Source organism: Salmo salar, chromosome 09 (assembly GCF_965601325.2).
Source record: "Salmo salar chromosome 09, fSalSal1, whole genome shotgun sequence".
Taxonomy (NCBI): domain Eukaryota; kingdom Metazoa; phylum Chordata; class Actinopteri; order Salmoniformes; family Salmonidae; genus Salmo; species Salmo salar.
In genome coordinates, this window is record NC_138299.1 from 140992768 (window position 1) to 141281125 (window position 288358).

The 288358-nt window shown below is 42.3% G+C and overlaps 6 protein-coding genes and 2 non-coding genes across 21 annotated transcripts; 2 read left to right on the forward strand and 6 right to left on the reverse strand.

Annotated features, from left to right (window-relative positions):
• The first annotated feature begins 398 nt into the window (after positions 1–398).
• srpra (SRP receptor subunit alpha) lies at positions 399–16913 on the forward strand. Its single transcript, XM_014214685.3, has 14 exons — positions 399–761; positions 2068–2151; positions 2290–2453; positions 2673–2833; positions 3179–3341; positions 3442–3598; positions 3849–3976; positions 4103–4221; positions 5202–5288; positions 5468–5640; positions 5897–6110; positions 6279–6442; positions 15442–15540; positions 15814–16913. Exons 1-14 carry the CDS (start codon positions 639–641, stop codon positions 15940–15942), a joined length of 1965 nt encoding a protein of 654 aa, XP_014070160.1. The 5' UTR covers positions 399–638; the 3' UTR covers positions 15943–16913.
• A 494-nt stretch (positions 16914–17407) lies between these two features.
• Positions 17408–28602, reverse strand: LOC106612962 (protein FAM118B). 2 transcript variants are annotated; one of them, XM_014214688.3, is made up of 8 exons: positions 28304–28602; positions 26843–26947; positions 26335–26587; positions 22492–22719; positions 18695–18823; positions 18217–18514; positions 17857–17919; positions 17408–17751 (listed from the first exon to the last, which is right to left on the reverse strand). In XM_014214688.3, exons 1-8 carry the CDS (start codon positions 28423–28425, stop codon positions 17738–17740), a joined length of 1212 nt encoding a protein of 403 aa, XP_014070163.1. In that variant the 5' UTR covers positions 28426–28602; the 3' UTR covers positions 17408–17737. The 2 variants fall into 2 exon arrangements, with proteins under 2 accessions (XP_014070163.1, XP_014070162.1); XM_014214687.3 differs by having other exon boundaries at positions 26335–26638.
• An 18800-nt stretch (positions 28603–47402) lies between these two features.
• LOC106612961 (2-hydroxyacyl-CoA lyase 2) lies at positions 47403–53536 on the reverse strand. The gene is made up of 14 exons (XM_014214684.3): positions 53019–53536; positions 52343–52544; positions 52056–52183; positions 51589–51839; positions 51397–51496; positions 51136–51233; positions 50911–51047; positions 50690–50824; positions 50457–50571; positions 50115–50284; positions 49854–49924; positions 49654–49725; positions 49455–49560; positions 47403–49309 (listed from the first exon to the last, which is right to left on the reverse strand). Exons 1-14 carry the CDS (start codon positions 53118–53120, stop codon positions 49131–49133), a joined length of 1866 nt encoding a protein of 621 aa, XP_014070159.1. The 5' UTR covers positions 53121–53536; the 3' UTR covers positions 47403–49130.
• Positions 48439–48512, reverse strand: trnaa-cgc (transfer RNA alanine (anticodon CGC)). The gene has a single exon. It is a non-coding gene; the product is annotated as a tRNA-Ala (tRNA).
• Positions 53537–55539: 2003 nt separating the features above from the next.
• Positions 55540–83029, reverse strand: glb1l2 (galactosidase beta 1 like 2). 3 transcript variants are annotated; one of them, XM_014214675.3, is made up of 19 exons: positions 82728–83029; positions 73472–73657; positions 73308–73376; positions 73122–73217; positions 64890–64998; positions 64698–64790; positions 62653–62734; positions 62432–62496; positions 62250–62334; positions 61803–61943; positions 61638–61718; positions 61419–61525; positions 61140–61286; positions 60964–61035; positions 60492–60570; positions 60168–60255; positions 58262–58376; positions 57919–58035; positions 55540–57704 (listed from the first exon to the last, which is right to left on the reverse strand). In XM_014214675.3, the coding sequence occupies exons 2-19, from the start codon at positions 73633–73635 to the stop codon at positions 57594–57596; spliced, it is 1821 nt and encodes a 606-aa protein (XP_014070150.1). In that variant the 5' UTR covers positions 73636–73657; positions 82728–83029; the 3' UTR covers positions 55540–57593. The 3 variants fall into 3 exon arrangements, with proteins under 3 accessions (XP_014070150.1, XP_014070151.1, XP_082812494.1); XM_014214676.3 differs by having other exon boundaries at positions 73472–73672; positions 82728–83023; XM_082956368.1 differs by lacking the exon at positions 73472–73657 and having other exon boundaries at positions 82728–83021.
• Positions 83030–83370: 341 nt separating this feature from the next.
• Positions 83371–102348, forward strand: LOC106612960 (beta-galactosidase-1-like protein 2). Of its 7 annotated transcripts, none has more exons than XM_082956378.1 (11): positions 83371–83542; positions 84354–84398; positions 84485–84573; positions 85151–85950; positions 86958–87036; positions 89862–89942; positions 95687–95743; positions 96586–96722; positions 98773–100080; positions 100503–100617; positions 101341–102348. In XM_082956378.1, the coding sequence occupies exons 4-9, from the start codon at positions 85945–85947 to the stop codon at positions 98821–98823; spliced, it is 411 nt and encodes a 136-aa protein (XP_082812504.1). In that variant the 5' UTR covers positions 83371–83542; positions 84354–84398; positions 84485–84573; positions 85151–85944; the 3' UTR covers positions 98824–100080; positions 100503–100617; positions 101341–102348. The 7 variants fall into 7 exon arrangements, with proteins under 7 accessions (XP_082812504.1, XP_082812501.1, XP_082812503.1 ...); XM_082956375.1 differs by lacking the exon at positions 83371–83542 and having other exon boundaries at positions 83789–84398; positions 98773–99834; positions 100006–100080; XM_082956377.1 differs by lacking the exon at positions 83371–83542 and having other exon boundaries at positions 83789–84398; positions 98773–98917; positions 99053–100080.
• Positions 91235–91310, reverse strand: trnav-uac (transfer RNA valine (anticodon UAC)). The gene has a single exon. It is a non-coding gene; the product is annotated as a tRNA-Val (tRNA).
• A 1-nt stretch (position 102349) lies between the features above and the next one.
• On the reverse strand, positions 102350–238261 carry LOC106612958 (galactosylgalactosylxylosylprotein 3-beta-glucuronosyltransferase 1). Of its 5 annotated transcripts, none has more exons than XM_082956372.1 (9): positions 237693–238261; positions 158757–158995; positions 113379–113538; positions 112397–112539; positions 110346–110857; positions 107140–107436; positions 105834–105940; positions 105636–105673; positions 102350–105542 (listed from the first exon to the last, which is right to left on the reverse strand). In XM_082956372.1, the coding sequence occupies exons 4-7, from the start codon at positions 112506–112508 to the stop codon at positions 105854–105856; spliced, it is 1008 nt and encodes a 335-aa protein (XP_082812498.1). In that variant the 5' UTR covers positions 112509–112539; positions 113379–113538; positions 158757–158995; positions 237693–238261; the 3' UTR covers positions 102350–105542; positions 105636–105673; positions 105834–105853. The 5 variants fall into 5 exon arrangements, with proteins under 5 accessions (XP_082812498.1, XP_082812495.1, XP_082812496.1 ...); XM_082956369.1 differs by having other exon boundaries at positions 113375–113538; positions 237693–238260; XM_082956370.1 differs by having other exon boundaries at positions 113375–113563; positions 237693–238260.
• Between the last annotated feature and the right edge of the window lie 50097 nt (positions 238262–288358).

Below are 288358 nucleotides of genomic sequence, written 5' to 3' on the forward strand. Positions count from 1 at the left end.
CTCTGATTTCACAGGGAAGAACTCGAGAATGGTTACATGTCCTTTATATAGTGTTAAGTGATAACACAATAACATTGTTTACACATTTTATACAAGCAACAGTTCCGGAACACAACAGCCTTGTGTTAGGGTGCAGACGTACCAGGAGTCTATGAAAGGCATAACATCACAGTCCAACACAGAACATATCCCTTGAAGTTACAACAGCTCACCCCAAATTCTGCCACCACAATTGGAAGGGTGTTTTTTTTGTATTTTGTTTTTCCTTTTCCCCGTTTTGTATCACAAGGTATAATGATTTTATATTATAGTCCAGTTTGTGGCGGTAATGCCGTATATTGGATGCCAACCGCCGTTAAACTCCAAAGAAGAAGAATCAGAAATCCCCGGAAGAAAACGTAATTTCCTGGTCTTGCAACTGACGTGTCTAAAACAGTGTTAGTGGAGGTAGCTAGACTTGGGAGGAAATTTTTCATCAGATAGTGTATATCTGATTAGATTTCCTTCTGGAGGTGGAAGGCACTTAAGATTCGTCGGCTCAGTTATTTATAGCGTTGTTTTTTTTCCTTCCGTTTAACGTTTTTGTTAGTGTTTGTTTTCTTTACGTTGGTATATTATCTCGTGTACGTGGTGTCAAGATGCTGGATTTCTTCACCATCTTTAGTAAGGGGGGCATAGTGTTGTGGTGTTTTCAGGGAACTGGTGTTACTGAATCCTTCACCGGGCCTGTCAACGCGCTGATCCGCTCCGTGATCCTTCAGGTGAGAAATACTTAAATCAAGTGACAGCTGTCATGTTTCTGTGCAGCCTAGTCATGTGTATGGTCTGTTTTTCAGCATGCGCCAGAGCGTCGCCACTTCGTCAACAAACTGGTTAGCTAATTTAGCTACGTAGTTTTCGTAGATACACATATGTAAATTATTCTTCGTCTAAACTAAATAGGATGTATGTATTGGTAAAGCTAACGCACTTGTTAGCTTGCTAATGCTACGATTGCGCTAGCTAGTATATGGTTGCGTAATACAGACATGGGGGATTTGGGAACTGGGGGTTACACGCGCACAGGTTATTTTGCCAGCCACATCACAATATCACAGCCTAGTGGGATTATCACAAAATGCAAGACTATTACCACGTAGCTAGCTAGATATCAAGTATTTATACGTAACAAAAATATAAACGCAACCATTTCTAAGATTTTACTGAGTTCATATAAGGAAATAAGTTAATTGAAATAAATCCATTAGGCCCTAATCTATGGATTTCATGTGACTGGGAATACAGATACAAAAAAAAGGATAAGGTACGTGGTCTGGATCAGAAAACATCAGGATCTCGTCATGGTATCTCTGCATTCAATTTACCATTGATAAAATGCAATTGTGTTTGTTGTCCGTATTTTACGCCTGTCCATACCATAACCCCACCGCCATCATAGAGCACTTTGTTCACAAAGTTGACATCAGCAAACCGGTTGCCCACACGACGCCATACACGTGGTCTGCGGTTGTGAGGCTGGTTGGAAGTACTGCCAAAATCTCTAAAATGACAGAGGTGGTTTATGGTAGAGAAATTTAACATTCAGTTCTCTGGCAACAGCTCTGGTGGACATTCCTGTAGTTAGCATGCCAATTGTATGCTCCCTCAAAATTGGAAACATCTGTGGTGTTGTCTTGTGTGACACAACTGCACATTTTTAAAGTGGCCTTTTATTGTCCCCAGCACAAGGTGCACCTATGTAATGATCAAACTGTTTAATCAGCTTCTTGACATGCCAAACCTGCCAGGTGGATGAATTATCTTGGGAATGGATAAATGCTCACTAACAGGGATGTAAACACATTTTGCCAAACATTTTAGAGAAATACGTTTTTTATTCATATGGAACATTTCTGGGATCTTTTATTTAAGCTCATGAAACATGGGACCAACACTTTACATTTTGTTTTATTTTTGTTCAGTGTAGAACATGTGTTCAAGAGAAATGTTTTCATTTCAGTGATAACCTCTGATCTGTGTTAGAGTATTGAGTAGCCTAATGTTAATGCTTCTCTTATTTTGTTTCAGGAACGCAGTGGCAACAATTCCTACACTCATGATGCCTTGAGTCTTAAGTACAAACTCGATAATGAGTTTGAGCTGGTTTTTGTGGTAAGTTTCACAGAGAACTGCAGTGAATTACAACATTTACTATTTCCTGAAGGAACATACCATACTAACATACAGAAGTGTTTTCTTCTCATGCAGTCTATGGACTCCAAACTGACCATGTTTCTCTTTTTTGTATAGGTGGGTTTTCAAAAAATCCTGACGCTGACGTATGTTGACAAGTTCATAGATGACGTACAGCTCCACTTCAGGGATCGCTATAAGAATGAGCTGGAGCAAAAGGGGGCCCTTACACTGTTGAACAGCAATTTTGCATTTGAGGATGACTTCAAAATGCTTCTTCGGTAAGCAGTGTCACATCTTAGGGCTGATACTGGTGCATAAAGAGAAGATTCTGCTTTCAAACTAATTTGCTGAGTATCACACACACAACCAGCTGTTAAGTTGCCAACTCACAGGTCTACAAGGACCTGTAGGCTACTTGTACAAATTATAATTTCACTATACTTCAAGTCAAATGCTAAGTGATTTGACTCAAATTTTACTGTCCTGTTGTGCTCTAGTGAGGCAGAGGAGAGCAGCAAAGCTCGAGGTCCCACCTCCATGAGAAGCTTCAATGCTTCCCTGAAATCCCAGAAAACTGTGAAGTCCATGATCGAGACGAAGGGAGGGGATAAGGGCAAGGAACAGGGTGGCAAGAAAAATAAGAATGCCAAAAAAGAGGGTAAGGGTTTGACATGATTATTATGAAGGTGTTGGAATACAAGCACTTTGTCATGGTTACACTATTTCTGTTTGAAACCGGTCCATTTTTTTCTTCATGTTTTAATTTCATGGGGACCAGAGAAGGCTGCTGAGGGGAGGACGGCTCATAATAATGGCTGAAATGGAGCGACTGGAATGGCATCAAACGCATAGAAATCACGTGTTTGATGTATTTGATACTATTCCGCTCCAGCCATTACCACGAGCCCATTCTCCCCAATTAAGGTGCCACCAACCTCCTGTGATGGGGACATTGATAATGTTTTGTGTGGATGGGGTTAGTTTCTGATATTTTCCCCCCTAGCTCCTGCTGCTGAGCCTGTGAAAGGGGAAAAAGCTAAGGCTCCGACCAGTGCCCAGAAGACGGTAGAGAACGGTAACCAAGGCTTGACCCAGGAGGAGATCATTCAGAAAAAGAGAGAGGAGTTTATCCGCAAGCGCATGGGGGCACCTGTGGAGAAGCCCAGGTGAGTGGGGTGGGTGGGGGGGGACACACACAGTGTGGTTAAAGTTCTAATTTGGAATGTTGCTTCAGTACTGAAAGTCACATTGTCTCTTGCCTTCCAGTAAGTCCCCCAAGCCTGTGAAGGAGAAACCCAAGGGGAAAGAGAAGCGGGTGTGGACCTTGGGTGGCAGCAGCACCAAGGAACTGGACTACAGCCAGAGCAATGGCAATGGAGCCCATGCTGCTGGGGATCAAGGCTTGGACGCTCAAGCTGACCCGGTATGTGCCTGTTGGGTTTGAGAACAGCAGAGCTAATATAGCCTGGTTGTACCAGACTGAATGCTGCGCTCACATTTGAAAGTGCAATGAAATAATGGTGAGCGCAGCGGTCTGTCTGGTTTAACCAGACTAGAGCTAATAGCCTTCAGGGATGCTCTATTGGTACCTTGATAAATAAGGCCCATGTGGTGTAGAAGTGCTTCGTTTATAGGAATTGCACATCTTAATAAAGTCTTGTCTTGTTGTCCAGGGGATGCAGCTGAGCTCGATGAAGGGTGACTTGCTCGCCGTGGATTACGAGTCCAGCGAGGGAGATGAGGAGGAGGAGGAGGAAGATGCGGTGGAGAGGGTGGTAGTTGCTGACACTAGCAAGAAAATGTGAGACCCTTTGATTATTTAATGTGTCAGATAATAGGAAGCATGGCTGAGGAATGGAAGATGATATGAATGTGATGTTGTGCCCTGTTGCTCCTGTCTAAGTGTCCTTTTTAAAATGTTCCTCAGCCCCAAAAAGGGTGCTTTTGGAGGGATGTTTGGGATGCTCAAGGGCCTGGTGGGTTCTAAGAGTCTAAGCCAGGAGGACATGGAGCCAGTTCTGGACAAGATGAGGGACCACCTCATCGGTATGGACTCCTCTGTTCCCCCACTACAGTATCAGTTTCTTAACACATACACTCCCCTTCATATTTATTTGGACATTGAAGCTAAAACTTAATTTTGCTCTGTACTCCAGCATTTTGGATTTGAGATCAAATGTTTCATATGAGGTGACCATACAGAATGTCACCTTTTTATTTGAGGGTATTTTCATATCTGTTTTACCGTTTAGAAATGAAAGCCCTATATATCTAGACCCCTCCATTTGAAGGTTGTAAGTATTTGGACAAATGAACTTGTGGGGTGGTCAAACGTTTAGTATTGGTCCCATATTCCTTGCATGCAATGACTACATCAATCTTGTGACTACAAAGTTGTTGTAAATATTTGAAGTTTGTCTTGATTGTCTTTCAGATTGTTGTGCCCAATAGAAGTGAGTGGTGCATAATGTATTGTCTTTGGAGTCGCTTATTGTAAATCAGAATATATGTTCATGAACACTTCTACATTAATGTGGATAATCCTGAGGAAGTTAGAGGCATAAATATCATACCCCCCCCCCCCCCCCCTCCCTTGTTATTGGTAATAGTGAGAGGTTAGTATGCCTTGGGTGTATGATCTTTGTGCATCTAACTTCCTCACTCATTATTAATGAAAGATTATCCATAATCATGGTAGCATCCACATGCACTTCAAATGGAGGGGACTAGATACATAAAGTACTTTCATTTCTAATCAGTAAAACAGATGCGTATGAAAATCCCCTCAAATAAAAGGTGCCATTCTGTACTGTCGCCTTATATGAAACATTTAATCTCAAATCCAAAATGCTGGAGTATAGAGACAAAAAAGTTTTAGCATCACTGTCAAAATAAATATGTAAGGGAGTGTAATTAACTGTTCGACATAGATTTGTACATGTCCTAGGTCACCTGAGGGGAAAAGCTTCAAATTCGACTTGTATTCATAGAATTTTCTCTTATTTTTTTTAATTTATTTTTTTCAGCTAAGAATGTAGCAGCCGAAATTGCCTCCCAACTCTGTGGCTCTGTAGCCAAGAAACTGGAGGGCAAAGTCATGGGCACCTTCACCAGTGAGTACAACTGTCTTCCACATAGCCACTGAGTAGAATAAGTCCACAATATGAGTTCACCTGTGGAGAGATTTAAGTGAACTTGATAGACTTCACTCCCCCAAAGAGATGAAGATGCTGCACAACAGTTCAGAGTACCCCTCTTGCTCTGATAAAGCCCCCCCCCCCTCTCGTAATAGCTGTGGCCTCAACTGTAAAGGGGGCCCTGCAGGACTCCCTGGTCCAGATCCTGCAGCCCAAGCGGCGTGTGGACATCCTGAGAGACGTCCTGGAGGCACGTAGCCAGCGCAGGCCCTTCGTCATCACCTTCTGTGGGGTCAACGGGGTCGGAAAGTCCACCAACCTGGCCAAGGTGAGATCTACCATGGTGTCAGTATTATTTATTTTTCCTTCTGTTAATCCGTCATATTGAAAACATTGGTATTGCTGGGGATTTCAAACCTGGGTTGTATCCATTTAACTAAACCAGGTCCTGGTTGGCCCTTTCCAGGCTGTCTAGATGCATAGGCCACCGAATACCTGGGAAGCCCCCATTCAGACCACAGGAAAAACCAGCAGGGAAATTATTTTTTATTTGCTGAAACCCTACATCCTCTGTCTGTGTGCAGATCTCCTTCTGGCTTATCGAGAACGGTTTCACCGTGCTGATAGCAGCCTGTGACACGTTCCGTGCGGGGGCCGTGGAGCAGCTGCGTACCCACCAGCGCCGCCTTAACTCCCTGCACCCCCCTCAGGACCACGGGGGACGGCCCATAGTGCAGCTTTATGAGAAGGGCTACGGGAAGGACGCCGCTGGCATCGCCATGGAGGCTATTGCCTATGGTAACCATAACATTCCCCAGCTTGCCATTCATTGACTAGGCCATCCTAGCCCCATAGTATGCCATAGCTCTGTCTGTCCTCAAATAAATGCATATTAACTGAGTATATGGACCAAGTCAGACATCAATTCAACCAAGTGAAGAAATCCTTTGTTGTCTCTCTGTCCAGCCCGTAACCAGGCCTTTGATGTGGTGCTGGTGGACACTGCTGGGCGGATGCAGGACAACACCCCCCTGATGACGGCTCTGGCCAAGCTGATAGCTGTCAACATGCCTGACCTGGTGCTGTTCGTGGGGGAAGCTCTAGTGGGCAACGAGGCTGTGGACCAGCTGGTGAGTCCTTATACATCAGTGTTCACCAACCGGTCGATCGCCGAACATTTCTGTAAAAAACCCAATGATAAAGCCTTGTGTTCCTATTTTTTTTTTATTAATCTCGGGCTGTTGGTGGAAGGTGCAGCCAAGTGCACTATGCTACCGCTGGCCAATCAGATTGCTAGGATAACCGAGTCTGCAGTAACGTAGCAGGCATAAAAGAAAGCTACGGCAAAATTGATACTGAGAGATTTCAAAACATTTGAACCATGACCAGAGAGACTGTCAACAAATACAACAAAGAGCTGCTGTTTTTGAGTGAGTTCATGTTTAAGTTCTTACTCGGCACTGTCAACACTTTGTATTCAACACTTTTATAAGCCATAAAATGTGCGTTCTTCCTATTTCCACTCCGCTACAACAAGCGGTGCAGCAGTAATGAATGAGTAGGAAAGTATGGGCTTGCGTTATTAGCGTTTTTATTTTTTCTTCATATCAAGGAATATTTCACTTTCTCTGTTCATAGGAGTAACAACATGAATTTGTGCATGAGGCAGAAATAATGCGGTGCGACTCGAGTTTCGCCATCAGCTGGAAGACGGTGTCCCTTTTTGGTCAGTGTCAGTAGAGGAAAGGAGAGTGGAGGGATGTTGAGAGACGGACCCTCAGTCTGCTGCTCTCTCCCTCTGTTGAGACTGACCATCAGATGCAGGCACCATCAGCCCAGTAAAATAAAAAGCAAATTATTTAAATGTATGCTCACTCAGCTGTGTCTCACAAGTAATACAACAATGGATCTATTACCGGTGTGATCATATAGCCTACCTCAAATTTTGAAATATATATATTTTTTTAAATGGCCCAAACAACAACAATGCATTGGCAGGTAAATTCAAACAAAGCCAGTATGTGGTGATAATGTTTTTGGCCTATAGCTTACTGCACAAACCTCATCGCTACAGTACTGTTTTTAATTGGTTGTTAATGTTGCGTAGGCTTACAGTGAGGGAAAAAAGTATTTGATCCCCTGCTGATTTTGTATGTTTGCCCACTGACAAAGAAATGATCAGTCTATAATTTTAATGGTAGGTTTATTTGAACAGTGAGAGACAGAAAAACAACAAAAAATCCAGAAAAACGCATGTCAAAAATGTTATAAATTGATTTGCATTTTAATGAGGGAAATAAGTATTTGACCCCCTCTCAATCAGAAAGATTTCTGGCTCCCAGGTGTCTTTTTATACAGGTAACAAACTGAGATTAGGAGCACACTCTTAAAGGGAGTGCTCCTAATCTCAGTTGGTTACCTGTATAAAAGACACCTGTCCACAGAAGCAATCAATCAATCAGATTCCAAACTCTCCACCATGGCAAAGACCAAAGAGCTCTCCAAGGATGTCAGGGACAAGATTGTAGACCTACACAAGGCTGGAATGGGCTACAAGACCATCGCCAAGCAGCTTGGTGAGAAGGTGACAACAGTTGGTGCGATTATTTGCAAATGGAAGAAACACAAAAGAACTGTCAATCTCCCTCGGCCTGGGGCTCCATGCAAGATCTCACCTCGTGGACTTGCAATGATCATGGTACCGTGTGGCTCAGTTGGTAGAGCATGGTGTTTGCAACGCCAGGGTTGTGGGTTCGATTCCCACGGGAGACCAGTACGGGATTTTTTTTAATGAAATGTATGCATTCACTACTGTAAGTTGCTCTGGATAAGAGCGTCTGCTAAATGATTAAAATGTAAAATCATGAGAACGGTGAGGAATCAGCCCAGAACTACACGGGAGGATCTTGTCAATGATCTCAAGGCAGCTGGGACCATAGTCACCAAGAAAACAATTGGTAACACACTATGCCGTGAAGGACTGAAATCCTGCAGCGCCCGCAAGGTCCCCCTGCTCAAGAAAGCACATATACATGCCCGTCTGAAGTTTTCCAATGAACATCTGAATGATTCAGAGGACAACTAGTGAAAGTGTTGTGGTCATATGAGACCAAAATTGAGCTTTTTGGCATCAACTCGCCGTGTTTGGAGGAGGAGGAATGCTGCCTATGACCCCAAGAACACCATCCCCACCGTCAAACATGGAGGTGGAAACATTATGTTTTGGGGGTGTTTTTCTGCTAAGGGGACAGGACAACTTCACCGCATCAAAGGGACGATGGACGGGCCATGTACCGTCAAATCTTGGGTGAGAACCTCCTTCCCTGAGCCAGGGCATTGAAAATGGGTCGTGGATGGGTATTCCAGCATGACAATGACCCAAAACACATGGCCAAGGCAACAAAGGAGTGGCTCAAGAAGAAGCACATTAAGGTCCTGGAGTGGCCTAGCCAGTCTCCAGACCTTAATCCCATAGAAAATCTGTGGAGGGAGCTGAAGGTTCGAGTTGCCAAACGTCAGCCTCGAAACCTTAATGACTTGGAGAAGATCTGCAAAGAGGAGTGGGACAAAATCCCTCCTGAGATGTGTGCAAACCTGGTGGCCAACTACAAGAAACGTCTGACCTCTGATTGCCAACAAGGGTTTTGCCACCAAGTACTAAGTCATGTTTTGCAGAGGGGTCAAATACTTATTTCCCTCATTAAAATGCAAATCAATTTATAAAATTTGACATGCGATTTTCTGGATTTTGTTGTTTATTCTGTCTCTCACTGTTCAAATAAACCTACTATTAAAATTATAGACTGATCATTTCTTTGTCAGTGGGCAAATGTACAAAATCAGCAGGGGCTCAAATACTTTTTTCCCTCACTGTACATTTTTTAAAGTCATGTTAATAAAAAAATCAGAGTGTTAGATCTCGGCATGCATTTTGATTCAAAGTGATCTTGACTCAGAAAAGGTTGGTGACCACTGTCATATAACATCCTACTGTTTAATATGCCTCTGAAACTCTGATCCCTTGAAGGTAAAAAAAAACAGACCAACTGTCAAAGAATTCCAGATGAGTTTTAGATACTCTTGAGTTTATTTTGGATTATGCTATAGCTTCAGAGTTTTTCTGGTTGAAAATGGGGCCGCCATCTTGGCTGTGTAGAGAAATTTTTAATTTCTAAGCCAATTTCCTGCAATTCTACAAATTTCTCCTTTCAGCTGAGAGAACTTTGCTCTTTTAAAGCTAGTTTCTTGAAATTCTATGCATTTTGCAAAGGCTTATTCTGTATTATTTTGCTAAAACAATAACAAAAATGTAATGATGCTAAATTCATTGTTTTTGGAGTTGTCAATTCTCCCTGACTATCTAGCTTTTATTTTGATTGTTACCTCTCAAAGATTATATTATAAAAAAATATATATATAGGTCCATTATCTTTTCTACATACTTCTACATACTGTTTTTTGTCATTTAAGTTTACACTGAAAGCGTTTCTGCATCCAAAATCTATTTTTTTTTACATGGTTTGTAGTTAGGCAGCCCGCCCAAAGATTACAATGTCAGAAAAATCCCTGAGCTTTAGCTGTATTTACTACAACCCTAGAAATTTGAAATTGGCTGCACTATCAGATTATACAGTGTATTCAGACCCCTTTCCTTTTTCCATAAAACAGGTTTTTAGAAATGTTAGCTAATTTATTACAAGTAAAAAAACAGATGCCTTATTTACATAAGTATTCAGACCCTATGTTATGAGACTCAAAATTGAGATCAGGCACATCCTGTTTCCATTGATCATCCTTGAGGTGTTTCTTCAACTTGATTGGAGTCCACCTGTGGTAAATTCAATTGATTGGACATGAGTTGGAAAGGCATATGCCAGTCTATATAAGGTCCCACAGTTGACAGTGCAAAATTCTCACGATGGCCCCGACAGAGATGGCCGCCTCGCTTCAAGTTCTTAGGAAACTATGCAGATTTTTGTTTTTATGTATTATTTCTTAAATTATTACCCCAGGAAATCCTAAGTCTTATTACATACAGCCGGGAAGAACTATTGGATATAAGAGCGACGTCAACTTACCAACATTAAGACCAGGAATACGACTTTCCCGAAGTGGAACCTCTGTTTGGACCAGCACCCAGGACAATGGATCTAATCCCAGAAGCCGACCCAATCCCAAAAGCCGGCTCTGTAGATGTGCACATCGCCCATCGCTCCTGAGAATACTACTCGCCAATGTCCAGTCTCTTGACAACAAGGTAGATGAAATTCGAGCCAGGGTTGCCTTCCAGAGAGACAGAGGTTGTAACATTCTCTGTTTCACAGAAACATGGCTCTCTCAGGATATGTTGTCGGAATCGGTTCAGCCACCGGGCTTCTCCATGCATTGCGCCAACAGAGATAAATACCTCTCTGGGAAGAGGAAGGACAGGGGTGTATGCTTCATGATTTAACGACTCATGGTGTAATCATCATAACATACAGGAACTCGAGTCCTTCTGCTCACCCGACCTAGAATTCCTCACAATCTATAACTGACGAGAATTCTCGTCAGTTATAGTCACAGCTGTGTACATTCCCCCTCAAGCAGACCCCAAGATGGCCCTCAAGGAACTTCACTGGACTCGATGTAAACTGGAAACCATATATCCTGAGGCTGCATTTATTGTAGGTGGGAATTTTAACAAAGCAAATTTGAGAACAGGGCTACTTAAAGTCTATTAGCATATTGATTGCACTACGCGCTGGGGTAATACACTCGACCACTGCTACTCTACCTTCCGCAATGCATACCAAGCCCTCCTCCGCCCTCCCTTCGGAAAATCCGACCACGACGCCATCTTGCTCCTACCGTCTTATAGGCAGAAACTCAAACAGGATGAACCAATGACTAGAACTATTCAACGCTGGTCTGACCAATCGGAATCCACATTTCAATATTGTTTTGATCACGAGGACTGGGATATGTTCCAGTCAGCCACAGAGAATAACATCGACCTATACTCTGACTCGGTGAGTGAATTTATAAGGCCACCATTGTTGCTGTACCCAAGGCAAAGATAACTGAACCAAATGACTACCGCCCCGTAACATTAACTTCTGTCATCATGAAGTGCTTTGAGAGACTAGTCAAGGATCATATCACCTCCACCTTACCGGCCACCCTAGATCCACTTCAGTTTCAATACCGCCCTAAAAGGACCACAGACGATGCCATCACACTGCACACTGCCCTATCCCATCTGGACAAGAGGAATACCTACAGTTGAAGTCGGAAGTTAACAAACACCTTAGCCAAATGTATTTAAACTCATTTTTTTCCACAATTCCTGACATTTAATCCTAGTAAACATTCCCTGTCTTAGGTCAGTTAGGATAACCACTTTATTTTAAGAATGTGAAATGTCAGAATAATAGTAGAGAATGATTTATTTCAGTGTTAATTTCTTTCATCACATTCCCAGTGGGTAAGAAGTTTACATGCACTCAATTAATATTTGGTAGCATTGCCTTTAAATTGTTTAACTTGGGTCAAACGTTTCGGGTAGCCTTCCACAAGCTTCCCACAATAAGTTGGGTGAATTGTGGCCCATTCCTCCTGACAGAGCTGGTGTAACTGAGTCAGGTTTGTAGGCCTCCTTGCTCACACGCTTTTTCAGTTCTGCCCCCACATTTTCTATGGTATTGAGGTCAGGGCTTTGTGATGGCCAATCCAATAACTTGACTTTGTTGTTCTTAAGCCATTTTGCCACAACTTTGGAAGTATGCTTGGGGTCATTGTCCATTTGGAAGACCCATCTGCGACCAAGCTTTAACTTCTTGACTGATGTCTTGAGATGTTGCTTCAATATTTCCCCATAATTTTACTTACTCATCTATTTTGTGAAGTGTACCAATCCCTCCTGCAGCAAAGCACCCCCACAACATGATGCTGCCACCCCCGTGCTTCACGGTTGGGATGTTGTTCTTCGGCTTGCAAGCCTCCCCCTTTTTCCTCCAAACATATTGATGGTCATTATGGCCAAACCGTTCTATTTTTGTTTCATCAGACCAGAGGACATTTCTCCAAAAAGTACGATCTTTGTCACCATGTGCAGTTGCAAAGCGTAGTCTGGCTATTTTAGAGCAGTGGCTTCTTCCTTGCTGAGCGGCCTTTCAGGTTGTTGATATAGGACTTGTTTTACTGTGGCTATAGAAACTTTTGTACCTGTTTCCTCCAGGATCTTCACAAGGTCCTTTACTGTTCTGGGATTGATTTGCACTTTTTCGGACCAAAGTATGTTCATGTCTAGGAGACAGAATGCATCTCCTTCCTGAGCGGTATGACGGCGGCGTGGTCCCGTGGTGTTTATACTTGCATACTATTGTTTGTACAGATGAATGTGGTACCTTCGGGCATTTGGAAATTCCTCCCAAGGATGAACCAGACTTGTGGAGATCTACACATTTTTTTTCTGAGGTCTTGGCTGATTTTCTTTAGATTTTCCCATGATGTCAAGCGGAGGCACTGAGTTTGAAGGTAGGCCTTGAAATACATCCACAGGTACACCTCCAATTGACTCAAATTATGTCAATTAGCCTATCAGAAGCTTCTAAAGCCATGACATAATTTTCTGGAATTTTCCAAGCTGTTTAAAGGCACAGTCAACTTAATGTATGTAAACTTCTGACCCACTGGAATTGTGAATTATGTTCAGCTAAAGTTGCGTACCCCATACTGATAAGGGGTTGAAAAAGTTTCACTGACTCCAACCTAAGTGTATGCAAACTTCCGACTTCAACTGTATGTAAGAATGCTGTTCATTGACTACAGCTCAGCATTTAACACCATAGTACCCTCCAAGCTCATCATCAAGCTGGAGGCCCTAGGCCTCAACCCCACCCTGTGCAATTGGGTCCTGGACTTTCTGACGGGCCGCCCCCAGGTGGTGAAGATTGGAAACATCTCCACCTCGCTGACCATCAACCCTGGGGCCCCACAAAGGTGCGTCCTCAGCCCCCTCCTGTACTCCCTGTTCACCCACGACTGTGTTGCCATGCACGCCTCCAACTAAATCATCAAGTTTGCAGACGACACAGCAGCGGTGGGCTTGATTACCAACAACGACAAGACAGCCTACAGGTACAGTAAAAGGTGAGGGCACTCGGAGTGTGGTGTCAGGAAAACAACCTCTCACTCAACGTCAACAAAACAAAGGAGATGATCGTGGACTTCAGGAAACAGCAGAGGGAGCACCTCCCTATCCACATTGACGGGAAAGTAGTGGAGAAGTTGGGAAGTTAAGTTCCTTGGCGTACACATCAATGACAAACTGAAATGGTCCACCCACACAGACAGTGTGGTTCAACCTCAGGAGGCTGAAGAAATTTGGCTAGTCACAACAAACACTCAAACTTTTACAGATCCACAATCGGGAGCTTCCTGTCGGGCTGTATCACAGGCTGGTGCGGCAACTGCTTCGCCCTCAACCGTATGGCTCTCCAGAGGGTGGTGCTGTCTGCACAACGCATCACCAGATGCAAACTACCTGCCCTCCATGACACCTATAGCACCCGATGTCACAGGAAGGCAAAAAAAGATCATGAAAGACAACAACCACCCGAGCCACTGCCGGTTCACACCGCTACCATCCAGAAAGCGAGTTCAATACAGCTGCATCAAAGCTGGGCCCGAGAGACTGGAAAAACAGATTATCTCAAGGCCATCAGACTGCTAAGCAGCAATCACTAACTCCGAGAGGCTGCTGCCTACATGGAGACCCAATCACTGGCCACTTTAACAAATGGATCACTAGTCACTTTAAACAATGCCACTTTAATTAATTCCACTTTAATAATTTGTACATGTCTTACATTACTCATGTGTATATACACTATTTTATACCATTTTGCACCTTGCCTATGCCGTGTATATGTACATATTCTCATTCTCCCCTTTTTACATTTGTGTGTATTAGGTAGTTGTTGGGGAAGTGTTAGATATTGCTACACTCACATTAACGTCTGCTAACCATGTGTATGTGACCAATAAAATGTGATAGGATTTGAAACCGAGCCATGAGGTCGAAGGAATTGTCCGTAGAGCTCCGAGACAGGATTGTATTGAGGCACAGATCTGGGGAAGGGTACCAAAACATTTCTGCAGTATTGAAGGTCCCCAAGAACACAGTGGTCACCATCATTCTTAAATGGAAGAAGTTTGGAACCACCAAGACTCTTCCTAGAGTTGGCCGCCCGGCCAAACTTAGCAATTGGAGGAGAAGGGCCTTGGTCAGGGAGATGACCAAGAACCCGATGGTCACTCTGACAGAGCTCCAGAGTTCCTCTGTGGAGAAGGGAGAACCTCAGACTTGGGTGAAGGTTCACCTTCCAACAGGACAACGACCTTAAGCACACAGACAAGACAACGCAGGAGTGGTTTCAGGACAGGTCTTGAATGTCCTTGAGTGGCCCAGCCAGAGCCCAGACTCTCTGGAAAGACCTGAAAATAGCTGTGCAGCGACGCTCCCCATCCAACCTAACAGAGCTTGAAAGGATCTGCTGAGAATGGGAGAAACTTCCCAAATTCAGGTGTGCCAAGCTTGTAGTGTCATATTCAAGGCTGTAATCACTGCCAAAGGTGCTTCAACAAAGTAAAGGGTCTAAATACTTTTATGTCAATGTGATATTACATTTTTTTTGCCAACATTTCTAAACCTGTTTGCTTTGTCAATATGGGGTATTGTGTGTACATTAGTGAGGGAGGAAAAACTATTTAATCCATTTGAGTAAGGCTGTAACGTAACAAGGTGGAAAAAGTCAGGGGGTCTGAATACTTTCCCAATGCTCTGTAAATGGTATTTTAATTTGTCGTGCAGAGGGCACGTTTTACATTTAAGTCATTTAGCAGACACTCTTATTCAGTGCAACTTACCGGAGAAGTGCCTTGCTCAAGGGCACATCGGCAGCTTTTTCACCTAGTCTGCTCGGGGATTCAAACCAGCGATCTTTCAGTTACTGGCCCAGTCCGCTTGACTGCTAGGCTACCTGCCGCCTTTAAAAAAAATATATATACTGTAACTGTTTGTTGATTTGCATAGCTGTCTTATGTTGCTCTACACTGTATAATGAGTGCGATACTATACTTGCAGGTGAAATTTAACCAGGCGCTGGCTGATCACTCCATGTCTGATAAGCCTCGTCTCATCGACGGGATCGTTCTCACCAAGTTTGACACCATTGATGACAAGGTTCGTATGTCATTTGAATACAGACACTTCAGAACAAACTTAATTTTTCTATTTAAATAAAATAATTCCATATAGCTTAGTAGAACCCCGCTCCCCCCGGCTTAGATTCTTATGGGTTAACAGAAGTCCCTGTAAACAATGTATTTTTTTAATATTTTTTTTATTGCTAGGAAGTCTAAGCTTTTTAAATGCTGTTTGACATCCTTATCGGATTGTCAGAACAGAAGTCTGCATGGTTTTTGGTTGCAAAGCTGACGTCACTCCTCCCCTCAGGTTGGCGCTGCCATCTCAATGACCTACATCACAGGCCAGCCCATTGTGTTTGTGGGCACAGGGCAGACCTACAATGACCTGCGGAGCCTCAATGCCCGTGCTGTTGTGGGCGCCCTCATGAAGGCCTGAGTGGCTGCTGCCTGCATCTGTGTTCACCACCATCGTGAGAAAGCCAACTAAACACAGCGCTTTGAGATGTCCGGTCCTGCTAACCCTGTCCTGTGGCTCACATCCTAACCCTCCACATTGCACCAAACGCAAAACTCACAAGCTTCCTCCCATCTCCATCTGGGAAAGGGGTGGGTGTTGACTTTTAAGAGTCTCTTGCATTATCTGTAAACTGTTGGGCCAAATTCAAAAGTACCTCAATTTTGCTTTAAAGTGATGCAGTGAAGTTCAAGAGACATTTCCTAACTTTTTATCCGATCAAATAGAGAATATTTATTTGTCCTCACAGGTTACTCAGATTGTCAAATTCACTTCCTGGCATTTGGTGTCTGTTTTCCCCCTTCACTTCAACGAGAAAATGTCAGTTATGAAGGCTTGCTGGATGCAACACGTTTCAGCAGCCGCCCCGTTCCCCAGGAAAGCTTAGTGACCATAGTGCCTATCCTATCCCTCTCCAGTTTCCCTGAAGCATCACCACTACACGGGTGACCGTCTGTCTGCTGTGATTTGAAACTTCATCAACAAGCCATCAACAAACCCAGTAACTACCTTCTGTTTCTCGCTCTCTGGATGGACTGCTATAACCCCATCCCGATGCCCCCTTTTTCCTCTGCAATTGGAGACTTGAATGATCCTTCAGTTTGTGGTGGAGTTGAAAAAATAACTTTTAGGTATGGCATTTTTTGGGGTTGTCCTCCAGAGGCTTCAAGGGTCTACACCTTAGTCTCTGGACAACTGGAGCACTAGGAGGCCTCGACTTTAGCTTTTCTTTCAATTTCTTCCCCTTTGTTATTTTGAAAACAAATACAAGTCTTACATTTTTCCAGTCTCTTTTAATTTGCAGTAGTGCAATGAGAATCAAGAGTTATATAGATTTGTCATTTGAGAATGTAAACATTTCTAAATAAAGCTGCTATGATGGCATGGAACAACTTACGTATGTAGCTTACTTCCTTTTATACGTTTTACAATTCCAACTTTGGAACAAATGCTAATAGTGTGGTCTGGATCACATTGGCAAAATGGAAAAGGAGGAGTCGGGTGTATGATACCAAAGTGTTTATTATTTTATTTTTTTTAAATACCTACACATTTCACAAAACATGCAGTATTAAAAATACAAAAGGCATAAAAAGAAACTGGGTGGATTGAATGCTGATTGGCATATCAGACCATATACTTAATTTTACTGGTTTAATTATGTTGGTAAGTAGTTTCTAACAGCAATAAGGCATCTCAGGGGTTTGTGGTATATGGCCAATATACCACGGCAAAAGGCTGTATCCAGGCACTTGGCGCTGCATCAGAACAGCCCTTGCGCCATATTTTGGCTACATTTTCTCCACGCCTGCTTCTCTTCAGAAACTATCACATCTAGGTCCACTGGACTGACTCTCCAGCCATCCATTCAGGACAGGATTCATTTCCAAATGATGATGTGCGAGAAACCAGATCAGGGAACTGTCCTTATGTCATCCCTACTTCACATCTATATCTGTTATGCCTACATTTACATAGGGTGGACAGCTGCTTTCAGTTTACTTGGCTGGATCTTTCCCTTTGTCATGATAACCGGTACAGAAGAAAATAAAAACAATAAGCGGGTGACTAGAGAGCAGTAACATGGTCTCTTCTGGCCCATATTTGCCTGGAGGAGTTGTAGTAGATCCAATGAAACCAGACCTGAGTAGTAGACTGAACTCTATGAAGGAACGGTGGATGAAGAGGACTGATACTCCCACCTGTTTTGTGCCTGTCAAGAAGAATAGTCTGGGCAGAAAGAGAAGGAGAACCGGTAAAAGACAAGGAGAACCAACAGCTGTATATTACCACGGACTGCCATGCATTACAGGTAAGCCTGTACACAATCCTAACCTTGAAGAAGGCACTTCTGTGGATGAAAGCCATTCTGGGTTTCCTGTTCTTGGGAGGGAGATCCTATGAAAATCACAATGAAATCAACAGATTAACAATAAATAGTGAGGGCAAACAAAGGAGCTATTCATGTTTAAACACAGGAAAATGTGCAACTCGGCTCACTAAAATGAGATCCAAGCCCAAAATAGATAATCGTTTTATGATTTACACTTAGCGTAACTTATCACCTAGGAAGTGGATACTGTATGATTACTAAACATACAGTGAAGAGAGTTTGAGTAATTTCACTGAAACTGGTAAGTTATATGTGAAAAGGCTCTCCCCTGCCTATAAATTGAACCAGAGTGGCTTCCTTACCCCAGCCGTTAGTGACCACGTCGCGGTTGCAGATCTCGTTGGCCAGCCGCTCAAAGTACTCGGGCAGGTCAGAATACTCATTGCCGTAGGAGATGACCTTGATGCCCTTGTCCAGCATGTTATCCCGCAGCTTCTTGAACTCTCCAACGTCCTCGCGCCGCACCAGCATGAAGTGCTCCAGGTCCGACTTGTGTTTGACCGCCTCCAAGAACAGAGCCTGGAAGGTGGTGTCGTCCACCGTGCGCCCGCAGCCCAGGAACACAAACGACTTGGTCTCGTACAGTTTCTGGATCTCCCTCTGTTGAACCAAGAGAATTCAGTTTTCATTAAGACACTGACAGAATTTACTTTACTTCAATTTAACACAATGCGATGGGTCTTAAATTGGTTGAAAAATAAAATATTTTAAAACATCAGCAACTGCTAAGAGCTAACATTTCCAGGGTATCATTTAAAGGCTGCCTGTCTCAATGCTCACCATGACCTCGGTGTTCCTCAGTACATTCTGGTAGCCAGCAGGGTGCAGTACAATGCCACTGGGATTCGTGTAAACTCCGTGAATGTGCAAAACGCTCAGACTTCTCTTCCCCTGAGCCCACTCCAGGACCTGCACATACACACATTTCACAGTCCATCGCACCAATTCCTGTTCTCACTGGGTAGAGAGTAACACAACTGTCAGACGGGATATTAGTCCTGATGGAGACGGGGCATAAATACCACACCTGAAGGGCATTATCACAGGCTTCTGATGAAAATACATAGACTCGTCAATTATTTTGATGCTTATACATAAATAACAATCCATGTTGGGTCCCTGCTAAGGTGAGAGTAGGAAGTGTTTATAAGTTCTGCTTAAAATAAAAATATATTTGTCATGTTAGTTCCAATTTCTGACATTGATTAATCCATAAATGTTGACAACGGTTGGAGGACATTTGAAAATTTGACCTCAATATATACTAACTAAATCCTACTTCTGTCAGAGACAACATACTGTACTTTCACAGGTCAATGCGTTGACCATTTTCTCTGGTGTAAGGACACCATATTAGAAGGGCAACAATATTAGAAGACATATGTTGGGCTTTGAATCAAATACCTTCCCTTGAATTTGCCTTTAATATGCCTTAAACATGTTTTATGTGTAAGAGCATTCCCTGTGTTGTGAGCATAAACATCGTAGTATAGTTAAACTGTCATGACATGTCTTTCATAGACAACTTCCCCTAACAGGGGTCCTTAATCATTTGAGTCAATCTACTTGCACACTCATCTTCTGCACATTATCACTCCAGTGTTTAATTGCTATATTGTCATTATTTTGTCACTATGGCTTATTTATTGCCTTACCTCCCTTATCCTATCTCATTTGCACACACTGTATATAGACTTTTTCTATTGTATTATTGACTGTTTGTTTATTCCATGTGTAACTGTGTTTGTGTCGCACTGCTTTGCTTTATCTTGGCCAGGTCGCAGTTGTAAATGAGAACTTGTTCTCAACTAGCCTACCTGGTTAAATAAAGGTGAGGGGAAAAAAACAAAAGACGGCATCAGGGCTGTTTTTTTTAAGGTCAAAGGGGACCAAAACCTATGTTCCAGTGTCCACACCACATGTCCAATTCTATAGATATGACAAATGTAAAACGTTTAACGTTTAAATGGCAATTGTTTTATTATGTAAACATTACGAAAAAAAATGCATTAAATTAGGTGATGTAGATACACTTAAGTTGGAGTGATTAAAACGAATTTTTCAACCCCTCCACAAATTTCTTGTTAACAAACTATAGTTTTGGCAAGTCGGTTAGGACATCTACCTTGTGCATTGTGTAATTTTTCCAACAATTGTTGGATTATTTCACTATCGCAATTCCAATGGGTCAGAAGTTTACATACACTAAGTTGACTGTGCCTTTTAAAAAGCTTGGAAAATTCCAGAAAATTATGTCATGGTTTTAGAAGTTTCTGATAGGCTAATTGACATCATTTGAGTCAATTGGAGACGTACCTGTGGATGTATTTCAAGGCCTACCTTCACACTCAGTGCCTCTTTGCTTGACATCATGGGAAAATCAAAAGAAATCAGCCAAGACCTCAGAAAGAAAATTGTAGACCTCCACAAGTCTGGTTCATCCTTGGGAGCAATTTCCAAACGCCTGAAGGTACCACGTTCATCTGTACAAACAATAGTACGCAAGTATAAACACCATGGGACCACTCACACCGCTCAGGAAGGAGACGCATTCTGTCTCCTAGAGATTAATGTACTTAGGTGCGAAAAGTGAAAATCAATCCCAGAACAACAGCAAAAGACCTTGTGAAGATGCTGGAGGAAACCGGTACAAAAGTATCTATATCCACAGTAAAACGACTCCTATATCGATATAACCTGAAAGACCGCTCAGCAAGGAAGAAGCCGCTGCGCCAAAACCGCCATAAAAAAGTCAGACTACGCTTTGCAACTGCACATGGGGACAAAGATAGTACTGTTTGGAGAAATGTCCTCTGGTCTGATGAAACAAAATTAGTACTGTTTGGCCATAATGACCATCGTTATATTAGGAGGAAAAAGGGGGACGCTTGCAAGCCGAAGAACACCATCCCAACCATGAAGCACGGGGGTGGCAGCATCATGTTGTGGAGGGGCTTTGCTGCAGGAGGGACTGGTGCACTTCACAAAATAGATGGCATCATGAGGCACAATCTTCCTGGATATATTGAAGCAACATCTCAAGACATCAGTCAGGAAGTTAAAGCTTGGTCGCAGATGGGTCTTCCAAATGGACAATGACCCCAAGCATACTTCCAAAGTTGTGGCAAAATGGCTTAAGGACAACAAAGTCAAGGTATTGGAGTGGCCATCACAAAGCCCTGACCTCAATCCTATAGAACATTTGAAAAAGTGTGCGTGAGCAAGGAGGCCTATAAACCTGACTCAGTTACACCAGCTCTGTTAGGAAGAATGGGCCAACATTCACCCAACTTATTGTGGGAAGCTTGAGGATGGCTACCAAAAACATTTGACCCAAGTTAAACAATTTATTGGCAATGGTACCAAATACTAATTGAGTGTATGTTAACTTCTTACCCACTGGGAATGTGATGAAAGAAATAAAAGCTGAAATCATTCTCTACTATTATTCTGATATTTCACATTCTTAAAATAAAGTGGTGATCCTAACTGACCTAAAACAGGGAATTTTTACTAGGATTAAATGTCAGGAATTGTGAAAAACGGAGTTTAAATGTATTTGGTTAAGGGTGTATGTAAACTTCCGACTGCAGCTGTATGTTTGAGCGTATGCTCGCTAGGGGACAATGCAGTTCCATTGGCTACTGGACGGGGCTTACCTTACTGCTGTTCCCAACCCACTCAAACAATGTTAGTTAACGTTTTTCAGTTCTCTGCTGTGTGCTTCACCTCCATGTTCTCAGTAGTCAGTACATGGGACTTCATGTCCCACTTCTCATAATGTGATGGTTCGTCGCAGTGACGCATGACAGCGTGTTCATAGACATCCAACAATCTGTTGTTAATGCCACTTATGGGGTGTTTGAGAGCTCGCGCTTTGTACTTGCAAAGCAATCATTGCAAATTTGTCCAGCCAGGCCAGCAACAGTTAGTGTCTCATGGTGCCTCCCTTTCAGATGGTTAAGCATTGCACCTGTACTGCCACTGTAGCTCAATTCCAACTCGCAAAGTTTGCATTTCACCACATTTTTACTTAACTTGTCAAAGTATTGCAATACAAGACTTCACTGATGTCGCTTCCCTGTCTCTCACTCTCTGCCATTTTACCAACTGTTAATGACGATGATGTGCGGAGCGCTTTATATCTGTGGCAAATAATTTGAAAGCTGCATATCTCCTCCTACTAACGGTACAGCAATGTTGTGTTAGGTATTTGTTAAATGTTACATTTTTCCCCTTATGATGAGGATCGAGACCTGTTAGTTGTAGTTTTGTAATAGCTCCACTGAGTTTAATTTTGTCCAAAAATTAAACTTTTTCAGTTAGGTATTTTCTCTAAATGATAACACTCCTAATTGCATCATAGCGAAGTGGTGTGCTAGTGTAGCTTTAGAAACAGAGACTAGATCTGCACACATGACATACTGTAACAAAAATGTTCACGCAAATTCCCAATTGGCATCAATCCATGATGTGCTATTTCAATAAGTCAGTTATGCACACAATTTGGTCCTAAAGAGCACACAAGAACATGACTACAGATATCTTTCCAAAGGGGAAAAGGGATCTGTTGTTACCTTCTTCTCATCCGTGAGGTCCAGAGACTCTAGCTTCGATCCCTGGTGGGCTGCATAAATTTCCAGCAGGTTGTCAAAGTTGGTGGTGAGGACCAGCGCTCCACTCTCCATCAGTTGCAGTACGGAGCGGAGAAGGTGCTTCCCCGCATTCTCCATCTTACACTCCAGATCGTCAAACACCTCGTACAGGCAGTCCTTGAAGAAGGTGGACCGCACGTTGCCTGTTCTCTGCAATGATAGGGCAGGAACACAATGAATAGGGGTTAGTGGGTGTGTGTATTGCATTTCTGGGACCAGATTATACTGCTGGTACTTAACTACTAGGAGGGAGACATTTTATAAATGTATTTTCAGTTTTTTAAAAGGTACAATAAAGTGTTTATGACTGGTTGTGGTAGTCATGTAAATGAAAGGTGAAAATGTTTTTCCATCAGTAGCAGTGGCATGTAAACAGTTGCTATACACGGTAAACATTATGGCTATGGAGCAAGGAGTTGGTGGGCAGGATGTTTGAGTAGCCATGAGATTACAGCTGTCTGTAATGGATAAATCTCATTACCGAGAGCTACGTAAAATGCTCACACTACCTGGCAATGGCTGTAGGAAAACATAGGAGAAGTGCTGGCCCGCTATGAATAGCAGTGTCGAGGTGAGCTTAGCACAGCCAGCTGCCTGGCCGACTGTCTAGAGATTAGAGATCTAGTGGGCTAATTAACTAACAACAGGATCCCTTTCCACAGGAAGGAAGTCATCATCACCAAGGGCAAGCATCTAGCTATCCACCCACCCTGCTGTTGACTTCCGCACTGAACGTATTCTCCTTTTGTTTCAGGATTTATGTAACGACCAAATACGGTAAAGTAGTACCATGCTCCGATCCTGATTTTGAGATTGATATAGCCTAGGATTCGACCATAAAGTTGAGTTGTTTTCAACCAATCTAGTCCTAAACAGGGAAAGTTGTAATATAATTGCCTAGAGTATTTTGCCTAGGTCATTCAACGACAGCATGAAAGGATTTAGGTCACAAACATTCAGTCTAACCTTCAGATTAGGCTCATTAACCGACATTATGTGCCAAAACAGTCCTAATCCAGTTATTTACATTGTTTGGGTTGCAGCACCAATACCATTGGGTTAAACTGCTGTGTCCCACTCGGTATTTGATCCCTTCTTGAGACGCGGGACACTCCTCCTCGCAGAAGCCTTGGTTCTCTTCAGCTGTTCTGTGAACAAGCACCCACTGGTTGAATCAATGTTGTTTCAATGAAATTACGTTGAACCAATGTGGAATAGACGTTGAATTGACATCTGTGCCAAATGGGCAACAATGTGACCAAAGACTAAAAAAGGCGAAGCAATGACAAATCTCTCCTTCTACACTCTACAAGAGTCCTCAAGCTAAGAGAGTCCTCTTTTCAAAGTGTTTGTCTTTAAGTTTTCAGCATATTCAATTCTACAAAATGAGACTCAGGGTACTTTATATAACAAGCGCCATAGATCTACAGTTGAAGTCGGAAGTTTACATACACCTTTGCCAAATACATTTAAATTGAGTTTCACAATTCCTGACATTTAATCCAAAAATTCCTTGTTTTAGGTCAGTTAGGATCACTACTTTTATTTTATGAATGTGAAATGTCAGAATAATCGTAGAGAATGATTTCAGCTTTTATTTCTTTCATCACATTCCCAGTGGGTCAGAAGTTTACATGCACTCAATTAGTATTTGGTAGCATTGCCTTTAATAAATTGTTTAACTTGGGTCAAATGTTTTTGGTAGCCATCCTCAAGCTTCCCACAATAAGTTGAGTGAATTTTGGCCCATTCCTCCTAACAGAGCTGGTGTAACTGAGTCAGGTTTGTAGGCCTCCTTGCTCGCACACACTTTTTCAGTTCTGCCCACACATTTTTTATGGGAATGAGGTCAGGGCTTTGTGATGGCCTGTTGCTTCAATATATCCACTGAATTTGCATTCCTCATGATGCCATCTATTTTCTGAAGTGCACCAGTCCCTTCTGCAGCGAAGCATCCCCACAACATGATGCTGCCACCCACATGCTTCACGGTTGGGATGGTGTTCTTCGGCTTGCAAGCGTCCCCCTTTTTCCTCCTAATATAACAATGGTCATTATGGCCAAACATTTCTATTTTTGTTTCATCAGACCAAAGGACATTTCTCCAAAAAGTACGATCTTTGTCCCCATGTGCAGTTGCAAACCATAGTTTGGCTTTTTTATGGCGGTTTTGGAGCAGTGGCTTCTTCCTTGCTGAGCGGTCTTTCAGGTTATGTCGATATAGGACTTGATTTACTGTGGATATAGATACTTTTGTACCTGTTTCCTCCAGCATCTTCACAAGGTCCTTTGCTGCTGTTCTGAGATTGATTTGCACTTTTCGCACCTAAGTACATTCATCTCGAGGAGACAGAACATGTCTCCTTCCTGAGCAGTATGAGTGGTCCCATGGTGTTTATACTTGCGTACTATGGTTTGTACAGATGAACGTGGTACCCTCAGGCGTTTGGAAATTGCTCCCAAGGATGAACCAGACTTGTGGAGGTCTACACATTTTTTTCTGAGATCTTGGCTGATTAATTTGGATTTTCCCATGATGTCAAGCAAAGAGGCACTAAGTTTGAAGGTAGGCCTTGAAATACATCCACAGGTACATCTCCAATTGACTCAAATTATGTCAATTAGCCTATCAGAAGCTTCTAAAGCAATTAAATAATTTTCTGTAATTTTCCAAACTGCACAGTCAATTTTGTGTATATAAACTTCTGACCCACTGGAATTGTGATAAAGTGAATTATGTTCAGCTAAAGTTGCATACTCCATCCTGATAAGATGCTGAACATGTACAGACAGGCCTGTGGAAAGCCACTGCTTGCTAAGTAAGAACATAAAAATATTTGCCACAGGGTCCATGGCTGTGTAATCACCTGATAATCTTGTCTCCTCTTGTGAGCTATTTAGTCTGGTGGGGCGCTCTGTTATTCTGAGGCTGAATGGAAACCTTGGCAGGGGCCGGTGTTCCCGGATTGACATTACTCCATGATTACAAAACATATTTTTTTACTAGGCAGCAGCACTCCCATTAAAACGTTAAAGCCCCCCAAATCCATAGCCAACAGCAACGGGCCTGCATGATTGTGAACCGGAATAAAAACTATGGATAAACCCACAATGGGCTGTTTGTTCCCTTTGTGGCAACAGGCAGGCTGCTGAAACAAAGCATGTTTAAGCAATGTGAAAGGTGCGATGAGACATGACTAACACTGAAGGCAGATGGTATTAAGACCTCATCAATCAGTTATGGTTTGAGCCAACCTGGTATGACGGGGATATGGGCTGGTACGGAAATCCCTAAAATGTTTTCCCCTTGAATTTCTCCATCATTTAGTCACGGTCCACTGGTTCGTTGACTTATTGAGAAATCAATGAGAGGTTATTCACTGGGGGGGATTTCTTCATCTAGCGAATCAAATAACAGGCCTTAAAGTGTCAGAACTGGTTGAGCCAACTTGTCAGTGGCTTTGAAAACAACGCAATGAATGATGAAGTGTTGTTGTTGTAATCTATCAGTCCTGTACTTTGGCAAGGGCATCACCTTTTACAAAGAACACAGGTTGAAAAACAATCAAATGTTTTAGAATTTAGATATAATAATGCTGACTCCTTGCCACTGTCATTCCCACTAGGATTACAAATCCCAATACAGGAAAGTTTACAATGAACAACACTGATGTGTCACAACCAGCTGGAGACAGTGTATTGGCAGTGTCCTGTCCACATCTGGCTGTCTGTGTGTGCAAAGGAGTGGGGGAAGGGAAGCCTTACCGGAGAGAGCTTCTGGATGAGGTCATGAGCCACGTGGACTAGGTTCTTGTCGTCCTTCAGGCTCTTCTGAAAACGCCGACTCTCCTCTTCCTCTAGGAGGTCAAAGTCGTTGGCCGCGTCCAACAAGGCCTGGATCAAACCCTTCCAGGAGCGCAACGCAGGGACCTGAGGGGCCACAGCTGAACTCACCCCTGTACCAATAACTAGGACCAGCTCGGAGGCCCGCTTGGTCTTCAGGCTGGGCAGCAGTTTCCTTTGGGGCAGGCAGAGATTGAGTGATGGTTCCATTGATGGTTCCCAAATCCTTAGACAACATGAAGGTTAAACAAATCATGGCAAGTTTACTTGGCTGCTGTTTGAACTCAAACCTAGGCTGAAAAGATAAAGAATGGGTTTAGGAACAGGAACTAAGAGAAAAAGCTCCTGACCAGTGACATACCGATAATGTTTTGGCACATAAACAGGAACTGAGTACTAAATGTAGGCTACTCATATCAATTTTTGTTACCTGGGTTTTTTGGTGTTGGAGTCAACATCCTGAGGGTCAGCAGGAGCAGGTCGCTTCTCAGTTTTCACAGTCACAACAGAGGCCACAACAGAGGCCATTCGGCTCCTGTAAGACAACCATGAGAATTAATATACATACAATACCATCAGAGCAATAACTTCTGGAGTAACCACAGAGTCATGATCTCAGTTTATTGTATCATACATAGAACAGCACCTTTACAGGGAAGTGTGCCACTGTCCCCATTACTACCAAAGGCAGGGCATCAGATTCACCTTACACTAACTAGCCTTACATAGTGGAACATCCACTAACTAGCCTTACACAGCAGAGAAGATTTAATCACCAAGTACTGAGATGCCGAACTAAGGGCAATTCCACGGTAACAGAATTAGATTTTTCACTTTAAAATGTATGCCAAACAAAAAATATTGATTTCAAAGTTTAACAAACCATACAACTCTATGTATAATGACTAATTTGAACAACTAACACAGTTTTAAAAAAAAAACACTTACTGGAAAAACTGCAGATGCTAAATTTGGTAACAAAACGGTAAAATCTCCCTCGGTTAAATTCTGTGTTACCAGACTTTGTATCTGCACAGTTCTTCCTGTAAATGTGTATTTGTAAAAAATGTTAAAAGTAGTCCTCAAGTTGTGCAGAGTTCTATGGTTTGTTAAACTTTGAAATAATTGTTTTGTTTGGTGTGGCTGCATTTTGGGCTAATGAGTGGCGCAGCGGTCTGAGGCACTGCATCTCAGTGCTAGAGTCGTCACTACAGACCCTGGTTCGATTCCAGGCTGTATCACAACCGGCCGTGATTGGGAGTCCCATAGAGCGGCGACCCAGCGTCATCCGAGTGAAACCTTCGTTGTAAATAATACATTTGTTCTTAACTGACTTGCCTAGTTAAATAAATACAAATAAAAAATACAATTTGAAAGTGAAACATCTCGGCGTAATCTATTAGCTAAATTATCTTCATATTGTATTACTACCAAAGTCTGGCTTGAGGACAATTTTTTGTATCTTTATTGCAATAATAGTAGTCTTGGGGCTCAATAAGAACGATCCCTTCCTCCTGGAGACATAAAAACTTCACTCCAAGGAAAAACATTTTTTGTTGACGTGTTCATTCATGATGGCGAAATTTGAATCCCAAATTTCCGCATGACAACAACAATAAACTAAAGTCAGCTTAACTTTAGCTAACTGTACACAGTACACTGTATACTTTGGCTATAACGTTATTGGCTAGCTGACCTTAGCTAGTTAAATTGGCTAGCTACTTACTAAGGACGGGAAGAACGCAGTCAGGAAGAATTGGCTGACGTTAGCTAATCAGTTGGCAAAAGCTCAATGTACTGTACAGACTAGCTAGAATGACGTTAAAGTTGGACTAAAACGGCGAAATATGACACATTGGATAGTTAAATTCACACAAGTATTTACACTTACCCGGATAACTCCAAGTTGCTTTTTTGGTCAGTGGAAATATTCAATTTGCTAGCAGACGACCCGTTAACGTCAGCTGGCTTGCAACTGCGAGTTAAAAATCCAGTACAGTCTACTATGGACATATCCTGCTTTAAAAGCCGGTATTTGAGATTGTTGTACTTGACATGGCGAAGTCTGAGTGCCTTTGTCTACTAGATGTTATTCTTAGCAAATCTATTCAGCTATCAAATTTTCCCAGTCGACTTCCTCTGTGTACACAACCTGTCGACTCATATGCAGCTGGAGGTCTGACTGTGTGTGTTGTGACGGAGTTGGACAAGGCAATGGAAGTGCTCAGCGCGCTACTGTAAATCCCACTGGCAATCTGCATTCTGGAAAGGGGTAAACAATGTTTTACCCCCACCTCCCCATTTACGATCAGCCCAAGTGATATTAGCTAGATCAGGTATGGGCAACTTTGATGAGGGTGGGGGTCACACAAAATCTGAACTCATCATGAGTGGCTCGCTGGTTTGCGTACCCCCATCCATACCCACACATTCAGGAGCCGGCTCTAGCCTTTTGGGGGACAAAAGTGAAATGTTGTTGTTTTATAGTTAATTTCCTGCAATTCTACTCATTTCGCCACCGGGTGTGGGGAAAATTTTGCAGTTTTAAACCAAGTTTGCTGCAATTCTACCCATTTAGCCATGGGGTAGAGATAATATTTATCGATTTTATAGCTACATTCTTGCAAATCTACTCATTTTGCCATTGGGTGGAGAGAAAATGAACATTTACTGATAATTTCCTGCAATTCTACACATTTTGCTATGGTGTATATCTGAGTGAGAATGACTAACAAAATCAATGGGGCCCAGGTTGGTAATTAAACCATGATTACTACAAGTTTAGATAGCTGGCTAGACTAATTTACCAATCTAAAAAATGTTAACTGACAAGCTAATTGAGTGACTGTCAGGGATTGACATAACAAGAGACAAACTGCTGATGCAGCACAACCAAATTTCTAAATTGCCTTGTGTATTCTACTATTTTAATTCTCAACTAAAATATAAGTGATTTTTTTATTTGTTTTTGGAAATTCTTCCAAAGACAATTTTGGCAGTTGCCCATCCCTGAGTGAAATTCTCTGGATACAAAGTTCCAAAAAAGGCTGACTGGAAGAAGATAACCTGATGGTTCAATATGGCTTAGATGGCAAATGGGTGATGATGCAAGGGGGGGGGGTCTTCATATCTAATGCAGTTACATAAGACACTGTTGAATGTGCTTGGACAAGGACTATCTATTTTAGAGCTAGACCAGTTGCCTAATTCCAAAAAATGACAAACTACTTATCTCAGAGTTGCAGCACAGTCCCCGCCTATGACCATATGGTGTTGCATTGATTGCCGAGAGCTTGTAAAATGTTAGATATAATGCTACTCCGTGTCACTGGTAGTCAATTAGAGAGGGAGACCATGCTATTTACTCACAATACTGTTATGAAGTTTTGCTGCCCACCATAAACTGTTCCCCGGACCTGCAATTGTGTGCATCTGTTATATTAAGCAAACCTAAGTTTACTACCACCACCCTGGAAACAGAGGCATGCATGTTGCTGAGATTTTGTACTTACACCATTCTGAAACTAGGAGACTGACCTATGTTGCACAGTAGTATTCTTGGAGTAATTCATTTTTCTCTAATGGAAGAGGTTTCAGCTCTCTCAAAGGCTCATAGCCACAGCCTGAGAAAGGGCACAGAAAATGTATGACGTAAATAAAGGAGGCTCAGTATTACTGTGTATGAGGATGACAAGAGTGGCTTCAAATGTTCCCATTCTGGAGACGTGTGTTATCAAACAGCGTGGTAGCCTCAGCTCCAGGCTTCTCTCATGTTGTTGGTGAAAACATGTGGCAGAGGCCAACAGCATGTAGCCTACAGTTTCCCATATCTGTTATCTGGTCCTGCCTATCCTATCAGTCATCCTGAGAGAGCACACCTGGCTGGGGCTGTAACCAGCATGATAAACACCAACAGACCGACCATCAGCTGGGTTTCAGGGATGAGTTAAAATCATCAACCCTCTTGTCCTGTGAAAATGCATGGGAATAATTGTATGTTTTGACTTCAATAGCCTTTTAGCCCTTACAACAGTGCGTCTCCAGCTCTATTCCCTTCCATATATTACATAAATCGTTGATACATTTATGTGGGACTAATATTTATGACTGAGACAGACATAACATGACACTTGAAAGTACATGCTTGAGATCCTGGTAAACAAGAGGATTATTGAAGCAGTTGCACAAAAACAACATTGATGATGGCTCTTTGTGATGATGATTAGGCATACCATTCACGTAATGCATAAAAATAGGGTACCCAGGGTCCATTTTAGTTGAAAATAAAATATCATACAATTCATTTATAACACATTTCTTATACATTTGTACATTCTGTAATATTATTTTAAGTGATTTGTTTTGTTTTTCCTAAAATGTATAATTCAACACGACGCCTAAATGTTTAAACTTGCCTTTGTGACAGCTGAAAACATTTATTCATCATGAAAAATAAGATATTTCCACCCAACCTTTTTGTAAAATTCGGATAACAATCATATGATTTCCCTGTCTAAAACAAATCAATCAATGTACATTTTACATAATATACTAATTTACCTAAAAAATATGGATGTGGTGGAAATGGCAAGGTGTGGTGGTAATGACATCTATGTAAAAAAATAAAAATAATTGGATCACCATTAGCTGTTGCAAATGCAGCAGCTACTCTTCCTGGGGTCCACACAAAACATTAAACATTACATAATACAGAACATTAATAGACAAGAACAGCTCAAGGACAGAACTACATAAAATATTTTTAAAGGCACACGTAGCCTACATATCAATACATACACACAAACTGTCTATGTCAAATAAGGGAGAGGCTGCAGGACTTGCAAAACTGCCTAGAAGGCCAGCATCCTGGAGTCACCGTTTGACTGTTGACGTTGAGACTGGTGTTTTGTGGGTACTATTTAATGAAGCTGCCAGTTGAGGACTGTGAGGCTTCTGTTTCTCAAACTAGACACTCTAATGTACTTGTCCTCTTGCTCAGTTTTGCACCGGGGCCTCCCACTCCTCTTTCTATTCTGGTTAGAGCCAGTTTGCGCTGTTCTGTGAAGGGAGTAGTTCACAGCATTGTACAAGATCTATAGTTTCTTGGCAATTTCTCGCATGGAATAGCCTTCATTTCTCAGAACAAGAATAGACTGACGAGTTTCAGAAGAAAGTTATTTGTTTCTGGCCATTTTGAGCCTGTAGTCGAACACACAAATGCTGATGCTCCAGATACTCAACTAGTCTGAAGGCCAGTTTTATTGTTTCTTTAATCAGGACTACAGTTTTCAGCTTTGCTAACATAATTGCAAAAGGATTTTCTCATGATCAATTAGCCTTTTAAAATGATAAACTTGGATTCAGCTAACACAACGTGCTATTGGATTACAGGAGTGATGGTTGCTGATAATGGGCCTCTGTACGCCTATGTAGATATTTCATTAAAAATCAGCCGTTTCCAGCTGCAATAGTCATTTACAACATTAAAAATGTCTACACTGTATTTCTGATCAATTTGATGTTATTTTAATGGACAGAAAAATTGCTTTTCTTTCAAAAACAAGGACATTTCTAAGTGACCCAAACCTTTGAACGGTAGTTTATGTTTTTTCAACAACAGGTTATGGTCAATAACATCAAAGTCTGCACTGAAATCTGACAGTACAGCTCCCACAATCTTCTTATTATCAATTTCTGTCAACCAATCATCAGTCATTTGTGTCAGTGCAGTACATGTTGAATGCCCTTCTCTATAAGCATGCTAAAAGTCTGTTTTTCATTTGTTTACGGAGAAATAGCATTGTATTTGGTCAACAGTTTGCTAAGAGCTGGCAGCAAGCTGATAGGTCTGCTGTTAGAACCAGTAAATGCCGCTTTACCTCTCTTGGGTAGCGGAATTACTTTGGCTTCCCTCCAGGCCTGAAGACAAATACTTCCCTCTATGCTCAGATTAAAGATATGACAGAGTGGCTATAGAGTCAGCTACCATCCTCAGTAGCTTTCCATCTAAGTTGTCAATGCCAGGTTTGTTATTATTGATCGTTAATAATAATTTTTCCACCTCTCCCACCCTAACTTTACAAAATGTAAACTTGCAATGCTTTTCTTTCATTAATTGTTATTCTATGCATGAATATGATGGCTCACTGTTTGTTGTTGGCATTTCCTGCCTAAGTTTGCCCACTTTGCCAATGAAGTAATCATAAAAATAATTGGCAACATCAAATGTTTTTGTGATGAGTAAGCAATCTGATTCGATGAAAGATGGAGTTGAATTAGTTTTTCTGCCCATAATTTCATTTAAAGTACTCCAAAGTTTTTTTTCCATCATTCTTTCATTGATCTTCGCTTCATAATATTATTGATCTTGACTTCATAATACATTGTCAAACATCTAATTAATATAAGACAAAGTAAGATTCAAAAAGTAGCCGATGGGCAGAGCTCAAGCAGATGGGCCTAGATTGCAGAGGGGTCATCCGCATAGAATAGCTCAGTGATCAGAGTGAAACTGTCTCATTTGTGGTATATCCAACACAGGTGTGGAGGGTCACCTGCTTGTGAGAATCACCAAGTGAACTGCCTGGATTTAACTGGTAATTCTAACAGGTAATTCTCTGTAAAGTCAATATGCATGATGATCTCCTCTTTCCGCAGATTCTCTTTTAATTCTCTCAGTTTGGAGTATTGGTGTTGAATATTGTACAATTGTTTCCGCAACTTCTCTTTCAATCATTTGGAGAAGTCCTCCAGTAGAATCTGCAGTGTGTCACACACATTTCCTTTTACTGTCAAATGTACAGTGAACTTCTCTATGTTTCCCTCTTTGTTTTTCTTCTATCGCTCTTCAGCTTTGTTTTTCCACTCAAACCACCATGTCTGCTCACCAGCATCAAAGTCAGATGTTAAAACTCTTTTGCTTGGCAAAGGGAACACTCTGTACATACACTCTTTCTTCAGGTCTTCACAAGGTCCTTCTTCAGGTCCGCACAAAGACTCTAAGGTTTTCAATGTTGCTGCAGCTGATCACTTTGTGATACTGTAGTTTGTCTGCCATGAACTGGAGGTTGGCGTGGGTTTTGCAGAGGCATGTGTCCCTATCTTGGACTGTTGGCTTGACAACCCAAAAGGGACATCTCTTGCAGATTTCATAGTATGACATTTTAATCTGTGAATATTCCCTCTTAAACTTCTGATGAAGGTTCTGAATTGTGCCATTTAGGAAGCACTTCTGCTTATTTTTCTTCTTGCTCGTTAGTGTGTCCTTTTCCGCTGTTGTTCTACTATTGTCATCATGTTCATAGAATCTAGTGATTTTCTCTTCTGTGGCTGTGCTAATTCTGTTACAATGCTTTTTCCTGGAGTATTGAAGACTTGTTGGCCTTTTTTCATTTGCCCTCATTGCTTTTGCTGAAAATCCAAATTCTCTTTTTGCGGCTTTGACCAGGCCATTGTAACGCAGGTCAGCTAATTTTGAATACTTATCGTTACTAGTGAGATTCCAGTAACCAATCATATTATACTATATTGCCATTGATATGTTTAAATGGACAGTTATTACAAATCAGCTGTCAGAAGCTGCATGACGAGCAGTTTATTTTGAGCCAATCAAAACTCAATATTCTCTTAGTCCCTCTCCTAACCTCACGTTATACACCAGTTGGCACCAACATGCAAAACATTAGAGCTAGAAGTAACGTGAAGAGCTACCGCCATTCCTTTGAAGAACAACTTAGGGTCAAATCGTTGAGAAGTTGTATAAAACTGAAATAAAAAAGAGAGAACTGGATATAAACACTCACTTACCAATACCAACGTGCTGTGAAGGGATTGGGGGAAAGATTGACGCCAGGATTTGGTCATTTGTTTTTGTATGGATTCAGTTCCAGCAAGGATGGGGAGCCGCCCGAACCCAGGACATCAATAAGATTTGCATGCAAAGATTTATTTTCCTTGGAGAACACTGAATTTGCACTGCCATACTACAGTGGTGTAGGATTTTTCTTGCAAGACATCAATGCATCATACATTGCAGTGGGATTGTTATAAACACATGCTACACTTAAACACCATACAGTGTTTATTGATAGGCACAGTCACTCAGATTTGATTCCATCTCATATTTGTTTCTGTCAGTATTTGTGAATTGGTTTGTGTTTTCTGTGGATTCATGTTTTGAACTTTGAAATCTGAGACCCTCAGATTAAGAGAGTTGGGTGCACCCTAGTAAACTATAGGCAGGATATATGGCCAATATGTAAGTCTATTGTACTACTGATGTATTTCATTAATATTGAGCTCATTGTACACATTTCACATATCAATATTTACTCAAAATAATACATTTTTTGTAAGTATTTTTATTTACAAAATACAAGCCGGCATTATTTTCCAAAATTATTTAATTGTGCAGTTTTCATTTCTCCCTACTGCTCCAGTAGCGAACCTAATTGGTCCAATAGAGTTTAAGCTTAAACATACAGTAGCCCATAGTGTTAAGCAATTGTTACACCATACTTTCTCAGGCTGTTGCCTCTGAGCATTTTTGAAGCCACATGTTTGTCCTTAGCATTGCACATTTTTTTATAGTTTTGCTTTAACTCAACTATGATGGTATTTTGAAAATCAAATCCTTCTCAAGTTCTTCGGAGTTCCCTTAATTTTCTGTTTTGTCTTTGTCGAATCTTGTCTCTCCATTTTCTTCATAAGTTGATCATATCTTTTTTTGTATTCCTCAGCTTTCCGTAAAGCTTTATCAAGTTTGACATTTGTCATGCAAAGATCTCTGTATGTTTTTGAGCGAACTCTTCCAACCTTTTTTCTTCCAGCAAGTATTTGACTTCTCATTCCTGTTGCAGACAATGAGGAAGGGGTATCAGGGCATGCATCAGGGGCAGGTATGTTGGCCTCATGTTCTGGCTGGAAGTCATCTGGTGACTGAGGTGGTGTGTTGCCTGACAGGTAGGTCTCCATTGCAACTGTTCTCTTTCAAGTCTATCTTCTATTCTGTTTGCTGCATTTCCATTACATTCTCTTCATTGTTCTGGCTTTGTAAGCTCAGAGATAGATTTCCATTCTCGTTTTTCTTCCAGTATCTCTTCATGTCTTTTTGCAGATGTTCCTGGTATAGTATAGGATCATTTTTTGTTTTGTTTCTGTCTGTGACCTCTGTGCTGTTTTATGTGGCATCTTCTATAAACAAAGAAAAATACTACTTAAGTTTTCACCTTGGAGAATTTTCTTTAAAACATGATTAAGTAAGCCTTAAGTAAAAAAAAAAACAACTAATAACAATACATTTTTTCCTTTCCACCACAGTTACATTTGTGATGGAAATGACACTTCTACAGTTTTTGGAGGAAAAAGACAGAATTCTTAGCATGCTTTGGCTAGTATTACAGCCAGCATATAGTGTCCGTGTCACAATAAGTTTCCATGGTAACTAAATTAACATTCTCTTGAAAAAACTTTATTAATGAGGAATTTGCCCTTGGTGGTGGAAATGACACCACTACCAAAGGACAGGTATATTCTTTGGGGGGGGAAACAAAAGGGCATACTCACGATAAATATTGAAATGGATGTTATTTAATTGACTCTTTCTCTAGTAGATAACATTGTGTAATGTGTAATTATTGTTTTCTCATAAGAAAACATAGTAAAAGCTCAAGTCTGGGCCAGGGACAAGGGCAAAACAGTGAAATTGAGTTATAAAATGCATCTGAAAAGTATCTAAAATACTTCTGTGAAATTAACATATAAAGAATATCTAAAAAACTAACCCAGAGGACATAGAAGTGCCCGTAGATGCAGAATCACGCACATATTCCTTTTGCCATAAAAAAAGGGGTTTAATAGGGATAGGGGGCAGTATTTTCACATCCGGATAAAAAGCGTGCCCAAAGTAAACTGCCTGTTACTCAGGCCCAGAAGCTAGGATATGCATATAATTGGTAGATTTGGATCGAAAACACTCTAAAGTTCCTAAAACTGTTAAAATAATGTCCGTGAGTATAACAGAACTGATTTGGCAGGCGAAACCCCGAGGACAAACAATCCAGGGGGAAAGAAATTGAGGTCACTTTGTTTTCCTTTGGTTTTCTATGGGAAGCTCTATTTAATAGGAACCTGGTTGCAGTTCCTATGGCTTCCACTAGATGTCAACAGTCTCTAGAAATTGGTTGATGTTTTTCTTTTGAGAAATGAAGAAGTAGGGCTGTTCATTGTAAGTGTCAATCCAAGTAGACTCCTCTGTTTGGTGCATGTGAACTGGAACGCGCTTCATGTTGTATTTATCCGAAATTGAACATAGTATATTCCGTCTTAAATTTTATCGATTATTTACGTTTTAGGATACCTAAAGTTGGATTAGGAACATTGTTTGAAATGTTTGGACCAAGTTTACAGGTAACTTATTAGATACTTTGCAGGCATGTTGGGCGAGTTGGAACCAGTGTATTTCTGAATCAAACGCGCCAAATAAATTGACATTTTTGGGACATAAAGAAGGACATTATCGAACAAAAGGACCATTTGTGATGTTTCTGGGACATTTTGGAGTGCCAACAGAAGAAGATCTTCAAAGGTAAGGCATTAATTATATCGCTATTTCTTACTTTTGTCGTGCATCTGCCTGGTTAAAATCTGATTTTCATACCGAGGTAAAGACAGTTTCAGGGTGGATATTCGATGGATATTCACCTGTAGTTTTCCTTACGTCCACTAACAGCAGTTAGGGACCGTCAACATAGTGACAAATCACATTTTTCACATTTCAATAGCTCTTTAACCATTACTCCTAACACTTTCAAAACTGGTTGTAGCTAACCCGATGGCATAGACACACATTGCACACCCTTTAGTTTGTCAATTTTCATCTCACATGATTTTACATACATTTTTCAAAATGTAAAATTTCGATAGCTCCTTGGTCATGTAACCTAGTGACTTCAAACAAGTTTCAGAATGTACACTCAGTGGGCCTACACATTGCACACCTTTTAGTTTGTCAATTTTTTTTATCTCACATGGATTTACATGAATTTTTCAACATTTTGAATTTCAATAGCTCCTTGGTCATGTGACCTAGCAACTTCAAACAAGGTTCAGAATGTCCACTCAGTAGGCCTACACATTGCACACCCTTTAGTTTGTCCATTTTCATCTCACACGTTGTTACATTAATTTTTCAAAATGTAAAATGTCAATAGCTCCTTGGTCATGTGACCTAGTGACTTCAAACAAGGTTCAGTATGTCCACTCAGTGGGCCTACACATTGCACACCCTTTAGTTTGTCCATTTTTATCTCACATGGTTTTACATGAATTTTTTCAAAATGTAGAATTTCAATAGCTCCTTGGTCATGTGACCTGGTGACTTCAAACAAGGTTCAGAATGTCCACTCAGTGGCCCTACACATTGCACACCCTTTAGTTTGTCCATTTTCAACTCACATGGTTCTACATGAATTTTTCAAAATTTAGAATTTCAATAGCTCCTTGGTCATGTGACCTACTGACCTCAAACAAGGTTCAGAATGTCCACTGACTATACCTTCATATCGCACACTCTGATGTTTGTCTACTTTCATCTCATGCTATTAGAATTACATCTGTAAGCTTTGCAGGCCTTCATTTTACATGGGTGTTAATAGAAAAAAATGTAAGTCAACAAATGTTCCATCCTCGCAATAACTATCTTTCACATGGACACAGAAATGATACGCAAATGGCTGTATGTGGTATGGATCAAGGACAGGAGAGGTGTTTGAACAGAGGTGCTTAAAGGAAGGCGCACAGTTAAGCCTCATGAAAAACAATGTTTCATATGCTCTTTTTAATCACAGTAATAGGCAGTGATTTGTCAGTCACAGTGAGCTTGATAACGTGAAAGAATCGTTTTCATAGCATCACTTTCATATACTGTACATTAAGACAAATCCTTCTACGTTTTGTATTAGAACACAGTTTACATAACCTGATAATGGCTTGATATTTGAGTGCATTCACAACAAGCCACCTGCAGACAACTTACAAAATGCAATATTGCATTTGAGGGTTCGTTTTTCTTATGAAAGTAGTTATTTGATGCATGGCCTACTATTTCTAACTGAGGAAATAAATTCCTATGTCTTTTGTGAGTAAAATACTTTTTCCAAAATTGATTTAGGTACATTTTTGTGAAGAGGTATGAGGGTTGTGATATGGGTCATTTAATAATAAAATCATTTAAGGGATCAATACATTTCTATATTGCTTCCCCAATATCTGCATGAACCATCAGGCCAAGTGTTTTTGGTTGACCCTGCTGGACAGAAAGAGAAGGAGTAATCGGAACACGCTACATTCAAATTCAGGTCTTAGTTATTCTATTGTACTGGATCTAATACATATTAGCATTTTACCTACATTCATAAGTCTAATACTTTTCTATGACATACTGTGAAATACTCTCTTGGCTGCTGGCTCTGTCACTTTCAGACATGCGCAGAGCAGACTTGAACCACAGGGGTTCTCTGTAAAGAGAGAGTAATCCAAAAGGCACAGACACACCCCTTGACTTTCAATTGGCACCGTTGACCTGTATGTATTCTCTCCTGATTGGCTCTGTGGTGCACAGTCTGGCAGTCTGACTAAAGTGCCAGAGGTATGAGGAGAGACATCCTCCTTTGTATTTATGGGAACAAATGTTTCCTAACACTTTGGATCCTATTCTTGGACAGTTAGAAGAGACAATGCATCAATGCAAAAAAAATAAAAATATTACTGTCCATGAGTAACCTCAAACTTGTGGGTCTATGGGTGTTTGGGCCAATAACTCAATTCTACCACTGACTAGTCTCTCATGCCTCTATGAACGGGGACAAAGGGCAATAGTTTTTAATCTAAACCATCCCTTTTTTACTGGAGTACACTAACCCCTATTTGGAGCTCTTTTCTTGACAAATAGTAGCAGTTTACCAGATAAGGAGTCAAAATGATCCAAAAGTAGATTGTTGTAAGGGTGTATTACATCCTGTGCTGGCCCCATTGTCACATCCATTCTGGATTCTGAGTGGTAAAATCATAGCTGAAAAATGCCTCTATGTATGTATATACATTTTCCGCCAAGACAGAACTGCCAAAGGGGGTGGAGTTGCAATCTGCTGCAGAGACAGCCTGCAGAGTTCTGTCATGCTATCCAGGTCTGTGCCCAAACAGTTCGAGCTTCTACTTTTAAAAATAAGTCTCTCGCTGTTGCCGCTTGTTACAGACCCCCCTCAGCCCCCAGCTGCGCCCTGGACACCATATGTGAATTAATTGCCCCCCATTTATCTTCAGAGTTTGTACTGTTAGGTGACCTAAACTGGGATATGCTTAACACCCCGGCCATCCTACAATCTAAACTAGATGCCCTCAATCTCACACAAATTATCAAGGAACCTACCAGGTACAACCCCAAATCCGTAAACTCGGGCACCCTCATAGATATCATCCTGACCAACGTGTCCTCTAAATACACCTTTGCTGTCTTCAACCAGGATCTCAGCGACCACTGCCTCATTGTCTGCATCTGTAATGGATCCGCGGTCAAACGACCACCCCTCATCACAGTCAAACGCTCTCAAAAACACTTCAGCGAGCAGGCCTTTCTAATCGACCTGGACTGGGTATCCTGGAAAGATATTGACCTCATTCTGTCAGTAGAGGATGCCTGGTTATTCTTTAAAAGTGCTTTCCTCACCATCTTAAATAAGCATGCCCCATTCAAAAAATGTAGAACCTGGAACAGATATAGCCCTTGGTTCACTCCAGATCTAACTGCCCTGACCAGCACAAAAACATCCTGTGGTGTTCTGCATTAGCATCGAATAGCCCCCGCGATATGCAACTTTTCAGGGAAGTTAAGAACCAATATACACAAGCAGTTAGGAAAGCAAAGGCTAGCTTTTTCAAGCAGAAATTTGCATCCTGTAGCACAAACTCAAATGTTCTGGGACACTGTAAAGTCTATGAGAATAAGAGCACCTCCTCCCAGCTGCCCACTGCACCGAGGCTAGGAAACACTGTCACCACCGATAAATCTACGATTATTGAGAATTTCAATAAGCATTTTTCTATGGCTGGCCTTGCTTTCCACCTGGCTACCCCTACGTCGGTCAACAGCTCTGAACCCCCCACAGCAACTTGTCCAAGCCTCACCCATTTCTCCTTCACCCAAATCCAGATAGCTGATGTTCTGAAAGAGCTGCAAAGTCTGGACCCCTACAAATCAGCTGGGCTAGACAATCTGGACCCTCTCTTTCTAAAATTATCCGCCGCAATTGTTGCAACCCCTATTACTAGCCTCATCAACCTCTCTTTCGTGTCGTCTGAGATCCACAAAGATTGGAAAGCTGCCACAGTCATCCCCCTCTTCAAAGGGGGACACTCTAGACCCAAACTGTTACAGACCAAAATCTATCCTACCCTGCCTTTCTAAGGTCTTCAAAAGCCAAGTTAACAAACAGATCACCGACCATTTCAAATCCCACCGTACCTTCTCCCCTATGCAATCTGGTTTCCGAGCTGGTCATGGGTGCACCTCAGCCACGCTCAAGGTCCTTAACGATATCATAATCGCCATCGACAAAAGACAATACTGTGCAGCCGTATCCATCGACCTGTCCAAGGCTTTCGACTCTGTCAATCACCATATTTTTATCGGCAGACTCAACAACCTTGGTTTCTCAAATGACTGCCTTGCCTGGTTCACCAACTACTTCTCAGATCGAGTTCAGTTTGTCAAATGGGAGGGCCTGTTGTCCGGACCTCTGCCAGTCTCTATGGGGGTGCCACAGGGTTCAATTCTCGGGCCGACTCTTTTCTCTGTATACATCAATGACGTCGCTCTTGCAGCTGGTGATTCTCTGATCCACCTCTACGCAGACGACACCATTCTGTAGACTTCTGGCCCTTCTTTGGACACTGTGTTAACTAACCTCCAGACGAGCTTCAATCCCATACAACTCTCCTTCCGTGGCCTCCAACTGCTCTTAAATGCAAGTAAAACTAATTGTATGCTCTTCAACCGATCGCTGCCCGCATCTGCCCACCCGCCTAACATCACTACTCTGGACGGTTCTGACTTAGAATATGTGTACAACTACAAATACCTAGGTGTCTGGTTAGACTGTAAACTCTCCTTCCAGACTCATGTTAAGCATCTCCAATCCAAAATTAAATCTAGAATCAGCTTCCTATTTCGCAAAACAAAGCATCTTTCACTCATGCTGCCAAACATACCCTCGTAAAACTGACTATCCTACCGATCCTTGACTTCGGCGATGTTATTTACAAAATAGCCTCCAACACTACTCAGCAAATTGTATGCAGTCTATCACTACCCACCACTGCGACCTGTATGCTCTCGTTGGCTGGCCCTTGCTTCATATTTGCCGCCAAACCCGCTGGCTCCAGGTCATTCATTACATCCTTGCTTGGTAAAGCCCCGCCTTATCTCAGCTCACTGGTCACCATATCAGCACCCACCCGTAGCACGCGCTCCAGCAGATATATTTCACTGGTCACCCCCAAAGCCAATTCCTCCTTTGGCCGCCTTTCCTTCCAGTTCTCTGCTGCCAGTGACTGGAACGAATTGCAAAAATCACTGAAGCTGGAGACTCATATCTCCCTCACTATCTTTAAGCATCAGCTATCAGAGCAGCTTACAGATCATTGCACCTGTACGTAGCCCATCTGTAAATAGCCCATCCAACTACCTCATCCCTATATTGTTATTTATTTTATTTATATTTTTGCACCACAGTATCTCTACTTGCACATTCATCTTCTGCACATCTCACTCCAGTGTTTATTTGCGAAATTGTAATTATTTCGCCACTACGGCCTATTTATTGACTTATCTCCCTATTCTTACTTCATTTGCACACACTATATAGACTTTTTATTGTGTTATTGACTGTACGTTTGTTTATTCCATGTGTAACTCTGTGTTGTTTGTGTCACACTGCTTTGCTTTATCTTGGCCAGGTCGCAGTTGTAAATGAGAACTTGTTCTCAACTGGCTTACCTTGTTAAATAAAGGTGAAATTAAAAATAAATAAAAATACTGTATGTGGGAATGTCTGTCCTACATGTAGTTTTGGTACATGGAATATTCCTCAACTGCATATATCATAAATTGCTATTGCAAATAGAAGTATTATGTTCAACAACTGACTGTCATCTATGATCTTTGTGATATGACTTTCTTTAAGCACATACTGATGAAACTGTCACTTAATATTTTTTTCTTATAGTCTACAAACACTCTACATTTATTCACTCTGTGATAGGGTTGGATTCTATATGCTACTTTTATTATTGTCCTGTAAATGGTTCAGTGCCTATAATTTAGGCTGTGTGTAGAATGGGGCATAAAGGAAATTACCTCTACTAATAAATTACTACAAGATTATAGTTATAAGGAAAACAGCATACACATTTGGCTTGTGTATTCAATAGCCTATAACTAATTATAATTCCATTATGTTTGCATAAAAAAGAGAATACTTCAAAATGAGAAGATCCTGCCATGGAAAAGACGACTGGGTGGACATAAAGTGGAAAGGAAGGGAAATAACTCACACCTTTGTAATGCAGGTTTGATAGTTATATTTTCAATAATGAATGGTTAGCTGTTATGTTACGTCAAAAACTCTATTTTATTTTTTGGTGTAGATGGCCAAGGAAGTTGCACAGAATTTCCCCAACATCCCCTCCCAAATTGATATGGAACCTTCAAAAACACATGGAGCAACTGCGAAAAGAAATGGCTGAGGATATACTAAAAATGTCTTGTATGTAATGACGTTTAATTCAAAGTAAATGTAAATTCTTTATTTTCATGTAGTTGTGTCAGACAGCCATATGTTCAGATCATGCCTATGATTTCAGAGTTCAACAAAGCCAACAACTGCTTCATTTGTGCCACTGATAAAGAACATGGATGTGGCCCTGACTGGGTTAGTAACTTTATTTAAAAACCTCTTACATCTAGACGTTCCGCTAGCGGAACACCTGCTCCAATATCCAATGATAGGCGTGGCGCGAATTACAAATTCCTCAAAAATACAAAAACTTCAATTTTTCAAACATATGACTATTTCACAGCATTTTAAAGACAAGACTCTCCTTTATCTAACCACACTGTCCGATTTCAAAAAGGCTTTACAGCGAAAGCAAAACATTAGATTAAGTCAGCAGAGTACCCAGCCAGAAATAATCAGACACCCATTTTTCAAGCTAGCATATAATGTCACAAAAACCCAGAAGACAGCTAAATGCAGCACTAACCTTTGATGATCTTCATCAGATGACACACCTAGGACATTATGTTATTAAATACAACGCATGTTTTGTTCAATCAAGTTCATATTTATATCAAAAAACAGCTTTTTACATTAGCATGTGACGTTCAGAACTAGCATACCCCCGCAAACTTCCGAAGGAATTTGCTAACATTTTACTAAATTACTCACGATAAACGTTCACAAAAAGCATAACAATTATTTTAAGAATTATAGATACAGAACTCCTCTATGCACTCGATATGTCCGATTTTAAAATAGCTTTTTGGTGAAAGCACATTTTGCAATATTCTAAGTACATAGCTCAGGCATCACGGGCTAGCTATTTAGAAACCCGGCAGGTTTAGCCTTCACCAAAATCAGATTTACTATTATAAAAGTTTGATTACCTTTTGTTGTCTTCGTCAGAATGCACAAATGTTGGTTTGGTCCAAAATAATCCATCGTTATATCCAAATTGCGGCGTTTTGTTCGTGCGTTCCAGACACTATCTGAAAGGGTAAATAAGGGTCGTGCGCATGGCACAATTCGTGATAAAAAAAATCTAAATATTCCATTACCGTACTTCGAAGCATGTCAACCGCTGTTTAAAATCCATTTTTATGCCATTTTTCTCGTAAAAAAGCGATAATATTCCGACCGGGAATGTCCATTTAGCTAAACAGAGGAAAGTAAACAAAGCTTTCGGTCGACGCGGGCACGAGCCTGAGTCTCACAGTACTGTAACCAGCCACTACCCAAACGCGCTACTTTGTTTCAGCCAGAGCCTGCAAAGCCACGATTCAGCTTTTTACCGCCTTCTGAGACCCTATGGCAGCCGTAGGAAGTGTCACGGGACAGCTAAGATCCTCACTCTTCAATAAACAGAGACAAGAAGAACGACACCTTGTCAGACAGGCCACTTCCTGAATGAAACCTTCTCAGATTTTGGCCTGCCATATGAGTTCTGTTATACTCACAGACACCATTCAAACAGTTTTAGAAACTTTAGGGTGTTTTCTATCCATATGTAATAAGTATATGCATATTCTAGTTACTGGGTAGGAGTGGTAACCAGATTAAATCGGGTACGTTTTTTATCCAGCCGTGAAAATACTGCCCCCTAGCCATAACAGGTTAACATGTTTATAATCTTTTGACAACAGTGACTGCGTGTAAGACAATTTATGATATAACACAATGGATAGCTAATTCATCATTCGTCATACTGCATTGATATTTGATATTATTTATAAAGCGTTAAGCTTTGTTTTGTTTTAGATTGAATGTTTTGCATGCCAACGTTGGTTCCATGTGCTGTGCCTAGGAATGAAGACAGAGTTCAACAGAGTAAAGAACACAAACTGGAAGTGCAGTCTTTGTTGTTGAAAATGTATGCTATACCCCATCCACACTGAAGAGGCTCTGAAATGTACATCAACCAGGGATAAAGAGAAAGTTAACACTGTGAAATGTTTCATACTTAATTAAAGGTCTACAATTTCTGTTTAATTTGTCAATGTAACATTTTTATTCATTGATTTACTGCCCATCATTACTGTGGTTACATGTTCAGTATATATATTGACCAGCAAACCTACTGTAGTCTACCTCACTCTTCATCCCTGCTTTGAACAATTAATAGCATGACTCTCGTACTTTGCCCCTTTCCTTTATGGTTGATATTAACGACGAAAGGAGATATTATCTGTCTCTCTCCTATTTCCTACCACTGTTAAATACTGTGGAAAAATAAAAAACTGGGAAAATAAGTAATTAGAACTACCAATTATTATAGATAAATATTAAAGAAAAGGGTAAACACAACACTGGACTGAACCCCCTAATTGTCAAACTAATATTAATGCAATATGGGTGTATATCCACTGCATGCTTCTTAGGTGTGTAATTGAAAAGACCAAGGAGCTATTGCAAAATTGAAACTATGAAAAATGTACGTTACACCACGTGATTTTACAGTACACAAACAAGAGTGTGCAATATAGAAGGGTTGTCAGCGGACGTTAGGTCACATGACCAAGGAGCTATTAAAATTTTTGATTTTGAAAAATGCAGGTAAATCCATGTGAGATGAAAATTGACAAACTAAAGGGTGTGCAATATAGAAAGGTAGTCAGTGGATATACTGAACCTTGTTTGAAGTCATTAGGTCACATGACCAAGGAGCTATTGAAATTTTACATCTTGAAAAATTCATGTAAAAACGTGTGAGATGAAAATGGTCAAACTAAAGGGTGTGCAATATAGAAGGGTAGTCAGTGTACATTCTGAACCTTGTTTGAAGTCAGTAGGTCACATGACCAAGGAGCTATTGAAATTTGAATGTAAAAAAAGTTTGTACTTTGTTTACGCTCCCTAACTAATTCAACTTGGAATGCAAAATGCTGCTCACATTTCCACGTTTATTAGCTTTGGAAAGCGAATTAATGTCCAAATCGTGAAAATAAGACCTGTGCAATGTTGTGCACAATTTTTCCAACATCATGACACTTATTTTGAGTCTGTGGCTCAAGTGGTTTGAAAGCTATTGAGGTTTGAAAGCGCGAATATCCGTCAAATATCCAACTTAAAACTATCTTTACCTCGGTGATTTTCATGTGTTTGTATGCGGGGTGCTGTCCTCGATAATCGCATGGTCTGCTTTCACCGTAAAGCCTTTTTGAAATCTGACACAGCGGCTGGATTAACAAGAAGTTAATCTTTATTTTGATGTATAACACTTGTATGTTTTATGAATTTTTATTATGAGTATTTCTGTTTTTGAATTTGGCACACTGCATTTTCACTGGATGTTGTCAAATCAATCCCGTTAACGGGATTCGAGCGGGAAGGGATCACTAAGAAGTTAAGAGAGTAGCTAGATATTGTCACGGCAGTATGGACACAGATTAATTAAACAGATGAACATCCTTGTTAAACAAGAAAGTTTATGTAAAGGGTGATTGGTGTTAGTTACAGTGGTAGAAAAAGTTCCCAATTGTCATACTTGAGTAAAAGTAAAGATACCTTAATAGAAAATGACTCAAGTAAAAGTGAGATCATATCAGAGGCAGTAGGGATGATCAGGGATGGTCTCTTTAAGTGCTTGAATTTTCCTGTCATGTTTAGCATTCAAAATGTAACAAGTACTTTTGGGTGTCAGGGAAAATGTATGGAGTAAAAAGGTACATAGTTTTCTTTAGGAATGTAGTGAAGTAAAATATAAATAGCAGGTGTACCATCTGCTGGTAATTATGAGAATTGCACCCACAAGGAGTAGGCCAAAGGTTACTAAGACAGGTTACTGCTGTAAAAACATTAGGACAAAAATACTAAAGAAATCTGCTTGAAATCAGTTAATTCCATTAGTACCGCTTGAGGAAATAGGAAAGTAGGACCAACCGAGAACACATGAAAAGCCTTTGCAAGCCCTGATGTTAGCTCTAGCTCTGCATGTGCTCCAGAGAATCAGCAGGGGCACTGCTCACCATAGAATGGTTGATAGGAAGCAACTCTCCCTGGAAAAGTAGAGAATAATAAAGAGGTCTACAGGTGCAGAGGAGAACATACAGCTGGAAAAGAAAAGGAAGGAGTTAAGAGAAGACTACTGTTGGCCAAATAAATCATTCATATATCAAGCAGACATAATTACTCAACTTATTTCAACCAATAAGACCAAAGTAAATGATCCAAATTGTATTATTAATATGTAATACATTGATTAACACTTGTAGACTTTGAACATTGAATCTAAAAGCAAACCATATCCTATTATCCAAAACAGTCATTGAACATTAATACAGTAGAACAATCATTTAACAAGACTTTGTAGTATGGTAACGCAAGACTAGCATGTTTGTGACTATATAGCCAGAGACATATAGAGATCTGTATGTACAGTAGCTCTGCCTACAGCCAACACAATCTTGACATCTGAGTTGATAAAAGTTAAAGGTAAATGATAGAGGATAAGGAGGGCAGTGGAGTGGATAGTGTAGTAATACACTGGTCATAACAATGGTCAGTATCTCAGACTTAGACAACCAATGTAGTTGGTGTCACAAAGGCACCACTCAATAGAGGGGGAAAAAACACTAGATTTACATTATTCTCTATTGCAACGCAAATATAACTGTCCCTATAATCCCACAGCGTTCGGATTCCAGAACTGATGACTAAATGCATTGTGTCAACATTGAAAAACAAAAGAGGCATACTAGTATCACTGTGCTTATGTAGAAGATCAAATATTATATAATCAAATACCAAATGCTAGTGCAACAGATTCTCAGACCCAGATTCAGGGCACGTGTCTTCCAATTCCCCTCCTTACAACAACCCAAACATTATGAATAGTACATTCAAAGCAAAAGAGAAATATTCCAATATTTAAAAAAACCACTCAAATTTAAGGTGGACTTCAATTTGCACAATCAGGATAATGCAGAATTCCTTAAAGTAGGTCAACCTGAAATAGTATGAGCAGTGTAATAAGTCAGATTTGATCATTTATTTAAGATTATAATGATCAATACCCAAATGGTAAAATATGGTAACATCTTCCAGTTTAAATTCCTTCCTTTTTCATAGAGCGTCTTGTATTTTTGTATCCATTCTGTTGATTGATGTATTACATTTTTTACATTTGAGTCATTTAGCAGACACTCTTATCCAGAGCGACTTACAGTAGTGAATGCATAAATTTCTTCTCTGTACTGGTCCCCCGTGGGAATCGAACCCACAACCCTGGCGTTGCGAACACCATGCTCTACCGACTGAGCCACACGGGACTGTGTATTAGTGGAGTCTTACAGCACGTTCAATAATCAAAGCCTTACAATCATCAATTATATACCATTTAAATTAAATGATTACAATTGTATTATTATCTTGTTGTTAACCCTACAGATCCTGCTGAGACTTGTAGGTTAGTGTATGATTAATTTCCCTAAATATCCCTATGAAGGACATGCCATTCGAAAATTCACTTTATTTGGTTTTTCAAAATAAATGGCCGGCTTCAAGGTAGAGTTCAGTAGATCAATAGGCAATCTGAAGTCAATACACAGGTATTAGTTAAGTGTATACAGCAAGGATACTGGCCTACTACATAACAGCAGCAAAGCCAGGCGTAGTTCATTTTCCAAAGCATACATGTCAAGTTTGGTTCTCTCCAGCAAAAATAACCAAAAAGTCCATGATCAAAACTTATCTTCACAGCTGTTTGAAAGGCTGATAAAGGTTGAGAAGATTGACTTCCTGAATTGTTTTCTCTTCTTCACCAGAGAACTACAGCAGTTGTACTGTTCCACAGCATGTGAACATATTTGGGTTTCTAGGCAAGGTGGGAAGGTTTTAGGACCCACAGGTCCAGACAGAGACCCCAGGGGTTGCAGTCTCTGAGCTACTCTACACAGAGATGGAACCCTCTCTGAAGTTGGTCTTCCCTATGAGAACATTGAGAAGTGTGGCTCTTCCCTGTCTGGTCTCCTTCTGTGCCTCTTTTATGATGCCATCTAGCTTGTCCTCGTCTTCGCGACCAATGAGGGTGCCTTTGCCTCCATAACCGTCTGCAACTATGTGGTAATCTAGGAAAGGAGAGAACAGAGACAGCGAATTGGATGTGTGACATTACATCCAAAGAGATGATATAGGCCAACAGAGATGTGTGAGTATGGGCACTAGAGATCCCCAATATGGTGGCAATGAGGGTACAGTAGGCAACATAAAGACCTGTGAAGGCCAGGCCACAGGCCACGTTGCTGCCCAGGATGGGAACCTGCTCCCTGGCGATCTGGCTCCAACAGGCATCGTTCCCCACCAGAGCAATTACTGGCGTCTGGGAGAGAGAGGGACAAAGCAGATTAACTGGTGAATGCATGATTAGTTAGTTGATAAATTGGTCTGAATAGTGAATTGGTTATTACTGTACCTTGTGTCTGGTAAAGGTGTCAAATTCTGCAACACTGTATCCCAGGGATCCATCGCCATAAATGATCCACACCTTAATGAGAAATTTAGTCAGCTAAAGTCAACCAAAACCATACATGGTGTTTCACAACATGAAAAAACGACAAACCTAAACCCCTATAAAACAGTGATGGATAAAGGATGCTTGGTATTCTACTGTACCTCTGACTCAGGTCGACACAGCTTGGCTCCCAGAGCAAACCCTCCTCCAACACCAAGGGTTCCAAATGCTCCTGTTAGAATGACAAACATTAGGTAATCATCCATTAAGATAAAGAATATCCAGGTTTCACATTCAATAAACAAGTCCTACTTTTTTTATTGTACATGTTAATACCTCTCTTACTCAAGTGACCACATTATAACCCATTTTGTAAAAATATAAAAAATAAACTCATAACACTGTCCACTGAGGATCCTGACCTGGATCCAGCCAGCGGAGTGGGCCCCTTGGTCTCATGATGTAAGCAGCACTGCCCACAAAGTCGCCCCCATCCGCCACTATGATGCTGTCGTCAGCCATCAGCTCATCCACACGGTGCAGGACACTCAGGGGGTTCAGGTGGCGGTCCGTCTTCTCATCAGCCTTCCCCCTGCACGGAAAAAACACAGAACAAAACACACTTTCACAGGGAACAGTCATCTGTACTGTCTGTGGTTGGTGTACTGACTAGTCATTTGCATGGAGGTCATTGGTTAGGTATACAAAAAAAAAAAAAATGTTGGCTTTCTGCCCAACTTGCTGAATGAATTCCACAAGTGTACCGATTAGCCTTCTCTTTGGTGACATCTCCTGCTTTGAGACTCTGTGGCCAATCCTCTGGACATGTGTGGCCCTTGAGGCCTTTGGAGAGGCGGAGTAGGAAGGAGCCTGCATCTCCTAAAAGACAGACAGAAATGTGAGTCTCCACAAGACCAAATAGCCCAAAGAAGTAGTGGCAGCATTTTGTGAAAGCAAATAAGACTTCTGATTGGACAATTCAGTCATCAGTACCAACCCTGAATGGCCACAGTGGGCTTCCAAAACATGTCAGAGTTCTTCAGAAGTTGAGTCTTGTCTCTGTTGACAGCAATGATCCTGCTGCGCCTGTTCAGCACTCTGCCGTAGCTTAATCGGAAGTCACATACAGTTCCTGGAACACATACCACCATTGTGAGACCGCCTCAAAGACACAAAAACTGTATGAAGACAAAACTTACAGGTGGCAGTTTGTCTCACCTGCTAGCAGCACAAGGTCTGCTTCCTTCAGGGCATCCCTCCTGTTCTGTCTGATGTGCAAGGGACTGTTCCTACCCAGCATGCCACGGGACATTCCACCCAGGAAGCAGGGGATACCTAGAGACTCCAGAGCCGCCCTGTTACAGGACAACTATATGAATTGGCATTGAATGGACCAGAAGTCTGCTGATGTCTTGTGTAATATAAATGTGGTTGTTGAAATACCTGATGTCATCTGCAGGTGTTGGAGGTAGTGTTGCCTGGCTCCCCAGTAGGATAACAGGCTTCTTGGCTCTGCTCACCAGCTCTATACACTTTTGTACCTGATGACAGATCAATAGAGGTTGAGCCACAAGGGATACATAAAAAACATGCCTTCGTGTCTATTGGAAAACTGTAACTGGTTACAGTATGAACTGTCGGCTTCTACCAAATCAAGCCTTTCTCACAGTTGTTAGAGAACGACTGAGGGCTAGTTAGTCTTGCCTGATTGTCTGTTGCCTGAGGGATGTGTACAGGGAGAGGGGACACGTCTCTGGTTTCCCAGGCCCCAGCAAACAAGTTCTTTAGGTGATTGTGGAGATACCTTATGGAAGAAAATATACAGCATCTGTTACTTTCACAAATCACTAGGGATGTGTGAAAGCATGGTCAAGCACAATTCTGCTGATTACTCACCAAGTGACAACTTTCCCCATTATTCCCTTGGGAGGGTTTTTCACTCCGAACTCTTTGGACACCAGGTGGAAGGGGTAGAGTGTGTCGATGGGGAACTCTATGAAGACAGGGCCTGGAGTTCCAGACTGGGCGATGGCCAGGGCCTTCCTCACAGTGATGGCGATGTCCTTCACACTCCTCACTGAGGCGCAGAACTTACACAGCGGCTTGAACAGGGACATCTGGTCAATGTCCTGCAGCGCTCCTCTACCCTGCACAACAAAAGTTCACCAAGAGGTCAAACCTCCACAATGGATAGGGGGAATCATACGAGAGTGTGCTCACCCCAGTCACAACTCAACAGTGCAGGATTTTGGTAATTTGTTGTGTAGAACTTGCTGGTGCAGCGTGACCTTAGCCTTAGTGTTAACGTTAGGACTAGGGTACCCCCCATGCAGCTACACCAGTAAAAGCCCTCAGACTCTCACCTGAAGTAGTGTTGCAGCAGCTCCCCCCAAGAGAAGCAGTGGAGACTCGGCCATCTGAGCGTTCTTCACTGCTGTGACTGTGTTAGTCAGGCCTGGGCCAGCAGTCACTGCAGCTACACCTACAGTGCCTGTTGGAGGGAGAATCACTGACAGTGTCAATGTTACTGTATGAACAAATGAGTAGACTATAGTGCACTAAGCAAGTTAAACCAGTCCCGGACAGTTCAGATAAATTCCTTACATTACAGTTGTCAGTGTCTGCGATATTACGCATGTTACTTATTTACCAGAGAGCCTGGCTACTGCATCAGCTGCAAAGACGGCAGTAGCCTCGTGCCTGGTGTCCACGATGCGGATGCCCAGCTTCTCGCAGGCCACCAAGATGGGTGAGATGTGCCCCCCCACCAGGGTGAAGACAAACTTAACCCCATGGGCACGCAGAACCTCTGCCACACTCTCCCCACCATGGCGAGGGCTCTGGGTCTCAGTCTGGGGGAAGAAGTAGAGGACTCAGGCAAATAATTGAACAGGCAGACTTCAAAATCAGGGTCATGGACTGTGAATATTTGATTTAATTAACTGAAAAGTGCTGTCATAAATGAGAAAGGCCTATTGGTTATTTATTTATCACTACAGTATCTTGTAATTATCAATGAACTGCATATTGTCCTTGTAGGCCTAATGCACCTTATGTGGCCCAATGTATGACTTCTGAAGAACCTGTACTGTCGTCATGGCCTTTGTGTTAGCCACAAGGCAGTTAAAAGTTCTCTCATATGCAGCAGGGTTACCCTTCACCTAGTAAGGCTAAGTGAGAAAAATAAATACAGACAAGGTACAGTAAGAGCAAGCTGTTTTACTTCTAAGAATGTCAAGTTGCAGGTGAGTTTCAGAGTTGAGACAGCAAGTGAGCAGGCTGAAGCCAAGTTAGAATGTAACATTGTTTACACCGAAGGGACTTACCTTATGAAACAACTGATACAGTAAACCAAGTTTATACGCTACAAATACCAGTCCTCCGAAGGCAAAACCAACAAAACACCCCAGTGCGGTGGCAATCTCCATTTCCAACCGACGGCAATGTGTCAAAATACGGAAGCAAGTCCTAAAATAAAGCAGTATCCAATATTTTATCCTGATCGAATAGCTCTCCGGTTTAGGCTGCTGTTCATCCAATGCACATCCTAGTAACCTTACAATTTATAGACAGGCATTTCAAATGCACTATTTACTAGCCTACTGTACAAGAAACGCGTGGAAAACCACCCGCTAGTGCAATGAAACTAACCACCGTATTTCAACTTCAAATGACCGATGATTGCTATTGCTCACTGTTGACGCAAATGTCGCAAAATGGATATTCACGGTCAACGACGCAGTGTTCCGCAACTACTGGGATCGTGAATAAAAACAGAGAGGAAGAGGCGAGGTAATTGGGCCAAAATCAGCCTTCTCCAGCAGGTGTTTTTTTTTCTTCCGTTTTTTTCGCTCACCAAGTCAGTTTTTGTATGGGGGTTCATAAAGCCCAACAGGTACCATAATACCCATAAAACCTAGGGGTCAAACAGCAAAATGGTTCCATTCGTTTTTCCACCATTAATTTTCCCCATAGAGGATTTTAGAAACACTTAAAATAAGTGCTGTGTTTCATGTAGGCTTACCCTGGCGTGACGCTTTGATAACCATGTAAATCTCTCCTCGACAAGGTGTCTTATCAATATATTTGTCTCCATTTACTCTCATTCGATAAAGACAATTAGCATCAAAGTAAACATCATGCAAAACTACAAATCCCTGCAAGCTCCTGCACATCATCTCTAGCTGACACCTTTCATAACAGATTTTGTGTCAGTTTAAAACATGCACAAGACAGTTCACAGAATTGTCCTTTTAAAGAAATTTTGCCAATTTATTCATTGCTACATTTAGCTAAAATTAGATAGAATATCTGGATGAACTTACCTTTGCCGAATCGGGTAGGACACTTGACATCCCGGCAACTTGATATCAGAGTTGTACCTGGTCATCACTAGTTACCACAGCCACAAAGTCATAAACCTCACCCATTTCTACAATTTATCTTCTTAAAATGTGATTTTAAACCTTAAAGACCCACAAAAATGTTTTTCATGAATTCTTACGCTATAGCCATACCGACTACAACAGAGTTAAAAAGTAAGAAACATTTGCACAAAAATTAAAAAGGAAATAGTAATACAAAATAACAAGACTATATACAAGGAGTACCAGTACTGAGTCAATGTGCAGGGGACACGAGGTAATTTAGGTAATATGTACACGCAGTGGCAATTTTAGCATGTAAATATTGGTGGGGAATTAAAAAAAAAAAAAATATTCATGCCAGCAAAGCTACTACACAACACTAAACAATACACTAAACAATACATTAATTCCACTATAACGGTGACCACAAACTGTTGGGCCTACAGTTTGAGCCTACAGTTAATTCAGCCTAATTTACTGCCTTTAAAAAAAAAAAAAACATAACTGATATGGCTGACTTGTTTGAACAAATGTGGTTTCTACTGACAATTGAGATGTACAAACTATGGCATAAGGGAACGACAAGCGGATTAAGAGGCAATCTGTAATTTTAATTAAGACATTAATGAGCGAGCTAGGACGGACATTGTCAATATAACTATTCGTTCAGCACTTTTGAAATGTACAGCGACAGAATTCAGAACATGGGCTGTTCTTAGTATTCTCCCTGTACACCAAGTCAGAACCGTAGTATAAATAATGGGGGCATATAAGCAGACAATGAAGGCTCTTACAATATTCAATGATTACATTTCTCTAAAACAGGCTATAGGCTGCATGTGCACCACCAAATCAGAACAGTAGGTGAAATTAAGAGGGGAAAAGGGACCAAATTATCAGGGTGCGGCACATGGGCTACTAACAGCTTACTACACAACATACACTTAGTATTACTTTCTTAGCTACAGTATACATATCTCCCTGGCATATTACATCATTTATGCAGCAGTTTACAAGACATTTTTGGACTCACCTTCCTAACAAACCACTCATTGTTGAATTTGCGAAATGTTAATGCCCAATGGCCGATGAGCACAGATACATTTCTTCTGATTTCTCTTAATTATTTATCTTCATATGACAAGGGTTGAAAAGGATTTGCCAGTAGATTGTCGAGTTGATTCATAATGATGACTGCTAGCTAAGATTTCAAAGTAGGATGTTGACATCAGTCCAATCAAAGCTACTGTACATATTACGTGATTTGACATTTTATGTGGCCAATGACCTTAAGCCTTTCGAGGTCTACCTTTAGACTTGGCGGTGACGTAGTGTCCCCATGAGTGACAGAACACTGAGCCAATCACAGCGCAACGCTCCATATTTTCTGCTGGCTTGCCCCGCCACCACAGAAAGCACTGAGCTAGGCTGAAACACCTGAATTTTGGAGCTGCCTTCCTCAAGAAAACCAAGAAGAAACCATGTTTGTATGTGGCTTTATTAACTCAATTCTAAACATTTTTTGTTACATTGTTTGCAAACTGATATGTGACATGTACTAATGCCAAAATAACATGCAAAACAGGCAAACCTGCCCTGAATGACGGGTTGCCACTGTGTACATGTAGGTAGGGGTAAAAGTGACTAGGTAAATCAGGATAGATGATAAAACAGAGGTCAATATAATGGATCATCTGTAATAAGATAGATGTAAATCAATGATATACAAGCAATTTTTCCAACAAAATAAAATGCATGAAGGGGCGTGCCAGATTATTATAAAGTTATTACAGAGAAGAACAAAGAACTTATGATAAAATAAAATGACCAGTTCTGAAAATATTGTAGGCTAATGTTTACGCACTAATAACCTGAGCTTTACCATTGAAGATGAGCATCAGATGAACACAATATAGTTTGCAGCGCATCTAAATAAAATGAAATACCCTTTTAGTCAACCTAACAGCAAAAGTATGCCTAACAGTACTCAAGACAAATACTGTAAATGTGAAATCAAGTGGTTTGTTCTTTCATCTATATTTCATTTTAGATGGACAATAACACTGCCTATCCAGACAACTAGAGTAAGGCACTGAAACTTGAATGTTTTACACATCTGCATTTTACCATTGAACTTTGTTGTCCTTTATCTCTTCCATCTCACCTTTCTTTGTTGTAATAGTCTGCATTCCACCACTCAATGTCTTGTCTTTTAATGTATGTACACTAACCTTCATAAGTTTGGTGTCACTTAGAAATGTACTTGTTTTTGAAAGAAAAGCACATTTTTTGTCCATTAAAATAACATCAAATTGATCAGAAATACAGTGTAGACATTGTTAATGTTGTAAATGACTCTTGTATCTGGAAACAGATGCCTCACCAGTCCTCAACTGGCAGCTTCATTAAATAGTACCTGCAAAACACCAGTCTCAATGTCAACAGTGAAGAGGCAACTCTGGGATGCTGGCCTTCGAGGCAGAGTTCCTCTGTCCAGTGACAGTTTTTTTGCCCATCTTAATCTTTTATTTTTATTGACCAGTCTGAGATATGGCTTTTTCTTTGCAACTGTCTATAAGGCCAGCATCCTGGAGTCGCCTCTTCAATGTTGACGTTGAGACTGGTGTTTTGCGGGAACTATTTAATGAAGCTGCCAGTTGAGGACTTGTGAGGTGTCTGTTTCTCAAACTAGACACTAATGTACTTGTCCTCTTGCTCAGTTGTGCACTGGGGCCTCCCACTCCTCTTTCTATTCTGGTTAGAGCTAGTTTGCGCTGTTCTGTGAAGGGAGTAGTACACAGCGTTGTACGTCATCTTCAGTTTCTTGGCAATTTCTCACATCGAACAGCCTTCATTTCTCAGAACAAGAATAGACTGACGAGTTTTAGAAGAAAGTTATTTGTTTCTGGCCATTTTGAGCCTGTTATCGAACCCACAAATGCTGATGCTCCAGACACTCAACTAGTCTAAAGAAGGCCAGTTTTATTGCTTCTTTAATCAGGACTAGTTTTCAGCTATGCTAACATAATTGCAAAAGGGTTTTCTAATGATCAATTGGCCTTTTAAAATTATAAACTTGGATTAGCTAACACAACGTGCCATTGGCACACAGGAGTGATGGTTGCTTGTAATGGGCCTCTGTAGATAATCAATAAATCAATAAACAAATATTTATTGTTTTTAAATCAGCCGTTTCTAGCTACAAGAGTCATTTACAACATTAACAATGTCTACACTGTATTTCTGAGCAATTTGATGTTATTTTAATGGACACATTTTTTTTTGCTTTTCTTTTAAAAACAAGGACATTTCTAAGTGACCTCAAACTTATGAACGGTAGTGTATGTAACTTGCCTTATGACTGTGCTCTAGGCTACATAAAAATACATGTCTATCGTCACATTCAGTGGTAGACCCGTCCCATAACAAAAACATTACATACAGTGTGTTAAGGTAATCATAGCTTTTGTATTACCATGTTATTACTATGTTATAAGAAATTGCTGTGTCATTTTATTTAAAATATTGATCATTTCAAAGCAGAACACAAAATGGATATTTGTATACATCAATTGTTTTTCCATGATCAGGATTTTCAACAAATACTAATTTGTCATCAGCTTTCTGTTCCTCGAACACAATGATCTAAAATAATGAAAAAAGGATCCATTAAACAAACCATTCTAGCCTGTTTATGTATCAGTACGTGTCTTGATTTGAGGATAAACTGTACAAATAAAGTCTGATACACACTTTATAAGAATACATGGTAGTGTAAACATGAGAACTTCTGAAAACACCTCAGAAGACTAGAACCCTATATATATTAGAAATGAAAGGAGATTTTTTTCAGTTCTACCTGATTATTTCCACTTTTAAGCCAAGGTCCAGGGAGGTAGAGAGTTTTCTGGGGACCAATGGACCAGTGGCGTCCAAGATTCTGCCCGTTGATAAAGACCACTCCTTTACTCCAGCCCTGTGGATGGAAACACTAATCAGTGACTTGACAACCAGCGTTTAGAGTTTCTATGGGAACTTCTTTCATCAGTATGTGTGTCTGATGAGGGATGGGCCTACTACACTATACACCAATAAACCAGAGATAGGTCTACCATACTATACGAATAAACCAGCAGGGACACAGTATGGACAAGTGGTGATCTCTATCATAACCACAGAGCCTGTTGGGCTGCTTTACACACAGGCAGTCTGATGAAGGTGTCTCTGGGATGGCCGTCCACATACAGCATGCCCTGGAAGAACCCTGGGAAGGAAGGCTTCTGGGGGACTGAGTTCCACTGGCTTGCTGCACTCAATCTGAAACATGGGAGGAGATCACTCTATTATAAACACAGGAAATCACTGACTAGCATTACAATACGAATCATCTAAACTTTAAAATGGTCAAATGCAGCCATTTTTATCTCAATATGAAGTAATTTATGGGTAACAATTAAGGACCTTGCTGTGATTGTTTTCAATTAAAAAATAAACAAAAATAGCTTCTTAGCAAAGGGCAATTTCTCAAGCAAGAATTTTGCTTGGACTGTTTGAGAGTGGTCTGAGTTGGGAGGGGAAAACTGAAAATTTGCTGTTATTGGCAGAGAGGTTTTGAACTCTCTTTCTTATTAGTCTATTAACTAATTTACCGCATGGCGATGTCACCATGGAAGGCCAAAACTCCCTCCCACCAAAACAGGCAGAAATTTCAGGTGGTCTTTTCAAACAGCTTTTACACTAAAAGGGCATTATGCAAATGTTTACAATTTCGCAGTATTATTCCAACCTCATAGTGTGGAAATATATATAAAACACAGAATAATCCCATTTATGACTGCACTGGGCCTATAAGACAACCTGATATCCCAGTTAAACTTACAATGTCAACAGTTATACAACGGGTGGGTCTAATCGTTGACGCTGATTGGTTAAAACCGCATTCCAGTCAGTGTCTTTTCCACAAGTTACCACCATGAAAGCTATGATGGTGAAATGTATATTTACTCTGTTCCATCTCACTACGCAATCCACTGTCTCAGCCGAGCCAGACAATTAATAATCTTAATCTCCACTGTAAAAAGCATCTAGACATTATCTCCCATTTCTTTTAGACAAGCAATTGGTTTTCAATAGCGGAGATTTGTATAAAACTTGCAGTCTGTATCTCTGACATTTGCAACATTGTTTCAATATTGAAATTCGATCTCCAGCTGTCTCATAGTAATTAACGTGTAGGGATCGGAAGTCGAAATGAGACAGACAGGCAGGCAGCTTTTCTCAGCCAGTCGAAATCATGAATCAGCATAATTTTTATGGACATATACAAAGAAATGTCAATAAAAAAAACAGGTAAAACTAAACACAGCTAGTTTGTTTTCTTTCCAGCTTCAGTTTGAAGTGATTGTGTTAGCTGTGTTGTTGGCTAACTCTCTGAACAACAGTGTCCTGACGAGAGAGCACATTTTCTATGCCAGGTGAAATCGAGCATCATTAGCGCATTCTTATGAATGTATCCAAATAAAAGCCACAAGAAAACAGCTTAAACAAATGCAAATGCAGCTACTTTGCTGTTATTCTGGCTGCACTGTTTGACATGACTGTAAATTAGCCATAGTTGGCTAGCTAGAAAGCAAGGGATAAGAACGTTGCCAGCCAGTATGGCAATACAACATTTAGAAAGAACAACTGGGTCATGTCCATAGATACAGAACAAAAAGGACTTTACGACGGGTCGCGCCGGCAACCAAACCGATAGAACGAACGACCAGCCGGCTTGGGTAGCAACCCTAGATTTGTGTCAGGACGATATCTCGTTGAAGGATGAAATAGTATGAATAAATTAATCAAAATGAAGTTCATGAAAATATGTCAATCATTATTTGAATATGTTGGTAACCCGTTGTATAAAAGTGATAATGCCCTCGAAGCTGGTGCGTTTCAATTCAGGCTATAGTTGTGCTGCCGGCCTTCGACTTTGTCTAGGGCCTAACAAAACCCGTGCCAATATATCCTCCAGACACCGGCTTCTCAGGCATTATCACTTAAATTATAAACTGTAAGAGCCAGAATGGACCTTATTCTTATATAAATTAAATGATCAGGACAAACCTCTTTAGGAAGTTTGGCTTCATATCCAAACAGTAGATTGTAAAGTCCTTCAGAGGCACGTGGTTCAATATAATATCTCCCACCAGACCTAGAACAGGGTGATATGCAACTAAAGATTAAGAGCTGCATGGGCGAGTAACAATGCAATTATTCCAAGACCTCATAGTCACTATTTGTTGAGCATTCAGGTCTATCCACTTTAACGACTATGTACAGTTGTCACAGCAATGAAGGATTAAACCTGAAGGTCTACAGTGACTTTAATGTACGCTTTCTGCCATGGAATTCTGATTGTTAAAGTGGTAGTAACTAAGAATAGCATACCTTTACGCTGATCATCTAGGGCTTTCCCATAATTCACTCTTCCACAGTTCTCCACAAATAAACTCAATGTTCGCTCTCCCTTCAATGGAAAATACATAAAACATGTGGAAACCACTAATTGATGCACTACAGTCAACAATGCATAGTACCCAAAGACAATTGAAGAACATGTGGCTTGCAGTTGGACTGCAGAGAGTAATTGATCCAATCTTCCGCTGTGCTATAGGACAGCATGGACTTGTTTTCCAATAATAGGCAGGTGCAAAGTTAGTGATTGCGATTCCTCTTTGTTAGAACAACATTTGTCTGAAAGCTTTGTTTGCTTAATCCTGGCACCTTAGTAACAAACTCATTGAACAGCATCACCAGAAGCTTTCACCTCTATCATGGTGTTGAATATAAACTAGCCGGTTTACAAAGCAGCTCAGCAGCACACATAAAGCCTGAATCTAAACACACAGTATCACCGTACCTTCCCATCAGGCAGTGCAAACTCCACCGATTTATTGTCCAGGACACCAACAAAGTGTCTGTCCACAAACACCTAGAAGACAAGCCAACTTTATTAGTACAAATGATGTATTGTCATACAGTGTGCACCATACAGTATAGTACATTCATGCCATGTAGCTGTGTGTCTGTACTCACCAGGGCTCTGTCTTTAACATTGTTCCTGGAGTTCAGAAGGCCTCCGCTGCTGATGGTGGTCTCATATAGAGTGTAGCCATAGGACTGACCATTATTACTGTTGACAGGAAGGTTCTCCATGTTGACAGGCTCCTCTGACTTCAAGGGCTTGATGATGAAACAATGTCAATGTAGTGCATTCAATTAAATTAAGAACATTATGGAATCAACATCAACCCTTGAAGAGATAGAGTATTGCCAGGTCTCAGCTGACAGCATGCAACTTGACCCTTAGCTCACCTTCTCAGTGAACTGCAGGCTCTCCCACAGTGACAGATGCTGCTGAATGATGACAGGCTCATACACTCTCCTGGCCTGGAGAGAGGGAACCTCAGGAAGCTTCTCACCTGAGACACACACATACATGTGCCAGTTAGACATTTTCTCAAATTGCATATGGTGCCTGTTTTCCAAAACATCAATAGTATTTTATGTGAATGTTTGAAAGAGAAAGCTTACTGTGAAACTGGCTGAATAAATTCCTCAAGAGCTGATACTTGGTGGTGTAATCTCCAGCCTCGGATAACGGTGCATCATAATCTAAAAAAATAAAATAAAAAGATTCAGATGACAACTTTTTTCTTTGCAAGTAATATTACATTTGATAGGATACATAAAACCTACCATAGCTGCTGACCTGAGGTTTGTAGGTGCCAAGGTTCGCCACAGCTCCATTCATGAAGCCAAAGCTGGTTCCACCATGGAACATATAGAGGTTGATGGATACACCTGCCTCCAGTATCTGTGACACCACAGCCAACATGTCTACCAGAAAAGGAGAGACAGAATCAATGCTAGACGGTGGGCAATCATACAGTCCTTAGATTGATGGATGGATGGTCCTGTGTGGCTCAGTTGGTAGAGCATGGCACTTACAACGCCAGGGTTGTGGGTTCGATTCCCAAGGGGGACCAATACAAATAAAATATGATGTATGCACTCACTAGTGTAAGTTGCTCTGGGCAAGAGTGTCTGCTAAATGACAAAGTGTAAAAGATGGATGAACTTTAAGAGTTGCTATAACTAGGGGTTATATGACATGATCTTAACCTAGTTTGTAATGAAACTTACCCTCTGCTGGAAACACATGGTGAGATTCACTCCAGACATCGAACCACCCAGACCAGTACTCCATTACAAGCAGAGGTTTCTGGGGCTACAGTAAGGGCAAAGTCACACTTCATCTTTGGACCACTATGATTTCTCAGATGCAAGACAAAATAGAAGAAAATAGAGAATCATTGGCACTATACCTGCATGTATGCTAAATATTGTATTGTTCCGTACGCCAGTCTTTGAAGGTTTACCGTCTTGAGAACTTAAGAGAGGAGGGGTTCAAGTGAAGAACAATGTAGAATAAATAAGGATATTTTCTAGCAGCATCATTACTCTATTGAAAGCAAATGAAATGGCACAAAGGTGTGCTACAATGTACATTACCAAATATCAAGATCTAGCAATAGAAAACCATTACCTCCGTCCACTCCTCCACATTTTAGCCCCTCCCGGTTGTCTGATGTCAGCAGGAGTTCATTGGTCCCTCTGGATAGTAGAGCCTGCCAATGAGAATAGTTTCACTATACATTTATAGCTCACTGCAAAAGTCTATACTGGGCATACAGTATGATGCAGATTAGAGGTCGACGATTATGATTTTTCAACGCCGATACCGATACCAATTATTGGAGGACCAAAAAAAAGCCGAAACCGATAATAAAAAAAAAATAATAATCGGCCAATTTTTTTATTTATAATAATGACAATTACAACAATACTGAATGAACACTTATTTTAACTTAATATAATACATTTCAATTTGTTCAATTTGGTTTAAATAATGCAACAACAAAGTGTTGGAGAAGAAAGTAAAAATGCAATATGTGCCATGTAAAGAAGCTAACGTTTAAGTTCCTTGCTCAGAACATGAGAACATATGAAAGCTGGTGGTTCCTTTTAACATGAGTCTTCAATATTCCCAGGTAAGAAGTTTTAGGTTGTAGTTATTATAGGAATTATAGGACTATTTCTCTCTATACCATTTGTTACCAATGTAACAGTATAGCTTCCGTCCCTCTCCTCGCCCCTACCTGGGCTCGAACCAGGAACACATCGACAACAGCCACCCTCGAAGCATCATTACCCATCGCTCCACAAAAGCCGCGGCCCTTGCAGAGCAAAGGGAACAACTACTCCAAGTCTCAGCGAGTGACGTTTGAAACGCTATTAGCGGGGTGCACGCTAACTAGCTAGCCATTTCACATCGGTTACACCAGCCTAATCTCAGGAGTTGATAGGCTTGAAGTCATAAACAGCTCAATGCTTGAAGCACAGCGAAGAGCTGCTGGCAAACACACGAAAGTGCTGTTTGAATGAATGCTTACGAGCCTGCTGCTGCCTACCATCGCTCAGTCAGACTGCTCTATCAAATATCAAATCATAGACTTTATTATAACACACAGAAATACGAGCCTTTGGTCATTAATATGGTTGTATCCAGAAACTATCATTTTGAAAACAAAACGTTTATTCTTTCAGTGAAATATGGAACCGATACGTATTTTATCTAACGTATGGCATCCCTCAGTCTAAATATTGCTGTTACATTGAAGGTTGTACAATGTTATGTCATAATTATGTACAATTCTGGCAAATTAAGTACGGTCTTTGTTAGGAATAAATGGACTTCACACAGTTCACAACGAGCCAGGCGGCCCAAACTGCTGCATATACCCTGACTGCTTACACGGAACGCAAGAGAAGTGACACAATTTCCCTAGTTATAAGAAATTCATGTTAGCAGGCAATATTAACTAAATATGCAGGTTTAAAAATATATACTTGTGTATTGATTTTAAAGAAAGGCATTGATGTTTATGGTTAGGTACACATTGGTGCAACGACAGGGCTTTTTTCGCAAATGCGCTTGTTAAATCATCACCCATTTGGCGAAGTAGGCTGTGATTCGATGAGAAATTAACAGGCACCGCATCGATTATATGCAACGCAGGACACGCTAGATAAACTAGTAATATCGTCAACCATGTGTAGTTAACTAGTGATTATGTTAAGATTGATTGTTTTTTATAAGATAAGTTTAATGCTAGCTAGCAACTTACGTTGGCTTCTTGCTGCCCTCGCATAACAGGTAGTCAGCCTGCCACGCAGGCTCCTCGTGGAGTGCAACGTAAGGCAGGTGGTTAGAGCGTTGGACTAGTAACCGGAAGGTTGCAAAAACTAATCCCCGAGCTGACAAGGTAAAAATCTGTCGTTCTGCCCCTGAACAAGGCAGTTAACCCACTGTTCCTAGGCCGTCATTGAAAATAAGAATGTGTTCTTAACTGACTTGCCTAGTTAAATAAAGGTGTAAAAATAAATAAATAAATTGTCCACAATCGGTGTCCAAAAATACTGATTACCGATTGTTATGAAAACTTGAAATCAGCTCTAATTAATCGGCCATTACGATTAATCGGTCGACCTCTAATGCAGATGGTGAGAAACAGTACAGTATCACAGTACCTCCTTTATAAAAGGCATGTATTGTTCATCCTTTGCATATGAGCCATACTCATTCTCCACTTGAACTGCAATGATGGGGCCTCCCTCTTCAAACTATAAAACAAAGAGGACAACATGTATTAACACCCCTGCAAACCGCTAACAGATATCAGGACTTAATAACTTGGATAATAAGGCAACTAATTTACGTACTTGTAGAGGCTTAATTATTGGGATGAGTTTGTCGAAGAAAGAGTTCACTGCTTCTGTGAAGCCAGGGTAGGTTGTCCTCAACTTCATGTTTTTGTCACGTAACAGCCAGCTTAAAGGAAAATAACCATTATAAAGATGTCTTATTCAACATGTTGGTTTGCGTTCCGGGATTCATCCAATGGCTTTGAGGAGTATACCCCCTCAGTCATTGGCTTCATCAATAAGTGCATCAATGACGTCGTCCTCACAGTGACCGTATGCATGTACATATCCCAACCAGAAGCCATGAATTACAGGCAACATCCACATCGGGCTAAAAGTCTAGAGCTGCCACTTTCAAGGAGCGGGACACTAATCTGGACGCTTATAAGAAATCCCGCTATGCCCTCAGACGAACCATTAAGATTGAATCCTACTACACCGGCTCTGACACTCATCGGATGTGGCAGGGCTTCAGAACTATTACGGACTACGAAGGGGAACCCAGACACGAGCTGCCCAATGACGCGAGCCTACCAGATGAGCTAAATGCCTTTTATGCTTGCTTCGAGGCAAGCAACACTGAAGCATGCACGTGATCATTAGCTGTTCCGGATGACTGCGTGATAACACTCTCGGTAGCCGATGTGAGCAAGACCTTTAAACAGGTCAACATTCACCAAGCCATGGGGCCAGATGGATTACCAGGACGTGTACTCAAAGCATGCGTGGACCAACTGGCAAGTGTCTTCACTGACATTTTAAACCTCCCCCTGACCGAGTCTGTAATACCTACATGTTTCAAGCAGACCACCATAGTCCCTGTGCCCAAGGAAGCGAAGGTAACCTGCTTAAAGAATTTCCGCCCCGTAGCACAAACTTTTATAGTCCCGTACCCCTTTAAACATTCAATCTCCAGCTGCGTACCCCCTCTAGCACCAGGGTCAGCACACTCTCAAATGTTATTTTGATATCATTGTAGGCCTGCCACACTATACAATATATTTATTAAACGTAAGAATGAGTGTGAGTTTTTTTCACAACCCGGCTCGTGGGAAGTGACAAAGAGCTCTTATAGGACCAGGCCACAAATAATAATAATAAATAATTTTGCTCATTACTTAGCCAGCTTACATATAAAACCTTATTTGTTCATCAAAAATTGTGAATAACTCACCACAGGTTAATGAGAAGGGTGTGCTTGAAAGGATGCACATAACTCTGCAATGTTGGGTTGTATTGGAGAGAGTCTCTGTCTTAAATCATTTTCCAAACACAGTCTGTGTCTGTATTTAGTTTTCATGCTAGTAAGGGCCAAGAATCCACTCTCATTATAGGTACGTGGTTGCAGAGGGCATCAGTGTCTTAACAGCGCGATTTCCCAAGGCAAGAAGCTCAGAGCAGCCCTATCCAGAAATCTGGCAGTGGCTTCTGATTAAATAAAATTGTCACATAACTGCTTGTTGATGAGGCTCTCTTGTTCAGATATCGGTAAGTGGACTGGAGGCTGGGCATGAAAGGGATAACAGATCCAGTTGTTTGTGTCATCCGTTTCGGGAAAGTACCTGTGTAATTGTGCACCCAGCTCACTCAAGTGCTTCGCTGTATCACATTGGACATTGTCCGTAAGCTTGAGTTCATTTGCACACACAAAAAAAATCATACAATGATGGAAAGACCTGTGTGTTGTCCTTGTTAATGCAGACAGAAAAGACCTCCAACTTCTTATTCATAGACTCAATTTTATCCCGCACATTGAATATAGTTGCAGAGAGTCAATGTAATCCTAGATTCAGATCATTCAGGTGAGAAAAAACATCACCCAGCTATGCCAGTCATGTGAGAAACTCATCATGCAAGTGGTCAGACAAAGTCAAACATTTTCACTGTAGTGTCCAAAACGTCTTTCAAGTTGTCAGGCATTCCCTTGGCAGCAAGAGCCTCTCGTTGGATGATGCAGTGTACCCAAGTGGCATCAGGAGCAACTGCTTGCACGCGCGTTACCACTCCACTATGTCTCCCTGTCATGGCTTTTGCGCCATCAGTACAGATACCAACTCATCTTGACCACCAAAGTCCATTTGATGTCACAAAGCTGTCCCGTACTTTAAAAATATCCTCTCATGTTGTCCTGGTTTCCAGTGGTATGCAGAAGAGGATGTCTTCCTTAATTGCCCCCCTATAAACGTAACGGACATATACCAGGAGCTGTGCCAGGCTCGTCACATCTGTTGACTCATCAAGCTGTAACGCATGTAATTCACTGTCTTGTATGTGACGCAGTAATTGTTTCAAAACATCTCCTGCCATGTCACTGATGCGTCGTGAAACAGTGTTGTTTGATGAAGATATTGTCTGTATAGTTTTTTTGGCCTTTTCCCCCAGCATTGTCCCAGCCATATCTGCGGCAGCAGGAAGAATTAAGTCCTCCACAATAGTATGGGGCTCGCCTGTCCTAGCCACTTGGTAGCTCACCATATAAGCTTGAGTTTGACGCCTTGATAAGTTCCTTTCCTGAGGATGGCTCACCTCTCACAGTTCTGGGTGACTTTAACCTCCCCACGTCTACCTTCGACTCATTCCTCTCTGCCTCCTTCTTTCCACTCCTCTCCTCTTTCGACCTCACCCTCTCACCTTCCCCCCCTACTCACAAGGCAGGCAATACGCTTGACCTCATCTTTACTAGATGCTGTTCTTCCACTAATCTCATTGCAACTCCCCTCCAAATCTCCGACCACTACCTTGTATCCTTTTCCCTCTCGCTCTCATCCAACACTTCTCACTCTGCCCCTACTCGGATGGTATTGCGCCGTCCCAACCTTCGCTCTCTCTCTCCCGCTACTCTCTCCTCTTCCATCCTATCATCTCTTCCCTCTGCTCAAACCTATCTCCTGATTCTGCCTCCTCAACCCTCCTCTCCTCCCTCTCTGCATCCTTTGATTTCCTCTGTCCCCTATCCTCTAGGCCGGCTCGGTCCTCCCCTCCTGCTCCGTGGCTCGACGACTCACTGCGAGCTCACAGAACAGGGCTCCGGGCAGCCGAGCGGAAATGGAGGAAAACTCGCCTCCCTGCGGACCTGGCATCCTTTCACTCCCTCCTCTCTACATTTTCCTCTTCTGTCTCTGCTGCTAAAGCCACTTTCTACCACTCTAAACTCCAAGCATCTGCCTCTAACCCTAGGAAGCTCTTTGCTACCTTCTCCTCCCTCCTGAATCCTCCTCCCCCTCCCCCCCCCCTCCTCCCTCTCTGCGGATGACTTCGTCAACCATTTTGAAAAGAAGGTTGACGACATCCGATCCTCGTTTGCTAAGTCAAACGACACTGCTGGTCCTGCTCACACTGCCCTACCCTGTGCTTTGACCTCTTTCTCACCTCTCTCTCCAGATGAAATCTCGCGTCTTGTGACGGCCGGCCGCCCAACAACCTGCCCACTTGACCCTATCCCCTCCTCTCTTCTCCAGACCATTTCCGGAGACCTTCTCCCCTACCTCACCTCGCTCATCAACTCATCCTTGACCGCTGGCTACGTCCCTTCCGTCTTCAAGAGAGCGAGAGTTGCACCCCTTCTGAAAAAACCTACACTCGATCCCTCTGATGTCAACAACTACAGACCAGTATCCCTTCTTTCCTTTCTCTCCAAAACTCTTGAACGCGCCGTCCTTGGCCAGCTCTCTTGCTATCTCTCTCAGAATGACCTTCTTGATCCTAATCAGTCAGGTTTCAAGACTGGGCATTCAACTGAGACTGCTCTTCTCTGTGTCACGGAGGCTCTCCGCACTGCTAAAGCTAACTCTCTCTCCTCTGCTCTCATCCTTCTAGACCTATCTGCTGCCTTTGATACCGTGAACCATCAGATCCTCCTCTCCACCCTCTCCGAGCTGGGCATCTCCGGCGCCGCCCACGCTTGGATTGCGTCCTACCTGACAGGTCGCTCCTACCAGGTGGCGTGGCGAGAATCTGTCTCCGCACCACGTGCTCTCACCACTGGTGTCCCCCAGGGCTCTGTTCTTGGCCCACTCCTATTCTCGCTATACACCAAGTCACTTGGCTCTGTCATATCCTCACATGGTCTCTCATATCATTGCTATGCAGATGACACACAATTAATCTTCTCCTTTCCCCCTTCTGACAACCAGGTGGCGAATCGCATCTCTGCATGTCTGGCAGACATATCAGTGTGGATGACGGATCACCACCTCAAGCTGAACCTCGGCAAGACGGAGCTGCTCTTCCTCCCGGGGAAGGACTGCCAGTTCCATGATCTCGCCATCACGGTTGACAACTCCCTTGTGTCCTCCTCCCAGAGTGCTAAGAGCCTTGGCGTGACCCTGGACAACACCCTGTCGTTCTCCACCAACATCAAGGCGGTGACCCGATCCTGTAGGTTCATGCTCTACAACATTCGCAGAGTACGACCCTGCCTCACACAGGAAGCGGCGCAGGTCCTAATCCAGGCACTTGTCATCTCCCGTCTGGATTGTTGCAACTCGCTGTTGGCTGGGCTCCCTGCCTGTGCCATTAAACCCCTACAACTCATCCAGAACGCCGCAGCCCGTCTGGTGTTCAACCTTCCCAAGTTCTCTCACGTCACCCCGCTCCTCCGCTCTCTCCACTGGCTTCCAGTCGAAGCTCGCATCCGCTACAAGACCATGGTGCTTGCCTACGGAGCTGTGAGGGGAACGGCACCTCCGTACCTTCAGGCTCTGATCAGGCCCTACACCCAAACAAGGGCACTCCGTTCATCCACCTCTGGCCTGCTCGCCTCCCTACCTCTGAGGAAGCACAGTTCCCGCTCAGCCCAGTCAAAACTGTTCGCTGCTCTGGCACCCCAATGGTGGAACAAGCTCCCTCACGACGCCAGGACAGCGGAGTCAATCACCACCTTCCGGAGACACCTGAAACCCCACCTCTTCAAGGAATACCTGGGATAGGATAAAGTAATCCTTCTAACCCCCCCCTTAAAAGATTTAGATGCACTATTGTAAAGTGGTTGTTCCACTGGATATTATAAGGTGAATGCACCAATTTGTAAGTCGCTCTGGATAAGAGCGTCTGCTAAATGACTTAAATGTAAATAAGACGCTTCTAGCCCCTTCTTATTAAATGGTATCTGTTGCCTTTATACATGTCTTACTACTCAAAAGTAGTCTTTATTCTCGCTCCAAAAACCCCTGTAGCTGGGCCTCCCGAGTGGTTCAGTGGTCTAAGGTACTGCGTCGCAGTGCAAGCTGTGCCACTAGAGATTCTGGGTTCGAGTCCAGGCTCTATCGCAGCCGGACGTGACCGGGAGACTCATGGGGCGGCGCACAATTGGCCCAGCGTCGTCCGGGTTAGGGGAAGGTTTGGCCGGCAGGGATGTCCTTGGCCATCTCGCACTAGCGACTCCTGTGGCAGGCCGGGCACAGTGCACGCTGACACGGTCCGGAGGTGTTTCCTCCGACACATTGGTGTGGCTGGCTTCCGGGTTAAGTGGGCATTGTGTCAAGAAGCAGTGCGGCTTGGTTGGGTTGTGTTTGGCTCTCAACCTTCGCCTCTCCTGAATCCATACAGGAGTTGCAGCGATGAGACAAGACTGTAATGACCAATTGGATACCAAGAAATTGGGGGTAAAATAATGTTTTATAATAATAAAATAATTGTCATGTCAAAATTGTCATGTTTCGTTTCTAAATGTCTGTGCAAGAGTGAAGGTTTCCCGCGAGAGAGTAACAGTTAATATGATTGGATGTTAATTATTTGACTAGGCTACCTGTATTTGACATTGTGTTGTTATTTCGCTGAACACGAGATGGTTTAATTTGATTTTTGGCAGTGAAACAAGGCTACTCAGGCGAGAAAAAAACCTCACCCAAAATGTACACACACACGTTCAAAAGTTTGGGGTCACTTAGAAATGTCCTTCTTTTTGAAAGAAAAGCATTTTTTTTGTCCATTAAAACAACATCAAATTGATCATACATACAGTGTAGACATTGTTAATGTTGTAAATGAGTATTGTGGCTGGAAACTACCGATTTTTTTTATGGAATATCTACATAGATGTACAGAGGCCCATTATCAGCAACCTTCACCCCTGCGTTACAATGGCACGTTGTGTTAGCTAATCCAAGTTTATAATTTTAAAAAGGCAGATTGATCATTAGAAAACCCTTTTGCAATTATGTTAGCACAGCTGAAAACTGTTTATGCTGTTTAAAGAAGCAATAAAACTGGCCTTCTATAGACTAGTTGAGTATCCGGAGCGTCGACATTTGTGGGTTCGATTACAGGCTCAAAATGGCCAGAAACAAAGACCTTTCTTCTAAAACTTGTCAGCCTTCATTTCTCAGAACAAGAATAGACTATGTCATGTGAGAAATTGCCAAGAAACTGAAGATCTCGTACAATGCTGTGTATTATTCCCTTCACAGAACAGAGCAAACTGGCTCTAACCAGAATAGAAAGAGGAGCAGGAGGCCCCGGTGCACAACTGAGCAAGAGGACAAGTACATTAGAGTGTCTAGTTTGAGAAACAGATGCCTCACAAGTCCTCAACTGGCAGCTTCATTAAATAGTACCCGCAAAACACCAGTCTCAATGTCAACAGTGAAGAGGCGACTCCGGGATGATAGCCTTCCAGCGACAACAGTCATTTACAACATTAACAATGTCTACACTGCATTTTTGATCAATTTGATGTTATTTACAGGTATACCCCAAACTTTTGAACGTTAGTGTATATTTTTTTTTAAATACGAATAACATTTTTATTTGGCGTAGCCCTGACTGAATTGTGCGTGTACCCCAGTTTGGGAATACCTGTCCTAGACCCACTCCAATTCGCAAACCGCCCCAACAGATCCACAGATGATGCAATCTCAATCGCACTCCACACTGCCATTTCCCACCTGGACAAAAGGAACACCTATGTGAGAATGCTGTTCATTGACTACAGCTCAGCGTTCAACACCCTAGTGCCCACGAAGCTCATCACTAAGCTAAGGACCCTGGGACTAAATACCTCCCTCTGCAACTGGATCCTGGACTTCCTGACGGCCCCCCCCCAGGTAGGCAACAACACGTCTGCCATGCTGATCCTCAACACTGGGGGCCCTCAGGGTTGTGTACTTAGTCCCCTCCTGTACTCCCTGTTCACCCACGACTGTGTGGCCAAACACGACTCCAACACCACCATTAAGTTTGCTGATGACACAACAGTGGTAGGCCTGATCACCGACAACAATGAGAGCTTATAGGGAGGTGGTCAGAGAACTGGCAGTGTGGTGCCAGGACAACAACCTCTCCCTCAATGTGAGCAAGACAAAGGAGCTGATCATGGACTACAGGAAAAGGCAGGCCAAACAGGCCCCCCATTAACATCGAGGAGTGGCTGTAGTGGAGTGGGTCGAGAGTTTCAAGTTCCTTGGTGTCGACATCACCAACGAACTGTCATGGTCCAAACGCACCAAGACAGTCGTGAATAGGGCACGACAACTCCTTTTCCCCTTCAGGAGTCTGAAAAGACTTGGCATGGGTCCCTAGATCCTCAAAAAGTTTAACAGCTACACCATCGAGAGCATCCTGACCGGTTGCATCACCGCCTGGTATGGCAACTGCTCGGCATCTGACCCTAAGTCGCTACAGAGGGTAGAGCGTACGGCCAGTACATCACTGAGGCCAAGCTTCCTGCCATCCAGGACCTATATAACAGGCAGTGTCAAAGGAAAGCCTAAAAAAGTCCAGACACCCAAGTCATAGACTGTTTTCTCTGCTACCGCACGGCAAGCGGTACTGGAGCGCCAAGTCTAGGACCAAAAGGCTCCTTATAAGCTTCTACCCCCAAGCCATAAGACTGCCGAACAATTAATCAAATGGGCACCGGACGACTTACATTGACACCTCCCCCTCCATTTGTTTTGTACACTCGCTGTTTATTATCTATGCATAGTCACTTCACCCATACCTACATGTACAAATTACCTCAACTAACCTGTACCCCCGTACATTGACTCGGTACCGGTACCCCCTGTATTATAGCCTCGTTATTGTAATTTTGTGTTAGTTTATTTTTATTTTTTTTTACTTTAGTTTTTTTGGTAAATATTTTCTTAACTCTTCTTGAACTGCACTGGTGGTTAAGGGCCTGTAAGTAAGCATTTCACAAGCATTTCACTGTAAGGTCTACACTTGTTGTATTCGGCGCATGTGACAAATAAAGTTTGATTTGATTTGACCCCTGCTACAAAGTTAAAGGCTTAAAGTAATGGAAACAACCTGGGGAGCCCTCCTAAGTCCCACTCAGCACAGATGTAGGGTCCTGGCCGCAGAATCACCCAGAGCCCCAACTCTGCTGCTAGGCTGATGTACGCCCTGTTAGACACAGAGAAAAACAGAGAGACAAAGCTCAATAGCTCTATCAAACATATTAATCACAAAATCATATAAAAAAGTCTTCCTTACTTTAAATCCAACTGGTCCTGGAAGTTGAAAACTCCTCTCTCTGGCTCATGCAGGTTCCATGGCACATATCTGAAAGATAAAGCAGTCATTCTCAGTATCTCTCCATAGTAGAGCAGCAGTGAGTGTCGGTATAAGAGAACATGAGGTGTTCTGTGTGTCCCTACGTGGTGAGAGTGTTGACCCCACAGGCCCTCATCTTCAGCAGCCGGTCCTCCCAGTAGGCTCTGGGGACGCGGAAGTAGTGGATAGAGCCCCCCAGGATGCGAAAGGGCTCTCCCTCCAGAGTGAACTGAAAGGAGTTGGCCCTCAGACCCTCTTTCTGGCTCATTCTCCTCACCTCTGGCTGCAGGCTGGAAGAAAAACCACTGTCTGGATCTCTTATGAATGTTATGAATAATCACACTTAAGATAAGAATTAGAGCGACTGTGTAGGGACTAATAAATGCATACAACTTGTAATATACTGTATGATGATAGCATATATTATGACAAGAATCGATAGCTATGTTATTCTAAGACAGTCAATTCAACACATAATAAATATCCTTATGCAGATTGACCAATCTCAGCTAATGTCAAATTTAGGAATCTTACCTTCTACGTTGATTTTCACAAAGTCTAAAGCTGAAATAATTTTCAGTATGGCTTATACCATCTACTGAAGCAGAGCTCACGCGGACGGCTTCAACGAATGGAGAACAATGAAGAAAGGCCTAGAATGCTTTGAACAAGGGAAACCATTGTTGTTTAAGAACACTGCTGTTCTTTTGTGTTGAAGCTTTAGTATACTGAACAAAAATCTAAAACGCAACACGTAAAGTGTTGGTCCCATATTTTATGAGCTGAAATAAAAAGATCCCAGAAATGTTCCATATGCACAAAAAGCAAATTTCTCTAAAATGTTGTGCACACATTTGTTTACATCCCTGTTAGTGAGATTCTCCTTTGCCAAGATAATCTACCCTCCTGACAGGTGTGGCATATCAAGAAGCGCATAAACAGCATGATCATTACATAGGTGCACCTTGTGCTGGGAACAATAAAAGGACATTCTAAAATGAGCAGTTTGTCAAATAAGACCGCCACAGATGTTTCAAGTTAAGTGATCGTGAAATTAACATGCTGACTGCATGAATGTGCACCAGAGCTGTTGCCAGAAAATGTAATGTTAATTTCTCTACCATGAGCCGTCTCCAACATCGCTTTAGGGAATTTGGCAGTGCGTCCAACCAGCCTCACAACCGCAGACCACGTGTAACCACGCCAGCACAGGACTTCCACATTAGGCTTCTTCGCCTGCCAAACATACCCTCGTAAAACTGACCATCCTACCGATCCTCGACTTCGGTGATGTCATTTACAAAATAGCTTCCAACACTCTACTCAACAAACTGGATGCAGTTCTATCACAGTGCCATCCGTTTTGTCACCAAAGCCCCATATACTACCCACCACTGCGACCTGTACGCTCTCGTTGGCTGGCCCTCGCTTCATACTCGTCGTCAAACCCACTGGCTCCAGGTCATCTACAAGACCCTACTAGGTAAAGCCCTGCCTTATCTCAGCTCACTGGTCACCATAGCAGCACCCACCCGTAGCACACGCTCCAGCAGGTATATCTCACTGGTCACCCCCAAAGCCAATTCCTACTTTGACCGCCTTTCCTTCCAGTTCTCTGCTGCCAATGACTGGAACAAACTGCAAAAATCACTGAAGCCTCATATCTCCCTTACTAGCTTTAAGCACCAGCTGTCAGAGCAGCTCACAGATCACTGCACATAGCCCATCCAACTACCTCATCACCATACTGTATTTATTTATCTTGCTCCTTTGCACCCCAGTATCTCTACTTGCATATTCATCTTCTGCACATCTACCATTCCAGTGTTTAATTGCTACATTGTAATTACTTCGCCACCATGGCCTATTTATTGCCTCACCTACCTGATTTACACACACTGTATATAGACTTTTTCTACTGTATTATTGACTGTATGTTTGTTTATTCCATGTGTAACTCTGTGTTGTTGTATGTGTCGAACTGCTTTGCTTTATCTTGGCCAGGTCTCAGTTGTAAATGAGAACTTGTTCTCAACTATCCTACCTGGTTAAATAAAGGTGAAATAAAAAATACAAATGTTGCAAGGATCTGTACACGATTCTTGAAAGTTGAAAATGTCCCTGTTCTTCCATGGCCTGCATACTCACCCGACATGTCACCCATTGAGCATGTTTGGGATGCTCTGGATCGACATGTACGACAGTGTTCCAATTCCACCAATATCCAGCAACTTCGCATAGCCGTTTTAGAGTAGTGGGACAACATTCCACAATCAACAGCCCGATCAACTCTATGCGAAGGAGATGTGTCGTGCTGCATGAGGCAAATGGTGGTCACACCAGATACTTGCCTTGTTTCTCTGATCCAGACCACACCCGTACCTTTTTTTTAAGGTATCTGGGACCAACAGATGCACATCTGTATTCCCAGCCATGTGAAATCCATAGATTAGGGCCTAATGAATTTATTTAAATTGACTGATTTCCTTTTATGAACTGTAACTCAGTAAAATCTTTGAAATTGTTGTATGTTGAATTTATAATTTGGTTCAGTGTAGTTCATGGACCAGACCTCCAAATTTGGGCCTTCAGGCTCACTTGGGATGACGATGTGATTTTAGTGATTTTCTTGAAGGTCTATGTCCCTAGAGTGGAAAATGTGTGATAGCTGCCATTGCTGCACTGCTGTCTCTGTTGTCACTCTTTCTTTCACCTCTTCACTCCATTCATTTTTTCACATTGTTTTTCATAGGATAAAATCCCAATGTCAGTATAAAATAAGTTATTGCTTATATATAGCCTTTAATCATATACAATGCATTCGGAAAGTATTCTGACCCCTTGACTTTTTCCACATTTTGTTACGTTACAGCCTTATTCTAAAATGGATTAAATTATATTTCTTCCTTATCAATCTACACACAATACCCCATAATGACAAAGTGAAAGTTTTTAGAAATGTTTGCAAATGTATTGAAAATTAAATACAGAAATATCTTATTTACATAACTTTTCCTCTAGGAATTTGCCTGTGCTTAGCTCTAGTCCTATTAATATTTTTTTTTTCTCCTCAATTTAAAAAAAGAGAACCTTATTTACATAAGTATTCAGACCCTTTGCTATCAGACTTTCGAAATTGAGCTCAGGTGAATCCTGTTTCCATTGATCATCCTTGAGATGTTTCTACAACTTGGACTCCACCTGTGGTAAATTCAATTGATTGCACATGATTTGGAAAGGCACACACCTGTCTATATAAGGTCCCACAGTTGGCAGTGCCTGTCAGAGCAAAAACCAAGCTATGAGGTTGAAGGAATTGTCTGTGTAGCTCCGAGACAGGATTGTGTCGAGGCATAGATATGAGGAAGGGGACCAAAACATTTCTGCCTAGAAGGCCAGCATCCCAGAGTTGCCTCTTCACTGTTGACATTGAGACTGGTGTTTTGCAGGTAATATTTAATGAAGCTGCCAGTTGAGGACTTGAGGCGTCTTTCTCAAACTAGACACTAATGTACTTTTCCTCTTGCTCAGTTGTGCACTGGGGTCTCCCACTCCTCTTTCTATTCTGGTTAGAGCCAGTTTGTGCTGTTCTGTGAAGGGAGTTGTACACAGTGTTGTACGACATCTTCAGTTTCTCACATCGAATAGCCTTCATTTCTCAGAACAAGAATAGACTGGCGAGTTTTAGAAGGAAGTTCTTTGTTTCTGGCCATTTTGAGCCTGTTATCGAACCCACAAATGCTGATGCTCCAGATACTCAACTAGTCTAAAGAAGGTTTTATTGCTTCTTTAAAATCAGGACTACAGTTTTCAGCTGTGCTAACATAATTGCAAAAGGGTTTTCTAATGATCAATTGGCCTTTAAAAATTATAAACTTGGATTAGCTAACACAACGTGCCATTGAAACACAGGAGTGATGGTTGCCTGTAATGGGCCTCTGTACGCCTATGTAGATAATCCATTTATTTATTTTTTAATCTGCCGTTTCCAGCTACAATAGTCATTTACAACATTAACAATGTCTACACTGTATTTTTGATCAATTTGATGTTATTTTAAAATGGACAAAAAAAAGGTGCTTTTCTTTGAAAAACAAGGACATTTCTAAGTGACCCCAAATTTATGAACCGTAGCGTATACGCCCACTAAAAACCACTTTGCACCTCGAGTGATGAAGTAGCCACTATTAAACCACAACAAATCTGTGATGTAGGCGAAAAGTGGCAGTGATAGCCATGGAGAAGGAGTAGCTTTCAACTAAGAAATTATTGATAAAAAGGATTCAACCGGTTCAGTTATTTGGAAGTGTTTTGGATTTTTGAAGTCCGACAAAGAGCAATGTTCGGTCTGGTAATACGACAAACCTTTTCACCATCTGACGCAAAATCACTCTTTGGAACATGCAGAAAGTTTGAGTTTGCGCCACAGCATTGATAAACGCCCCTCAAGCACCAGCTAATCTAGGGATGTTCGCCCGAAGCAGTCAACACTGACAGCGTTTATGCCCTATGAGCAAACATCGAAAAGGAAGACATTACAAATGCTTTTAAGTATTGAATTGCTAAGGACATGCTACCAATTAGCACAGTCGAAAAGGAAGGTTTCAAGAGTCTTATACATTTAATTGACCCAGGTATGTTGTCCCCGGCCGCAAACATTTCTCTCACACCGCACTGCCTAAACTCTACGCCGAGTGTAGGGAAAAAGTTGAGGAACAGCTCTACTACCGATCTGTGGTGTAGTCACATGTCAGAGCCTTATTTTAGCATCACTATCCACTATATTGACAGAGTGGAATCTTCTAAATAAATGCCTTCAAAACATCATACTTTCCCAACGACCACACGGGTGATGCTATAGCAGATGGGCTCATTGATGCTCTCGCCTCCTGGGGACTCAGTCATGACAGACAGGTCTGCAACGGATGCGAACGTGGTGAATGCCGCTAAAATCAACAAATGGACCCGACTGCAATGTTTTGGACATCGTCTGCACTTGGCCATTTGACAAGGTTACTTACCATTGTGTATATTGTGTTTGATGAAACTTAGATGAAACTAAATGTGCATTTTTTTAGAGACAAACAGGTGGATCAAGCAATTGGAGTGTGTAAGAAAGTGGTAGATGCCTTTTCCTATTCGTGTAAAAAGAAGAGACCTGGCACTTGCTCAAAAAGAACACAACCAACCCCAGCACAAGTTGGTGACAGAGTCGCCTACCAGCTGGGGATCACGTCAAAAGATGGTGCAATGAGTACTGGAGCAGGAGAAAGCCATTTCATAGGTCTTGTTCAGTGACAAGAAGACCTGGCACTTATCTCCCACCTATACATATATAGATGTTCTTGAGTCCATCAACCAGGCATTGACCCAACTTATGGAATTCACAGATGCTCTGTCTGGTGAGTCTTATGTCAGTGTGTCTTACCTGAAGCCAGTACTACACCTGTTCAATACAGAGGTCATGAAACCTGATGATGGTGAAACAGAGCTCACCCGAATGAGAAATATGATGACCTAGCCACAGATGACCTCCTGGACATAGCCTCGTTGGTCGACCCTCAGTTTAAAACACATTACATTAAAAGACGAGAAGGTGAGCCACATAAAAGCAAGACCTGTCTCAGAGATGGTCAATGAGGGACATGAAAACCCAAGCCCAGCACAGGGAGACATCGCAGCTGCTTCACCACAACTGCCAGCTAAAAAGAGAAAGTCACTGGGCAGTTTTTTTCCAAAAGGCCATGCTCCACCACCACAGGTCTTATTACTGAAATCCAGCTGGTACAAATGGAACTTAGCTGCTACCTTCAGTCTCCTGATGCTGACAGTGAAACCAAATCAACTGGACTGGTGGAAGATCCAACCCAAAAAAACTTTCCCAAAGTCAGCCACCTGGCAAAGCGCTACCTGTGCATTCCTGCGACCAGCTCCCCCTCAGACCGTGTTTTTAGCACAGGTGGCAACATAGTGACCTGCCATAGGGCAGCTTTAAAGCCAGAGACCATAGACAGACTTGTCTTTCTTGCTTGTAACTTGTAAGACAACTACCCCAACTTCAACTGTGATGTGCTAACAGTTATAATGCATATTGACTTGCACTGTTTTTTTTATTTCTTGCTCATGACTTGTAAGGGTTTATAGCTTTGAAAAAAAGTGGAGTTAATGTTATTTGTGAGTTCTTCTACTTCTGACAAATAAGAAACATTAAAGCCTTCGGTTTGTTCAGGCAGGCTTGAGTCTGAAACAGATTGTACCCTTTTTAAACATTATTTGATTAAAATTGTGATAATTATCATTAAAGCTAGAGACAGTAGACAGACTTGTCTTTCTTGCTTGCTTGTATGATAACTACCCCAACAAACTGTGTAGTGGCATTAGGCTAACAGTTATAATGCATATATTGACTTGCACTATTTTTGTATTACTTGTTCATGACTTGTAAGGGTTTACAGCTATAAAAAAAAAAGTGGAGTTAAAATGTTTTGAGTTCTACTTCTGACAATAAGAAGCCTTCGGTTTGTTCAGGCATTCTTCATTCTGAAGGAGATATGCAACTTTTAAACATTATTTGATTAATATTGTGATAATTATCATTATCGAATGAAAAAAATATCATGATAATTTATTTGCCATATTGCCCAACCCTACGTCATACCCAAGAAGAATCAAGGCTGTAATCGCTGTCAAAGGTGCTTCAACAAAAGTACTGAGTAAAGTTTCTGAATACTTATGTTAATGTGATTTAATTATTTTTGCTAAATTTCTACAAACCTGTTTTTGCTTTGGGTAATGTTTGTAGATTAATGAGGAGATGTTTTTTTATATATATATATATAAAAAAACTATGTGACGTGCAGTCAAAATCATTTAACGCCTGCATTAATTTTTGCGTATCTTTTTTGACAGGCAAAGACCCAAACAGCATTCCATAGAAATCCTGGTTGGGAATGAAACAACTGAAGAAATGAACAATGAAACAGCACAGCAAGTTACTGAAAGAAATAGGTTTTGATTATGTTTTACTGGTAATGGGGACATATGTAAATGCCAACAAAATCATTTTGGGGTCTGTTTGTGTAACCTTTATTTAACTAGGCAAGTCGGTTAAGAACAAATTCTTATTTACAATGACGGCCTACCCCGGATGACGCTGGGCCAATTGTGCTCCGCCCTATGGGACTCCCAATCACGGCCAGATGTGATAGAGCCTGGATTCAAACCAGGGACTGTAGTGACACCTCTTGCACTGAGATGCAGTGCAAGAACCGCATATCTATGTGTTAACTATTTAACTGTACTAGAATGCTTAAGGCCGCTAAAATTTTAAATATCGGTATCTTTTTTTTTGTCAAGGAAAATATCGGAATCGGACAAAAGTAATATCGGTGCATCACTAGCTGTAACGTAACAGAATGTAGAAAAAGGTCAAGTGGTCTGAATACTTTCCAAATGCACTGTATCATTGGAAAGCTTAGATTCAGTTATCAATCAGACACATTTTTGGAATGTTCAGGCCAACAGAACGTTTGCCTTTGACCTCTCAGGTACAAATCAGAATTACCTGTATAAATTGCTTTAAAAAGGAAACCCTGATACATTTTAAACTTTGTTTGACAAGTGGTTCTTAAAGGCCATGATATTACCATTCAAATTATAATATATAACCAACTTTGAAAGCACCACCTAACACTATCGTTAAAAAAATAGCCCATATTGTGCCGTTGACATTAAAAATGGTGTAAGCATAGCCATATAATTACACGTAGTGACTATGTTTTTGGATTGTAACTTCGGTGATAGAATTTCCAAATTGCGCACACACACAGCTAGAACAGGATTTTAAAAAATACTTGCAGATACAGGGCCATCACAGGATTCATGCATTAACCCCACAGAAGCCTTTTCACAATATGGCCGCCAAACAACTCAATGGGGTATTATTTAATCGATTTCGCATGACTATACCTGCATGTATGAAATACAGGCCTAATTGTAATATGCCCAATAATATCTTAAAATGTTCATAGTGATGTGGAATACACAACCAAATGTGGCAGATATACAGTACCAGTCACAAGTTGACACACTTACTCAAAGGTTTTATTTGTACTATTTTCTACATTTTAGAATAATAGCGAAGACATCAACTATGAAATAACACATTGAATCATCTAGTAACCAAAAAGGTGTTAAATCAAAATATAATTTAGATTCTTGATGACAGCAACCAATGATCCGGGTCAACAGCATCAATGTAGGTTCCGTCCCTCTCTTCGCCCCAACCCGGGCTTGAACCGGGACCCTTGCAGACATCAACAACTGACACCCCACGAAGCATCGTTACCCATCGCGCCACAAAAGCCGCGGCCCTTGCAACGCAAGGGGAAACCCTACTTCAAGTCTCATAGCGAGTGACGTCACTGATTGAAACGCTATTTGAGCGCACCACCGCTAACTAACTAGCCATTTCACATCGGTTACACATGTATATTATAGCAATAAGGCACCCCAGTGGTTTGTGGTAGATGGCCAATATACAAGGGTTAACGGCTGTATGCAGGCACTCCGCATTGCGTGATACATAAGAACAGCCCTTAGCCGTGGTATATCGACCACCTTACCCCCTTGTGCCTTATTGCTTAATCATAGCAGTTAAACCAAATCGACATCCATTGATGGAAAATAGTCTGGCGAGTTTAATAAAGGAAAATTATATTTTCTCTTGACACATTCAAATTCCTTTACCTCACAGCTTGGAATAAGTAAAAACATTTTAGGAAAAACGAATTATCCTTCTAACGTCGTTACTATGATATTGCTTAATTGGCTCGATATCGTTATGGGAAAAGGTTATTGTTTAAATATGCAACTCCTCTCTTGCTTAACAATACAATCGGGATAGTTTCAGGCCTTTTGGTCGGGTTTTGAATGATCATTGGGCTAGAAATGTTAGCTTGACCTGGCAACCCTGGTTACATGGATAGAACGTTTGCGTTTTTCCCCATTACAATCTAGTGTAAACAGTAGGCTATAGCACCAAATGGTAAGATTCCTGTATTGCAAGTTCGCCTGACCTGTCTTTTTACAGATTTTGATGTAAGGACAAAACGCGATACAATATATTGCAACTATCCGTTTCATAGTGCCTATTGAAAGTGAGCAATATTTTACGCCTAACACGGACAATGTAAACTAAAGGCTACTGCCTGCTGAAAATCGAATCATGATAGCCTAATAAGAAACACTGTGGATTTTGTCAGAACTAACAGTCAGACTTTCCACTTGCATTAGGTTTGGAGTTGTGTGTAATTCGGGTGAAAATTGATATTTTAATTCATTATGGTCTATAGCTCTCACCTGTATTTTCCCCTTGAGTGAATCGCCTGTATGGTGTTATTCCTGTTCTTCCGGTGTGGTCTTTGAAGGCGTGGGCTGTCAAACCAGCTGTTGCAATGCTGTAACGTTATTCGTAAACCATTTTTAATGCATCCATGGTCGTCAGGCTGTCTCTCACACGACAGCGGTATGCCATTCTCGGATATATTTTCTTTTAATTCACACGGTAAGGCCGAAGATTGTTGGAACTAAATCAAGATAAACCACAGCCTGTCATTTCAAATGGAAACAAGGGAGTCAGTGGGCAGAACAAGTAGGGAGGTGGGCAGAGCCAAGCACGAGCTAGCGAGACCCTATTGGTGCGTTATAACCTATATTTGCATATTTCCGTTAGGGAACACCTACTCTGCGAAGTGCGCGTATGCAACAACGCATTTTTTTAAAAACTTTGGCAAAGGGTAGAGTCTACCAAAATTAGTCTACTCTGTTCATAAAATATTTTAGTTTTGGGAACAGAAAAATGTTTAACCGATGAGAAAATGTGCAGAAAAAAAGCCATCTCGTTCCATCTTCTCCCACTGCCGGCTAATGGGCTTCCTCTCAAGTGGGTGGAACCGCCAAGCGGATGCTTCACATTTATACATCCGGTGAAATAGCTGTCTCATTGTTCTGTCTGTGGTAAGACTTTATGGGCAGGTCTCGAGAGTACGTACAAAGTTATGTCCTATTTGTTTGTTTTTCCTCATGTTTTCATGGACCTGCAAATGCATCAATAGGCATCCAGTATCCCAAACGGACCCTTTAAAAACGGGTTATTTAAAGACAATCTATTATAGGTAATGCTATTAAAGACCATTCATAATGACAAAATATTATCAGATTGTTAAATATTATTACACAGAAGAGGTAGGACTACAAATGTGAGAAATGATATGCAATCAATTATTTTGATAGTCGAGTTAATACAAAGCCATTCCATATCTTTAATTTACCCCATCATGAACTTTCACCTGACTCACCTACTATGGACATTAACCTTTGTGTAGACAAACACATAGCTTGTATGTTGCCATTTGTTATGGCTCAGTTCAGCACTCGTTCCACAGTGCAACAGTGTGAACAATTGACTATGTACGTCTCACTCATATTCAAATATAGATTTGCATTGTAAGACGAGGAGTAGCATGTAAGTAGCGTATGCTAAAAGCTTTGTTGATTTATCTAAATCTGTTGGGTGTGTATTGTATGCTTGTCACAAGAATTATAAGTACTTACCTACTCACCTTAGATTGCCATGGTCTAGTTCCTATGACTCCTATCTAGTCGAACTTTCTGGGTTGACCAGCAGTTTGTCTTTCTCTTCCAACCAACACCCAGAGGTGGAGAGAATGAGCCAGAAAGAGGGTCTGAGGGCCAACTCCTTTCAGTTCACTCTGGAGGGAGAGCCCTTTCACATCCTGGGGGGTTCTATCCACTACTTCCGCGTCCCCAGAGCCTACTGGGAGGACCGGCTGCTGAAGATGAGGGCCTGTGGGGTCAACACTCTCACCACATAGGGACACACAGAACACCTCATGTTCTCTTATACCGACACTCACTGCTGCTCTACTATGGAGAGAAACTGAGAATGACTGCTTTATCTTTCAGATATGTGCCATGGAACCTTCATGAGCAAAAGAGAGGGGTTTTAAAGTAAGGAAGACATTTATATGATTTTGTGATAAATGTTTGATAAAGCTGTTGAGCTTTGTCTCTCTGCTTTTCTCTGTGTCTCTCAGGGCGTACACCAGCCTAGCAGCAGAGTTGGGTTTATTCTGCGGGCAGGACCATACATCTGTGCTGAGTGGGACTTAGGAGGGATGCCCAGGTTAGATGTTCCCAGATTTTAACATTTTAGCCCAAGTTGGTTTCAACTCCCTGTTGGATAGGTCCCCCTATACGACATCTCATCCATTTTTCCTCATCAATTTTTGTGATGCTCTTTTCCACTGTGGTGTTATATCCCTCATGAACTAGTCATTTATTCAATCAGCTACATTGGTGTTTACAGTCAGGTCTCTGTAAAATAGTTATAGTCCCACATTCCTTAGTAATGTGGATAAATAGAATTATAGATCTAAGGGGAAAAACCAATATTTCTCACACACAGAGAGAATGAAAACAGTTATTTCCTAAGCTTCCTCCTTCAATGAGAGTCATTTGACTGACTCTGATCATCATCTAAAATTGATTGAGGAAGGGTAATTGGTCCAGAAATATCCCAGTATGTACCACTAGGTTAACCAGATTATAGATATTTGGAAATCCATTAAACTCACACGGTTATGAAGCACATTAACAATCAATGCAGCCATTATGCATGAATGCCATCAGTGCAACCTGTATTTAAATGTAACTGCATACATTGTTGATAACATTAGAGTGAAGTATTGCTTTCTTCCTAGTTGGTTGCTGTGTGATCCAGACATGAAGTTGAGAACAACCTACCCAGATTTCACAGAAGCAGTTGATTCCTTCTTTGATCAACTCATTCCAAGAGTTGCACCATATCAGGTCATCCTTTCTCACTTTCTCACTACTCTTCTATTAATTGCTCTAGGGTTTCCATTTTTCCTGTTAATTTGTGAGTGACCACAATGTGACCGCATATGGTTGTTGATTATGGCTATCAAAATACAAAAATATTCTTAAAATGTGAAGCTTGGTGTTTTATCAATCCCAAAGGCTTTGAAAATATATGCTTGACTTATTCAGGAGTCGTTTGAAAGCTCTGCTCTTATTTGATTTATTATTTAAAACTCTAAGTACTCCAAGGGGGGCCCAATTATAGCAGTTCAAGTGGAGAACGAGTATGGCTCTTATGCAAAAGATGTTGAATACATGCCATACATAAAAGAGGTAAGATAGTGCAGTGCATCTGCTTTATTACACACACACACACAAACACACACACACACACACACACACACACACACACACACACACACACACACACACACACACACACACACACACACACACACACACACACACATACACACATACACGCAAGCACACTCTGTGCATCACTTTATCTTGATTTCACTACAACTATTTGCATTTGCAATAGTAGGATATCTACTTGGAAATATGAGCATGATTGAAATTAGATCCTTGTTCTAGGCACTGTTGTCCAGAGGGATCGAGGAGCTCCTCCTGACCTCAGATAACCAGGATGGGCTGAAGGACGGAGGAGTGAATGGAGGTATTGTACTGACTGGACAAACAGACAGACAGCTGCACTATAGTAGAGCCTCTGGCCCATCTGACACTGCAGTCTCTGCCTGAACTGTAGTTGTTATTCTCCCATAGCACAAGGGCTCTGTCTGTGCCAAGGACAGATGTGTGTGTGTCAGGCTGCTGCTGTTAGGCTTCATTAGAACTGCTCCTTGATTAATTCCCTTTCCACTTGAAGCCTAAACACAAAGGAGATCAATGAGATGAGGGAATGTGCTGTTTACCTAGATACAGATTAAGCTTGGGAGAAAACAAAGCAAAAATAGGAACTGTTAAAATGCAAAGCAGTTTCCTGAGCATGGAAGTCACTGTAGCATCCCACTGGGCACACACTGGTTGACTCAACGTAGAGTACATACAGTAATTGCATAACATGCACAAATCAAATACAGCATGACAGTATCCCACTGGGCACAGATGTCAATTCGACCTCTATTCCACGTTGGTCATTTCAATGAAATGACGTTCAACCAACGTGGAATAGACGTCGAATTGAGCCCAGAGGGATTCAGGTATCTGGATGCAATTCAAGTGAGTGAATGTATTGACTTGTGTTCAGATGATTGTCTACTGATATTTATCATTAGATTTATCCAGCTCCAGCTTTGTAGTTGATCAGTTATTCAGTTTCATCTGACACCTGTAGATAAAACAGAGGATATTAGCTATTTATTCTTAATCTGTGTAATAAATTGCTTTGAACCACAGTCTTGGGATGCCTATAGTCTGGGCACAGTTTTTCATAAGTTATCTGATCAGCAATCGGAAAGGATTACATGCATAGAAATAGCTATGCATAGAAATAGCTATGCATTTAATCCTATCCGATTGCCGAAATCCAATCAGATAATTAAAAAAAAAAGCACTGGGCCCTGATGTTCAAGGAGTAAATACTGTGTCTACAAGGAGTAACATATATTTTGTTTATTTGTACTTCTCTGTTGAACATTCCCCTTCCCATTCTTCTTGCCCCAGAAGTCCAAGATGGTGATGGAGTATTGGTCTGGGTGGTTTGACCTCTGGGGTGACCTTCACCATGTTTTTGCTGCTGAGGGTAAGTCATATTTTCTCAAGCAGTAGGATCTCTTTGCCACACCACATGAGTCACACTCAATAGATTGGTCACATGGTGCTTAGCATATGGTCAGTTCTCCTTTGTGGTATGTTTCTGTCAGAGATGAATATGCTTTCCATGTGTGCTTGTTTCCAAGCCAAGCATCATAAACCAGAGTTGGTCTTTATTCCCCCTAAAAATCAATTTTGATGCACGTAGTCAATTTCAGCTGAACCAAGCTGTCTGTATACTGTTTTATACTGTGTTATGCTTTTGTACTGGCCTTTAGTGTCTAGAACAGGGCTCTCCAACCCTGTTCCCGGTGAGCTACCGTCCTATAGTTTTCACTCCAACCCTAATCTAGCACACATGATTCTAATAATTAGCTGGTTGATAATCTAAACCAGGTTAGTTACAACTGGGGTTGGAGCGAAAACATACAGGAAGGTAGCTCTCCAGGAACAGGGTTGGACACCCCTGGTCTAGAACCTTAAAAATAAATGGAAACTGCAAAGCCCCTATTGTTAACCTACATGCATTGTATATGTGTGCAGCTTGTTAGATAAGAGTGACTCAGCCCCTGTCAGAAGGGAACAGTACAGTATGTAAAAGGGCCACTGACTAACCATTTAATACACACACACACCAATCACATAACACTGTAGCCACTGCTAGCTTTGAGATATTTTGGCCATACATTACAAATTACATGATGGTGAATCCTTAAAAAAAGCTACATTTTCAAGATCCTCTCATTAGACAATGCATCACTGCAGTAAATACTTGTCAGTCGTCACACAGCTTGGCACACAGTTGTAGATGTGTATTAATGTCATGTAGATTCTCCAGACCGACCTTATGTTGAACAACAGCCACTGATAACTCTGGTCCTCAGGCCTGGTTTTGTCCTCCTTTCATTGCCATCAGCATCCACGTCTATCTCGCACACACAGGATGCTAATCAAGTCATGCTCTGTCACTCCATGCTTGTTATTCATTATCCTGCTGCCCTTGATTTAAATCAGTAAAGTCAGCTCAATTTGAATGTCTAATTAAACACGTCGTTATGTTCTATGACAGGGGTTCTCAAACTTTTTCACTCGGGGGTGGGGGGGGCCCTTCCAGCATTGGGAATCACCCCCCCCCGCGTGCACGCACCACACCTATTTCTATGGGCACAAGCACTGTTCATGACACAAACTGTTCACATCCCTCTTGTTGGCGGAGAAAACGTTGCAGGTTTTGAGCTTATTTCCTGAAATTCTACACATTTTGTCATTTAAAGAACATTTATCCGTTTTTAACGCAAATTTTATTGCAATTCGACGCATTTAGTAATGTATGTCTATTCAAGTGATATTTGAGTGACAAAAAAATTACAATATCTATTGGCAAAAAAAAGCAACAACAAAAAACATTAGCTTACTTGGGCTAATTGATCTGGACATTTCTGAGAAGTTATAAATAGCTCTCTAAGGTATGCAATGACTAACAGGACAACATAAACTGATGATGCATCTTGTGCATTTGAGTATTATGACTTTCAAGAAAAAGTTTAAAGCCGGACTGAGTTCCTTAAGAAAACACACCCCACAGTTTAGGAACCACTGTTCTATGCAATATGTGTAGCTAATCAGTATGGTGAAGGAGGTGATTTGGAATGGGGATCTGGTTGTCCCTACAATGAGTTATAGTTAAATGTAATAAGGTGTGGCGGGGTTTTAATCCATATTGCAATTGAACTGAATTTATGGGCAATGCTTGGAACGAGGTTGGTTGCTTGTCAAATGTTATCATACTTTTTGTTTTACATTGGGCTACCTGCCACAGCTCTTGTATATAGAGGTAGAGTTTATAGCAGTGGATATGATACAGCTCTTACTCTGTCTCCATACCCACCAGTAGTGAGTTCTCATTTGTTACCCTCTGTTTGGCAGACATGGTTGCTATTGTGACGGAAATCCTGAAACAGGTTGCATCAATCAATCTCTACATGTTCCACGAAGGAACACATTTTGGCTTCATGAACAGGGCCTTTGCAATTGCCACACCCATGCCTAAGCCAATGGTAAAACAAATGTTTTTTTAAAATGTATGAAATGTATGCAATCACTACTGTAAGTCTCTCTGGATAAGAGCGTCTGCTAAAATGACTAAAATGTAAAAATGTAACAAGCTATGGTACATTCCATTTGCATCTTTATATTACTTGCTGTCCACTTGTTTTATAGTCAATGTGTTCTCATAGTTGACATTGTTATTTCGCTTTATTGAAACATAACTCTGATAAAAGGACTTTACACCAGCCAGTTATACAAGCAGGGTTACAGTGATATACTGTCACTGTACTGTTAGTAAAGGCCAGTAGATGGTGCTGTCACTCCTCCACAGTGCTTGACCTCAGGCTGCATTTTAACACTCACTGCATAATTAATTCATCAGCTAATAAAATGCATGGGAAATGTAAATGAAAGACGGCATGATGGGTTTTATACCCTTTTTGCGACTGTTGACACTGTAATGACCTTGATCCTCAGAGGAGAATGACGTTAATGTCAAACATTCGTAACAGTGGCACATTGGCACCTGCTCTTTGACCTTCAAGTTTAACAGTAGTCTCTATTTACATTTTATTTCCTCGACTGCCTCTTGCCTCCATCCAAACTCCTGCAGCCGCATCTGTCAAGATAACCACAAAATATGTCTCCTGCTGGCTTGAGATGTTTGATAGGAGCAGAGAGAAACTCATCGGACACGGGAGGAGGTATCCCCGCCTCTCGCTCCTCATGCCTCTTGCTGTTCTGATAGTGGCATTATCTTTTCAGATTACGATGCTCCATTATCTGAGGCAGGGGATTACACCACCAAGTACACTCTTCTGAGGAATGTATTGAGCCGCTACCACAGTGAGTGTCGCCGTGAGGGGCTCTTCTTTGTATCGCTCTCCAAAGTCACTTAGTAAGGCCCTATGGGGAACATTGAGTCTGTCTTGCCCAATCAGAGATGAGTATGTGTGAGATTGATACTGGGTATGGTGGACCCCGAAACCCCCCCCGCCCCGAGGACTATAGTACAGTAAGGATAGGAGGGGGAATCAGATCAGATTAACGGTTTAGGAACATCTCCCACCCATCAAACACACAGTCAGAACAATTTTACACGTATCCAGCCTAGGCTCCCGGTAAACTAATATCTTCAGGGCTATCTTAACACGATTGATCCTTACGTTGTGCAGTATGTAGAACAATGAGCATTGGCCTGGATGAGAGCAAGCACTAAAGCGTAGGAGAGTGCCTATGTTCTATTCAGCACCACATATACATTTCCTAATACTGTATTTAGATCCTACTTGATATCTGCTGTTTGGCTCTCAGCTCATGAGTCATGCATACCCTGTGTAAGTAGCCTTGCACGAGCCATGGCTTTTGCGAGCCGGCATGGCTCATATGGGCAGGAGCCTATCTCCTGTTTCTATAGCATCAGTGACCTGAATGTACAAGTACACCTAATTCTGTATTTAGAACCCACTTGGTATCTGCTATTGTTTGGCTCTCATCTCATATGAGTTTTATGAGTAATGCGTAACCTGTGGTCACAGACAAAAACATTGTCCATAATAATTGTCCATGAATAGAAGGAAAATACTTTCAATTGAATATCTAACACTTGGTTTAATAACAACATTAACTAGTCTTGTTCTTCAAAATGGACAATAGATGCTGTCGGAACAAATCAAACTTTATTTGTCACATGCGCCGAATACAACAAGCGTAGACCTTACCGTGAAATGCTTACTTACAAGCCCTTAACCAACAGTGCAGTTCAAGAAGAGTTAAGAAAATATTTACCAAATAAACTAAAGTAAAAAAATTATAAAAATAATATAACAATAATGAGGCTATATACAGGGGGTACCGATACCGAGTCAGTGTGCGGGGGTACAGGTGAAGTGATTAGGCATAGATAATAAACAGCGAGGAGCAGCAGTGTACAAAACAATTGGAGGGGGGCGGGGTCAATATAATAGTCCGGTGGCCATTTGATTAATTGTTCAGCAGTCTTATGGCTTGGGGGTATAAGCTGTTAATGAGCCTTTTGGTCCTAGACTTACATTTTAGTCATTTAGCAGACGCTTTTATCCAGAGCGACTTACAGTAATGAATGCATACATTTCTTTTTCTTATTTTTTCCCCCGTACTGGTCCCCCGTGGGAATCGAACCCAGAACCCTGGCGTTGTAAACACCATGCTCTACCAACTGAGCCACACGGGACCGTGGTGTTCCGGTACCGCTTGCCGTGTGGTAGCAGAGAAAACAGTCTATGACTTGGGTGACTGGGGAATAGGTGTTGTCGTGCTCTCTTCACGAGTGTCTTGGTGTGTTTTGGACCATGATAATTTGATGATGTGGACACCAAGAAACTTAACTCTCGACCTGCTCCACTACAGCCCCGTTGATGTTATTGTGGGCCTGTTCGGCCCGCCTTTTCCTGTAGTCCACAATCAGCTCCTTTGTCTTGCTCACATTAAGGGAGATGTTGTTGTCCTGGCACCACACTGCCAAGTCTCTGACCTCCTCCCTATAGGTTGTCTCATTGTTGTCGGTGATCAGGCCTACCACTGTTGTCTTTGCAAACTTAATGATAGTATTGAAGTCGTGTTTGGTCACACAGTCGTGGATGAACAGGGAGTACAGGAGGGGACTAAGTACACACTTTCAGCTCTAGCCTATAGCTCGATGCCTGTATTCCATGGCTTCTGGTTGGGATATGTACGTACGGTCACTGTGGGGACGACGTCGTCGATGCATTTATTGATGAAGCCGATAACTGAGGCGGTATAGTCCTCAATGCCATTGGATGAATCCCGGAACATATTCCAGTCTGTGCTAGCAAAACAGTCCTGTAGCGTAACATCCACGTCATCTGACCACTTCCATATTGAGCGAGTCACTGGTACTTCCTGCTTTTAGTTTTTGCTTGTAAGCAGGAATCAGGAGGCTAGAATTATGGTCAGATTTGCCAAATGGAGGGCGGGGGAGAGCTTGTATGCATCTCTGTGTGTGGACTAAAGGCGGTCTTGAGTTTATTTCTTTCTCTGGTTGCATATGTGACATGCTGGTAAAAATTTGGTAAAACTTATTTAAGTTTGCCTGCATTTAAGTCCCCGGCCACGAGGAGCGCCACTTCTGGATGAGCATTTTCTTGTTTGCGTTTGGCCTTATACAGCTCGTTGAGTGCGGTCTTAGTGCCAGCATCGGTCTGTGGTGGTAAATAGACTGCTACGAATAATATAGATGAGAACTCTCTTGGTAGATAGTTTGGTCTACAGCTTATCAAAAGGTACTCTACCTCAGGTGAGCAATACCTTGAGACTTCTTTAATATTTGACAGAGCAGTGGTTAAAAGCCAAGGTAATAAGATTTGATTATGCATGTGGCAGGCAGTCCAAATTGCACAACATTCTTTAAATTTAGCTAAATCTTAATTCACTTTTCCCAAAATACCAATCCACTGTAGAATCCAATAACATGAACGTTTCAAGTTTATATAACTGCAGCTGAAGATAACTTTGTCAGGCAGCTCACACAATATCAAACAACAGCAAGAGTGTGAAACTACAATTTGCTCCATAAAAATACTCTACTTGTAAACACAGAATGCCATTTCAGGGCTAGGTGATTTCTGCCACCCATTATCCACTTTTGAACATATTTGGAGGGGAGCACATTCCACCAGTAACCCCGAGTGGCTGCAGGTTTCTCAGTGCTTCAACACCTTAAAGAGTGCTGGAGGACATCTCTTAGAAAGCAGCAACAATCACCTAAAACAGTTGGAAAAGGGAGGATGGGTATGATTGTGTGATGTAGTACCAGCTGCTGTCAAGCTCAGACGCTTTCCCAGAAATTATCTTAAAAGCATGGGTTATTTCCTGAGTCACAGATGTTTTCCACTTCTGTATTGATCTGGAGTTGTCATTTGTCACATACCACTTTTATGCAGAGGTCAAAATGATCATATGAAATGATTATGTTGTGACAAAAATAAATAGATGTAATTGTCTTGTAACTGATCATTTATATTGTTACCTAGCAACCGCTCAGTCTGAATAAACAGTTCATTTTCAATATATAGCGAACAGTTAGGGTCTCTATTTTAACAAACCTAACGCAATGGTAAATCTAAGGGCAGGCGGTAGCGCTATAGGTTCAGTGGTATTTTTGCTATATTCACTATTACTATTATTGGCGCAGTTGCTGGCGTTGGCGCGACTGGGCTGAGTTTTGATGACTAAATAAGTTGTGTGTGTGTTGAGGCTTTGGCCCATTACTGGCCAATCAGAATGTGCTCCATGGCGAAATATGTGGTTGCTTCAAGTTGCATATCTACGGTATTTTATGTATTACCTTGGAATCAATTCCAATGTTAGTCCGTTATAGTTTGTTAAATGGCTTACAGAAACGAAATAACAAAATGTAGACCTATCTTTGCTAAATACGTTAACTGGAACCCATTTGCTGTCCACATTGTTCTAAGTAATTGCATGGCTTCAGTAGCATTCAAACTGATATAGAGGCTAGGCCCACTGTACATTGCATTTTGTCTGAGCATGGACATGCCAAACATTGTCAATAAGCAAGATTCATTTAATTATTGATTAGGCCTAAAAAGAGAACGAATAATTCCAATCAAATTCTAAACAAAACAAAACAACACGTTGTTATCAATAGATACACTTACTGGCAACACAATGTCTCCCTGTGGGCATATAATATTAAAACAACGCAGACTATGGAGAGTTTTACGCACATCCAAACTTTTCACAGGAGCTGGACAAAGATCCAATATAAAGAGAAAGGGGGAATGTCCACTCACCGTTAAACTGCCTCCAAATAGGCTTATTATTTATGAACATAATCAAAACCATTTTACAGATCACATCGCGTTCACACATCTCCAGAAGTTGCATTGTATGCGCACTACGGACGTTGTAACCATAAAACCAGGAAGGTGAATAATTCTAATAAGATTGTTTGTTTTTCGTATTTTTTTTTTACAACTAATCTTTTTTATTTTAACAACAATAAATAAATACATGTAAAATGAATTGATATCATAAAATCGGCAGGATAAAAAGACACTCATTGCTGTTGAACCAGCAGTTATAGTAGTCCCAAGGGAGGGCTTGGGTTTTGAACATACTGTATGAAACGGAAAACAAACAATTGTTACATGTTACAGATAACTTCTAAATACGAGTTTCACCGGTATTTACCTGAGGTTCTCATCTCTCGTTTCCTGATGGGCATGAAAAGTAGCCTACATGGAGGGGGTTTTACGCATGTCCAAAACGGGACCTGCATGGCTAAAATAATGTGGGCCTGCCTACAATGCATAGATAAAAAGGGAGTGTCAGCTCAGTGTTTTACTACTCTCAAACTTTATATTTTAATAAAGCTTTGGTGATTAAGATTTATTTCCAACTAGTCTCAGGCACTAGCGGTTCTGGGGGGGGGGGAGCGGCAGTGCCCCTGTGACAACAATTTTGGACCCCCTTGTGCCCCCCCTAAATGTGGAGTATGAAATCATTTTTACATAATTTTTTTTTTACTATCGTTCTTTTTTTTACATCCGTTATTAGACAGTGGCAACGCGGAACATGGTCTTTTTCCTGCTAATGCCTGCAATGCAGTGAAGAAAACAATATGACAACAATAACGTCTAATGTGACTGGCCCCTTTAACAGTACAACTGGCCCCAGCTTGGCCCCCCAAGTTGAAATGGTCTAGAACCGCCACTGGTCTCAGGAGCCAAAACCTTTATCGACAGTTGACTACTTCGCGATTGCATTGGGCAGGGGAAAAAAGCCTTAATTGAGAAGAGGGGAAGCTTTTTACCCAAATAAAACAAAATAGCGAAAAAGCATTCGTTTTTATGTTTCTAAATACTGTATGAAGTATACAGGCACCAAAAGCACATTCGACTACACTTGACACAGAGGCAGCCAATATCAGAGCCTTAAAGAAAGAGATGCAGGCTCTTAGAGATGGATGGGAGTCTCTCCTGTCTGAGGCAACACTGATTGCTACGCAAATGGATGTTCCACCTCAATTTAGCAAGGAACACAGCCGCCAGAGGAAAAGGAAGAGATTCCATGATGAGACCTCTCAAGAGGAGACAGCTCAGGACAGTGCAGCAACGGTGTTTCGGAACAGTGTTTTTTACTGCTATGGACAACATAAGTGACTTGGACACTAGGTTCTACACCACTGCAAAAATTGTTGAAGAATTTTCTGTTCTGAAAGTTGGTCAGATTAGTGAGGATAATGTCCCTTCTGTGTGCCAACCACTGATCATTAAGTATTCCAGAGACCTTACACCTGAGTTTCAAAATGAAGTAAGACACCTGAACACTGTATGCTGCAACTTTCCCCCCTAACTTGTCCCCTCTTGGTCTCCTGCATGCAATTTGTAAGATGCAGCTGCAAAGCATTTTTGTAGAAGTGTGCATTGCTTTACTTATATTTTGCACACTGCCGGTGGTGAGAGAGCTTTCAGTAAGCTTAAACAGAAACAATTTTAGGTCCACTATGTCCCAGGACAGGCTTTGCAGTCTTGCCATTGTCACTAATGACCCTCCTCTGCCTGCAGGAGGAACCACCCCTGCACTGCAGAGGAGGAGCCGTGACACCATGCTGTCCATTGAAAGTAAGTTAGCTAGAAAGCTGGACTTCAAAGACTTGATCAGTGACTTTGCTAGCTAGAAGGATTGTCACTGGGCTCTTGGTGAGTAAGGCTGAGCAAGGGCCAGTGATAACTGTTAAATGGCATGGCTATGGATATTAAATCACTATACACTTGATGCCCACAGGCTGAGAACAAGACTGAGAACAAGATATAATTCAAAGTAATGGCTGGATTGCCATAAAAATTGTTGTGCACAATCAAGACCCCGAGTGGAGGAGACCTATTGATTTGGTGACCACTTGACCTTTCCTCTAGCGCCACCTTCAGGCCTTTTCATTTCCATTTTGTTTTCCATTTCCACTTTTCCAGCTGCTTATTTTGTAGTTGGTATGTATACTTAGTTCAAAAATCTGCTGCTGACATTATTTTGTTTGTTATATCATTCTATAGATGATAATGTTAATTTATTTTAATTGAGGAGTTTAATATATATTTAAGTTATATTTATTTTAAGTTATTCATTAATGTTAAGAGCATTTTCATTTCAAGAATTTTACCATTACAATTAGACTGTAAAAGGCCTTTAGCACATTTCTTATAGAGGGTATCAGTCTTGCATCAAATAGTGAATTCCACTGTATGCAGAATGTTGCATGCATGTCTGCACAGTGTTATATTTTCACAGCTCACTGTCAGTAAATATCAAACAGTAAATATTGGACTACAAAAGAGTTGCAAGCCTGCAAAGGTAGTTATTTAAAGCTTTGAATGGGTTGATTGGGTTCTGGAGGTGTGTTGTTACAGCAATTGCGCAGGGTTGGTGTGGCCTGTTGTGGTGGGGCTCAACGTGATATCTTTTCAAGGGGCCCAAAATCCCTGGCGGCGCCCCTGCTCAGGTGAGAAGCTTCCTGAGGTTCCCTCTCTCCAGGCCAGGAGAGTGTATGAGCCTGTCATCATTCAGCAGCATCTGTCACTATGGGAGAGCCTGCAGTTTACTGAGGTGAGCCGCTAGAATTGGTTGTATACTGTATCCCTAGAATTAGTTGTATACTGTATCACTAGAATTGGTTGTATACTGTATCCCTAGACCTCCTTACATGCTCTCTTCATTTTTTATTTTGTGGGCAGATGCAGCAGCACGTCTGGTACTTGCTTAGACCATTAATTATTCACTAGCCGCTGCTGTAATTTTCACCCTTCTAAGACAACAATTATTTTCACAACATCTAGATCCAGACACTTGTAGAAAAAATGTATTTCAGATTTATGGTAATTAGCTGTCTAAAAATAGAGCTTGACCTTTATATTAAATATACAGTGCCTTCAGAAAATGTTCATACCCCTTGACTTATTACACATTTTGTTGTGTTACAGCCTGAATTCAAAATTGATTTAAGTATATTATTTTTCTCACCCATCTACACACAAGAACCCATAATGAGTTATTCTGTGTAGATGAGTGAGAATTCTTATTTTTTGAAATTTTTGCAAATTTATTGAAAATGTAATTTAGAAATATCAAATTTGCATAAGTATTCAGATGAGTTACACATTTCCACTCTGTGTTGTTGTTTTTGTCGCACTGCTTTGCTTTATCTTGGCCAGGTCGCAGTTGTAAATGAGAACTTGTTCTCAACTGGTCTACCTGGTTAAATAAAGGTGGGGGGAAAAAAACCTGAGTCAGTACTTTGTAGAAGCAGTTTTGGTGGCGATTACAGCTTTGAGTCATCTTTGGTATGTCAGTATCAGCTTTGTGCACATCTGGATTTGGGGATTTTCTCCCATTCTTCATTGCAGAGTTTCTCAAGCTCTGTTAAGTGCAATCGGGAGTGGTGTGAACAGCAATCTTCAAGTCTTTCCACAGATTTTCAATGGGATTCAATTCTGGGCTTTGGCTGGGCCACTCAAGGACTTTCACATTCTTGTTCTGAAGCCATTCCAGCGTTGCTTTAGCTGTATGTTTGGGGTCATTGTCCTGTTGAATGTAAATCTTCGCCCCAGTTTAAGGTTGTTTACACTCTGAAACAGGTTCTCATCACGGATGTGCCTGTATTTGGCTCCATTCATTGTTCCCTCTGCCCTTACCAGTCTCTCAGTCCCTGCCGCTGAAAAGCATCCCCATAGAATGATGCTGCCACCACGGTGCTTCACGGTAGGGATGGTGTTAGACGGGTGATGAGCTGTACCTGGTTTTCTCCACACATAGCGCTTTACATTCAGGCCAAATAGTATTTTCTTTGATCTGAACAGACAATATAATATTTTGCCTTATGCTCAGAGTATTTCACGTGCCTATTTGCAAACTCCAGGCTTGCTGTCATGTGCCTTTTTCTCAAGAGTGGCTTCCGTCTGGCCACTCTCCCATAAAGCCCAGATTGGTGAAGTGCTGTTGAGACTGTTGTCCTTCTGGCAGGTTCTACCATCTCAGCCAAGGAACTCTGTATTTCATTGGGTTCTTGGTCACCTCCCTGACCAAGGTACTTCTTGCTCGGTTGCTCAGTTTGGTCAGACGGCCAGCTCTGGGTAGTTCCATATTTTTCTATTTCCCAATGATGGACACCACTGTGCTCTTAGAAACCTTCAACACTAGAAATTGTTTTATACGCTTCCCCAGATATATGCCTCATCATGTAGATCGGAGATCTACGGACAGTTCCTTGGACTTCATGGTATCTTATATAGACAGGTGTGTTTCTTTCTAAATCATGTCCAAACAATTGAATTGGCCACAGGTGGACTCCAATCAACTTGTAGGAAGTTGGATGCACCGGAGCTCAATTTGGAGTGTCATAGCAAAGGGGTGTGAATACTTATGAGATATTTCTGTATTTCAATTAAATTTGCAACAATTTCCAAAAATTATGTTTTCACTTTGTCATTATGGGCTATTGTGTGTAGATGGGTAAGAAAATCCATTTTGAATTCAGCCTGTAAGACAGCGAAATGTGGAATAAGTCAAGGGGTATGAATGCTTTCTGAAGTCACTGTATCATGTAATATATAATCATGTCAAATTAGAAAGAATGTTGTTGTTGTTTTGTCTGCTGTAGCCCTTGAAGTCAGAAACCAGTCAACATGGAGAACCTTCCTGTCAACAATAACAATGGTCAGTCCTATGACTACACTTGATATGAGACCACCATCAGCAGCGGAGGCCTTCTGAACCTCAGGAACAATGTTCGAGACAGAGCCCTGGTGAGTACAGACACACAGCTACATTAAATTATTACATCATGTAATTATGTCATGATATTAGAAAATGTCAAGTACCCTATGATGCACACATTGTCAGTAAATTATTTATACTAATAAACTTGTCTTGTCTTCTAGGTGTTTGTCGACTAACTCTTTGTTGGAGTTCTGACTATAAGATGCTGGAGTTTGCACTGCCTGATGGGAAGGTGTAGTGATAGTGTGTTTCGGGCGACAGGTAGTCTAGTGGTTATAGTGTTGGGCCAGTAACCGAAAGGTCACTGGTTTCGAATACCTGAGCTGACAAGGTGAAAAATCTGATGTGCCCTTGAGCAAGGCAATTATCCCTAATTTGCTCAAGGGGCACCGTACTACTATGGCTGTCTCTGTAAAACAACACATTTCACTGCCGCTATCCGGTGTATATGTGACAATAACACATTATTTTGTTCTATTCAGTCTATAGGTGTGCTGCTGAGTTGCTTTCTAAACTGGCTAGTTTATATTCAACACCACATGATAGAGGGGAAAGCTTCTGGTGATGCTGATAAATGCGTTTGTTACTAAGGTGCCAGGATTAAGCCAACAGAAAGTTTTCAGACAAATGTTGTTCTAACAAAGAGGAATCGCAATCACTAACTTTGCACCTGCCTGTTATTGGAAAACAAGTCCATGCTGCTTACCCTATCGCACAGCAGCAGATTGGACTTGATCAATTATTATCTTCAGTTCAACTGAAAGCCACGTTTCCTCTATTGTCTCTAGTTAGTCTACTTTGCATTGTGGACTGTAGATAGTACGTCCAATTGTTTCCACATCTTTTATGTACTTTCCATTGAAGGGGGAGAGGACATTGAGTTTACTTGTGGAGAACTCTGGGAGAGTGAACTGTGGTAAACTCCTAGATTAACAGCGTAAAGGTAATTCGATAGTTTTACCTACTGTATCTGGGTCAGTGATAGCCTTGTGGTTGTATAACTAGACACATCTATTGGTAAATCCTTTCAGAATAGGTGCTCAAAAGCAGCTAATTAACCACTGAATGTAGAAAATCAAAGACCGCCTTATTTCAGCCTTGGCTTATTTTTCAGGTCTTGTCGGAGACATTGAGTGGGACAATACCCCGCTACGAGGCTTTATCATTCATAGTCTGGCTTTGTAAATAGGTTTGTACTGATCATGAACATCTTTCAATTTCCGTCCCCATATTTATTTGTTCTGTTCTGAGTCTGTCATTGCTCCTGCCTAGCTCGGATTCTGTTGATTATCTTCTTGGTTCTCGCTGAGCATAGAATTACAATGCCAGATTGCAGAAATAACAGATTTTTCATGTGGTTTCCCACTACCATGTTAAAAACCCATTATAATCAGCTGGGAAATTAGCGCTGTCTTGAAAATGCTTGCCCACTAAGAACAACACTACATCCAAAGATCAGAAGTGGAATAAAACCATTTATATATCCACAACTGAAGTCATGCCATTGTACACTCTCACAAATGATCTCGTTACATTAATAAATATGATGAGGGATGATATTAGTCAGTGATTTCCTGTGTTATAATAGGGTGATCTCCTCCCATGTTTCAGACTGAGTGCAGCAAGCCAGTGGAACTCTGTCTCCCAGAGGCCTTCCTTCCCGGGGTTTTGGAAGGGCATGCTGTATGTGGGCGGCCATCCCAGAGACACCTTCATCAGACTGCCTGTGAGTAAAGCAGCCCAACAGGGTCTGTGCTTATGAAAGAGAGCCCCACCTGTCCATACTTTTTATTGATGTGTAGTATAGTAGGCCTATCTGGTTTATCAATAGCAAGTGTAGTAGGCATATCACACATCAGACCAACATAGTGATGAAAGAAGGTTCTAGAGAAACTCTAAACTCTGACATGCTGACCAGACCGCTCACGCACGCGCTAATTTTGTCCACCCACACGCAGGTTGAAATATCAAAACGAACTCTGAACCAACTATATTAATTTGGGGACAGGTTGAAAAGCATTAAACATTGACAATTTAGCTGGCTATTTTGCTGTTGCTAGCTAATTTATCCTGGTATATAAACATTGGGATGTTATTTTACCTGAAATGCACAGGGTCCTCTACTCCGACAATTATTCCACAGATACAAGGGTAAACCGAGTTCGTTGCTAGTAATCTCTCCTCCTTCAGTCTTCTTCTTCTTCTGTGGACTTTATATGGTGGTTGACAAACATCTTTAAGGTGCATTACCAGAACCAGCTGGATTAGAATGTGGACCTCAGTTAATCTTTCAATCATGCTCCTAAAAACCAATGAGGAGATGGCACGTGGGTATATGCTCCTAAAATCCAATGAGGAGATGGGAGAGGCGGGACTTGCAGTTCATCAAGCGTTACAAATAGAACCAAGTTCTATTTTAGCCACTGATTACAGTGAATTTCATTCATAGGGCTGGAGTAAAGGAGTGGTCTTTATCAACGGGCAGAATCTTTGACTCCACTGGTCCATCGGTCCCCAGCAAACCCTCTACCTCCCTGGACCTTGGCTTAACTGAGGAAACAATCAGATACTGATGCCGTAACTGTTACTGCCTTTCTGTCTAACTAGTTCTCTGGAAAAACACCCCACACAGGATTTCACTCAGATGCCTCTGTGTTAGTAGTTAGTCAATAGTTTTGATATACAGCTACAGCGGCTGGGCCACCCCGTGGGTTTGATGATATTGAACTTGGTAGTGCTTTGCGGGAATAGTCCTCAGGCGACTTCTCTTCCCTCTGAACGTGTTGGTTCCACGCCTCGGCTGTATTGACCTCTGCTGTGTTTCAAAGCCTTTTGTTGATCTCAGGTCATTGTGTTTGAGGAGCAAGAAGCTGATGGTAAAATCCAATTCGCCAGCAAGCCTGACCTTGGAATGACTGTTGACGTATAGTGAGGATGGCCTAGTGGAATGGAGGTATGGTTAGGAGTTCCATCCTCTCACATTTTCACACTCTGCCTGCCATCAGGGACCTAGCTAGATAGCTACTCAGAATCGATGCACATCACTGCACATGGCATTTATTTCCTGTCGGGAAACCCCACCCTCTGAATGATCCAGACTAATAAAGCATTCTACTAGAGCTTGTAAATGTAACTGTGCCTTCATTATATATGATGGGCCACTGCAATATCTGTACTGCAATATCTGTTTTTTACTTGTTGTTTGTGCATTACCATTCCATATGTGTATTGTGAGAATTGTGTCAGAAATACTCATTTGGAGATTTAAGGTATTTTAATGAATAGGTTTTTGTCCGGATTCAAGGACACATCTACTTGACACTGTATTTCTTTGAATGGACAATTAAAACAAATACACAGATTGTTCTTTTGAGATTAACCAATGATGTGTGATGGTGAATTAAACTGAACCATCAGTGCAGTGGATACTCTCAAATACAAAGACATTTGTCAAGTACTGCACTTTTCAGTTGTTTATTTTTCTTGATAAATGCCATATGGTATCTCTGAGATGGAGTCTTGAGGAGAAATGAACAACCTTTAGAGTTACATGCAGAAGAAGTGATTCACACAAGGATTGAAGATGACTGTGGATCAAAGTAGGTAAAGGAAGGGGAGGAAATAGTGATTTGCCCTAAGAAAGCATTTAGGGCCTAGTATGAGCCATCACCTTTGTTACATTATGTATGTACCACTACGAAGCTAAACACTGGATAAGGCTGTTCCATTACATTAAAGCCGTTTCTGATGGTCAGAACAGTATCGCTCGTTGATCGAACTGTGAGAGTGTGAGAAAGCCAGGGATGGAAGGAGAAGTTTGAGTTTTGTACCATCAGAGTACTACAGCTAACTTATGATTATGTATGTGATTACAACAGTGTAGGCGCAAGCTCCAGTAAATATCCAAGAGTTGAAATTGCACTTTCATTATGTATAACTCATGTCTTAGTGTTTTCTGGGTTCATCTCTGCAGGGGTCTCTAGACAGGCCCAAACATTTTTCCTAAAATCACATTAAGGAACACAATCAATTCTAAGAACGGTAATTGAAAATGAAGGCTATTGATGGCAATTGAAGTCAGAGCAATACAGAAATAATGGTAAGTAATGAAATGTTGTGTCTCAGTTGTTTGGTGTTGCCCACAAACTTAAATGTAACCTCAGAGCTTGTCTGTGTGTGGTTTCTGAACCTCAGTGGCTGAGAGGCAGCGATGAGAAAAGGGGTTGGGGGCAAACATGGACAAAGAAATGTTCAATTATAATTCAATTTGACAAGAGGACATTCATACTTCAAATAAATACATAAATAAATATATTAATTTAGATTTTCGCATAAATAGACAGACTTCACTTGACATTTTGGAGAATGGAAATAGATCAGAAGACATTGATTCTTTCCTAATGATCTTAATGGTACTGCTGTGCAATCCAAAGCCTAAAGATGAGGTCAACATGAACGTTAACAGCCACACACATTGTTTGATCTCAAAACATTCAGTTTGACTTCCTCAATGAAACAATACTATTGAATAGAAATGATCAGAAATGACATGTTGGTATGTCCACTTGACCTGATAGGGGAGCATATTTTTGGGGGGAGCCATATCCGATGGGGGAACAGTACCTGATGGGAAAAGCGTATCTGATCTCATACTACTTTGGATAAGTTAATAGGCCTTAACTATCCTGGTCATTGATCTTCCTTTTTCATAGTTTGCCATTAGTGTCTTCCCCAACATTTGAGGTATAACTGAAGGATCCATGAAGAAATTGAAACGGACATGAAACCTTAATACTGTAGCTAAAGGTGTAGCTGAGCATGATACCAATTAAATTGTGCTTGTCATTAAGTTTTACCTGCTATTGCCAAGAATTGTCACAAAACTAACTTCAACCCGTATATGGTACAGTTTTGTAAGGGCAAGAAACTAGGATCGAGAATTCATGGATAGAATGGTGTTGCAGACTGGGGTTCTAGCATGGGGTATCTTGCTAGTAGTTGTCCAAAGCAGAGGATCTTCTTCTAGTTTTCATGTTTTTTATATTTGATTTGCCTTCTTACTCGCCCACAGTTCATAGACCCATTAATGAATGACGGTTGTTTCTTGGAAACATTTTAGCATGATTCTGTCTACTTCTGATGAAACTGAGGTTAAGTATTCAGCAACATTTCTACACTGCACTGGGCTTATAGATGTAGCGCAAATATCTAACTTACGTAGGCAATACGCACAGTGAACCTGGATACTTATGCAGATTTTACTGTATATCTCGACTTGTACTGTCAGTGCCTTTAGCTTGGATAAAGTCAATTGCTTTATTTTATCCTACTCTACTAGTTAGCTACTGTGGTTATATAAACCAGCATACTATATGGCCATCTGCCAAAGTGCTCATCATTGGGTAATGTGAATACTGTAACATGGTTACAACGTTAGGTTTAACCCAACTTGGTGATGTGCCGTTATACTGTCCATGTCATGTGATGGAAAAACAGGAGAGAACATGTGCTATGCCAGTTGTCATACAGTGAGGTGTTATTGGCAATGCCTAAGTAAATTCTTAGTTTTGATTTTTACATTTATATAAATACAGTAGTTACATTTTATCTAAGAGGACCTTACTATGAGTCCTCTAATTGTTCCTGTGTTAAATTAGTATGTACACGTGTTACCACTTAGGAACACAGTCACTGGTGCTTTTAAGTGTTAAATTAAGTTTTGGGACGTTGACCTGTAATATTGTGTGCCTCCCAAGAATTAGGAGCCCATCTTGATGTCAGTTATTTCAAGTGAATAGCTTCAGTACACACTGAATTAAATGTCTGAGAATGACACTGAAAATGGATGGTGCCACATCTTTAGCTTTCAAAATGGAGGCAAGCGTCAAGCCAATAGTATTGAACTAGCAAGAAAATGTATGTAAACACCAAAAACAAACAAATTAAATAAAAGCAGACCGTTTTAGTTATACAAAAAGGACATTCCTTCCCTTTTTGAACTTTCAGTGTTTGCTGAAAGTAGAATTGATCTTCTGAGAGATGACTTGTTCGGATTCTCCATTATAGTTCGGTCTGAAGACGTGGAGGACATTTCAGTACATGTCTATTAAAGGTGTCCAGGGGCTCAGTGTTCAATCAGATCCTCCAGTCTCTTACAGACCCTACTAAGATATCAGGATCTCATCCCCTGCCCTGTAGATCCACGTCTATAGAGGGAAAGACAATGGATATCTCATTAGCCTGTTCAGGCCAGTAATGTTCCATCTCATTGGCTGCCTAACTCCCTCTCTCCCTGCAATGTTTGTGTTGTGCTGTCTCGTGTTAGGACACTACAGACGCAGTATGGTACCATGCAGGTTCCGAGAGCATCGATCTCCCGTTGATCCTTAATGACTCAGCTCTCACCGTCTGCTTGATGTTGGTGCTGCTAGCAACATTTAACCTGATAAATATTGCCATCTTGAACTAATCTGTGCTTTAATATGATACATTTGTACTGTTTTAATCCCAATATTAAAAGTGTTTAGTTTCAGTCAAGGGGATTAGGATTTTGCCCCCGAGGCAGTCTTTTCTGAGATGATTAAGACATGAACACTGATTGCACTGGGAGATGGCCTCTTTTTCTTCTCAGGGTCCATATTAGACAACCACCTGGAACAGAGAGTAGGGACTCACTGTGAAATTACACACATTCATAATTAAGTCAATTTGCAGTACAGATCAATTGGATGTAGTAACGCTTACAGTTATTGGTGACCTTCTTAGCCCAAAAATGTGGGTGTCTGTAAAAGAAATGGATAAGTCAAACAATATCCCGAAATGTGCTTATCATTGGGACGCTTACCATTTTCCTGTTCGCCAGAGGTCCTAAAAATATATTTTTTTATAAATGAGTAAAATAAGTTTGAGATGTGACCTCATTTCAATAATTTCTCACTTTACCATTGCCCGTGGAGACAACGTCAAATCTCCACATTGGGGTCTGTAAATCCTTTTTTCCCCTCATTTACAAGGACAGGTTTTTCCGTCCTAGTGTGCCAAACGAGAATCTGTAGAGAAATATCAGAGAAAAGAATCAGCATCAGGCAGCACTCTCCTGATCCCATTCACTCCTCCTCTCTCCTGATCCCATTCACTCCTCCTCTCTCCTCTCTCCTCTTCGCATGAGCTGCGGTAATGTTCTTCTACTCCCATATATAGCAACAAGAGCAGTACAGATGGTACAATAGGAAACCTATCTGTAAGAATGTACTCCGGCGTGTCAGCTCAACATTTTATGATAGTGAATAGAGAGTGCCCCCGTAGTGATTTAAAAAAAATGTATCTTATTTTTGGCTCTTTGTAAGTGATGCAGCTCAGTTCTTTTGGGTGTGTCACGTGCCGGTAACTATAGCCCCAATCAAGCCTTTGGAGTGGGATGAATTGGCCCTGGAGAATGGACACACATCCAGGAGATTGATGGTGGAAAAGAATCGACGTATAGAGCTAATTTTCTTCCCCTCAGTCTCTGAGTAGCCCTACCTTTCATCTCCTTCACTTCAGTAATGAATTATGCATGAGGTGTGTTTGAGCTGCCTCCACCAGAAGCCAACTCCCACTTTACCCAGGTGTAGATGAGGTTAATAGTCACACTGGCGTCTGAAGAGGTAGATTATAAGGAGGAGAGGTGCCGGAGCACGGCTCATCCCCCATCCCTCTCCCTGTGCTCATCTGGGCTGAATGCATGCTAGGACGCCCCCCGCTCCACCCCCCCTTTTCATCTACTCCCCTCCAGGAGTCCTGAATATAATCAGGCTGAATATCCCATCCTGTGAGTGTGAGTGGTGGTGAGCTAAGGCCCCTGTCCGACTCCTCTCTGCCCAGGGAGAGGCTTAGCGGCTGGGTCTAGGGCCAGGGCCAGACAGGGAACAGCCAGGCCGGAGATGAAGTGGGTATGAAACACCACACTGTGCCCTGAAGCCTTTTACAATCACACCCACTATGTGTGGGGAGCCTGCCAGTAACCTAATGGATCCGCTGATGTTTTTAGCACCTGGTTATATATATAAAGTTGTTTTGGAGAGAGTGAACTTGCCACGGCCTCTGCACTAAGGTTGGATCCACCAGAGGATCATCAGAGTGTGGATTTCTAATTTGCCTGACATTATATAAAATACCAATAGATAAAATGAGGATATTCTGGTGTAAAATTACAGAGTATAACATGTAAAAAGAAAGCATCTATTTTGCTCTATCTGCGGTGCATTACCTTAGTGCAATTAGCTGCTTTGGGCTCTAGGTCGTTGAGTGTGACCAGCTCTCGGAGCAGGCTGCTCTCCTGGTAGCCTCCCTTCACTCCCCGCAGCTTGAAGTAGGCCTGGGGCTTGAAGAGGATGAGCCGCAGGTTGATGGCAAAGCCTGCCATGTCGATGGCAAAGGGCCGGTGAGGGTCGAATACTGTCTTCCAGCCGTACACCTTGCCCGCTGCGTTGACCTTGGGCGACTCGTAGCGCAGACCACCAACGAAGGCCACGGGCCATACAGATACCTTCCTTGTTGACCTCATCTGGATGGAGAAGAAGAGAGGACAGAGAGAGTTAAGCATATTTGCGCTGTTTGTATTTTTAATTAACAGGATCAGTGTATCAGTGTCTATACCAGATGTGCCAACAAAGCAAAATACATTCATTGTAGTTTTCATTGCAAATAATGATACAAATAGAGTCAGAGAAGCTGAAATATACAGTGTGTATGTTGCATGTATCACAGGAGCCTTGTAGGGCCACCGTGATGGACCCAGCCTAAGAAGAGTAAACATGGACAGAGCTAAGTGGGTTTGAGGACCAGGGGGCCATTATACAGAGTGGATGGGAGTAGAAGAGCAGGTTGGTTGAGGAGATGCTTGAAAGGTGCCCAGCCTCTTCTGTTCCTCAGGCACTGGTTTGTCCTTTAATCTTCCAGCATCAAACGATCTCCCGGCAGCCCGCTCTTTGTCGACTGTGTTTCTGCACCACTGGCAGCGAGAGAGTCATGAAAGGAAGTTTTCTAATGAGGGGTGAACTGTAGAGTAATGTATCCACACTCAATGCAGTAGAAATAATAGTGGTGCTGGTGTTCTGTTGTAGAAGTGCTTTTTAAATGAGGTGTGTAGTGGAGAGAGGAGGTGTGTGGTGGGTGGGTGGGTGGGTGGGTGGGTGGGAAAACACTGTGGAAAGAGGTCTCTCCCTGTGTGTGTCCCAGTATTCTAGCCGTATCTGATGATAACCCATCAGCCCAGCGGATCAGAGAGGAGACGTGTCTGTGTGAAGTTTGGAAACACATTTGGGCCACCGAGAACAGGACACCCAGATAATATTTCACATAATTGTGTGTTAGGGATGACATCACCTTCTCTCAAGGGTCATTTGTGATTTCTGATAATTAGAAAACTGACCTTTATCACAAGTTTAGATCATGCATCTTTCCTACGAGTGAAATAGCTGTTTTTTTCCTCAAGGGTTTGGTTCTTGAATGAAACTGTCTCAGGCATCATCAGGGGCGTTGCCCCTCTCCCTCCATGCTACAATGTGAAAATGAATGTTTCCTTGGCTGCCAGTAATGGGAATCAGTGCTGAAACGGCACCCCGTCTCTCCTCAGTTTAGAGCTGAGCTGATGGAAATGCCACAAAGTGCTACCCCATTTTTGTGGATTTTAAGTGTTTCTGCTAAGTTTCCTCTTGTCTATCTCTCTTTCTTTGTCTCTCTCTGTCTATGTGTGTGTAAACTATGTTTCCTTTACTGGGGCGATGCGAGTGATGGGGAGGCCCACAGAGACAGCTTGCCTATGTTCTTGAAGTCTGAGCACAACAAAGGAAACTAATCCCAAACTTTAAAGGGAGACGGTAGACATCGAGGTGTATTAATCAATCTGGAGCACAGGAGAGGGTGATGAGATGAGGATCTGTACTGGTTCACATAAGCTCCAAAGTGAGTTGTCATCAGAAATAGGCTGATACTGCTTGCGGGTGATTATACTGCTATAGGTTGATTATCTGTCTTTAATACATGGAATTGATGGCTCAGTTCAACTCCTAAACGGTGCCCCATTTTCATCAGTACACCCAATGATGCCTAAACCAGAAGCAATATCATATTTACCTTTTATACCAAATACTTATTTTATGATCTAAAAAAAGTATTCAATTTAGGTGATATATTCTATTCTAAGTGATCTGGTTCACAATGTTGAATGTGGATGCTGAAGGAGAAGGCTAGATATGATAAAAGGCAGGCGCTGCCGGTAAGTATTCCTTATGGCTTTGGAAAGGCAACATAAGCATTTTTTTATGAAAGCTTAATAATTAATTCACCCCTTTACAGTGATTTAGTTTAACTATGGCAGATGCATATTTCATGAGCTATTTTAATTTTCACAATTTACAGCAGAGTCTCTGACCATGTCTCTCAACATGGAATGTTTCCCCATGGTCTGGTTTGCTCTAGGTGAGAGCATCTGCTTAATGTTATGTAATGGTGCAATACCAGAAGGTTAGGTTGGCCATTACAGTTCCTTGCTGTACGTATTTTATTCAGCTGTTGTATTTGTAACCCGTGTTTCCATATTGAATTACTGCCAAGTCTGGGAAAGAGTTCATGACATTATGAATGATTTAATTTGTAAAATGTTTCATATTTCAAATGTCAGGCCAAGCTGAACAAGCTGGCATCTTTCCAGTCAGGTTAATTCATGTCCAGATCATAACAACATGCAATCTCTTGGATGGATGTCTACTTTAAACACCTTCACATGTAGCTGTTTTCTGCCTTGTCTCCAAAGCCATCCCCTCCATGACTTACACCTGTTAGCAGTTCTATGAGAATGGTCTGATATTTATTGCTCTGTCAGTTGGGTCTGAGTGGTTTCTCACTGACTCTCTCTATCAGTCAGCCCAAAGGCAGCTAGCTTAAGCTCAGCCCTATAGGTCGTTACTCTCCCCTATAAAGAGTGCTGGCGCTGGGTGTAAGTGATGGAGGGCTACTAGGAAGAGGGAGAGCACTCTACCTTTCCCTGGAAATCAGGCAATGACAGGCCCATCAATACAGAGCGCATCATTTACAACCTGCCCCATTCACACTAACAAGACCTGAGGCTAATGCCCCAGGGCCCAACAGCATCCATTCAAGCCAAGCCAATGTGTCTTGAGTCAAAATGGATGACCTGAGGCACTAATTACCAAGTTCAAACTTATCCTTGGACCACTGTTGTTGGTAATGGGAATCAAAATACTTCAGGCAATAACCACAATCTATTACTACTAGGAGTAGGAGTAGCCATCATTCAATGTGCAAAAATTGTTCCAAATTAAAATAAATGTGATTCATTCTTAAATGATTTGCTGTAAACTCCCCACTACCATTGTGTTCAGTGTTACTAAAGGGAATATAGTGGACCAGACGTGGCAATGAGATGCCACTGAGCCCCAGGCCTGGACTGACCTCCTCAAACAGCTCCAGGCTATAGGTGTTGTCGTCATCAGCGAAGTAGACAATGCCCGTCTGGCTGCTGTTGGAATTGAAGGTCTCTCTGAGCCAGCGCAGCGCCAGGTTCCTCTGCATGGTGCCCCGGGGTATCCTGGGGTCCCGCGTGTCCCCACGCAGCTTATAGTTCCTGGGAGTCTCCACGTTCAGGTGAGTGTAGTTGAGGCCCGTTTCCCTGAGCATGCGTGTGACCAGCGGGGTCCTTCTCTGAGAGTCCTCCACCAGGATCCAGTGCAGGTTGGCCACGTGGAGGAAGGTGTTGGCGAGCCGCGTCAGCTCTGCCTTCTGGACCGGGCGGCTGTAGGTTGGGGTGATGATGTGGATGGTGGGCAGCACGTCGGACCATGGTGGCGGCCGTGTGTACACGTACTCCGTCCTCACCACCTCAACTATGTCCTTATCAGAGGAGCAGTACTCCTTAGAGTCGCTGGCCTGGCCCGCCTCCCTCCGCCCTCCGTCGGCTCCGTCATCTGCAGGGAAACAGGAAGACATATAAGGCATTAGCACGCCCCAGGGGAGGGGTTTCCCGCTGTATAATCTCAAGTGGCACAATCCAAGAGGCAAGTACCTGAGAGTCAGTGCCGATGTACTGCAAGCCTCTTTGGTATGATAAAGATCTCTTTTACTAGGTGGTGACAGGCAGCAAAGAGTGAAAGCAGGCAGCGTGAAGTGAGCGGACAACATGGCTACAGTTTGGTTAGGGCAGCGGCTCCCCTGGCTGCCCCTACTCATTCAGCTGGAACAGCCATGGCAGGGACAGGGTCTATTCCAGTAGTGGAGCTATGATTATGTGGCCCCCATAGCCCTCTATGATGGATCTAATATCATTATTGGTACATTAAGGTAGTTCATTTCTCCACATTGTTCCATAGTTCATGGCAGTCTTTATCGGTGCTCAGTTAGAGAGGAGGTTCTCACCTCAGACAGAAACATGATATTTCTACATCACACAGCAGATTCACACAATCTCCTGAGGGACAGATGTTCTGCGGTGGCTGACAGAAAGCATTCTGGCAAACCCCTGCTACTCTTAAGACAAAACAAAGGAAAGGCTCTAGTTGATTTGTGGAGACCTGCCTATTTTACATCCTACATTTCACCTTGATGGCAAATGGAAGGAGGCAAAGAACGCTATTGATTTACGGTCACCTTAAAGGCCAAGTGAAGTCAAAAATGTAATTTCCCTTTGTTTTATGTATATTTCCACACTGAGGTTGGAATAATTAGGCCCCTCACTCAGACCACTCCTAGACAGTCCTAGCAAAATTCTTGATTGAGAAATTGCTGTTTGCTAAGAAACTATTTTGTTTATTTTTGACCATTTTAATTGAAAACAAACGGATGCATTGGGCCTATTAATATGATTATGTTCACTAGACAGAGTACTGTACTTGACATATCACACTGTTAGTTTATTAAGGTCACTTGGGTCACATTTATGGAGAGGGGGGTTCATAATGTGAGTGTGTGATAACGTCTCAGGCTTGTGAACAGTATGTGTGAGCCACATAAACACCAACTCAGGAGATTCTATAAAGCCTGCCTGGAAGCTATTAGGGAGCAGTGATTATTATGATTATTACTATTTCAGATGCTGATTAAAGTGCATTAGAAATTAATCTAGTCTCCTTTTGATTTGAAAAGTCTTCTACAGTTTAACTGCTAAATATATTAGCTGAATGACTGCTGAAGACCATATGCTGCGTGTAAATTAGCTTTACTCCAAGCACAAGCTTGGATGGGACTGTGCGAATCAAAGGACACTTACCAAGAAGTTCATTTTGGATAGCCTTAACTGACAATTGACCTATATTACAATCGGATGATGCACACCACCACATAGGGATCTGTAACAGACCCTGTGGAAGGCATGTGTTGTACTATATGTACTGTACCATGATGTTCTGTGACTGGGCATGTGATTGAATTGGAATGTATAAATTGGCTATTGAATAGTCCTACACCGTGCAACAGAGGACATATGAGAAAGTGGAGGATTGAGCATGTACCCTTGCGGATGGTGAGCAGAGGAGCGATTGCACTTTGGTGCCAAACGGTGATGAGCAGAGTCCACGGTAACACTATCAACACGATGGCAAGAATGTCTCTTCTCTTCGGCATCTCCAGGATTGGTTTTATGTCTCGTCATTACCTGCCAGGAGAGAGGAGGAGCGACAAACATGTCAACAAGGACCGCTAGCTAAATGAGCCACTCTACAAGATGTGGTGGCTTGGCTGAGAGAACCACTAACTTATTTTATCATGAGGAAGGGGACAGTCTTTTAGGACAGCAACATAACACCACGTCAATTCTGTTTATCTTCCCAGCGTAAAAATACTCCATTTATACACATCCTGTCAGGCAAAAGACTTAATTTCCAAAGTGTGAATGCATCTGATGAGACATAAGCCCCATAAAAGCCTTCCACTGATAAAGAAATGGGTCAAGAAGAGTTTTAAGCAGTTTTCTCCTGCCTCAGTGGAGAGTAGACAGAGGGAAGTCCTCAGTGGAAATTGCCATTGTGCTGCCTGAGTATCTAAAACTGTATACAGCAGTGGAGGCTGCTAAAGGGAGGACGGCTCATAATAATGGTTGGAATGGAGTAAATGGAATGGCATCAAACACATGGAAACCATGTATTTGATACCGTTCCACTAATTCCGCCGCTGCAGCAATTACCGCGAGCCCATCCTCCCCAATTAAGGTGCCACCTAACTCCTGTGGTATACAGACAGGCACTATCTGGAACAAATAATTGAATAATTTTTGCATATGCACATTTCATTGCTTTGGAATATCAGTGTTTGATTAAACTGATGGATCAATGTGTTTGTGCTGTGGAAGGTATCTGTGCGGTGAGACTAATATGGTATTTTGCACTCATTAAAGCCTGTCATAAACAGACCTATGGCCATATTACAACAATGTCTGTAATGTATTGTGCTAAACATGTTGATGATTATGGTAAATTACTATAATTCCTCACCCACAGTTAGAACTGGATCATGGCACCATCAGTGATGCAGTGGTGCAGCTGGAGGAGCCAGGCCCGCACAGCAGCAGCACGTCGAGCAGAGTGGTGTGATCGTCCACGACATCTCAGCCAGCCATGCCTCCTCCTCATACAGCCAGGAAACACCACTCTGAGACCTGGATGGAAGACAACTGGCCAGGGCTTAGTCACCGCATGATGTCATCCGTCAGTCACGTTATAGGAAGACATGACATCAGTCACATTAGGATGCCATTTAGACCAACTCTAGGCGTCAATAACTGTACTGAAGTATCTGACAAGGTTGCCAATCAATCTACCTCAGCTGCATGTGCATCCACAATGTAATATCCCTGTCTCAACCATCACAGAACTACTGTTCAAGAGCAGGCGCAGCAGAGGACTACAGTACAGAACTCCAATCAGGGCTAACGTCATTCTCCACTTGGCAAAAATTGGTTCAATGAACGTTGTTTCCATGTCATTTCAACCCCAAAAATCGATGTGATGACATTGAGTCAACATGGAAAACGTATTGGATTTGTAAAAAGTCATCAACAAAAGGGCATTTTAACCTAAATCCAATGACATGGTGACATTTTTTTATTGATTTCATGTTGTATTCAGGTTACTTGACAAATCAATCAAATGTAAATCAAAACTAAACATTGAAGAGATGTCTGTGCCCAGTGGATCCTGTTTACAGGAGGTATATGTGGCAGTGACAGGTTGTTTCCATTTCTCCCTATGATGTAGAGACTGGGAGAAATGCATACAGCCTTGTCACTTGCTAAGAGTCTGGTGCTGTGGATGGAGAATGGTGATGTTATGAAACAATTAGCATCCTATCTCATCCAAAATCATGGGAATGAATGAATGACAAATGAATGAATGAATGAATGAATGAATGAATGAATGCCATGGAACGCTAAACTGAGCCAGGTTGTCTGTGTAGGCTGCAGCTCAAATATTGGTCGGCTGCAGATGCGACTGGGTGTATATTTTTAGACGTTTGTGATGGAAGATCAAATGAACTGCAAAGTTTTTTTTTACATTTTGTATTTTTTTTTTAATAGAGAACAGCAGGGGCCCAGTCTTGTTGAAGCATAGTATGAATGCAAATTGCCTCTGACCTGGTATTTGGTAGGGAGGGTATATGCTTGATAGGGAGTGTATATGGTCGGGTGTGTATATGCTTGATAGGGAGAGTATATGGTCGGGTGTGTATATGCTTGGTAGGGGGTGTATATATGGTAGGGAATGTATATGGTAGGGTGTGTATTTGGTAGGGAGTGTATATGCTTGGTAGGGAGTGTATATGCTTGGTAGGGAGTGTATATGCTTGGTAGGGAGTGTATATGCTTGCTAGGGGTGTATATGCTTGCTAGGGGTGTATATGCTTGGTAGAGGGTGTATATGCTTGGTAGGGGATGTATATGCTTGGTAGAAGGTGTATATCGTAGGGGGTGTATATGGTATATGCTTGATAGGGAGTGTATATGGTAGGGAGTGTATATGGTAGGGTGTGTATATGGTAGGGTGTATATGCTTGGTAGGGAGTGTATATGCTTGGTAGGGGTGTATATGCTCGGTAGAGGGTGTATATGCTTGGTAGAGGGTGTGTATGCTTGGTAGGGGGTGTATATGCTTGGTGGTGGGTGTATATGGTAGGAGGTGTATATGTAGGGGGTGTATATGCTTGGTGGGGTGTGTATATGCTTGGTAGGGTGTGTGTATTATAGGGGTTGTATATGCTTGGTAGGGGGTGTATATGCCCCTAGGGGGTGTATATGCTTGGTAGGGGGTGTATATGCATGGTGGGTGTTGTGTATATACTTGGTAGGGGATGTATATAATTGGGAGGGGGTGTATATGCTTGGTAGGGGGGGTGTATTGTAGGGGTTGTATATTCTTGGAAGGGAATGTATATGGTAGGGTGTGTATATGCTTGGTAGGGTGTGTATATGGTAAGGGGTGAATATGCTTGGAAGAGGGTGTATATGCTTGGTAGGAGGTGTATGTGCTTGTTAGGAAGTGTATATGGAGTGTATATGCTTGGTAGTGTGTGTATGTGCTTGGTAGGGGGTGTATATGCTTGGTAGGGGATGTAACTGCTTGGTAGGGTGTGTGTATTGTAGGGATTGTATATGCTTGGTAGGGTGTGTATATGGTAGGGTGTGTATAGGCTTGGTAGGAATTTACATTTACATTTTAGTCATTTAGCAGACGCTCTTATCCAGAGCGACTTACAGTAGTGAATGCATACATTTCATACAATTTCATACATTTTTTTATTTTCTTCCTGTGCTGGCCCCCCGTGGGAATCGAACCCACAACCCTGGTGTTGCAAACACCATGCTCTACCAACTGAGCTACAGGGAAGGCTAGGCGGTGTATATGCTTGGTAGGGGGTGTATATGCTTTGTAGGGGGTGTATATGCTTGGTAGGGGGTGTATATGCTTGGTAGGGGGTGTATATGCTTCGTAGGGGGTGTATGTGCATGGTACGGGGTGTACATAATTAATAGGGGGTGTATGTGCTTGGTAGGGTGTGTATATACTTGGTAGCGGGTGTATGTGCTTCGTAGGGGGTGTATGTGGTTGGTAGCGGGTGTATGTGCTTGGTAGGGAGTGTATATGGCAGGGGGTGGATATGCTTTGTAGGGGGTGTATATGCTTTGTAGGGAGTGTATATGCTTGGTAGGGAATGTATATGCTTGCTAGGGGTGTATATGCTTGGTAGAGGGTGTATATGCTTGGTAGGGGGTGTATAAGCTTGGTGGGGCGTGTATGTGCTTGGTGGAGCGTGCATGTGCTTGGTAGGGGCTGCATGTGCTTGGTGGGGTGTGTATGTGCTTGGTGGGGGGTGTGTGTGCTTGGTGGGGGGTGTATATGGTAGGGAGTGTAAATGCTTGATAGGGAGTGTATATGCTTGATAGGGAGTGTATATGGTAGGGTGTGTATATGCTTGGTAGAAGGTGTATATCGTAGGGGGTGTATATGCTTGGTAGGGTGTGTATATGGTAGATGCTTGCTAGGGAGTGTATATGGTAGGGAGTGTATATGGTAGGGAGTGTATATGGTAGGGTGTGTATATGGTAGGGTGTATATGCTTGGCAGGGAGTGTGTATGCTTGGTAGGGGTGTATATGCTCGGTAGAGGGTGTATATGCTTGGTAGAGGGTGTATATGCTTGGTAGAGTGTGTATGTGCTTGGTAGAGGGTGTGTATGCTTGGTAGAGGGTGTATATGGTAGGAGGTGTATATGCTTGGCAGGGTGTGTATATTGTAGGGTGTGTATTTTCTTCGTAGGGAGTGTATATGGTACGGGGTGTATATGCTTGGTAGAGGGTGAATATGCTTGGCAGAGGGTGTATATGATTGGTAGAGGGTGTGTGTGCTTGGTAGAGGGTGTGTATGCTTGGTAGGGGGTGTATATGGTAGGAGGTGTATATGCTTGTCAGGGTGTGTATATTGTAGGGTGTGTATTTTCTTCGTAGGGAGTGTATATGGTACGGGGTGTATATGCTTGGCAGAGGGTGAATATGGTTGGCAGAGGGTGTATATGATTGGTAGAGGGTGTGTGTGTGCTTGGTAGAGGGTGTGTATGCTTGGTAGAGGGTGTGTATGTTTGGTAGGGGGTGTATATGCTTGGTGGTGGGTGTATATGGTAGAAGGTGTATATGCTTGGCAGGGTGTGTATATGCTAGGGTGTGTATTTTCTTCATATAGAGTGTATATGGCATGGGGTGTATATGCTTGGTAGGGGGTGTATATGCTTGGCAGGGTGTGTATATGCTTGGTAGGGGATGTAACTGCTTGGTAGGGTGTGTGTATTGTAGGGAATGTATGTGCTTGGTAGGGAGTGTATATGGTAGTGTGTGTATAGGCTTGGTAGGGTGTGTATATGGTAGATGCTTGATACGGAGTGTATATGGTAGGGAGTGTATATGCTTGATAGGGTGTGTATATGCTTGGTAGGGAGTTTATATGCTTGGTAGAGGGTGTATATGCTTGGTAGAGGGTGTATGTGCTTGGTAGAGGGTGTATGTGCTTGGTAGAGGGTGTATATGCTTGGTAGGGGGTGTATATGCTTGCTAGGGGGTGTTTATGCTTGGTGGTGGGTGAATATGGTAGGAGGTGTATATGCTTGGCAGGGTGTGTATATGCTTGTTAAGGGGTGTATATGCTTGGTAGGGTGTGTGTATTGTAGGGAATGTATGTGCTTGGTAGGGAGTGTATATGGTATTGTGTGTATAGGCTTGGTTGGGAGTGTATATGGTAGGGGATGTATATGCTTGATAGGGGTGTATATGGTAGGGAGTGTATTTTCTTGGTATGGTGTGTATATGGTAGATGCTTGATACGGAGTGTATATGGTAGGGAGTGTATATGCTTGGTAGGGTGTGTATATGCTTGGTAGGGAGTTTATATGCTTGGTAGAGGGTGTACATGCTTGGTAGAGGGTGTATATGCTTGGTAGAGGGTGTATGTGCTTGGTAGAGGGTGTGTATGCTTGGTAGGGGGTGTATATGCTTGCTAGGGGGTGTTTATGCTTGGTGGTGGGTGAATATGGTAGGAGGTGTATATGCTTGGCAGGGTGTGTATATGCTTGTTAAGGGGTGTATATGCTTGGTAGGGTGTTAATGCATAGTAGGGTGTGTTTATGGTAGGGGGTGTATATGCTTTGTAGGGGGTGTATATGGAATGGAGTGTATATGCTTGGTAGGGTGTTAATGCATAGTAGGGTGTGTTTATGGTAGGGGTGTATATGCTTGGTAGGGAGTGTATATGGTAAGGTGTGTATATGCTTGGTAGGGGGTGTTTATCCTTTGAAGAGGGTGTATATGCTTGGTAGGGGGTGTATATGGTAGGTAGGGGGTGTATGTGCTTGGTAGGGTGTGTATATGCTTGGTAGCGGGTGTATATGCTTTGTCGGGGGTGTATATGGTAGGTAGGGGTTGTATGTGCTTGGTAGGGGGTGTATGTGGTTGGTAGCGGGTGTATGTGCTTGGTAGGGGGTGTATGTGGTATGGGGTGTGTATATGCTTGGTAGGGGGTGTATATGCTTGGTAGGGGGTGTATATGCTTGGTAGGGGGTGTATATGCTTGGTTGTGGGTGTATATTCTTGGTATGGGGTGTATATACTTGGTAGGGGGTGTTTATGCTTGGTAGGGGTGTGTATATTAAGGGTTGTATATTCTTGGAAAGGAATGTATATGGTAGAGTATGTATATCCTTGGTAAGGGGTGTATATTCATGATAGGGAGTGTATATGGTTGGGGGTGTATATGCATGGTAGGGGGTGTATATGCTTGTTCGGGGGTGTATATACTTGGTAGGGGGTGTATATGCTTGGTAGGAGGTGAATATGCTTGGTAGGGGGTGTGTATGCCTGGTAGGGGTGTATATGCTTGGTAGGGGTGTATATGCTTGGTGGGGGGGTGTATATGCTTGGGGGGCGTGTATATGCCCCTAGGAGGTGTATATGCTTGGTAGGGGGTGTATATGCTTGGTATGGAGTGTTTATGGTAGGGTGTGTATATGCTTGGTAGGGGTGTATATTCTTGGTAGGGGGTGTATATGCTTGTAGAGGGTGTATATGCTTGGTTGGGTGTGTATATGCTTGGTAGGGTGTGTATATGGTAAGGGGTGAATATGCTTGGTAGGAGGTGTGTATGCTTGGTAGGAGGTGTATGTGCTTGTTAGGAAGTGTATATGTTTGGTAGGGGGTGTATATGTTTGAGGGTGTATGTGCTTGGTAGGGGGTGTATATGCTTGGTAGGGTGTGTGTATTGTAGTGGTTGTATATGCTTGGTAGGGTGTGTATAAGCTTGGTAGGGAGTGTATATGGTAGGGGTTATATATGCTTGGTAGGGTGTGTATATGGTAAGGGGTGTATATGCTTGGTATGTGGTGTATATGCTTGGTAGGAGGTGTATGTGTATGTTAGGAAGTGTATGTGCTTGGTAGGGGGTGTATATGCTTGGTTGGGGGTGTATATGGAGTGTATATGCTTGGTCGGGTGTGTATGTGCTTGGTAGGGGGTGTATATGCTTGGTAGGTGGTGTATATGCTTGGTAGGGAGTTTATATGCTTGGTTGGGGTGTGTATATGCTTGGTAGGGGGTTTATATCCTTTGAAGGGGGTGTATGTGCTTGGTAGGGAGTGTATTTTCTTGGTAGGGAGTGTATGTGCTTGGTAGGGAGTGTATGTGCTTGGTAGGGAGTGTATGTGCTTGGTAGGGAGTGTATGTGGTGTGGGGTGTGTATTCTTGGCAGGCTGTGTATATGCTTGGTAGGGGGTGTATATGCTTTGTAGGGGATGTATATGCTTGGTAGGGGGTGTATATGCTTGGTAGGGGGTGTATATGCTTGGTAGGGGGTGTATATGCTTGGTAGGGGATGTATATACTTGGTGGGTGTGTATATCCCCCAAGGGGTGTATATGCTTGGTAGGGGGTGTATATGCTTGGTAGGGAGTGTATATACTTGGTAGGGGGTGTATATACTTGGTAGGGGGTGTATATGCTTGGAATGGGGTGCATATGCTTGGTATGGTGTGTATATGCTTGGTATGGAGTGTATATGCTTGGTGGGCGTGTATATGCCCCAAGGGGTGTATATGCTTGGTAGGTTTGTGTACATACTTGGTGGGCATGTATATCCCCCAAGGGGTGTATATGCTTGGTAGGGGGTGTATATGCTTGGTAGGGGGTGAATATTCTTGGTAGGGTGGTTATATGCTTGGTAGGGGGTGTATATGTTTTTTAGAGGGTGTATGTGGTTGGTAGGGGGTGTGTATGTTTGGTGGTGGGTGTATATAGCAGGGTGTGTATATGCTTGGTAGGGGGTGTATATGCTTGGTAGGGGGAGTATATGCTTGGTATGGGGTGTATATGCTTGGTAGGAGGTGTGTATGTTAGGTGGTGTATATACTTGGTAGGGGGTGTATATTCTTGGTAGGGTGTGTATATGCTTGGTAGGGGGTGTATATGTTTGTTAGAGGGTGTATGTGGTTGGTAGGGGTTGTGTATGTTTGGTGGTGGGTGTATATGGCAGGGTGTGTATATGCTTGGTAGGGGGTGTATATGCTTGGTAGGAGGTGTTTATACTTGGTGGGCGTGTATATGCCCCAAGGGGTGTATATGCTTGGTAAGGGGTGTATATGCTTGGTAGGGGGTGTATATCCCCCAAGGGGTGTATTTGCTTGGTAGGGGGTGTATATGCTTGGCAGGGGGTGTATATGCTTGGTAGGGGGTGTATATACTTGCTAGGGGGTTTATATGCTTGGTTGGGGGTGTATATGCTTGGTAGGGGGTGTATATGGTATGGGGTGTATATGTTTTGAAGTGTGTGTATATGGTAAGCGGTGAATATGCTTGGTATGTGGTGTATATGCTTGGTAGGAGGTGTATGTGTATGTTAGGAAGTGTATGTGTTTGGTAGGGGGTGTATATGCTTGGTTGGGGGTGTATATGGAGTGTATATGCTTGGTAGGGTGTGTATGTGCTTGGTAGGGGGTGTATATGCTTGGTAGGGTTTGTATATGCTTGGTAGGGAGTTTATATGCTTGGTTGGGGTGTGTATATGCTTGGTTGGGGGTGTATATCCTTTGAAGGGGGTGTATGTGCTTGGTAGGGAGTGTATGTGCTTGGTAGGGAGTGTATGTGCTTGGTAGGGAGTGTATGTGCTTGGTAGGGAGTGTATGTGCTTGGTACGGGGTGTTTGTGCTTGGTAGGGGGTGTATATACTTTGTAGGGGATGTATATGCTTGGTAGGGGGTGTATGTGCTTGGTAGGGGGTGTATATACTTGGTGGGCGTGTATATCCCCCAAGGGGTGTATATGCTTGGTAGGAGGTGCATATTCTTGGTAGGGGTGTATATGCTTGGTAGGGGGTGTATATGCTTGGTTCGGTGTGTATATGCTTGGTAGGGGGTGTATATGCTTGGTAGGGGGTGTATATGCTTGGTAGGGGGTGTATATGCTTGCTAGTGTGTGTATATGCTTGGTAGGAGGTGTATATGCTGGGTGAGGGGTGTATATAGCTTCTTTCACATGCATTGCTTGCTGTTTGGGGTTTTAGGCTGGGTTTCTGTACAGCGCTTTGAGATATCAGCTGATGTACAAAGGGCTATATAAATACATTTGATTTGATTTGATATGGTAGGGGGTGTATATGCTTGGTGGGGTGTGTATATGCTTGGTAGGGAGTGTATATGCTTGGTAGGGTGTGTGTATTGTAGGGGTTGTATATGCTTCTTAGGGAGTTTATATGGTAGGGTGTGTATATGCTTGGTAGGAGGTGTAATTGGTAGTGGGTGTATATGCTTGTTAGGGAGTGTATATGGTAGGGGTTGTATATGCTTGGTAGAGGTGTATATGCTTGGTAGGGCGTTAATAAGCTTGGTATGGGGTGTTTATGCTTGGTAGGGTGTGTGTATCCTTCGTAGGGGGTGAATATGGTATGGGGTGTATATGCTCGGTAGGGAGTGTATATGGCATGTTGTGTATATGGTAGGGTGTGTGTATTCTTGGTAGGGAGTGTATATGCTTGGTTGGGAGTGTATATGCTTGGTTGGGAGAGTATATGCTTGGTAGGGGGTGTATATACTTGGTAGGGGGTGTATATGCTTGGTAGGGGGTGTTTATGCCTTGTATGGGGTGTAGGGGTGTATATGGTTGGTAGGATGTGTATATGGTTGGTAGGGGTGTTGGTAGGGTGTATATGGTATGGGCTGTATATGCTTCGTACGGTGTGTATATGCTTGGTAGGGTGTGTGTATTGTAGGGGTTGTATATGCTTGGTAGGGTGTGTGTATTGTAGGGGTTGTATATGCTTGGTAGGGAGTGTATATGCTTGGTACGGTGTGTGTATTGTAGGGGTTGTATATGCTTTGTAGGAGGTGTATATGGTAGGTTGTGTATATGCTTGTTAGGGAGTGTATATGGTAGGCGTTGTATATGCTTGGTACGGGGTGTATATGCATGGTAGGAGGTGTATATACTTGGTAGGGGTGTATATAATTGGGAGGGGGTGTATATGCTTGACATGGGGTGTGTATGTTAGTGGTTGTATATTCTTGGAAGGGAATGTATATGTTTGGGTGTGTATGCTTGGTTGGGGGTGTATATGGTAGAGGGTGTATATGCTTGGTAGGGAGTGTATATGGTATGGGGTGTATATGCTTGGTAGGGGGTGTATTTAATTTTTAGGGGGTATATTTGCTTGTTAGGAGGTGCATATGCTTTGTAGAGGGTGTACGTGCTTGGTATGAGGTGTATATGCTTGGTAGGGGGTGTGTATGTTAGCGGGTGTATATAATTGGTAGGGAGTGTTTATGGTAGGGTTTGTATATGCTTGGTAGGGTGTGTATATGCTTGGTAGGAGGTGTATATGCTTGTTAGAGGGTGTATATGCTTGGTAGAGGGTGTATGTGCTTGGTAGTGGGTGTATGTGGTAGGGGGTGTATATGCTTGGCAGGGTGTGTATTTGCTATGTAGGGGGTGAATATGCTTGGTAGGAGGTGTATATGCTTGGTAGGGGGTGTATATGTTAGGGGGTGTATATGCGTGGTAGGGGGTGTATATGGTATGGGGTGTATATGCTTGGTACGGTGTGTTTATGCTTGGTAGGGGGTGTATATGCTTGCTGACAGCCTTCATCTTCTCTTTACAGTCTTATGTTATACATCTTAATTGAATATGAAGAAGCTATGGTCTTAATCATCAAGAAATCCTTTGAAAAATCATGTCAAAACATTCCCAAATTCCCATCTGTTGATATGAGAAACGTGAAGACTCTGGAGTCTAATCTCGGCAAGTCTCTCAATGCCAATTTCTGAGCTCAATACCAGGAAGACTAAATTGTAGTCCCAGCTCAATACCAGGTAGACTAAATGGTGGTCCCAGCTCAATACCAGGTAGACTAAATGGTAGTCCCAGCTCAATACCAGGTAGACTAAATGGTAGTCCCAGCTCAATACCAGGTAGACTAAATGGTAGTCCCAGTTTAATACCAGGTAGACTAAATAGTAGTCTTCCATATCGTTCTCTTCTCTCACCCCTTTTTCACTCTCATATAGACAGGAGACATGGATGTCACAATATACCACAAGACTGTTATCATTAAACAGTCACCACTAGCTGGCCGCTGGTCAGTACCCTGCCCTGAACCTATGTGTTGTGATAATTGTATTGTTTGCTCTATAACCTGTTAATTCATATGCCTTTTGACCGTGATAGATAAGCCTAAAGGCTGAGACAATGAGAAGACACAGTGGCAGAATAAATTCAACCACACCTTTTGTTTAATCAAATATCAACCTCTGTCCAGTGAAGTCCACAAAGCATATTGCATGTACAGTAACAGACAGTTACATGACCTACAGCATGGTCAAGCAAGGTTATGTTTCCGACATTATGTTTCGGACAAATAAACAACTACTGATTTAGAACCACGGAGAGTTACCACAAGTTGTAAAGAAAACAGCAGCTGCCTCCACCATTCCAGCACATTTCAACATCATCAAATTATCTCTGCTTAGTCGTATACAGTGATAACTAAAAGATACCAAAAACTATTTAGTCCGATCAACATAAGCTAAATATGTTGTGGCTGACCATGGATGGTTCTGATTTCTGTGTGTGTGTATGCACGTTTGTGCAAGAAGAAAAACATCTTAACATACTTGCAGAGAAACAGCAATGCCATCCTCCTCTCGTTCATGTTGACAAAACGGTCTATCACTCTGTCATACAGTACACGCTTTAATTTTTTTGTTGTCCTAGGATACCTGGCTAAAATGCTTGCTCGCTAGCCTAACTTCCATTCATGGGTGACGTTAGCTAGTAAACATTAGCCTTCTGGGCCTACATCTAGCCACATATTGAACTTCCATCCTTTCAGGCCAGGGGCACAACAATGTATGAATTAATGGTTGGATCAGAATCGCCGTTATAATCATTGGCCAGCACGGAGATTTACGTAAAACCACAAGTCCAAATGCCTATCTCCATCCATGGCTAATTTAGGAAAGGGACAATTTTGGCTAGCTGGCTAGCTAGCCACCAGAGGACAACAACAACAACCAGATGCAACAATTCAAGTTTCTCTGTCAATGACGAATGCTTTCAATGGGATTTGATAGGAGTGACGCCAAATCAAAACTGGCTTCCTTTGACACTTTTTTTTGGTGCGCCAGGACCATTCACAGTTGAGCTTGCTCAGTTTAGCTCAACACTGATTGGCTAATTTTGCATACTTTTTTGTCAAGGGAGGCCAGATGCTCTCTGGCTTCCCTTTCCTTCAATGCCACTGCCGGCAACAATGTCATACTCGTTTGGACCAGACCGCATCAGATAGATGGGCTACTCGTAGAGAGACAGAGGGGCGCTGTTTCCCTCGCTAGGATGCTTTTTCCTGTGAGATACATTCAGCCTCTTAAGAATTGAAGTAGAATTATGAAACACAGAGAGACAAAATATATATTTTTTGATTTTGTATTTTTTGTTGTTGCAATTTTTTGGGGGGAAGCCCGGCTTCCCTTAGCATCCATGAATACATGCCACTGGCATCAGACTGTTAAAAAGTCATCACTAGCCGGCCTCCGCCCAGTACCCTGCCCTGAACCTCAGACACTGTCACTAGCTGACTACCACCCGGTACTCTACCCTACACCTTTGAGACCGCTGCCCTATGTACATAGTAATGTAACACTGGTCACTTATATTTTTTACATGCTGTTTTACCCACTTTGAATGTACAGTATATACTGTATTCTAGTCATGGCTCATCCTATGTAACTACTGCTATACACACCTTTTCTATTCACAAACTGTCTATACAAATCATTCTCAACATGTATATTATTTATATTTTGGATTCAGGCCCGGAAGCAAATTTCATGCAATTCTATCCGTTTTGCTATGGGGTTTTGTACTGTGTTTTTATGTAGTATGTAATATTTCTATTACTGTTCATTGCATTTTAGTTACACTGTTTATACACACTACATATTTATTTATATACTGGATCCTTGACATAGCTTACTCTTATATATCTACTGCGTACATATCATTCCTAGTATATCTGGTGTAGATTCATCCGGTGTACGCACGTATAGATTGCATTTGGATTACAGTGCTATTTGGGTTGATAATTAGATATGTTTCGACATTTCTTGTTGATCTTTCAGTTTTTTTGTTGTTTTTATTGATTATTGTGTACCTGTTTGACATTTTACTGCATTGTTAGGAACTAATAACAAACATTACGTGACCAGTAAACTTTGATTTGATTTATATCCAAAATGGAACAGCACCCTTCCCTCCCCTCCCTCAATGACTAATTCTTACGTATCTGCAAGGACAGGGTACATCAAACCATTATGGCAGACACTCCTGTTGCCTATTGGAGAGTTACTGTAGACTCCTGTTGCCTATTGGAGGGCTACTATAGACTCCTGTTGCCGATTGGAGGGTTACTAAAGGGGCAACATTCCATGTTCGTAATCGAGCCTGCCTCAGACTTTTGAGATCCCGTTGGCTCCCATCTGCTCATATTTCTGGGATACCAATAATAATACCATATTTTCCTAGCCACTTCACCAGGGCATCATTTTGATGTAGTCTCTAGTCAGTTTGAGAGCCACAGAGGAGGTATTATTATGTCCTTGTCTGTCCAATCATTCACTCCTACTTATTAATTTATTGGTCTCCTACCAAATGGCCAGGCTTTGGATCAGTTTTCAATGACGTCTTGGGGACTTTCTAATAGAGGGGCAGCAATAGGTCATTATCGATGTTCCTGTCACAGACGAAAAAAGTACTTCGCCTGCAGGTGTCATTAAATGTTAATTCTGGATTTGTGAGGTATTGATTCACACGGCCTTAATTGCTTTAGAAATGACCAAGAATGGACAGCCTGGCGGAGTGGTTTCTACAATCTCTACTTTTCATTGTGTTCTCCATTGTGCTTGTATTGGATTCAGAGAAGAAGACAGAATTAATACAGCTATAGAAAACCAAGCTGGGCCATATACTGTATGAAAAATAGATTACATTTCTGTAAATAATAGGTTCCATAATTCAAGGACGAGCATCGTTTTCTGTGTGTGTGTGTCCATTAATGTGCTCATGTGGGTGCACATACAGTACTAGCATGAGGGTTTGTGTTATAACTTCATCTAGGCACTCCATACAAAGAAATACTGTAACATAATGAGCTACAGTAAATATAAGGAACAAAAGCACACCAAATTCTATTTACCTTCTGTTTACTGTACATACAGTTGAAGTTGGAAGTTTACATACACTTTAGCCAAATACATTTAAACTCAGTTTTTCACAATTCCTGACATTTAATCCTAGTAAAAATTGTTTTAGGTTAGTTAGGATCACCACTTTATTTTAAGAATGTGAAATGTCAGAATAATAGTAGAGAGAATGATTTATTTCATCTTTTATTTCTTTCATCACATTCCCAGTGGGTCAGAAGTTTACATGCACTCAATTAGCATTTGGTAGCATTGCCTTTAAATTGTTTAACTTGGGCCAAACGTTCCGGGTAGCCTTCCACAAGCTTCCCACAATAAGTTGACGTATACAGAGAAGAGAGTCGTCCCGAGAATTGAACCCTGTGGCACCCCCATAGAGACTGCCAGAGGTCCGGACAACAGGCCCTTCGATTTGACACACTGAACTCCGTCAGAGAAGTAGTTGGTGAACCAGGCGAGGCAGTCATTTGAGAAACCAAGGCTGTTTAGTCTGCCGATAAGAATGTGGTGATTGACAGAGTCGAAAGCCTTGGCCAGGTCGATGAATACGGCTGCACAGTAATGTGTGAAGGTAGGCCTTGAAATACTGATAAAAGATTTTATATATTTAAAGAAAATTATTATTAAATAATTCTACCCTGAAACGTAACCATTAGGGATTATAGTTTATGTAGCATGTATAAGGAATAATTAAAGTGTTAAACATAAGTCCAACTAGGTTGGACAGGGAGGGAGATAAATGTGTGTATCTAACAAAATACCGAGAACAATTACCCGACCTGGCTAGAACTCTGAGAAACTTATGATAGGACAGGGAGTCATTTTCAAGGTTCCTCTAATCTTGGGGGAATGGAAGGGACAGCGCTGGGTAGTGATACACAGTGGTGAGAACTCTGGAGAAGCAAACAACTCACCTACTGTTCGTGTGTATGTATGTGCGTAGGATACCTACTGTTTGTGTGGATGTATGTGCGTACTTAAGGAGTGAACTATAAAATGAATGTCTTTCTATAATGGACTTCAGAGTTCCCTCGTGAATAAACACTTTGACTATTGTAAGCTGGGACTCTCGTCTGTTTCATTCAACCAGAATCTTACAAACTCTGGGTTGCAGACTGAGTAGATTAATTGAAGTTTATGAACATTGATAACGAAATTCACATAACAAATACATCCACAGGTAGACCTCCAATTGACTCAAATGATGTCAATTAGCCTATCAGAAGCTTCTAAAGCCATGACATCATTTTCTGGAATTTTCCAAGCTGTTTAAAGGCACAGTCAACTTAGTATATGTAAACTTCAGATCCACTGGAATTGTGATACAGTGAAATAATCTGTCTGTAATTAATTGTTGGAAAAATTACTTGTGTCATGCACAAAGTAGATGTCCTAACCAACTTGCCAAAACTATAGTTTGTTAACAAGAAATTTGTGGAGTGGTTGAAAAACAAGTTTTAATGACTCCAACCTAAGTGTATGTAAACTTCAGACTTCAACTGTACATCTCAGATGCCTCCATTGTGTTTATATCCTTCTCTATCTCCAGAAGCCATGAAGGTAAATGGGAGAAAACAACTTGGGCCTATAGAGTGAGTACCCTTGGAGCAGAGTAAAATGCCACAACATATTGGTCCAATGGGTATGATTCACAGAGAGGGACAGATTCAAACAGGACTTTGTTTTCCAACCAAGTCTGGGCAGATGTTGTACTGATGTCTTGGTAATATGAAATTCAGAGCAAAGTGACGAAATACTTCTCCCCCAAAAATAGGCATTTTATAGAAAGAATTCTCAATTTATTATAAGAATGATACTTTCCCTATAGTAGGCTTATACTGCATGGAATATGGGCAAGTTGACATGTAATCAAAGATAATCCATCTCTAAATGTGCCTAATGGATGTGGGGATGCAAGAGCGCCTCATTTCCACCTACTGTTAAGTCAGCCCATGTAGATTTACACTCTTCGCTTTGCTTAACACGAGACCAGCGCACTGTCCACTTTAATGCTGCATAATAACTTAATCACTCCAAAGAGCGGCGGGGAGTATACTTTCCCATTTGATTTAGATGAGAATGGCTGTTTAATTTTCAGGAAAAGTTAAGTAAACCATTTGCAGCGCGCTTTGCACTTGATTGATGGCCAGCTTCCTCAGCATTGATGAAAGATTTAGGCGCCCATTCCAAGGCAGGTTTTCTCTCTGCTGATAACCACAGGCCTTGGCCAGCCGGTCTACCACTTTCCCCTCAAATTTATTTGCAACAGCTCAGCCAGGGACTCTTATTTTGGCTGAACCCGAGATTAGCCACTCACACCTGGGGTAGGAAGAACACAGACGTCCCATTGGACCATGGGGACTGAAACCGAAACCTCGGGCAAAGGGTAAAGATCAGGTCATCACGTCTCATGTTATAAATTGGGTGGTTCAAGCCCTGAATGCAGATGGCTGACAGCCGTGGTATATCAGACCGTATACCAAGGGTATGACAAAACATTTATTTTTACTCTGGTAAACAGTTTATAATAGCAATAAGGCCCATCAGGGATTTGTGGTACAGTTGAAGTCGGAAGTTTACATACACCTTAGCCATACATTTAAACTCAGTTTTTCACAATTCCTGACATTTAATCCTAGTAACAATTCCCTGTTTTAGGTCAGTTAGGATCACCACTTTTTTATGTCACGACTTCCGCCGAAGGCCGTCCCTCTCCTTGTTTGGGCGGTGTTCGGCGGTTGACGTCACCGACCTTCTAGCCATCACTGATCCATTTTTCATTTTCCATTGGTTTTGTCTTGTTTTTTGTCTTGTCTTCCTTCACAATTGGTTCCAATCCCATCAATTACATGTTGTATATTTAACTTCTTGGTGACAGGGGGCAGTATTCAGAAATTCAGATGAATATGTGCCCAAATTAAACTGCCTGCTTCTCGGGCCCAGAAGGTAGGATATGCATATTATTAGTAGATTTGGATAGAAAACACTCTGAAGTTTCTAAAACTGTTTGAATGATGTCTGTGAGTATAACAGAACTCATATGGCAGGCAAAAACCTGAAAAATAATCCAACCAGGAAGTGCCTTGTAGTTTTTCTATCTAATCCCTTCAAACTACAGGGTCTGTGGGGTCATTTTGCACTTCCTAAGGCTTCCATCGGCTGTCAACAGCCTTTAGAAACTTGTTTCATCCTTCTACTGTTACTGGGCAGAGAATAGGAGCTCAGTCAATCAGTGGACTGCCTGGGACCAGTTGTGTGTTGAGATGTTTACTCCGCGAGCACGCAAGCGCGCCGCTCCTTCTTTTTCCTCTGTAATGAATATGCTATTGTCCGGTTGGAATATTATTGAAGTTTTATGTTAAAAAGACCCTAAGGATTGATTGTAAACATCGTTTGACATGTTTCTACGAACGGTAATGGAACTATTTGACTTTGTCTCTGATTTTGCGCTCTCTCATTATGCCTTTGGATAGTGATCTGAACGCGCGAACAAAACGGAGGTATTTGGACATAAATATGGAGTATTTTGAACAAAAATAACATTTATTGTGGAAGTGGGAGTCCTGGGAGTGCATTCCGATGAAGATCAGCAAAGGTAAGTGAAGATTTATAATACTAATTCTGAGTTTAGTTTACTCCAGAACTTGGCGGGTAACTGTATAGCTTGCTTTGATGGCTGAGGTCTGTACTCAGAATATTGAAAAATGTGCTTTTGCAGTAGAGCTATTTTAAAATCTGACACAGCGGTAGCATTAACCAATGTAAAATGGGGTTTATGGATATAAATATGAACTTTATCAAACAAAACATACATGTATTTTGTAACATTGAGTCCTGGGAGTGTCATCTGATGAAGATCATCAAAGGTTAGTGATTAATTTTAGCTGTATTTCTGGTTTTTGTGACGCCTCTCCTTGCTTGGAAAATGGCTGTGTGGTTTTTCTTGTCTCGGCGCTGTCGTAACATAATCAAATTTTATGCTTTCGCCGTAAAGCCTTTTTGAAATCGGACACTGTGGTTGGATTAAGGAGAAATGTATCTTTAAAATGGTGTATAATACTTGTATGTTTGAGAAATGTATGTTTGAAATTTTTGTTGTTTTGAATTTGCCGCCCTACTATTTCACTGGCTGTTGATAGTGTGTACCGCGGGAGGGATGTCCCAGAGAGGTTAAACACCCCTTACAGAATCTCCGACCGCTCTATGGAGTCAGCAGAAGACGGTACCCCGGCCATAGGAATGGAGGAGCGCGTCCAGGAGCATGCAGCAATACTACACCATCTTGGCTCCTTCATGGACCGAGTTGTCCAGACAATGAACCGCTGGGAGAGACAGGGAGTTCTTCCAGCACCTCCACCAGCACAGCCGGGGTCTCCCCTGAGCGCCCCTTTCCCACCTGAACCGAGGGATTCGTCTCTCCTTGCCCCAGGAGTACGACGGGAGGGCTGCGAACTGCCTGGGGTTCCTGTTACAATTAGACCTTTACCTGGCCACCGTCCACCCAGCTCCATCGGGTCGTGAGAGGGTGTCCGCCCTCATCTCGTGCCTCACCGAGAAAGCCCTGGAGTGGGCCAACGCCGTTTGGAGAGAGGGAGATGCGGCGTTGGACCAGTTTGAGGAGTTCACCCGCCGTTTCCCGCCGGTGGGTGAACGCCTCTACCATCTGAGGCAGGAGACAAGGAGCGTCCAGGAGTTTGCCCTGGAGTTTAGGACCCTGGCTGCCGGCACGGGATGGAACAACAGGGCCCTGATCAACCATTACCGTTGCAGTCAGCGCGAGGACGTCCGTCGGGAGCTGGCCTATAGAGACACCACACTCACGTTCAACCAGCTGGTGGACCTGTCCATCCGGCTGGACAACCTGCTGGCTACTCGCGGACGTCCAGATCAGGGTCTGGTGGTTCCATCCTCCCACACCCCCTCTCCGATACCCATGGAGCTGGGAGGGGCGGTATTCAGGGAGACCGGAGGGGTTTCCCGCTCGTGTACCATCTGTGGCTGCAGAGGTCACACTGCCGGTCAGTGCCGGGTTGGTTCCTCTGGGAATCGAGGCAGCAGGCAGGGCGCTCTGGCGTTACCCCAGGTGAGCCGGCACCATTCTCACCCAGAGCCCTCTGTTGCACATATGTTTGTGTCTGTCACTTTTCCTGAGTTTTCCCCACATTCCCAGCATAAGGCGCTCGTAAATTCAGGCATGGCTGGGAATTTAATTGTTAGCTCATAGTTTAGGGACCCCCATTGTTCCCGTGGATGTGCCCTTATGCGTTCACGCCTTAGATAGTCGACCATTAGGGTCAGGGTTGATTAGGGAGGTCACCGCGCCTTTGGGCATGGTGACGCGGGGGGGTCGTACGGAGAGAATTCATTGACTCTCCTGTGTTTCCAGTGGTGCTGGGCCTACCCTGGTTAGCTTGCCATAATCCCACTGTTTCTTGGCCACAGAGGGCTCTCACGGGGTGGTCAGGATTTGGCTCTCGCCTTCTCCTAAAAGAAGACGACTCAATTACCACCTCATCGACGGGGCAATTGTGCAATAGTCCTCCTGGTAGACGCTGCACTTCCCAGGAGTCATGTGTATCCCCACTCACAGGCGGAGACGGACACTATGGAAACATATGTCTCCAAATCCCTGAGTCAGGGGTACATTCGGTCCTCCTCTTCACCAAACTCCTTGAGTTTCTTTTTTGTGAAGAAGAAGGAGGCTGCGCCCGTGTATTGACTATCGGGGTCTGAATCAGATCACTGTGAGGTATAGTTACCTGCTACCGCTCATAGCCACAGCGATAGAGTCAATGCACGGGACACGCTTCTTCACTAAACTAGATCTCAGGAGCACTTACAACCTGGTGCGTATCCGAGAGGGAGACGAGTGAAATACGACTTTCAGCACCACCTCTGGGCACTATGAGTTCCTCGTCATGCCGTACGGGTTGATGAATGCGCCATCAGTCTTCCAAGCCTTTGTAGACGAGATTTTCAGGGACCTGCATGGGCAGGGTGTAGTGGTGTATATTGATGACATTTTGATATACTCCGCCACACGCGCTGAGCATGTGTCCCTGGTGCGCAGAGTGCTTGGTCGCCTGTTGGAGCATGACCTGTATATCAAGGCTGAGAAATGCCTGTTCTTCCAACAGTCTGTCTCCTTCCTAGGGTATCGCATTTCCACTTCAGGGGTGGAGATGGAGAGTGACCGCATTCTATAGGAATGAGGTCAGGGCTTTGTGATTGATTTGCTTGCGGTCATTTTCCATTTGGAAGACCCATTTGCGAGCGAGCTTTAACTTCCTGACTGATGTCTTGAGATGTTGCTTCAATATATCCACATAATATTCCTGCCTCATGATGCCATCTATTTTGTGAAGTGCACCAGTCCCTCCTGCAGCAAAGCACCCCAACAACATGATGCTGCCACCCCCGTGCTTCACTGTTAGGATGGTGTTCTTCGGCTTGCAAGCCTCCCCCTTTTTCCTCCAAACATAACGATGGTCATTATGGCCAAACAGTTCTATTTTTGTTTCATCAGACCAGGGAACTGATGGAACCAAAAGTACGATATTTGTCCCCATTTGCAGTTGCAAACCGTAGTCTGGCTTTTTTTTATGGCGGTTTTGGAGCAGTGGCTTCTTCCTTGCTGAGCGGCCTTTCAGGTTATGACGATATAGGACTCGTTTTACTGTGGATACAGATACTTTTGTACCTGTTTCCTCCAGCATCTTCACAAGGTCGTTTGCTGTTGTTCTGAGATTTATTTGCACTTTAGCACCAAAGTACGTTCATCTCTAGGAGTCAGAATGCGTCTCCTTCTTGAGCGGTATGATGGCTACGTGGTCCCATGGTGTTTATACTTGCGTACTATTGTTTGTACAGATGAACGTGGTACCTTCAGGCGTTTGGAAATTGCTCCCAAGGATGAACCAGATATGTGGAGGTCTACAATTTATTTTCTGAGGTCTTGGCTGATTTCTTTTGATTTCCCCATGATGTCAAGCAAAGAGGCACTGAGTTTGAAGGTAGGCCTTGAAATACATCCACAGGTACACCTCCAATTGACTCAAATGATGTCAATTAGCCGATCAGAAGCTTCTAAAGCTATGACATTATTTTCTGGAATTTTCCAAGCTGTTTTAAAGGCACAGTCAATTTAGTGTATGTAAACTCCTGACCCACTGGAATTGTGATACAGTGAATTATAAGTGAAACAATCTGTCTGTAAACAATTGTTGGAAAAATGACTTGCGTCATGCACAAAGTAGATGTCCTAACCGACTTGCCAAAACTGTAGTTTGTTAACAAGAAATTTGTGGAGTGGTTGAAAAACGAGTTTTAATGACTCCAACCTAAGTGTATGTAAACTTCCGACTTCAACTGTATATGGCCAATATACCACACCCTCTCGGGCCTTATTGTTTAAGTGGCCCATGTGTGGCCGTTCCTAATATGATTAGGAAAACAAGTAGAAGGTTAAGTCTTCTGTCTCTTGTAGGAGATCTTAGGACAGAAAGAACATGTACATTCGATGGGGGATACTGCTTGCCATCGTTGTCCTCACAGAGCACCATAATGCAGCATGAACAGTGACGTACAACCAAGCAGAATCTTTTCACAAAAATATCCATAGGCTTTACTCACGTAACACTGTATTCACTTCATCCTTCCTTTATTTTTTCATTGTGCACTTATTTGAGTTGTCAGTGTACAGTAATACACCATCAGTTACATTGTATACCAGCTCATTTTTAAAATGCTGATTCTCAGTCCTAAAATAACAGTATTGTATTTTCAAGCTCTTATTTCACCGTGTCGAGCTGTATGTTGCTGATCCATGGCTATTCTACACCACAGGCACTGGACACGCTGAATAGCTTGTTTAGCAATAATTTGTTCCATGACATCTACAAAATGTGAGATGAATCTCATATAAACGTTTCATGAGCTACCAGCATTGTACTGAATGCTATTACAGAACATTTTAAAATGTAATGGGTATCAGAATCGGACCTTTTGGTAAAAAACAGTAGATTGTACACTTGTTCAGTTCATTGCCATAATCATTAACCATTTTGAAGTAAATATGGTAAGGTCCCAGTGTTCAGTGTGGATCCCAGATTTATGATTAATCTATCCATAGACCAGGCCCACTCATAAACATGGACCAAAGGTTAGCACCAAGAGCCTCCTAGATAGATTCATGAGTTCATTAAAGTTAGTATACTGAGTGGGAGTTTAGGCCAACATTCCCCACCGTCCTCTCCTCTCAGACACCACAACATGGCCTGGTGGTAGCTAGTGCTAGCTCTACTCTAAGTTCCCCTGATGAGGGAGAGACAATGGATTGTTCACATAAAGCGTTCTCAAGAGCCAAAGTCCCCAATTACTGTATATGCCTGTGTGGAGCGGAAAAATGTATAATTATGAATCTGATCATCACTAATTAAACCAGGGGGATTTCATCCAAGGCTGAGGCAGCCAGCACATGATTTTTGTTGGGCTTGGAAAATAATTGGTAGAGGAATGATAAGGAGAGAGAATAATACCAGAACAGACTAAAACTGATAGCTGTGGCTGTGTTAATAGCAACCTTTGTTAAATAGTAACACTCACATTGATGGTGTTTATTTAATGACTGTAATACAGTAAGTGCAGGGTAGTCTTACATGAACATCAAATAGCACTAAGCGCTATTGTAAATGCCTGGACAACATTATGAATGTTGCTCAGAATCTGAATATCAGCTATATCGATGGCGACCATTATAAGGGGGATAAGCTTTAAATGGACATTGATTTCAATATATACTTGCATTAGTGTGTCACCATACACATTGTTTACCAGTCTACATGGGTACCATTTCTGTACATCCCTGTTGTTTTCTTAGTTGCATAATTTGTGAGACTGTTGGTGTGACATGCTGTCATTAGCTTTTAACCTGTCACTCAAAGGCAGCCCCTGAAGTAAACTATTTTGTGGTAGAATTTTATTTAATGCCTTTGCTAATTAGAGAGAGAGCTAGCTTAGTTGGTTCCTGCACACTTTTCTAACTATATGAGAGTGATTCCATTTGGTAATGCAGCCTACAGGAATACATGTTAACCTTCATACACTAACTGGATTGGCTACTCTGGATTTAGAGTTGTGTTTTGTATTTACACGTCTAGCTGCTGATTTTAGTCTGAATGAAAAGCTAGTATAAATTAATTTATCTCATTCAACACAGAATACTCAAAGCAGAATGATGGGGGGCATGGGCATGGCCTATCAAGCTAATTACAGTCAAAGCAAGGCCACCATGTATTTTGTTCAGTAAAGAAACATGACATGTCATTGCACACAACATAAACCATCTTATTTATTTATTTATTTAAGCATGGAGTCCCATTGAGACAAAGGTCTCTTTTGCAAAATGTAATAAATGTCACTTGACCATACTGAGTGACCTTTATATAAAACATTTTTGTATAAAGAAATGCCTAGTCTCTCCCTATAGCACTGCAGGATAAAGAGAGATGTTTCTTTTTATATATATTTAAAGTTTTGAATGGTTTCTTTCAGGTAAACCTACTGTAGCCAATTCATCCAGCGTAACTGACACAGTTTCAGCAATTAATAGACAGGTTGGTTGTTTAGCAACAAAACCGACGCGTGCCCAACTATGGGGCAAAACTGACAGGGTTTGTAAACTATATTTCATCTTCGATTTTAATTGACAACAGAAATACATTTACACAATGAGCGCTTGTCTCTCAAATACATTGTTACAGTTGTTGGTTAGCTAGCAAACTTTTTTTTTTTTCATATTAGCATAGACATATTAGCAATACCTCAAAACAAGACATGTTATCAAGAACAAGATAAAACTAGCTGAAATGAGCCACCTGCGATTCCCCACATGGCAGCTTCTTTTCATTGTTTCTAGCTATCTGGCCATCCAGAATCATAACCACACACTGCCTTCTGGCCCATTGAAGCGTGAACATCGTTTTAGTGACATTGTCAGCTGTCTATAGACCGGTTAGAGAATGTAGAGTTGAAGCATTTGCTCAGAAACTTCAAAGTGTACTCTGCACAGACTGGCATTTTAACATTTTGAGAAGCAATGACATTTAAAACCTCTTGGTGAAATGCCAAATAAGTGTCGCACTGGACGTAAGCGTTAACCTCTTGCATCTAGACCTTCCGCTAGCGGGACGCCTCGCCAAATATCCAATGGAAGAACGTGGTGCGAAATACAAATACCTCAAAAATGCAATAATTTCAATTTTTCAACGATACGACTATTTTACACCATTTCAAAGATAAGACTCTCGTTAATCCAACCACATTGTCCGATTTCAAAAAGGCTTTACAGCGAAAGCAAAACATTAGATTATGTTAGAAGAGTCCACAGCCAAAAATAATCACACAGCCATTTTCAAAGCAAGCATATATGTCACAAAAACCCAAACCACAGCTAAATGCAGCACTAACCTTTGATGATCTTCATCAGACGACACTCCTAAGACATTATGTTATACAATACATGCATGTTTTGTTCAATCAAGTTCATATTTATATCAAAAACCAGCTTTTTACATTAGCATGTGATGTTCAGAACTAGCATACCCACCGAAACCTTCCAGTGAATTTACTAAATTACTCATCATAAACGTTGACAAAATACATAACAATTATTTTAAGAATTATAGATACAGTACTCCTTTATGCAATCGCTATGTCAGATTTTAAAATAGCTTTTCGGCGAAAGCACATTTTGCAATATTCTGAGTACATAGCTCAGCCATCACAGGCTAGCTATTCAGACACCCGCCAACTTTGGGGCTCACTAAACTCAGAATTACTATTAGAAAAATTGGATTACCTTTGTTGTTCTTCGTCAGAATGCACTCCCAGGACTTATACTTCAACAACAAATGTTGTTTTGGTTCCAAATAATCCATAGTTATATCCAAATACCTCCGTTTTGTTCATGCGTTCAGGTCACTATCCAAAATGTAACGCGCGAGCACATTTTGTGACCAAAAATTTCAAAATGTTCCATTACCGTACTTAGAAGCATGTCAAACGCTGTTTAAAATCAATTTTTATGCTATTTTTCTCGTAAAATAGTGATAACATTCCAACCGGACAATGTTGTATTCATTCAAACGGGGAAAGAAAAAAATGGCGAGGTCTCGTGAAAGCGCATCTCCAGTCTCTCTGTCACCAGGCAGTCCACTGACAAACTGTGCTCCTGTTATCTGCCCAGAGACAGGAGACGCGTCAATCCGGTTTCTGAAGGCTTTAGAGAGCCAATGGAAGCCTTAGAAAGTGTCACGTAACAGCTCAGATACTGTAATTTCGATAGAGATGCAACAGAAGGACTACAAATTGTCAGACAGGCCACTTCCTGCTTGGAATCTTCTCAGGTTTTTGCCTGCCATATGAGCTGTTATACTCACAGACACCATTCAAACAGTTTTAGAAACTTTAGAGTGTTTTCTATCCAAATCTACTAAGTATATGCATATTCTAGTTTCTGGGCAAGAGTAGTAACCAGATTAAATCAGGTAAGTTTTTTATCCGGCTGTGAAAATACTGCCCCCTATCCCAGACAGGTTTATTAAGTAGTCCTATTTGTTTAGTTAATCCAGAGGCCTAACTGAAAATGACTTGACTTAAATTTAAATTCACTTCTTAACGGGTGGCCTCTGACATTTCAAAGCTCATCTCTCCATACTCCACTGTTTTTGCCCTCTCAAATTTCCGACTGGCTGGCATATTTTTGTCAGCCCTTTTACCTCTGCTGTCCTTGTACATAAGGGGTATGATCTAATACACAGAGTCACATTCCAAAGCGCTGGGGGGGGGGAACAGAAAAATGACACATGCAGAACAGTGTTGACAGAATTTCGGCATCTGCTGATGCTACAGAACAGTATACTGTCATTGACTCGGCTGGAAGATGACTTTGCAGAGAGCTCACCATTGACTTTGATCGCATGCCCTCCTCTGGCAATTCCAACAAACTCAGAGGCAATTTTCAAGTCAGGATAATCTAGTCTTGCCAGCCATCATCAAAACTCGAGATAGCTATCTAATTTGAATGTCTGTAAGTGAGACTAGGATAATCCGATGCATACAGTACAAGGACTAGCGGTAAACCATGGGATTGTTGAATAGTTTGACTAACTGGTAGTCTATAGATTACAAAGAAGCATGCACCAATGTAACCATGGCAACATTCCCCTTCACGACCAGGTGGCCCTGAAACATCTGACAGGATTTCTTAATAAAACCCTTTGTTTCCATGGACCCTCTGTCTCCAACCCCTATCTCCCCAGAAAGACCCTTGGAAGCTAGAGCATAGCGATAGGATCACACAATCAAGACAGCGGGACAATTGTTCCTTCCTTCACACTGTCTATTACAGAAGATTTATCTGGCTTGTGGGAGCAGGGAGGATGCAGTCTGTCTGACCGGCAGGCTAAACCATGGTGCACCCAGGGGACCCAGAAGCACTAATGAGGACCCCAGGGGGTGCAGAATTACCAGTGGAAATGGATTCAATTAAAACTTCCAGACGTAAATTCCAGGGGATGGAGGTTGTACATTTCACTTTAATTAAGTTAGGGAAGGTTATGGATGCGACCACGGCAACTGTAATCAGGTGTCATCAGTGATGCATTCAATCACACAATCCTGTATCTGCAGACATGGTACTTTTCCCTCCGTTAAGGCCTCCTGATTGGGCAATTAAAAGGCTCTTTTTCCCCCTCCCCTGCATGGTTTGTTTAAGTGACACAAATCCGACGATTTGGATTCTGACTTGATGTATGCTGTGCTTGAGATATGAATCCGATGTTCCACTGAAATATTGCCAATGCCACAGAGGCAATGTGTGATCATTGTGATTATTATACAGTCACTTGTTTTCTTAATCAGATGCCATCTATATGTTATGTCTATGCACATATCTGTCTGAGTGGGTGGGTGGTGAGTATAATAAGAGTTATATTCACTGAACATTTTCCACTATAAATGTCCTGTAAATCCTGGTCATTATCTGTTCCTGGATTGTCACAAATGATACTGGCAAGCTTGCGTGACCCATCGGAATACAGTTGCCTCTTTTAGCTTGATGAATGAATGTATCTACTCTGAGTATATGTTTAACCCCATGGCCCTAACCTATTAGACTAAAGTAATGATTTGTGCTGTGGTATTGATTGAACTCAACTCATTGCAGACAAGTCAGCCCAAATCGTTCATACAATTACAATAATATAATAATCCTGTATGTTTAAGGGCATTATGTGGCCACTGACAGTATGCACTGTTTAAAGATTACAGCTGTGGATATGTTCTGTTGCCCAGCGCGTCCTTGTCTGGTGGGGAATGCAATAGTAGAATGCACACATTAGGCAGAGGAATGGCTCCTATTCTCTCGCAGGCTGCCATATTGTGGTAAAGACCTTTACTCTGGGAATGAAAAGGTCTGCTGCTGCTCAAGCATATATTGTAATTCCTTCTCCAATTCACAGGCTCAAACTGAAAAGAACAGATTGATTTTACACATCTCAGGGCTAGAGGAGATTCAAGGTTTCTCCAGGCTCAACAATACACAGATCCCTGAGTTATGAGGGAAATCTCCACGGCTCAAATTGCTAGCGTGCATATGCCTATGTGTATGTAGTGTACCTTAGTCTGACTTTACATTCCATATTCTTCATCCTAACTCTGACTCATTAATCATGTCGCAGTTCTTCATCCTAACTCTGACTCATTACTAATGTCGCAGTTAGTTTTTTATTACAACAGTTACAGTACATTACAGTCACAGTACATTGTTACAGTACATTTGAATTAGAAAAGAAGCAACGCATGGCATGTGGTAATTGGTTTTCAACCCCGCTGCGTTATAGAAGTCTAGTAATCACTTGGGGCCTGATAGCCAATCCCTTGTTTTCGAACCCATAAACCGTAACACAGTGGCCATATGTTGAACCAGAAAATAGAGTAGCTGACATGAGATTGCCTTAGCGGGGATTGTTACTGAAGTATTGCCGCGGGGCGCACTGCACTGCTGCCGAAGAGTTGGTAATCCATCTCCTCCCGTCGGCCTTTATGGAGATGCAGAGAATCTGGGAGTTTTGTGTTTCAGATCTGGCTGACTGTCTCCACTACCTCCAAATTCTGACTGGCCCTGGGGTGTGATGGTTGGCTGTGAGGCTGTGATCTGCTGCAGTGAGATTAAGTCGCTTCATGCAGCAGGTCCATGGGATGTCACAGGCAGCGCCTCACAGCACAACGCCTAAGCAGAGGACCAGTTATTTTATCATCCAGGGATTACAGTGTGCAGGTACTTTAGCATACTGCCAGCCAACTAGTGCTGGGGTAAATCCATGCAGCACCGCCTTACATGAATTAGACTGAACAGGTTCACTCCTTATTTGGTTCCTTCCTAACTCAGTTGCCGGAGAGAAAGGAAACCGCTCAGGGATTTCACCATAAGGCAAATTGTGACTTTAAAACAGTTACAGAGTTTAATGGCTGTGATAGGAGAAAACTGAAGATGGATCAACAACATTGTAGTTACTCCACAATACTAACCTAATTGATAGAGTAAAAAAAGGAAGCCTGTACAAAATAAAAATATTCCAAAACATGCATCCTGTTTGCAATAAGGCACTAAAAGTAAAACTGCAAAATATGTGGCAAAGAAATGAATATAATGTCCTGAAAACAAAGCATTATGTTTGGTGCAATTCAAGTCATCACTGAGTACCACTCTACATATGTTCAAGCATGGTGGTGGCTGCATCGTGTTATGGGAATAGAGCTGAGCACAGGCAAAATCCAAGAGGAAAACCTGGTTCAGTCTGCTATCCAACAGACACTGGTAGACAAATTCACCTTTCAGCAGAAAATAACCTAAAACACAAGGCTAAATAACGACATTGAAAGTTCCAGAGTGGTCTGGTTACAGTTTTCTGAAATCTATGGATTTCACATGACTGGGAATACAGAAATGCATCTGTTGGTCACAGATACCTTAAAAAAGGTAGGGGGCATGAATCAGAAAACCAGTCAGTATCTGGTGTGACCACCATTTGCCTCATGCAGCTCGACACATCTCCTTCGCATAGAGTTGATCAGATTGTTGAAAAGTGGCCTGTGGAATGTTGTCCCACTCCTCTTCAATGGCTGTGCGAAGTTGCTTGATATTGGCAGGAACTGGAACAAGCTGTCGTACACGTCTATCCAGAACATCCCAAACATGTTCATTGGGTGACATGTCTGGTGAGTGTGCAGGCTATGGAAGAACTGGGACATTTTCAGCTTCCAGAAATGTTGTACAGGTCCTTGCGACACGTGGCCGTACATCATCATGCTTTAACCTGAGGTGATGGCGGCGGGTGAATGGTACGACAATGTGACTCAGGATCTCATCACGTTATCTCTGTGCATTCAAATTGCCATCGATAAAATGCAAGTGTGTTCGCTGTCAGTAACTTACGCCTGCCAATACCATAAGCCCACCGCCACCATGGGGCACTCTGTTCATAATGTTGACATCAGTAAACTGATCGCCCACACGATGCCATACACGTGGTCTGCGGTTGTGAAGCCGGTTGGACGTACTGACACATTTTCTAAAACGTTGTTGAAGGCAGCTCATGGTAGAGAATTTAACATTCAGTTCTCTGGCAACAGCTCTGGTGGACATTTCTGCTGTCAGCATGCCAATTGCATACTCCCTCAAAACTTGAGACATCTGTGGCATTGTGTTGTGTGACAAAACTGCACATTTTAGAGTGGCCTTTTATTCCCCCCAGCACAAGGTGCACCTGTGTAATAATCCTGCTGTTTAATCAGCTTCTTGATATGCTACATCTGTCAGGTGGATGGATTATCTTTGCAAAGGAGAAATCCTCACTAACAGGGATGCAAACAAATTTGTGCACAAAGACATTTCTGGGATCTTTTTCGGCTCATGAAAATTGAACACTTTACATGTTGCATTTATATTTGTATTCAGTAAAAAATGGTTGTCTAGCAATGATCAACAACCAACTTGACATAGCTTGAATAATTGTTTAAAGAATAATATTGTACAATTTGCATTTGTATTTATTAAGGATCTGTCACAGGTGTCGATGAAGGGGGACCAAAACACAGCGGGGTATAGTGCTCATCTTCTTTTATTGCTTAATAAAGTGAACACTTAAACGAAAACAATAAACCGACAAACAACAGTTCTGCAAGGTACACAGACTATGCAGAAAACAACCACCCACAAACCCAAAGGAAAAAACAGGCTGCCTAAGTATGGCTTCCAATCAGAGACAACGAAAGACACCTGCCTCTGATTGGAAACCATACTCGGCCACACATAGAAAATGAACATAGAAAAAGAAAACTAGAACATATCCCCTGGAAACAAACAAAACACACAGAAACAACACCCCTGACACGCCCTGACCATACTACAATGCCAAATGAACCCTTTTACTGGTCAGGATGTGACAGGCTCCCCATTAGTTCCTGCCAAGGCAGCAGCTACTCTTCCTGGGGTCCAGCAACATTAAGGCAGTTACTGTATATACAATTTCAAATATTACATGACATTACATTTCTTCAACACTTTTCACAACATATTAAGTGTGTTCCAGGTGTGCAAAGCTCTTAGAGACTTACCCAGAAATACTCACAGCTATAATCACTGCCAAAGATGATTCTAGCATGTATCGACTTAGGGGTGTGCATGCTTACATACATGAGATATTTCTGTATTTCATTTTCAGTAAATTTGCTAACATTTCTAAAAACATGTTTTAGCTTTGTCCTTATGGGGTGTTGTGTGTAGATGGGTGAGGAAATGAATTCAGGCTGTAACACTACAAAATTTGGAATAAGTCAAGGGGTATGAATACTTTCTGAAGGCACTGTAACTGTAACTGCAATCCCCACATGAATAAGATTACTCCCAAGACCTGAGCGGCAGCACACTAAAGAATTATCCAGGTTCTAAATAATACTGTAATAATTGTTGTTTGGCCATTGATGATAAATCAATGCCTATGTATTGTAGGGGTATTTACTGTATATTACAAAATGGCATGAGTGCACAATTTAGCCTTCAAACTACTGGAAACAGAGTTTTCTGGATGTTGTGCAGTCAGAGAGTGGATGGGTCATTATAAACAAACAGCACATAACTTTTGACAGAAATGCCAAAGAAAGTGACTACCAATCCATGCGTTCCATTTCTCTTTCAAACCAATTTGCAATGTGTGACAGACCATGTGGCACTCTTGCCATAAGAAATAGCAATCTAAAGTGTTTTAAGGGCAGCAGCCACTTAAAAATGTCTACTTCAGTTATTTGTATATGGAGCTTTAGTCTCCATCTCCTGAACTTGAATTGACACGAGAAAATAACCATAATGTATTGACTATAACGTAGGTGGCAAAACCCTCTTAATTAAAATGATGATTAAAGTACATTACTTCTCATATCATTGATATGTATTATTGCATGTATTCCTGCTATTAAAGCCAGTCCTTAATTGAAACAATAGCAAATCGTCCGCTCCGCCTCTGTTTTGGTAAAATGCTGAGGGATCAGCCTGGAGAAATGTAACCACTCTCAAATTCATAGACGGAGCTATGGATGCAAGGACTGACCATCCATGAGATACAAATGATAGTTTTATCCATGTCTTGAGGCTATAAAGTGTTTGTAAACATTTACATTGTTTACAAACATTGGAGTAAAACAAGCTTATATTTTGGTTTCTGATGGGGTATGACAGTTGAACTAAACTCATGAGGCATTTATACTGTAAGGGATTTTCTTATCATAAGAATCAATAGGTATACTGTATATCATAACAAAATCGATGTACAGTAGTGACTAGCTTTAAAGTAATTACGTAAATGATGTGCCCTAAGCATTAATTGCTTTAACTGCTTTAACTGCTTTTATTAACTACAGTAGGAGTCAGGTAGTCATGACCTTCAAATTCAAATCAGGACATTTTAGCTATACAGTTATGCTGTGAAGACAGCACTAATTTCAGCATGCCAAGCTGTTTTTCAATGCTGTACAAGAGCACTGGAAAATAACAAAAGGTGTAACAAGCTTTGGTTTCCCTTTCATATTCTGAGACGGCGGACATACAAGCCTAGGAATTTATTCCCACCATTATGAATGAATCTCAGGTAAGAATTCAAGACTGCAGCTCACCGCTCCTTCTTCTTACATTTAGATGCAGTTGTGGAACATTTCATGGATGTGTATTTTTCCCTGTCAGGGAGAAACACAATGAATGCTTTTGGGGGCAGAGTTCTCATTCTATAATTTATGTTCCAATTTCTTATTCTTCAAACACCTCTGTCTCTGGGGTGTCTGTGTCTGGGGTGTTTTTCATCCAGGCCAAGGGAGAAACTCTGTACACAAAAACCTCTGTCTCTGGGGTGTTTCTCATCCAGGCCAAGGGAGAAACTCTGTACACTCCAGCAGAATGGGAAATGCAGTTGCATCTGATAGCAATTCTTCTGGGGTGGATGTGGACTAACTTCAGGAAACATCTTAATTAATATGTACAGTATTTGTGATAAGGGGATGTTATGTAATATTTTAGACCTTAGAAGCAGCATTAGAAATGATTAGCCCTCCAAAATCCATCTCCAGCACACTGCAGCAACCCAGCATCTTATCCCAACAACCAGCTACCAACATACAGTATGAGTGGTGAGGAATTACTATGCTAGCCAGCTGTATTCTTGTCATTGTGGAGGTAATACACCTTGAGTTATATCACAATACTCAATTAGTTTGTTTTCCTTCTTTAAAACATTATTATTTATTTAACCCCTACATGCTTTGGTCAGAGCGGGTCAGGAGCAGAGATAGCAGGGTTCGGGGGTCTGCAGGTCTGCAGGGCAGATGTTGTATTTCTGCTGTTAATTAATTAGGGTAGGGTTGCTGAAGGGTCACAGGCTGGGCTGCCAGGAAGCTGCAGCCCTCTCTCTCCTATTCTCTGTCTCTCTGTATCTGCTCTAAAACAGTGGGGGCGGATGTGTCTCTGTGGTCCTCTGCAATGCTGGAAAGGACATCCTCTCAGTTTGATTCAGCTCAACCCGGTCTCCCGGTGCTCTAGGACTCAGTGTGTGTGTGTGTGTGTGTGACAGCTCTCTCTCTCTCTCTTCATTTGAATCTGTCTGTAGCAGGAAGGATTCTTTCAACGTCTCATTTCACTGGGCCCACAGATTGGCAGAGCTAAGCTAGCCCTCACAGCAGTCAATCACGGTCTGTAAATCTGACGAGAGACTACCAGATTGGTTGTTCTGAAACGGCTATTCCCAAACTGGGGTACGCAATGCCTTCGGGAGTACGCCAAAACAGTCCATTTAGATTTTCCTGAGTAGCCTCCTTTCACTGCCCCCCAAAAATGAAACCATCTAGTCTTCAGCAAAATAACAACACAATGTCAAATACAGGTAGCCTAGTCAAATAATTAACATTCAATCATATTAACCGTTACTCTCTCACGGAAATTCCACTAACAGTCCGAATGTAGCCAAACGTAGCAGATGCTCATTCCGTTTGCTTGAAAATGGATGAATGGTTAAAAAAAGTAAGGCCCGCGTCCATAGAGACACATACCAGCTCCACTGGTAGTACTGTTATTACCAGCAGTACTACACCTGCACCTGTCGACGACACAAGTTGTTCTGCTTCCACGAGCACATCCAATGCTAGCATCAGTAACTCTACATTTGTTGCTATCCCAGCTAGCATGGACACTGACATCTGATGCAGCCGAAGAGCTACTGCCCCCTTACCCGGGAAAGCACCGAACAACAGACAGGGACGTTGGACCATCGAAGAGGCGCAATATGATGAGAACTACATTGATTGGGAGTTCACTTATATTGGGAGTAGTGCCTTTCCTCAGCCACAGTGTGTTATATGTGTAAAAGTACTATCTCACAACTCAATGAAACCTTCATTCTTGCGCAGACATTTAGAAACAAAACATGCCCATTTGAAAAATCAGCCACAGGAGTCTTTTGAGCGAGAGTTAAGACAACTTTTGAGTAGTAAGACACGTATAAAAGCAACAGATACCTTTACTAAGAAGGGGCTAGAAGCGTCTTATATGGTGAGTTACCGAATGGCTAAGACAGGCAAGCCCCATACTATTGTGGAGGACTTCATTCTTCCTGCTGCCGTGGGTATGGCTGGGACAATGCTGTGGGAAAGGCCAAAAAATACTATACAGACAATACCTTCATCAAACAACACAGTGACCTTGACATCAGTGACATGGCAGGAGATGTTTTGAAACAATTACTGCTTCGCATACAAGCCAGTGAATTCTATGCGTTACAGCTGGATGAGTCAACAGACGTGACGGGCCTGGCACAGCTCCTGGTATATGTCCGTTACGTTTATGGGGGGTCAATTAAGGATGACGTCCTCTTCTGGAAACCAGGACAAAAGGAGAAGATATTTTTAAAGTACTGGGCAGCTTTGTGACATCAAATGGACTTTGGTAGTCAAGATGTGTTGGTATCTGTACTGATGGCGCAAAAGTCATGACAGGGAGACAATGAAGTGGGAGCAGTTGCTCCCGATGCCATTTGGGTACACTGCATCATCCACCGAGAGGCTCTTGCTGCCAAGAGAATGCCTGACAGCTTGAAAGAGGTTTTGGACACTACAGTGAAAGTGGTTAATTTTGTTAACCTGTTATGGCTAGGGGGCAGTATTTACACGGCCGGATAAAAAACGTACCCGATTTAATCTGGTTACTACTCCTGCCCAGTAACTAGAATATGCATATAATTATTGGCTTTGGCTAGAAAACACCCTAAAGTTTCTAAAACTGTTGGAATGGTGTCTGTGAGTATAACAGAACTCATATGGCAGGCAAAAACCTGAGAAGATTCCTTACAGGAAGTGCCCTCTCTGACCATTCCTTGAGCTTCTTGACTCTGTTTATTGAAGACTGAGGATCTTTGCTGTAACGTGACACTTCCTACGGCTCCCATAAGACGGGAAAAAGCTGAATGATGTAATTCCAGCCCCAGGCTGAAACACATTAGCGCTTTTGGTAAGTGTTCTATCAGAGGACAATGGGCTTAGGCGCGTGCACGAGTCGACCCCATGTTTTTATTTTCTATCGTCTTTGAACCTAAACAGAGATTCCCGGTCGGAATATTATCGCTTTTTTACGAGAAAAATGGCATAAAAATTGATTTTAAACAGCGGTTGACATGCTTCGAAGTACGGTAATGGAATATTTAGATTTTTTTTGTCACGAAATGCGTCGTGCTCGTCACCCTTCTTTACCATTCGGATAGTGTCTTGAACGCACGATCAAAACGCCGCTATTTGGATATAACTATGGATTATTTGGGACCAAACCAACATTTATTATTGAAGTAGAAGTCCTGGGAGTGCATTCTGATGAAGAACACCAAAGGTAATAACATTTTTCTTATAGTAAATCTGACTTTGGTGAGTGCTAAACTTGCTGGGTGTCTAAATAGCTAGCCCTGTGATGCCGGGCTATCTACTCAGAATATTGCAAAATGTGCTTTCACCGAAAAGCTATTTTAAAATCGGACATATCGAGTGCATAGAGGAGTTCTGTATCTATAATTCTTAAAATAATTGTTATGTTTTTTGTGAACGTTTATCGTGAGTAATTTAGTAAATTCACCGGATGTTTGCGGGGGGTATGCTAGTTCTGAACATCACATGCTAATGTAAAAAGCTGTTTTTTGATATAAATATGAACTTGATTGAACAAAACATGCATGCATTGTATAACATAATGTCCTAGGGTTGTCATCTGATGAAGATCATCAAAGGTTAGTGCTGCATTTAGCTGTGGTTTTGTTTTTTGTGACATTATATGCTAGCTTGAAAAATGGGTGTCTGATTATTTCTGGCTGGGTACTCTGCTGACATAATCTAATGTTTTGCTTTTGCTGTAAAGCCTTTTTGAAATCGGACAGTGTCGTTAGATTAATGAGAGTCTTGTCTTTAAAATGGTGTAAAATAGTCATATGTTTGAAAAATTGAAGTTTTCGGATTTTAGAGGAGTTTGTATTTCGCGCCACGCCCATAATTGGATATTGGAGCAGGTGTTCCGCTAGCGGAACGTCTAGATGTAAGAGGTTCATTTTGAGTGTGACTCCAAATCCAGACCTCCATGGGTTGATAAATTGGATTTCCATTCATTATTTTTGTGTGATTTGTTGTCAGCACATTCAACTATGTAAAGAAAAAAGTATTTAATAAGATTTTTTCTTTCATTCAGATCTAGGATGTGTTGTTTAAGTGTTCCCTTTATTTTTTTGAGCAGTATATTATTTCTTACATTGTTAGGCCAGCAAATCTTAAGTGTTATTACATACTGTACAGCCGGGAAGAACTACTGGATAAAAGAGCAACTTCAATTTACCAACATTACGACAAGGAATACGACTTTCCCGAAGCAGATCCTTTGTTCATTGGATCTAATCCCAGAGGCCGACCCAAAAGACCTAGAATTCCTTACAATCAAATGCTGACCGCATTTTCTCCCAAGAGATTTATCTTCGATTATAGTCACAGATGTGTATATCCCCCCCAAGCAGATACCTCGATGGCCCTGAAAGAAGTTCACTGGACTCTATGTAAACTGGAAACCATATACCCTGAGACTGCATTTATTGCAGCTGGGGATTTTAACAAAGCTAATTTGAGAACAAGGCTACGTAAATTCTACTAGCACATTGACTGTAGTACCCGCTTGAGTGAAACACTGGACCACTGCTACTCTAACTTCCGCAATGCATACAAGGCCCTCCCCCGCTCTCCCTTTGGCAAATCCGAACACGACTCCATCTTGCTCATACCGTCCTATAGGCAGAAACTCAAACAGGATGTACCCATGACTAGAAGCATTCAATGCTGGTCTGACCAATTGGAATCCATGCTTCAAGATTGTTTTGATCATGTGGATTGGAAAATGTTCCGGGAAGCCTCAGACAATAACATTGATTTCTACGCTGACTCGGTGAGTGAGTTTATTAGGAAGTGCATTGGAGATGTTGTACCCACTGTGACTATTAAAACCTACCCCAACCAGAAACTGTGGATGGACGGCGGATTTTGCGCAAAACTGAAAGCGCAAACCATCGTATTCCATCATGGAAAGAGGTTGGGGAATATGGCCGAATATATAAACAGTGTAGTTATTCCCTCCGCATGGCAATCAAACAAGCAAAATGTCGGTATAGGGACAAAATGGAGTCACAATTCAATGGCCCAGACGTATGTGGCAGGGTCTACAGGCAATTACGGACTACAAGAAGAAAACCAGCCATGTTACCGACACTAACATCTTGCTTCCAGACAAGCTAAACACCTTCTTTGCCTGCTTTGAGGATAATACAGTGCCACCGACACGGCCCGCTACCAAGGCCCCCCTCTCCTTCTCTGTGGCCGACGTGAGTAAGACATTTAAATGTTTTAACCCTTGCAATGTGTTAACCCTGGCCCAGACAGCATCCCTATCCGCATCCTCAGACCAACTGGTTGGTGTGTTGACGGACATATTCAATCGCTCTCTATCCCAGTCTGCTGTCCCCACATACTTCAAGATGGCCACCATTGCTCCTGTACCAATGAAGGCAAAGATAACTGAACTAAATGATTATCGCCCCATAGCACTCACTTCTGTCATCGTGAAGTGCTTTGAGAGACTAATCAAGGATCATATCACCTCAACCTTACCTGCCACCCTAGACCCACTTCAGTTTACATACCGCCTCAACAGGTCCACAGACAATGCAATTGCCATCACACTGCACACTGCCCTAACCCATCTGGATAAGCGGAATACCTATGTAAGAATGCTGTTCATTGACTACAGCTCAGCATTCAACACCATAGTACCCTCCAAGCTCATCATTAAGCTTGAAGCCCTGGGTCTCAACCCCGCCCTGTGCAATTGGGTCCTGGACTTTCTGATGGGCCGCTCCCAGGTGGTGAAGGTAGGAAACAACATCTCCACTTCACTGATCCTCAACACTGGGGCCCCACAATGGTGCGTGCTCAGCCTCCTCCTGTACTCCTTGTTCACCCATGACTGCGTGGCCATGCACACCTCCAACTCAATCATCAAGTTTGCAGACGACACAACAGTAGTGGGCTTGATTACCAACAACGACGAGACAGCCTACAGGGAGGAGGTGAGGGCACTCGGAGTGTGGTGTCAGGAAAACAACCTCTCACTCAACGTCAACAAAACAAAGGAGATGATCGTGGAGAGGGAGCACCCCCCTATCCACATCGACGGGACAGTAATGGAGAAGGTGGAAAATGTTAAGTTCCTCGGCGTACACATCACGGACAAACTGAAATGGTCCACCCACACAGACAGCGTGGTGAAGAAGGTGCAACTTGTCACCTAAAACCCTCACAAACTTTTACAGATGCACAATTGAAAGCATGCTGTCGGGCTGTATCACCGCCTGGTACGGCAACTGCACCGCCCTCAACCTCAAGGCTCTCCAGAGGGTAGTCCGGTCTGCACAACGCATCACCGGGGGCAAACTAACTGCCCTCCAGGACACCTACAGTACCCGATGTCACAGGAAGGCCAAAAAGAGGACAACAACCACCCGAGCCAGTGCCTGTTCACCCCGCTATCATCTAGAAGGAGAGGTCAGTACAGGTGCATCAAAGCTGGGACTGAGAGACTGAAAAACAGCTTCCATCTCAAGGCCATTAAACTGTTAAACAGCCATCACTAACATAGAGTGGCTGCTGCCAACATACAGCCTCAAATCTCTGGCCACTTCAATACATTTAATACATGGATTTAATCAAGGTATCACTAGTCACTTTAAATAATGCCACTTTAATAATGTTTACATTTCCTACATTACTCATTGCATATGTACGTATATACTGTATTTCATACCATCTACTGCATCTTGCCTATGCCGCACGGCCATCGCTCATCCATATATTTATGTTCATATTCTTATTCCATCCCTTTACACTTGTGTGTGTTTAAGATAGTTGTGAATTTGTTAGATTACTTGTTAGCCTCTCTGGGCTAGGCGGGACGAATTCGTCCCACCTACGCAACAGCCAGTTGAATCCCGTGGCGCGATTTTCAAATACCTTAGAAATGCTATTACTTCAATTTCTCAAACATATGACTATTTTACAGCATTTTAAAGACAAGACTCTCGTTAATCTAACCACACTGTCCGATTTCAAAAAGGCTTTACAACGAAAGCAAAACATTAGATTATGTCAGCAGAGTACCCAGCCAGAAATAATCAGACACCCATTTTTCAAGCTAGCATATAATGTCACAAAAACCCAGAAGACAGCTAAATGCAGCACTAACCTTTGATGATCTTCATCAGATGACACACCTAGGACATTATGTTATACAATACATGCATGTTTTGTTCAATCAAGTTCATATTTATATCAAAAACCATCTTTTTACATTAGCATGTGACGTTCAGAACTAGCATACCCCCCGCAAACTTCCGGGGAATTTACTAACAATTTACTAAATTACTCACGATAAACGTTCACAAAAAACATAACAATTATTTTAAGAATTATAGATACAGAACTCCTTTGTGCAATCGAGGTGTCCGATTTTAAAATAGCTTTTCGGTGAAAGCACATTTTGCAATATTCTCAGTAGATAGCCCAGCCATCACGGCTAGCCATTTAGACACCCACCAAGTTTAGCCCTGACCAAAGTCAGATTTACTATTACAAAAGTTTGATTACCTTTGTTGTCTTCGTCAGAATGCACTCCCAGGACTGCTACTTCAATAACAAATGTGGGTTTGGTCCAAAATAATCCATCGTTATATCCAAATAGCGGCGTTTTGTTCGTGCGTTCCAGACACTATCCGAAATGGTAAATCCGGGTCACGAGCATGGCGCAATTCGTGACAAAAAAATTCTAAATATTCCATTACCGTACTTCGAAGCATGTCAACCGCTGTTTAAAATCCATTTTTATGCCATTTTTCTCGTAAAAAAGCGATAATATTCCGACCGTGAATCTGCGTTTAGGTAAACAGAGGAAAGAAAACAAAGCATTTGGTCGACGCGGGCACGCGCCTGAGTCTCACAGTACTGTAACCAGCCACTACCCAAACGCGCTACTTTTTTTCAGCCAGAGCCTGCAAAGCCACGATTCAGCTTTTTGCCGCCTTCTGTGAGACCATGTGAGCCGTAGGAAGTGTCACGTAACAGCAGAGATCCTTTGTAATGGATAGAGATGGCAAAGAAGGCCAAGAAATGGTCAGACAGGGTACTTCCTGTACAGAATCTTCTCAGGTTTTGACCTGCCATTTGAGTTCTGTTATACTCACAGACACCATTCAAACAGTTTTAGAAACTTTGGAGTGTTTTCTATCCAAAGCCAATAATTATATGCATATTCTAGTTACTGGGCAGGAGTAGTAACCAGATTAAATCGGGTACGTTTTTTATCCAGCCGTGTCAATACTGCCCCCTAGCCCTAACAGGTTAGATATACTGCACTGTTGGAACTAGAAGCACAAGTATTTCATTACACTCGCATTAACATCTGCTAACCATGTGTATGTGACAAATAACATTTTATTTGATTTGACTGGATTCGTTATCCTTTTCATGCCCTGCCTCCAGTCCACTTACCCATATCTGAACAAGAGAGCCTCATCGAAATTGCAACAAGCGGCTCTGTGAAAATGTTATTTAATCAGAAGTCACTGCCAGATTTCTAGATAGGGCTGCGCTCAGAGTATCCTGCCTTTGCAAATCGAGCTGTTAAGACACTTATACCCTTTGCAACCACATACCTATGTGAGAATGGATTCTCGGCCCTCAATAGCATGAAAACTAAATACAGGCACAGACTGTGTGTGGAAAATGTTTCAGTGAAAGGTTAGTGAGGGAGGCCCTGCTCTCTCGCTTCCCCAGTTGTTTAGTTAATTTTCATTCCAATCTCCTTTGCATTAGCGTAGCCTCTTCTGTAGCCTGTCAACTATGTGTCTGTCTATCCCTGTTCTCTCCTCTCTGCACAGGCCATAGAAACGCTTCACACCGCGTGGCTGCTGCCACTCTAACCTGGTGGTCCCAGCGCGCACGACCCACGTGGAGTTCCAGGTCTCCGGCAGCCTCTGGAACTGCCGGTCTGCGGCCAAAAAGGCAGAGTTCATCTCAGCCTATGCTACCCTACAGTCCCTCGACTTCTTGGCGCTGACGAAAACATGGATTACCACAGTAAACACTGCTACTCCTACTGCTCTCCCCTCGTCTGACCACATGTTCTCGCATACCCCGAGAGCATCTGGTCAGCGGGGTGCTGGCACTGGAATCCTCATCTCCCAAGTGGACATTCTCTCTTTCTCCCCTGACCCATCTGTCATTCCATTGCTGTCAGAGTCACTAGCCCATTCAAGCTTAACATCCTTATCATTTATCGCCCTCCAGGTTCCCTTGGAGAGTTCATCAATGAGCTTGACGCCTTGATAAGTTCCTTTCCTGAGGATGGCTCACCCCTCACAGTTCTGGGTGACTTTAACCTCCCTAATCCTACCTTTGACTCATTTCTCTCTGCCTCCTTCTTTCCACTCCTCTCCTCTTTTGACCTCACCCTTTCACCGTCCCCCCCTACTCACAAGGCAGGCAATACGCTTGACCTCATCTTTACTAGATGCTGTTCTTCTACTAATCTCACTGCAACTCCCCTCCAAGTCTCCGACCTTGTATCCTTTTCCCTCTCGCTCTCCTCCAACACTACTCACTCTGCCCCTACTCAGATGGTATTGCGCTGTCGCAACCTTCGCTCTCTCTCTCCCGCTACTCTCTCCTCTTCCATACTATCATCTCTTCCCTCTGCTCAAGCCTTCTCCAACCAATCTCCTGATTCTGCCTCCTCAACCCTCCTCTCCTCCCTTTCTGCATCCTTTGACTCTCTATGTCCCCTATCCTCCCGGCCGGCTCGGTCCTCCCCTCCTGCTCCGTGGCTTGACGACTCATTGCGAGCTCACAGAACAGGGCTCCGGGCAGCCGAGCGGAAATGGAGGAAAACTAGCCTCCCTGCGGACCTGGCATCTTTTCACTCCCTCTTCTCTACATTTTCTTCCTCTGTTTCTGCTGCTAAAGCCACTTTCTACCACTCTAAATTCCAAGCATCTGCCTCGAACCCTAGGAAGCTCTTTGCCACCTTCTCCTCGCTCCTGAATCCTCCTCCCCCTCCTCCCTCTCTGCGGATGACTTCGTCAACCATTTTGAAAAGAAGGTTGACGACATCCGATCCTCGTTTGTTAAGTCAAACGACACCGCTGGTCCTACTCACATTGCCCTACCCTATTCTTTGACCTCTTTCTCCCCTCTCTCTCCAGACGAAATCTTGCGACTTGTGACGGCCGGCCGCCCAACAACCTGCCCGCTTGACCCTATCCCCTCCTCTCTTCTCCAGACCATTTCCGGAGACCTTCTCCCTTACCTCACCTCGCTCATCAACTCATTCTTGACCGCTGGCTACGTCCCTTCTGTCTTCAAGAGAGCGAGAGTTGCACCCCTTCTCAAAAAACCTACACTCGATCCCTCCGATGTCAACAACTACAGATCAGTATCCCTTCTTTCTTTTCTCTCCAAAACTCTTGAGCGTGCTGTCCTTGGCCAGCTCTCTTGCTATCTCTCTCAGAATGACCTTCTTGATCCAAATCAGTCAGGTTTCAAGACTGGTCATTCAACTGAGACTGCTCTTCTCTGTGTCACGGAGGCTCTCCACACTGCTAAAGCTAACTCTCTATCCTCTGCTCTCATCCTTCTAGACCTATCTGCTGCCTTTGATACTGTGAACCATCAGATCCTCCTCTCCACCCTCTCCGAGTTGGGCATCTCCGGTGTGGCTCACTCTTGGATTGCGTCCTACCTGACAGGTCGCTCCTACCAGGTGGCGTGGCGAGAATCTGTCTCCGCACCATGTGCTCTCATCACTGGTGTCCCCCAGGGCTCAGTTCTAGGCCCTCTCCTATTCTCGCTATACACCAAGTCACTTGGCTCTGTCATATCCTCACATGGTCTCTCCTATCATTGCTACACAGATGACACACAATTCATCTTTTCCTTTCCCCCTTCTGATAACCAGGTGGCGAATCGCATTTCTGCATGTCTGGCAGACATATCAGTGTGGATGATGGATTACCACCTTAAGCTGAACCTCGGCAAGACGGAGCTGCTCTTCCTCCCGGGGAAGGACTGCCCGTTCCATGATCTCGCCATCACGGTTGACAACTCCATTGTGTCCTCCTCCCAGAGTGCTAAGAGCCTTGGCGTGACCCTGGACAACACCATGTTGTTCTCCGCTAACATCAAGGCGGTGACCCGATCCTGTAGGTTCATGCTCTACAACATTCGCAGAGTACGACCCTGCCTTACACAGGAAGTGGCGCAGGTCCTAATCCAGGCACTTGTCATCTCCTGTCTGCATTACTGCAACTCGCTGTTGGCTTGGCTCCCTGCCTGTGCCATTAAACCCCTACAACTCATCCAGAACGCCGCAGCCCGTCTGGTGTTCATCCTTCCCAAGTTCTCTCACGTCACCCCGCTCCTCCGCACACTCCACTGGCTTCCAGTTGAAGCTCGCATCTGCTACAAGACCATGGTGCTTGCCTACGGAGCTGTGAGGGGAACGGCAACTCCGTACCTTCAGGCTCTGATCAGTCCCTACACCCAAACAAGGGCACTGCGTTCATCCACCTCTGGCCTGCTGGCCCCCCTACCTCTGCGGAAGCACAGTTCCCGTTCAGCCCAGTCAAAACTGTTCGCTGCTCTGGCACCCCAATGGTGGAACAAGCTCCCTCACGACGCCAGGACAGCGGAGTCAATCACCACCTTCCTGAGACACCTGAAACCCCACCTCTTTAAGGAATACCTGGGATAGGATAAAGTAATCCTTCTAACCCACCCCCCCTACCCCCCCCCCAAAAAAGAAAAAAAAATATATAGATGTACTATTGTAAAGTGGTTGTTCCACTGGATATCATAAGGTGAATGCACCAATTTGTAAGTCGCTCTGGATAAGAGCGTCTGCTAAAGGACGTAAATGTAAATGTAATGTAAATGTTGTGACAAAACTCACACTCAGTCTTATGTTTAATACATGTATCATATAGTGTGTGTGTGGCAGGCTTACTAAGATGCCAAAAAACAAAATTTGAGAGTGCGCTGGCCCTGTGTCATGTCCTGACCAGTAAAAGGGGTTGTTTGTTATTGTAGTTTGGTCAGGGCGTGGCAGGGGGTGTTTGGTTTGTGTGTTTCGGGGGATTTTGGGTTATGTTCTAGTTTTTCTATTTCTATGTTTCTATCTAGTTTTTCTATGTCTATGTTGGTTTTGGTTGGACCCTCAATTAGAGGCAGCTGGTTGTCGTTGTCTCTAATTGGCGGCCATATTTAGTTGGGTTAGTTTTCTCTTGTGTTTGTGGGTGGTTGATTCCTGTTTAGTCTATGCACCTTACGGGACTGTTTCGTCGTTTATTTTTGTGTAAGTGTTTTGGTTTTCCTTCATTAAAAGAAGATGATAAATATACCTGCTGCATTTTGGTCTACCTACAACGACGCATGTGACAACCTGGTGCTAGAGGGGGTACGCAGCTGGAGGTTGAATGTTTGAAGGGGTACGGGACTATAAAAAGTTTGGGAACCACTGGTCTGAAATAATTGAACTCCCACCTATTTGGGTAATGAGAATATATTTTATAGCACATTATTGACAACACAGACAATATGTTATTTGCCCACAGTAGAACAGAAGGAACCAATGTACCTACAGTTGTAAAGATATTATAACACAATGTCTGTGCTTTTTCATTACAAATTTCTTTCTAAATCACAATTATCCAATCCAGTTATTGAACCACTGCCAAACAACACAACAGGAAGTCACATACAACAGGTTTTTTGTGTGTAATACCAAAGGAGACAATACAACAATAAAAAAAAACACTAGGCACCACTGGGAACAATACATCCAATATTCCTTTGTACCTTTTGTTTCTAACAATTAAGATCTCACCTAACAGGAGTAGTAGTTGTCTCCTTGGGTTCTGTAGTAAAATCATTTTATTTACGTTTTGTAGACGGCGTGCTGACCAGACTTATTTCAGCATTGTTTATTTGTATTGGGCAAGGCAGGGGGGAGAATGAGGAATGCATTCATCTGGACCAAGGCTTTTAAGTCGAGAAGCACAATATTTCCCTCCCTACCCAGGAGACAACAGGCAGCACCCACAGGTGTTTTCCATCCGCCAGCTTACTCACTCCTCTCCACCTCCTTCCAACTCTGAAGTTTATTTCTCCTGATTTTCCATCACATTCAGCGACATCTTCCTTCCAGACCTCCTTCTCCTCTCCCCTCTCAAGACAACGTCTACCTCTTCAACTCGGAGGTATCTGGCTCTAATAATATCAGAGCCGGGGGCTCACAGATGGTTGAAATAAGTGGATCTGTCAGATAATTTCGCCCCTCTGTCGTTTTCCTAATCCCTCCATCCCCACATCTCCCTGTGAAAATGGAATAGTGCACAGAGAGGAGGAGGGGCGAAGGTAGCCCTGTTTGAACCTACTTTATCCCACTTATCACGTCCCCGATATAGACGTGATTGTCATAACTTTTAAATTTAGCTGAAAATGCTGATAAATAATTCAGTAGTGCATTTGTTCATCTGCTATGAAACAAAACAGAGGGCAACACAACACAACACAGCATGAGCCTGACAGTTTCTGCTCGGTGTGTGGATACACATACGGTAGTTTACGGAGGGATAAGAAACTGCACACCTATTAGCAGGCCTCTGGCTGCCTCCTGATATACAACTCATTCCATTGCATTTTTTCAAGGAAACTCAGTATTGAATTAAGTAGTTGTGGTCTGTTTTGCCTAGAGACAGTGCATTCCCTACGTACAGTACTTTTGCTCCTTTGGAAAATGACCAATGCGTTTGGCCAGAATGGCAGCTTTACCACTGGTGAGAAATTAAGATTTATGTCAACAAAGAGCAATAAAGATACTCACAATAAACAGTGTTCTGCCCATCTGCAGCCAGCAAGGATCTCGTCAGTTTTTTCTAATGTGGTTTGTAACCCTGGCCTCTTAGTCCTCACACATCCCTTAATTGGACAAACTTGGAGAGCGGTGGTGGTGATGTGCGCTGTGGCTGGTGACGAATCGGAGTGGAACTTTGGCTGTGGAGCATAGCAGGGCGGCTGGTGGCATCCAGACCATGTGCACGGTCACGTCGTGAGGGTAGGCTCCTACAGAAACAAGAAGGGAGAGCAGGGAGTATTAGAATGGCCCTTCTCATTGTAAAACAATGGGTTTCATTGAAGGACTGGGGTGGGATGATGGCGCTTCAGTGGGCAGGGGTCGGGAACGACATAGCTGCCATTGGGTGGATGTTTTCCTCAGAGTTGTAGCCCTGATGATGTAGAGATACATTTTAGTTCACAGGCAGGAAATTAGGAGTATTTACATAGTTTGTCATGTGAGTGTGGCAAGAGAACAGCACACATATATAGTTATTCAGGACACAAGTGGATATTGGCTTTGATATTTTGTTCTAATTTCAAGTGGAAGTGCTGATTGTCAACCAACTTCCATGATATATTCTTGGATAAATCATTTATTTGTTTGTTTCTCCAAGGACATGACAATAGAATCAAGTTTACAGGACAAACCCACAGAAAAACCCAAGCCGTCCAAACATAAATCTGACAAGTTATTCAGACTTATCTATAAATAGCACTTTCCTCTGAGTGTCGCCTCTGGGGAGTGACATTTGAAGATGTCCATTTCTAAAAAACATGACAAACACGCCAGCTGCACTTCTGGCCGATTCTCTGCAATTTCTTCACACGCAAAGGATGCGACCCATCCCTTTTCATTATTAATGAGAGCTGGTCTGTATTTTACGCCATTCACAATATTATATCTGCTGTGTTTGTCCGAAGGCAGTCACTGCCACAGAGGAAGGCTGAATGATGCCACATATGAAAAATAAGGGTGGCTGAAACCAACACAATTAAAGCTTATTGACAAGAAAAACAACAGATGTTGTGTAATGACATGCTGTTGTTATCACCCTGATCTGAATCCAATAAGAGGGAGATTACTTATATTAACCCAAATCATCTCAACCATGACCAAAATATGATTTGTTTTTATCCAGCTAGCTAATTCCAAACCACGTAGCTTGACTCAAGGTCCTCCAATGGCAGGAGAACAACATACACTGTTACTACTCATTGACGTATACTATTTCTCATTCAAATTCTGATACTCATAAATACAACGTTGCTAACACAGCACTCAGTGAATTAACAGAGACGATGTATCAATTCAAGATGGTCATCTTTGTGGCTTTCCTAAGCTTTCAAAACTTGGTGAACAGTGACAACCTGTTGGTGGTACTTCCACTATGGTCCTGTTCATCTCAGCTGACCACTTTTTCTGTCCCTCCAGTGTCTCTGACACCACTGTAAATAGGCTAACAGAGCCTGCTCGGGAAGGGGGTGAGGAAGACTGACGCCCATGGTGACCCCTGAACTTTTCGTATATAAACCTAATTCCAAACATTGATGATATCAGACTACAAAGGGAAGCACAGCCACAGGCTGCCCAGTGACACAAGCCTACCAGATGAGCTAAATTACTTCTATGCTTGCTTTGAGGCAAGTAACACTGAAACATGCATGAGAGCATCAACTGTTCCGGCCGACTGTGGGATCACGCTCTCCGTAGCCGATGTGAGTAAGACCTTTAAACAGGTCAACATTCACAAGGCCTCAGGGCCAGACGGATTACCAGGACGTGTACTCCGAGCATGCGCTAACCAACTGACAAATGTCTTCACTGACATTTTCAACCTGTCCCTGACTGAGTCTGTAATACCAACATGTTTCAAGCAGACCACCATAGTCCCTGTGCCCAAGAACACCAAGGTAACCTGCCTAAATGACTACTGCCCCGTAACACGCACGTCTGCAGCCATGAAGTGCTTTGAAAGGCTGGTTATGGCTCACATAAACACCATTATCCCAGAATCCTGACTGATTACATCACTGCCTGGTATAGCAATTGCTCGGCCTATGACCGTAAGGCACTACAGAGGGTAGTGCGTACGGCCCAGTACATCACTGGGGCCAAGCTTCTTGCCATCCAGGACCTCTATACCATGTGGTGTCAGAGGAAGGCCCTAAAAATTGTCAAAGACTCCAGCCAACCTAGTCATAGACTGTTCTCTCTGCTACCGCACGGCAAGCGGTACCGGAGTGCCAAGTCTAGGTCCAAGAGGCTTCTTAACAGCTTCTACCCCCAAGCCATAAGGCTCCTGAACAGCTTATCAAATGGCTAACCAGACTATTTGTATTGCCACCCCCCCTCCCCTCTTTTACGCTGCTGCTACTCTCTGTTTATTATCTATGCATAGTCACTTTAATTAATTCTACCTACATGTACATATTACATCAATTACCTCGACTAACCTGTGCCCTCGCACATTGAGTGTACCGGTACCCCCTATATATAGCCTCGTTATTGTTATTTTACTGATGCTCTTTAATTATTTGTTACTGTTATTTTGAATGTTTTACTTATCTAGTTTTTACTAAACACTTTTTATTCTTCGAGCTGCATTTTAAGGGCTTCTAAGTAAGCATTTCACTGTTGTATTTGGCGCATGTGACAAATACAATTTGATTTGATTGGATCAGTGGCCAACTCAGATGACAGAAAATGAATGAGACTCAATAGACGTAGCCCTATATGATACAAGAACATTCTAAATAGGTCTGTTCTGCAAGACCATTGTGATTCACATGGATATGTGAGCTTGTTTTTGTAATTCTGGAGAAAATCCATGACTACAAACATTGTCTGGAAGTGTAGCTGGTATTAGCCCATGGGGTCCACTCCATTTTAATTCAGACTCTACCTGATGTGGCTGCAGGGAGCGGTCTAGAGGACAAAGCTTTCTGGCCCTGGGCAAAATGAACATCAACCGCACAGAACTCTAGGACAGAAGACTGTGTGATCCTGCACACAGGTCTGTCTCAAATAGTCACTTCCTCTCACAATCACCATGGTAACCACTTTTAACCTTTGATGGGCATGGTCTCGGGAGGTTTGTGGAGGATTTCCTCAGCCCCTGTCTTCAGAAAGTGCACACAGATAATCCTGCCCTTCTCAAAGCTGCTCATGCTGATCGAACCTCGCTCTGTATGGAACAGTCACACAAGCCTTGTAAGGCATACGGACACACTTAACATCATCGGCTTTCATAGGAGAGAGCCTATGGACCAGATTGCATATTGTAGGAGTTTATTCAGCGAGTAAAAAAATGCGACGGTGAGGAATAACAAAGGCTGACGTCTATTGAATCTCTGATGCAGGGGTAAAGTGATGTGCCTGAGATAATGATAGGGGTGGCCCATGCTGAAGACATCTGTCATTCAAGTGAATTTTGGTGAGTTTGTAATGAAAGATAATTCATCGCGCCTTTGAGCACCTCTATTATTAATTCAGGCGTGCCCATGCTGAGTAAATGCTTCTTTATTCTCTCATAAGTGGTCGATATTAATAATGCACAAAGGGCCAAGTTCAGCATCAGTCTTTGAAAAGTTCTTGCATTGGCAAAATGAAAAGGTTTCATTAGAATATTAGCCACCTCATCTCTTTCTCCTCTCCCCTGCCCGAAAGGGAAAGCCAGTGTGGTGTGGATCTGACAGCTCTTCTGATGGAATGATCTCAACCATCAGTGGTAATTGGAGATGCTCTGGGGTTGGGTTTCTGTGGTAGGGCGGGAGGTAGTGGCTTGATCGATACCTAGGATGGCTGAGGGTAGGCACCGGGCAGCTTGTCTTCCACCGTTTCTATCTGACAGCTCTCTGTGGAGGTTAGGAGAGAGGCTCCAGCACTGCTGTCCTCTCACACACTGGACAATCATCCAAGTTGAGGGTTGCCTCTGCTCAGAGCCTAAGCTACACACGGACCCATCCAATTTAATTAAATCATAATTAACCATTTAGTTGGATGGAAGCAGGTTCTAATTATCTCATTTAAAGATGCTTTTAATTATTACATGTAAATTATAGGACTTAAATCACATTAGCGCCTCACTTGAAATACCTATGGTTTATAACCTAATGTCATAATACTGATGGCATTTTAGGAATGTTAAGTGTATGAAGCAAGATTGTTTGTACACCGTATCCCGATGAAGATATATTTTTCTGCTCTACATGACAGTTTAAAGAGTGATCACGCTGTGTTTCCTTTCTTCATTAAGGCTGTGACAAACAGCCTCCTGTTTGTTCCTTGCCTTGTTAATGATTTACTGAAGAAAATAAGAAATCTGTAGTGAGCTCCCCGACCAGGCCAGCCGTGGTTACCATGGTGACATGTTAACTCTCCCCGTCATCTTCACGCTGTCATTGAGAATGCTTCTCAGCCAGAGGTTTAACCACAACAACCATTTACCCTCTAACTGATTGTCTTCACCATCCCCGGACCCCCCATGTTAGCTTATGGCAGATAGGAAAGGCAGAGGGTAACAGCACTGTTTTCATGTGTGAAAAGCCAAAAGGACAATGCCTCTAATCTCTGAGGAGTCTCTTTCCCTGGCACCTCATGAAATGCCATTTGGTTTTGAGATGTCCAGTGATTGATTACAGGCAGAGATAATCTCACTTTATGCACTCTGGATAATTGGAACAGTGAGGATCTGATTGAGGGCAGACCCATTCAGAGGAAGAGCACATTCATCATTTATGGCCACAATGTAAAAGAAAAACAATGTACTACCGATGTCTAGTTTCCCTACCATGCCTTGGGCTGTGTTACTCGTATACCGCACAATACAGCACCTGTATAGAATACAAAATCATATCATGGAGAATTATGAATTGGAGGAACGATGAGGTGAATACTAAAAGTCCAATGCATGCCTCTCATGCACATTCATGTTGATGCCCATACTCATACTCAAAGGACAGTGGAAGCAACTTGGTATGTCTGATGATATTTCCTCCACATTATCAGCACTTGTCTGTGTTGTTAGGTCCAGACCTAAGACCATTAATATGTGAAAATAAATCAATTTATCTGCCGCTCACCATGCCAGAATCTTCTAAAAGTCCTGGATTAGAGAGAGGCTGCTATTAAACCTCCCCGGCTGTGGGCACAGCGATAGCAGGGAGAGAGGCAGGCAGGGAGGGAGAGAGGCAGGCAGGGAGGGAGAGAGGCAGGCAGGAAGGCAGGCAGGGAGAGCTTGGTATTAGCGTCACCAAACCCGGTCCCTTCAGGAGGTTGGCAAGTAGTCAGGCCATGGCTCTAACCACCCGCCCTTCCCTGCTCTCCTCTCTCACCCAGTCCTCCTCAGAGTGGGCTCAGGTTGTGCCAAAGACAGAGGACAGGAGAAGGTTGTGGTATTACAGCAATCCCTTCTCCCCACCCACGCGTATGCACACACACCCACCGCTTCCCTTCCTCGTCTCCTCTTCTGTAAAAAGATTTGCTGATCTGCGCATAGAAATCCAAGCCTAAGGCAGAACAATAGATCGGTACAGGAATAACACAGCTTAAAGGTGGTGTGTAAATTAGACAGGACCCTACTGCAGATCCTCCCTAGGGTGTAAATAAATACTGGCCCCTGGATGTACTGGAAGCAGTGCTCGCTTTAGGAAGAAGGTGCACTACTCTTGATATAAAATTAATACATTGACAGTAACGCCCAACAAAATATCTGCTAAACACATAGATTGCAACAGTCTCAAGTATGCGACACAATGACCATTCAGCCTTTCAACCTTCGGCGTGGCAGATTTGATTTCTCTATAAAACCAAAGACCGTCGTCAATATTTTCAGTGCCATTAAAGTAATAGCCCTCTCAAACCCAAAGTGAAGTAAAGCAAAGTGGTTCCTCAGAATGCCTGACTCCAGGGAGGAAGGTATTGTCATTGCCTTTACAGTAGTAGACTAGCAGTGCACTGCAGAGCCAGAGCCCGACCTTTCAGTCTATCCCTTTCATCTGCTACAGCTGTCACTCAAACTCCCAGGTTCATTCTGTAGCTGCAGGGGGTTCAATTAATCCTAGCAAAATGGGAGAAGGGTTCATTTTCACCCTTGGTGAGTAGGTTACAGCTATTCTGGTTACTTGGCTGTTTTCCCTCTGCATGTTTGTCCCAAGGCGCAATGCAGCCAGAATAGCAAGAGCCTTCAGCAGCATCGTCACCAGCCACTTTCAAAGGGACTCAGGAGATGATGACATGATCTGTGCTTCGGGAAGCCCAGTCCCCTGACAGTCGGGAATGTTTATGAGGGTACCATTATTGGCTTCAATAATAGACCTTTGGGAACAAGGGGAAATGGCATTGTGAAATTGAGAGTTGAACTTGAAATATGTATCACTTTATCATCCCTAATTAGTCCTTCACAGCACAGCATTCCATTTTCATTTGAGATAGCAGGCCTCTCCTGAACAATGTTTTACTATGTGTTGAGAGAGTTTGTGGTCGACAGAACATAATTTACTGTCATGCAAAATGCATGGCCATTGGCCAAAATCACACTCAGTTTGAAGCAACTGAAGACCAGTTATGTCTCTGTCTGATATGGATTATGACTTGGGTTGTCTTAAAGTACACTTTTAACTATATTATTCAAAACTTCATGTCAGCCAATCCCACCCACAATGATCAACACCTCCACATCACTCCCTGACAATATGAATATGTCCAGGGAGAGCTGTTTTAACTCTGTTCTTCTCCCATTAGAATCATTACAGCCTTTATTCAATTGGATGTTTGATTTTCTTCTTAGAGCTCCATTTTAATGTTTAATAATATTTATAGAATCACATTGGGGAAAGTATTTCTGTGGATTAATGAGGTACAGGCTTGTAAATTATTTCCTGATGATTTCTCTCACGTGCATAATGTGGTTTGTATGTACTGTACAGTCTACATTACATTACGCCAGTGAACACATCCCACAACAATGTGATCTTTAATCACGTATCATATTACATGTTTCCTTCCACAGCTGTGAACTAACGGCAATCTGGGCACGTCTGCGGCTCCAGACACAGTCAACCACAACAATGAGAAAATCCCTTTTACATGCTCCAGCAATTGAATTCAACGTGAGTTGAAATTATATGCTGTCTCCCCGGAGGTACCCCACTGGATGCCTTAAAAGGTAATATACCTTCTTCCACAGAGTGCAATCACACGGTTCACACCCTGACTCTGGATAATAAGATGGGCTTGGGGAAATAAGAGAAGCTGCACTTGCCGTAAAACAGAGGCTTAAGTAATCTCCCTGTGATGAGACACATTAAAAAGAACACTGGGCGTCCTTGTTGGATCAGTGGTCTAGCATACCGTGAACATCCTGCCAGCGTTGGGATAAAGACGTGGTTAGCGGTTACCTCTCAGCAGTAGTTGACAAGCTGTGCTGCTTAAAAAATATTACTAAAAAGACTCCTTCACCAGCTTTAAATATAACAGAGATGCTTTATGTAAGGATGAGTAACTTGAAAGCTACTAACATCAGGGTATTTTAGGATATAGTAATACTCTTCTCTCAGACTCATGTTAAAAACAACATCCATTTGATTTACACAGCGTCCTCTTTTGAAGTTGGATGGGGAAACTTGAGTGTGCTGTGTGAGTGGACATAATGCACTTTTCTCACTGCTCAGCTCTCCCCTGACAAGTCCAATCAGGTCGGAGATGAATGACATGGCATTCACCACTGTTTGTCTGTCTGTCTGTCATCAGCAGTGCTGACTGAGAGCCTTCTGTGAATAGTTCAGTCAGTGCTGTTCTGGTAGACACAGTACTTCACGTTCTCCTGGGGATCTGACCACTACTTTGTCCCTGTCATCCCCCCACAGACTACTAGTCTGCCGGCCCGGAACAGTACTGACTTGGCATGACTGTAGTGGGCCTAGGAACTAAAGTCACGGCGGGAGTTGTCCACACACTTAATCTTGATTTGATACAGCTGACACACAGGAACGACAAATAACAAAATAATCAACTGAGGAAATTCTAAAATTCACTGTCGGGTGGGGGGATAAATATTCACCCGATAGCTGAATCGACAGACAGTCTATGGACTGAACTTGTGGATGATATCTGATCGTTTATATCATGCTGATTCCTTTAGAACCTTGTCCTCCCTGTGTTCCTAAGGCTCTATTTCTCCCATGTCTGTCTCTTCTGTTCATCTCTTGGAGCCTCTCAGCAGAAGTCCATTTATCCTAATCAGGCTCCTGCCTCGTCTCCTGTCCACCCTTCCAGGCCCTTCTTATAGCATTAACATGGGTGTTATTGTCAGGGCCTGGGACTGAGCACTCGTGCCATGGACACCCAGGCTCAAAGTGTTCAGGCCCAGTAGAGATGCTCTCTTTTGGGCTCCAAATGATTATTCCTGTGCCAGCTCCCTGGAGATCCTGGGGAAATGAGTCTGTGTCTGTTTCTTGTTGCCTCTCTCTTTCCTCGTTACAGCACAGCACTGATGTTTTAGTTTAGCTGTTCATGAGAAGCCTCCCTCTGACAAGACTAGCAGGTTGAGCTTTTCTGCCTTTGAGCAGAACCACAGTCTAATTGCCATCAATTTGAGAGAGAGAGAGAGACCCTAATGAAGGAGAGACGTGCCCACGTAGCAGATCACATTACTGACACACTGAGGGAGAATGGTGGCTAATTGCTGAATGGAGGAAAAATGCCACTGCTGAGAAAGTTCAGATTTTTTTAATGAAGCAATGGAGTACAGGTGTTGCAAAGAGTATAACGTTACAATCATTTGGTAGGTGCTTATATTTGTCCTGTTTCATGGAAATGTTTCTTGTTTTTTTCACAATGCCCTCTGAGACAGGTCACGGCCAATTAGCGTTAAGTGCCTTGCTTAATGGTACGTCAATAGATTTTTTTTCGTCTTCTCGGCTTGAGGATTCAAACTAGCGACCTTTACGTTGCTGGCCAAATGCTCTAACTGCTAGGCTACCTGCCGCCCAATGCCTAGCCTACTGAACATTGATGTGGGACCACAAGATGATTATCTGACTGACCTAGCTAAACTGCACAAAATATCACAGGAATAAATATGTGAAATGTACTGTACATGTTCACCTGCTTGTGTATTTAATAGGATATAGAGAGTGCAGGTCATTCACACTGTTTGTACGTATTGGGAGTGGCCCCTATTTGAAGGCTGACCTGTCACAGGGAGACAGCATGTTCACTGGAGCTCCCTGATGACACTCAACCATGTGTTGCATTCGCTCAATGCAAAAAAAGAGGGACTTCCTGGAATGAGTGATGGGATGTCAGTAGATATGTGGGCTCGCACTCTCCACACGCTGTTAGAGAATGGATGCCCTTCCCGCCACTGGCGCACATTGACAGGAGGACACGGCTGCCTCCAGCACTCTTGTTTATCAGCTCACCTAGGGATTGCAGCACACACACACACACACACACGTACTCCTCACCATTGTGTGCCCCATCAGCCTCCCTGTGCTCAGAACAGTCAATATTGTGTGCAGGGTTTCCTTCACCTCGGCTGAGGTATTTTTCTGCAGGTAAGCAGTGCACACCTCCTAATGTGGCACCGCAACACCTCCCTGCAAGGCACACTCATGCCTGCCAGAGATCATGTGCTGTACTGTATCTCTCTGCTGTTTTCAAATATGTTTGTCTGCCTGATTTAAAATGTGTTTGTCTGCTTGATTTAAAATGTGTTTGTCTGCTTGATTTACAACGTGTTTGTCTGCTTGATTTAGAATGTGTTTTTCTGCTTGATGTAGAATGTGTTTGTCTGCTTGATTTACAATGTGTTGTCTGCTTGATGTAGAATGTATTTGTCTGCTTGATTTACAATGTGTTTGTCTGCTTCATGTAGAATGTGTTAAAAAAAATGTTTTATGAATATTTAAAACATATTTAAAACATACAATATACTTGTAGTGAAGCTGCTCAACAACTACATCACAGTAGTCATCTAACAGACTCACATCTAGAGCGACACACAGAAGCAACCAGCATCAATGCCCTGCTCAAGGGCACGTCGACAGATCTCCCACAAGATAAAGAATGGGGAGCCGACCCAGCGATCCATCAGCTATCGGCCCAAGCTCCCAACCGCCAGGCCACCAGCACTCCAAGAAGTCCCCCCCAGAAAAAGAATAAATAAAAATACAAAGAATTATTCCATTGACCACCCCAAAGACCCCCCCCCCCACCCCCATGCACCAACAATCAACAAAATGAACAAAAGGGAAAGACAAAGGAAACCAGAAAACAACAATGAAAAAACAAAGGACAACAAAAATCATTACAGCAAGGCCAACTGAATATGTTTGAGTGCATGTATTGCCCTATTTACATGTGTGTGTGTCCATGTACAGTGGTTGCTCAACTAAACGTTTTGAGATTATGCTGCAGGACTTAGAGGTAATTTGTAGTTTAGCACGGTACCCTGTGTCACTATGTCATTGCTCCAGACCAGCGCAAGGGGGTTAGAGCACTGATTATGCTTACTGGAAAATACTCTTTCAAAATTAATGGAAGAGAAAAGTGGCAGGGGGGAAAGACAGTATTCAGATGTCAAGACAGCGCTGCTCTGAGACAAGAATGGGGACTGGTCTTGATAAATCAATGCTATTTTTATTTTCACTGAATTTCCATTTGGTTATTGGTTAGACTACAATTAGGGTGTGGAAATGTTAGGATTATTTTGCTTTTACTGTAGTACTGTAGCCTACTCCCGACTGGTCACATTGTACAGCGCCATTATGGGCTATTAGCAGGACAATAGACTCTTGCCAAGAAGGAGGGTAGGGGGAGAATTGTATCGTCAAATGTATTTCTTAGTTAAGTTGGTTGTATCACAACCGGCCATGATTGGAAGTCCCATAGGGCAGCGCACAACTGGCCTAGCATCGTCCAGGTTTAGCCGGTGTAGACAGTCATTCTAAATAAGAATTTGTTCTTAACTTCTATGGGCAAGGTACCTGCAGGACATAGCCAGTGAAATATCAGGGCGGAAAATTCTAAAACAACAAAATGTCATAATTCAACTTTCTCAAACATACAACTATTTTACACCATTTTAAAGATAAACTTCTCGTTAATCTAACCACATTGTCCGATTTCAAAAAGGCTTTACAGCGAAAGCAAAACATTAGATTATGTTAGGAGAGTATATAGACAAAAATAATCACACAGCCATTTTCCAAGCAAGGACATGTGTCAATAAAACCCAAAACACAGCTAAATGAAGCACTAACCTTTGACGATCTTCATCAGATGACACTCCTAGGACATTATGTTACACAATACATGTATGTTTTGTTCGATAAAGTTCATATTTATATCCAAAAACAGCATTTTACATTGGCGCGTGATGTTCAGAAAATGTATTCCCACCAAAACTACCGGTGAATGTGCACATCAATTTACAAAAATACTCATCATAAACGTTGACAAAATATATAACAATTATTAAAAAAATTATAGATAGACTACCCCTGGATGCAACCGCTGTGTCAGATTTTAAAATAGCTTTACAGAGAAAGCACGTTTTTCAATATTCTGAGTACATAACTCAGCCATCACAGCGAGCTGTACAGACACCCGCCAAGTTCGGGGCAACCTAAACTCATAATTAGTATTATAAATATTCTCTTACCTTTGCTGATCTTCATCAGAATGCACTCCCAGGACTGCTACTTCCACAAGAAATGTTGTTGTTGTTCGAAATAATCTATATTTATGTACAAATACCTGTGTTTTGTTTGTGCGTACAGATCACTTATCCAAAGGCATAACGCGCGAGCGCGGAACGAGAGACGAAAAGTCAAAATGTTCCATTACCGTACTTAGAAGCATGTCAAACGCTGTTTAAAATCAGTCTTTATGGTATTTTTAACGTAAAATTGCGATAATATTCCAACCGGACAATAGCATATTCATTCAAGAAGAAAAAGAAGGAACGGTGTGCTCGCGTGACCGCGCATATCCAATCCCTTTGTTGCCAGGCAGACCACTCAGTAACTGAACTCCTATTATCTGCCCAGTGACAGGAGAATGCTCAAACCACTTTCTGAAGGCTGTTGACAGCCAATGGAAGCCTTAGGAAGTGCAACGTCACCCCACAGACACTGTAGCTTTGATAGAGAATCAAAAGAAGAACTACAATTCTCAGACTTTTCACTTCCTGCTTGGATTTTTGTCAGGTTTTTGCCTGCCATATGAGTTCTGTTATACTCACAGACACCATTGAAACAGTTTTAGAAACTTCAGTGTTTTCTATCCAAATCTACAAATAATATGCATATTCTAGAGAGTTGTTAAACAGAGTAGTAACCTGTTTAAATTGGGTACGTTTTTCATCCGGCTGTGAAAATACTGCCCCCTAGCCCAGATAGGTTAACTGACTTGCCTAGTTAAATAAAGGGCACATTGTACAGCGCCATATTTTCCTAACAAAAACTCTGAGGGTTTCGTTTTTCATTTTTCTTGGAATAGAAACAGCACAATATTAATCAAATTAAATTCTTTAGTACAGCCAATAACTTTAGGTTATTTGAAAACAAAATAATCTCCAAAATATTGTTATTTTTTAAACAAGGACTTGAAAATGAGATCGTGAACTCTGCAAACAATGTTTCCAGTCTGAGAATGAGAATGGTAAATGACTGTAATTAACCTGTTAGGGCTAGGGGGCAGTATTTACACGGCCGGATAAAAAACGTACCCGATTTAATCTGGTTATTACTACTGCCCAGAAACTAGAATATGCATATAATTATTGGCTTTGGATAGAAAACACCCTAAAGTTTCTAAAACTGTTTGAATGGTGTCTGTGAGTATAACAGAACTCATATGGCAGGCAAAAACCTGAGAAGATTCTGTACAGGAAGTGCCCTCTCTGACCATTCCTTGGGCTTCTTGACTCTTTTTATTGAAAACTTAGGATCTTTGCTGTAACGTGACACTTCCTACGGCTCCCATAGGCTCTCAGAACCCGGGAAAAAGCTGAATGATGTCGAGGCAGCCCCTGGCTGAAAAACATTAGCGCCTTTGGTAAGTGGTAAATCAGAGGACAATGGGACTGAGGCGCGTGCACGAGGCGACCCCATGTTTTTATTTTCTCTCTCTTTGTACTAAAACACAGATTCCCGGTCGGAATATTATCGCTTTTTTACGAGAGAAATGGCATAAAAATTGATTTTAAACAGCGGTTGACATGCTTCGAAGTACGGTAATGGAATATTTAGAATTTTTTTGTCACGAAACGCGTCGGGCTCGTCACCCTTCTTTACACTTCGGATAGTGTCTTGAACGCACGAACAAAACAGAGGATATTTGAACATAACTATGGATTATTTTGAACCAAACCAACATTTGTTATTGAAGTAGAAGTCCTGGGAGTGCATTCTGACGAAGAACAGCAAAGGTAATAACATTTTTCTTATAGTAAATCTGACTTTGGTGAGGGCTAAACTTGGTGGGTGTCTAAATAGCTAGCCCTGTGATGCCGGGCTATCTACTTAGAATATTGCAAAATGTGCTTTCACCGAAAAGCTATTTTAAAATCGGACATAGCGAGTGCATAGAGGAGTTCTGTATCTATAATTCTTAAAATAATTGTTATGTTTTTTGTGAACGTTTATCGTGAGTAATTTAGTAAATTCACTGGAAGTTTGCGGGGGGGTATGCTAGTTCTGAACGTCACATGCTAATGTAAAAAGCTGGTTTTTGATATAAATATGAACTTGATTGAACAAAACATGCATGTATTGTATAACATAATGTCCTAAGATTGTCATCTGATGAAGATCATCAAAGGTAGTGCTGCATTTAGCTGTGGTTTGGGTTTATGTGACATTATATGCTAGCTTGAAAAATGGGTGTCTGATTATTTCTGGCTGGGTACTCTGCTGACATAATCTAATGTTTTGCTTTCGTTGTAAAGCCTTTTTGAAATCGGACAGTGTGGTTAGATTACCCTCTCTGGGCTAGGTGGCACCAAATCGTCCCACCTACGTAACAGCCAGTGCAATCCCGTGGCGCGTTATTCAAAAACCTTAGAAATGCAAAACCTTCAATTTTTCAAACATATGACTATTTTACACCATTTTAAAGACAAGACTCTCGTTAATCTAACCACACTGTCCGATTTCAAAAAGGCTTTACAACGAAAGCAAAACATTAGATTATGTCAGCAGAGTACCCAGCCAGAAATAATCAGACACCCATTTTTCAAGCTAGCATATAATGTCACATAAACCCAAACCACAGCTAAATGCAGCACTAACCTTTGATGATCTTCATCAGATGACAACCCTAGGACATTATGTTATACAATACATGCATGTTTTGTTCAATCAAGTTCATATTTATATCAAAAACCAGCTTTTTACATTAGCATGTGACGTTCAGAACTAGCATACCCCCCGCAAACTTCCAGTGAATTTACTAAATTACTCACGATAAACGTTCACAAAAAACATAACAATTATTTTAAGAATTATAGATACAGAACTCCTCTATGCACTCGCTATGTCCGATTTTAAAATAGCTTTTCGGTGAAATCACATTTTGCAATATTCTCAGTAGATAGCCCGGCATCACAGGGCTAGCTATTTAGACACCCACCAAGTTTAGCACTCACCAAAATCAGATTTACTATAAGAAAAATGTTATTACCTTTGCTGTTCTTCATCAGAATGCACTCCCAGGACTTCTACTTCAATAACAAATGTTGGTTTGGTTCAAAATAATCCATAGTTATGTTCAAATATCCTCTGTTTTGTTCGTGCGTTCAAGACACTATCCGAATGGTAAAGAAGGGTGACGCGCACGACGCATTTCGTGACCAAAAAAATTCTAAACATTCCATTACCGTACTTCGAAGCATGTCAACCGCTGTTTAAAATCAATTTTTATGCCATTTTTCTCGTAAAGAAGAGATAATATTCCGACCGGGAATCTGTGTTTAGGTTCAAAGACGATAGAAAATAAAAACATGGGGTCGACTCGTGCACGCGCCTCAGCCCATTGTCCTCTGATAGAGCACTTGCCAAAAGCGCTAATGTGTTTCAGCCTGGGGCTGGAATTACATCATTCAGCTTTTTCCCGCCTTCTGAGAGGCTATGGGAGCCGTAGGAAGTGTCACGTTACAGCAAAGATCCTCAGTCTTCAATAAACAGAGTCAAGAAGCTCTAGGAATTGTCAGACAGGCCACTTCCTGTAAGGAATATTCTCAGGTTTTTGCCTGCCATATGAGTTCTGTTATACTCACAGACACCATTCAAACAGTTTTAGAAACTTTAGGGTGTTTTCTATCCAAAGCCAATAATTATATGCATATTCTAGTTACTGGGCAGGAGTAGTAACCAGATTAAATCGGGTACGTTTTTTATCCGGCCGTGTAAATACTGCCCCCTATCCCCAACAGGTTAAAATCAATCCCATATACTATGTTCTTAGAAAAAAAGTTTTAAATTCTCTAGTACAGCAGATATTGAAGACTGTAAAATGCTTCACAAAGATGCCCTCTGGTGGTCAAACTAGCACTAACTAGCATTAATGGCAACAATGCCTGACAATTAAATAAGTTGCCATAGAATTCTGTGGCAGCCCGCAAGGTGTGCCGCAGTATGACACAACTTTTACAGGAAGAACCACTGTATGTGCACATGTGTGCATTTGAATGAGAGTGTGTATATGCATGTGTACAAACACCTGAACTGCATAAGCCTCAGGCAAACCGGCATTAGCTGTAACAGCATTTCCCCTCAGTGTCATTCAAACGGATTTTTTGTTATGTTTTATTTTTTTTACTTTTATCTTTGACCGTCATTCTATCCCCCGCCCAGCAACTCCTCTCTCACTTGTCTCCAATTCCACATCTCAACCCTCAGCTTCCCTCAGCCCATCCTACCTATCTCTGCTGGCCACCCTCTTCAGATTTCTACGCATCATACTGTATATCTTTTAACTATACTGTGATGTTTAACACGCAATTTCAATCTATCTAATCGAACAGAATCCACAGATTGCAAGTTGAAGATTAATACATTTATACTAAGAATATTAGTAATTGACTGACCTGGTCTCTCCAGATCTCCTGAAAGTACGATTTCTAGGGTCAATTTTAGTTCAATGTTATGCATTTTCATCCATTCCTGAACCTGAGACCAGAAATCGTCTACCTGTGGGCAATACCAAAATGAATGGTCTATTGATTCTGTATCCTCACAACAAAATTTGCAGAGCTTCGATAAATGTATGCCCCAAATATTCAACATTTTCTCGGTGGCAAGAATTATATATAATCATTTTAGCTGAAAAAGCACAAAGTCTTGAATCTTGCATCGTTTTATATATATACTCATACACCCTGTACCATAGAAATGGTACATCAAAAATCTCTTCCCAACTATGTTACAATCTGTATGGCACAGCTGTCAACATCCTGGTCCTCAAATGAAACTGGTATACATTCCTATTAATGCTATTTTTATTACTCTGCCAGTTTTGATCCTTTATATTGGGCAGACAGACCAGTTCCCTAACTCCTCCCACTGCCAACTGCCTCCTCCAATTTTTGGGGTAATGCTGTAGTCAATTGTTTGTAATCTTGGACTGAGCAGACCTTCCCATGCAATTCTGTTAACTCAATGAAAGACATAACTTTAGCATTGCAATTTACAATATAATTTAAAAACAAAATACTCTTTTCAAAAATCTTTCCCATCAACACAAGTATTTTATTAACCAGCAAATTTGAGTTCAGACATAATATCTGTTGTAATATTTGTTCTATCTTTTCAGGGGAAATTGAAATTGTAGCCAGCTCTGCAATGCTTGTTTAAAAAGAGAGATACTTTGAAAAAAGTATTATTTTCAATTAATCGAAAATGAGACATGGCAATCTGCACAAAGGAAAAAAGTCAATTTTTAAACAATGAATGAGCTTTTCTTAGTAATCTACTTGAGAGTAAAACTTTTAAATAAGTGACTCTTTTAGAGAAAGGTTTAGGGCTTTTATATTTAATAATCTCAACCCACCCAATTCATATTCATTATATAGATAGGCACGCCTTATCTGTTCTGGTTTAGCATCCCAGATAAAGCTCATATGATTTGAAAAATGAATCATCAGGAGTAGGCAGCACCATAAGTAAGTGAGTAAACTGAGATATGACTAAGGAAGAGAGATACTTTGAAATCAGGGTAATATTTCCATAATTAAGGTTGCAGGATCTTGTCTATTTTTACAAGTTTTCTATTGACATTTATTGTGGAGAGCTCATTTATATCTGTTGTGATATGAATACCAGTATGTCTACTTCACTGTCAGCCCATTTTATAAGTAAACTGCAGGGTAATGTAAAAGTTGTATTTTTTAAAGATCCAATATGTAATATTGTACACAGGTCCAGAAAAGTTATTCAGATCTTCAATGAGACATTGCAAGGATCTAGCTTGTGGACTTTATCTACAACTTGAGTCAATGGCATACATAGACACCTTTGTTTTCAAGCCTTTGATCTGATTTTAATAGCTAGCATTTCAATGGCCATAACAAATAGATATGGTGACAGCAGACACCCTTGTTTAACTCCTCTTGACAATTCAAAACTCTGAGAAGTAGCCTTTATTTACTCTTTTACACCTGGGGTTGCTATACATTACTTATACCAATTTTATAAGAGAATCACCAAATTGAAAAAATCCAGGCATTTATAAATAAAATCCAGTCTTACTTTATCAAATGCCTTTTCAAAATCTACCAGGCCTGGATTCTAAGATGTTCCATGATGTTCTATTATTTCGAGTAGTTGTCGTATATTAACTCCAATGTATCGTCCATGTAAAAAACCTGTCTTATCAGGATGAACAATACCTGGTAAAATCAATGTAGAATGTGTTTGTCTGCTTGATTTACAATGTGTTTGTCTGCTTGAGTGTAACGCCCTGGCCATAGAAAGTTTTTTTTTTGTTCTTTATTTTGGTTAGACCAAGGTGTTACATTGGGTGGGCGTTCTATGTCTTTGTTTTGGGTCGTGTGTGGCTCCCAATCAGGCACAGCTGAAGTTCGTTGTTGTTGATTGGGAGTCACACATAAGGAGCATGTGTTTTCTTTGGGTTTTGTGGGGGATTATTTCTGTTTAGTGTTTTGCACCTGACAGGACTGTTTGGCTGTCGGTTTTCTTGTTTGTTTTGTATAGTGTTCTTATGTAATTAAAAATACAAAGATGAACACTAACTCCGCTGCGTATTGGTCCACCAATACCCCACCAACAACGGACCAAGCAGCGGAGGAAGGAGCAGCGCCAGGAGGAGCAAGAATCCTGGACCAGGGAGAGAAAAGACTGGACATGGGAGGACATCCTGGAAGACAAGGGATCCTACACTTGGGAGGAGATCCTGGTCGGAAGGGATCGCCTCCCATGGGAACAGGTAGAGGCACTCAGAAGAGTGGAGGCAGCAGGAAAAAAGGACCAAAGGTATGAGGGAACACGGCTGGGTAGGAAGCCCGAGAGGCAGCCCTAAAAAAATGTTTTGGGGGGGCACACGGGGAGTGTGGCAGAGTCAGGTTGGAGACCTGAGCCAGCTCCCCGTGCTTACAGGAGGCAGCGCAGTACTGGTCAGACACCGTGTTATGCGGTAAAGCGCACGGTGTCCCCAGTACGCGTGGAGAGCCCGGTGCGCTACATCCCAGCTACTAACATCTGCCGGGGGAGGTTGGGCATCGAGCCAGGACGGGTTGTGCAGGCCGTGCGCTCTAGACCTCCAGTGCGTCTTCTGGACCCGGTCCGTCCTGTGCCTCCTCCTAGGACCAGGCCACCAGTGGGTCTCCCCATCCTGGTCCGTCCTGTGCCACCTCCCAGGACTAGGCCTCCAGTGGGTCTCCCTATCCTGGTCTGTCCTGTGCCTGCTCCACGGACCAGGCCTCCAGTGGGTCTCCCCATCCTGGTTAAGCCTGTGCCTCCTCCTCGGACCAGGCCTCCAGTGGGTCTCCCCATCCTGGTCTGTCCTGTGCCTGCTCCACGGACCAGGCCTCCAGTGGGTCTCCCCATCCTGGTTAACCTCTTGACGTTACCCTAGGATAGGGGGCGCCACAGCGCATTTTGGAAAAAATGTGTGCCCATTTTCAATGGCCTACTAATCAAACTCAGAAGCTAGGATATGCATATAATTAATACCTGTGGATAGAAAACACCCTAAAGTTTCTAAAACTGTTTGAATGGTGTCTGTGAGTATAACAGAACTCATATGGCAGTCAAAACCCCGAGACCGATTGAAACAGGAAGTGGAATTCTGAATTGTGGACTCAACTTCACGTCGTTGCCTATTATTCACACCGTGAACTATCGTTATTTGAGCACTTCCTATTGCTTCCACAAGATGTCGCCAGTCTTTACAAAGTGTTTTGAGCCTTCTACTGTCGAAACTCAGTCAATGAGATGCGTTGGAAATTGGTCACAGCGGGAGGGCCATCACCATTATGACGCCCTGTCTACCCCCACCTTTGGAAACGTTTTGAAACACATTGAAATCGTCCCCCTCGAATCTTATTGGCTCTCTTGTTGAAACAGGCCCTGAAGATTTATGTTATATAACGTTCGACATGTTTGAACGAACCTAAATAAGAAAAAATTGCATTTTGTTGAAAGAGTAGCCCCGCGCACGTCGGAACTTTTGGTGCAGCCTTCAGAACGCGCTAACAACAACAAGCTAATGGAACATAAAGGATGGACTTTTTCGACCGAAGTGCTTTCTGATGAAGACAACTAAAGGTAAGGGATTATTGACAATATTATACAACATTAGATGTGATATGCGATTGTTCCAAGATGGCGCCGAGCTGTATTTACTAGCTCATTTTCTGAGTATCGCATCCCCTTTTATCGCTAAGTGTGATTACCCAGTAAAGTTATTTTTAAATCTGGTATGACAGGTGCTTTCAAGAGATATTCATCTATAAATCTTAGAATGACAATATTACATTTTAAACATGTTTTCGAATAGTAATTCAGTAAATTGTAGCACTGTTTCATCGGATGCTTTTAACAGGAAAATAGTTAGTCAACGTCAGACGCCGATGTAAAATGCTGTTTTCATATATAAATATGAACTTTATTGAACAAAATAATGCATGCATTGTGTAACATGATGTCCTAGGTGTGTCATCTGATGAAGTTTGTAAAAGGTTAGTGCTGCATTTAGCTGTTTTTTGGTTATTTGTGATGCATGTGGTTGGTCGGAAAATGGCTATGTTGCTGCTTTTTACTATGGACTCCTCTAACATAATCTAATGATTTGCTTTTCCTGTAAAACCTTTTTGAAATCGGACGACGTGGGTCGATTCAGGAGAGGTGTATCTATAAAACGAAAAACATATAATTTTTATTTTTTTCAAATTATTAAATTTTGTTATGCTAATGGCGATATGATTTTTCGCTGGATTTTGATCTCGCTGACGGGATGAGACGCTGAAGAGGTTTTAAGCCTGTGCCTCCTCCTAGGACTAGGCCTCCAGTGGGTCTCACCAGTCCGGAGCTGCCAGAGCCGCCCGCCAGTCAGGAGCTGCCAGAGCCGCGCGCCAGTCAGGAGCTGCCAGAGCCGCCCGCCAGTCAGGAGCTGCCAGAGCCGGCCGCCAGTCAGGAGCTGCCAGAGCGGCCCGCCTGTCCGGAGCTGCCAGAGCGGCCCGCCTGTCCGGAGCTGCCAGAGCGGCCCGCCTGTCCGGAGCTGCCAGAGCGGCCCGCCTGTCCGGAGCTGCCAGAGCGGCCCGCCTGTTCGGAGCTGCCAGAGCGGCCCGCCTGTTCGGAGCTGCCAGAGTGGCCCGCCGGTCCGGATCTGTCATCCGCCAGTCAGGCGCAGCAAGGGTCGCCCACCAGCCGGGCGCAGCCATCGCCGCCTGCCAGCCGGGCGCAGCAAGGGACACCCGCCAGCCGGGCGCAGCCATCGCCGCCCGCCAGCCGGGCGCAGCCAGGGTCGTCCGCCACCTGGGCGCAACAAGGGTCGCCCGCCAGCCGGGCGAAGTCAGGGTCGCCCACCAGACCTTCGGCGCGGCCAGGTGCGCCACCTAAGAGGGCGACGCCAAGGGTGGGGAAGAGGCCACGTCCCGCACCTGAGCCGCCGCCGTAAGAAGGCCCACCCGGACCCTCCCCTTCAGTGTCAGGTTTTGCGGCCGGAGTCCGCACCTTGGGGGGGGGGGGTACTGTAACGCCCTGGCCATAGAGAGGGTTTTTTTTGTTCTTTATTTTGGTTAGGCCAGGGTGTTACATTGGGTGGGCGTTCTATGTTTTTCTATGTTTTGTATTTCTTTGTTTTGGGTCGTGTGTGGCTCCCAATCAGGCATAGCTGAAGTTCGTTGTTGTTGATTGGGAGTCACACATAAGGAGCATGTGTTTTCTTTGGGTTTTGTGAGGGATTATTTCTGTTTAGTGTTTTGCACCTGACAGGACTGTTTGGCTGTCGGTTTTCTTGTTTGTTTTGTATAGTGTTCTTATGTAATTAAAAATACAAAGATGAACACTAACTCCGCTGCGTATTGGTCCACTTTCTCGGACGATGACTTCTCTGTTTCGTCTGACGAAGAAGACAGCCGTTACATTGAGTTTGAATGTGTTTGTCTGCTTGATCTACAATGAGTTTATTATTCACTTCTGCCATTTGTTTGCCGAAAGGCAGGGAGAGGACCTTTTCTGTTAGTAAGGTTTCATAAAATAAAACAAATATTAGGGGAAGGTTTCTTTGGCATACAGTAATGCACTCAGGAAAAATATGCTTTTCATAAACAATACTGTGATACATGAATTATTTGTAATGATATGTCAAAGTCCAACATGTCAACAAACTAAAAGCCAAAATCAAAGCTATTTAAGCATTACACTGATCTGAAGTCACATCCAATAATATCCATAATCGGATGGCTTTGCTGTGAGTGGGTGCCACAAAATTAATTAAAAGGTGTGTGTAAGCTTTCTCTCTAAACAAAGCTGAACTTGCATTGCAGGCAATAAATCGACTGTGATTATTTATTTTCTCCTCACTACCCCGAGGACTCAGGAAAAATCAATAACATATGCAAACATCCAACCAAACAAGATTTGCATATCGGACTCCATAAAACAAACGCAGAGCTAAACCAAACAGAGAAACTCACTTGTGCGATAAGTATTAGTCCGGGAATTTAAACATTTTTACAGATTCCGTTTCATTTCAGCACGGGCGGTTTAAGCTGCCGAATGAAAGTCAGAAATTAATAATTTAGCTAACATGGTGTGTGTGTGTGTGTGTGTGTGTGTGTGTGTGTGTGTGTGTGTGTGTGTGTGTGTGTGTGAATACCCAAAGAGATGGGAAAAGGGCTGTTTTAACAGGGCAACAGATGTACAGTTGAAGTCGGAAGTTTACATACACTTAGGTTGGCTACATTAAAACTCGTTCTTCAACCACTCCACACATTTCTTGTTAACAAACTATAGTTTTGGAAAGTCAGTTAGGAAATCTACTTTGTGCATGACACAAGTCATTTTTCCAACAATTGTTTACAGACAGATTATTTCACTTATAATTCACTGTATCACAATTCCAGTGGGTCAGAAGTTTACATACACTAAGTTGACTGTGCCTTTAAACAGCTTGTAAAATTCCAGAAAATGATGTCATGGCTTTAGAAGCTTCTGATAGGCTAATTTACATAATTTCAGTCAATTGGAGGTGTACCTGTGGATGTATTTCAAGGCCTACCTTCACACTCATCAAAAGAAATCAGCCAAGACCTCAGAAAAAGTCTGGTTCAACCTAGGGAACAGTTTCCAAACGCCTGAAGGTACTACGTTCATCGGTACAAACAATAGTACGCAAGTATAAACACCATGGGACCACGCAGCCGTCATACTGCTCAGGAAGGAGACATGTTCTGTCTCCTAGAGATGAATGTACTTTGTTGCGAAAAGTGCAAATCAATCCCAGAACAACAGCACAGGACCTTGTGAAGATGCTGGAGGAAACAGGTACAAAAGTATCTATATCCACAGTAAAACAAGTCTTATATCGACATAACCTGAAATGCCGCTCAGCAAGGAAGAAGCCACTGCTCCAAAACCGCCGTAAAAAAGCCAGACTACAGTTTGCCACTGCACATGGGGACAAAGATCGTACTTTTTGGAGAAATGTCCTCTGATCTGATTAAACAAAAATAGAACTGTTTGGCCATAATGACCATCGTTATGTTTGGAGGAAGGCTTGCAAGCCGAAAAACTCCATTCCAACCGTGAAGTACGGGGGTGGCAGCATCATGTTGTGGGGTGCTTTGCTGCAGGAGGGATTGGTGCACTTCAAAAAATAGATGGCATCATGAGGCATGAAAATTATGTGGATATATTGAATCAACATCTTCAGGAAGTTAAAGCTTGGTTGCAAATGGACAATGACCCCAAGGAACCCAAGGATACTTCCAAAGTTGTGGCAAAATGGCTTAAGGACAACAAAGTCAAGGTATTGGAGTGGCCATCACAAAGCCCTGACCTCAACCCTATAGAACATTTGTGGGCAGAATTGAAAAGCTTGTGCGAACAAGGAGGCCTACAAACCTGACTCAGTTACACCAGCTCTGTCAGGAGGAATGGGCCAAAATTCACCCAACATATTGTGGGAAGCTTGTGGAAGGCAACCTGAAATGTTTGACCCAAGTTAAACAATTTAAAGGCAATGCTACCAAATGCTAATTGAGTGTATGTAAACTTCTGACCCACTGGGAATGTGATGAAAGAAATAAAAGATTAAATAAATTCTTCTCTCTACTATTATTTTGACATTTCACATTCTTTAAATAAAGTGGTGATCCTAACTGACCTAAGACAGGGAATTCTTACTAGTATTATATTTCAGGAATTGTGAAAAAATTAGTTTAAATATATTTGGTGTATGTAAACTTCCAACTTCAACTGTAGCTGCAAATTGTTTAAGGGAGCTTCAAGACAGACATGGGCAGGCAGGCTGAGCTTTGAGTGGGAAAGAGCCTCTCTCTTTTAGCTAGCGAGACAAAGAGCCTAACGTCCATTCACACTGTTCACTGGTAATGTGGTGGAAAGTGCTCCAGGGATGTGGTGCATTCCGGCTGTCCTGGTTACGCTGTGTACTCGTGCAACACCTCTGTCTCCAGGCCCTGGGCCTTTGTATATTGCTGAAGGGAGAGAGGGAGGCCATGCATGATAACAGGTTCGTTGTTTCTTATTCCCTGGCTCCTTCCTAGAGGTAGTTACCAGTTTCTGTGTTGTTGTGGGTTTGTATGTATGTGTGTGTATTTCAGGATGGCTTCCTGGATTCCAAGCAGCTGATTGGTTGGCCCATCACTGATTGGATCTCTGACCCGCCCTCTCATCAGGGGAAACAGCTGGCTCATCAATTACCGACTCCTTCTCCAGGTTGATAAAAGCCAATGTTCCTTTGTAAGGAGTTAGCTTCTTTTTATGTCCTGTGTTGGTCTGTGTAAGTTGTTGAATGTATTTTGTAGCTGCTCCTGCAGAGGTATGTGTATGCCATATGACTTAGTGTTTTTTGTTTATAGAAATTGCAGACTAAGTATTGGTGAATTATTCTTTCATTTGTTCCCAGGGAAGAAGGGGAACGCACCTTGGGAGTTTTTTAGGCAAGAGGCCTGCGGGCATACATAACCTGTAATATTGAATCTGTCTATGCACACTAGGTAAGACCTGGGCGGACCACCCCTATATTTTGGTTAGCATGCCAGTTGGTGCTAAAGGTTAGGTAAGGTAGGAAAGGGGACTCTCTTACTTTCTTTGCTTTCATTCCGTCCAGCCCCTTTTCCCCACCTTACTGTGTTTAAGGAATAATAAATTCCCTGTACATGGTATTTCTCTCTGCCTCTGTCCTTCCTCGCACCTACGATCACATACCTTTTTCACTGCACGGGGAGTTGCATTGTAGCAGGGTGTTGCGTTCCCTCCGCCAAGAGGCGTACATTACAGACTCAATCCTATTTACTAGACTTAATGATTTTCATATTCTTTCTGCTAGATTTAAGAATAGAGGTTTGTACAAAGTCTTAGAAAAAGGTCCTCGGTGGTTCCAGATTTTTCTGGAGAAGTATATCCACAAGTAATTACCTGTGTACCTTTTTGAGTTGATACATTTTGCATTCATTACCAACGCATGAAGGTTAAACATTTGTTCTAAAAGCAGGCTCAGATTATATGTAATTTCTAACCAACATAAATGACGTAGATGCTTCTGGTCTGTGTCTTTTCATCCCCTCTGGGACCATCTATTCACATTCTAACAATCATGTATTACATCTATTGAAACCTCCACTTTATATGGAGCTTAGAATGAAATCATCTCTCTGGTCCCTTCCTCCTTGCGGTTTGCAACGTGATTTGCGTTGACACGCATCTCCACAGCTTACATCAGCCGCATCTGCCTCGCTCTCACAACGAGGCATTTAAGTGGCAATTTGGGCCTTATTGAACTCTGCTAAAAGCACAGAGCAATTTGTCATTCATTTAATTTCCCTAGAAAAACATTTAGAGGTAATATTGGACATTTTATGAACTGTGAGCAACTTTGGGACTGGGAGGGAGTGTTTGGGGATCAAGTGTTAAGGTTTGCCCGTTTCAGCCACACTGGGATTACCCCGTTCGCTATCCTCCAGCTGGTCTTGGTCCTCATTTTTCACTGAGGCCACCAGGCCTGAACAGTTTGTCTGGCTTTGATGAATGTAACAGGGGGCCTCCCTCTTCAGTCTGTGATCCATCAGGGCTGATAGGTGTACAGTACTGAAACCCACAATTTACATTTACATTTTAGTCATTTAGTAGACGCTCTTATCCAGAGCGACTTACAGTAGTGAATGCATACACTTCATTTCATACATGTTTTTTTTTTTTTTTTTTCCTGTGCTGGCCCCCCGTGGGAATCGAACCCACAACCCTGGTGTTGCAAACACCATGCTCTACCAACTGAGCTACAGGGAAGGCCAATGACATTAGGGACAGCAGACTTTGTCTTGGAGTCTCAGGAGACACGATGAGAACTGACCACCTGCTTTCTCATGTAAGCCCTCCCTGGATGGTGGTAGACACAAGCATGTTAAAAGATGGAGAACACTGTCTATACTGCAGAGCCTTTTGAGCAAGCCTAATGCAGCAGCAGCAGAATACCGTGTCCTCATGGGAGGCAAATGTGTAAACTCTGCTTTGCTCCCTCTCTGAGTGATGGAGCAAGACACAGCAGTCTCAGCTCAAATTGTGCCTGTGTCTCACCTTCAGGGAATTACTGCACAAGCTGTAAATGTGATTTGGATTAATCCTTAACAATCTACACAAAGCATGGAAATCCCATAGAAAAAATTAAAAGCATCATTAATTTACTCCAGCTTGTTGTTCTTCCTGAGACACCCGCAAACTTGTGAAATAAAGGATAAAAATGGAGGGCCTTTGTTTTTTTTTTACATCATTAAAGCCGAACTCCCAGGGAGTCAATGCACCCTCACTTTAGCTACACCTTAAACCGATCAATCTCTTTCCTTTCCCCCCTCAATCGAGATAGAAATAGCATCTCCATCCATCTTCCAAATGATACAGTGGAATAGGGCCTGTCTGTCAGCCTTGACATGGAACCAACCTTCACAGGCCTGCAGAGAAAGGTCAATCTCATAGAGGAGCCTAGACACAAGGTGCATTAGTCCGCTTCTCCATCCTCATCACAGCTGACCATAAGTACCAGAAACCCTCCTGTCTCCTATTTCTTCAGGCCTTTCTAGCAGTTCAATTAGGTGTGATAGAAAGTACATGTATCCTCTCTCTACTCATCCTGACAGCTGAACGCTGGTCAGTCCACCCTAAACACAAGGTCATATTAATTACATCATGCCGTCCTGTGTATGATTCTCTTTATCAAGCTGAAGCATTATAGCTGACAGATTGTATCTGTGGATTCACCTTGGGCTTTAAAACCTCTACAGGATCGGTGGGTCCCCCACAGGATGGTTGAGCTAATGTAGGCTAATGCAATTAGCATGAGGTTGTAAGTAACAAGAACATTTTCCAGGACATAGACATATCTGATATTGGCAAAAAGCTTACATTCTTGTTAATCTAACTGCACTGTCCAATTTACAGTAGCTATTTCAGTGAAAGAATACCATGCTATTGTTTGAGGAGAGTGCACAGTTATGAACTTGAAAAGTTATGAATAAACAAATTTGGCACATTGGGCAGGCTTGAACAGAAATGCAATGGTTCATTGGATCAGTCTGAAACATTACACATACACTGCTGCCATCTAGTGGCCAACATCTAAATTACGCCTGGACTGGAATAATACATTAGGGCCTTTCACTTGCGTTACAAAGACGAAGGTACAAAACAAATTACAAAAAATGCATGTTTTTTTTCTTTGTATTATCTTTTACCAGATCTAATCTGTTACATTCTCCTACATTCATTTCACATTTCCACAAACTTCAAAGTGTTTCCTTTCAAATGGTATCAAGAATACGCATATCCTTGCTTCAGGTCCTGAGCTACAGGCAGTTAGGTTTGGGTATGTCATTTTAGGCATCAATTGAAAAAAAGGGGCTGATCCTTTAAGGCAGAAAGAGAGCAGAGTTGTAGGTCAGGATCATGGTTATGGCTGCGTATGGCCAGGCAAGGCTGGGTGAAGATGTAAGCTGGTACCCAGCAGATGAGGAGCTGCAGTGGTAAGCTTGCTTGACAGGCAGATCTCATGTTTTATAGGACACACATCATGTGCTGCTTTTCTCATCCTTGAGAGGTTGCTTAAGTTAGCTTTGTGTTTAGGTTCACAAAGCTAGTCTCAGGAGACACCATGAGGACTGACCACCTGGTGGTAATTTAAGTAGTTTATGCTATTTAAACACACACACACACACACACCTCTATGAACCCTCTATATGTTTGTATGTTAATCTGAGGAGAAAAATAGCTTTAATCGTTGTTTCTCTTTTGCATTGTCAGGGTTTATTCATGCCTTATCCTGGATCTGCTGACAGGTCTGTCAAATCAAATAAAAGTTTATTGGTTGCGTATCAGATTTGCAGATGTTATCGCAGGTGCAGCGAAATGCTTGTGTTTCTAGCTCCAACAGCACAGTAATAATACCTAGCAATACAAAACAATACGAACATAACCCAAAAAAGTAAAGGCTCAAAAAGAGGATGGCCCAAACAATTGTCAAAGACTCCAGTCACCAAAGTCATAGACTGTTCTCTCTGCTACCGCACGGTAAGCGGTACCGGAGCGCCAAGTCTAGGACCAAAATGCTCCTTAACAGCTTCTACCCCCAAGCCATAAGACTGCTGAACAATTATTCAAATGGACACCTGGACTATTTACATTGACCCCCCCCCCCCCCCATGTCTGAAGACTTAAGATCCCTTCGTTAACCTGTCTCCTCCCCTTCATCTACACTGATTGAAGTGGATTCAACAAGTGACATCAATAAAAGATCATAGATTCCTGTATTCACCTGGTCAGTCCATGTCATGGAAAGAGCATGTGTTCTTATTTTTCTTCACATGAATTGAGGCTGTTCTGAGGGCAAAGGAGGGTCAACTCAATATTAGGAAGGTGTTCCTAATGTTTTGTACACTCAGTGTATATACTGTATAATGGCGTGTATTGACAGTATGGACAGTATATGAATAGAACAAGTGTGTACAGCAGCAGTTATATACTGTAGGATGAGCCATGACTAGAATAATGCATATACATTCAAAGTGGGTGAAACAGTATTTAAACATTATTAAAGTGACCAGTGTTACATGACTCTATGTACATAGGGCAGCAGCCTCTAAGGTGCAGGGTAGAGCACCGGGTGGTAGCCGGTTAGTAACAGTGGTAGCCGACTAGTAGCAGTCTGGTCTTAGCTTTAGTTGGCTAGGTAAATTACAATGTTGATGGTTTTGTTGTTTATATTGCACATGGCCATGTCACTGTATATTTCTTGTGGTTTATAATTAACAACTAATGTACAACACGCTTGTTGGGATCAATGAAATACATGGTCCTCAAATTAGGAGGCTACACACATTTTGACAGCACAGTAACCTGTAAAGTCTGAGTGACAGAAACAATCAGCTTGGGATGGGCAAATTAAAGCAATGACTCATCAGTGACATCAGTGTGACTCATCGTCCCTTTAAGCCACACTTGATGAATGATGAAAGCTGGTTGGCTTTGTAAAGTCTAAGAAACACTCTGATGAGTCTGTATACAGACTCTAAAGAGTAATCTGTTCTGAATAGAAAACAACCCCTCCCTAATAAGATCAATGATGCAATTAAACATGGGTCTCCTTTTCAGGATGAATGTACCAAATAAACTGCCGTTATGAATGTTGGCTATATTTACTGACTGCAAGTGTTTATCTCTCTAATTATTTATAATGTATTATTTATTGCAAATTTGAATATCCGTTTCAGAACCTTTGCTAATAACACCATCCTTGTGCCACTCAGTTACACAGGTACAAGAGCAACTTAATGTTAAGTGTATTACAAAAACAGCTAATGTAACATTGTCTCCCTTCTCGCATTGAGAATATTTCAAATGAGAGTACTTCTCATGCCATGCTTATTGCATGGTAATTGCCAAATCCTGGGGCTGGGTTCTACTATTTCGGCGCAGAACACTTATCAGATTTATGTGAAGCTTAGCGCAAGCCCCACTTTAAAGGTAGCCAACTATTTACTCTATATTTAAATGGCTTTAAACTGCTTAGCCTTAGCCCATTCACTCTGGCAGGATGCAGTATCTCTAACATTTCTCATTACACCACATTTTAAAAGGGCACGCGAACAAAGAGGCCGAACGCAGTAAAGCCACCCAAAGTCCCTGGGTGGGTGGGTGGTTGTATTTCTGACATTACAGTACACACTCATGTCCATCCTGCTAGGGCCCAAATCTGCTTATACCGTAAGTGCAGATAATGTTTGCTTGCCACAACATAAGAGGGATAAAATCATCAGAGGCCAGACAGCGTGTGTTGGGATGGGGATGCTATCACTCTGCTCAGTCCCACGCTCTGAGATCCAACTTGTGTTTTATGGACCACAGGAGAGACAGGGCACAGGCAGTCCATGAAAGGTTGACTGTTAGGGGTAAATGTGTAAAGGTGACATGACCCTTTGTATGGGAGAAAAGGTGATCCTGACTTCTATTCCCCCCTTTAATCCTTTACCACCTAGCAACGCCTCTCTTACACCTGTGACCAATCGCAAAGGGAGGATGGATGTGCGTAGAGACAACATGTCTACGAATACTACCTCACAGCAAGGAGATGGATATAGCAATTTCAACCAGCACTACAAAGAGAGAGTGACATGCTCATACACACATGAAGTGGTTAAGTTTTTAGCTATGAAAGTGGAACCACTCTGTGAAAGGTATGAATTTCAAAAGAATTGTGCATGAAATTCAGCTTGAAAAAATATGAAGCCCCTTCTTCTTTTGTAATTTTATTCTCTACAGTATTAAAGTGTCAGACATCCCTCAAGGCAGTAGAGTATCCGGAATGTAACTCTTAAATCAGACTGCAGTGTTGGAGATTGGACTGATCTACAGAAGTGTTTTATCCTGGGCTATAAGCAACACCCACAATAGGCCTATCTTCTTCCAGTCCAGACTGAAGGAAGCAGATTGGTACAGCTGACATGTGCTTCTGGCACCAAGCCTCACATAGTCTTGAAAACCCGACTCCAGCCAAGAGACTAGGGTTTGGTTTCAACGACGGATTCTTTTGGAAACTTCAATAAGGTAAAATAAAAAAGATCTGGGGTGGGTCCTCTTCAGACAGACAACTCTCCCAACAAATCACAAGGCAGACATGCCAATACGTTGTGATTCTTAACTAAAGTTTGCAGGCAAAACCTTTGCAGTAGTTTTAGTGAAGGTAGTTGATGCAAACTAGCCACTTGCGAAATGCACCTATTAAAAATAGCCACTGTGATCTCCATATTGCTAGCTATATTTGGTATTTTATTCAAAAGGTAGTGATGTAGGCAGTGACGTAGTTCCTATATCTCAAACTGACGTTCTGTGACGTTCAGACGCTGTTAACCCGGAGAGACTAAAGCCCTATTTGCACAGGACTAGCAGTACTATGGAACGTCGGTTATGTAATTATTACCCCAGCATGTCCATTTTTCCAGTGCACGATTCGGACGGGATTAGTTTTACCAAACTGCGAGGAGGCAGAGACATTAGATAATTTATTTTGGTACTGGCCATATGTAGCTCGTTTTTGGTCACAGTTCCAGGAATGGCTGAAGAATTGCAAAAATGTAACTAACGCTGCAGATAGCAATACACCAGTCTCAATGTCAACAGTGAATAGGCGACTCTGGGATGCTGGCCTTCTAGGCAGAGTTGCAAAGTAAAAGCCATATCTCAGACTGGCCAATAAAAATAAAAGATTAAGATGGGCAAAAGAACACAGACACTGGACAGAGGAACTCTGCCTAGAAGGCCAGCATGCCGGAGTCGCCTCTTCACTGTTGACGTTGAGAATGGTGTTTTGCAGGTACTATTTAAAGAAGCTACCAGTTGAGGACTTGTGAGGTGTCTGTTTCTCAAACTAGACACTCTAATGTACTTGTCCTCTTGCTCAATTGTGCACCGGGGTCTCCCACTCCTCTTTCTATTCTGGTTAGAACCAGTTTGAGCTGTTCTGTGAAGGGAGAAGTACACATAATTGTACGAGATCTTCAGTTTCTTGGCAATTTGTTGGCTTTGCTGCGAAATAGAAAGCCGATTCTAGATTTAATTTAGGATGGGAGATGCTTATTATGAGTCTGGAAGGAGAGTTTACAGTCTAGCCAGACACGTAGGTATTTGTAGTTGTCCACATATTCTAAGTCAGAACCGTCCAGAGTAGTGATGCTAGTCGGGCCGCGGGGGCGTGCAGGATTTTGCAGCTCTATCAAAACATCAGCTGTCTGGATTTGGGTGAAGGAGAAGCGGGGGGGGGGGGGGGGGGGGTGGTATGTCAGCCATAGAGAAATGCTAATTGAAATTCTCGATAATCATGGATTTATCGGTGGTGACAGTGTGTCCTAGCCTCAGTGCAGTGGGCAGCTGGGAGTAGGTGCTCTTATTCTCCATGGACTTTACAGTGTCCCAGAACCTTTTGGAATTAGTGCTGCAGGATGCAAATTTATGCTTCAAAAAGCTAGCCTTTGCTTTCCTAGCTGACTGTGTATATTGGTTCCTGACTTCCCTGAAAAGTTGCATATCGTGGGGACTATTCGATGCTAGTGTAGTACGGCACAGGATGTTTTTGTGCTGGTCAAGGGCAGTCAAGTCTGGAGTGAACCAAGGGCTATATCTTATCTTAGTTCTACATTTTTTGAAAGGGGCATGCTTATTTAAGATGGTGAGGAAAGCACTTTTAAAGAACAACCAGGCATCCTCTACTGACGGGATGAGGTCAATATCCTTGCAGGATACCCGGGCCAGGTCGATTAGAAAGGCCTGCTTGCAGAAGTGTTTTAGGGAGCGTTTGACAGTGATGAGGGGTGGTCGTTTGACCGCGGACCCATAACCGATGTAGGCAATGAGGCAGTGATCACTGAGATCCTGGTTGAAAACAGCAGAGGTGTATTTAGAGGGCAAGTTGGTCAGGATGATATCTATGAGGGTGCCCGAGTTTACGGATTTGGGGTTGTACCTGGTAGGTTCATTGATCATTTGTGTGATATTGAGGGCATCTAGCTTAGATTGTAGGATTGCCGGGGTGTTAAGCATATCCCAGTTTAGGTCACCTAACAGTACGAACTCTGACGATAGATGGGGGGCAATCAATTCACATATGGTGTCCAGGGCAGAGCTGGGAGCTGAGGGGGGTCTATAACAATCGGCAACAGTGAGGGACTTATTTCTGGAAAGATGGATTCAAATTGTTCAAACTGTTTGGGCAGAGACCTGAATAGTATGACCAAACTCTGCAGGCTATATCTACAGTAGATACAACTCTGCCCCCTTTTGCAACTCTGCCCCCTCTTGATGGAAAATGTTGTAATTGGGGATGGAATTTTTGGTGGCCTTCCTAAGCCAGGATTCAGACACGGCTAGGACATCATCTGGATAAGAGCGTCTGCTAAATGACTAAAATGTAAATGTAATGTAAACATCAGGCTTGGCAGAGTGTGCTAAAGCAGTGAATAAAGCAAACTTATGGAGGAGACTTCTGATGTTAACATACATGAACCCAAGGCTTTTACGGTTACAGAAGTCAACAAATGAGAGGGCCTGGGGACACACAGAGCCTGGGTAAACCTCTACATCACCAGAGGAACAGAGGAGGAGTAGGATGAGGGTACGGCTAAAGGCTATAAGAACTGGTCGTCTAGTGCGTTGGGAACAGAGAATAAAAGGAACACATTTCTGGGCATGGTAGGATAGATTCAGGGCATAATGTACAGACAAGGATATGGTAGGGTGCGGGTACAGTGGAGGTAAACCTAGGCATTGAGTGACAATGTGAGAGGTTGCATCTCTGGAGGCGCCAGTTAAGCTAGGTGCGGTCTCCGCATGTGTGGGGGGTGGGACAAAGGACCTGGGAGTTTGGCGTATTATCAGAGGACCTGGGTGTTTGGTGAAAAAACAGTAGGTTTTTGGGCGTGTCTTTCTTCCCAATGCAGTTAAGCCAAAACCATGCCCCGTTATTCAGAGGGGTGTTCTACAATGCTTTGAGCGCTCTCCAAGTCTCCAAGTCCGGAAGTGAATATCACGTAGCACGGAATTTCAGTCACTGACTAATAACATTTGCCCTTGTATTTCCAGATTGAAAAATATAATAACATAATGTCGTGGACCGAGCTAGCCATTAACGTCCCTTAATGCTCAAAGACAGATTCAATGGCTGTATCATAGAGTATTCGACTGAATGATTAACTAATAAATATTTGAGAAATTATGAATAATAAGCATATGCTTTTACCTGATAATAGATTACTAATGATAATATAACAACTTCAAATACCGAGCTAGTAACATTAAGTAGCCTAGGTTAACTTAGCTTACCGTCAATTGAGGGAATTCAGAAGAGTTCTATGAGACATTTTTTCAACTCATTGAAACTCTGAAAGTAAATACATGGGCAAATGTTACCAAACATGATAATAATAGGCCTGCATTATGGTAGGCAGCTAATTGTTAAATTAGACTTTCCATCCTTACCTTGGAAGGTCACTGTCTCTGCACTGATTGCCTGTGAGTGAGACAACCGCTAGCTAGCCAATGGGAGCGAACACCGCTCTGAATAACGGGCCGTGGTTTTGGCTTAACTGCGTTGTTAAAAAGAAAGGCGCTTTTTGGGCTAGGATAATAACCTTCCTGCCAAGTAAATGTTACTGACATGGCAGATTCGGACGGGTCTAAAATTACAGATGTGGTGATTTGTGCTCATGCACATAATTAAACAACCTGAGCTCCTCCAGTAAAATGTATCCCATCTGGAAAGGGCTTTAGCCTCACAGTGTTCTGTTGTATCTTGATCATTTTGTGCATTTATAAGATTAACAATACAAATCATATTTTTACAATGACAAATGTATGGTATCCTGTAAGATCAGATTGGTAGAAATAATACGGTTTACATCAGGGTTGGGCTCAATTCAAATTGAAGGCAGTCAATTCAGGAAGTCAACTTTTAACATTTCAGATTTGTTTTATTCAAATCACTTCCTGAATTGACTGCCTTTAATTAGAATTGAGCCAAACCCTGGTTTGCATCCCCCTTAGCTATTACTGTTTCTGAATCACCGGCTCTCCAACTGACACAACCTCTAGCTACCATGTAAAGCATTGTGGCGTCTAGGAGATGCAGAACAAATGACATCTGACTGCTAAACCAACTCTCTTCTATGGATTTGCATATTAAGATGCATGTTTCCCATCCCATGCTGAAACAATGCAAACAACCTTGTGATAGTGTATACTGTGATGGATCCTCAATTTCACACTGTCTCGTCTCCTGACATACGTAGATAGATACATATATCTGTAGTCATGTACTGTATAGTCGTACTGGGGAAAACAATGTTTAAAATCAGCCGCTAACATGTTGTTTCCCAACCCTATTTTCCTGTGCTGCTACTCTCCCACAACAACACAACCACCCAGAGACTGTCACCCTGGACACAGGATGAAGAGATCTACGACCAGATGGCAATGCAATGCCACGGCCAAGACTCTGCTCGGCCCCAACACCACCGACCATTCCGTTCCTCCCTCTGCCCAGACTTAGTCATGCATGATCTGCACAGTCTGCATTCACAGGCAATGCCACTCACAACTGACTCACTCCCATGTGAAGTAGCATTAGCATGCCCCCATACACACATACTGCCCACGTACCATCGCTCCTCCCAGCCAGCCAGCCAGATGCACCCAAGATACCTTACAGATGAGGAATGATGAGAAATGTATCATGGTTTGTTCTACTCACAAAATCTCCATCTCCCTCTCCCTCACTGGAGTAAATATTGTAATGTTGTTCCTTTTCTCTTTGTTCAGTGCAGTCTGTTTGCCATTCAGAGCGAGTGTCACAATTTAAACAGGAGTCTACATTCTCTCTCTATACTGTCTCCACCTAAGGCCCCAGATAGCTGCTAGGCATGCAACAGCAGCTGCAGCAGTGGCCAGCCTCATACAACCTGAGGTACCACCAGGCATGCAGACAAGTGTAATTGCAGGAGACCGTGAATTAAATAGTGGAAGTGTTTTCTTTGAATTCTTGTGTTTTGAATCAACATGGAAAACAATTAATGTAAGACATCCACTAGCGAGCCATTGACGGTTTGATAAAGCATGCTGTGTCCAAGAAAGCATTATATACTCTAAGTATAACTGACAGATTCGGTACTTAGTGTGTACAAAAGGTACATGCTTTAAACAAAGATGACATCCGTTCTGTATTAAGTCAACAACCCCGTGTTGCTATATCACAACCAAATGTAAACCCAAGCAAGGGCGGTTTTTCTCACCCCTCCACTGTTGAATAAACACCCTGGCATGGCAGCCCTAATGTGCAGAAAATGCACTTACCCTCCCCATAGCTCATCAATCACCCTTCTGCAGTATATTCAAACCTTGGGAATAAAACATGCACATTCAGAAATTCATACCTGTTATCGTAGCCAGTATGTTTTTCATTTGCCATACTGGCATGGCTGGAACTGTATTGATTTCTTCCCCTTTCTCTCCCTTTTGTGTGAGGAGTGAAAAGCTTGTTTCCTCCACATCTGTATGAATTCATTAGCCAGCCTTTGGAACACATCAGTGTGGTTGGTGCATGGGCCACAGGCAACCATTTTGTTTTCCTTTTCCATTTGAACCCAATACCTTTCTATCACCAGCTTTGTTTTTGAACCTTGCCAGTCTCCGCCGTAATGACGGGTACTAAGAACATGTGAATGCTTTACACACACACACACACACACACACACACACACACACACACACACACACACACACACACACACACACACACACACACACACACACACACACACACACACACACACACACACACACACACACACACACACACACACACACACACATACACATATTGTAATTGCCAATTGTTGTGACAGTCGAAACACACAGGCTGATCTAGTCAGTGTAAATGTCAGCCTCACAGGATGATGCAGGAAGTAGGCTGGAAACAAAAACAGGCCTCTTCCTGTGAAGTGCTCATTATGTGGATAAATGACAACAACCTCAATTTGATGATCTAACATTGGAAGACATACATTTGAAGTGATTGGAAACAAATCAAATATATTGTTGGCCTTTGGAGAAGAATATCTGCAACCCCCTTATTCATCCAGGAGCTAGCATGTCATTTACAGCCTAACTACAGTATTTCCCCAATTTCTTCTCTCTCTCTCTCTCTCTCTCTCTCTCTCTCTCTCTCTCTCTCTCTCTCTCTCTCTCTCTCTCTCTCTCTCTCTCTCTCTCTCTCTCTCTCTCTCTCTCTCTCTCTCTCTCTCTCTCTCTCTCTCTCTCTCGACTGATGACTCACCCTCTGTGTCCTTAGCTGCACATAAATAACCTGCCCAGGGACTGCGGTTCAAAATTAGCCGGCTGGCTAAAACCGGCACTTTTACTGAAACGTTGATTAATGTGCACTGTCCCTGTAAAAATTAAATAAACTCAAAAAATTTAATAAACTCAAAGGCCTGAATGACACAATCATAAAGCAATCAATTAAAACATTCCATTTACCTGCAGTGAAGCCGCTCAACATTTACATTACATTCAGTCATCTAGCAGACACTCGCATCCAGAGCGACCCACAGGAACAACCAGGGTCAAGCACCCCGCCCAAGAGCACGTCGAACAGATCTCCCACCAATTCAAATCGGGGAGCGGACCAGCAACCTATCGGCCACCGGCCCAAGCTCCCGACTGACAGGCCACCAACCATCCAAGATCCCCCTACAGTTCCCGAGAGCTGCCTCTCAACCATCCGAGCCCCCCCCCCCTACTTCTGTCTCTTTGAATGTCTTTCCAAATGTCTTTCCAAATGTCTCCCAGTCCCGGTGCTATTTGCTTCCATCTGTCTTATCTAAAGTGTACAAAAAGACTCATCACTGATTACAATGGCCCCAATTTTTGGCAAATTCCAAAGAAGTCACACAAAAATTTTAGGTTTGGGCTTTTTTAGAACATTTTTTTTGGGGGGGGGAAATTAAAGGACATTGTTTGAATCTGCGGAGCTGGATGTTTTTATCACTGAGCTTTTAAAACATTTCTAGTAGGAGAAGAAGGCTGCTGTTCAGTTCTCAACCACCACCAGTGAATTTACTTTGTCATATCTGCTGCTTTCGGGTAAGTAAGGATGAGAAAGTGGCAGATACCTCAGCCTCCCCGGTTCAGCTCTTGTTCTCTCTGCATACGATAACACTAGAGTGAGTCAAAAGCTTAGAAAAGGCTTGGCCTCACGCATGGTGTCCAGGCCTGCGTATCCTCTTAAAGTTATCCCACTGAAGCATGGAAGCTCTAATTGGTAAAGCAGAGCGCTGGCGCATCAGTATGACTCTCAATAACCACTGGGCCAGGGGACAACCACAGTGGCTCTAATTTAGTTTGTCAGTCAACGCAGAAAGGTGCAGAAATGATCTCTATCACTCTTTTCTGAACCCATCAGCAGAGGCAAGGCACTCCTCCTTCTGCAGCATCTACACAGTGAGCCTTTTGCCGCAAAGTATTCACACTGTCGCTGTCAAATCAGCAGTGTTCTATTAACTGTGGTTAGTCAACTAATAAACAGTCAATATGTCAGTTCCCATAGCTTGTGTTGAGTCACTATTGACCCGGACTGCAGTGGTGGGTGTAGCAATAATGTGATAAAGCAGGACACTGCATTTAGCCAAAAAAGCACAGCTTGTTTATCGGCCTTGGAATATGATATGTCGATACCCCCAATGCACACCACTGCTTCCCCTCTGGCATGTTTTCTTGCCTACAGTATTGATTGGCTCTCTGTTTATCTCATTAATTGGAAGCATGTAATCAATTACACAAGGTCATCTGACACAGCTCTCCTACTAAATGCAGCATAATGCCACAAACCATCCCTTTCATCCAACTTACCCTACGGTTAGCCTCAGCCAACATTGCTAACTGTGACTTGGCTTCCATTCGAATGATCCTGTTTCAATAATGGTAAGTGATGTTGTGTTTGTACTGGGATGGAGGGAACACACACACACACATACAGTGGGGGGAAAAAGTATTTGATCCCCTGCTGATTTTGTACGTTTGCCTACTTACAATGAAATGATCAGTCTATAATTTTAATGGTAGGTTTATTTGAACAGTGAGAGACAGAATAACAACAAAAAAATACAGAAAAACGCATGTCAAAAATGTTATAAAATGATTTGCACTTTAATGAGGGAAATAAGTATTTGACCCCTCTGCAAAACATGACTTAGTACTTGTGGCAAAACCCTTGTTGGCAATCACAGAGGTCAGACGTTTCTTGTAGTTGGCCACCAGGTTTGCACACATCTGAGGGATTTTGTCCCACTCCTCTTTGCAGATCTTCTCCAAGTCATTAAGGTTTTGAGGCTGACGTTTGGCAACTCGAACCTTCAGCTCCCTCCACAGATTTTCTATGGGATTAAGGTCTGGAGACTGGCTAGGCCACTCCAGGACCTTAATGTGCTTCTTCTTGAGCCCCTCCTTTGTTGCCTTGGCCATGTGTTTTGGGTCATTGTCATGCTGGAATACCCATTCACGACCCATTTCCAATGCCCTGGCTGAGGGAAGGAGGTTCTCACCCAAGATTTGGCGATACATGGCCCCGTCCATCATCCCTTTGATGCGGTGAAGTTGTCCTGTCCCCTTAGCAGAAAAACACCACCAAAGCATAATGTTTCCACCTCCATGTTTGACGGTGGAGATGGTGTTCTTGGGGTCATAGGCAGCATTCCTCCTCCTCCAAACATGGCGAGTTGATTTGATGCCAATGAGCTCCATTTTGGTCTCATCTGACCACAACACTTTCACTAGTTGTCCTCTGAGTCATTCAGATGTTCATTGGCAAACTTCCGACGGGCATGTATATGTATTCTTGAGCAGGGGGGCCTTGCGGGCGCTGCAGGATTTCAGTCCTTCACGGCGTAGTGTGTTACCAATTGTTTTCTTGGTGACTATGGTCCCAGCTGCCTTGAGATCATTGACAAGATCCTCCCGTGTAGTTCTGGGCTGATTCCTCACCGTTCTTATGATCATTGCAACTCCACGAGGTGAGATCTTGCATGGAGCCCCAGGCCGAGGGATATTGACAGTTCTTTTGTGTTACTTCCATTTGCGAATAATCGCACCAAATGTTGTCACCTTCTCACCAAGCTGCTTGGCGATGGTCTTGTAGCCCATTCCAGCCTTGTGTAGGTCTACAATCTTGTCCCTGACATCCTTGGAGAGCTCTTTGGTCTTGGCCATGGTGGAGAGTTTGGAATCTGATTGATTGATTGCTTCTGTGGACAGGTGTCTCTTTTACAGGTAACAAGCTGCGGCTAGGAGCACTCCCTTTAAGAGTGTGCTCCTAATCACAGCTCGTTACCTGTATAAAAGACACCTGGGAGCCAGAAATCTTTCTGATTGAGAGGGGTCAAATACTTATTTCCCTCATTAAAATGCAAATCAATTTATAATATTTTTGTTGTTATTCTGTCTCTTCTGTCTCTCTCTGTTCAAATAAACCTACCATTAAAATTATAGACTGATCATTTCTTTGTCAGTGGGCAAACGTACAACATCAGCAGGGGATCAAATACTTTTCCCCCCACTGTAGTCATGGCTGAGTAATATGGTCACCTTTATGACGAAGGGTTTAGAAATCACCTCTCTGGAGAGAAATTAAAGCCAGCTTTTCACGGCTCTTGTAAACATAATTTGCATTACTGATGGCTCTTAATGTGTTCTTTCCCACTATTCATTACTAGTGGAATAGCCTTAACAGGACCAGTTTCCCTCTCTCTGGCAACCCACAGTCATCTATCTGCAGTCAGCTAGCTGCAAAGTCATACTAAAGCTCTCGTGGACAAATCAAACGTGATGAGGTATTACTGAGGTGTTGATATTGTGTCACACCAATCAATGCCTAAGTGTAGAGTCTTGCCTGAGTGTAAATGGTATGTGTTTCTCATGTGAGCTGGAGCCCAGATGAGAGGAGGGTAACTACAGTACAACTGGGTTGTTCAGAGGTCAGGTGAGTGGTTAGAGTGTGTGGGTTTGTGTTGGACATCAAGCAAGGTCACAGTAAGCCTAACCACTACTGCCCATGAATGTGGATGAATGTGTATTTGGGAGATGCAGTTAGTTCTATCATGTGCATGTATGGGTGTGCAAGGCAAGAGCAAAATTGGGGATGGCATGAGAGATACTTGCCCCTTAGGCATCGTGCATTTTCTGCCTCTGCAAATTTACTGGATCATTGTCGGAAGGTTCAGATAGTTGTATGGAAATAATCGGTCCACTCTTAAAAAATCACCAGCTCTATCTGACAGACTTTTGAGTGTTTGGTTTGATTGTCATAATTACAAGATTGTATAGGAATATGATCTTTTACATTTGAAGAGAGACAAAAATTACAGGTTAAACTCAAATAAAGCACACTATTTAATGGCAAATAAACCTGGTAAACACCTCGCAGCCCCCACAAAACGAATTCACACCAAACCAGTTATAATTTTAAAAGATAAGGATGCAAATTATTTAATTAGAAACAACAACGCTATTAATAACAATTTAAAAATTAATATTTTTTCATCTATATACATCAGAATGACATTTTTTATATTTAACTAGGCAAGTCAGTTAAGAACAAATTCTTATTTACAATGATGGCCTACACCAGCCAAACGCAGATGACGCTGGGTCAATTGTGTACTGCCATATGGGACTCCCAATCACAGCCAGATGTGATGCAGCCTGGATTTGAACCAGGGACTGCAGTGACGCCTCTTGCACTGAGATGCAGTGCCTTAGACCACTGTGTCACTCGGACTGACTCTACAGCCTGATAGACTCAATAACCCCGAAGCAACTATCAGCAGATTAAAAAGAATCATGTAAATGGAAATCACCCCAAAATAAATATTAGACACGTGGAGAAAATGGACAGCTTTCGCATAGAATTTATTTGATATTCTGGGATAAAGTAGCACCCCTATTTACTCAAATGACAACACACATGTCATTCATTTCAGTGTTTCCGAGTTCCATGTATCAAACAGTTATTTAAATTATATTAAAACCAGGAAAATCTGGAGCGCCCCCTACAGATTACTGACCCATAAAGTTTATAAATTCTGACATTAAAATAATAAAACATAAGCAGCAGAATGGCAAAAGTATTACCAGACTTGATACACATTAATCAAACAGGGTTTATTAAAAATGAACAAACAAATACAAGAACATATGTTAGTATAATACAATACGCTAAAAAACAAGATATAGGTTTATCAGTAATGGCTGTTGATGCCGAAAAGGCTTTGGGCAATCTTGAGGGGCCTTTTCTATTCCACATTCCACAAACATTCAACTTTCCAGCTGAAATAATACATTTCATAAAAATATTATATAAATATCCTAAAGCAAAAATATAAACAAATAATATATTATCTGATTATCTGATGTACGAGACCCCCCCCCTCAACTTATTTGCAGATGATCTCCTGATATACCTAACTAATTTTGCAAACTCAATACCCCCCATGATAAAAATATTTTCGGAATACTGTAAAATCTCAGGATATAAAATGAATGTGGAAAAAACTAAAATAATGGCAATAGAACAAAAAAAGGAATATCTTATGATCTACTGAAATCCAATAATAGTTAAGAACTCTAAAGCAACATGGAAGAAAATTAAACAGATTCCACAAGAACCAATATCACTCCATAAAAACACCCCCCATATGGAACAATCCTTGGATAGCTTTTCAGAATTCATAGATACATTGGTCCATATGGTAAACTAAAGACATAGAAACCTTGAATTACTTGGTAATAGGAAATACACTTATTTCAATGACAATATTTCGAAAATAAAGTTGCAATGTTTCGAAAATAAACACAAAATCTAATTTCAAGAATAAAGTAACAATTTGGAGAATAGATTAATGTAGGGGTTTTGGTTAAGCGCATGTCTCATTGGTTCCATGTTTCTCTGCGCTCCACCGTTGAAATGACTGGTGAAAATATACTTTAGAACTATTATAAGTAGGAAAAGGTTGTGCCACAGATCCATTTCAGGAGGAGGAACCGTGGTTACATACTAGGTAGAGACGGGTTGGCTGTGTGTGTATGCAGGTGTGTGTGTGTGGGTGGGCGCTAAAAAACAGGGGCCAAACAAACAAATGGCCATCAATCTAATACACTCGTTCAAACAGGAGTCACTGCGCAGTCACATTTAACAATCTACTGAGCTAATAACTCGCACACGTACACGCATGCACAGGGACACACACACTAAGTTTCCCCCTGGCAATTTCAGACTGTAGGCATTCACTCTTCTAAATGCAATGGTGCATTATGAGCAAAAACTAAAAACATTATTGATACTGTCACTGAATGCGAAGAGAACTGGGTTTGAGTCCCTGTCAGTCTGCCCTCCGAATTCGCTACAAAGTTCTGCTGCATAGCCAAGGCCAACGCCATGGCAACTATTTACTAACAGTACTATTTCTCCCTTATGGCAATTATCCTTCTAATGACAATAGGCTAGTAGGTTAATAAGTGAGCACACCCAATAAAACAAATGATATTGGGATCCTGGAGACCGGGGGCTATGCGTGTGTATGTGTCCCATGTCAAGCTGCTCTCCAAATTCACTACAACACCGCTATTTTGCAGCCCACTAGATTGAGTACCCTAACCTGTAAGCTAATCGTATGTTACATAACAGTGGGCAAGTGGAAGTGAATGATAGGCCTATCCAACGACAGTGGGAGGAATTAACAATGAAGCAGGGGTTTTACAAGTGTCTTGAAATAATACTTTTCTTAATATAGGCCTATTCGACAAATGATGATAGGCTATCTTATATAGGCTATAAAGAAATAATCACTGTATAGAAATAATCAATGATCTGACATGACTTGGTTGGTAGCCTAGCATAATATCAACTTTCACTATCCATCTATTGGTGATGTCTTCAAGGATGGGAAGAATGAAAGATGCATACTGTAGGTTATCCCAAAACAGGGGCATAGTCTCCGTTATAGGCTTACTTGTCTCAGCTATACCGCTAACTTAGGCTACCACTTGTTCACTTTATAGAGGCTAGTGGCTAGACCTGTTGGATGTTAGGTTATAATAATGGAACGTAAAATTACTGTCTCAGACGGGGCTAGCTTGCTAGCTACTTCCAGACACAAATGAGAGAACACCTTACTCTGACCATTTTACTCGCCCTAGCAGAGCTGGCTAGGCAGTTTTCATTTTATTCAGAGCCTTGGTGACTGTAACTGTGCTGCTGGCAACAATTGAATTACGCTTTTTTGCCGACATTTACTGACACTTGCCAACATAACGTGTAAGGTAACTTATTTGAAAAGTTATTACTTTATTACATTGCTCATTTTAACATTTTGTTGACATTTGTCATAATTAGTTAAAGCAATGAATTTCTATCTGCTCTCGTTGGACTTCAGCTGCATATTTTCCGCCATAATCTTCAAATCTGATAATGATGTAAAGCCACGCCCATTTCTGAAGAATTTCATTATGGGCCCAAAAGCACGGAAATAGTGTCCACTGCCTGTATACTTCGTATTTTGGCGTATTTAGTACGACATCTGGGAACTTTTGGCATGCTAACTATATCCATACTATGATCAATAAGCATACTATATACTACATTTACGTCACAAATAGTGCAGTTAGTATGAGTATTCGAACATAGCTCTTGTCTCTTCGCAGTCTGTCAAAGCACCATGGCCGTTAAAATGGTATTGCTTTGGGGATACCGTGTGTGTGTGTGTGTGTGTGTGTGTGTGTGTGTGTGTGTGTGTGTGTGTGTGGTGTGTGTGTGTGTGTGTGTGTGTGTGTGTGTGTGTGTGTGTGTGTGTGTGTGTGTGTGTGTGTGTGTGTGTGTGTGTGTGTGTGTGTGTGTGTGAGAGACACCTTTTTGAACAAGTGTATTAGACCCTCCTCCAGCACACACACCTGTATACACACACAACCCACCTGTATGTAACCACACAGACTTGGATGAAAGACCTCATCCGAGTCCGTGTGGTTCCTCCTTCTGAAAATAATCTGTGGCACAACTTCTTCTAGGCCCTAATAGGCCTACTTATAATAATATGGTTATTATGTGCTAAAAGAGAAATAACTTCCTTGTTACTAAAGCCAATTCTAAAGTATAGTTTCACCAGGTCATCTAAATGCAGGCATTTTAAAGGGGGCTCGAACAGCAACAGGGAGTCAGTGAGACATGATGTTAATCCCCTACTTTAATCTTGAAATATGACTGCGACTTAATTTTTTTTAATTGTCTTTATTCTCGAAATATTGCCAGTTTATTCTCAAAATATTTCCACTTTATTCACAAAATCGACTCTGTTCTCAAAATATTGCAACTTTATTCTTGAAATACTGCCACTTTGTAAAGTAATATTGTGCAAAAAAAATAAAATAATACAATCACTGTTTATAATTTTTTTTGGGTGGGGGACTGACCAATGTTCACATTTTCAAATATATGCAACTTGCAAGTTTTATATCACACCATATTCAACTGAAAGCTTTTGGACATAAGAGCAATGTTGAGGGAATCCTATTTGAGTCAGAAAAACATACTCATATGATAGGTAAACCTTGCAGAAAGCTTATTCAACTGACAAAATATAAACTAATGGAACCAAGACTTTAAAATAACTGATATTGGCACAAAATGGAAGGAGTGTTGGACATAATGATCGAAATTACAGTTAATGAAAATGTATACTTAATCCAGTATAAACTAATGTACAGAATTGATTATACAAGTTACAAAATTATAAAGTTCTACAGCACAATGGCATGTATTAAGTGTAAAACTAATAATAGCTAGGTTTCCATCCAATTTGTGACAGATTTTCAGGCGAATATTAGAACATCTGCAAAATCTGTGCGTGATGACATAGTGCACATAAAAATAACTTTTGCCCTTAAATTCCCATGTACCGAATGAAAAATAGGTTTCCATTGCATTTTCAACTATACTGATGGTTTTGTCACAAACACTGTTGCTTTATATAGCAAATGTGTCCACTCTGGTCCTGGCACATGCGCTTTAACCAACAGCTCGCACATAAAGTGCTGGTAGGCTACCTACATTATTACATTATTATGGATAAGAGCGATATTATTTGTATTCATCAAGCAGCCAAGCATCAATCATCATATCACCAGAATAAGAACCTCTATATTTATTGGAAAGGAGCATCAAGCTCATCACCTTGCACTTTCACCACCCTGTGAAGTTCCTCATCATTTATTTAATCTGTAGCCTAATAAACTGTATGCTTTCCCGAGTTGTAGTGGGAGGACCACACAACATATCATTACTTATGATGGTTATTATATCAATATTTGTGCATAAAGGCGTTTCTACCGCAAATTCTCGCATCATTGATTTTACAACGTAAATGTACTTTTAATCTGTCTGCATATTCAAAGACATGGCATATGGGTGTGTGGTGAGATACCCAATCGACTGGACAATATTCTTTGTTACTTATAGAAGCTATTACTTAAATACTGGAAGTCAAATGATACTCCAACGTTAAGAGAACAGAAAAATCTAATGTTTTATTACTTAACTATTGAAAGAAATCTGGCTACAGACAGAGAAAACATAACACAATTTGAAATCATATGGGGTAGAGTTACAAGTATAAGAAACAACATTGGGTGTGAATATGGTGGAAACAAGTGGGTCTGAGCAAGTGTGATTTCATTCATGTTTGGGGAAAAGTATGTGTGGAAATGTTGTTGTTTATTGTTTTTTTCTATGTATGCATTTTTTTTAGATATATATATATATAAAAAATAAAATAAAATAAATAAATACTAGATTGTAAATACCTAACAGATAGATCCGATATAACCAATCTAATGTGTCTTTCTCATAAACACAGGAAACAGATCTGACTCAGATTGGGGACTGAAATATGAGTTTAATTTGTGACATTATTTACATTGACTGTGAGTGAGTGGGAGTCAATTTCATTTCAAGGACACTCACAACAGATTAAAACACACACCTACAGATTTATTTAATCAAGAAAAGTGCTGCCAACTTTGAAATTTGCATTGCTCACTCACTCACACAGTAATATAGATTTGTTATTTATTCCTTCAGCTAATGTCAATAATTTATTTTGTTAATACATCGCCTCCTTGTAAATTATTCTCCACTGTGAACCCTGTCCTCAGAATGATAGTTAGTGCCTTCTATTCCTTCATAATTACCACAGTCAGAATATTTTACTCATGACTGAACTCTGCTTGTGTTCAATATATTCTCACAAATACTTACATCAGTTGTCAGCAGGATAGGCTGTTTGAGAAACAAGGTCTAAACACCACTTGCCAGTGCAGCCATGCATACAGCACTGTCACATTTGACATTACTTGATTTGAATCAAACACTTACATGATGTGAGTGACTCAACTTTTATAGTTATGTGTTTCTATGCTGCTATTGGATACACTACTCAAAAATTTCAGGTCACTTAGAAATGTCCTTGTTTTTGAAAGAAAAGCTAATTTTTTGGTCCATTAAAATAACATCAAATTGATCAGAAATACAGTGTAGACATTGTTAATGTTGTAAATGACTATTGTAGCTGGAAACGGCAGATTTTTTATGGAATGTCTACATAGTTGTACAGAGGCCCATTATCAGCAACCATCACTCCTGTGTTCCAATGGCACGTGTGTTAGCTAATCTAAGTTTATCATTTTAAAAGGCTAATTGATCATTAGAAAACCCTTTTGCAATTATGTTAGCACAGCTGAAAACTGTAGTTCTGATTAATAAAACTGGCCTTCTTTAGACTAGTTGAGTATCTGGAGCATCAACATTTGTGGGTTCGATTACAGGCTCAAAATGGCCAGAAACAAAATACTTTCTTCTGAAACTCATCAGTCTATTCTTGTTATGAGAAATGAAGGCTATTCCATGTGAGAAATTGATCATACAACGCTGTGTACTACTCCCTTCACAGAACAGCGCAAACTGGCTCTAACCAGAATAGAAAGAGGAGTGGGAGGCCCCGGTGCACAACTGAGCAAGAGGACAAGTACATTAGAGTGTCTGGTTTGAGAAACAGACGCCTCACAAGTCCTCAACGAGCAGCTTCATTAAATAGTACCCGCAAAACACCAGTCTCAACGTCAACATTGAAGAGGTGACTCTGGAATGCTGGCCTTCTAGGCAGAGTTCCTCTGTCCAGTGTCTGTGTTCTTTTGCCCTTCTTAATCTTCTATTTTTATTGGCCAGTCTGAGATATGGCTTTTTCTTTGCAACTCTGCCTATATTCTCTCAGTTGGTAATGGATGTAAATGGCACTTGGTTATTTTAACATATTGGACAAAAGGCTTGTGGGTTGTAATTTGCAATGAGCATTTCTGAAACCCAGTTTTGTTTCTGTCATTCTGAATGAGAAAGTACCACACCGAGCAGTGGAAGTTATTTTCTGCCTCATCTACTGGGTACAAAATGACTATAATCTTTTTCAATCATCCCTCTCTTCCTTATGCACCTTTGGGAGGAAGCGCAATGGTTCCCTAATTACATTGTGGGATACGTTAAGCAGGGAGGAACAAGTTTGAGCATCGCTAAACTGTTCACATTATGCTCGATAATACTTTCAAATGAGACAACTGAACCAACCTGTATTTTCTTCTGAAAATAACCCCCAAAAAGCAAAAAGAAGAACAGAGTACCCGTGTTGCCAATGCGACAGCAGATGTAGCTACTAGCTTAGCATAATGAAACCCCCTAGTGGTTAGAGCGTTGGGCCAGTAACCGAAAGGTTGCTGGATCGAATCCCAGAGCTGACAAGATAAAAATCTGGTGTTCTGCCCCTGAGCAAGGCAGTTGTTCCCCGGGTGCCAAAGACGTGGATGTCGATTAAGGCAGACCCCCGCACCTCTCTGATTCAGAGGGGTTGGGTTAAATGCGGAAGACACATTTCAGTTGAATGCATTCAGTTGGACAACTGACTAGGTATCCCCCTTTCCTCTTCCAGTGGACAGTGTGAAATTGTCCTCAAGGCCATTTCTCCAGATCAGCCTAATGGATTTAGCTAGGCAGAGGAGGACCTGATGCCCAATTGATGAGTGTGGACTGCAGACATCTATCCAGGGCCCCTCCAATGAATGCACAAGTCACTGCTAACCTTCTGGCCCAATTATTCCAATATATTCAGACTGGCCTTAAAATAATGAGCTGACATCACATCTGCAGGGTGAGGGCATCGAGAAATAGAGCCTAAACAACTACAGGACAAACTGTGTAGCATTGTATCCATTTAGACTGCAGAAAAATATACTGGAAATTTAAGCTCATGATTAGATATAAGAGGGAGGGGGAGAAGGGGTGCTTTTCAGGCCTGGATCAAATACCATACATATGTCAAATGCTTGAGCTGTGCTTGATGTACATTGCCTGTTACATTGCTTGTTGCAATGTAATCAAAGTAATAGTCTCCCAAGTGGAAACTTCAAGCTAATGAGTTTATTCATGCTATTTTTCATGCTTTAACCATTTTTGTTTCATACATGAGCACATGATTTGGAACTATTGGGAGTCCACCAGAGAATTATGGCATGGTACAATACCACATTACAGGGAATTTGTGTGACATATAATTCATTCTGAACATATTTAACTGTGAACATTAGACTTTTTTAACAAATGGTAAATCTCTCTCACATCCTAAAAGTGGAAGAGCTTAGTGATTTGATTCTGGGACCAGTGGGTTCAGGTTTACTGCACAATTCTCCTATAGAGCTGTTAATTATAGGCTGGAGCAGGAGACGCTGAAGGCACAGCGGACGCCAACAGGTCTGACTCTATGCTTTTTTACTTTATCTAACCCTACCACTCCAGTAACCCTGCACATTGTATGGTATTGGCACTGACCCTGGAACTGACCCTGTATATAACTTACTTACGTTCCCATGTTCTTCTTATTTCTATATCTTGTGTGCTTTTGTTCTACTTTATTTCATATCATAATATCTTTACTAGTGATATTCATTACTGCATCGTTGGGAAAGCGCTTGCAAGAAAAGCATTTTACTGTACTTGGCATGTGACAATAAAACTTGAAACTTTTGACATTTAATCAATGTTACAAATACTTTGGAGTTTCCTCAGCAGCCAGACAGACTTGATCACGCACACAGTATGCACAGATTCTCTTTGATCTGGGCTTGGGAGAGGTCAAGCGGGTGCTTTAGCAATATCTGTCTGGCTAAATAGAGTCTTGTCAAAGCTGCAGTGACAAGACCGGTTGGGTTTAAAGATTTAGTGGTGCGTTAGTCACACCGGTCTGCGTGAGGAGAAGGGGCCTTAGTCCTCAGCTTCTGTGCTGGTGTGAGACGAGCCAGTGTGAGCCAACCGACCCGCCACAGCACAGCGCTGAAAGTAATTGGGGCCTACTTGAAATGCATCTGAACAACAACATCAACAGAGCTGTTCTCCGACCTGTCATTTCTCACTTTCTCTGCTCCTGACACTGTTTGACAGGGTTGAACCGGGTCTGATGCTGATGCACAAGCCTCTCTGCTCTTCCACACCAAATCACATTTTGTGTGACCAATTGGAGAGTTTATGCAGAAGCATTATTTTCTCTTCTCAGTGACTAAACGTCAAACTATAATTGAATCAATAACCAGGCGTAGCGAGAGGTGGAAGTTTAAGATTGATTAAACAGAGCTCCTGCTATGAGGCGAGGGAGTGCATGCATTGACGTTATGCAATGTACAGTTGAAGTCTGAAGTTTGCATACACCTTAGCCAAATACATTTAAACTTAGTTTTTCACAATTCCTGTCTTTTAATCCTAGTAAAAATTCCCTTTCTTAGGTCAGTTAGGATCACCACTTTATTTTAGGAATGTAAAATGTCAGAATAATAGTTGAATGATATATTTCTGCTTTTATTTCTTTCATCACATTCCCAGTGGGTCAGAAGTTTACATACACTCAATTGGTATTTGGTAGCATTGCATTTAAATTGTTTAACTTGGGTCAAATGTTTTGGGTGTCCTTCCACAAGCTTCCCACAATAAGTTGGGTGAATTTTGGCCCATTCCTCCTGACAGAGCTTGTGTAACTGAGTCAGGTTTGTAGGCCTCCTTGCTCGCACATGCTTTTTCAGTTCTGCCCACACATTTTCTATGGGATTGAGGTCAGGGCTTTGTGATGGCCACTCCAATACCTTGACTTTGTTGTCCTTAAGCCGTTTTGCCACAACTTTGGAAGTATGCTTGGGGTCATTGTCCATTTGGAAGACCCATTTGCAACCGAGCTTTAACCTCCTGACGGATGTCTTGAGATGTTGCTTCAGTATATCCACATCATTTTCATTCCTCATGATGCCATTTATTTTGTGAAGTGCACGAGTCCCTCCTGCAGCAAAGCACCCCCACAACATGATGCTGCCACCCACATGCTTCACGGTTGGGATGGTGTTCTTCAGCTTGCAAGCCTCCCCCTTTCTCCTCCAAACATAACGATGGTCATTATGGCCAAACAGTTCTATTTTTGTTTCATCAGACCAGAGGACATTTCTCCAAAAAGTACGATCTTTGTCCCCATGTGCAGTTGCAAACCATAGTCTGTTTTTTTTATGCCGGTTTGGAGCAGTGGCTTCTTCCTTGCTGAGCAGCCTTTCAGGCTATGTTGACATAGGACTTGTTTTACTGTTTCCTCAAGCATCTACACAAGGTCCTTTGCTGTTGTTCTGGGATCGATTTGCACTTTTCGCACCAAAGTACGTTCATCTCTAGGAGACAGAACGCGTCTTCTTCCTGAGTAGTATGACGGTTGCGTGATCCCATTGTCACATCCTGACCAGCAGAGGGAGCAATTGGATTAGTTTTGGTCAGGATGTGACAGGGTTTTTGTGTGTGTGTGTGTGAATGGTTGTTGGTGATTAGGACTCCCAATTGAAGGCAGGTGTGTTCAGTTGCCTTTGATTGTTAGTCCTATATAGGAGTTTGTGTTTTTCTTTGGGGTTGTGGGTAATTGTTTATGTTCAGTGTGATATGCTGTCAGTACTGTTTAGCTGTCGGTATTTTCTTGTTTTTGTAGTGTTCCAGTGATCGTTTTGAATTAAAATTATGAACACTAACTCTGCTGCACCTTGGTCCACTTCTCTCCAGCTGTGACAGAATTCCCCACCAAACCAGGACCAACCAGCAGAGGAACGAGGAGGAAGGATGGACGTGGGCAGAGGTAAGGAGGAGCATTTCCAGGGCTATGGAAGAGTTTAGTAAACCCGGGAGGCAGCCCCAATAATTGTTTAGGGGGGGGCACAAAGGCTATTTGGCGGGGCGAGATTGCAGCCCCAGGCCAGCTCCCCGTACCCTTGTAGGGCAGACTGGACAGGTCCCGTGCTTTGGGGTTGGGGCTGTGGTGAGGCCTGGGATTTTCAGGCCTGTAGGCACAGTACCAGCGCCCCGCATGTGCCAGGGCGAAGTAGGCATCGAGCCTGAAGGGGTGATGCCAACCCTGCGCTCAAGACCGCCGGTGCGCCTCTACGGTCCGGTGTTTCCCGCTGTGCGCACTAGCGTGGAGGTGTGTGTCTCCAGGCTGGCACGTCCAGTACCAGCCCCACGCATCAGGCGTCTAGTGCGTCAGCCCAGCCTCGCCAGTCAAGAGTCACCAGAGCTGCCCGCCAGTCAAGAGTCGCCAGAGCTGCCTGTTAGTCAGGAGCTGCCAGAGTGGCCCGACTGCCCGGGTCTGCCAGAGTGGCCCGACTGCCCGGGTCTGCCAGAGTGGCCCGACTGCCCAGGTCTGCCAGAGTGGCCCGACTGCCCGGGTCTGCCAGAGTGGCCCGACTGCCCGGGTCTGGCAGAGTGGCCCGACTGCCCTCCGGCCCAGCCCGAGTGGCCCGCCTGTCCTCCGGCCCAGCCCGAGTGGCCCGCCTGTCCTCCGGCCCAGCCCGAGTGGCCCGCCTGTCCTCCGGCCCAGCCCGAGTGGCCCGCCTGTCCTCCGGCCCAGCCCGAGTGGCCCGGCTGCCCGGCGCAGCTATCGGCGCCACCGAAGTGGGCGACGCCGAAGGTGGAGCGAGGTCCACGTCCTGCACCTGAGCCACCTCCAGGATAGGTGGGTTGGGGAGGGAGGGTGTAGCACAGTGCCGTCGTTGACGGCAGCCACCCTCCCTTCTCTCCCTTATTGTTTAGGGGTTATTGTTTATTGGTTTTGTTGGGGTATTGGGGATTTTTTGTTGTGTTTTCTTTTTGTAAGGTGCATTACGGGGTCTGCACCTTGAGGGGGGGGGGGGGGGGTACTGTCACATCCTGACCAGCAGAGGGAGCAATTGGATTAGTTTTGGTCAGGATGTGACAGGGTTTTTGTGTGTGTGTGTGTGAATGGTTGTTGGTGATTAGGACTCCCAATTGAAGGCAGGTGTGTTGAGTTGCCTTTGATTGGGAGTCCTATATAGGAGTGTGTGTTTTTCTTTGGGGTTGTGGGTAATTGTTTATGTTCAGTGTGATATGCTGTCAGTACTGTTTAGCTGTCGGTATTTTCTTGTTTTTGTAGTGTTCCAGTGATCGTTTTGAATTAAAATTATGAACACTAACTCTGCTGCACCTTGGTCCACTTCTCTCCATGACGACAGCTGTGACACCCATGGTGTTTATACTTGCGTACTATTGTTTGTACAGATGAACGTGGTACCTTCAGGCATTTGGAAATTGCTCCCAAGGATGAACCAGACTTTTGGAGGTCTACAAATGTTTTTCTGAGGTCTTGGCTGATTTCTTTTGATTTTCCCATGATGTCAAGCAAAGAAGCACTGAGTTTGAAGGTAGGCCTTGAAATACATCTACAGGTAGACCTCCAATTGACTCACATTATGTCAATTATCCTATCAGAAGCTTCTAAAGCCATGACATACATTTCTGGAATTTTACAAGCTGTTTAAAGGCACAGTCAACTTAGTGTATGTAAACATCTAACCCACTGGAATTGTGATACAGTAAATTATTAGTGAAATCTCTATACAATTTTTGGAAAAATTACTTGTGTCATGCACAAAGTAGATATCCTAACCGACTTGCCAAAACTATAGTTTGTTAACAAGAAATGTGTGGAGTGGTTGAAAAACGAGTTTTAATGACTCCAACCTAAGTATATGTAAACTTCTGACTTCAACTGTATCAGTGCGTGGGTTTGGTTTTGTGGATGCCATGGCGAATACTGGCTTTGTGAGTCCAGCAATGCCAGGGCTGCACTGAGAGAAAACACTATCTTATCAATAATTCAAGTTGACTATATATCTCTGCTGTAAATACAGTATGTGTATCACTGCTAGTCAACACAGCAAAATATGCTGTCTACATTAACCTCAAGTAATGCGAAAGTCAGATGGCATCCTGTGCCAACCCTGTTTCATACTGTGTAACCGGGATGATTGAGCCGCTGAAGCAGAAAATGAGTTAGCATTCAGAGCCCGTGGCAAAAATGGTCATGGGTCTTAGTAATGTGTTTGTGGGGGATTAGTAAATCTGATTGGTCTCAGATCAAAAAAAAATTCAGTCAATGGATGTCGTAATGGACTAACCCTTTGCATTACTGCTGTTGCCTAGTCAGCTTTTTACGGGGAGATACCCTGTAAACTGTGGATTGAGCAACACAGGTGAAAGTGAGAGTGCAATGGTATCTGTACACAGTGTGGAACCAACTCTGAGGACCTTCTAATGAGGGCCTTCTACACCTTCAGAGAAAGCCTAAGGATTAACAAAATAATTGCTGTAGTTTTAAAATATACATTTCCTTTCCTTTTAAATGATATTTAAATGATATTGTAATCATATTTCTATTATATTATTCTGATTTAAAGGGATAATTTGCTATTTTGGCTATTTTAAATTCAGGCTGTAGCAACGAAACGTGAAAATAGTCAAATACCATCTGAAGGCACTGTAGATAGAAGGCATCTGCCATTCAACTGTATAGACGGGTGGGTTGTTTAGCAACAAAACCGATTTGTGCGCAATCGTGGAGAAAACAGGCAGGGGTTGCCTTAGAATGAAATGATTGTTGACAACATATATTTCCTCTCCAAATCTTTACTGAAAAACATAAATACATTTGCACAATGAGCACTTGTTGTCTCTCAAATACATCATTACAGTTGTTGGTTAGTGAATTTTAGCCATATTTGCATAGATGTGACAAGAGTCAAAACACTGCAAAACAAGACATGGCATCAATAACAAGATAGAACAAGCTGAAACGAGCCACCAAGGATTTCCTACATTACAGCTTCTTGTCATTGTTGCGAGCTATTTGACCATCCAGAATCATAACAGCACACGGACTTCTTCCCCATCGATGCACGAGCATCGTTTTCATGGCGTTGTCAGCTAACTCATCTATTAAGGCAGAATTTTGGAGCAACAGTGGAATCAACCAATCACATTTTGACTTGTAATGGGTGGGACCGTTTTAACAAAAACTAATGCGAGCAGTAGTTTTCCCGCGGTCTAGTTAGCGAGGATGTTGTTTCTAATTTGTTAGCTTCGCCCATTTCAAGATTCATTTTCAACAAGTTAGGTTTAAAATTGTCATCATCTGTTGAGTGGAACTGTGTTTTCTATTGCAGCTCACTTGCTATTATTAGCTATCTCTTTGAAAATAATTTGTGTGTGAAACCTTGTTGCATTTAAACTTTAGGTCACCGGTTACTTTGTATGCTGATTGCTGAATGTGAAAAAGATGTTTGCAACGGGAGGTAATAGTTGTACATTTCGATTAGGAAATGCTTAGCCTAATGGTTGTGTTTTTGTATCCTTATGACTGGGACCTACTGGTTTATTATATCTGAGTGAATGAACTGCTTATCATTAACAGCATGCTGTGTGTGACTGCTGTCTTTCTGTCGGCCCTATGTGTTTTCCAAAAAGTGAGCTCTCATACTACGATCGCTGTCCTTTCAGCATTAAGGAGCCTGTCACATTCACATCCTTTGAGTCACTGTTGTTGCTTTTGCTGATAGTGATGGTGTTTTGTAAGGAGTGTGGTTGTTGTTGTTGTTGCTGGTAGCATTATCCGTGCGGGTGCTGCATCTGTGAGAGTGGCAGCCCAAAGCGTGGCTCAGCCTCAGGTCTGTTTGATTCAGCTGGGCGCATTAAGTGATGCTATGTTTCAGTTTTTTTTTTTCTTTCTTGATATTTGAGTTTGGTACCCCCCCCCATTGAAGGCCTAGAGGTCCAATAGCCATGGTTCACCACTGTCTGTATGTATCCTGTCACTGGGGCATTTCTGTGTGGCTCTGGCTCTGGCTCGCCAGGGTCTCTTTATAGGGGTGGAGGTTTCTGCACGAGGACATTGTAGAGTGTGATTTGTTCTCCCTCTTTATTGTCTTGAAAGGTCATTGGCTTTTTCTCCCTCCATTTAGTCAGAAAATGGCGCCTAATTCTTTGTTTAATCTGATGGATTTATGGCATGGCCCTTGGCTTTTGTCCCCAGTGTTATTGAGGGATGTGTGTGTATTCCAGGGCTTATTGTGGTCTGCTGTTGCCATTATTACGGTTTAATCTGAGTTATCACAGCAAGTATGTTTTAAAATAACATGATGTGTGTTAATGATCTACAAGCCTTCTTGGCGCTCATAGTCCTCCTTCTTTACACAATATCTGCCTGCAAAGCGTATTAGAATTCAGTGCAGAATGCAAAGTTTTCTGTACAATGGTATGGGAGAGAGACAATGTAAGCTGCCCAGGTTAGACAACGTCATCAAGACCATAGAACAGAACAGGCTGTCTTTGTCGATACATTAAGGGATCCTCGCAGCTAGCCTCTACACTAACCTACTGTACCATACTGTCAGCCTGTCAGCAGTCTAGTCCTGCATGTTGCAGCCTATATTCTTCTCTAAGCTCCCCGTTGGGAGGAGCACTCTACAGCCTGCGACACAAGCTGTGAGACTACCACCTAAATTACAGGTTGAGGTCATTCTGTAAGAAGGAAAGATGGGTGCAACATAAACACTTCTGTTATGTCAGTGTTGGAGTAACACTTAGGCAGTAGACTGCTGTGGATAGAGGAGAAAACACAGCCATGCTACCGCGCCATCCTCTCCTCTCCCATGTAGGCAGAACACAGTGTGACAGCAACATACAAGGGTGCAGTGGGGCAGGTGCTGGAGTCAGGGGTCAGGGGCTGCACTTATTACTCTGCCCATAGCTACTCAGCTATTACTCATGTGTTTGTGATGGTGATATGCCTCTGACTCAATGTTCTGTGTGTGTGTGTGTGTGTGTGTGTGTGTGTGTGTGTGTGTGTGTGTGTGTGTGTGTGTGTGTGTGTGTGTGTGTGTGTGTGTGTGTGTGTGTGTGTGTGTGTGTGTGTGTGTGTGTGTGTGTGTGTGTGTGTGTGTGTGTCTGCATGTGCCTCTCATGTGGAGCTGCTGTAATCTCCAACAGACAGGCAGACATGCCTGATAGATGTGAACATGACTGATACTACATTGCCAGCTGTCTCTAATACCCCCTATCCGTCCTCTCCTCTGCTAACACAGCCCCAAGGGGAGATCCAAGTGCAAACACAAAATCAGCATAATGACATTATGCATAAAATACCTGGCTGCCAAAATCCATTAAGAAAAAGGTGAGACATGTATGAATGGATCAGACTCATTGGCTGCAGTGGTAAACAATATCCAGTGAGCTTGGCCAGCGTTAGTGGGGGGGGCGAATCACACCTGAGACAGAAGCGTGAGTGATCATGCCATACAGTACACAGGCACTACATGGAGGGGTAAGATTTGGAACTCGAGCTGAAAATGCTCTGGTCTGCCCCCCAGCAGCAATAACAGCAGCAATAACAGCAGCAATAGCAGCAGCAATAGCAGTAGCAATAACAACAGCAATAGCAGCAATAACAACAGCAATAACAGCAGCAATAGCAGCAGCAATAACAACAGCAATAGCAGCAGCAATAACAACAGCAATAGCAGCAGCAATAACAACAGCAATAGCAGCAGCAATAACAACAGCAATAACAGCAATAACAACAGCAGTAACAGCAGCAACAACAACAGCAATAACAGCAGCAGTAACAGCAGCAATAACAACAGCAGTAACAGCAGCAATAACAACAGCAATAGCAGCAGCAATAGCAGCAGCAATAACAACAGCAATAACAGCAATAACAACAGCAATAACAACAACAGTAACAGCAGCAATAACAACAGCAGTAACAGCAGCAATAACAACAGCAGTAACAGCAGCAATAACAACAGCAGTAACAGCAGCAATAACAACAGCAGTAACAGCAGCAATAACAACAGCAGTAACAGCAGCAGTAACAAAAGCAGTAACAGCAGCAATAACAACAGCAATAACAGCAGCAGTAACAGCAGGGGCACAGCTGCTGTCTATGGAGGTAAAGGGCTTTCTGGAGGGGGGAGAGGTAGAGAGGGGAGGGAGAGAAGGGAGATAGGAAGGGGGAGAAGCGGTAGGGAGAGGGAGAGAGGGGAGGAGGAGGGAGAAGGGTACGATAGAGCAGAGTACAGATTCTCTTCTCTTGGTGGGCAGCCAGCAGACAAACACAAGCAGCAAGCACAATGCCCAATGGAGCCACAACATCCTCCTACAGCTCTAGGCCTGACAGCTTGTTTTGCAGAGTACATTTTATTCTCAGTTTGCTTTTCAGCTGTTTATTAAAAGGCCAGTGGAGACTGGTGGCCAGATAAGAAGTGGAGAGTGGAGCAAAATAATCCCTCCTTCCCTTCCTCTCTCCGTCCCTTGCTCCATCCCTCCCTGATGTCGGCATGTAACTGGTGGTGGCAGCTCTGAGTGAATGAATAATGTAGCACAAAGGGGTCTGGCCACGCTGACGTCACTCTGGGAACAATCGCTGTGGTTAATATTAATTGCATGAAGATTTGCAGGGTAAAGGGACAGCCCCTGTGAATCAATTTACACTCGGCTTCTGTACAGCAAAATTCCTCTAGCTGTCACGGCTGTTCGAAGGAGCGAACCAAAATGCAGCGTTTTCGTAGTTCCACATATTTATTTAAATGTGAAACTTAATGCAATACATAAATAACTGTCACGTCCTGACCAGTAAAGGGGTTATTTGTTATTGTAGTTTGGTCAGGACGTGGCAGGGGGTGTTTGTTTTATGTGGTTCGGGGTTTGTTGGGCTATGTACTTAGGTAAGAGGGGTGTTTATTTGATGTGTTCCGTTTTTTTTTGGTTTATGTTCTATGTTAGTATATTTCTATGTTCTAGTCTAGTCCTTTTAGTTCTATGTTTAGGGTTTTGATTGACCTTCAATTGGAGGCAGCTGTTCCTCGTTGCCTCTGGTTGAAGGTCCTATGTATAGGGGTGTTTTTGTATTGGGATTTGTGGGTAGTTGTCACCTGTTTTGTGTCTGTGCACATAACAGGATTGTTTAGTGTCGTTCGTTGTTTGTTCTATACGTGTTTCTTATGTTTTTTCCTTCTTTTAATTTAATAAAGAAGATGTGTATACACGTTCCCGCTGCACCTTGGTCCAATCCTTACGACAACCGTGACAGAACTACCCACCACCAACGGACCAAGCAGCGGAGGAGGGAGCAGCAGGTGGACTACAAGGAGTTTTGGACTTGGGAGCAGATATTAGCGGGAGAAGGACCATGGAGGAAGACTGGAGAGGTCCGGGAACGCTATATAGGAACACAGGGATTGGAGCACCGGGGTGAAGGATGGACATGGGAGGACAAACGAAGGAAGTTAGAGGAGACCTGGAGGCAGCCTCAAGAACATTTTGGGAAGGAGCTCCGGGAAGGTCGGCGGAGCCGAGGGTGGAACCAGAGCCAGTCGGAGTGAAGTTGGAGGTGAGCGAAGGGAGCGAAGCAGAGACAGTGAAGGAATTAATGGGGAAATTGGAGGAGAGAGCTATGAGAGAGCTGCTGTGTTGATGCATGAGGCACGACATTCGCCCTTTGGAGCGTGTCCTCGAATTGTTGTCACCTAAGTTAGCTCTCTATACTTGTCCTGAGGTGCGTGCTAGCCGTCTGGTGAAGACAGTACCTGCACCACGCAGCAGGCCTCCAGTGCGTCAGCCCAGTCCAGTATGTCCTGTTCCTGCCCCTCGCACTAGCCCTGTGGTGCAGGTTGCTAGTGTGGTACCTCCAGTATCAGCCCCACGCAGCAGGCCTCCACTGCGTCAGCCCAGTCCAGTATGTCCTGTTCCTGCCCCTCGCACGAGCCCTGTGGTGCGTGTTGCTAGTGTGGTACCTCCCATACCAGCCCCACGCAGCAGTCCTCCAGTGCGTCAGTCCAGTCCAGTACGTCCTGTTCCTGCCCCTCGCACTAGCCCTGAGGTGCGTGTTGCTAGTGTGGTACCTCCGGTACCAGCCCCACGCAGCAGATCTCCAGTGCGTCAGCCCAGTCCAGTACGTCCTGTTCCTGCTCCTCGCACTAGCCCTGGGGTGCGTGTCTCCAGTCTGGTACTTACAGTACTTACAGTAATTACTGTACCAGCCCCACGCACCAAGTCTCCAGTGCGTCAGCCCAGTCCAGTTCTTCCTGTTTCTGCTCCTCGCACTAGCCCTGTGGTGCGTGTTCCTAGTCTGGCGCTTCCTAAGCCAGTCCCACGCATCAGGCCTTCAGTGCGCAGTCCCCGTCCAGAGCTTCCGGCAACAGTGCCTCGTCCAGAGTGTCCGGCAACAGTGCCTCGTCCAGAGTGTCCGGCGACAGTGCAGAGTGTCCGGCAACAGTGCCCTGTCCAGAGCTTCCGGCGACAGTGCCCCGTAGAGAGACGGCCCACAGTCCGGAACCGAGAGAGACGGCCCACAGTCCGGAACCGAGAGAGACGGCCCACAGTCCGGAACCGAGAGAGATGGCCCACAGTCCGGAACCGAGAGAGACGGCCCACAGTCCGGAGCCGAGAGAGACGGCCCACAGTCCGGAACCGAGAGAGACGGCCCACAGTCCGGAACCGGCACAGCCAGAGTCGCCCTACAGTCCGGAACCGGCACAGCCGGAGTCGCCCTACAGTCCGGAACCGGCGCAGCCAGAGTCGCCCTACAGTCCGGAACCGGCACAGCCAGAGTCGCCCTACAGTCCGGAACCGGCGCAGCCAGAGTCGCCCTACAGTCCGGAACCGGCGCAGCCAGAGTTGCCCTACAGTCCGGAACCGGCGCAGCCAGAGACGCTCATCAGCCCTGAGCCTCCAGAGACGTACATCAGCCCTGAGCCTCCAGAGACGCTCATCAGCCCTGAGCCTCCAGAGACGCTAATCAGCCCGAGGTGTCCAGCGACGCGCCTCGGCCCGAGGTGTCCAGCGACACGCCTCGATCCGAGGTCTTCAGCGACGCACCTCGGCCAGAGGTCTTCAGCGACGCGCTTCAGTCCGAGGTCTCCAGCGATGCGCCTTAGCCCTGAGTCTTCAGAGGGGGAGGACAGGTTAGGTTGGGGACTAAGGCCGGGGCCTGAGCCACCTCCATAGTTGGAGGATTAGGGGGGGGTGTAGCAAGGGAGCCATCGGTGACGGTAGCCACCCTCCTTTCCCTCCCTTTAGTTGGGGATTTATTTTTTGTTTGTTTTTGGGGTTTTTGGATTAGGTTTTTGTTTTGAGGTGCATCCGGGGTCTGCACCTTGGGGGGGGGGGGGGGGGGGGGTTTGGGGGGTTCTGTCACGTCCTGACCAGTAAAGGGGTTATTTGTTATTGTAGTTTGGTCAGGACGTGGCAGGGGGTGTTTGTTTTATGTGGTTCGGGGTTTGTTGGGCCATGTACTTAGGTAAGAGGGGTGTTTGTTTGATGTGTTCCGGGGTTTTTTGGTTTATGTTCTGTGTTAGTATATTTCTATGTTCTAGTCTAGTCCTTTTAGTTCTATGTTTAGGGTTTTGATTGACCTTCAATTGGAGGCAGCTGTTCCTCGTTGACTCTGATTGAAGGTCCTATGTATAGGGGTGTTTTTGTATTGGGATTTGTGGGTAGTTGTCTCCTGTTTTGTGTATGTGCACCTAACAGGACTGTTTAGTGTCGTTCATTGTTTGTTGTATATGTGTTTCTTTAGTTTTTTCCTTCTTTTAATTTAATAAAGAAGATGTGTATACACGTTCCCGCTGCACCTTGGTCCAATCCTTACGACAACCATGACCATAACTTGAAAATAGGAAAACAACAAACCGTGAAGCAGGAGGAAAACCCCTACTTAAATATGATCTCTAATCAGAGGCAATGAGGATCAGCTGCCTCCAATTAGAGATCAACCCCAAACAATCCCAACATAGAAATAGACAAACTAGAACCTAAACATAGAAATAGAAAACATAGATTAACCAAAAACTCCCCCTGTCACGCCCTGCCCTACTCTACTATAGAAGATGACATCTTACTAGGGACAGGATGTGACAGTTCCCCCCCCCAAAGGTGCAGACTCCGAATGCAAACGAAACAAAAACCCCAACAAAACAACCACAAAACACAAAGGGAGGGTAGGGTGAGTGACTAGTGTCTATGGCGGCGGCTCTGGTTCCGGACGTAATACTCCCATCGCCCGCTGATCCCCCCGCTTCTGTATGTCCGGAGGAACCAGACCATTGATCATCACCGGAGGCTTCGGACCGCCAACCGCCGCTGAAGACTCTGGGCTAAAGGCCGCCGCTGAAGACACTGGGCTGCAGATCGCCGCTGAAGACACTGGGCTGCAGATCGCCGCTGAAGGCTCTGGGTTGCAGACCACCGCTGAAGGCTTTGGGTTGAGGAGCGTCTCTGTAGGTTCCGGACTGAGGACCTTCGCTGCAGGATCCGTGCCATGGGTCATTACTACTGGTTCCGCGTCATGGATAATCACTGGAGGCTTTGTGCCATGGATCATCACTGGAGGCTCCGGGCCATGGGTTATCACTGGAGGCTTCGTGCCATGCATCATCCCTACAAGCTCCGGGCCATGGATCATCACTGGAGGCTTCGTGCCTTGGATCATCCCTACGGGCTCCGGGCCATGGATCATCACTGGAGGCTTCGTGCCATGGATTAACACTACAGGCTCCGGGCCCTGGATCATCACTGGAAGCTTCGTGCCTTGGATCATCCCTATGGGCTCCGGGCCATGGATCATCACTGGAGGCTTCGTGCCATGGATTAACACTACAGGCTCCGGGCCCTGGATCATCACTGGAGGCTTCATACCATGGATTATCGCTGGAGACGTCGGACCATTGACCATCATTAGAGGCTTCCTTCAGGGTGCTGGAACTGGTCTCACCGAACTGGGGAGACGTACTAAGGGCCAAGTGCTCACAGCAGGCACTGGCTGTACCGGGTTATGGATGCACACTGGAGGTCTGCTACGTGGGTGGGGCTGGCATAGGAGGCGCCAGGCTAGTCACACACACCTTCAGGCTAGTGCGGGGAGCAGGAACAGGACTTACTGGGCTCTGGTGACGCACTGGAGGTCTGCTACGTGGGACTGGTATAGGAGGCGCCAGGCTAGTACCACATACCTTCGGGCTAGTGCGGGGAGCAGGAACAGGACATACTGGGCTCTGGTGACGCACTGGAGGTCAGATGCGCTGAGCAGGCACACTCCTTCCTGGCTGAATGCCAATCTTAGCCTGACAACGATGAGGAGCTTGCACCGAGCGCACCGGGCTTTGAATGCGTATAGGCAATACAGTGCGCATTTCCGCATAGCTCGGTGCTTTCCTCGTCACCCGCTCCCCACGGTAAGCACGGGGAGTTGGCTCAGGTCTCCATTCTGACTTAGCAAAACTCCCTGTGTGCTGCCTCTCGCACTTGCCTATTGGTGGATATAGCGCCTCGTAATATCGCTGCTCCGCTCTTGCTGCCTCTATCTCCTCCTTCGGTTGGCGATACTCCCCAGCCTGCCTCCAGGGTCCTTTCCCGTCTAATGTCTCCTCCCAAGTCCATGACTCCAAGTACTTCTCCTGTTGCTCCCTTCCACGCTGCTTGGTCCTTTGTTGGTGGGTTATTCTGTCACGGCTGTTCTAAGGAGCGGACCAAAATGCAGCGTTTTCTTAGTTCCACATATTTATTTAAACGTAAAACTTAACCTGTTGGGGGTAGGGGGCAGTATTTGCACGGCCGGATAAAAAAACGTACCCGATTTAATCTGGTTATTACTATTGCCCAGAAACTAGAATATGCATATAATTATTGGCTTTGGATAGAAAACACCCTAAAGTTTCTAAAACTGTTTGAATGGTGTCTGTGAGTATAACAGAACTCATATGGCAGGCAAAAACCTGAGAAGATTCCTTACAGGAAGTGGCCTGTCTGACAAGTTCTTGTTCTTCTTGGCTCTCTTTAATGAAAACTGAGGATCTTTGCTGTAACGTGACACTTCCTACGGCTCCCATAGGCTCTCAGAAGGCGGGAAAAAGCTGAATGATGTAATTCCAGCCACTGGCTGAAACACATTAGCGCTTTTGGTAAGTGCTCTATCAGAGGACAATGGGACGGAGGCGCGTGCACAAGTCGACCCCATGTTTTTATTTTCTCTCTCTTTGAACCTAAACACGCTTTCCCGGTCGGAATATTATCGCTTTTTTACGAGAAAAAATGGCATAAAAATTGATTTTAAACAGCGGTTGACATGCTTCGAAGTACGGTAATGGAATATTTAGAAATTTTTTGTCACGAAATGCGTTGTGCGCGTCACCCTTCTTTACCATTCGGATAGTGTCTTGAACGCACGAACAAAACAGAGGATATTTGAACATAACTATGGATTATTTTGAACCAAACCAACATTTGTTATTGAAGTAGAAGTCCTGGGAGTGCATTCTGACGAAGAACAGCAAAGGTAATAACATTTTTCTTATAGTAAATCTGACTTTGGTCAGGGCTAAACTTGGTGGGTGTCTAAATAGCTAGCCCTGTGATGCCGGGCTATCTACTGAGAATATTGCAAAATGTGCTTTCACCGAAAAGCTATTTTAAAATCGCACATAGCGAGTGCATAGAGGAGTTCTGTATCTATAATTCTTAAAATAATTGTTATGTTTTTTTGTGAACGTTTATCGTGAGCAATTTAGTAAATTCACCGGAAGTTTGCGGGGGGTATGCTAGTTCTGAACGTCACATGCTAATGTAAAAATCTGGTTTTTGATATAAATATGAACTTGATTGAACAAAACATGCATGTATTGTATAACATAATGTCCTAGGGTTGTCATCTGATGAAGATCATCAAAGGTTAGTGCTGCATTTAGCTGTGGTTTGGGTTTATGTGACATTATATGCTAGCTTGAAAAATGGGTGTCTGATTATTTCTGGCTGGGTACTCTGCTGACATAATCTAATGTTTTTCTTTCGTTGTAAAGCCTTTTTGAAATCGGACAGTGTGGTTAGATTAACGAGAGTCTTGTCTTTAAAATGGTGTAAAATAGTCATATGTTTGAGAAATTGAAGTAATAGCATTTCTAAGGTATTTGAATAACGCGCCACAGGATTCAACTGGCTGTTGAGTAGGTGGGACGATTTCGTCCCGCCGACCCTAGAGAGGTTAATGCAATACATAAATAACTTGAAAATAGGAAAACAACAAACCGTGACGCAGGAGGAACAGAAACACTCACAAAAGATATTAACCCACAAACCACAATGAGAAAAACCCCTACTTAAATATGATCTCTAATCAGAGGCAATGAGGATCAGCTGCCTCCAATTTGAGATCAACCCCAAACAATCCCAACATAGAAATAGACAAACTATAACCTAAACATAGAAATAGAAAACATAGATTAACCAAAAACACCCCCTGTCACGCCCTGCCCTACTCTAATATAGAAAATGACATCTTACTAGGGACAGGACGTGACACTAGCGCTGTAATCTGAATGGAAAGGTGGCAGACGCCATGCCACTGGTGGCAAGTCTGCCCTGGTTTTACTGTTGCCCAGTCTGGGAGAGGATGGATTCAGACTGAGGGAAGAGTTTCTCTCTCAGAAATGGGCCAGGTGTGTGTGAAGAGTGCAACATTATGCTTTCCTTGCTCCTGTACCCTTTCCACACGTTGCCTTAAGCTGGTAAAGCTCCCTGAATCTGCAGAAACCACTACTGCGTTCAAACAGCAAAACAACATGTTTTGAGCTGACATCAAAAGAGCTGTGAATTGCACCCAGTGGAACAAGGTTGAAGACTCATATCAGTGCAGTCAGAATGAAAGTAGATGGTCTTTACAAGCAGCCACATGCTGGTCTTACTTTTCCTTAGCTCTAGAACTCGGACAATCTCTTTTAAAACTGTCTTGCAAAGTTTTGGCTACAGTGGCGAAGTCTTTTCTCCTCTAACTCTGGCCTGGCGGTGATATAAATGTTAACCCATGAGTTAGGGCTGACTGTTTTATGTGTACTTCTTACCATCAGCATTCTACACTATGTACTGTTGGTCCTAAGGGGTACTGTATGACACATAATCCAATGACAGCCGCTGTTCAATAAATTAGATCTAGATGCTATTTGCTGACAGTTGGACTGGAGCAGGGGCTAAATATGTCCAGGCTCACACAGACAAGCAAACAGACAGAGTGAGAGTCAGAGAGAGAGAGAATGGTATAAGCACACTGTTACCCAGGTGAGAGAACAGCTAGGTGTTGGGCTGCCTCATGCCAGGAAACAACATGAATACCCCATGAAACAACATATGCACAGTTGAAGTCGGAAGTTTACATACACTTAGGTTGGAGTCAATAAAACTTGTTTTTCAACCACTCCACAAATTTCTTGTTAAGAAACTATAGTTTTGGCAAGTCGGTTAGGACATCTACTTTGTGCATGACACAAGCCATTCTTCCAACAATTGTTTACAGACAGATTATTTCACTTAAAATTCACTGTATCACAATTCCAGTGGGTCAGAAGTTTACATACACTAAGTTGACTGCGCCTTTAAACAGCTTGGAAAATTCCAGAAAATGATGTCATGGCTTTAGAAGCTTCATTTGAGTCAATTGGAGGTGTACCTGTGGATGTATTTCAAGACCTACCTTCAAACTCAGTGCCTCTTTGCTTGACATCATGGGCAAATCAAAAGAAATCAGCCAAGACCTCAGAAAAAAATTTGTAGACCTCCACAAGTCTGGTTCATCGCCTGAAGGTACCATGTTCATCGGTACAAACAATAGTACACAAGTATAAAGACTATGGGACCACGCAGCCGTCATACCGCTCAGGAAGGAAACGCGTTCTGTCTCCTAGAGCTGAACGTACTTTGGTGTGAAAGTGAAAATCAATCCCAGAACAACAGCAAAGGACATTGTGAAGATGCTGGCGGAAACAGGTACAAAAGTATCTACATCGACAGTCAAACGAGTCTTATATCAACATAACCTGAAAGGCTGCTCAGCAAGGAAGAAGCAGCTGCTCCAAAACCGGCATAAAAAAACAGACTACGCTTTGCAACTGCACATGGGGACAAAGATCGTACTTTTTGGAGAAATGTCCTCTGGTCTGATGAAATAAAAATAGAACTGTTTGGCCATAATGACCATCGTTATGTTTGGAGGAAAAAGGGGGAGGCTTGCAAGCTGAAGAACACCATCCCAACCGTGAAGCACGGGGGTGGCAGCATCATGTTGTGGGGGTGCTTTGCTGCAGGATGGACTGGTGCACTTCACAAAATATATGGTATCATGAGGCAGGAAAAGTATGTGGATATATTGAAGCAAAATCTCAAGATATCAGTCAGGAAGTTAAAGCTTGGTCACAAATGGGTTTTCCAAATGGACAATGACCCTAAGCATACTTCCAAAGTTGTGGCAACATGGCTTAAGGACAACAAAGTCAAGGTATTGGAGTGGTCATCACAAAGCCCTGACCTAAATCCTATAGAACATTTGTGGGCAGAACTGAAAAAGCGTGTGTGAGCAAGAAGGCCTACAAACCTGATTCAGTTACACCAGCTCTGTCAGGAGGAATGGGCCAAATTTCACCTAACTTATTGTGGGAAGCTTGTGGAAGGCTACCTGAAACGTTTGACCCAAGTTAAACAATTTAAAGGCAATGGTACCAAATATTAATTGAGTGTATGTAAACTTCTGACCCACTGGGAATCTGATGAAAGAAGTAAAAGCTGAAATAAATCACTCTCCACTATTATTCTGACATTTCACATTCTTAAAATAAAGTGGTGATCCTAACTGACCTAAAACAGGGAATTATTACTAGGATTAAATGTCAGGAATTGTGAAATATTGAGTTTAAATGTATTTGTTAAAGGTGTATGTAAACTTCCGACTTCAACTGTATGCAAGGAAACAACATGGATATGCCAGGAAACAACATGGATATGCCAGGAAACAACATGGATATGCCAGGAAACAACATGGATACGCCAGGAAACAACATGAATGTGTCAGGAAACAACATGATATGCCAGGAAACAACATGGATATGACTGGAAACAACATGGGTATGCCACGAAACAACATGATATGCCAGGAAACAACATGATACACCAGGAAACAACATGATATGCCAGAAAACAACATGATATGCCAGGAAACAGCATAGATATACCAGGAAACAACATGCATATACCAGGAAACAACATGATATGACAGGAAACAACATGAATATACCAGGAAACAACATGAATATACAAGGAAACAACATGGATATACCAGGAAACAACATGGATATGACAGGAAACAACATGGATATGACAGGAAACAACATGGATATGCCAGGAAACAACATGGATATGCCTAGTCCTGACACCAAATAATGTGTCATGTACAGTTTCAGTGTAGTTTGGATTAAATGTAAATAATATGTTCAAGTATGGAGTAAGAACACTGACATTCCAGTAAAAAAATACATTTTTACCATAATCCTTAAAATTATTGCATTAATTAACCAAGAGTGGCTTGTTTATGCCAACATGACAGCTACAAAAACATGTTTGTCCAGAGTGCATGAATTCATGATGGGTGTCAACATATTTGGACAGGACGAGTCAGAGCTTCCAAGGAAACTTGGCTGATCCAGCTTGACACATGCGTATGGACTTGGGCCAGTGTCCCAGACTGGGGTAATTGCAGCCACATCGAGCTGTATTTTCTATAAGAGCACTGGGAGCCTTGTTATTACCTTTAGAATACTACCTTGCGGCACAATTTTCACTCTAATTTAATGATTTATTCATTTAGCTATTGCACCCAGCAAGATTATAACTGCTTGCCTTCTGTCCAGATGATCCCGACCATCCTAGTGCTGCCAATGTACAAGAAAATGGGGAGGGGTTAGAGTCCATCTCATTAACTTAGGCAACATCATCTTATTAGCATAACAGGCTAAACATGCTGCCCGTTGTCCTGATTATGTCTGGAATGTAGGAAAGAACATTAGACAATGGTTTTCTCTTTACAGATCGGGGAGGTGCTGGATGTGTTGTAGGGGAGACCGGCGCACAAAGTAACATGGGACACAAAGTAACTAAATAACTCAAATTAGAAACCACAATGTGCTAATGCTTGATTAGTGTATCTACTTGCCTAGGAAGCTTTGAGTCAATCATTTTTAGTTTTATTGACAAAAATGTTTCATTCTGGCCGAATTCTACATTTTCTTTTTTTTAAATTATTGACCTGTGGAACATTCCCTATGCATCTAATCATATATAATTTTTTATCAGTAAGAAATGGTCTTTTGATTGGCATAGTCGTTGACAATAATTATTGTATTTTCTCAAAAGACTCAGACTTGTAATGGCTGTACATTTGTTAAAATGAACCCATTACCTAAAATTCTATTATATTTTATATGGTATTTAGGCACATCACATAATGATATAAAATGTCACTTCTTTACATACATTTTACCAGTACAACTAAGATAATACCTTAGAATAAAATAAAAAAAGTAATATTCATGCTTTTCAATGCTAAAAGTATCTTATGTAAAATATATTAATTTGACTACTCTGTTTTAGGTCAATATACATACAGTACCAGTCACAAGTTTGGACACACCTTCTCATTCAAGGGGTTTTGCTATTTTTACTATTTTCTACATTGCAGAATAATAGTGAAGACATCAAAACTATGAAATAACACACATGGAATCGTTTAGTAACCAAAAAAGTGTTCATCAAATCAAAATGTATTTTAGATTTGAGATTCTTCAAAGTAGCCACCCTTTGCCTTGATGACAGCTTTGCACACTCTTCTCTCAACCAGTTTCACCTGGAATGCTTTTCCAACAGTCTTGAAGGAGTTCCCACACATGCTGAGCACTTGTTGGCTGCTTTGCCTTCACTCTGCGGTCCAACCCAAACCACCTCAATTGGGTTGAGTTCGAGTGATTGTGGAGGACAGGTCATCTGATGCAGCACTCCATCACTCTCCTTCTTGGTCAAATAGCACTTAAACAGCCTGGAGGTGTGTTGGGTCATTGTCCTGTTGAAAAACCAATGATAGTCCCAATAAGCGCAAACCAGATGGGATGGCGTATCGCTGCAGAATGCTATGGTAGCCATGATGGTTAAGTGTGCCTTGAATTCTAAATAAATCCCCAACAAAAGCACCATCACACCTCCACCTCCATGCTTCATGGTGGGAACCACACAGGCAAAAATCATCTGTTCACCTACTCCGCGTGTCACAAAGACACGGTTGAAAAAACAAAATTCTCACAAAGGACAGATTTACACCAGTCTAATGCCCATTGCTTGTGTTTCTTGGCCCAAGCAAGTCTCTTCTTATTATTGGTGTCCTTTAGCAGTGGTTTCTTTACAGCAATTCGACCATGAAGGCCTGATTCACGCAGACTCCTCTGAACAGTTGATGTTGAGATGTGTCTGTTACTTGAACTCTATGAAGAATTTATTTGGGCAACAATTTCTGAGGGTGGTAACTCTAATGAGCTTATCCTCTGCAGTGGAGGTAACTCTGGGTCCACATGAGAGCTTCATCATAGTGCTTGATGGTTTTTGGGACAGCACTTGATGAAACTTTAAAAGTTCTTTACATTTTCTGGATTGACTATCTTCTGAATACCACCCCTACCTTGTCACAAAAAAACTGATTGGCTCAAATGCATTAAGGAAAGAAATTCCAGAAATGAACTTTTAACAAGGCACACCTGTTAATTAAAATGCATTCCAGGTGACTACCTCATGAAGCTGGTTGAGAGAATGCCAAGAGTGTGCAAAGCTGTCATCAAGGCAAAGGGTAGCTACTTGGAAGAATCTCAAATATAAAATATATTTTGATTTGTTTTACAATTTTTTTGTTTACTACATGATTCCATATGTGTTATTTCGTAGTTTTGATGTCTTCACTATTATTCTACAATGTATAAAATTGTAAAAATAAAGAAAAACTCTTGAATGAGAAGGTGTGTCCAAACTTTTGACTGGTACTGTACATGCCTAACAGATAACATTTAACTTTTTCCAAGATGGCGTAGCAGTTCAGACGTCCTCTACCCTCCTCTTGTCGTGTCCCGTGTATATACATATTTACATATTTTTTTCTTCACTTATCTTTTTATATATATATATTTTTTTTAATTCTAAAAACTCAACCTCAAAGCACTCTCCTGCAACCCGCCTGACCAATTTAAAAAAGAAAGTATTATTTACCTCATCTGAATTCCACAACAGAAGCTAGCAAGAGGTTAGCCATTTTCACTGGCTAACGTTGAAGTCCAGCTAGCCACGGTTAGCTGTCCTCAGCTATCCATTAGCTCGAAAAGCTATCGCCAGTTTTTGTACAGCGCGACTCAGACCAGAGCATACCGGACCTATTCTCTCTCCTTTCCCCGATTTCTACCGCAGGCTCTGGACATTTACACCTGGATCTTGCAGCTAACTAGCTGCTACCTGAGTGACTATTGGCAACGTCGGTCACGGAATTAACACACATTATTACGGAGCTAGCCAGCTAGCCATCTGAAGAGTTCCGTCAGCCACTCCTGGGCTATTCCTGAGCTAGCCAGCTGAAGTGTCTCCTGGGCTACAACTCACCTATCCTGACCCGTTTTACTGCCGATGCGGAGCCCCATCGGGTCTTCACGACTGGACCACCGACGTTATCTGCCCGAGGGAGTTATCCAACTGGCCCCTCCGTCGCGACGTAACCTGATCGCCCATCTGCGGCCCGCTAATCGTTAGCTGTCTTTTCGGCTGCGACCTGAATAGGTCTATCGGACACTTTTCTTGGGCCACTATAACTAACTATTTTGCCAACTTGGACTGGTCCCCCGTTCCACACGGAACCCCACTAACCCACAGACGGAAACGCACGAGGTGGCTAAAAACAGACCTCCCTCCCATCTTCCACCAGCTTGCTACCTATGGCCCGGCTAGCTGTCTGAATCTCACTGGACCCTTTGATCACTCGGCTAAGCATGCCTCTCCTTAATGTCAATATGCCTTCTCCATTGCTGTTCTGGTTAGTGTTTATTGGCTTATTTCACTGTAGAGCCTCTAGCCCTGCTCATTATACCTTATCCAACCTCTCAGTTCCTCCACCCACACATGCTATGACATCTTCTGGTTTCAATGATGTTTCTAGAGACAATATCTCTCTCATAATCACTAAATGCCTAGGTTTACCTCCTCTGTACTCACATCCCACCATACCTTTGTCTGTACATTATACCTTGAAGCTATTTTATCGCCCCCAGAAACCTGCTCCTTTTTCTCTCTATTCTGGACGTCACAGACGACCAATTCTTATAGCTTTTAGCCGTACCCTCATACTTATTCTTCTCTGCTCCTCTGGGGATGTAGAGGTGAATCCAGGCCCTGCAGTGCCTGGCTCCACTCCTACTCCCCAGGCGCTCTCTTTTGATGACTTCTGTAACCGTAATAACCTTGGTTTCATGCATGTTAACATTAGAAGCCTCCTCCCTAAGTTTGTTTTATTCACTGCTTTAGCACACTCTGCCAACCCGGATGTCCTAGCTGTGTCTGAATCTTGGCTTAGGAAGTCCACCAAAAACTCTGAAATCTTCATCCCTAACTACAACGTTTTCAGACAAGATAGAACGACCAAAGGGGGCGGTGTTGCAATCTACTGCAGAGATAGCCTGCAGAGTTCTGTCCTGCTATCCAGGTCTGTACCCAAACAATTTGAACTTCTACTTTTAAAAATCCACCTCTCCAAAAACAAGTCTCTCACCGTTGCCGCCTGCTATAGACCCCCCTCGGCCCCTAGTTGTGCTCTGGACACCATATGTGAACTGATTGCCCCCCATCTATCTTCAGAGCTCGTGCTACTAGGTGACCTAAACTGGGACATGCTTAACACCCCAGCCATCCTACAATCCAAGCTTGATGCCCTCAATCTCACACAAATTATTAATGAACCCACCAGGTACAACCCCAAAGCCGCAAACACTGGCACCCTCATAGATATCATCCTAACCAACGTGCCCTCTAAATACACCTCTGCTGTTTTCAACCAAGATCTCAGCGATCACTGCCTCATTGCCTGCACCCGTAATGGGTCAGCGGTCAAACGACCTCCACTCATCACTGTCAAACGCTCCCTGAAACATTTCAACGAGCAAGCCTTTCTAATCGACCTGGCCCTGGTATCCTGGAAGGATATTGACCTCATCCCGTCAGTAGAGGATGCCTGGTTATTTTTTTTAAATGCCTTCCTCTCCATCTTAAATAAGCATGCCCCTTTCAAGAAATTTAGAACCAGGAACAGATATAGCCCTTGGTTCTCCCCAGACCTGACTGCCCTTAACCAACACAAAAATATCCTGTGGCGTTCTGCATTAGCATCGAACTGCCCCCGCGATATGCAACTTTTTAGGGAAGTTAGAAACCAATACACACAGGCAGTTAGAAACGCCAAGGCTAGCTTTTTCAAACAGAAATCCGCTTCGTGCAACTCCAACTCTAAAAAGTTCTGGGACATTGTAAAGTCCATGGAGAATAAGAACACCTCCTCCCAACTGCCCACTGCACTGAGGATAGGAAACTCTGTCACCACCGATAAGCCCACTATAATTGAGAATTTCAACAAGCATTTTTCTACGGCTGGCCATGCTTTCCACCTAACTACCCCTACTGCATTCAACAGCACTGCACCCCCCACAGCTACTCGCCCAAGCCTCCCCCATTTCTCCTTCTCCCAAATCCATTCAGCTGATGTTCTGAAAGAGCTGCAAAATCTGGACCCCTACAAATCAGCTGGGCTTGACAATCTGGACCCTTTCTTTCTAAAATTATCTGCCGAAATTATTGCAACCCCTATTACTAGCCTGTTCAACCTCTCTTTCGTGTCGTCTGAGATTCCCATAGATTGGAAAGCAGCTGCTGTCATCCCCCTCTTCAAAGGAGGTGACACTCTTGACCCAAATTGCTACAGACCTATATCCATCCTACCCTGCCTTTCTAAGGTCTTCGAAAGCCAAGTTAACGAACAGATTACCGACCATTTCGAATCCCACCGCACCCTCTCCGCTATGCAATCTGGTTTCAGAGCTGGTCATGGGTGCACCTCAGCCACGCTCAAGGTCCTAAACGACATCGTAACCGCCATCGATAAGAAACAATACTGTGCTGCCGTATTCATTGACCTGGCCAAAGCTTTTGACTCTGTTAATCACCACATCCTCATCGGCAGACTCAGTAGCCTTGGTTTCTCAAACGATTGCGTTGCCTGGTTCACCAACTACTTCTCTGACAGAGTTCAGTGTGTCAAATCGGAGGGCCTACTGTCTGGACCTCTGGCAGTCTCTATGGGGGTACCACAGGGTTCAATTCTTGGGCCAAGTCTTTTCTCTGTATAAATAAATGATGTCGCTCTTGCTGCTGGTGAATCTCTGATCCACCTCTACGCAGACGACACCATTCTGTACACTTCTGGCCCTTCTTTGGACACTGTGTTAACCTCTCTAGGCTAGGCGGGACGAATTCGTCCCACCTACGTAACAGCCACGGCTATCCTGTGGCGCGATTTTCAAAACCTTAAAAATCCTATTACTTCAATTTCTCAAACATATGACTATTTTACAGCCATTTAAAGATAAGACTCTCGTTAATCTAACCACACTGTCCGATTTCAAAAAGGCTTTACAACGAAAGCAAAACATTAGATTATGTCAGCAGAGTACCAAGCCAGAAATAATCAGACACCCATTTTTCAAGCCAGCATATAATGTCACCAAAACCCAGAAGACAGCTAAATGCAGCACTCACCTTTGATGATCTTCATCAGATGACAACCCTAGGACATTATGTTATACAATACATGCATGTTTTGTTCAATCAAGTTCATATTTATATCAAAAACCAGCTTTTTACATTAGCATGTGACGTTCAGAACTAGCATACCCCCCCAAAATTCCGGGGAATTGGCTAACATTTTACTAAATTACTCACGATAAACGTTCACAAAAAGCATAACAATTATTTTAAGAATTATAGATACAGACCTCCTCTATGCACTCGATATGTCCGATTTTAAAATAGCTTTTTGGTGAAAGCACATTTTGCAATATTCTAAGTACATAGCCCAGGCATCACGGGCTCGCTATTTAGACACCCGGCAAGTTTAGCACTCACCATAATCATATTTACTATTATAAAAATGTCATTACCTTTTGTTGTCTTCGTCAGAATACACACCCAGGACAGCTACTTCAATAACAAATGTTGGTTTGGTCCAAAATAATCCATCGTTATATCCGAATAGCGGCGTTTTGTTCGTGCGTTCCAGACACTATCCGAAATAGTAAAGAAGTGTCGCGCGCATGGCGCAATTCGTGACAATAAAATTCTAAGTATTCCATTACCGTACGTCGAAGCATGTCAACCGCTGTTTAAAATCAATTTTTACGACATTTTTCTCGTAGAAAAGCGATAATATTCCGACAGGGAATCTCCTTTTCGGCAAACAGAGGAAAAAATCCCAAAGGCGGGGGCGGTCGGGGTCACGCGCATAAGCTAGTGTCTCTTGATGGGCCACTTGAGAAAGGCGATAATGTGTTTCAGCCTGGGGCTGGAATGACGACATTCTGTTTTTTCCCGGGCTCTGAGAGCCTATGGAAGACGTGGGAAGTGTCACGTTAGAGCAGAGATCCTTAGTAAATGATAGAGATGGAAAAGAAGTTCAACAAATGGTCAGACAGGCCACTTCCTGTAAAGGAATCTCTCAGGTTTTGACCTGCCATTTGAGTTCTGTTATACTCACAGACACCATTCAAACAGTTTTAGAAAATTTAGGGTGTTTTCTATCCATATGTAATAAGTATATGCATATTCTAGTTACTGAGTAGGAGTGGTAACCAGATTAAATCGGGTATGTTTTTTATCCAGCCGTGTCAATGCTGCCCCCTAGCCCTAACAGGTTAACAACCCTCCAGACGAGCTTCAATGCCATTCAACTCTCCTTCCGTGGTCTCCAACTGCTCCTAAACACAAGTAAAACTAAATGCATGCTCTTCAACCGATCGCTGCCTGCACCTGCCCGCCTGTCCAGCATCACTTCTCTGGACGGTTCTAACTTAGAATTTGTGGACAACTACAAATACCTAGGTGTCTGGTTAGACTGTAAACTCTCCTTCCAGACTCACATCAATCATCTCCAATCCAAAGTGAAATCTCGAATTGGCTTCCTATTTCGCAACAAAGCATCCTTCACTCATGCTGCCAAACATACCCTCGTAAAACTGACCATCCTACCAATCCTCGACTTCGGCGATGTCATTTACAAAATAGCTTCCAATACCCTACTCAACAAGCTGGATGCAGTCTATCACAGTGCCATCCGTTTTGTCACCAAAGCCCCATACACTACTCACCACTGCGACCTGTACGCTCTCGTTGGCTGGCCTTCGCTTCATAATCGGCGCCAAACACATTGGCTCCAGGTTATCTACAAGACCCTGCTAGGTAAAGTCCCCCCTTATCTCCGCTCACTGGTCACCATAGCAGCACCCACCTGTAGCACGCGCTCCAGCAGGTATATCTCTCTGGTCACCCCAAAAGCCAACTCCTCCTTTGGTCGTCTCTCCTTCCAGTTCTCTGCTGCCAATGACTGGAACGAACTACAAAAATCTCTGAAACTGGAAACACTTATCTCCCTCACTAGCTTTAAGCACCAGCTGTCAGAGCAGCTCACAGATCACTGCACCTGTACATAGCCCATCTATAATTTAGCCCAAACTACTACCTCTTCCCCTACTGTATTTATTTATTTTATTTATTTTGCTCCTGTGCACCATATTATTTATATTTTATCTCTGAACTTTCTTCAAACTACAAATCTACCATTCCAGTGTTTTTCTTGCTATACTTTATTTACTTTGCCACCATGGCATTTTTTTGCCTTTACCTCCCTTATCTCACATCATTTGCTCACATTGTATATAATCTTTTTTTTTTTTCTACTGCATCATTGATTGTATGTTGTTTTACTCCATGTGTAACTCTGTGTTTTTGTATGTTGTCGAACTGCTTTGCTTTATCTTGGCCAGGTCGCAATTGTAAATGACAACTTGTTCTCAACTTGCCTACCTGGTTAAATAAAGGTGAAATAAAAATAAAAAAATAAATAAAAAATAAAATGAAAATATTTTTTGTCCATACTGTATAGTGTATTTTTATCGAGATATCAGTTTTAAATTGGCCTGCTGGCCCCCCTACCTCTGAGGAAGCACAGTTCCCGCTCAGCCCAGTCAAAACTGATAGCTGTTCTGGCACCCCAATGGTGGAACAAGCTCCCTCACGACGCCAGGACAGCGGAGTCAATCACCACCTTCCGGAGACACCTGAAACCCCACCTCTTTAAGGAATACCTAGGATAGGATAAAGTAATCCTTCTAACCCCCCCCCCCCCCTTTAAAAGATTTAGATGCACTATTGTAAAGTGGTTGTTCCACTGGATATCATAAGGTGAATGCACCAATTTGTAAGTCGCTCTGGATAAGAGCGTCTGCTAAATGACTTAAATGTAAATGTAAATCAGAGAGTTTTCAATTACCCCTCATTTTTACCAATGAAGACTATGCTACAATTAATACCGCAGTCCGTTACAATTAGCCCCATGAGAAATACAGGGGGGAGGGGGTTAATAGAACCGTTGTTGCTGTGTGTTATGGTAGCTAAGATATGTGCGTTGTTTGGATAAAAATACTATGAATCTACAGCACATCAAATAATATTTTCAAAAATAATAAAAAGCCTAAAAGTGTTCCATTGTGCCCTGGTCTCCCCTACACATCCACTGTGTACATAATCTACTGTGTTAGTATATAAGCGACTGGTAGTACAGTGTTAGTACACCGTCACCTGTGTCTGACAAGGAAGCAAACACAGAAACTGCATCAAAGCCCAAGGAGTTGCAAGGGTAGAGTACCTGTCGAAAATGAGAAAATACAACCCGCTCTCCAGAAATAACCTATAAGTTTGCCTTAAGTTGTTTTTTCTAAGCCAATGCCCTTTTTGTTTCTTTGGACACACGTGTTATTTCTTGTTAGAGGTGGTGAAGGGTTCCCCTGAGTCGCCAGGGAAACTGTGTTGCCTGACAGTCGAAGGTACAGAAAACAAGCAGTGCATTCTTCTTCTTAATGTGCTTGTACACTCACTGTGTAATTGCATACTGTATTGTGATACTGCACACAGTCCTCAATGGGAAATACATTATTTTACGTACATATGTAACAAAAAAATAATACATCATATCGGACATGCTAGACCACCAATTCAAAGACACACCATAACAAGACCCTCAGCAACAAACAAAGCTTTTTAGTCAAATTGTCAGTTTGATTGACGGTAGCCGATGAAAGCTCTCCATGTGCTCTTGCTGTCTCCTGCTATTTGAGCAGGAAGGAACATGATGATGGGGATTATCAGTGATACCTCATGTCAGTCAGTGACTCAGTCAGGCCACAATCAGGTTCCCTGCTCCTTCAGACTACCTGCATGGCTCTGTAGTCTACTGCATACAATATGGATGGCTTAAATCTCCAACACTTCCACAATGCTGCTACAGCTACATGCATACAGGGAGGGACTCAGGACAAAGATGGCAATCTTCCTTCATGTTAGGATCTTTATCAGCATGAAACATTTTTAATCTTCATTATTATGTCTCTGTTTGTGCTCCTGCTGCAAGCACCTCTTTGCATTTCTACTGAAGGGTGTAATCAAGCATGGAGAGAGAGAGACATAAATATTATTTACCGTGGGCTTCAGTGATGGACTGCTATTCCTAACACATGCTGCGGAAGGACTCCCGTTCATTATCAAAATCCTGGTTTTGTCCCTGCTTGTTTTGCCTCTTTCTGCTTCTCTGTGTGACTTGTCATATACAGAGACAGCATTCAAAGCATCCCTTTATTTGATCCCTCTGTGGCAGATGACACCGGTATTCAATCCTTGGATGATGGATGGAGAAAAGAGGGAAAATAAAAGAGAGAGGGGGAGAATTTCCCCGGCTTCATTTTCTGTCCTCTCCTCAGCTCAGGCTCACACACAGATACACGCAAGCAAGGGGGGATGTCAGAGAGAGACGGTGATGTGTTTTGCTCCGTGGTCGTCCTTCTCCCCTCTCTATCTGTCCCTCCCTCTTTCTTCCTCTCTCTCTGTCTATCTCTGTCTCTGTTGCCGCGACTCGGCGGTTGTCTTAGAGGCAGACTGTGCTGTGCTGTCGTAACGGGGGAGATGGCTCTTCGCGTGTAGAGACATCTGTGAATGTGTTTATGTGGGACTAAAGTAGCCTCTTAGCCGAGGCAGAGACCCCCCTCCCCTTGTAGAGATGGTCTCGCTAATGGCATGTACCATTAAGGCTCAGAGCATGGTGGGCTACAGTAGAGAGAGAGAGAGAGAGAGGGAACAGGGAGGGGGGATAGTGAGAGGCAGGCAGAGAAAGAAAGGAAACATGGTGAGCTGAGCGTATTCATCATCTATTCCCACCTCACTCCTTTCTGGAAGCTTTCTCCTTTTCCTCTCATTTATTTTTACCTTTTACACGAGAGGATCCTTGTTATGCACACTGTTTCTCTGTGAATGATCCAGCCAGTTAACCATACTGTATGTAAATCCCCCTACCACTACTGAAGGCTGTTTTATCACACAGCCCCCAACCCCATTTTCACCCTGCTACATGTCTGACTTCACTTTCAGAATTCCCCATCCCCAATAAATCTATGGATTTTTTGAGGGAAATGCTCAGAATTATTGCATAACAGAGCATATGTTGGACAAACCCAACATTTTGGCATAAATCAATGTATTATTTCTGGAAGAACTGTAATTGTGTCGCAAATAAAGCATACATACACACGACTGACTGCACAATCAACCGTGTGCGCACACACACAAACATATGGGCGCCAGCACCCGACTATGCACATGGGCACCATTGGATGGAAAAAATATTGTGGATGCACAGTGTATTCTAAGACTCTCATCTCAAACGTTATGACAAGCTGTCAGTATGTACGCACTAAAATCAGATTTAAAGAGCTAAGGTAATAGCAATAATTGTCAAGGATTATCCTTGTCGTCATCATTCATAACATAATTTTTCCATGAACATGTCAAGCAGTTTGTTTACAGAGAGACCCAGAAAGAAGGGAAGCTTGTGTCTGCTTCAGAGATGAGACAGCGTCTGGTGTGAAGTTTAAAACCCAGCACCACCACCTCGGCTCGGCCTCCCTCCTCAGAGCAGTGTGAGCAACCTGGCTCTCTGAGGAGCTCAACTAGGTCACCCAGCCCAGGGGAGGATACTCCTATCAGGCCAGAGCAACACAGGGAGGCCCCTGCCCATGGTTAGTTTGGGTCTCAGACTAACATGCCAGCACTTGGAGGGGCAGGACCATAGAGATGCAGCCTACAGCGGCAAGAGGTAACAATGGCCCCAGGTATCCCCTAAAACCCTCCTTTAAGTACCCTTCAGTTCACACAGATCTACAGATCCATGAGAGCTGACACAGTGCACGGGAAAATGGACGCTCTGGGATGAAGCATTTCATAGAGAATGTGATTACAGATTAAGATTACAGTAACTCATCATCGAACAAAGTCTGGGCCAAGGTGTCACTGACGTTATTTTAGGTAAGCCAACAATCACAATATTACTGAAAGGGTGGTCACTGAAGATCTATTCTTTTTAGGGATTATATGTTTTGATTATTAAATGTTTATTGTTAGTGTATGGATTAAATACACTAGATTCATTTTGAATTCATTGCCTGACATAGAAAATGGTCAAGGTTGAGAGAATAATAGGGATTTCAACCTGGATGAAGCAAACATAACCTCACAAAAGCACCATTAATGCAATGATATTGGAGAGATTGTAAGCTCCAAGGAGCAGGAGAGAAAGCGCTCAGATAAACTAACGATTGTGTGATACATTTCACCAAGAAGTGTTATGCAGTATTTCGGGCTTGATCTCACCAGAGCTTTGGACTTGAGTCACTCCATGTTTCACATGGTGGGAGAGAACCATTTACTGACAGATGCATATTTTGGGGATCTACTGATGCCACAGGAATGGGAAAATATTATATGAAACATAAAGGGGCTGTTTTATGTGAGAGACTCATTTTCAGTCAACATTTTAAAGCAGTTGTTGTTTGAGAGGTAATATAGGATCCTTTGGAGCAGCTTTTGTCCTCTCTTATCCCAACTGAAATAATGGAGCCACATACATAAACCCAGACATTTAGAGTGATGTATTATGTGAAAATCTGAAGCAGTTTCCAATCAGACTCAAATTGAGATAGCTATATACTCTGTTTTTTAAACTATCACTGTAACGGCCGTCGTTGAAGAGAGTAGACCAAGGCGCAACGTGGTTAGTGCTCATCATGAATTTATTAAAGAAAGAACACTTTAAACAAAAAACAAGAAGCCGACAGCCAAACAGTTCTGTCAGGTGCAAAACACTAAACAGAAATGAACTACCCACAAACCCCAAAGGAAAACAGGCTGCCTAAGTATGACTCCCAATCAGCAACAACAATGTACAGCTGTCCCTGATTGAGAGCCATACCAGGCCAAAACAAAGAAATACAAAGCATAGAAAAAAGGACATAGAATGTCCACCCAAATCACACCCTGACCAAACCTAAATAGAGACATAAAAAAGGCTCTCTCAGGTCAGGGCGAGACAATCACACATATTTCTCCGCACCAGATTATTCTGTCTTAAACATTCAACGGATCAGTGATCCTACTTGTTGTTTATTCACAGGGCATGTCTACACACATGGTGCCTCTGAGCTTTGGTACATATGAAGGTCATGTGTGAGGTAAATATATCAGTACTTCCATCTGAGTCTGATCCGCAGGTTGACATTTATTGTAATGCATCTTGCCCTGGAGGCATCTCTGCAGAGTGTAACTAGCTGGATTTTGCACTGGACTTATCATCGGGGCTCTTAAATCTTTCAGCGCCCATTATTGCTGTGGGGGGTGCCTTTCCACTTTTGGAGGAGTGTGAGTTCCCACAAGCCATCTGTTGTGTTTTTTTGGACTAATGTGAGAGGGACATGAAGACATTGGAGCACCACAGGCAATACGGGTGGTTTTCACATGAGGAGGGCAGGACCAACAGATGGAGAAGGCTCTGATATGGTGTCGCATACTTTCTGAATGTAGTCCCGAGACCCCGGCATATTTGACCCATTGATTTTTAATGCTCTGACGTTTTTTCCTTTGAAGAATAAGCACTCAAATAATGACCTTCTGTAGAAGGCATGCTTTGTAGTATTTTAATCAGTTTTATTCTTCATCTATCCTAGTCTTATAAAAACTCTACCAAACACCTCTATACATAAATGTATCTTTACAATAAGCTACAAAGGTGATCTATTGAAACCAGGGGTTGGAATTATTTTACTATAGTTTAGTTCGGAACAGAACCCCCCCCCCCAAAGAAAAAATATTGGGTTCCGTTCCAATGTTCTGACCAGCAAAACAAGGTTCTGAACCAGTTCAAACCCAATTTTTACCGGTTTATATCGTTCCTTTCAGTTCCTTTTTTAACCTGTGAAATCAAAAGTTTTTTATAATTTAGCTCATTAAATTACTTCACCAATCAGTGCAGATAGACCAGGCAAGCTAGTTGTTTACATGCGTGATGGACAGACTAGCCTGTGCTGCAAGATGTGACTGAAATGTTGCGGGTGGGGAGAGAGCCAGAGAGGGTTGAGGAGGAGGCTTGAAGCGCTGGGCATCTTGTTATGACATGCGTTTTCTGAATTAGGTCTACAGAATTATACCTAGGAGGAGCGACTTCTATGGAGGAACTTTGAATGTCCTTTGAGATAGCTAGCTAACAAGCGTGTGTGTGCAGAGGCAACAGAATTAAAAACACGTCTTACCTTTTTGTAGTTAATAACTCCAACATGAAATGAGATAGCTAAGCCTATAGTATCATTAACTAGCATTGAAAAAGTGAATCCCTTCATCCCTAGCTAATAAAAAATCTCTCTCCGTATCTTCTGAGTCAAGCTTGTGACATCAGTACAGTAGCATATGCTTCAGAGGGGGAGGTGCAGGTAGCCTAAACACGCACACACTGGCAAAAATGTTCAGCTTGCAGGCAGACATTGGAATAAGTTTCTGAGTGACAGAGTAAGCGCTTTGTCACATGTTTTTGTGGGACCAAAAAAATTCCTGGAATGTAAAATAACGTTATTTACTCGTTCGCATGCTTTTAAAATAATAGTTCTGTTCCGGAACAGTATGGATCACTTTCGTTCCTGGTTCCGTTTCTGTTCCTTGAAAATGTTGTTATTTTCCAGTTATAGGTTCTGTTCCCTGAACCGGTTCCAACCGCCGATTGAACCACCATTTTTTTCACTCTTTAATGAAATGTGGAACTATAATTTCCTTCATTGTGACAAACAACAATAGCCATAGTAATTTAAATTCACTACACAAAGAGCCACTAGTAACATGGTGCCGACAGACATGGCATATCTTCTTCTAGGTCCTAAGTAACTTTGCAGTATATTTTTTATTTCCTATTTCCATTTATTTCCTGAGTGGCGCAGTAGTCTAAGACTGCATCTCAGTGCAAGAGGCGCCACTGCAGTACCTGGTTTGAATCCATGCTGCATCACATCCGGCCGTGATTGGGAGTCCCATAGGGTGGCGCACAATTAGCCCAGCGTCATCCGAGTTTGGCCGGGGTAGGCCGTCGTTGTAAATAAGAATTTGTTCTTAACTGACTTGCCAAGTTAAATAAAGGTAAATAATAATAATAATAATAATAATAATTAGCTCAGAAACTTTTTTGTGTTATTACATACAGCTGGAAATAACTTTTGGATATCAGAGTGGCGGTAACTCACCAGCATTCCAACCTGAAATACGACTTTCCCAAATTGGATCCTTTGTTCGTACCCCCCAAGGCAATTGAACTTATCCCAGATGCTGCTTCAAGACGGCGCCCGCAGAGAAGAGGTATTCGGAGGGGACTTGTAGTCCGACCAGGAGGCGTGCACACCATCCACCGCTTCTGAGTATATTACTCGCTATAGTTCAGTCCTTGGACAATAAAGTAGACGAGCTCAGGGTGAGGATCTTCTTCCAGAGACATCAGGGATTGTAACATACTCTGTTTCACGGAATCATGTTTTTCTCCAGATATACTGTCCCCATCCATTCAGCCAGCTGGGTTGTACATCGCGCAGACAGGAATAAAGAACTCTCCTGGAACTAAAAGCGCAAACCACCTCATTTAACCATGGCAAGGTGACTGGGAATATGGTCAAATACAAACAGTGCAGTTATGCCCGCCGTAAGGCAATCAAACAGGCAAAACGGCAGTACAGAGACAAAGTGGAGTCACAATTCAACGGCTCAGATACGAGATGTATATGGCAGGGTCTACAGACAATCACGGATTACAAAGCGTTAACCAGCCACGTCGCAGCACCGGCATCTTGCTCCCGGACAAGCTAAACACCTTCTTCAACCCACTTTGAGGATAACGCAGTGCAAACAAAGCGGGCCACTCCCAAGGACTGTGGGCTCTCGTTCTGATTAAGACATTTAAGCGTGTTAACCCTCGCAAGGCTGACGGCCCAGACGGCATCCCTAGCCACATCTTCAGATCATTGCGCAGACCAGCTGGCTGGAGTGTTTACGGATATATTCAATCTCTCTGTATCCCAGTCTGCTGTCCCCACTTGGTTCAAGATGTCCAACAGATGCGCAACAGCCTTCACCAGAAGAAATTCGACTTGGCCCCTAAGACCCTCAAACTTTTACAGATGCACCATTGAGAGTATCCTCTCGGGCTTTATCACTGCCTGGTATGGCAACTGCACCGCCCTCAACCGCAGGGCTCTCCAGAGAGTGGTGCGTTCTGCCCAACGCATCACCTGAGGTACACTGCCTTCCCTCCAGGACACCTACAGTACCCGATGCCACAGGTAGGCCAAAAATATCATCAAGGACATCAACCACTCGAGCCACGGCCTGTTCACCTCGCTATCATTCAGAAGGCGAGGTCAGTACAGGTGCATCAAAGCTGGGCCCGAGAGACTGAAAAACAGCCTCTATCTCAAGGCCATCAGACTGTTAAATAGCCATCACTAGCCACCCTCCACCCAATACCCTGCCCTGAACTTAGTCACTGTCACTAGATGGCCAGTACTTGGTTACTCAACCCTGCACCTTAGAGGCTGCTGCCCTATGCATATAGACATGGAATCACCGGTCACTTTAACAATGGAACACTAGTCACTTTAATAATGTTTACATGCTGTTTTGCTAATTTCCTATGTACAGTAAATACTGTATTCTAGTCAATGCCATCCTATTCAACTATTGCTGTATGTATACTATTCTACTCTACGTATTTTACAGATATACTAAATATTCTATTCACATACTATCCATAATGTCTATAATGTCTATACATTTATAATTCGGACTATATTTATTTATACTTCAGACTCTGACATTGCTCATCCTAATATTTATTTTACTTTTAGATCAGTGTGTGTTGTTGTGAATTGTTACATATTACTGCACTGCTGGAGCTAGGAACACAAGCATTTCACTACAACCGCAATAACATCTGCTAAATATGTGTATGCGACCAATAACATTTGATTTGAGCTGTCGTGTCAAATGTGTCAGAGTTCAGACAATCCAGAAATCTGCCACTATTTAACAAAATAGTTAGTCTTCAAATGTTATGGTAGTGTCACGCCCTGACCTGAGAGAGACGTTTTATTTCCTCTATTTTGGTTAGGTCAGGGTGTGATGTGGGGTGGGCATTCTATGTTGTGTATTTCTTTGTTTGGCCGAGTATGGTTCCTAATCAGAGGCACCTGTCTATCGTTCTCTCTGATTGGGAATCATACTTAGGCAGCCTTTTCCCCACCTGTGTTTGTGGGTAATTATTATTTCTGTGAGTGTTTTGTGTGCGCGCACCACAGTTGCGTCACGTTTCTTTCTGTTTACCTGTTTATTGTTTTGGTTCGGTTTTCTCCAATAAAGTATGTGGAATTACCGGCACGCTGCGCCTTGGCTGATATATGACAGGGAGTTTGAAGACAGCGAACGTGACAGGTAGTGTATGAGCACAGCCTGGACTAAGGGGTAGACATAACATAGTAAAGATAAACCCAGGACACTCCATTTAGTATGATATGTTTTATATGGTATGTATTAATTGCAATTTTGTATGATTTGTTATGAATTGCAATTCATACAATATGTTATGAATTTGCAAAATGTATGATGTGTTATGAATTTCAATTTTCTGTGGCTAATGTTAGCTAAGAGTTAGCGGTTAAAGTTAGGGTTAGAGGAAGGGTTAGCTATCATGCTAAGTCATTGTAAAGTAGCTAAAAAGTTGTAAGTAGTAGCAAAGTTGCTAATTAGTTGAAATGTAAAGTTGTCCGTGATGACATTCGAACACGTAACCTTTGGGTTGCTAGACATTCCAGTTCTATACCTATCCTTCCAACCCGACCAAACAACCAGTTTTCGTTTTTTGACTTACGTAACCTGTCATATTTATCCATACCAAACATTTACGTTACTATGTTATATCTAGTCTATGAGACCAGGCTGATGAGCATAATGTATATTATTGCGAATAGAAAATCAAAGGGACATTTTAATAAAATGGTATCAGTGTTTGTCAAATGCAGAGAGAATGTGGAGGGTTGTGTCCAGTATGTTATACACCAGTCATTGCATAGTTTAAAAGCTATAGGGATTAGCTCTATAAAGGACACAGCGCTTAAGAGCGGGCTAAAAGGAACTGGGCTACATAGAGCTGTGGTGGTAGTGTGACTTCACATACAGCACTATTCACAGTATTCCAGAGGAAGTCCAACCGATAACTGTTGGTCTGGTCTAGAGAACATGTCTGTAACCCTCACATGTATTGGAATGAATGAGTCTATATGGGTGCTACAATTCTGTGTAGTGGACGAGCCAGCCTCCCTACGAAGGAGGAGCTGTGAAAGTCGAAGACTACGATGTCCCGAGGAAGAGCTCCTGGCCTGTCTGTCAGATGTTTTCTACCTGCCTGCCTGGCAGCACCATCAATGCTCCCTCCGCTCAAGATACTACCCTTCTGAACTGCCTATCAACTAAAGTTGAAGTGGAAGACCATCACCCAAGAACTGCCAGATCCCTACATTTGTTTTGTGAAATAGTTTTTAAATGACTTTGAGATTCTGTTTGTAATGAAAAGTGCTATATAAAATGCATCTATTCTAATTATTATTATTATGTGACGATTATAATACATTAAAATGATGCATCGGCAGGTGACTGGCCCAGTAATATCCATCAATGATTTTTATTTTTGATTTAACCTTTATTTTTACAGGTTTTTCTCATTGAGATAGCATCTCTTTTCCAAGAGAGACTTGGTCCAATAGCGGCAGGAGGAACAACGTTTCAGACAAAACAACTTACATACACTAACACACCATTAAACAAAACTATAAACACACATACAGTACAACAATTACATATTACGTTAGTCTTGACTAAAAAACAGCTGTCCTAAAGACAATTACACTCCTCTATGATATATATACATTGATCAAGTGTTGGCCTTCCCGTGTTCCTAGCTGCCTGGCCTTGGGCACTATCATTAGAAAAAGTGAATGTATTTTCAGGTGACCTCCACAGGTACTACAGGTGACTGATAAGGGGGAAGATATAATAGCCCATTTCGATAAAATAAATGAGTGGCCTTCTGCAGGCTAAATTAGACAAGAGTGTGGAGGGGAGAAAGAAAGTTCACCTCATTTGATAACAATGTTATGGGAAGTCTGGAAATTACAGTTACTATAGCCTTCACCTTGAGTACAGTTATGTCATACAGTATTAAACAGCTCATAGTCATCCGTTTGGGGCACATTGTACTTGTGGTAGCTTGACCATTAGGAAATGGTTAGGGTGGTTTGACTACAGTGAAGGAGAGTCTTATTTCCCATGGGAAATTAAGGCTGATTTTATGTAGCAGTGTGGAAATGGAAAAGAAGCTGCTATTGGAAGTGTCATGGAGGATAATGATGTACACACTACCAATCTGATGAATGTATAGAGTTTGACAGTTATTACAGAAACAATCTTTGATCAATCTCCCTCTTTTTGCTCTTTAAAAATGAAGTACCAAACTAAAGATAATTTAAGATAGAACTTAAATATATTTTAACTACTGTACCATCAATACAATAATTCTGATTAATCTAAATTAAATAATATATCTCTCAAATGTAATGGGAAAAGCAGTTATATGTATTATTGTGAGATGGTTAGGACAGTTGATTCAAGGACTGCACATTAGTGTGATTACATCTGATTGTCAAGGTATTATGAGATCCAGTGCATTCCCAAGATAGCCTAAATCATCCCTCTACCCCTAATTTAGAACCATATAATGAGTATCATCATTAGATACTGTATATACAGCTCAAGGGCTATCTTTTAGCTTCCCCATAGGACTAGTTTGTCTGCAAAGCTAGGGCTTGATGTATACTATGTCTGATGTTTGTGACTCTCCACTGTGATCAAATTGGGTTTCAAACATGCAGAAAATAGGTGACGTAGAATCCCTGATTGTCTCCTCAGTCCTCTCAAACGATCAGAGATTCAATTTACGAACAGTACTGTCTACTTTGAAAAGAAAGGCTGTTATACATATCCAAGTGAGGTATTTGACAACCATTCTCATCACTGTGACTATTTCCCTTCCATTTGAATACATTCATAATTTATTTATTTTTTCTTCATTTGAGGGCATTAACTTTGCCAAAATATCTACAGTTGATTATTCTCGGTTGTGTTGACAGAAAGAGAGAAAAAAAGCTCAGATTGTCAGGTTGTAGCAACGCCTCAGGAGGTGGTTTGAAGTGCCATTTAGTTTCTTCATCATGGCAAAATATCATGGGACTTTTTTCTGTTACATCTGAGAATCTCTTCGCTTTACAGTACCATACTGTAGGTGTTGAACAAAACAACTTTTTCACTGGAAAGTTAATGTCTTCAACAGAAGCAGATGTACTTGGTCTAAGTGAAGTGGCATTTTGTAACAATATCAGCTAAGATATCAGCGATAAGAGAATGCAGCGAAATTTGGATAAATGTTATTTATTCCAGGATGCATTTTTATTTTTTAAATGTATTTAACCTTTATTTAACTAGGCAAGTCAATTAAGAACAAATTCTTATTTACAATGACGGCCTACCAAAAGGCAAAAAAATCTAATAAAACATAGGACAAAACACACATCACAACAAGAGAGATAACACAACACAACATAAAGAGAGACCTAAGACAACATTATTGGGCATAAACAACAGCATAAAGGGCAAGAAAGTAGAGACAACAATACATCCCACAAAGCAGCCACAAATGTCAATAAGAGTGTCCATGATTGAGTCTTTAAATGAAGAGATTGAGATAAAACTTTCCAGTTTGAGTGTTTATTGCAGCTCGTTACAGTCGGTAGCTGCAGCAAACTGAAAATAGGAGCAACCCAGGGATGTGTGTGCTTTGGGGACCTTTAACAGAATGTGACTGGCAGAACGGCTGTTGTATGTGGAGGATTGGGGCTGCAGTAGATAGCTCAGATAGGGGGGATTGAGGCCCAAAAGGGTTTTATAAATAAGCATCAACCAGTGGGTCTTGCGACAGGTATACAGAGATGACCAGTTTACAGAGAAGTACAGAGTGCAGTGATGTGTCCTATGAGGAGCATTGGTGGCAAACCTGATGGCTGAATGGTAAAGAACATCTAGCCGCTCGAGATCACCCTTACCTGCCAATCTATAAAGTATGTCTCCGTAATCTAGCATGGGTAGGATGGTCATTTGAATCAGGGTTAATTTGGCAGCTGGGGTGAAAGAGGAACGATTACGATAGAGAAAACTAAGTCTAGATTTAACTTTAGCCTGCAGCTTTGATATGTGCTGAGAGAATACTCCCAAGTACTTGTATGAGGTGACTACCTCAACTCTAAACCATCAGAGGTAGTAATCACACCTGTGGGCAAAGGGACATTCTTCTTACCAAACTACATGACCTTTGTTTTAGTGGTGTTCTGAACAAGGTTAAGGGGAGAGAAAGCTTGTTGGACACTAAGAAAGCTTTGTTATAGAGTGTTTAACACAAAATCTGGGGAGGGGCCAGCTGAGTATAAGACTGTATCATCTACTTATAAATGGATGAGAGAGCTTCCTACTTCCTGAGCTATGTTGTTGATGTAAATTGAGAAGAGCGTGGGGTCTAGGATCGAGTCTTGGGGTACTCACAGGCAGTGGCTGAAACAACAGATGTTCTGACTTTATACACTGCACTCTTTGAGAGAGGTAGTTAGCAAACCAGGCCAAAGCTGTACTACAGACACCTGTCGTCGTCGTGGGAAAGACTCATTGTTATCTTTTCGTGAAACAACGGGTTGCAGTAAAGAGCCAACCTGGATACTAAGGAGATCCTGAGGGAAATCGACGAGTACCGACAGCTTTACGCTATGGAGGAACAACATACTCCATCTTGGAAAGATCCGACTACCTCACAACAGAACTTTAATCCGACAAAAAAAAGAAAAACAGATTAATCTACAGACACTGACGATTTACTTACCGTTGAAGTAGAGGCTAGTGCTCTGGCTGGAATCCATGCAACACTGGAAAAGTTGTGTGAAGAGATAGCAGGGCTGAGGGGGAGTTTGGAGTTTAGCCAGAGTGAAAATCTCACGCTCCAAGCAGAGAACAAGGCATTCACAGCTAAGGTTAAAATCCATGATTCCAACATGGATTGTCAACTCAGGGAAAACAGGGTGTTGAAGGAGTCGCTACTAGACATAGAAAGTCGTAGCACGACTGAAAATAGTTTTTTTTCTGGGATTCCTGAGGACAAATCCAATAACCTAGAGGGCGCGATCAGAGAATTCATACAATCTGCCTTGAAACTTTCTATAGACTGTAAACAAGGTGGCTTTCCACCGAGTACACAGACTTGGACCTCGGAGCGACAAGACCAAGGATCTCTGACCGATCATCGCAAAATTTGAACACTACCAACAAAAGGAGCTGATCAAAAGCAGGGGAAAGGAGCTAAAAGGGACCAGATTCGGTCTCAATGACCAATTTACAAGGGAGATAAACGAACGTCATAAGAGACTGTATCCGGTACAAAGGCAACAGAGGGAGAAGGGTAAGCGTGCCATTCTCATTATGGACAAACTCTTTATAGATGGGCAGCTATTCCGAGACAGCTCCATAACACCATGGCTGTACTAAATTCTACAGGGACTTCAGGTTACGAAAAAATGAAAGTATGGGAACTGTAAAAATATCTGAACACTATGAAGTGGATATGAACACACACGTACTCAATTACATGCTCGCTTACATATACGGACTTATACATACACACACCTGACCACACTCTCTTCTCTCTTTTTCTCTTTTGTCTTCTCTTCTCTCTCTACTGTCGAGAACTGTTTTATAATTTAATATTTTTCTTGTTAGTCTATCTTTATTTATGTATTTGTCTACAAGTTTGTATATTTTTACAAAAAGTAAGGGGAAGATATCAGAATAGGGGCATTGGGGAATAATAACATATTTTACGGAATACATTTGTACTGTAGTGAAGCCTTCTCTAGAGTAATGCAAGGTTTCTTTCATGTCCATGTGAAATCTCAATTGCTATGGAAATGCTTGGATTTGTTTTTCTATGATGTTAAAGGTAATTATGATGCAACTATGACGGCGATACGATATGGATTACAATTACCATCATGAATATTAAGGCTATACTCACTTCATGTTACACACATAGACACTCAACCATGCAAATTGGAGGAGTTATTATTTATTTGGACAGCACACATTATAGTCTTACTCTTACACTGACATCGTATACTCTAAATAAATCACATCCAATATCATACACATCAACCTACTCAGATTTACCACACACAAAATATCTTGTCTCAATTTTCTAACATCTGTTGCACTGGCTGACAGGCAAACAGGCAAAGAAATAAAACAAATATTGCTAGAAACTATTTCTTGAATTCTAAATACAGTTGAAATAGGAAGTTTAACCTGTTGGGGATAGGGGGCAGTATTTGCACGGCCGGATAAAAAATGTACCCGATTTAATCTGATTTGATTGACACACCTAGGACATTATGTTATACAATACATGCATGTTTTGTTCAATCAAGTTCATATTTATATCAAAAACCAGCTTTTCACATTAGCATGTGACGTTCAGAACTAGCATACCCCCTGGAAACTTCCGGTGAATTTACTAAATTACTCATGATAAACGTTCACAAAAAGCATAACAATTATTTTAAGAATTATAGATACAGAACTCCTCTATGCACTCGATATGTCCGATTTTAAAATAGCTTTTCGGTGAAAGCACATTTTGCAATATTCTCAGTAGATAGCCCGGCATCACAGGGCTAGCTATTTAGACACCCAGCACGTTTAGCACTCATCAAAGTCAGATTTACTATAAGAAAAATGTTATTACCTTTGGTGTTCTTTGTCAGAATGCACTCCCAGGAGTTCTACTTCAATAACAAATGTTGGTTTGGTTCAAAATAATCCATTGTTATATCCAAATAGCGGCGTTTTGTTCGTGCGTTCAAGACACTATCCGAAAGGGTAAATAAGGGTTGCGAGCATGGCGCATTTCGTGACCAAAAAATTCTAAATATTCCATTACCGTACTTCGAAGCATGTCAACCGCTGTTTAAAATCAATTTTTATGCCATTTTTCTCGTAAAAAAGCGATAATATTCCGACCGGGAATCTGCGTTTAGGTAAACAGACGAAAGAAAATAAAGCATGGGGTCAACTCGGGCACGCGCCTAAGCCCATAGTACTCTGATCGGCCACTTGCCAAAAGCGATAATATGTTTCAGCCAGAGGCTGCCTCGATATCGTTCAGCTTTTTCCCGGGCTCTGAGAGCCTATGGGAGCCGTAGGAAGTGTCACGTTAGAGCAAAGATCCTCAGTCTTCAATAAAAAGAGCCCAGATGAACAACAACTTGTCAGACAGGCCACTTCCCATATAGAATCCTCTCAGGTTTTTGCCTGCCATATGAGTTCTGTTATACTCACAGACACCATTCAAACAGTTTTAGAAACTTTAGGGTGTTTTCTATCCAAAACCAATAATTATATGCATATTCTAGTTACTGGGCAGGAGTAGTAACCAGATTAAATCGGGTACGTTTTTTATCCGGCCGTGTCAATACTGCCCCCTATCCCAGACAGGTTAACGTGATGACTTATTTATTCAATCCACTAACTATGTTTAATTGTTACCTGATTAAATTAATCATGTAACAATTAACTCATTAGGAATTTGGGGCACCACAAGTTACCAACTCCTGAATTAAACTCTAGAAGATATAAGTTATAACAGTATATCGATAACAATCACCTTTTAATCATTACCTCATATCAGTTCTCATTCTGAACAGTCGTAAGCTTCCTGGATCTGCAAGAACCCCAACCTTTGGTGATTATTCAGTACTACACAAATTGGTTTAATTCTTTATTTACTAACTAACTACAGTGGCAAGAAAAAAGTATGTGAACCCTTTGGAATTACCTGAATTTCTGCATAAATTGGTCATCAAATTTGATCTAATCTTCATCTAAGTCACAACAATAGACAAACATTGTGTGCTTAAACTAATAACACACAAATGATTGCATTTTTGTTGTCTATATTGAAAACATAATTTTAACATTCACAGTGTAGGTTGGAAAAAGTATGTGAACTCCTAGGCTAATGACTTCTCCAAAAGCTAATTGGAGTCAGGAGTCAGCTAAACTGGAGTCCAATCAATGAGACGAGGTTGGAGATGTTGGTTAGAGCTGCCTTGCCCTATAAAAAAACAATCACAAAATTTGAGTTTGCTGTTCACAAGAAGCATTGCCTGATGTGAACCATGCCTCAAACAAAAGAGATCTCAGAAGACCTAAGATTAAGAATTGTTGACTTGCATAATGCTGGAAAGGGTTACAAAAGTATCTCTAAAAGCCTTGATGTTCATCAGTCTACAGTAAGACAAATTGTCTATAAATGGAGAAAGTTCAGCACTGTTGCAACTCTCCCCAGGAGTGGCCGTCCTGCAAAGATGACTGCAAGAGCACAGTGCAGAATGCTCAATGAGGTTAAGAAGATACCTAGAGTGTCAGCTAAAGACTTACAGAAATCTATGGAACATGCTAACGTCTCTGTTGACGAGTCTACGATACGTAAAACACTAAACAAGAATAGTGTTCTCGGGAGGACACCACGGAAGAAGCCAATACTGTCCAAAGTTTGCAAATGTACACCTGGATATTCCACAGCGCTACTGGGAAAATATTCTGTGGACAGATGAAACTACAGTTGAGTTGTTTGGAAGGAACACACAACACTATGTGTTGGGAAAAAAAGGCACAGCACACCAACTTCAAAACCTCATCCCTACTGTAAAGTCTAGTAGAGGGAGCATCATGGTTTGGGGCTGCTTTGCTGCCTCAGGGCCTGGACAGCTTGCTATCATTGATGGAAAAATGAATTCCCAAGTTTATCAAGACATTTTTCAGGAGAATGTTAGGCTACCTGTCCGCCAATTTACGTTTAAGCAGACTGTGTGGTGACCTAGATGAAGATCAGATTAAATTTTATGATCAATTTATGCAGAAATCTAGGTATTTCCAAAGGGTTCACATACTTTTTCTTGCCACTGTAAATAATAACATAGAATACACATACACACTTACATGAGACAAAAGTCCCTAGTGGACTGACAAGATATTACGGTTTGTTACATCATAGATGGGAAGGGGGAACATGAGAGAGAGACAAAGGGAAAGAGACACTTATCGTACATTTGGAAACTACTCTCACAGTAACCATTTACTTTGCACACAAACCACCGGCAGTTTTGGAATAAGAAGTAATGAATGTATTTACGTATGGATGTCTTTGTTCATCGTCTATCTCTGTTGAAATCAATCAATCCTTCTATGGGAAGGGGTCGATTGGTGTAAGGCTCTGGTTGTCCACCAGAGGTCACAATGTCCTTCTTCTTAGTTGTCCTGGCTTCAATGGGCTGTTTCATCAGAGCAGCTACTTAGACGCACCAATGAATGTCTAAGATGGGATTTTCTCCTTCCCACATCGTGTCTTTAGTCAGACTTTGAAGCACTTTACACGCGCAGCTGCAGACTGGCGGTATCCTGGTCTGGTAGGTGAGGTTATCTTCTTGGTTCAACGTTTCAACCATTTCCCACATGTAGCTAATGCTCCATTGTTTTCGGTCTGGTAGGTGAGGTTATATTCTCATCTAGTGTTTAGGTTGAGAGTTTCAGAGTTTCCAACCATTTCAACGTTTGGACCACGGTCTCAGGTCTTCTGGTATGATATGTTAATTCTTAGTCAGTCCTTTTAAGCACTCTGGTCGAAAAGGGCGGTTCCATCATGTTGACAAGCTCCCTGACCTCATTCGGGGCATGGCTACTTAATGTGCAAAGGATATTATTAGAAGATTTCTCGTATGACTCCTAAAATCACATTCCTATCTTAACAAAAATAGTTTCATCCATTGTCATATCACATAGACAACATACTGGATGGAAAGTTGAGAGCCCGATGGGGTTTCTTTCCTAAGTTACAGTATTTGGTTCATACCGTTTTTAATAACAACACAAAGTGAAAAGCAATATGACATTATTATTATTTTGGTCCCCACCGACCATTTCCCACATTCGGATGTTAGAAATATTATTCCAAAGTTTACTCTTTGGTCGTTAGAGTTTTTGGGGGGCAAAATGTCTCTGTAACAAAGAACATTCAAATCTTGATACTAAAGAGCAAGAGAGGGTTCTCTGCTGCATAACATTTACAATTGACGTGAGGTATCATAAAACTGCCCCCCCCCCTCTTCTCTGGGTGAGAGGTGTCTGGTTATCGTCAGCCATTTGCCAAGCTGATCTGAGGCCTTGTATCCTCAGCCAGGAGAGTCATGACACCTGTGTCCACTACAATATAGCTCTGTCTGATCAAGGTAATAGAGGGAGATTATCATTGAATGTCCTCTGGATCAGAGAGCAGTCCATTCTTGAAAATAATGACCAGTCTTGTCTCCTTTAGTTATGCCTGTTCCCGTGGTTTCTCTGTCTGTACGGTCTCTACACCCCGTGGTGGTGTCCCTCAGATGACAGTGTCCCATCACAAGTCTCCTGCCAATACCATTAGCCGTCCCCTCCCTCTCAGCCCAGGGGGTGTTTTTACTGCCCCCGCCTCCGCGTCGCCTCTCCCTCAACTCTCTCAGCAGCGGACGCCTTGACAGCAGGAAACTCACCGGCATTTTTCCCCTGAGTGAGCAATTTCCCAGCCCTTTGCCAGTGCTGGCAGTTAAACCCCATAGGGCCTCAGCCTTTATCATTGTTCAAGGCATCAAATGAGTGTGTGTGTGTGTGTGTGTGTGTGTGTGTGTGTGTGTGTGTGTGTGTGTGTGTGTGATTGTGAGTGTCTCAGAACTCAGTATACAGTGCAGACATATTCCCACAGTCTACCTTAGCCATTCAAAAAGAAGGCCATTTGAGTTTGTCATAGTCAGGAACCTTTGTGTTGCTTAGTTAGGAAACCATTTTTATTTTATTTAACCTTTATTTAACTTCTTATATCTAGATGTTCCGCTAGCGGAACACCGCTCCAATATCCAATGATAGGGCGTGGCGCGAATGACAAATTCCAAAAAAATCCGAAAACTTCAATTTTTCAAACATATTACTATTTTACACCATTTTAAAGATAAGACTCTCGTTTATCTAACCACACTGTCCAATTTCAAAAAGGCTTTACAACGAAAGCAAAACATTAGATTATGTCAGGAGAGTTTCCAGCCAGAAATAATCAGACACCCATTTTTCAAGCTAGCATATAATGTCACAAAAACCAAAACCACAGCTAAATGCAGCACTAACCTTTGATGATCTTCATCAGATGACACTCCTAGGACATTATGTTATACAATACATGCATGTTTTGTTCAATCAAGTTCATATTTATATCAAAAACCAGCTTTTTACATTAGCATGTGACGTTCAGAACTAGCATTCCCACCGAACACTTCCGGTGAATTTACTAAATTACTCACAAAAACGTTGACAAAAAACACAACAATTATTTTAAGAATTATAGATACAGAACTCCTTTATGCAATCGCGGTGTCCGATTTTAAAATAGCTTTTCGGTGAAAGCACATTTTGCAATATTCTGAGTAGATAGCCCGGCATCACAGGCTAGCTATTTTGACACCCACCAAGTTTGGTACTCACCAAACTCAGATTTACTATAAGAAAAATTGGATTACCTTTGCTGTTCTTTGTCAGAATGCACTCCCAGGACTTCTACTTCAACAACAAATGTTGGTTTGGTTCCAAATAATCCATAGTTATATCCAAATAGCGGCGTTTTGTTCGTGCGTTCAAGACACTATCCGAAAGGTAACGAAGGGTGACGCGCCGGCGCATATCGTGACAAAAAAAATCAAAATATTCCATTACCGTACTTCGAAGCATGTCAAACGCTGTTTAAAATCAATTTTTATGCGATTCTTCTCGTAAAATAGCGATAATATTCCGACCGGGAGACGACATTTTCGTTCAAAGACTGAATATGTAAAATGGACTCTTCACGTGCACGCGTTCCTCCGTCTCATTGTTCTCAGATCGACCACTATCCAAATGCGCTACTGTTTTTCAGCCTGGGACTGCAGAGTCATCATTCAACGTTCTGGCGCCTTCTGAGAGCCTATGGGAGCCTTAGAAAGTGTCACGTTACAGCAGAGATCCTCTGTTTTCAATAAAGAGGCTAAAGAAGGCCAAGAAATGGTCAGAGAGGGCACTTCCTGTTTGGAATCTTCTCAGGTTTTGGCCTGCCATATTAGTTCTGTTATACTCACAGACACCATTCAAACAGTTTTAGAAACTTTAGGTTGTTTTCCATCCAAATCAAACAATTATATGCATATTCTAGTTTCTGGGCAGGAGTAATAAACAGATTCAATCGGGTAAATTTGTTATCCGGCCGTGAAAATACTGCCCCCTATCCATAACAGGTTAACTAGGCAAGTCAGTTAAGAACAAATTCTTATTTACAATGACGGCCTACCAAAAGGCAAAATGCCTCCTGCGGGGACGAGGGATTCAAAATAAAAAATAAATAAAGTATAAATATTGGACAAAACACATATCACGGCAAGAGAGACAACACAACTCTACATAAAAAGAGACCTAAGACAACAACATAGCAAGGCAGCAACACATGACAACACAGCATGGTAGCAACACAACATAACAACAACATGGGAGCAACACAACATGGTTGCAGCACAATACATGGTACAAACATTATTGGGCACAGCACAAAGGGCTAGAAGGTAGAGACAACAATACATCACACAAAGCAACCACAAATGTCAGTAAGAGTGTCCATGACTGAGTCTTTGAATGAAGAGATTGAGTTCAAACTGTCCAGTCACTAGCTGCAGCGAACTGAAAAGAGGAGTGACCCAGGGATATGTGTGCTTTGGGGACCTTTAACAGAATGTGACTGGCAAAACGGCTGTTGTATGAGGAGGATGAGGGCTGCAGTAGATAGCTCAGATAAGCTGACTACATTTTTATGCACCGGATAACATAGTTCTCATTAATTATTTTTTTGGTCTAGGCTATGATGAAATTATGATTGTGTATTCTTGTCTTCAAATCAATATGTCAATTCACAACAATAAATCCCCCACTGCCAATCATTTCCTTTATTCTGGGTTTAGGCTGATTGTCTATTATTAACTAATATTACAACATATATTTTAATAATTACGATTTTCTATAGCTTCCTATCTGCATTAGGTACAGATCTAAAACCAACTGCAGTGAGTTCCCATGCAACAGCAATGTGTTTCCAAATTTCCACTTGTTTGAACATCTACAAATATTTGTTTTCAATAGGCCTACCATGCAATAGCTACCTAGAATAGGTCTACTTTTCAATAACTAATAAGTAGGAGGTCCAATCAAAAACACATATGTTGACCAATGGGTAAAATAGGTTGTGTAGATAACCCTCTAAGAAAACCAATGGTCCAAACCTCATGTCTCTATCATAATCTGTTCAAAAGTTATTTCACTTTTTACCCTTGTATGATGGCCAAAATTAGGGTGACTAAATCAATTGAGGGCAGAGAAAAAAAGTGTTCAAAAATAAGGAAAATTGCACAGCATCACGTCAGCTAGGCTGGATGATGTGCGAGAATGAAGGCTACTTGACTGGATTACTTTCCCGGTGAACTCGTTATGTTTCTTCTCGAATCTGTGGGATAGAAAACAATATAGAGTTGAGATAGATATCGATTTTGACATGTAGTTTTTTCACATTTTAGTATATGCTTTTGTCACACCCTGATCTGTTTCACCTGTCTTTGTGCTTGTCTCCAGCCCCCTCCAGGTTTCTCCAATCTTCCCTATTATCCCCAGTGTATTTTGGGGTGGCATGTAGCCTAGTGGTTAGAGCATTGGGCCATTAACCAAAAGGTTGCTAGATTGAATCCCTGAGCTGACAAGGTAAAAATCTGTCGTTCTGCCCCTGAACAAGGCAGTTAACCCACTGTTCCTAGGCCATCATCGTAAATAAGAATTTGTTCTTAACTGACTTGCCTAGTTCAATAAAGGTTAAAAATGTATACCTGTTTGTCTGTTGCCAGTTCATTATGTTTTGTGAAACCTACCAGTGTTTTCCCCTTGCTCCTGTCTATTCTAGTTTTTCCCGTTTTTGACCATTCTGCCTGCCCTGATCCTGCCTGACGTTCTGTACCTTGCCACATCACACTGGATTATCGACCCCTGCCTGCTCTAAACCTTACACTGCCTGCAGTTCTGGACCTTTTGCACCCTATCTGGATTACTAACCTCTGCCTGCCCTTGACTTAGAAGGTTTTGCCTGCCCCTGTACTAGTAATAAACTTTTGTTACTTCGACACTGTCTACATCTGGGTCTTACCTGAAACGTGATAGCTTTTCACATTTATTTCTCACAAAAACAAGCGTATCTTTGTGAAATGTCAACGGAGCACAGAGTACTGCAAGCTTTTTATTTAAAAGCCTTTTACATTTTATTCAGCTCATGTCATGCTAATTTAGCTTTTTGCGACCTACGGGAACAACTTTGAAGACAACCACCTCAACATGTAAAATCCTCAAAAGTTGTGACGAGAAAGCTGGGTGCTTAATACCACATGTATTAGGTTACGAAATCGGACTTTTTGGATATACTGTTAAAATGTTTTTTGAGAAAGACCCCACTGAACGATACAGAGCATGAAAATTGTATTTGTCTTTGTAAAATGTAATTTACAACATAAGGAAGTTAGATTTCATCACCAAAGCGTGTTTTCACCCACTCTGGAAACCCTACAACATGCCACATTTCCATTGCTTCCTATATGCATGAAGAACAGACTGGGTTCTGATGGCTCGTTAGAGTTTGACTAACAAGAGGCACACATTTTTCAGATGTGCAGATATGGCTTACCTAGGCCTCATATCTTTCTTTCCCCCAATCTGAAAATAGCTCAGTCAGACCTGACCTCTCTCCCCCTTTCCACCCCTGCACTCCTTCATTAGTGTAATGAGCTCTCTCTGCTGCCATCTAGATAGTCAATGTCAGCTAGACTGACCTGCAGTCACATCCCACTGGGCACAGACTTCAGTTCAACGTCTAGTTTTGATTTACATTTGGTTGAATTTTCAACTAACGTCAATTCAATGTGAAATCAACAAAAAAGGTCACTATGTCAAGGGATTTAGGTTAAAAGTTGGGTGAAAAAAAATACTAAATGCACTTATGTTGATGACTTTTTGCAAATCCAATCAGTTTTCCATATTTTTTGCTGTTGAAATAACGTGGAAACAATGTTATTCAACCAGCTTTTGCCCAGTGGGATTCTAATATCACAAGCAGTCCCTCTTCCTCTTTCTCTAATGTGATTTGAAACTCTCTCAATTGATGTTCCAGGAGCACAATCAGATTTACACCCTCACAATGATGTCTCCATCTTCAGGTGAAGATATTATGTAGTCATGCAGGAAACACCATCATGGAAAAAGGTCCTTGTAACCACCCTGGTTTTTGGATGGTATTTTTTGTGAGTTTGTGGTTGTTTTCGGTAGACAGTGTTATACATCAGGGAGCCAATCAGTGCGCTTCCCACTCCATATCCAGAAGAGCGAGATTGTGGGCCGCCTCTGTTGGGACTCTATGTTCGTGGACCGCCCTCGGAGACATGCTGTCTGCAAAGTATCTCGCCTTTTCTCTCCAGGCCCTGCCGATTGTATCTGGGGCAGATTATTTAGCTAATTAAAATGTAAAACAGTCTTTTAATTGCACCATAGGACCTGGTGCCATAATGAGTGCATTTTTCAAAGACACCAAACGAGAGCAGATTGTGAGTATGGAGCACTATAGGACTCTTGATTTCCATTTTTAACACAAACCTATCTCCTCCTCATTACTTCTGTAATTTCCTGCTGAAATTGCATTCTGGGGGCCTTTTTCAATAGGTTGTTTATCCGTTTTTTTTAAACACGGTGACCTCATGCATCAGAGGAGTTAGCTCTTTCATTCAGCACTTCAATACATCCATCTGAAAAGGCAGGCAGAGAAGCATGTGATGATGTAATTTCGACTCTCCCTCTTCCTCAAACCGCTCCAAATATTCACATTTCAAAAGTCAAGTTCAAGACATTGTGTTTCTGCACCCCACAAAATCTATCCAGCTGTGCAAATGAGATTCAGAAATCTCAAAAGTACATCCAGATAGTGCTAATTGAGCTAAGTTAGCATTGTCTTGCTGATGCTGTGTAATGCTACACTGGAAGCTACCTCCTCTGACGATAAAGGCCTTGGCGTGAACACCGATGACCAAACAAAGGCTGAGGCGCCAAATAATGAAATCCTAATGAAAAGCATTCCCGACTAAAGTCGAGGCTCTTATCAGTCCAAAAAAACACGTGACTTTTTCATCGCTCAAGGAGCCTCTTTAACATTTTACAACAGCAAATCAAAGTGAGATCCACTGCAGCCTCCAGAGCACAGTGTGCACCCGAGTCACGATGAGCAAGACAAAGAGCCAGTGAGATCAGTTGGAGCATGGCTCAAAGAGAATCCAGAATGAGACACTGTTATCTCTCTATTATTATTCAAAAGGAGCTGCTTCCTCTCTCCTCTTCATCCCTCCCAAAAACTGTATAGCTCTAATGATGGCAGAGAGAGGACAGGGATAGATTGAGTTTTCAAAATAAGCCCAATTACCACAACATCTGTCTGGCTGGGGTGCAGTCAATAGAAGACAAAGTGATGTAACTGTACACCTAAGCACATCCTGTTCCTTCCTTTATACATCAGTGTGTTTTTTACCAGATCATTTCTTATTTGTGTTTTGGTTTGATGTTGCTATGGTCAAATTATTTGTTGAAAGAAGACAACAAATCAGAGAGGGGAGTGGGTACAGGACAAAGTCCTCTAAGACCTGTCTGTTCTGAAAGATGTAGTTCCCCCTAAGATCAGGGCCCGTATCCACAAAGCATCTCACAGTAGGAGTGCTGATCTAGTATCAGTTTTGCCTTCGAATAAGATTACATTGACAGATCGTAGATCAGCATCCCTACTCTGGGATGCTTTGTACGGTAGATACAGGCCCTGATCTGGGAGTGTCCTCTCAGGACCAAGATTGTGGATCATGGGAGCCTACAAGCCAGCATGATTGTTGTTGGAGAGAATACAATGCTCTTCAAAATCAGCTATCATCTTATTTAGTCTTACATACAGTAAGAGGTTTGTGTGTGTAACCCTAATTATTTGATTTAATTCATTATCACCTTCTTCGAAGGGCCAGTGCGTTCGATGATAAAGAGTCGGGTTACAATCAAGTTATTTTTTATAGTTAGATACACTGCGTATTTCTGATTTAGAAATATATATTTTTTATTCCAAAACCATGTATACATGGCCAATGATAACAGTTATGTACACTCTTAGAACCCTTTGTAGAATCCTTTTTGATACTACAGTAGGTAGAACCCTTTTGGGTTCCATGTAGAACCCTTTCCACAATGGGTTCTACCTGGAACCATAAAGATTTCTCCTATGGGGACATTCGAAGAACCCTTTTGGAACCCTTTTTTCTAAGAGTGTACTGTATATATTTACCCAGCTATGTATACAACGGGTTATACATTATACCTGTTGACCATTGACATTGGCAGAAAACACTCTTCAAAATGAATGACGCAGATCACCCTGGCCCACTTCGCCCTGTCCCTGACTTCCTTGCTCTGGCTGGGTAATGGGTAAAGCGATGAGTGAAGGGGCCTTCATCTGCTGGGAAAAAAACCCCATCTCATTTTCTGCTCAGCTGCCTCTGCCCCATCCTGTATCCATGGAGAATGGCCCTTTCCAGAGCTAATACACGTTGGAAACACCTATGTCAGCATCTAAATTGCTAAAGGATCTCACCCTATCCTTTCCATCAGTGGTTTCAGGATAGAAATGAAAAAAAGGGATTCATCACTCAAGACTGATTGAGGAAATGGGCTTTACCTATACAGTAGGACCAATGCATCTAGGACCTAGCACCACAGAAAAGTAGGCAGAACTTCCAAAGAGACTGCATCAGTTACGCACCACAACCTATTTTCATTTAGTCCTACTTTATAAGCTGGATCTATAAAGTTGCTCAGTAAATTCAGAGAACATATCAAAAGAGTCGGCAAGTCCAGATACTTACAGCATGCAGTCAACTAACAATGATGTGTTGTAGTCTCTACCTTCTTGACCTTTGTGCTGTTGACTTTACCCAATAATGTTTGTACCATGTTTTTGTGCTGCTACCATGTTGTGTTGCTACCATGCTGTGTTGTCATGTTTTGCTGACTGGTTAGGTTGTTGTCTTAGGTCTCTCTTTATGTAGTGTTGTGTATCTCTTGTATTGATGTGTGTTTGGTCCTATATTTATATTGTATATTTTTTTTTTATCCCAGGCCCTGTCCCCGCAGGAGGCCTTTTGCCTTTTGGTAGGCTGCCATTGTCAATAAGAATATGCTCTTAACTGACTTGCCAAGTTAAATAAAGTTTAAATTAAAAAACGAATAAAAAACTAGTACCAACACTGTTACACTTGGAGAAGCAGACGCACACGTATTACCAGATTTTAAGAGAGTGATTGTTCAAATCAAATCAAATAAAGGTTTATTGGTCACATACACATGGTTAGCAGATGTTAATGCGAGCGTAGGGAAATGCTTGTGCTTCTAGTTCCGACAGGGCAGCAATATCTAACATGTAATCGAACAATTACACAACACACAAACCTAAGTAAATGAATGGAATAAGAATATATACATATAAACATATGGATGAGCAATGACAGAGCAGAATAGGCAAGATGCTATAGATGGTACAAAAAAACAGTATTTACATATGAGATGAGTGATGAAAGATATGTAAACATTATTAGAGTGGCATTATGACAGTGACTAGTGATCCATTTATTAAAGTGGCCAATGATTTGAAGTCTGTATGTAGGCAACAGATGACTGTTTAACAGTCTGATGTCCTTGAGATAGAAACTCCGTCCCAGTTTTGATGCACCTGTACTGACCTCGCCTTCTGGATGGTAACGGGGTGAACAGGCAGTGGCTCGGGTGGTTGTTGTCCTTAATGATCTTTTTGGCCTTCCTGTGACATCGGGTGCTGTAGGTGTCCTGGAGAGCAGGTAGTTTGCCCCCGGTGATGCGTTGTGCAGACCGCACCACCCTCTGGAGAACCTTGCGGTTGTGGGTGGAGCAGTTGCCGTACTAGGCAGTGATAAAGCCCTACAGGATGCTCTCAATTGTGCATCTGTAAAAGTTTGTGAAGGTTTTAGGTGACAAGCCAAATTTCTTCAGCCTCCTGAGGTTGAAGAGGCCCACACTGTCTGTGTGGGTAGTCCATTTCAGTTTGTCTGGGACATGTACGCCGAGGAACAAAAACGTTCCACCTTCTCCACTGCTGTCCCGTCGATGTGGATAGGGGGGTGCTCTCTCTGCTGTTTCCTGAAGTCCACGATCATCTACTTTGATTTGTTGACGTTGAGTGAGAGGTTGTTTTCCTGACACCACACTCCAAGTGCCCTCACCTCCTCCCTGTAGGCTGTCTCGTCATTGTTGGTAATCAAGCCCACTACTGTTGTGTCATCTGCAAACTTGATGATTGAGTTGGAGGTGTGCATGGCCACACAGTCATGGGTGAACAGGGAGTACAGGAGGGGGCTGAGCACGCAACCTTGTGGGGCCCTAGTGATCAGCGAAGTGGAGGTGTTGTTTCCTACATTCACCACCTGGGGGCGGCCCGTCAGGAAATCCAGGACCAAATTGCACAGGGCAGGGTTGAGACCAAGGGCCTCAAGCTTAATAATGAGCTTGGAGAGTACTATAGTGTTGCATGCTGAGCTATAGTCAATGAACAGCGTTCTTACATAGGTACAGGGGCGGAAATCCCGGGGGGGACGGGGGGGACACGACCCCCCCATCCTGGGAAAAATATGATTCGTCCCCCCCAATATATCACTGAAACATAACTATGTAATTTAAATAATATTAATAATACGCAATGAAAGCAATTGTGCTGATTATAGACACTTAATAGCTCGTTTTTAAGTTTCAAAAGATTGCGACCGTCCCACCCTTTGCCTCAATGGTTTGATCCACTGCCAGTTCCTTAGTTGGCAAGGTAACAGAGGGGTCGTGTCTACTGTCTGAAAGGCACTCAATGCACGTAACTGACGTGAGGTTAATCCAGTCAATCGCGCACACACACTAGCTGAATATGCAGAGCTAGCGCGCAAATATTAACTATTAAGCTAGCTAGTACCTATTCCATTTATGTGGCGTCGTCAAAGATGGAATCTTTGCTATCGTCAATTTATTCCAAGATCAGCATGCAGATGATGTAAGTTAGTGCTTCAAAGTCCCTGTGATAAGGTTAGCGATAAACTGAAGTCCAAACTGAACAGAACTACACTCTCTTCTACCATTGTCTTAAATATATTTAATGGTCTCGTTGCAAAAGCTAAATTGTCGCAAGGGAACTTTTATTTATTTATTTTATTTCACCTTTATTCAACCCGGGTAGCAAAGATTATAGCAAACACCACTGAAACTGAATTGGTGCTCCCTAGCTTTGCAAATTCAGCTATTGTTGGGAGCCAGCCAATATGAAACAAACTATTAAAATTACAAAAGGTTGCAGCATATGTTCTGTAAATGGTGAACTCATACAGCTGTCAACTTATTGTCATTTTAATCCATTTCACATTTGCTAGCTACCTTTTAGATCGAAGCCCAAATAGAATGATAGAAGATGGTAGAAGCCCATCTCCTACTGTAAATAACCTACACACTGTGTGTGTGTGTAGCCAGCCAGCCAGCCAGCCAGGTAGAAAAATGGCAGAAAAATAAAAGACGGACATCAGAGTATTTTTCAATACACCAAAACGCAAAGTAAGAACCCTAGTAGCCTAATATCTCAAAGACTAGTTGATAAAATGTTCATAAGAAAGAAATGAAATTCTAATGGAAATGTTTCACAATGATGTTATTAGGCAGAGCAGGCAACAGATGGCACACAGACAGCAGAGTTGGGGACAGATATGCAGGGACAGACTGGCAGAGACAGGGAGTCTCAGGTAAGTTTGTTGAGTCTTTGTTTGGCAACATTATGAAAGGTTCTCCATTTTTTTTACTTGTAAAATAGGAACATAATTGGAAAATGCCATGGATACCCCCACTCTCAACTTAAAATGGTGACTGAACTAAGATTTGTTAAAGGCAATGGTATTGGTGTTGTGATTAGTTGTGTAGTTTTGGGTACCGGTAGTTAGGAGTACGGCAAACACCTTATATCTTTGGTTCCTCAATATACATTTACCATATTACAATGTAGGCTATGTGTTACAGCACTACTTTTGGTGTCCCCCTCAGGAATTGCTCTTGAGAAAATTTAATGTAATTGTCCCCTCCAAAGTTGATATCAGATTTTCGCCCCTGCATAGGTATTCCTCTTGTCCAGATGGGATAGGGCAGTGTGATGGCGATTGCATCGTCTGTGGACCTATTGCGGTGGTAAGCAAATTGAAGTGGGTCTAGGGTGACAGGTAAGATGGAGGTGATATGATCCTTGACTAGTCTCTCAAATCACTTCATGATGACAGAAGTGAATGCTACAGGTCTATAGTCATTTAGTTCAGTTACCCTTGCCTTCTTGGGTACAGGAACAATGGTGGCCATCTTGAAGCATGTGGGGACAGCAGACTGGGATAGGGAAAGATTGAATATGTCCGTAAACATGCCAGCCAGCTGGTCTGCGGATGTTCTGAGGATGCTGCTTGGGATGCCGTCTGGGCACAGAGAGGGAGAGCCCATAGTCCTTGGTAGTGTGCCGCGTAGGTGGCACTGTATTATCCTCAAAGCGGGCAAAGAAGGTGTTTAGTTTGTCTTGACGCAAGACGACGGTGTCCGTGACATGACTGGTTTTCCTTTTGTAGTCCGTGATTGGCTGTAGACCCTGACACATGCATCTCGTGTCTGAGCCATTGAATTGTGACTCCACTTTGACTCTATACTGGCATTTCACTTGTTTGATTGCCTTGCGGAGGGAATAACCACACTGTTTGTATTTGGCCATATTCCCAGTCACCTTTCCATGGTTGAATGCGGTGGTTCGCACTTTCAGTTTTGCGCGAATGCCGCCATCTATCCACAGTTTCTGGTTAGAGTAGGTTTTAATAGTCACAGTAGGTACATCTCCATACACTTCCATAGAAACGCACTCACCGAATCAGCGTATACATCAATATTATTCTCTGAGGCTACCCGGAACATGTCCCAGTCCGCGTGATCAAAACAATTTTGAAGTGTGGATTCTGATTGGTCAGACCATAAGCAGACAAATATACAGTAAATCTAATAAAACACTCTATAACGTACACTACCGTTCAAAAGTTTGGGGTCAATTAGAAATGTCCTTGCTTTTGAAAGAAAAGCACATTTTTTGTCCATTAAAATAACATAAAATTGATCAGAAATACAGTGTAGACATTGTTAAGGTTGTAAATGACCATTGTAGCTGGAAACGACTGGTTTTTAATGGAATATCTACATACTGTTGCCATACAGAGGCCCATTATCAGCAACCATCACTGGCACGTTGGCACGTTGTGTTAGCTAATCCAAGTTTATCATTTTAAAAGGCTAATTGATCATTAGAAAACATTAACCTTCTCAACGTCAACAGTGAAGAGGCGACTCCGGAATGCTGGCCTTCTAGGCAGAGTTCATCTGTCCAGTGTCTGTGTTCTTTTGCCCATCTTAATCTTTTATTTTTATTGGCCAGTCTGAGATATGGCTTTCTCTTTGCAACTCTGCCTAGAAGGCCAGCATCCTGGAGTTGCCTCTTCAATGTTGACGTTGAGACTGGTGTTTTGCGGGAACTATTTAATGAAGCTGCCAGTTGAGGACTTGTGAGGCATCTATTTCTTAAACTAGACACTCTAATGTACTTGTCCTCTTGCTCAGTTGTGCACTGGGGCCTCCCACTCCTCTTTCTATTGTGGTTAGAGCTAGTTTGCGCTGTTCTGTGAAGGGAGTAGTACACAGCGTTGTACGACATCTTCATTTTCTTGGCAATTTCTCACATGGAACAGCCTTTATTTCTCAGAACAACAATAGACTGATGAGTTTCAGAACAAAGTTCTTTGTTTCTGGACATTTTGAGCCTGTAATCGAACCCACAAATGCTGATGCTCCAGATACTCAACTAGTCTAAAGAAGGCCAGTTTTATTGCTTCTTTAATCAGGACAACAGTTTTAATCTGTGCTACATAGTTGCAAAAGGGGTTTCTAATGATCAATTAGCCTTTTAAAATGATCAACTTGGATTAGCTAACACAACGTGCCATTGGAACACAGGAGTGATGGTTGCTGATAATGGGCCTATGTAGATATTCCATAAAAAAATCTGCCGTTTCCAGCTACAATAGTCATTTACAACATTAACAATGTCTACACTGTATTTCTGATCAATTTGATGCTATTTTAATGGACAAAAAAATATGATTTTCTTTCAAAAACAAGGACATTTCTAAGTGACCCCAAACTTTTGAACAGTAGTGTATATCTGTCATCGCCTTAAATGTTACATTGGCCGTGCATGCGTCCTCATTCTTTCTGCTCTCATTTTAGATTTGGATTTACCATAAAAGCAAATGAACAATAGGACTTTTCCCAGCCAATCCTTTCTGATAAACCAAAGATGGCACTTTTTTGGAGCTTAAAGGGCTGGACTGTCACCTAGTCTTATGAATACCATTTATATTATGCATTGGTGAAATAATATATCACAGTGGTGGGTTGTGTACATTATAATACTGGCTCTATTTCTTTCCATGGCTCATATGGAATGGCCCTGATGCAATTTATAAAATCAGTGAGACAATCTTCAAAAGCAGTCATATGCTGTGCTCCACCCAATACACTGCAATATGACATTAAACAATGTGCTTCAAACTGGATTTGTTTAATCCCTACATTATAAGGATTTGTATAATCCTTAAAACTACCAACATACAATGTATTGCTCAAAATGTGGGACAAAGGACTAGCACTGACACATTACTTTAAAGTTCATCTACAAAGTGAATGTGGAAAGGGATTTAATAAACGCCAATTAATGTTGACAACGTCGGCCGTGACAAGATCAACAAGTACAGGAGGGGGGAAAAACAAGTATGAAAGTATTTGTCTGCATGTGTCGATTTATGTCCAGTCAAATAATATGTTATACTTGCACAATTTTAAAGCAGCAAAATGGAAGAAACAAAACAATGCAAGGAGTCACATTGACATTCTGGCATTCACCACTTCTTACACTTCCATTCAAGCTTGTCCTGTGCCAAGGAGATTTATGAGATTTATGACAATACCTCTGTGATAGAACAGAAATAATAATGTTTCTAAAGGGGCAAGTACATGAGTTATAAAATGCATGCCAAGGAAACTGACAAGCACACTAAATGAATGACATGTCATGTCTCTGAGTGTATTGCATTGGAGGACATTTCAAGGGCCTTTTTATATTAACAAGCATTGCTTTATTTGGAGGCGAGCCAGACAGTGTATCTAACAGAATGAATAAATATTTAATCAACATTACCTTACTGGCATCGACTTTGCCACTTTGAGAAAAAAGTTGCAGATTGCAGACAACGCAGAATGAAATTTTAACATTGAGGAGATGAAGTATGTTGGTCATCTGTTCACGTACAGCATAGTGTGGTGTGTCCTCTTGTGTGTCAGGATGAGGAAGGTAACTGTTAGGTCCATGTGTCTAAAAATACTCTGTTGAGTCCTTAGGATTTTCCTTCTGAGACAGGTCAATGATACCAGCACATTCAATGATGACAATGTTCTAAAGAGCAAAAATTGAACGATTACAGTTTATTGTGAGATCATCCAGTCTTGCACTGAATCTGTGAGAGAATTGAAGTCAACACGCAGAACATATGAATCTCAATCACTCAGGCTAAATACTGTGCAAAACATGAGCCAAGGTTTCGCAAGCATGTTGAAAATCTCTGCATGTCTGCCTAATAATCCGAAGCTGCAGCGCTGCATAGAATGTAATGTAAGGTGATTATTATACTTACAGTTGCATTACCTGTCATTGGATGAAAAGCTGGCTTTGACACTTAGCTGTGATTTTTGTGCTCCAATGAACCCAGCTATCACATAACATTCTGAGAACCATACTGTTTGTTTCTTAGAGCTTGGAGAGAGTGTGGTGTCCTATGGTTATTTTACCCTATGGTTACCTTCCCACAATGTTCTGTGAAGTGTGCAGGATAGTAGCTTGGCTTTGGAACATTCTCATCACATTTAAGGAACTTGACAAAAATACGTTAATTTCTTGGATTTCATTACTTTAACAGAATGTTTCCTAAAAGTTCAAACATGGTTACATTTAATTTAGGTAATGTTCTAGGAACGTTCCCCAACTGGTTTGACATTGGGAATGTTCTCAAATGTGTCCAAGAACATTAAGAAGCAATGTTCTTCTGTGGGAATTTCAGTACTTCAGCATAACGTTTCCTACAGGTTTCCTCGTAGTTCTATTTAAAGTCATGTTAAGAAAACTTTCCATAAAAACCACAAAAAATGTTTTAGCATTCAGAGAATATTCTAAGAACGTTATTTAAACACATATACATTCCGTTCTCACCATCAACAAATCTCTAGCATCGATCTTGTTAAAGATGCACTATGCAGAAATCGCTCTGACATTTCCTGGTTGCTACATTTCTAATAGGTCGCCTAATTTCAGTTTATGTGGCAAAACAAGCAGGTGTAGTGTAGAGAATCATTGTACCATCTCAACCACTGTGAAATATATTTTCCATAACCAAAAATATTGTATTTCCAGCTGTTTGAAGCTGGTGTACAAAACCAAAAGTAAAAGACACAAAAGTGAAAGAGTTCAGGTGGGCCTTTGCGCTTCAGCAAACAAAGGAAAGGAGGGGTGCTCAACAACAATGCCAAAAATCACAAGAATGGCTTACCAAGGAAAACTTCCAAAAGGACTAATTTGAGCACAGGAGGTTGATGGCACCTTAATTGGGGAGAACAAGCTTGTGGTAATGGCTGGAGCAGAATTGTTGAACGGTATCAAATACATCAAATACATGGTTTCCACGTGTTTGATGCCATTCCACTTACTCCATCCCAGACATTATTATGAGCCGTCCTCCCCTAAGCAAACTCCACTGAATTCAAGGTAAAAAGGAGTTGGTGCGGGCCTCCCGAGTGGCGCAGTGGTCTAAGTAGCTGTGCCACTAGAGATCCTGGTTTGAGTCCAGGCTCTGTCGCAGCCGGCCGCGCCCGGGAGGCCCATGGGGGCGGTGCACAATTGGCCCAGCGTCATCATGGTTAGGGGAGGGTTTTGCCGTTCTTTTCCCATCACGCACTAGCGACTCCTGTGGCGAGCTGGGCGCAATGTACGCTGACACGGTCGCCAGGTCCACAGTGTTTCCTCTGACACATTGGAACAGGCTGGCTTCTGGGTTAAGCGGGCATTGTGTCAAGAAGCAGTGCGGCTTGGCTGGGTTGTGTTTCGGAGGACACATGGCTCTTGACCTTCGCCTCTCCCGAGTCCATTCGGGAGATGCAGCGATGGGACAAGAATGTAACTACCAACTGGATACCATGAAATTGGAGAGAAAAGGGTAAATAAAAAACTAAAGGAGTTGGAACACAAAAAAAAAAAAAAAATGAAACTAAAGAACAGGTAGCATAGAAATAGCTCACATAGAACATGTTTACTGCTATTTAGACTTTCTTTCGATGAGAATGACAAATCTATAAAACACATTTCTATATGAATTTGGTCAGGTCGACAAAAAAGTTGCATATTGCAGCTTTAAGTGTGTTCAGGTGTGTTGGCCACGCCCACTAATTGTACATACTTGGACACAGATTTACAAAGCCTACTTAAGAATATATGTATTCTTAAACTGCCATTTTTTCCTTAACTATAGACTTAAGAAGAAAGTTAAGCAAAGTTGCTATTCCTCCATAAATGTATTGGAAATGTTCTTAACTTTTCCTATATTTCTTCCTAAGAAAAAAGTTAAGAAGAACTGGGATCCTTGAAAATAATGTTTTAGGATTTCTTCTTGAAATATAGTTAACTTTAGGACAGATAAACCCTTGTCTTGTGACGAATGGATCATTTTGTAATCATAAACGTTTTCTTGCGCCACTGCCACAGACACATTTGGCTACCGGACATTTGAATACAGCAAGATAACAAATTAAACATTCATTATCTAGCTAGCTAGTAATTAAAAATATATTACAATATTCTAGAAGTGTTAAATAGCTAGCATTAGCTCGTCAATTTGCAAAGAAGAACTTGGCTAACTTAGCTAATGTTAATGTCGTAATGTTGTTAAACGTTAGCTAGATATCTAACTTACCGGTCGTGCAGTCCCTCTACCACCATCTCTCCTATCATGGACAACACCTTCTCCTCCAGCTGGTCCAGATGAATGGTCTCTCAGCTCCCTTCTTCTTAGCAGCCGACTTGATGTCAGACCACTATTTTTTTACGGCGGCATCACTGTCCCCTGCCTTACCCCTGACGGTAGATACAGACTCGGCCACTCTCGCCCATCCTCTCTTTTTGGTCTCTGCAGTGACCCCGCAGTTATTGAGTCTCCCCAACACACAGCAACCTTTTCCTGGCTGCTATTTCCTCCACCATCACTTCAAGCTGTTTGCTGAAGTTTTTATTGCGCGTTCCTTGGTTATCCATTTTTGGTTTTGATATAGCTAGTCTGATGGTTATAATGTGTGAAAAATAACATTTGTTTTTGTGCATAAAGGGTTTGCGAGCCAACAACAAAAAACTCTTCTCGAGATGTAAAAAAGATAAATACATGTAGTAAATTGGAAATATCAAAACATTAACATAGTGAGCCAAATCCTATCATCCCTGTCACATGGGCTTATTTATTGGTTTCAAGCACGTCACTAATGTCAATGGCACATGAGAAGATCTTAGGAAAGATAGTTCCTAAGAAAACTGAATTCCTCAGAACATTTTGAGGAATTGCACTTACGAACAATCTTATGAACTTCTTATTGTTTTCCTTAAGAAACGTCTTACGTTCTTTTGTAAGGAGAATTTTGTGAATCCGGCCCCTGATCTTAATGAGTGCCTGTTTCCTTTGAAATGGGGTCTGTTTGAATAGACAAAAATGTACAGCTTTGTATGTGTAAAAAAACATCACATGCTAGCTCAATCCTGGTGGTACAGTGGACAAATTCCATGGATAGAAAACAGAAGGTTATAGGTTTGAATCTCAATGATGCCATGTCTCATAAAAAATAAAGAATGCCTAAGGAAATGAATTTGCATGTGTACTATCTGTGCTTGAGTTAAAGAAAAGTTTTACCAAAAATATGCTAGCATTGTTATAAAAAGGATTATTGAAAAAAAAAAAATAAAACTCTAAATAAGCTAGAATTTCTCTTCTCAAAGCGTTAAGCAAGCACCAGTTAGCCATGAGCTAGGCCCATATACCAGCTAATTTTAGGGCTACAATACCTCTTTTACCAATTGGCCTGGTCCCCTTTGTTGTCTACGCGGAGCCCCGCCGATCCATCACGGCTGGTCTGCCTACGTGGTCGCCCGATGTGGTCTCAACGGGCTTTTCCGTTGCGATGTTGCCGAAGACCCATCTTCTTTCCCCGGCACACTAGCTTTCTAAGCGCCATGTCTCCCACTCGCCTAGCATAGTACTGACTACTGAACGGCTCCCGGACTCACCTATTTCTTTTCTTTGGACCCTACAATCACTTGGCTACACAGCTGATGCCCCCTGGACTGTTTCAATAACACGGTACTTCATTTTGTTTATCTGTCGGCCCCAGCCTCGAACTCAGGTATTGTTTGTACCTAACGGACCCGCTCTGCCCATTCATCGCCATTTACCCATTGTTGTCTTAGCCCTCCCGATCAACACCTGTGACTGCTTTATGCCTCTCTCTAATGTAAATATGTCTCTCTCCAATGTCAAAATGCCTTGTCTACTGCTGTCTCGTCTAGTCCTCATTGTTTTATTTCACTGTAGAGACTTCAGGCCCACTCACCTTGCCTTAGATAGCTCTTTTGTCCCACTCCCCCCCACATGCGGAGACCTCACTTGGCTTAACTGATCCCACCAGAGACGAGACCTCTCTCATCGTCACTCAACGTCTAGGTTTACCTCCACTGTTCTCATATCCTGCCATACACTTGTCTGTACATTATGCTCTGAATCTATTCTACCATGCCCATAAATCTGCTCCTTTTTATTCTCTGTTTCCAACGCACTAGACGACCAGATCTTATAGCCTTTAGCCGTACCATTATCCTACTCCTCCTCTGTTCCTCTTGTGATGTAGATGTTAACCCAGGCCCTGTAGACCCCAGTACCACACCTATTCCCAAGGCGCTATCATTTGTTGACTTCTGTAACTGTAAAAGCCTTGGGTTCATGTATGTTAGCATCCGATATCATCCTCCCTAAGTTTGTTTTATTCAATTGCTTTAGCACACTCCATCAACCCTGATATCCTAGCGGTGTCTGAATCCTGGCTTAGGAAGGCCAACAAAAATTCGGACATTTCTATCCCTAACTACAACATTTTCCGCCAAGATAGAACTGCCAAAGGGGGCGGGGTCGCAATCTACTGCAGAGATAGTCTGCAGAGTTCTGTTATGCTATCCATGTCTGTGCCCAAACAGTTTGAGCTTCTACTTCTAAAAATCCACTTCTAAAATTCCACCTTTCCAAAAATAAGTCTTTCACTGTTGCCACTTGCTATAGACCCCCCTCAGCCCCCAGTTGTGCCCTGGACTCCATATGCAAATTGATTGCTCCTCATCTATCTTCAGAGTTCGTACTGTTAGGTGACCTAAACTGGGATATGCTTAACACCCCGTCCGTCCTACAATCTAAGCTAGATGCCCTCAATCTCACAAAAATAATCAATGAACCTACCAGGTACAACCCCAAATCCGTAAACACGGGCACCCTCATAGATATCAACCTGACCAACTTGCCCTCTAAATACACCTCTGCTGTCTTCAACCAGGATCTCAGCGATCACTGCCTCATTGCCTGCATCCGTAATGGGTCCGCGGTCAAACGACCACCCCTCATCACTGTCAAATGCTCCCTAAAACACTTCAGCGAGCAGGCCTTTCTAATCGATCTGGCTTGGGTACCCTGGAAGGATATTGACCTCATCCCGTCAGTAGAGGATGCCTGGTTGTTCTTTAAAAGTGCTTTTCTCACCATCTTAAATAAGCATGCCCCGTTCAAAAAATGTAAAACTAAGAACGGATATAGCCCTTGGTTCACTCCAGACTTGACTGCCCTTGACCAGCACAAAAACATCCTGTGGCATACTGCATTAGCATCGAATAGCCCCCACAATATGCAACCTTTCAGGGACGTTAGGAACCAATATACACAGTCAGTTAGGAAAGCAAAGGCTAGCTTTTTGAAACAGAAATTTGCATCCTGTAGCACAAATTCCAAAAGGTTTTGGGACACTGTAAAGTCCATGGAGAATAAGAGCACCTCCTCCCAGCTGCCCACTGCACAGAGGCTAGGAAACACTGTCACCACCGATAAATCCACTTTTCTACGGCTGGCCTTGCTTTCCACCTGGCTACCCCTACCCTGGCCAACAGCTCTGCACCCCACACAGCAACTTTCCCAAGCCCCCCCTCGCTTCTCCTTCACCCAAATCCAGATAGCTGATGTTCTGAAAGAGCTGCAAAATCTGGACCCCTAGAAATCCGCTGGGCTAGGCAATCTGGACCCTCTCCTCCTAAAATTATCCGCCGCCATTGTCGCAACCCCTATTACTAGTCTGTTCATCCTTTCTTTCATATCGTCTGAGATTCCTAAAGATCGGATAGCTGCCGTGTCTTTGGACACTGTGTTATTAACAAACCTCCAGACGAGCTTCAATGCCATGCAACACTCTTTCCGTGGCCTCCAACTGCTCTTAAATGCTTGTAAAACTAAATGCATGCTTTTCAACCGATTGTTTCCCTCACCCACACCTGCCCGACTAACGTCACTACTCTGGACGGTTCTGACTTAGAATATGTGGACAACTACAAATACCTAGGTGTCTGGTTAGACTGTAAACTCTCCTTCCAGATTCACATTAAGCATCTCCAATCCAAAATGAAATCTAGAATCATCTTCCTATTTCGCAACAAAGCCTCATTCACTCATACTGCTAAACAAACCTCGTAAAACTGACTATCCTACCGATCCTTGACTTTGGCGATGTAATTTACAAAATAGCCTCCAACACTCTACTCAGCAAATTAGATGCAGGCTATCACAGTGCCATCCGATTTGTCACCAAAGCCCCATATACTACCCACCACTGCAACTTGTATGCTCTCGTTGGCTGGCCCTCGCTTCATATTCGTTGCCAAACCCACTGGCTCCAGGTCATCTATAAGTCTTTGCTTGGTAAAGCCCCACCTTATCTCAGCTCACTGGTCACCATAGCAACACCCACCCATAGCACACGCTCAAGCAAGTATATTTCACTGGTCATCCCCAAAGCCAACTGCTCTTTTGGCCCCATTTCCTTCCAATTCTCTGCTGCCAATGACTGGAACAAATTGCAAAAATCCCTGAAGCTGGAGACTTATTTCTCCCTCAATAACTTTAAGCATCAACTTTCAGAGCAGCTTACCGATCATTGCACCTGTCACGTCCTGACCAGTAAAGAGGTTATTTGTTATTGTAGTTTGGTCAGGACATGGCAGGGGGGTGTTTGTTTTATGTGTTTCGTTTTTTGGGGGGTATGTTCTATGTTACTCTATTTCTATGTCCGTGTCTAGTTATTCTATTTCTATGCTTAGTTTATGGGGTTGACCTTCAATTGGAGGCAGCTATTCCTCGTTGCCTCTAATTGAAGGTCCTATTTAATAGGGGTGTTTTTTCATGGGTTTTTGTGGGTAGTTGTTCCATGTGTAGCTGTATGTCTCACAGGACTGTTTTTTCTGTCGTTGTTGTTTTGATTAAGTGTTTTGTTTCGTTTTCTTCTCATTAAATAAATAAGATGAGCATACACATTCCCGCTGCGCCTTGGTTCCATCTTTACGACGAACGTGACAGCACCTGTACACAGCCCATCTGTAAATGGCCCAGCCAACTACCTCTTTCCCCAAATTGTTCTTTATTTTTACTATTTTTGCACCCCAGTATCTCTACTTGCACATCATCATCTGCACATCTATCACTCCAGTGTTAATGCTAAATTGTAATTATTTCGCCACTATGGCCTATTTTTTGCCTTACCTTCCTAATCTTACTACATTTGGACACACAGTATATAGATTTTTCTATTGTGTTTTTTTTTTATTGTGTTATTGACTGTAGTTTGTTTATCCCACTTTTAAGCAACCAGAGTAAAATTTTCTCTGAACCTCCATGCAACCTAAAATTAATGTTCCCAGAACAGGCAGAATGTTCACTTCTGTTCTCAGAATGTTTAAAAAGTGTTCTGCTTTACCTGTCAGAAAACATATAGCTTCGTTCCCAGAACCAATGGGAAACCAAAAACGTACATTCCCACAACTTCCAAATAACCAAATGTGCTAGCTTGGTCCTTATATGAGCAGAGGACTGAGGTTTGCTGAAATGATTTGGCTTCTAAAGGCAATACTTACATCCCTGCAAAATACTAACCTATGGTACAGCAGTGGCGAGTGATACAATGGAAGAGCATATGCATCAGTGGAGGCTGCTAGGGGAGGACGGCTCATAATAATGGCTGGAATGGAGTGGAATGGCTGGAATGGAATGAATGGAATGGTATCAAACAGATGAAAACCATGTGTTTGATACCATTCCATTTACTCCATTCCGGCCATTATTATGAGCCGTCCTCCCCTCAGCAGCCTCCACTTATATAAATAGTATGTTACCAACACAACATATATAATTGGTTGAATCACTGATATATGAGGTAAAAATGTTCTTTCAATGGTCAACGAGAAGCACAAAGCCAGCTAGTCCTGGTGATGTGAATTCCTAGAATATCTATCAATACAGTATGTCCTTCTAAGCATTTTTGTGAGTCACCCACAGAGCAGACTGTATTTGAGTTTTCCATAAAGACACAGAGAAACATCCCCCATTCTATAGGCCGGCAGACAGATGGTTGGTTTCTTATGTGAGAGGTAATCTCCCACTGCAAGAGAAAACACAGCAAAGCTGAGATAAAACACATTTAATGCTGTAAAATCCTGACGTTTTATCCATGCTCTGGTGATAGTGCACATATGGCTCAACATCTGGGGGGTACGGCGAGCAAAGAGGTCTGCAATGTTTTCAAGTGGGTGTTACACTGGATGTGACATTCTCTTTGTGTAAACCAAACATACAGTACAGCCCAGGTTTATATTTCACACAATGCTTCCCTTGCCTGAACATGGCAGTACTTTTTTTATTTAAACTTATGGACATTTTGAAGTAAAAAAAAAAAGAAATCGCTGGCGAGAGCCTTTTTATTTCAGAAGGAAAAAAATAATACATATTAGTAACCATAGACTGAAAAACAAGCCCATTCGCCTGATTTAAATGTTCTCATAGCATTTCATTGCTTTTTGAATGCTTATTATCTCCTCATGTGAAGAAGGTGGAGGAAGGACAAGTTGTGGGGTAATGGAGTTTGAATTGCATCTAATGCTTTTAATACTGTGGCTTGAAGTGCATTAGGGGGACAGATTAGATTTCAGTTTTTTTCTGAGGCCATTTCCTTGGCACCACCCTCCCTATGTTTGTGTGGTCAGATCAACCTACACATATCCCTTCCCAGTCCCCAGACTTATGTTACCAATGATTGTTTCTGGATGAGATCACAGCCCAAGGTCACCGCCCTTCATTAAAACTAGGTCTATACATTTCAGTAGACGCTCTTACCCGGATCGACTTACAGTAGTGAGTTCATATATTTTCTCGTACTGGTCCCCCGTGGGAACCGAACCCAAAAACATGGCGTTGCAAGTGCCATGCTCTACCAACTGAACCAAACGGGACCACCCTTATGCTAACAAACCTATACTAAATATAGGTTTATGTACAGCTTTTAAACAAGCAAGCCTAAGTAATACCAAACATGAGGTGACAAACATCCCCTTATAAACTTTCATATCTGCACAACTTGGCAGAAATATGTTCAAACCAGCAATTCAGCAGACATGTTGACATTTATTTCCAGCTGTCATTGATTCACAGGAACAGTTATTGGGGAGATTGTTGAACTTGGAATGGAAGTGCATCAGTGTGAAAAACATCTACATTCTGTACATTGATATTTAACAGCTACACAAAGTCACAAAGGAGACTCACGTCCATGATATATGGCATAAATGAGTGTGCTATAATGAGGTTTACCAGTGGAGGCTGGTGGGAGGAGCTATAGGAGGACGGGCTGAATGGAATGGCTGGAATGGAATAAATGTTGTTTCCATATGTTTGATGAGTTTGATACCTTTCCATTATGTCCATTCCAGCCATTACAATAAGCCCGTCCTCCTCTAGCTCCTCCCACCAGCTTCCTCTGATACATACATGACAGCAGTGAAAGTCATGTAGAGCCATGTACAGAGACAGGCCAATCCCAGAGCCTGAGATGAGTTATAGAGAAGATATGTGTGTGTGGCAGGATATGACATTTATAGCTCTATCATGGAAATTGATTTTGTTAGTCATTAACCCCAAGACTGACGACATCCCTTTAATTCTGGACCATTGTGCTGCCTGTGTGTTATTGACTACATCGCTTTAATTCTGGATCATTGGGCTGCGTGTGTGTCATTGATGACATCCCTTTAATTCTGGATCATGGTGCTGGGTGTGTATTATTGACGACAGCGCTTTAATTCTGGATCATTGTGCTATATGTGTGTTACTGACGACATCCCTTTAATTCTGGATCATTTTTCTGTGTCTGTTTTATGTTTTTTCCCTGAAAGATAAAGAATTAAGATATTTACTTAATAGCAGGGTATTCCCCAGCCAAGATAATGCCTCTTGATACCAGAAAAAGCAAAAACTAAACTTTAAAATAGGAAAGACAATTGGGCACTCAGGCAATAATGGTGATGCTGGGCTATTTATGTCTTAATTTTTTTTTCACTTACTGTACACTGTTGATTTTAAGCGCCATTCATACTATTGAAGCTCAGTCGCTGACAGCAGAATAAACTACTTTCTATATAATTTTGTTATTGTGCTAAAAGGGTGGTATTTGGTGGTGATGGGATAGCATCAGTGTCTGACAGGGCCGGTGTAGTGCAGGAGTGTAATACTCCAGGAGCCGGGTGTGGTGTGGCTGAGCCAGATGGATCTGACAGGCAGGCAGGATGAAGGGCAACATCTCAAAGGAAAGGTGAAGAAGAGAGAAAGGAGAAGGAGAAAAAGAGAAGAGCTCTTAGCTCTGAGACACAGCAGGAGGGGTATGTAAAATCAACGCTGGGCCAGTGACAACACTGAGGCTTCTCACACTTCCTGTTTCACCCTGCCCTTTCCTCTCTTCTTCCAAAACATGTTGTTATGTATTGTCAAGAGCTTTTCATTTTCAGCTGGATTGGAGACTAGTTTTCATAGAGGTCAAATGTTGTTTGTATTTATTTAATATAGACTGATCCACACACACTATGAACATCACTAGGTGTGTTATTTTCCTAATAGCTACAGTACATACTGGTAAAGGATAGTCCAAAGCCATTTAAAAAAGCATGCTCTGATACAGTGTACACGACTAGAGGAAACCTCTTGTCCTTACATGAAATGCTTTGATCAATCATGAACACAGTCTGTATTGTAACCCTGACCTGTTCAAGGGAAAGCACAATGAATTGGAGTGACTGAGGGTGTCCTTTCAACAATGGAGTCATTCAAAGTTGTTATAGAAAGCAGGCAGTTTCCATTTACCATCTGTAATAACTCACTTTAAAAGAGACCCTCATCAAGTGATAAAAGTTGTGGGCTGAATTGCTACTTTAATTTTGAAAGGACATGAATCAAATTACATTTGACTCAACTTGCATTGAAATATATTTTTCTAGTTTCTTTTATTTTCAGAAACAGGAAATGTTTACAGAAAAGAAGGATATTTATTTTACTCACTCATTACTCGTGAAGGGAAATATGATACATTAAACCAAACACATAGCAGCTGGTAAATTATGTTTCAACTACAGTACATCTTTTCCCGAAAATACAAATGTAGGCTCTCCAGTATGAATGTCAGAGCACTCAAAGTCAGTTTTGACTTGCCAGACTCTTTTTATGCTTCAGTCAGGGAGAGAGTCGGTCAGTATCTGTCCAAAATGGCTGTGTCATCCTGGACTCCAGGCAAGTGTCTGGTTTGCAGCACTGCCCCACTGCATGCTAATACCCAGACGTCACCCACCCACCAGTCTGCACTCCACTTTGCTTGAGTGAACTTAATTAACACAATTCTGCCACATTATCCATCATCTTTCTCAGCAAAGCCGTGACAGACAGATGCCACATTAGATGCCACATCCTATAAATAATATGTTTCAAGTTACGTACTGTATGCCACTGCTGAAAACAAAAGCTTACTATACACAGCCCCTGCACAGCTAATACTCTATATACTATGACATCAGAGATATTTGATGACAGCACAGTCTAAATCTCATAAACCCTGGAGACTATTAGGAGGTGGTGCCATCTGAAGGGCAACATAGATCACTGCCTCTGATGGACAGATGTTGTCAATTATTTTAGCAAGCTATCTTTGGTGGGTGAGCGTGACTTGAAGCTGTGAGGCAATGGTGTGTGATTGATAATGACAAAATCCACAGATTTAGGTCAGTTAAGACGTCCACCATGACAGCCACTTTCTTGTAAACCAGCCCATAGTGTTTGACCTATCCTCTACCCTAGCACTATAGCCTCCCTGCCTGGCCCTATGCCTTGTCCCACATAATCCCTCTGGAGTTCTCTAGCTCTCACAGCCTGCTCTGTCTTAGTGTTTACTCTAGTTCTTATTGATCTGTTGGTAACTTTGTAGGGGTCTTGAGATCTTCCTAGAGTGGTACACAGGATGTCTCCTGAAAGGGAAAATGTTGTTGTTGTTTTACCAGACTATTTGAATTTACAATAAAATATTTTACTTCAGTCATAATTTGCAAAACCAAGACTGAACAGATACAGCAATATACATCTTGGGTCTAGCTAAATCCACCACTCTAGCATAGCTAATACCATTCCCTTGCTTATCTTGTCTCGGCCACCAAAGGTTTGCTTGAGCTTATTCTGCTCTAGTATTTTACATTAATTTCATTCCCAGGCTGCATATGATGTAGGGTATTTCAGAAATAGAGCATCATTGGGGTCTATTGCAGATGCACAATGTGAGGTGTCCTAAAGGGAATAGAACATGAGCACATTGGTTGGTAGACCCATGGGGCTCTCGCCTTTCATGTGTAATGGATGGAGGACAGGACGTGGTGTTCAGCTCTGGTCCATTCTGTCCATATTCACATCACTGGCTATTCACCAGAGGACTGGTCTGGGGGTCACATAGTGTTCACAAAAGTAAACATGGGGGGAAACAAAGTGCTACCCCCACCCTCCTATGAATTCCAATTCCTCTTGTGACCATGATCATGATTCTGTGCTAGATCGTCTCTGGACAGTTCCAGACTTGGTTGTCCACATCAAGTCTTCTCTCACACACACATCCACTGTTGAGATGGCTGAACAGTATCTGTCGCTTTCAAGGAGCAGGACACTAATCCGGACACTTGTAAGAAATACCGCTACGACATCCGGCAAGCCATCAAACAGGCAAAGCATCAATACAGGACCAAGATCGAATCCTACAACACCTGCTCTGATGCTCGTCGGATGTGGCAGGGCTTGCAAACTATCACGGATTACAAAGGGAAACCCAGCTGCGAGCTGCCCAGTGACACGAGCTCACCAGACAACTTTAATTAAGGATCAGCGTCCCGTCAACGGGACAGTTGTTAACCTGTTAGGGCTAGGGGGCAGTATTGACACGGCCGGATAAAAAACATACCCGATTTAATCTGGTTACTACTCCTGCCCAGTAACTAGAATATGCATATAATTATTGGCTTTGGATAGAAAATACCCTAAAGTTTCTAAAACTGTTTGAATGGTGTCTGTGAGTATAACAGAACTCAAATGGCAGGCCAAAACCTGAGAAGATTCCATGCAGGAAGTGGCCTGTCTGACAAGTTGTGTTTCATCTTGGCTCTTTTTATTGAAGACTGAGGATCTTTGCTCTAACGTGACACTTCCTACAGCTCCCATAGGCTCTCAGAGCCTGGGAAAAAGCTGAACGATATCGAGGCAGCCTCTGGCTGAAACACATTATCGCTTTTGGCAAGTGGCCGATCAGAGTACTATGGGCTTAGGCGCGTGCCCGAGTCGACCGAATGCTTTATTTTCTTTCGTCTGTTTACCTAAACGCAGATTCCCGGTCGGAATATTATCGCTTTTTTACGAGAAAAATAGCATAAAAATTGATTTTAAACAGCGGTTGACATGCTTCGAAGTACGGTAATGGAATATTTAGAATTTTTTTGTCACGAATTGCGCCATGCTTGTCACCCTTCTTTACCCTTTCGGATAGTGTCTTGAACGCACGAACACCGCCGCTGTTTGGATATAACTATGGATTATTTTGAACCAAACCAACATTTGTTATTGAAGTAGAAGTCCTGGGAGTGCATTCTGACGAAGACAGCAAAGGTAATAACATTTTTCTTATAGTAAATCTGACTTTGGTGAGTGCTAAACTTGCTGGGTGTCTAAATAGCTAGCCCTGTGATGCCGGGCTATCTACTGAGAATATTGCAAAATGTGCTTTCACCGAAAAGCTATTTTAAAATCGGACATATCGAGTGCATAGAGGAGTTCTGTATCTATAATTCTTAAAACAATTGTTATGCTTTTTGTGAACGTTTATCGTGAGTAATTTAGTAAATTCACCGGCAGTGGTCGGTGGGAATGCTAGTCACATGCTAGTCACATGCTAATGTAAAAAGCTGGGTTTTGATATAAATATGAACTTGATTGAACAAAACATGCATGTATTGTATAACATAATGTCCTAGGGTTGTCATCTGATGAAGATCATCAAAGGTTAGTGCTGCATTTAGCTGTGGTTTGGGTTTATGTGACATTATATGCTAGCTTGAAAAATGGGTGTCTGATTATTTCTGGCTGGGTACTCTGCTGACATAATCTAATGTTTTGCTTTCGTTGTAAAGCCTTTTTGAAATCGGACAGTGTGGTTAGATTAACGAGTGTCTTGTATTTAAAATGGTGTAAAATAGTCATATGTTTGAAAAATTGAAGTTTTTGCATTTTTGAGGTTTTTGAATAACGCGCCACGGGATAACACTGGCTGTTACGTAGGTGGGACGATTTGGTGCCACCTACCCTAGAGAGGTTAATCATGCAGCACCTTATGTTAAGATTGCAGATTTTAGAGAAACAACAAATGTCGGTACATATAAGTGTCTTATATTGGCTGAAAGCTTAAAGTATTGTTAATATAACTGCACTGTCCAATTTACAGTAGCTATTACTGCGAAAAAATGGCATGCTATTTTTGAGGAAAGATCCTAACAACAAAACACTTTTTTCACCGCAATAGGTTTGATAAATTCACCTCTGAAGGTGAAATGTGTACTTACATTGTCACGTCCTGACCAGCAGAGGGAGTATTGTATTAGTATTTTGGTCAGGACGTGGCAGAAGGGTTTGTGTTGTATGGCTTTTCTAGTATGTCTGTTTCTTTGTTAGTCTGTGTGGCTCCCGATCAGGAACAGCTGGTTATCGTTGTTCCTGATTGGGAGTCATATATTAGGAGTGTGTTTTTCACCTGGGGTTTGTGGGTTGTTGTTTTTGCATTGCGTTGTATATAGCATGCAAAACTGTTCCTCTCGGTCATTGTTTCTTGTTTTTTCGTGGTGTTCACATTTAAATAAAATATGCGTATTGGTCCACTTTTTCCGACAGCGATTTCTCCATATCTTCAGACGAAGAGGAGGCGTGACATACATTCTGAAATCTTGCTATGACTTATAATTCAAAGGGTCCCAGAGATAACATGAAGGTAATTTTGTTAAATAAAATCATTTTTCAAATCCTAAAAAGGTCCATATAGCATGCTCGATCAATTTTGTATTTCCACTCGTTCAATTTGCAAAGAAAGGGACCTGTGAAAATCTCACCCTAAACGTTGTTTCAACAAGTCATCCTTCAGAGATCCTAGAATATAACAAGACTTCACTATATCATTAGGGGTCTAGAATATCCTATAGGACACCAAATTTGGTCAGAGAGCGACGCCTTCATGGCATACTGATGATGCGGGGGGGTCATCACTTGAATGACTGTATCTTTGTCAAATAAGCACCAATCGGGGTCAAACAAAGCTAGCTAGATAGCCAATGAGCTGGGATTTATGGGAGTAAACCATGTATATGTCGTAAAATGTAGCTACTAGCCTTGTACAACAGCATGCCTTTTCAATTTGGACAAAATTTTAAGAATATTCAGAGTTATGAAGTTATGAAAACTGGTTGTTTTGCAAATGTTGAACTTATAATATGGCTACTATTACTTGGAAAGCTAAATCAAAGTCCAAGTATAGAGATTTGACGATATTCTTGCAGAAAAATGTAAATGAATGCGAATGTCTCCTTCACAATTTGCCCCAAAGTACCTGTGAACATCACACTAAAAGTCTTGTAGTTCACTCATAGTTCAAGTTATCCCTCTGAAACTTTGCACATACACTGCTGCCATCTTATGTACACTATCGGAATTACAACCAGAGTAATGGCTACAACTGGGACCTTTCTCTTGCATTTCAAAGATGGTGGTAGAAAATAAACTTTTTTTTTTCTTTGTATTTTCATCTACCAGATCTATTGTGTTTTATCCTCCTATTTTCAATTCACATTTCCACAAAAGTGTTTCCTTTCAAATGGTACCAAGAATATGCATATCCTTGCTTCAGGGCCTGAGCGACAGGCATTTAAATTTGGGTATGTCATTTAGGCGAAAATTGAAAAAAAGTGGGCTATCCCTAAGAATTTTAAATTGCATTCTTTGCTCGCTTCAAGGCAATCAACACTGAAACACGCATGAGAACACCAGCAATTCTCAACAATTGTGCGATGTTGCTCTCCGTAGCTGATGTGAGTAGGACCTTTAACTTCTTATGGGCAGGTGAGATGGTAGTGTCCCACCTGGCCAACATCCGGTGAAATTGCAGAGCGCGAAACTCAAACTACAGAATTATAAATATTTAACTTTCAGTGTGTAATACATCAAAATAAAGCTTAACTTCTTGTTAATCCAGCCGCTGTGTCAGATTTCAAAAAGGCTTTACGGCGAAAGCACACCATGTGATTATCTGAGGATAGCGCCCCGCATACAAAACCATGAAAAACATTTCAACCAGGCAGGTGCAACACGAAAGTCAGAAATAGCGATATAATAAATGCCTTACCTTTGATGATCCCTTCTGTTGGCACTCCAAAATGTCCCAGTTACATCACAAATGGTTATTTTGTTCGATAATGTCCTTCTTTATATCCATAAAAACTCAGTTTAGCTGGTGCGCTTCAGTCAATAATCCACCCAGTTTCCCTCCATCAAAATGCATACAAAATGAATCCCAAACGTTACTAATAAACTTTTCCAAACAAGTCAAACAACATTTATAATCAAACCTTAGGTACCCTAATACGTAAATAAACGATCAAATTTAAGACGGAGAGTCGTTATTGTCTTTACCAGAGGAAAATACCAAAGAACGAGCTCACATTTACGCGCTTGTAAACATTACAGCCAAAATGGGAGCCACCTAGAAAAACTACAATTTCTAGCTCATTTTTCCAAAAACCAGCCTGAAACTCTTTCTAAAGACTGTTGACATCTAGTGGAAGCCTTAGGAACTGCAATCTGGGAGGACTTAGCATTATATTAAAGTGACAGCCCTCGGGGTTTCGCCTGCCATATCAGTTCTGTTATACTCACAGACCTTATTCTAACAGTTTTAGAAACTTTAGAGTGTTTTCTATCCAAATCTACCAATGATATGCATATCCTAGCTTCTGGGCCTGAGTAACAGGCAGTTTACTTTGGGCATGCTTTTCATCCGGACGTGAAAATACTACCCCCTACCCAAGAGAGGTCAACGTTCACAAGGCCATGGGGCCAGATGGATTTCCAGGACGCGTACTCAGAGCACGCGCTGACCAGCTGGTGTTTGTCTTCAGTGACATTTTCAACCTCTCCCTGACCCAGTTTGTAATACCTACATGTTTCAAGCAGACCAGCATAGTCCCTGTGCCAATAAGTCCAATGTAACCTGTCTAAATAACTATAGACCTGTAGCACTCACATCTGTAGCCATGAAATGCTTTGAAAGGCTGGTCATGGCTCATATCAAAACCATCATCCCAGACACCCTGGACCCACACCAATTTGCATACCACCCCAACATATACACAGATGACACAATCTCTATTGCACTCCACACAGCCCTCTCCCACCTGGAAAATAGAAATACCAAATGTGAGAATGCTGTTAATTGACTACAGCTCAGCATTCAACACCACAGTGCCCTCCAAGCTCATCACTAAGCTCAGGAACCTGGGACTGAACACCTCCCTCTGCAACTGGATCCTGGACTTCCTGACGGGCCACCACCAGGTGGTGAGGGTTGGCACTAACACATCCGCCACGCTGACCCTCAACACGGAGGCTCGTCAGGGGTGCATGCTTAGTCTCCTCCTGTACTCCCTGTTTAGTCATGACTGCATGGCCGAGCACGACTCCAACACCATCATTATTAAGTTTGCTGATGACACAATGGTGGTAGGCCTGATCACCGACGACAATGAGTCTGCTTATAGGGAGGAGGTCAGAGACAACAACCTCTCCCTCAACGTCAGCAAGACAAAGGAGCTGATCACGGAGTTCCGGAAACAAAGGGGCGAACACACCCCCATCCACATCATCGGGATGTAGTGGAGCGGGTCGAAAACTTCAAATTCCCCTGTGTCCACATCACTAAGGAATTAACCTGTTAGGGCTAGGGGGCAGTATTGACACGGCCGGATAAAAAACGTACCCGATTTAATCTGGTTACTACTCCTGCCCAGTAACTAGAATATGCATATAATTGCTTTGGATAGAAAACACCCTAAAGTTTCTAAAACTGTTTGAATGGTGTCTGTGAGTATAACAGAACTCATATGGCAGGCCAAAACCTGAGAAGATTCCATGCAGGAAGTGCCTGTCTGACAAGTTGTGTTTCATCTTGGCTCTTTTTATTGAAGACTGAGGATCTTTGCTATAACGTGACACTTCCTACGGCTCCCATAGGCTCTCAGAGCCCGGGAAAAAGCTGAACGATATCGAGGCAGCCTCTGGCTGAAACACTTTATCGCGTTTGGCAAGTGGCCGATCAGAGTACTATGGGCTTAGGCGCGTGCCCGAGTCGACCCCATGCTTTATTTTCTTTCATCTGTTTACCTAAACGCAGATTCCCGGTCGGAATATTAACGCTTTTTTACGAGAAAAATGGCATAAAAATTGATTTTA

Coding starts and splice junctions, on each gene's coding strand:
- glb1l2 (XM_014214675.3), bottom strand. CDS start 73,635: ATGAGCCAGAAAGAGGGTCTGAGGGCCAACTCCTTTCAGTTCACTCTG. Junction 73,377..73,471: donor GGGGTCAACACTCTCACCAC/GTAGGGACACAC, acceptor TTTATCTTTCAG/ATATGTGCCATGGAACCTGC. Junction 62,735..64,697: donor ACATGCCTTTTATAAAGGAG/GTACTGTGATAC, acceptor TCTCATTGGCAG/GCTCTACTATCCAGAGGGAC.
- LOC106612958 (XM_082956372.1), bottom strand. CDS start 112,508: ATGCCGAAGAGAAGAGACATTCTTGCCATCGTGTTGATAGTGTTACCG. Junction 107,437..110,345: donor GCCTGGAGCTGTTTGAGGAG/GTCAGTCCAGGC, acceptor TTCTCCATCCAG/ATGAGGTCAACAAGGAAGGT. Junction 105,941..107,139: donor AAGCAGCTAATTGCACTAAG/GTAATGCACCGC, acceptor ATTTCTCTACAG/ATTCTCGTTTGGCACACTAG.
- LOC106612962 (XM_014214687.3), bottom strand. CDS start 28,425: ATGTCCATAGTAGACTGTACTGGATTTTTAACTCGCAGTTGCAAGCCA. Junction 26,639..26,842: donor TCCAACACCAAAAAACCCAG/GTAACAAAAATT, acceptor ATGTTGTCTAAG/GATTTGGGAACCATCAATGG. Junction 22,720..26,334: donor TCATCCAGAAGCTCTCTCCG/GTAAGGCTTCCC, acceptor CTATCATTGCAG/AGAACAGGCAACGTGCGGTC.
- LOC106612961 (XM_014214684.3), bottom strand. CDS start 53,120: ATGGAGATTGCCACCGCACTGGGGTGTTTTGTTGGTTTTGCCTTCGGA. Junction 51,048..51,135: donor ACACCTGCAGATGACATCAG/GTATTTCAACAA, acceptor GTCCTGTAACAG/GGCGGCTCTGGAGTCTCTAG. Junction 50,572..50,689: donor GCCCACTGTGGCCATTCAGG/GTTGGTACTGAT, acceptor TCTGTCTTTTAG/GAGATGCAGGCTCCTTCCTA.
- LOC106612960 (XM_082956378.1), top strand. Junction 87,037..89,861: donor CCATGTTTTTGCTGCTGAGG/GTAAGTCATATT, acceptor TTATCTTTTCAG/ATTACGATGCTCCATTATCT. Junction 95,744..96,585: donor CACCATGCTGTCCATTGAAA/GTAAGTTAGCTA, acceptor TATCTTTTCAAG/GGGCCCAAAATCCCTGGCGG.
- srpra (XM_014214685.3), top strand. CDS start 639: ATGCTGGATTTCTTCACCATCTTTAGTAAGGGGGGCATAGTGTTGTGG. Junction 762..2,067: donor TCCGCTCCGTGATCCTTCAG/GTGAGAAATACT, acceptor ATTTTGTTTCAG/GAACGCAGTGGCAACAATTC. Junction 3,977..4,102: donor GCTGACACTAGCAAGAAAAT/GTGAGACCCTTT, acceptor AATGTTCCTCAG/CCCCAAAAAGGGTGCTTTTG.